Source organism: Mesocricetus auratus, unplaced genomic scaffold, assembly GCF_017639785.1.
Source record: "Mesocricetus auratus isolate SY011 unplaced genomic scaffold, BCM_Maur_2.0 Super-Scaffold_100010, whole genome shotgun sequence".
NCBI lineage: Eukaryota > Metazoa > Chordata > Mammalia > Rodentia > Cricetidae > Mesocricetus > Mesocricetus auratus.
Genome location: NW_024429194.1, coordinates 72,115,626 through 72,403,983, shown reverse-complemented (window position 1 = coordinate 72,403,983; position 288,358 = coordinate 72,115,626). Strand labels below are relative to the sequence as shown.

At 42.5% G+C, this 288,358-nt stretch overlaps 4 protein-coding genes and 2 pseudogenes across 5 annotated transcripts; 3 read left to right on the top strand and 3 right to left on the bottom strand.

The window, feature by feature from the left end:
• Nucleotides 1-42,616: 42,616 nt before the first annotated feature.
• LOC101844793 (cell growth regulator with RING finger domain protein 1-like) lies at nucleotides 42,617-43,721 on the top strand. Its single transcript, XM_013111128.2, is given in 3 exon segments — nucleotides 42,617-42,970; nucleotides 42,972-43,024; nucleotides 43,154-43,721. Coding segments are annotated over 3 exon segments (975 nt in total).
• A 35,777-nt stretch (nucleotides 43,722-79,498) lies between these two features.
• LOC101822452 lies at nucleotides 79,499-80,763 on the bottom strand (annotated as a pseudogene).
• A 23,722-nt stretch (nucleotides 80,764-104,485) lies between these two features.
• On the top strand, nucleotides 104,486-105,584 carry LOC101828964 (annotated as a pseudogene).
• A 16,122-nt stretch (nucleotides 105,585-121,706) lies between these two features.
• Nucleotides 121,707-172,434, bottom strand: Gxylt1 (glucoside xylosyltransferase 1). Of its 2 annotated transcripts, XM_040753937.1 has the most exons (8): nucleotides 172,141-172,434; nucleotides 162,385-162,477; nucleotides 156,643-156,814; nucleotides 154,637-154,762; nucleotides 150,091-150,342; nucleotides 142,380-142,503; nucleotides 141,897-142,069; nucleotides 121,707-127,011 (listed from the first exon to the last, which is right to left on the bottom strand). In XM_040753937.1, the coding sequence occupies exons 1-8, from the start codon at nucleotides 172,347-172,349 to the stop codon at nucleotides 126,850-126,852; spliced, it is 1,311 nt and encodes a 436-aa protein (XP_040609871.1). In that variant the 5' UTR covers nucleotides 172,350-172,434; the 3' UTR covers nucleotides 121,707-126,849. The 2 variants fall into 2 exon arrangements, with proteins under 2 accessions (XP_040609871.1, XP_040609872.1); XM_040753938.1 differs by lacking the exon at nucleotides 162,385-162,477.
• An 8,565-nt stretch (nucleotides 172,435-180,999) lies between these two features.
• Yaf2 (YY1 associated factor 2) lies at nucleotides 181,000-247,142 on the bottom strand. Its single transcript, XM_040753936.1, is given in 6 exon segments — nucleotides 181,000-182,728; nucleotides 183,683-183,835; nucleotides 225,336-225,350; nucleotides 225,352-225,405; nucleotides 246,534-246,659; nucleotides 246,984-247,142. Coding segments are annotated over 6 exon segments (609 nt in total). The 5' UTR covers nucleotides 247,010-247,142; the 3' UTR covers nucleotides 181,000-182,493.
• A 243-nt stretch (nucleotides 247,143-247,385) lies between these two features.
• LOC101829499 (B box and SPRY domain-containing protein) lies at nucleotides 247,386-266,738 on the top strand. The gene is given in 5 exon segments (XM_040754238.1): nucleotides 247,386-247,505; nucleotides 265,463-265,667; nucleotides 265,670-266,445; nucleotides 266,447-266,683; nucleotides 266,685-266,738. Coding segments are annotated over 5 exon segments (1,392 nt in total).
• The last annotated feature ends 21,620 nt before the right edge of the window (nucleotides 266,739-288,358 follow it).

Below are 288,358 nucleotides of genomic sequence, written 5' to 3'. Positions count from 1 at the left end.
CAAATCACACAGAGTCTTACTACTTTTGAATGCCTGGCCTTAGCCTGGCTTGTTTCTAGCCATCTTTTCTCATCTTAAATTATCCCTGCTGCCTTTTCCCTCTGGGCTTTTATCTTTCTTACTTCTGTGTAGCTTACTTTCCCTCTTACTCCATGGCTGTCTAGGCAGCTGGGTGGCTGGCCCCTGATGTCCTCCTCTCCCTCCGTGTTTCTCCTATCTATACTCTCTCTGCCTGCCAGCCCCTCCTATCCTTGCTCCTGCCTCACTATTGGCCATTTAGCTCTTATTAGGACCTCAGGTATTTTAGACAGGCAAAGAATCACAGCTTCACAGAGTTAAACAAATGCAGCATAAACAAAAGTCGCACACCTTAAAATAATATTGTAGCATCAAAAGTTGATGATGCCTCTGAGTTTATAATCACAATTTTATTAATATGGCTATCTGATCCAACTTTAAATAAACGTTGTAAGTAGAGACTGGAGGTTATGTTCACCACTATAATCCTCCCATATTATCTTAAAGATGATCAGCTGTTCTGGGTGTTTTATTCTCATTGGTTTTTAACTATGTATGTGTTGGGGGTGTATATGAGTGAGTGTAAGTGTCTGTGAAGGCCAGAGGCATTGCATCCCCTGATGCTGGAGTCTCAGGAAGTTGCAAGCAGCCAGATGTGGGTTCTGGGAACCAAACTCAGGTCCTCTGGAACAACAGCAAGTATTATCAACAGCCGAGCCATCTTCCCAGACCCCTGTTTTAGTCTTACTTTTAAATGATTATCAAACAATAATCGTCTTTTCCCATTCCATAATTTAGGGACAAAAATTAAAGTTGTCTGCTTTGATCAGTTGCTGCTCTGGGCTACACTGCATTTGGAGGATTGCGTCTTTTCTAAAGAGGTTGATATTTAGGCCTAACATAGTGCTTTGGGGTAAGAATTATCGCTTCATCAGAAGAGATGTCCAGGCACGTTCAGTGTTTGGTCAGAGTTATCCAACTCATATGAAGATCCTTCACTCTCTGCTTCTCTTTTCCTTACCTCTATGATGCTGCAACACCTGATCTTTGGTCATCTCAGCGGGCAGTACTCTGGACTGAGACTGCAACCAAGGATCAAGATGGATTCCAGAAGTGTGTGCTTTGAAACAGTCTTACTCTTCAGTAAATGAACCCCAGTCTGAGATGACCAATCACTGGCCAGATAACAGAGTACCTAAATGGCCATACACCTGGGTCTGCTGAGGGAAGATGTCGTATCCTGAGAGGATAGGAGCATCATTTTTATAATGGAAACAATGCTTGGCAGAAAAGAGAGAAGAAGCGTACATCTCTGACAATGGGAACTACTCTCCAAGCCCTGGACCACTTCTAGAGTACTTTTAACTGAATGAAAAGCAGCGTTGTGTCTTGATGGGAGCCATTATTTTTAGCTGTATGTTGCTCATGGTTGAATGAATCCCTAGTTCTATAACAGGATCCAAAAGTTAAAAAAAAAAACAGCAGGGTCAAATTTATCCAAGACTGGCTTCAAACTCACTGAGAAAATGACCTCGAATTGCTAACCCTCCTTCCTGCCTCTACCTTCCTAGGGCTGGAATTACAAACGTGGACCACTGTACCTGGTTTTACATGGTGCTGGAATATCAAACTATGTGTGTGTTAGGTAAGCGCTCTACCAACTAAGCTACAGCCCAACAGACCCCAAGAAAAATATTTATAAAGAATCAATATGTCTTACAATGTGAATTTAGGATCAAATGCTGCAAACAATAGGAGAATGAGAGATCAGACAAGAGGCAGTGGAGTCCGTGCAGAATGAAGGAAGCTGAACATCACATCCCCGCCCAATAGCCTGTCCTAAACGACTCTGTCTGTGCCATGTTTCATACAGTGGAGTCAGGAGGAAACGGGACACTGACTGGTGGGGCAGAAGATGTGTCAAGCAAAGACCCGGTCTTGTTAGTCACACAGGACTGAGGTGAGCCTTGGGGACTCAGGGTAGTATGGGTGTCTAGGGAAAGGGCCATGAGCCCTCCAAAAGGAAAGGGAAAATGAGAATGGAAAAGACAAACACTTCACCACCTTGAAATTTTGCCCAGGGCTCTCCTTTTCACTAAATCCCATTACAACATCTGTCATAAATAATAGCAAATTATTTACTCAAGAGCCCATGGCACAATAAAGGATAGGCAGGAAACAATAAAAATAGCAATGAAAACCCAGGGAAGGGGATATAAGATAAAGAAACTCTACAAAAAGAAGGAGTTTTATCTGTTAAAAGGATTTTCAGCTCCAAGAAAAAGAATCTTATAATCAGATTCGGAGGAGGAAAAAGCTGTTTTTTTAAAAGCAATCTGAAGGTGTAGCTAAGGGACCCATTTCACCTCATGTCCATCCTATAAAATAGCAGCCAAATCATGGGCAAGTTTCCCAGGGACTTACTCTCCTGTCCTGTCGCCCGGTCACCCAGCACTCTAGGAGTTGTGTGTGGCAGACTCGAGTTTGCTATTCAGTTCCTACAACTCCTATTGGTATCATATCTACTAGGAATGGCATAAAGAGGAAGGATGGCCCATACTGTTGGGGCACCCTATTACAGAGGTCCCAAGACACCACAACATTTTCCCCATCCTTGGAAACAAAGAGTATTTTCAATGTGCCCTGTGAGTCCTCTGCAGCAGTGTTTCTCAACCTGTGTGTCATGACCCCTTTGGAGGTTAAACAACGGAGTCGCATATCAGATATCCTGCATATCAGATAATTACCTTACAATTCACAATAGTATCAAAATTACAGTTGCGAGTAGCAACAAAAATAATTTTAGGGTTGGGGTCATCACAACATTAGGAAAGTTGAGAACCAAGGCTCTCTGGCCTTGAGCCTGAGCCTACACTGATACAAGGGTTTACGCTGTTGATAAAGGCATCTGAAACTGACGGTAATAAAATATAAAATGACAATAAGCTATTCCCAACTATGAGCCAAACTCCATACGTCATTCAGACTCCGCGGCCTCCCTTGTCTGCAGTCCTACACACAGGTACTCGCTGCAGCAGCCTCGGTAACACTTTGTCTTCCCACACCAGGCAGCCCCATCTCAGGCACTCAAGACTCTCCCTCATGTGTACCTTGATTTTCCTGGGGGCCTCCAGGCAGCTCCCACATCATGGCACGGAGACTCCTTATTAATTTTGAATGCTTGACCTAGCTCAAGTTTGTTTCTGGCTGGCTCTTTTAACTTAAACTAGCCTGTGTCTCTTCATCTACCTTTACCTCAGGGCTTTTTACTTTTCTTTCCTTCTGTATATCCTACTTTCACTACTACCCTATGTCTGTCTGGCTGGTGGTTGCCTGATTTCTTGCCCTAGGAGTATGTCCCTCTCTCTTTCTCCCTCGTTCTCTTCCTCTCTCATCTTTGAGCCAGGAATTCTCCTCCTATTTATTCTATTTGCTTGCCAACCCTGCCTATCCCTCTCCTGCCTAGCTTCCTTCTCTATGTATTTGTGTACATGCATGAGAGAGAGGGGGGTACCTGATAAAGACACATGAAATGGGGTTATCTGCAACCTAGAGAGGCCTCACCAAAATTGCCAAAATTAATTTTCCTAGCTTTGGTTTTGGGAGTCTAGCTTCCTGAAATATGAAAAACTAAATGTTTCATTTAACTGTCTAGCCTATGGGATTTTGTCACGGCAACCCATGCAGACTGATGATACACTGTTCTTTACTGAAGCATGCCTGAGCATTTTTCCCCTGATGGAACAAAATGACCCCATCACTGCAACCCTGCAGGTCAGACTTTCTATAGAAGTGGGAGTTTTACATAGCTATAGGATAAAAGCTCCAGCCAGAGAGGCAGCACACTTCAAGGCAGTGTGTCTCTTCAGACGGCCTAGAAGCATCCAGAGCATCTACAGAGGGACGCTCCTGATAGTCTGACACTTTGGTTGTGAGCCTAGCCTTTAACGGCTGAGCCATCTCTCCAGCCCTAGTCTGACACTTTGAAAGGGCATATTCCACCGACAGAAAGAAGGGCAATCGAGTAGCATGTTTAAGATTAGCACTGGAAAGTTAAATAGCACAGTGTATGGAAGCTTCGGGAAAAAATGCTAGGACAACACAAAGGTTAACCACATCCGAGAAATCAATGAAAACAGAAGGCACAGACTTCTTGAGAAAGACTGTGTAATCGCAGTATGTAAGAGAGACCACACATCCTCAACAGTGTCTGTCTCTACCAAAAGGACGGGCACACAGCTCTGGAAACGAACCAATGTGACACAGAGAAAAAGGAACAGCCAAGTCCATTACGCCATTGCCATCATTAGCATATTTAGAAGTCACCAAGAATCATGTTTATGAAGCACTTTAATGACATGGAAAATGCATGACATACGATTAAGTGGGGGCGGAGTGGGATATAAAATTGAATTACAAATAATCCTGATTTATGAAAATATAAGATCAGAGCAGAAACATCAGATGGTTATGAGACAAATGCTGCTGTTTCCCTCTGGTTGGGGAGATGGTGCATATTTTTCCTGAACGGTCTGCTTTTATGAAATTTCCTAATAACAAATATGTGTTGCTTTAAACATTGGAAAATAGGAACCTAAGATCTATGTGGCTATTGTATGCTGCTTAGACGGAATTGAGGCCAAGAGTCCAGGTCCAGGAATTGTGATGAAGGAGTATCAATATCCGTGGCACTCAAGGACCCATAAACACTAAGTTAGAGACCAGAAAGCTCTGGTTTTCAAATAATGGGGACCTGAAGCCCTCAGGCCCAATATCTCAGGAAAAAAATCTTGATTTGATAGCTTTTCAAACCTGGATGGAGGGAGAAAAGGAGCAAGGTAACTTTAATCTGTCCGTTATTCCCCTAAATGTGAGTTCTGTCTGTCTCTATCACCAAAGCCTCACGGAAACGGGATGCAAGGGTCCACAGACCCCTGCAGTGCAGTCGCTGGCTCCGAAACAATCCACTTTCACAATGATGGCATCAGGGAACTGGGGGCTTGGCTCTCTCTTTGTCCCCATGTCCACCTGCTCTATCCACACAGCATTTTCCAGTCCCCCTCCTTCCTGTCCCCTCAACATCCCCGTCAGCCACTCCCTCCACATCCTCCTTCCAGCTCCTCCTGTCTTCTCTTTTCATAGCGTTATTTATCTATAGGCAATCGAGGCTATAACAAGACATTTCCCAGTGTGTGTTCTTCACCAGTCTTCCATGGCTGCCACAATGTCACATGACCCAGGACACCGATGGTCTAAGAATTGGGAAACCTCACTCAGCAGATCCTTAGTGCCTCATAGAATATTAAAGGGTTGAAAGTGCCAAAGTCATAGAAACTTGTTTACATTTAACAGACTTCTTTTGCAAAATCTCTCTCCAAAATCCTATTGTACCCACTAAGTGAGCTAATACTGTACTTTCTTTCTCATTCTCCAGAATACACTTCTAATGCAGCTCCTTCCACATAATATAAGTGGCCTAGAGACAGCCTGCCCTACAGGGATGTTGGTCTAATGTGCCGATGTGGGGATCTGGGAGACCAGATGCATCAGGCCTCTGCTTCAACCCCCATGGAGGCATGTGGCCGGCCTAAACGACACCACATCCGACCAACAGACAGGAGCTGGGCCTTACTCTGCCCTTACCCTCTCCACTGACTTATGTTCTACTTTTCATATCTTTTATCTTATCCTCCGGAAGGCACTTTGTAAAAACACCCGTACATGCAGCAGATATATTAGCAAATGATATCAATCCCCAGTCTTGCTCACAACCCATCTTCTCCAGGGAACTTTTAGAAGAGGCCTTGACAGTTTTCGTCTTTCTGACAGTTCACCCATGGACACACTCATCCATCATTTCCTCAAGGGCATTTTCCTGACAGGGTCATATCTAAAAATCTCCCGTGAACTTTTGCTCCATTGTTTGGTTCCATAAAAGCCTGTCATAGTGACCGTGTCACACAAAAGTTTTGTGTGTGTAAATTGTTATGCCTAACACGCAATGAGGATCACATTCAAGATGCTGTGTCACATGACTTCCCACACAATAACTCAGCTAAAAACCTGAGGAATAGGGGTGGAGAGGTGGCTTGCCCATTAAGGGCACTGGCTGCTCTTCCAGAGGACCTGAATTAGGTTCACATGAAAACCCACATGATAGCTCATAATCCCTGTAACTCCGGTTCCAGGGAATGCAATGCTGTCTTCTGGCCTCCATGGGCACCAGGCACAAACACACATGTAGGCAAATAACTCCCATGCATAAAATAAATTATTTTTTTAACTGAGTAAAATGTCTAGAACTTGGCTCAGGTTAGTAGCTGCTAAGTGATGGACTGACTTCAAATCTCTTTTGTTTTGCCCTATACTGATAACGACACAAAACAGAAACTGTCTGGGCAGTTTTAGGGACACAAGCATTGAAGTGGTCTTGTTGTTAGTCAAGAGCCAGAGATCTCGTTGTTTCTATATTGGTCAGAAGCAGAAATGTCAGAAGTGTTCGAAGCCTCTGCTTTCTGACCTGGCTTTATAGTGTCTTTCTTCTCCTTTTACACAGGTGCCTGGAAGTTATACAGGAGGGGGTGATCAACACTGAGGTGAGTAGGCCCCCTGGATTGGTCAGGCAGCTCCCCAGGTCTGAACCTAGAAAAGACTTATTAACTGTATGGCAACCCTTGTTGCAGCCCTGCTCATGGGACCTGCTCTTCTACCCAAGAGTTCTGCTACTTCCCATCTTCAGCTATCACCCCTGAATCTGCCTTTCCAGAACTCACACTTCTGCTTCCAAAACCCTGTGGCCCCTGCAATTCATTCTTGGCGTTTTTGACTCAAAGGATGCAGAAGCCACTGGCCTGGGGTGCTTTTGGCGACTGTTGATTTCTCAGAGCCCTCCCCCACTTCAGTGAGAAAGCCTCCATGGCTCGCAAGGACTCCTGTTTTTCCTCTATAGCAGTGCTTTCTGGCCACTAGACACCAAGGTCTGTGGGAAAAAAATGGTCCATGTCTGCCTTTAGTCGCTACTCTGCCCTCATCACCTACCATGTGTAATCTTTCTTTATATTTGAGAAAGACTGAATGAGCAGATGAAGAAATAGGCATAAAGTTGAGGTATTTTGGAAATATGCCACATACAAAGTAAAAGCGGTTCTTCATCCTACCACCACCAAAGCCAAAGTTCACTGTACACTACCATTGTGTACATTAGGTATGTGTCTGGTCACATGAACTATGGGGACCTCACAAAGACAGGAAACTTTCCCCTCTGGACATTGTCACTACATTGGTACACTCTGCACTCTGCCATCAACACAAACACTCGTGTGTCACAGCGCTAACAGATGATGGATAAACATGTGTATCATCAAAGCATAAACAGCATCAGTCACCGTGTCTGTAATGAAGAAAAATGATAGGCTCAATAAGTGTGCATGCATGCGAACTCAAATGAATTAAGTAGCAAAACACAGAAACAAATCACTGAAATGTGTTAGACCTGGAGCGGGCAGAGTGGCGTGGCGGGCAGAGTGGCGTGCCGCCTGCTCGGCATTCCCAGTAATCATTTCAGGGACCACAGAAATATCATTGATCCTTTCTATCGAAAATATAAAACTGTGAGGCAGGTAATATTTCAGATGGCCAAATCAGTTCTTAACATTATTCCAACTGAGAGAAAACAGTGAGTAGAAATCATTAAGACTCGATTTGGTAGGACTCCATAAGAAGTCCAAACTGGATATCCGAAGATCTCTAAGAGTATGGGCCTTGGTCCCTTGCTAAATTATGTAAGAAGCCTGGACAGAGACAAAAACAGTTAAATCAGTGGTTCTCATTGAACAACTCTTTCACAGGACCATTGGGGAACACGGACATTTACATTACAATTCATAACAGTAGAAAAATTGAAACTATGAAAAGAAAACAAATTTGTGGTTGGGGATCACCACCACATGAGGAACTGTACTAAAAGGTCACAGCATTATAAGACTGAGAACCACTGATTTAAGTAAACCACATATATGGAGTGTGGAGGGGTGTGGCAGGAGCTGCTAGCTGTCTAGTAAGATACTTCCATTCCTCCATCGTAACTGAATTGTACCAAGTCCCCAGGCTTTCGTGACAACTAATCTCAGCTGTCTACTTGACTCCATCTGGAATCAACTAAAACCCAAACCACTGGGCTTGCCCATGGGAGCTTTTCCTCATCAAATTACTTGAGGTGTGAAGACCCACCCTAAATCTGAGCCACACCTTCTAATGGCAACACACATGAAAGGACGTGGGAGAAGGAAACTTTGGGCTTTTTATCTGTGCTCACTCTTCATCTTTCCTGTTGTTGAGGCATTCCTTTGCCTGTATTAGAACCTGCTTTTTCAGGGTTCCAACACAGACTGAAGATCAGTAGCCATGGAGGAGTCCTTTAGGACTCTAGAACCAGACTGGGAGACTGCAGAGACATCCAGTCTTTCAAGATTCTCTGCCTTTTCCTCATGAGACAATTGTTGAACTATTCAGACTATAGCCTGACTATTAAATCCCCCTTTAATGTGTGTGTGTGTATGTGTGTATAGTATGTATATAATGAATATATTATATGTATATACATATATATTCATTTTATCAGTTCAGTTCCTTTGGAGAACCCTGACTAAAACAGCTTTCTAAGCACATTGTGGTCCCCAGCCTCCTTGGCAGCAGATGTAACCAGATGTCAGCCCTCTTGCCAATGAAACTAGTGGAAGTGAAGGATACTGTTACTGAAGGCACAGCAGCCCTGCCTTCTTGCTGTCTTTTCTTGTCTCTCTAACTAGACCGCCATGTACAGCTGCTACTTAAGCTCTAACCAAGAGCATTACAAGGTCCTAGAGAAAGGCATAAAGACACACCAGATCACCGACCCTCCAACCAGAGTGCCCACCAACCTAGATGTTCATCTCTGTGACATGAAATAAGGATGCATTTGCATACTTATAGTCTTTCAGTTCTCATAATTTCAGCCTATCCCATTATGCACAGTGTGCATCACAGAGACTTTCTATTTCATTATACTCTACTAACACTATAACTGTACTTTCTCAGCGATCCAAACTATTCCATTGGGACCCAGAAGAAATAGGTTCAGTTTTTAAAGTGACTGTGACAAGATAAAGAAAATCCAAAGGGAGAAACTGAGTTGGTCGTGTGATGGTCTTGGCCGGCAAAGAGGACACTTGTGTCCCTCCCCTTGGCTATCAGACTATTGAAATAATGAACCCCGGGGAACAGGAGCTGCTCCAGGGATATATATGCTGAGAGAAGAAAAAGGCTGAAGCCTGTTGCCAGCCAAAGGAACTTAGCTCCCAAGAAGAAATTTTGTATAATTCTGACAACTTGCAGGACAGACTAGTGTATTAATTATGGACAGGATCATTCCTTGACCAAGACTATTTAGTTATATATGTCTCTTGCCCTCTATTTATAGATTCATTTATTTATTATTTTATATGAAGGGGTTTTTGCCTGTACACCCCTTACATGGTTGGTACTCACACAAATCAGAAGAAGATATCAGATCCCTTGGAACTGGAGTTACAGATGGTTGTGAGCCATGACTTTACAAACAAACCTAGGTCATGCGGAAGAACAGTCATTGCTCTTAACTGCTGAACTGACTCTCCAACAATCCCCCTATTTAAAATGAACCACATATCAGGTTCCTCAAGGAGAACTTAGAGACCACTGGACCTCTTTATGTGTTCTTCTTTTCCATATGGTTAAATAATTCTCCCTTCTTTCTTTTTCACTATTATTCTTCTCTTCAATTGAGGGTGGGTGGGTGGGTGGGTGAGTTTAGTTTGTTGGGCTTTCTTAGGCCAAGTTTGACCAAAGAAACCCTGGTTACAGTCTCTTTCTTCTAGCAGCAGAAGGTAATAGAGAAATGGTTTAGTCCCATGAGAAGCACCTCATGGGACGCTGCATATATCTTACACTGCTCAATTCTAGGAGTGGGTGACAGTTTCAAACATTTGAAAGGTCATTCTGAGGAAGAAGAACCTCTCTTCTCTTCCTTTCATACTTCTTATTGTGAGTGAAGAGATTTGCATGATAACACACTGTAAAAACAGGGCAGTCTTTGTTCAGTTCTCTTCATCCCCATCACAGGAATACATGTTAACAATCCCAGGTGCCACCCTATGTAGATTCACCCTTCAGTCTCCTGCAAACACCAAGCAAATTCGCTTACAGTTGTGGCAGGAGAGTAGAGACTGGAGAAAGATAAACCAAGATTAACACATAAAAGAAGCCAGTTGGCCGAGGAAAAACAGAGCCCTCCCCGCCTTGGGATTCATTCAACAAATAGAGAAGGCTCCAAAAAAAGTCCTTCAGATACAAACATTGGAGTGCTGTGTAAATGTCCTATGAAGGGTCATGTGGCTCAGAGCCCAGAACTTTGGGGACTTTTCTTTCAGCTCACTGGCCTATCCCCACTCTGTGGAGTCCTTTCCCTTCCTTAATGAATGCCTCTATTCCTAATTCTGACATTTTTTCCCTGGCCTCAAGGACTAGATACCCTGGCAGGTGTACCTATTACACGATGACCTCTTGGAATCCCCCCTTGACTTTCTAACCTCAGAATGAGCTTCTTATGGGGAGGGAAGTGGCTCAACAGGTAACAGAGTGGGCTGTGTGCTAGCCTTCTGAGAGGAGAGCTGACTCTACAAAAGATGCTGGGCCATGTGCATCATGGCATGCATGTATGCATGCGTGCACACACGCTCATGCACACACCCTCATGCACATACATACACAAGAAGAGGAAGAAGAAAGAAGTATGAAGAATGAGGAAGGGGAGGGTGGAAGATGAAGAGGGAGGAGAAAAAGGAAGAAGGAGGGGGAGAAGGAGACTGGGGAGAAGAATAAATAATAACCAAATTTCAAATGAGTTATCTAAAACCAGCAAGATGGCTCTGTGCTGCCAGAACTCATGTGGTAGAAGAAGAAAAACAACTGCAAAAAAAAATTGTTCTCTGACTTCTACACACACACACACACAAACACATTCTCAATGAACTTCTCCAGAACCATTCTCTTCCATTCTAAAACATGACCCAGAACTTCACCTGTTAAACTATTTGTGCTGCTCATTAGACTGTGTTCTTTGAGAACAATAAGACTTTGAGTTACCTGAATAAATTGGGAGAGACTTCATAGCAGCTTCAACAGGTGTTTGTCAAAGTGTGTATAAAGAAGTTATGAGGGTATCAGGTTTTGTTCAATCAAAGCAAAACCAAAGACTTAAGAGGTCCCTGTATAAAGTAGAACCAAATACTTGTGAATTAGCCATGGCTAAACCAAAGAGTTTTTGACCAAAGGTTTTCTTTCAAAGCGTTTCTTACACTGTAAGAAAATTTGGTTTGTCCACAAGCGATACATCCTGACTCTAAAATACAATGCCAAAATTTAATTCTTGTTCCACTTATGTTTCATTATTGTGTGGTTTTTCTTATATTTATTTATTATTTAATGTGTGTAAGTGTGTGCACCATAGCATGCAGAGCCCACAGAGGTCAAAATTGTTGTAAGGCCGTCCTGGAACTAGTATTACAGATTGTTTTGAGGCAGCAAGGAGAGGGCTAAGAAGCGTAACTGGATCTTCCACAAGAGCAGTAAACATTCTAACTGCAAGGCCATCTCTCCAACGGTATGTGTGCATTCTTCTACGAGCTGTAAGAATGAATCAGAATCCATCTACCCTCCTTCCTTATGGCTCCTCTCACTGTGGTCCCCTGGATCTTTCTTCAAGAAGCTAGGAAACAGACCTCTCACTATAGTAACAATACAACCTCCAGGTCCTGTTTCCTTTGCAGGGTTTGAACACTGATTCCTCCCTTCTTCAACAGAACACGGTAAAGTTTGGTTTTAGTTTTGGTGGTGGTGTTGTTGTTTGTTTGTTTGTTTGTTTGGGGGGTTGTTGTTTTGTTTTGTTTTTGTTTTTTGTCTTTTGAGACAGGGTTTCTCTGTGGCTTTGGAGGTTGCCCTGGAACTAGATCTTGTAGACCAGGCTGGCCTCAAACTCACAGAGATCCACCTGCCTCTACCTCCCGAGTACTCAGATTAAAGATGTGTGCCACCACCACCCAGCCTGAGCACGGTAAAGTTTGAAGAAATGTTCCTATAAACATGAGAAAAATAAGTATGCATTTGTGTTTACCGGGTTGGTAAATGTTAATGAGTTTACTTCGAAAATCAGAAAATTTCAAGAAAATGACTTACATTAAAGCTAGGATAAAGCCATTTGGCTTCTCTGATGGATAGAGAGCCAGGTTGCTCCTTCTTTAATGGGGCTTTGCCTGCCCTAATTTTCCGGCTTCCTCTGCTTGTTTACGTACTTCTCCTTCTAGATATATTGTTCGAATTAAATCATCACAATATCCTATAACTCGCTCAAAGAAAAGAATTTTGCATCATATGAGATTAGAAGAAAAGCATTTCCTTTCCATATTAACATGAGAAATGTAGGGCTAAAGAGATGATGGCTCGGTAGTTAAGAGAATTTTTTCTGGCGAAAGATTCTTTTTCCTTTCTTGAGTTTTCTCTCTTTCAGGATTTTTGCAATTATCCCACAGTTATCAGTCTCCCCTTAAGGCCAAATCGAATTACTTTGAGCTTATCGCCAACCTTTCACATTTCTTTCATATTGTCAGGATCTAATTAGAGACAACGTGTTCCTAAGTAACATTTCAAAATCATCCCCCCAAAGCCTAAATACGCACTGCCTCCTCCTCAGTCTATTCTCACAGGTTCTCCTAAAACAGCTCTGGCTGAAAACTGAAGGCTGCCGAATGGCAAGGGATGAAAGCACAGTCTGTGTGTGAAACCCAAATTGAAATCACAGGGGGCAGGATTCACACTGCTAATTGTTGCTTAGCAATAATGTGCAAACCATGCTAATGGAACAGTGGCTCCAGGCACCAAGAAGGCTGCTTCTACACTGCAGTAAGCTGGAAATCTGGAAAGCTGGCAGAGGTGCCAAGCAAAGGAATCCCATGCCTCAGGAACCCAAGGAAAGTTCTGCCTTCCTTCCTAGCTACTGCTCACTTGAAAACAAAGTCCACTTTACCCATTAGTCTGTCCTGTGCTTGGAAGCGCTGATTATCCCAAAGCGGTCCCTAGTGGATTTGCATATGCCTCCGAGAAATGGTTTTGTTTTCATTTTGCTGTTAAAAATATTCTCAGTGACACTAGACGTGAAAATCCCGGTTCGTATCTCGATGATGAAGTGTGTGGGATGGGCTCCTGCCGTCACAGCCCCCTCACCATGTGGGTTCTTTGGGTGCTATTAATATTAATACTTACACCCGCCTGTATTGTTATGTCTCAAGTACAAACAAGCGGATGAACAGGTCTAAGAAGAGCTTTTCCTGGCATTTAGTTTGCAGTTTGTCCTGCCTCTGCCTTTGAGAGGGCTTCCAAGATAACTTGGTCCACTGCTGCAATGACTGAATCTGAGTTTACCTGTGCCTCCCACTCCTCTGTAAGTGAACGTAAGTGAACGGTATGTTGCACAGGGAAGACATATGGAGATTAAATAAGTAGAATCTGGTTCCACAGAACATAGATTTTTTTCTTTATTGACAATGGATTTTTTTTCTAAAATGTATCCTGACTATGTTTCCCTCCCATTACTCTTCCCAGCCCCTCCACACCTCCCTTCCCATCTGGATTCCCACACACACACACCCCATTTCTGTCTGTGATTAGAAAATAGACATGCATCTAAGGAGAAAATAAAATAAAACAAGAACAAATAAATGAGAAAAAAGTCAAAGAAAAAAACACATGAAATATACATAGATGCAGAGATACATAAGAACCCCATAAAAACACAAAACCAGAAGTCATAAAATATGTACAAAGCATCTATAAGGTTAAAAACATTGCCCTGGCTCAATGTTATGAGACAAGGAACCTCCAAAGATACCAGTGGGTTCATTTTTTTCTTGGCCATCTACCACTGGGCATGCAGCCTACCCTTAAGATTTGTTTGTTTCCCTAGTAAGATTCGACTAGAAGGACACTGAGTTTTCATTTCCGAGTGGTTATCAGTTGGAGATGGCTTCTGGGCTAGAGATGCAGGCATATGTCCACTTGCATCTCTAGGATCCCATCTGGTGAAGACCCGTGCAGACCCTGTGCATGCAGCTATTTCTGTGAGGTTATATGTGCATCCGTCCTGCTGTGTTTAGAAGGCATCTTTCCTTGGTCCCTGTCTTAGTCAGGGTCCCTTTGCTGCCTTAAAACACAACAACCAAAAAGCAAGTTAGGGAGGAAAGGGTTTATTCTGTTTACACTTCCACATTGCTGTTCATTATTGAAGGAAGTCAGGACAGGAACTCAAACAGGGCAGGAACCTGGAGGCAGGAGCTGATGCAGAAGACTTGGAGGGAGCCGCCTACTGACTTATTTCCCCTATCTTGCTCAGCCTGCTCTCTTACAGAACCCAGGACCACCAGCCCAGGGATGGTACCACCCACCATGGGCTGGTCCCTCCCGCCCTGATCACTAATTGAGAAAATAAATGCCTTGCAGCTGGGCTTCATGGAGGCATTTCCTCATCTGAGTCCCCTTCCCCTCTGATGACTCCAGCTTGTGTCAAGTTGACACACGACCAGGTAATACATCCTCCAGCTCTTACATTTTTTTCCTCCTCCTCTTCAGAAGAACTCCCTGAACTCCAGGGAGAATGATTTGATGAAGATATCCCATTTAGAACTGCATATTTTCTGGTTATGGGTCTCTGTTGCAGGAGCAAGTTTCTCTGGCGATGATTGAGAAGGACACTGATGTGTGAGGATAGCAGTATGTCATCAGGAGTCACTTTATTTCTATGTTCCTTTAGCAGAACAGTAGTATTTGGTTTTACCCTAGGTTTCTGGGATCCAGTCTCAGGTTCTTGGTAACTCAAATAGAATTGAGTATAGGCTCCCTCTCATGGAATAGGGCTTAAATCAAGTCAGACATTGGTTTGTCATGCCTACAAGCTTTGTGCTACCATTGTACCAGTGTATCTAGCAGCCATATATATCACCATTGTAGATAGAAGGATTTGTAGCTGGGCTGGTGTTTACATTTCTCCTTTGGGAGCAAGCACCGTACCTTCCATTATTGTGAACTGCACATAGATTTTAAGGAAGACTCACAATAAAAATAACAAGTGATCTCAGAGAAGACAGATAAGATAGATAGATACATAGATAGATAGATAGATAGATAGATAGATAGATAGATAGATAGATGAGAGATGAGAGTCTCCTGTATGTAGGAGATGATAAGAATGTTGGCAAGTCAATCCAGAATGTGAAGCTTTGGTGAGCCTATCTCCATGACCTGGTCTTTGCTCTGTGTTCTGGCCCACACAAATATCCTATACATGGTCTTCCCACTCAATAATAACACATAAAAAGATATTACACATGGGTCAATCAGGGACATACAAGTGACTTTATCAAACTGAAGGATTTTCCATGCCCTCAGTGTTTCCACAAATATGATGCATGTATATAAAGGCCCCCATTCTTTCTGTAAGAAGTGTGGCAGCTCCAAGGCTTGAGCAATATTGAGGAAGAGGGGCCAAAAAGAATAAGAGACAAAGGATAGGGGGGGTGGCCTGAAATTCTGTCTTACGGGCATTACACAGTCATGACACTCATGAAGTCACAGGAACTTCAGTTGCTTATGGGGACCCACACAGGACTGGGACCAGTAAACATTCAGTAATAAAAGGAGGGTGGGCTGGGCGGTGGTGGCACACGCCTTTAATCCCAGCACTCGGGAGGCAGAGGCAGGCAGATCTCTGTGAGTTCGAGGCCGGGCTGGACCGACAGCCTCCAAAACAATACAGAGAAACCCTGTCTCGAAAAAAAACCAAAAAAAAAAAAAAAAAGGAGGGTGAAGCCCTATTTAGGGTAGCTAATGGGAGTTGAGGGCTGGCAGAGGAGAAAAAGTCATTGTTTTCAGTGTTGTAGTCAGAGGTTGAGCTACCCATGCTCTCTTGGATAGTGTCACGTGCATGCCCATGTGAGTGGCCCTGTGTAAACCCAGTGAGTCATAAAGCAAAAGTTTAAAAAGACATGAAAGGGAGATGGTGATGTGGTGAGAGGAAATGGGGACAGTGGAAGGAGTAGGTATAACCAGAACATACTCTTCATGTAGGAGATTGCCTAAGAACATTTTTTAAGTGTGGCAAGCAGAAACCCCACAGAGGAATTCAGGGCAATAAGTAAGAACTACCTGGATGCCCAGAGATTATATCAAGAAGTAGGGTGACTGGGGTAGTTGGACTAAGCTGATTTCCAGCAAAGAGCCAAAAGTCCAAGGAAGATGGCAGACATGAGCCACTAAGACCAACAACAGATGTACGAAGATACTGACCATTGGGAATGCAGGCATATGCACCAGGGAGAGATAAGAAAATGGGCCAAACTATGAAAATCAGTATAGAGATTCCTCAGGAAAATGGGAATCAGTCTACCACAAGAACCAGCAATTCCTCTCTTAGGCATATACCCAAAAGATGCACATTCATACAACAAGGACATCTGTTCCACTATGCTTATAGCAGCACTATTTGTAATAGCCAGAACCTGGAAGCAACCTAGATGCCTCTCAACCGAAGAGTGGATAGAGAAAATGTGATACATTTACACAATGGAGTACTATTCAGCAGAAAAAAAACAATGGAATCCTGAGATTTGCAGGCAAATGGATGACACTAGAAGAAACCATCCTGAGTGAGGTAACACAGTCACAAAAAGAGAAACATGGCATGTATTATCTCATATATGGATTTTAGACATAGATCTGGGGAGTGCCAGCCTACAATCCCATGGCCAGAGAGTCAGGGAAACAGAACCTTCATTCAGTGGCTGTTGGAGGCAGAGGCAGACTCCCATGGCTAAGCACTGAGCTGAACGCAAGAAAGCCAGTAACAGAGAGGGAGGACTGATGACCAAAGGGATTAAGACTGGGCTGGTTTAACCCCCAGAAACAGCTGACCTGACAAGGGTTAACTCTTGTATCCCAGGCTGATGCCTGGGAACCCAGCATGGGGCTGATCAAGACCCCCTGAATGGGGGTGTCAGTGAGGAGGCCTAGGCAATCTATGGGGCCTTTGGTAGTTGACCAGTATTTATTCCTGGCATACAAATGGACATTGGGTGCCCATCCCACAATGAGAGATGCACTCTCACCCTGGACTCTTGGGGGAGGTTCTAGGCCCTGTCCTGGATGAAATGACAGACTATGGACACCCCCATGGAAGAACTCACCCTCCCTGGGGAAAGGAGAGGGTATTGGGTGGGTGGTGGGAGGGGGTGGGAGGAGGGGAGGGAAAGGGAGAGGGATGTGAGATTGACATGTGAAGAAACCTTGTTTCTAATTTGAATTTAAAGTTAAAAATAACTTTTTTAATAAAAAATGAATAAAAACTAAGTCATTTATTTTGCAAAACTACCTACCTAATTTTCCCTTAGTAATGATCTGCTATTCCATAAGTTTGGTGGTGAACAGAAAATTCCTGATGCTCAGTTTCTTAATATTTCTACTGACATCGAACATACACTATAACGTGAACAAATTTTAATCATGTAGCTCAATGCATCTTTTCCTCAGGCCATATTTACCCATGAGAGCACTGCACCAGTCAAAACATTCCTAGCACTCTGAAATGTTCCACAGTCAGGACTGTGCCATGCACCACCATCTTTCTGCTCTCTACTGCAACAGGTTATCCTTGACTTCTGCTGAACTTTACAGGAATGGAGCAAAGAATATTTTACTCCTAAATGAATTTTTGAAGTTTATGTGTGTGTGTGTGTGTGTGTGTGTGTGTGTGTGTGTGTGTGTGTGTGTGTGTGCCTGATGTATGTGAACCACATGTATGCAGGGTACCTGTGCATACCAGGAGAAGGTGTCAGACCTCCTGAAACTGGAGTGAGCCACCACTTACGGGTGCTGGGAAGCAAACCTGAACCCTCTGCAATAGTAGCAAGTTTTACTAACTGCTGAGCTATCTCTCTAGCCTCTATTTTACTCATTAACAGTTGCCTTATGAACAAACTGATGTGAACATGTGTGTCTTTTTGTGGACCTCAGAAACCATTTCTGCTCGACACGTGTTATATGTTTAGCTTCAGTAGCTATTACCAATTCTTCAAGTGGTTTTACCAAACTATGTACCCACAAGTAATGTGTACAGCAAGTACTTGCCAACAACTAGTATTGATAGTCTTTTAATGGTAGCTATTTGGTGAAATAGAATTTGTCGTTCCCTTAATTTGTAGTTTCCTAATTGCAAGTAATGTTAAACACTGTTGATATGGGTTTTTTTGCTTCCTGTGAAAACAATCTTTTAATTGGCACACCCTGAGTTGGGCTAGAGGATCAGAATAGAAGTTTGAGAACATGAAGGGCCTCAAAGAGTCTATATTCTGATGAGCACAAAAATGCCGGGGCTATGACTTCTATAGAAGAAAAAAACTTGAGAGTGAAATCCCTGTCCCAAGGACTATAAAAGCAAAGGCCAGACCAAGAAGAAATTTGTGAGAGGAAAATATACCAACAGTCAGATAAGATGAAATCAAATATTTCCTCCAATATTGGCAAGTACCTCAGAGGTTTACATCAGTGGAGAGTGGAAGCCAAGCTGCAAATCAGAAAGCTAACCTTTAGATAGTGCACACCCCTCCTGCACTGAAGGCAGCACTCAAATTAACTCTGTTCAATAATCCTGAGGGAGCTACTATCTGCATTAGTTATCTATGGCTATGGAACAATATTTCCACTAGCTCAGCAGTTTAAGACAATGCACATATACTCTCCCACACTCAGAGTCCAGGAAAGATGTGGGCCCTCTGCTGAGCTATAACCAAGGCAGGGTTGTGGACTGGGTACCCCCACCCGAGTCTCCAGCTGAGCTTCCAAGCTCTCATAGCTTCCAGCAGCATTCATTTCCTAGTAGTTCTCGGTTGGCTGTTGGCATTATTTTGCCACATGGCCCTCGACAAATGACAGTTCTCAACACGGCAGCTGTTTTTTCAAAGCCAGCAAAGAAGAGGACCTTCCAGGAAAACAGATTCTACAGGGATGTATGACATCAACATGTATATTCAATCTTGTGTGTTCTATAACCTTTGAAGCTTTCTGTCTGTTAGGAACAAGACATGGGACCTGATGACACTCAAAGGGTAGGAATGGCACAGTAGGACATGAACACCAAGATTTCACTAATCTCTCTTCACAGTGAAAAGTGACTAAGAAGGGTAAAAACAAATTGCCAGACAATGGCTAAGATGGAATGTGGGCACAGGTATATCTAAATGTGGGGTTTGCCTTCTTAACCAGATAGCATCAATGAGAGGATCCAAGAGAAGTAGTTCCAAGCTGGAAGGGGCTGTCCTGGGAAAGACTCAGAATGAGCAGAGGGGCCACATAGAGGCAAAAGGAAGGATGTGTTGGGATGGCAAGGAGACCACTGATAGAGAATGTGCTGTGTCTCTTGTGAGTGAGACAGAACAAGTGTGAGCATCTGAGAGTATCACCAGTCTGTAAAGTCAAACAGAGATGTAACAATCCAATGCATTATTCAATAAGGATTTACCAATATGGTTTTTTTTACCATAGGCTTATAAGCACTGCTTTTAAAATGTTAAGATGAATTAAGCATCATGGCCTCCTCCTAATCAGTATATTTGAGATTTCACAGAAGGATAAATCTTGATGATAACTGAAGTAGATATCATGTCTACTTGGCAACGCCTTCTGAAGTGTAGCTATAAATTATTTAAATAAACGTTGAGTTGACGTTGAAATATTTCTCATGGAAGCCCTAAACGGGAGACTCTTCAATAGGAAGACTGAGGTTATTTTTTCCCAAGAGGCCCACTACACCCTCTAAAACCATAAATCATAAAGCCTGTGTGTTTGGTAATTCATGACAGTGGAGAGCTTGGAGATGGGTTCTGTGGCAACGCCCTTCTGAGTATCAGATCACACCACCTCCAAACCAAAGGCCATCAGCTTGATTCAGGCCCCAACCCACACAAATAGGCTCACTGCAAAGAATGATATGTGGGAGGTTGGGGTGGGGGTAGTATTGAGACAGGGAAGCTATTTAAAAGTAACTGGTTACCTTCTCTAAGAACCCAGAGTGAAGGCTTGGTGCCAGGCTGTCTGTGGTAGAATCCCCTTCTCCAGCTACCAAAATGAGTGGCCATAAAACAGTCACTCCACTGTACCTCATTCACATTCCACGTGGCAAGGGAAAAATGAGATAATGCACAAGAGTGAGCCATGCATATTCAGCTCTAAAGAAGGGTAAGATGAGACAGTACGTAGAATGGGCTTCACGTGGGGGGATAAACTAGACATACAATAAAACATTCATGACTGCATCATTAGTGCATCATTAGTGCAGTGCTCCGCTAATAAAATATGATGAATTTTGCTGAATAAAATATCCATTAGGAAAAACAATCACGAATCCTTTCCCATCTTGTTTTTTCTCCAAGGATGCATGCAGCTCCAGGGAGCTTGGCATCAACTTAAATGAATACAGTGCTGCTTCCTGGTGAACCCACAGTAAGCTCTGTGAGGAGGAGAAAGAAGTGTGATACATAAGACCTTTTAAAATATCTTAACATTCATAAGTACTTGTAGGGCACACGAGCCAGTCAAAGATCGCTGGCACTGAGGGGAATTCAGATGGGAGAGTTTTTGGTTGCCTAAATAGAACCAGATGAGGTCACTGTGTGAACAGCTCTTGTTCACTAGGTAAAGCATAGGGCACCTAGACTATGATAGGCTGACCTTTAAAACCATTGGCTGACTGTTTTCCTGCTCTGTATTCTTTTTTTTTTTCTTGCTTTAAAAGATGCTTGCTGTGGGACAATAAACAAGTTCCTGCTTGACTAGACTCCCTGCTACATCTGTCTCTGGGATCCTGGGAGGCTGGGCAAGCAGTCGCACTTACCTTTCCTAGCTCAGCCTTTCGTGGTTGGGCTAAGACCCTGCAATCATTGTCTCATGTGACTAAATATATATTTTCCAAATAAAATTGGTTAAAAAAGTTACAAATCTACTATTAAGTTCACATATGTGTGTGTATATATGTATGGATTTTTAAGTTATACTACGCATTTTTATATTAACTGTCTAGACAATTACATTCAAAACCAAACTATGTCTGAAATAAAGATAAATGTTTGAAGAAAATGTGCATAATATTCTATATTTTACATATTTCAATATATTGATTTTATTTAAAATTATCCTCGTCTTTCTTCATCTAGTGCTAAAGCAACTAAAGCAACTTCCTATCAAAATAAAATTTCCACAAGACGTTTTTACACCATCTCTTTGCCAAAGTCAAAAGGGCTATCATCGTAAGTAAATATCCTAAATTTTTAAGACAAAATCCTTGTAAGAGATTTTCAGACATTCAAAAAACTTTGCTGCAGTTTCTTTTTTAAAATGACTATACATTGATTCTGTTTTAATTTATGTAATAAAATGTCCCCCAAAGTTTTAACATCTCATAAGAGGCAATGTCCAATCATAGACTCAACATTAAAAGCTCTATTCCTAGTTATTCAAAGGATTTAACAACATGACCAAAGAAAAAAGTAAACTACCTTCCTATGCCAATATAAATTTGTAAGCTCTTGTCCATAGGAAACCTGTCAATACCTTCCTATGTCCGTGTGAATTTGTAAGCCTTCATCCATAGGAAGCACATCAATATCTTCCTGCGTCCACATGAATGTGATAAGTCTTCATCCATAGGAGATATGGTAATACCTTCCTGTAGCCACATGAATGTAGCAAGCCCTAAACCATAGGAGACACATCAATACATCAGTACCTTCCTGTGTCCACAAGAATGTGGTAAGCTCTCAACTATAGCAGACACAAGTCAGACTACCCAATAGATGTCTAAAACCAAATAGGGCTTACCTTATATATCATAGTTTTCCTGTGTATTCATACCTACAATATATGACTAGTATAATAGGCATAAAAGGACATTAATAATAATGAATGAGAAAATAGAAAATTTTGACAACATGCTCTAACAGAAGTCATATAAATGTACTTTTCTCGCTCTGAAAGTCTTATTTTACTTTCATCTTTTCACTTGAAAGAATCACTTTATGGCTTCCTTTGCTATATCCAAGCTGCTACCATTGTTGTTCCTATACTGTGATACCAGCTGCCTACTGAGCATGGAACAAATGGGCATGCTGAGCGCAGGAAGGACTCACCCTGGGAAGATGGAGAGGGGCAGGCCTAGATTCTGTCATTCTACTTTGAACATTATTAGTTTCTTACTTCTAGAATTTTCCATTTTATGCATTATTCTATATCAATAGGCTTCCTTCTAAATACATTTGAAGTGCATCTTTATATTCCCTAAGTAGCAAGCATGAATGATTTCTGAAAAGTTTGTTTTCTTAAATTGCCCCTCCCTACACCAAAAGAAAACTGCCTCAGATCCTTTGCCTCTAAAACAATGGTTCTCAACCTGGGGGTCTTGGAGTCACATATCATATATTTGCATTACAATTCATAACAGTAGCAAAATTACAATTATGAAGCAGCAAAGGAAATAATTTTATGGTTGGGGGTCACCACAACATGAGGAACTATATCAAAGAATTGCAGCATTAGGAAGGTTGAGAACTAGAACATTCTCCCTCCCCAGCAAGAAAGAAGGTTTTTCAACAGCTGTCAGGGACTCACACTCATAGCTTCAATCCATATAGCAAAGTAAAGCAAGATTATCTTGGTACTATCAGGCTTCACACAACAGACTCTTATGGTAGAATTACTTGATACTATGTAAGAACCAAAATGGTGATGCCTGGTACTGCTGTAATTAAAAAACTTTTATATGTGTAGTAGCATTTGTCTAAGATTTCCAGTATCAGCCTCAACTGATCTCATTTGATTCTTGAATATGAATGACAGAAATCAGACCAACCATCCCATGAAAGGATATAACAAATGAGGTTATTAGAAATGCTTCTAGATTCTTGGGGAAAATCCTAACTGAAAGAGATTGGTAAGATATACTGTCTTAGGTAGGGTTTCTGTTACTGTGAAAAGATGTTATGACCACAACAACTCTTGTAAGAAAAATATTTAATTGGGGTGACTCACATACAGTTTCAGAGATCCAGTCATTATTATCACCGTGGGGAGCATGGCAGCAGGCAGGCAGACTTGGTGCTGGGGTAGTAGCTGAGAGTCCTACATCTTGCAAGCAACAGGAAGCCAACTGAGACACTAGGAGTTATCCTGAGCATAGGAAACCTCAAAACCCACCCACACAGTGACACACTTCCTCCAACAAGGCCAGAACCACTCCAACAAAGCCACACCTCCTAATATTGCCACTCCTTAATCAGATTATGGGGGCCAATTACATTCACACTAAAACATACGCCAAGAGATGGGAGGAACAAAAGGACAGTTATATCTATTAAGTCATTGCTGTATTCCTAGCACCATGGTTTGCACAAAGCAATCAAAGAAAGTCACTGCCTTTGTTTCTGGAAAGTTCACATGCTAACAGAAAATAAAGCTTGACAAGGTGAAGTTCTTTGCCTACTTTTTCATAGATAGAAGTTATGAATTTGAGTCTCCATCTCTAGTGCTAAGGTCTATGATGCTTTCATGATGCCTCATTGATATCTGTCTACCATAGTTTCCCCAGTGAGAAGCATACGGACACATTAGCCTTGGGACTCTGCTTTACTCCAGTCAGTTGCTGACAAAGGCTGATGCAGACCACATCCAGGCTTACAGAAACATCCTTTCCCAATGTTTCCATCACTGAATTCATGTTTGCTAGAGAAACAGGACTGACAGGATACAGAGAGCTCTTTATACCAAGAGGGATTTCTTTTAGAAACTGACTCATATAATTGTTGAGACTGGAAGTCTCATTACGTTCCATCTGTAAACTGAACCAGGAAGCAGTAGCATAGTTCAACATGAGTACAAAGACTTCAGAACAAAGAGAGCAGAGAGCTGCATGACCAGTCAAACCCAAAGATCTAAGAATGGGTGATGACCCTGGTCCAGAATTCAAAGGCTCCAGAACAGGAGCTCCAGTGTTCCTGGGCAAGAGAAAAATCTATGTCACAGCTCAGGAAGATGAAACAGCTTGCTTTGTTCTGCCTTTCTGTTCTGTGGAGCCCTAAGCAGGCAGATGATGCCCACCCACACTGCTGAGGGCAACCTTGGTTACTCAATCTACCAATTAGGATGCTAATCTCTTCTGAAAACACCCTCATAGACGCTTCCAATCTGACGATTTTGCCAGCTATCTAGGCATCCTTTTTCCCAGGGACGTTGACAATAAAATTAATCATTGCAGCTAATAATTATTTATGAGTTACAGTCCAAAATAGCCTGGTACCTCCTGGCCAAATGTAAGATAATTATAGTATCAAAAAGAATAATGACCACAGCAGAGAACAGTCTGACAGATCCTCATTTAAAATGAACACGGGATTACCATATGATCCAGTCACTCCTCTTGTGATGTGCAAGCAAAAACACCAAAGCAGGGATCTCAACAGATGCATGGACACCAATTTGATAGCAGAACTTTTCCCCAATAGCCAAAGACAGAAATAACTCACATGTCATTCAACAGATAGAATTCCATTTATAAATATAACCACATAAAAAGAAATATTCTGATGCATGCCAGATGTTAGGATGCTCAGCTGGAGTAATGAACAAGAAAAAGCTTTATTGGAAGTATTGATCATTCAACTAAAGGTTTGGAAGTCCTAACATATGCCATTAACAAGCTGTAGCCCAGGAAGGCCAGCCATAGCCCAAGACTAATGGTCTGAGAAACAGAAGAGTGGATGCAATGAGTTTCCATCTGAAACACAGAAGGCCCAAGAGCTATGCAAAGCCTACATTTCTGAGTCTCAGAGCAGGAGCTCAACATCCCTATGCCAACAGTCAGGCAGACATTGTGTTGTTATTAGAGATATTTACTAAAATATACAAAGACCACTGAGATTCCTGTTGCCAAAGTTAGGGGCCTTAGCTCACTCCTGGGTTTCCAGGAACCTGCTCAACCCTTCTGGCTCCTGCAAGTGCTGTTTTTTGTTCATTGAAAGGAAAATAGTAGGATTACAAAGGAGGCAAACAGCCCTCTTTTCAGGGCCAGAGTACTTAATTAAGTTCAACTGACTAAATAACCAGAGCTGTGATTTTAGGGATGTGATCTGATTCATAGAGATGTTTAGAAATTCAAATCAGACAGTGTGTGCCAAGGAAATATAGGAAAAGTGGGTATCTTTGAGATTGGTAGGGTCTTTCTCATTCACCCCAGATGAGCTTTAACCCAGGTCTCAAGATGCTAAATGCTCACAGTCACCCAAGACTTCCTCTTGGTTCTTGTATCATGAATTTGAAGACTTGAATTCTCAGATGGTTGAGGATAAGAATAGAATTCATTGTAGATCCATAGGTAACACCTTAGGAGACTAATACAAAGTTCCTGTGGGCAGGAGTACTCCTGGGAAATGGGATAGCATCAAACAGGTCATCTAGGGCTTCCTACAGGACTAAGACAGGTATGAGGCATGCAAAAGGGAACAGAGTGGTCAGTCAATTTGGCCCAACCACAAGGTGTTCAGATTCTTCCTTCAGTTTTGGTCACTTTCTTCATTCAAGGAGGAGGCCTCACTTGACAAAGGAGAAATAACAAGAAAGCAGGTTTCTCTTATGGCATCCCAGGTCACTGGCCAGGCTAAAATCAAAGACACTTGGCTTAAACATCTCTAGTATCCCCGGACTTGGGAAAGGATGGATCTGTTGGTAGGAGTAGGGCATTCTATGAACTTTTATCCCAGGAAAAAGCTTTACATTGAAGGTCCCCTACACTAAAACTGTCTGGACCTATCTCTTGTCCTCATCAAAGTGATCCACAGGAAACCCCCAAAGTTTGAAGTCCCCTTACCAGGCTCAATTCTCCTCACCCCAGTTCAGCGGCTACCTCTTTCTGCAGATTTCCCCAGATCAACAATCAAAGTGAGGGAGGGGCAAAAATATGAACAAAGAAGTCAAGCCCATGATGGGGAAACCTGTGGGAACACCAGACCTTGAGCAGAGACCCACTTCCCCTTCTGCCTGGGAGTAGGCAGCTGTAAGACAATGTTTAGTAAAAACATGTTTACTAAAAACGATACAATAAGTTCCTGGGAAAGGCCTTCCCACGGAAACCACCCTGACCTTGACCTTGTCCAAAGACTAACTGCACCTTCAAAAAACCCACACACATCCACCTCTGGGTCAGAGCAGAACCAGCCAGGGGGAGAGGAGGGAGCAGAAGCTTCTCTGGTGGGAGCTTTTCTTAGGAAGTTTTTCTTGAACCTTTTTGGAGCCTGTTTAAAGTTTTCTTTATATCATTGAACGAGTCTCTGTGTTTTCAATACCCGACACCCTCCGCACGTTCTCGGACACAGGCCGCGCAGCAGACGTGACAATTGGAGGTTCCACCGAGATCGTGAAAGCGAGGTAAGTGGACGGGGTTAAGAAACTATGGGGAATAGTTCCGGGAAGCTAGAATCATTGCAGTATCAACTAAAAAAGTTACTTAAAGAACATGGGACTGCAGTCAAGTCTAAAACCCTAGAAGGCTTTCTAAAATCAATCGAACGAGCCAGTCCATGGTTCATTACTGGGGGAAGCTTAAATATTCCAGATTGGGAGGAGGTTCGCCGTGATCTTCATAGACTTTTACGAAAAGAGGGATCTGAGTCCTTGCCCCCTACGACATTCTCCTTATGGAGATTAGTGAGGGGAGCACTTTTGACAGATAAGGTTCGTCACCGCCAGGTAGTTCAGGACACAAAAGAGGCTTTTTTAGAGTTACAAGAGACTGAGACTCAAGCCTCCTTGAGTTCAGGGGCAGAGAGTGATGATGAAGAAACCGTGATTGAAACTAGAGGCTCCATTGTTAGTGAGGATGAGGAGGAGTCTCTTAGTAACAACAAAAAAACGGGTAGACATCTCCGGGCACGACCCAAAAAGAAGGACTCCGGTCAGAATCGGTTATATCCTTCTCTATCAGACCTAGAAAATGAAAGTAGCTCAGACTCAGACTCGTCACAGTCTGAAAAGGAACGATTACTTGCTGAGATCACGGCCCTTAAAAAAGAACTAAAAAAGATTCTAATTAAGAAAAGACAGGACAGGGAAAGAAACCCTTCCCCATACTCTGAAAAAAGGGACTCCTCCTATGAGATAACCCAGTCCTTCTCAGACCTGGAGGGAAGACCCAGAGGAGGGGTCCAATGCTGCCCGGTGGTGGCCCCAGTAATGGAAGTTCCAGATCTAAACAATTCTGGACAGGTCATTCGGCGTCATAACCCTTTAAATTTTAAGGATATAAAACAACTTAAAGAGGCAACTTTAAATTATGGCGCACAGGCTCCCTTTACACTTTCCTTAATGGAATCTTTTGCGTCTCTTAATTTGACACCTGGCGATTGGCAGCAGCTTTGCAGAGCAGCTCTGTCGGGGGGAGATTATTTGATTTGGAGAGGTGAGTTTCAGAAAAGATACAGCCAGACAGCCCAAAGAAATGCACAGGCCGGACAGCCCCAAAAAAATGTGGAGATGCTTACCGGAAGTGGTCAATACGCCACCATTCAGCAGCAAATGCAATATGACATCACAGTCTATGCCCAAGTGGCAGCAGCGGCCCAAGGGGCTTGGAAAGCATTGCCTTCCAAGGGAGGAGGGGATCATCTGTCCAAAGTCCTTCAAGGACCTTCCGAACCTTTTCAAGACTTCGTAGACCGTCTCAGTCAGGTAGCAGAAAGAATATTTGGGGGCATTGGGCCTGCGATGCCAGTCATAAAGCAGATGGCATTTGAAAATGCAAATAAATATTGTAAGGAAGCCCTTCGCCCCTATCGCAATAAAAGTCTAAATGACTATATCCGAATCTGTAGGGACACTGATGGGAACTTCATCCAGGGCCAAGTGTTAGCTGCTGCCATTCGGCCCCAAGTGGGGAAAGAAAGACCTACTCTGGGAGGGAGAAAAACATGTTTCAGCTGTGGTAGAGAGGGACACTTCCGTAGAGAGCGCCCTCAAAATAGTACTACGGGTCTCAAGAGACCTGGTTTATGCCCCCGTTGTCGAAGGGGATATCATTGGGCCAATAACTGCTACTCTAAAACTGACAGGGAGGGAAATTTCCTTTCTGCTAATAATAATCAGGGAAACGGGAGGAGGGCCCCGCCCCAGGGCCCCAAAACCAATGTGTACGGGGCAATGACCCCTGCTCTGGGCAGTGGCAGGACTCATTTTCTCCCCCAGAGCAACCCCTTCATATCTCAGACCTCCTTAGAGCCACCTCGGGGAGTGCAGGATTGGACCTCGCTCCCTCCGCCCGGGCAATCCTAACACCAGAAATGGGGATCCAGGCCCTCCCTACTGGGGTGCATGGGCCATTGCCCCCAGTCACGGTCGGACTACTCTTGGGACGGTCCAGTACTATTCTTCGAGGCCAGGCTGGACTGACAGCCTCAAACAATACAGAGAAACCCTGACTCAAAAAAAAATTTTTTTGATAACAGTAAAGAGGTACTGGTATTAAGTAAAAAAAAAAAAAAGGACAAAGGTACATAAAATAAAAAATTTTGTTTACATTTAAATTCTACTTTGTGAGTCATCTCTAAAAACTTTTGGCCAAAAGCCTGGCCTCTCCACCTTGCATCTACAGAGTTACAAGGAGTAGGTACGGCTGTACCCCATGACTGTAGCTCAAATAAAGGAATGATAAAGAACATACAGGACTTTTTAACCCTTTTAGTTCAAGGATTGGCTGGAGTTGTTCTTTTACATAGATTTCAATTAAGGGAGCTTCATTACAACAGACTAATCATTACCTAGGAAAAAAGGGTGACAGAAAGATACATGTATGTTCTAAATGTATGGTGTGGCCACACCGGTATGTATGAAATGTGATTGTGAATGCGTGAGTGTAAACTGCTTATATAATTAAAAGGATACTTAAATCCCTTCAAAAATAGTTAAGAAGCTACCTAGATTGCTTTAAATATAGCCAAAAGAAACATCCAGCCAGTCTGTTAATGTTTTAAAAAAAAAATTTTAAGATGCAAATGAGGCCTTGTCAGCTAGTGAGAACTCTACAGGTTAGATTGGGAAAGACTGCTCACAGACTTCAAATAATTTTCAAAAGTTATTTAGACACAGTATAGTTTACAATCTTTGAGTGATTTTCAAAAGTTTTTGGGAAATATTTAATGGATATGTCCTGTTTAATGGGCATCTACAAATAATCTAAGTAGTAATCCCAATTTACCTAGATAGTTAACCAAGGAGGGTAGACAAATCCTTCTACTGTTATGGTCCAGCTTCAACAGTTCAAAAAAAAACTTTTTTTTAGAAAATAAAAAAGGGGGAATAATGCCCCCAGTCCCCACATGACTCATCAAATAATACACTCCTCATTTAAAAATTTTATAATGTAAATGCCAGTGAGCTTCAGACAGATTCTGGCATGACGAAACCTGAGCTATCATTGCTCAGGTCAAATGGAGACATCCATACACTAGACAGTGGAGAAGACCCTAATTTGGGGTCGAGGGCATGTTTGTGTTTTCTTGTAGAAAAAAAATAAAAGCTTCGACATGGAGCAGAGAAAAACTGGACCTGAGACCATGGGAGCCTACCTAAGCCAGTTTGAGTGAGATCTCCTAAATCAGTGTTCCTGACCCTTGATGTCATCAAATCTACAGCCCAAAAAAAGAAAAAAAACAGTCGGTTCGAGATTTCCAGTTTCTCAACAGACCTGCTGCATCAACCTTCCGGACCCATGAGTTTTCATCATAAAGCTAACAGAGAAAAAAGGACCCATTTAAAGCATTTGGACATTGGTATGGACTATGATGAGTGGCAAAAGCCTCTTTTCAGTATTTGAACAGGACATGGTCACTTGATGGTTCCTGTTTCTGGAATCACGACTAGGCCAGTGTATTTTTCTGGAGAAATACAACTTGTCCTAATGCGACAACTATTGTTCATATTTTTCGTAATGCTACATGTGTAACATCAATGATTGTACCTAATGTATCTGTACAAGTACACTTTCTAAATGCTTTCCTGAACAGATCTTAAAACGATTGAAAACTTTATCAAATTGTAAATGTAAATCACATGCGGGTTACCCTTGTAACAGATAAAGGCTCGTAGAATGTTATGGCCCAGATCTGGTGATGGGTATGGTGATGGAGAGGCGCTATGTCAATGGGGGTCCTGGAAATGGTGGCAGTGGCGGTAGACATTCTGGCTTTATGCCAAGCTCAAACGTGCCTTGTTCCAGAGACAAGAGATCCGTAACCAAGTATTGCTTAGCTTAGCCCATGGCAATCCCGATAGCCATGAAGGTTGGTTACAGATGATTTAAGGTTGGGGTATCTCCGATGACGGACAACCTGTGGGGAAGACCCCTCCCACCTAAAACAGGGGTTCAAGGTCCCCCAAAGACGGGAAAGGGAGGGTGACCCTACTTGACCTAAGCCAGGAGTGCCTCATTTGAAAATAAAAAGGGGTGAATTGTGGGAACACCAGACCTTGAGCAGAGACCCACTTCCCCTTCTGCCTGGGAGTAGGCAGCTGTAAGACAATGTTTAGTAAAAACATGTTTACTAAAAACGATACAATAAGTTCCTGGGAAAGGCCTTCCCACGGAAACCACCCTGACCTTGACCTTGTCCAAAGACTAACTGCACCTTCAAAAACCCACACACATCCACCTCTGGGTCAGAGCAGAACCAGCCAGGGGAGAGGAGGGAGCAGAAGCTTCTCTGGTGGGAGCTTTTCTTAGGAAGTTTTTCTTGAACCTTTTTGGAGCCTGTTTAAAGTTTTCTTTATATCATTGAACGAGTCTCTGTGTTTTCAATACCCGACACCCTCCGCACGTTCTCGGACACAGGCCGCGCAGCAGACGTGACAGAAACCCACAGAATCAGCTGACCCAAGATAGTAAGAGATCACTGACTCAGGTCTGACAAATGGGGAATCTGAATAAGACCAAACTAGACTCCCTGAATATAGGTAACAATGGTGTCACTGGGACAATATATGAGGCCATTGGCAGTGGGTCCAAGACTTAACACTAATGCACAAATTGACTTAGTGGAACCATTCTATATGGAGAGATACCTTGCTGAGGCTAGACACATGGGGTGGGGGTGGAGAGGTGCCTTTGTCCTGCCTCACCTAGATGGTGAGACAGACTTAGTAGACTTCCTATAGGAGGCCTTACTCTCTCCGTAGAGCAGATGAGAGGATGGGGGAGTGGAGGAACTGGTAAGAAAGGAGGGAGGGGGAACTGGGATTGGAATGTAGAAATAAATTAATAATAAAAAACTCAGATCAGCATGTTCTTACAGTCTTACAGAACCAGTGCTTTACATCTTTACTCGATGTGTGTTAGAAATGTTTATGGACTAGATAAGACATTCTGGGTAAAATGTTTGAAAAATATATTTAATAAGGCATTAAAATATAATGGATATAAATAATTCCTAAAACAGTCGGTAATAAGAGAATCCAATAAAATAAGTGCACTATATTTAAAAAGATGCTCCAATGACGAAGATATGTGAATGAATGGTAAGCACACAAAAGAGTAATCAGTAAATATCAATAAAAAGGAAATTAAAATTAAAATAAGGTTCTCTACACAACTAGTCACTGTATTGAACCTGTAGAGACTGACAACTCCAAAGTCAGGGAGGATGTGGATGACATCCCTGTATACCAGGCATACCCTGTATGCCAGAAATTCTATATGTTATTCTCACCCAAGAGGACCAAAGCAAGTATCTATAGAAAGCTTAGGCAGCCAGGCGGTGGTGCCGCATGCCTTTAATCCCAGCACTCGGGAGGCAGAGGCAGGCGGATCTCTGTGAGTTTGAAGCCGGGCTGGATTGACAGCCTCCAAAACAATTCAGAGAAACCCTTGTCTCGTAAAAACCAAAAAAAGAAAGAAAGAAAGAAAGAAAGAAAGAAAGAAAGAAAGAAAGAAAGAAAGAAAGAAAGAAAGCAAGCTTAGGCAATCAGATTTTACTTGTCCTGGCCTAAAACTGGAAATGTCCTAAACATCAGAAGGAAGTTGACGGACAAACGGTGGTGTCTCCATAGAAAGGGATAGTTCTCAGAAATAAATCAGTTATTGGTAACAGCAATGATATGAATGACTCTCAGAACAGTACTCTGGGTGAAATGGGAATAATGCATACCATTCCAAAGTAGAAAATCCTGGTACAAGACTACATAGGAGCTAAGGGAAAGGCACTAGGGAGGCATCGGATTGGTAGTACTGTTCTATGCAAACAGGTCTTGCACTTGGTGTCCTCAAAGACAGTAAATATGTTTCTAAAATGTGTGTTTCTTTGCATAGAATTGTTTTATCAAGAAAAAAAGTATCTACAAGCAAATACTGCACTCTGCTTGGGAGGGGGAGTATACTGATTGGTGCATAGATTCCTTTGGTTTGGCCTCATTTCATTTCATTTGTGACTGTATCTTATAGCATAGACCAGGCTGCGTTATACTCAGGATCCTCCTGCCTCAGCATCCCAAGGGTTGTGATTATAAATGTGTGTCATCAGGTCCAGCAGCAGTTTACTCTGGAATGTGTCAAATATGGAAAAGGGTTTAAGGTAAAAAGGGACAGATAAGTGAATGACTATGTGTTCACAGTAAATAGAATAAAATTTTAATGTTTAGATCTAAGCAGGAAGGCTAGAAGGAATCATTGTATAAAATCAGTTATTTTTATAGTAAAACATGGAAAATATGGACTGATAAGAAACTAATTGGGATGGCAGAGAAACCAGCAGTTATACAGGGGAAAACTTCATAATTGCTGAGGTCACTACACAAAGGTCAGTGTTTTTTTAAATCACAAACATTCAAATAGCCTTTCAAATTCCCAAAATGTTGCTTCTATGTGCTCATTCAGTCCTACCTACTAAATGAGCACTAGTTTCCTCTAAAGCTACAATGAGAGCAATTTAGCCAGTGATGCTGACATAAAAATATAATTGTAAAGTATTGTGAGCACAGCACTGCAATCCCAGAGGAAGGTGATGGGTAGGTCCCTTCACCACCACAAAACTGTTGTGGAGAAAACCAAAGGGAAAAGACACAGAGCTTTGTCATGTGACATTACTAGCTGCCATATCTCCACTCGTCATATTTTTCATACTTTCTTCCTGGTCTGCACTATCGCCTACATCAGAATTCTCCGACATTTAGTTTTTGCTTCCTGAAACCATTACTGAAAGTCACTGTGGAAGAAAGATGCAGGTTCTTAGGGTCAACTCAGAATAGCAATTGAATCAAATGCAAGAAAGGCAGGGTGCTGTTTTGTTTTTATTGGGGGTGGAGTATCAGTAGTGAGACTGAACTGCAGTGACTGTAGTCTCTGTTGTCTTTCATTCTTCCCACATGACTGAACCAGAATTGAGAACCAAGGCCCGGGCTAGGGCTGGAACTCAGGTGCTAGAGCCAGGTATGGTGGCACAAGCCTGTTGTCCCAACACTGGGTGAGCAAAGGCAGGAGGAGCAGGAGCTCAAAGTCATCCTCAGATGTGAGGGGCATCTGCCTGTCTCCTCTTCAGAAACTCCGTCCCCTTAACTGGCACAGTCCACCCAAGCTCAGCAGGGTAGGCACATTCTCCAGCTCATTTGCAGAGGAAAGTGTGTTGTTTCATCGATGGGACTAGGGACTGCTGTCAGCAGCACAGCTTCTCGGGTTCTCAGCCAGGGTTGGTGTAATGGGATGTGTAGCATGAGCCAAATGCAGAGATCCCCTAAGAGGCAGGGACTCTGACTCTGGCCACAACTTTTGCTCATTTGGAGTTTTTGTGCCATATGGAGCCCCCTTGTGTACTAGTGACTTTTCAGGAACACACACATATTGTAGACTCATGTCCTATCACATATGAAGTCTCTAATACATATAGTCAATATATGTATTATATATATATATATATGTTCCACTAAAATGGACTAAAGTATGATGTGATAGACATTCACACCAAGAGAAAGGAAAGATCATCACCTGGGAGGCACTCAGGACTGAGGCGCACACGTGTGTATAACGATTCCTTTGATCTGTCACTGGATGTCAGTGTACCTTCCTCAGTCCTCTGCCAAGTAATCCACAAGTCCAGTCCCCACAGTCTCTATTGGGCACCTAGAGCCACTGTCTGTTAAGCAAGCTGTGTTCCTACCCTGTGACCCAACGCCCTGTGTTCCTCTCCATCAGGAGCCACAGGAAACTGAATTAGATTCCACCTTGGTTCGTGGAAATGCTACATATCAATTCAATCACTGAGACCTTCTAGCCTAGAAAAAAAAACTGTTTCTGTTTCCTTCACATTTCTCAGCTTTATTTGCCCACTGATACATTTTTGTATGCAGCACATGGCAAACATAGCTGAAGCTGTATCTGGTTGCTGCCACCATGAACTGACATCTCCCCCCTCACAGCCTCTTTCCTGACGGCCCCAGTCGGTGCCGCAGTATACCTGTGACTGTCCAAAGTCCCAAGTGAGAAAGGAATTCCATAAACCCAGAGCTACGGTTTCCAAGCCCATTTTGTGTAAACATGACCATTTGTTCAAACACGACCAAGACACAAGACAGTGACAATGCAGCATGTAACCAAGCAAAGGATGCCCACCTCCACCCCCACCCCCAACCTGAGCCTCAGCCAGCCCATACTCACCCTCCCAGTCACCAATGAGGATGAAAAGCCACCTAATCACGTGAGCTGAAATTAACTATACCAATAGAGGAAAGGCCTTTGTGTTAATAGAGGAAGGACTTTCCTGGACACAAACTAATAAAGAAATAAGGCGGGGACAGGGAATCCTGTTTAAATCAGTAGCTAATTTTTTAGAAGAGAATATTTTCTAAAGGAAGATTATGGATAGCAAATTAAAGTTGATTCACAGGTAGAAAATAAGTGGGTTTAGTCTAAAATACATAGGCAAAGAAGGGACTCTTTGGGATTCAGGCAAGAACAGAAGGGTGTCTATCTGCCAGAAAGACCTCCCGGAGGCATGGCTTGCACTGGCTCTAAACTCTGCATGTAGATTGTGAGAAACAGAGGTCCAGATGCCATAGGTAAGGGACCGTACGCACATGTCAACTGACAGGGAGACGTCTCAATGGAACCCTCCTGACACACAACAGCAACATACGGTATTGTAACTGCAGAACAGGGGGAGAGAAGGCTTGAAGGCCACCAGAGGCAAGACCACCTGACTGATGAAGGCTCGGAGGGAAGAGTCGGAAGCAGCTGTTTGTCAGACACCATCCATGCAAGCCAGATGCTGAGAGAGGGACACCTTTGCGAGCATGTGACACAAACCACCAGCCATCAGAGTATCATTTGAAAATGAAGGAGAAAGACATTCTTAGGGTAAGAGGTCAATGGTAGAGTGTGTGCCGATCATGAGCAAGGCTCTGGATACGAGCCCCAGTAAAGACGGGTCGAGTGAACTTGGAGTTGTCTGGGGAAAAGGGACTAGTGGTGCCTTTTAAACAGGCCGCTCCTTCAGAGGAACAGTACGATGAACCTGATGTCCTCTAACTACTCTGAAGAGATTCAGAAAGAAAGCCAGGTTCATAGACATACATCTCTAGGCATGTAAACAAAAGGATGAAGCTAGTGTCACAGAGAATTGCCATGTCTAGATAAAGGGCTATAGGAATGAATGACTGTACTATTCTTGCTGATTTTCTATTAGTTTCAATTATATCAACTTAAGATAATTTTTAAAGGAATACTTAAGGTTGTAGCAAGAACTTAAATTCTGAGTTATCCTGTCACGTCTGCTTCTCAGCCTGTGTCCGAGAACGTGCGGAGGGTGTCGGGGATTGACAACACAGAGACTTGTTCAACGATATAAAGAAAACTTTAAGCAGGCCCCAAAAAGGTTTAAGAAAAACCTCCTAAGAAAAGCTCCCACCAGAGAAGCTTCTGCTCTCTCCTCTACCCTGGCTGGTTCTGCTCTGACCCCAGAGGTGGATGTGTGTGTTTTTTGAAGGTGCGGTTAGTCTTTGGACAAGGTCGAGGTCAGGGCGGTGTCCGTGGGAAGGCCTTTTCCAGGAACTTATTGTATCGTTTTTAGTAAACATGTTTTTACTAAACATTGTCTTACAGCTGCCTACTCCCAGGCAGAAGGGGAAGTGGGTCTCTGCTCAAGGTCTGGTGTTCCCACATTATCCCGTTTAGATCATGTGCCTGATAATAATGCCCAGAATCCTCAGCTTGAATCCATAGAGTACCTTAACTCTCTGTACACATCTTTTTTGGACTGAGAGTTACATATCTGCAAACTTAACAAAAGACCCTCAGTCAAAAGCTTGCACGAAACAAGTAGAGGAGCTACCACTGTTGAAGACTTCCTGCACTGGATGGGCCATGGTAAGGTCCTCACAGCGGAAATCACAACCCACATGCAAAGTCTACTATAAGCAAAGTCCATCTTGGCTATTAACCACACACTGTTAACCAATCACTTCACCTCTCTGACACCTCATCCCTAAAATTGAAATGAAGTATGATATTGTAGAGCTGAGTGAGGAATAAAAATGAATATACCAAAACTCACACATTAGAGCTGCCGACCTGGTTCGGTGGATAAAGATGCTTGCCCTCAAGCCTGATGACCTGATCTCCCAGGGCCTCTGACCCTCATAGGCACACCAAAGCACATGAACATATACACTAATTAAGTAAGCTAATGTAGTAATGCCTTCAAACCATAGCCAGGTGCATGATAAGACACCGGATCTTGTATGCAGAACTTCTACGGGTTCTCACAACAACTCTTGGGGACCATGCTGAGGCAAGCATTGTCACCCTCATTTTCTTCACTTTCACAAACAGTTACATGCATCACACAGTGAGAAAATGCGCCACCCTGGAGTTGAACCCAGCATGATGATTCTAAATCTAAACTCCCGTGACAGCTTGTACCTCACACTGTGAAAATGCCTGAGGGAAAGAATGGCAGTGTGGCCCGGATCCCACACTTGAGAACAGTGACCCTGCAGCTAACAGCTAAAGGACGCCCATAGATCTTCGCCTGCGTGTTGAGGGCTTCATTTACATCTTCTTAATAAATGATAGAATAACTTGAAGTGACATTTTCATTATTACATCAAACCATAATGCCAAAGGACTGCTAGTGACATGCCAATTATAGACTGCTATGATTAGTCTCTGTCCATCTGTCTTCTACTACTGGCACTGACATCATGACCAGCCCCGACATTATTAAGGAATATCAATGATGGGCCTGTTACCAGGTTCACCAGACTTTGCTTTTAAGGCAAATTTCAAGAGCTAAAGTTTGGGCCTCAAAAAAAACCAATCAAGAATTACAAAGGAGTTTCAATTCCTGAACTTTAGTGGACTGTTAATACCATCACCTCTCACCTAAGAGAATTTAGGGACCAGAATCCCTAAATTTTTTCTGCTCCCATGTTGTTTCCCTTCCTTCCTCCTGGGTTCTCTTCCGTCTCCCTTCCAGTGTTCTTGGACCCAGAAACAATAGGCCTGATTAATGGATACCTGATGAAAAGAGCCCAACTACCCTTAAGCAGCAGGTGTTTTCTTGGTACCAGCAAGCCCTGACTGGAGATCCTGAGATACTAATCCCATGTCATGATCAACCATGCCTTGGCCAGTGCCAGACAACCTACTGCCAGGGAAACTCCCAATCCTTGCCTTTGTTTCTCTTCCCTATGCAACCCTAACCTGCTGGAAGTACAAAGCACTCTGGGGATAGACCAGGCCATTAGCCTCTGTTCTGCCCCATGCTCACTCAGGAACAAAGCTCTTTTTCTGACTTTTCCTGAATGCTCAAGCTGTGACCGGCTTTCTAATCCACTGGAACTCCAGTAAGAGCCTGGTCCGGAGCTGCATATCATCACACAGCCTTACAGTGGGGTGTGCTACTGCTGTTTGTCTTGAACAATATTCAGCAAAGCCACAATCACTTCATGGTAAGATCATGCTTCTTTCAAAGTGGAGATGGCAATACTAGGCAATGCACAGAAAATCTCTCCAATGAGAAGGAACTCTCTGGAACTGCATAGTCCTTCATAAACATCCACAGTACTCGGTAAGTATTTCTTGAATTTGTCCAAATTCAAGAGCTCTCTGGCTATATTTGAATGTTCTTCAAAGAGCTTACTTATAAGGCAATGTGGTATAAACAATGAAAACAGTATCTATTCAACTTTATAGTAAGATATGTTATTATATATCCTATTACATACACACACACACATATATATATTTACCTCGTTTATTTTCCACAACATATTGATGATATAAGTATTATCATCTTTCCATACCACACCCAAGGAAAATGAAAACTGGGAGATAATGGAAGCCAGAACCCAGCTGGATTTCCTTAACCACAACACCAAAGCTCTTAACTGCAGGTGAGACACAGGGTCCTTATCAATCCTTCACATTGAGAGAAATATAGCTCCATAGAGGCTAATAACAGCACATTTAGAAGGAGGCTAGTGGACCAGGGTTCCATTATACTTGAAAGACCAGGGTATGATGTCTGCTTTTGTAAGTAGGAATTCCAGAGATTGCCCAAAGTCATGCATCCTATAAAATGCATTCAGAAAAGCAGCCTTGTCCACAGCCTTGACTGATGGTGGATTTATGATGGTTTTGAGGTTTAGATGGACAGCACTCACTCTGGTTAATAGGTGTCTACTTTTGTCGATTGCTTCTAATCTACTCAGAAGAAAGAAATCCCAACAGAGGGGATGCTCATTGAACTCTGGTAAACTGCCTACATCTAACATTGTAGCTGGCCTTTGGATGGTCTGCTGAGTGGTCCCCAGACAGACACTGCCCCAGAGTGCCTCTGACTGTATTCAGTGAGGCCCCAGAGGCTGCTCTTCTTGAGAACTCCCAGGCAAAATGAGAATAATCGTCATCTGTGCCAGCCTGAATGCCCAGTCTGCTTGGATGCTACCGAGGTTAGGATGTAGCCTTGGGCCATTGACTTCACAGCTCCTGCCAGAGCCGCCCCAGCCGGGACCTGGCAGGACTCACTCCCTCATTGTCCATGCTCACTACTGGACCTTCAAGCTCATGATCTCTCCACCAGCTCTCTCCTTCATATGCTGTGACACAGTGGGATTCATTGTCCACACCAGAGTCCATCTAAGGGCAGAAATTGTGGGCCATATTAGAAGTTAGTCTCCTACCACAACAGACAAATCTGAAAAATCAAGATCCAGCCACCCAGTGAAATACCCACAGGACTTAGATTACAATTACACTGAGTATCTTTTCAGAGACTTACTCATTTCCTTCCTCTGGTAGTTTGAAAGAAAATGGCCCCTACAAATTCACAAGGAGTGGCACTATAAGGAGTTGTGACCTTCTTAGAGTTGGTTTGGCTTTGTTGGAGAAAGTGTGTCACTGGGGTGGGCTTTGAGGTCTCAGAAACTCAAGCCTGCCCAGTGACTCACAGTTCACTTCCTGCTGCCTGTTAATCCAGGTGTAGAGCTCTCAGTCCCTTCTCCAGCACCATGGCTGCCTACACATCGCCAAGCTTCCTACCATGATGAGGATGGGCTAAACCTCTGAAACTGTAAGCCAGTCCCAATTAAATGTTTTTCTTTATAAGAGTTGCTGTGGTCATGGTGTCTCTTCACAGCAAAAGAAATCCAAACTAAGACACTTCCCCTGTCACTACCAAAATTCTAGAAACAGTGGGGAACAATATCACTTCTTTTTGTTTGTTTGTTTGGGTTTTTTTTTGTTTTGTTTTTTGGGGTTTTTTTTTTGTTTTTGTTTTTATGAGACAGGGTTTCTCTGTATTGTTTTTGAGGCTGTCGGTCCAGCCCGGCCTTAAACTCACAGAGATCTGCCTGCCTCTGCCTCCCGAGTGCTGGGATTAAGGGCGTGCGCCACCACCGCCTGGCACAACATCACTTCTGTATATTCATTTCTCCTTCCTCTCTGATCTCCAGCCTTCTGACACTGCATTCAATTAAACTGACTTTCTGCATCCCCAGTCCCTATTCCCCTCCATCTCTCCACTCCCGTTGTTCCTCATCTAGCTTCTGTGCCAACACCATCAGATCCCTGGAGATGTCACTATGTTGTGTGCCCTCTGTCAGTGACAGATAACTTCAAATATTTGGGAAAAGCCGCCCTTTCCAGGTCAGAGTGCATCTGTCCTTCATTTAATGTGATTATGGTCCCTCTCAGCCTGACCACTTCTGCATTCTGGGCCACCAACACCTTCCTCGTATTGTTTGTTCTGGATGCATATGCCACTCCAGCCAGTGAGAAGAGGCTCTGTTTCTCCTCCCCACCCCACCCCCAACTGCCCCCTCTTCTGTCCAAACCCCACACTTGCCTTGGCTTTGTCACTTCTTCATTCTGGAGGCTGCAAGCATAATCAGAGATAGCAAACTCTCCCAAGTTCTTGCTTTGAAATTTTTACTGAGTTGTGTTCTTCCATCTTGACCTTGTGCAGCAGATTTTTTTTTGTCAACCCAAATAAAGGATTTTACGTTTATCCTGGTTACATTGCAGCATCTTAATTTCAGCCCTATTTCACAGCCTGTCAAGACCCTTTTGAGCTTTAATGCTCTCATCTATCATGAGCTACCTACAAATTTGATAAGCATCCCTCACGTGATTTTCTCTTTTCTGTGTCAGTTTTAGCTGGGCGACAGCTGATTTTTCAAGCATAAGTACTAAAGACCCTCCACTGTCTCTCAGGTGCTCTGTGTGACACTATGTGTCATCAGGAATTCTTTGTGCCCCTATGATAAGTCCATTACTGCTGTCCTTTGGAACAGTGATCCTCGAACTTTGGTGGGTTTGGGCATCACCTGTCACACTTTCTAGAATGCTAATTCGTGGGCAGAAGCTTCAGGAAGCCTGATTCTATAAACTGGGAAGAAGCCAAGAATGAGTGGGTAACTTCAACAATCTCCAGTAGCTGATGTGTTAGTCACCAACTTCTGCCTTTCTGAATCTGTGGGGAAATGATGGGGACACAGACACCTGGCATTTCCAGACTGCCTTCTCAGCTCCCAGGTACCTTCAAGGAGCAGTAGACACCCAAACTCAGCTATTCTTCGTTCAGATTTTCTGGAAAAATTCACACTGTAGGCAAACCCTACGGAGTGGCTCCCTGGAGGACCAGAGACTCAATACAGAACCATTTAATGGGGTGAACATACTTGCCTCTCCTTCATGTCTTTAATTTAAATAGAGTTGAGGCCAAAACAACTCTTCCAGTCTACATTTATGAACTATTACACCAACATTATTCAAAGCAATTTCAAATAGTTCTCCACTTTGTTTCTAGCTGACCTCACTGTAAATCCCATATCCCATATTGTGTTTATTTTAAACCAGCATTATTTTATTTGCTTTAAATCTCATGGATCTGGTGTGTGTGTGTGTGTGTGTGTGTGTTGTGCTCGTTGTTTTACATATTGTTGCACTTGTCTGTTTTAAAGTATTTTACTCTGATAGGTTTACCTGGGGGCTATTTTTATTTGTTTGTTTTTTGTTTTGATTGGCTAGAACTCAATTCCAGCTGAAAGTGACCTTGAACTTCCAATCCTCCTGCCTCCACTTCAGGGATGACAGGTGTGCAAGACCGAGCCTGTTCCATGTGGTGCTGAAGGTCAAGCCAGGGCTTCGTGTGTGTTAGGCAAGCACACATCCAAGCCAGCTAAGTCTCAGACCAATAGTCACCTTTTCTTATTTTTAAGTTGGTAAATATTTTGAGCTTAAGCCTTAAAACTGCTTTGCCCATTTCCATTCTTTAATTTCCATTTTTTCTTTGCATGCTTATGTAGAAGTCCACATGTATGAGTACCTGTATATGTGTGTAGAGTTCAGTGGAGGGGGTGTCTAACTCAGGTAGAAGTCCACATGTATGAGTACTTGTACATGTATGTAGAGTTCCATGGGGGGGGGGTGTCTAACTCAGGGCCTCCAGTCTGAGTGGCAAGCATTTCACTGACTGAGCCCTACCCCAGCCCCACCTTATTTAAATACTTTCTTTGTGTTTAACTGTTCTCCTCCACATTTCTTTGTACTTTCAGTTTCACACAGCTCAACCGCTTGACAAAAAACAAAAGAAGGGGGGTGTGAAACCTAGGGCGTCCCAACTGGGAAGATTCCATACCGCAAACAGCAAAGTTTCCCCGCCACCTTCATACCCTCGCCTCAGTCTTCCAATTTTTCATTCCAAAGGCCCAAAAGATTCCCAAGAATTTTTCAGCCAGCGGCCTTCAAATACTGTATCAAATACCTTATGTCATTTTTCTTTTGCCATTAATCTGTTAAAGAAAAGTTTCTTAACAACCTGTGTCAATTATGCATTAAGAAAATCACAGAGGGATACCGGGTCTGGTCCCGGCCGGCCGGGCTGGGCCGGTCTGAGCTCAGGAGACCCTGATGGCGGCAGCGTTCCTGGTAACGCTCTTCTACATCGCGGTGGTTTTCACCTGCTTCATCGTCACCACCGGCCTGGTTCTAGGATGGTTTGGTTGGGATGTTCCCGTAATTCTGAGAAATTCGGAAGAAATCCAGTTCAGCACAAGAGCGTTCAAAAAACCAATGAGACAAGTCAAGAACCCTTTTGGTTTAGAGATCACTACCTCATCTTCAGCTTCACTAGCAGCCGGCATGACCTTGACAGCAGACTGCCTTGAAGATAGTCGTCTTACATGCTTCTGGGGGTGCAGTGTCCAAAAGCTCTATGAAGCTCTTCAGAAGCACGCTTCCTGCTTCAGGATAAGCACTCCACGGGCGGGCGTTAGAAGAGGCACTGTACAGTGACTATCTCCACCGGGAACAGTATTTGTATCCTTTTCCCAGACACGCCCACTGGCTCACCAACATGAGACTCTGGATACAGTAAAGTGTCACCAAGTTACTGACTCTTTAGTATACTTTTGTTCTTTTGGCAATTTGCCTTTACATGTTCAAAAGTATTAAAAAGCACAGCAAAGAAGAAATATATTGCCAGTTGCCAAGAGATACTGAAATTGAAGACTTTGGTCCAGTACCCAGATCTCGCTATCCATTGGTAGCTCTGTTGACCCTGGCTGATGAGGATGATAGGGAAATTTATGATATTATCTCCATGGTCTCAGTGATTCACATTCCTGATAAGACTTACAAACTGCCTTGTAGAATATTGTATCAATATTTGCTCCTGGCTCAAGGTCAATTTTATGATCTTAAGCAACTCTTCATGTCTGCAAACAGTAGTCCCAGTCCCTCCAGCAAGCGCTCGCCAGCAGACAGAGATGCGGAGCAGAGCTTACTGGAGAGGGCGGGGCTGGCAAGGAGTGGAGTGGAGGAGAGCAGCAAGGACTGTGTGATGTGCCAGAATGGGGGCGTGAACTGGGTGCTCCTGCCGTGCCGCCACGCCTGCCTGTGCGACAGCTGGGTGTGCTACTTCAAGCAGTGTCCCATGTGCCGCCAGTTTGTGCAGGAGTCCTTTGCGCTTTGCCGTCAGAAAGAGCCAGACAAGGACATGCTGGAGAGCTCCTGAAGATGTCAGCACTGGAGAGTGTACTACCTACACAAGGTGTAGAACCTGTGTCCTTAGGATCAGTCGTAACACAGAACCTACAGTCATGACTGTCAGAGAGAATTCTATTTTCGCTTCATACTTCTACAACGTGGATGATGAAAAGTTCTTCCTGCTCGGCATGGCAAGCCCTGATGTACAGTCTTCGTTGAAACCTAAAACGCAACTCACTCTTGAGAAAAATGTAAACATCTGACTTTTGCCAGCTAGAAGATTTCACGTAACGTGGATGAGAAAGTCACTCTGAAAATCCATCCACTTAACATTCCAGGAGATACAAGTTTCAGGGTGAATGACTGCTTGTCCTTGAATTCTGCTCAAAGCAATTATATGTCCCAGTTTACAAAGTATTTGGAAGGGGCTTTTTACCTTCCACTGTCTCTGAAATTAGTTTTTATAAATATTCATTTGGTTTCAAAGTTTCCTTATCAGAATTGTGTAAACACATGTCTTAACTTTTCCATACAGGTTTTGAAGTCATAAACATAAGGCACATTTCTGATTGTTCCCATGCGTCATAGATTAGATGACTCTCACCTATAAGATACTTACACCTGGTTAATAAAATCTCATGGATAATTAAAAAAAAAAAGAAAATCACAGAGGAGCCACAAAAGCATGTCAGTGTCCCACTAAGGAATAGGAGAGAAAGAAACAGAGAGACAGACAGACAGAGAGAAAGAGAGAGAGAGAGAGAGAGAGAGAGACTTCCTTTTGGAGTCATTTGATAAAAATTAAGCCTAAATTTGAATTCTCCCTTTGTCTCCTAATGTCTTCTGTCTGTCCATGGTATGTAGTTACAGGACTATCTGTGTTGCCCGTCTTTGTATGCGTTTCATCTGTGTGTGTGTGTGTGTGTGTGTGTGTGTGTGTGTGTGTGTGTATGAATGTATGACTGAGTGTATGTTGTGCTTCTCTGTGTGTGTGTCTGTGTTTGCATGTATACGTGAATCTATGACTGTTCTGTTGTGCCTGTGTATGCATGAATCTATGACTATGTGTTATGCCTGTATGTGTGTCTATGAGTGTATGTTGTGCCTCTGTGTGTGAGTGTGTGTGTGTATGTGAATCTATGATTGTGTATTATGTCTATGTGTATGTATGTGTTTGTGAATCTGTGTTGTTGTGCCTGTGTCTGTGTGAGTCTATGGCTGTGTGAGTGTATGTGTGTGAGTGTATGTGTGTGTATGTGTGTTGTACCTGTCCCTAAAAAGGGCTTTGCTCTGAATTGACTGAACAACACAGATAGCACCATATGAGAAAGAAATGGAGGACACCTTCTGCAGAAATCTTTATTTAAACTAGAAACAATCTTATTCTACATATTAATCCAATTTCCCTCCCCCTTCCCATCTTCCCATGCCCCCCACACCAACTCCCCTCCCCTGTTCTGCCCCCCCCATCCACTCCCCAGGGAGAGTGAGGCCTAAGGGAAGAAGTTACTTCATTGGCCCAGAGCAGCATTCAGGACCTCACACAGGTATTACCAATATATAGCCACATGTTGCCTCCAACATTTATGGGGTGTTAGTTTTGTTTAAGGTTGCTTTCAATCTATAACTGACTTAGGCAAATAATTACCATAACACACATATTTTGGTTCAGGGTATGGAAGAGTACATAACTTGAGATTAAGGGTGCATATTTAGCTTAGGCTGTAAAAGCTGATTGCATGGATTAAATACACAGTTGTTCAGTAGAAACTAAGAGCAAAGAGAATCACCTCCTAAGTAACCAGACAAAGACCTTCACAGCCTCGAATGACATGCCCAAGTAAGTTTGGCGGTATTCGATTGGCTGGTAGGTCAACCAACCAGCCAAGTTTGGCTATGACTGAAATGTTTCATTGGACAGGAGAATTCCAGTTCTAAAACTAGAACTGTCTGGGGCAAACAAAAACAATTGGTACAACACCAGCATCAAGACAGAAAGCAAATAATTAAATAAATAGATACCATTTTTTAAAAGCCAGTCTGCCCAGGAATGGTATGAATCTGTGTGTTCATGTCTGTAGGTCTGTCTTAACAGAGGGATACTTTTAGCTCTCCTAGAAGAACATTTAAATTTCATGGTCTCCCATATTGCTATACCCATAGATCAGGGTGTTGCTCAACCCTCATCAGAGAAACTTCTTGCAGTCGATGGGAAATAACACAGAGACTCACACTGGACAACAGGCAGAGAGTGGAAGACTTTGGGGCACTCAAGCTCGGGGATCTATGTGGAAGCCAGGGAAGACTGTAAGAGCCAGAGGTAATGGATGACTCCAAGAAAACTAATTTCCAGACACAGTAGAGATGATGCAGGTATGCACCCACAGAGACTGTGACAGCACACACAGGACCTGCACAATCCAGACAAAAGCCCAGCACAGAAAAGGGGAAATGGGCACCAAGTCCCACCCCTAACCAAGAAGCTACTTATGATTGGCAGCTGCTAGGAGAGGGAGGGAAAATCAATTTTCTTCAATGGAGTGATGCTAAGTATATCAGCCACACCCCAGTGCAGGCCTCATGCTCAGGAGTAGTTGGCCTACACACAGCAGACTCCAGGTGTTTCTTTGTTTGGGGTTTTTTTTGGGGGGTGCTTGTATTTTTTGTGTTTTTTAAGTTTTCTATTTGTTTCTTTTGTTTCGTTGTTGTTGTTAAGAGCAAGAAAGAATGTGCAGTTGGGTAGGGAAGGAGAAAGGGACTGGGGGGAACCTGGGGAAGAGAAAGAATATGACCAAAATATATCATCTGAAAAAATTTTAATACATTTTTTTAATTTCATGGTGTCCACGTTGTCCTCCTGGAATATTCTCATTCTTCACTAAGCACTTAAGGGATAATGCATACAGCAGTTTAATGTCACACTCCTCAAAAATGACCAGAGCATGGCTAGCATGTGTCATCAGTTCACTAAAAGTCCTTGTACTGGAGCACGAAGTTAAACTATTAATAAAGTTAGCATCCCGAGGTGAAAATTGGAAAGGCTGACAAGCACAGAAAAGAGAGTTCATCTTCACTTGGTGGTAAGCAAAGGGGATGTTTTGAAATAGAAAGCATATTGCCCTCCAAAGGTAATTTTGAATATTTTCTACTCTACAAATGCATTAATGAGGGAGAAAAAAAAAGTAAAAGGTTACCACAACTTCAGTCTGGGGAAAACCAGAACTGCAAAAGGCAGATGTTACACCCGAATCAATCACAATAAAGCATCCACAGAATAATTAACTCTGCCACTTCCAGGCCTACCTACCATGAGAAGCTATTTGCAGAATAAAAAGATACCTGAATAATTCAAGACTACCTGCATCTCATTTTAGGAGACATCCCTATCTACTGAATGGCTCATCTATGCCTACAGTGTAATCCACTTGAGGCTTTTCATACTGACATCTTCTTAATGGAGGGAGCCTAGGAGCGAGTCAATAATCTTCATTTAGAAGTCCCAGTTTATCCCTTGTCTCTCAGCAAATAACCTTTGGAAGTCACTTAACAAATAAATGTACCCTATTCCTGAGGGATCCAATCAGCAATCATATGGATTTTCTTCTCTGGTCAAGTTCTAGTTGTCAATTGTAATTTGTAAAGGGAAAGTGGGAGGAAGCAAGAGACAAAGATGGCAATTATCCAGCTAATCCGGGCTTTGTATACAGCGCGCACCTGTCAGGCACACGTCAGAGTGTTTTGTTTCCATTGACGAAATCACCAGGTGATTGCTAACGCGCTTTGTTCTGTTCTGATGTGTAGACAGCTCCAAGAAGAACTGAAATGAAGATGCTGTATGATGTCGGACTCAAAGCACACTGTGCAAAAAGAGAGATTTTACTATCCATCAAATTCAAAAGGTGGTCCTAATGGTGGTGTATCTCCTTGGGTAAGCCATTGCTTTCTCTTGAGGGATCAGTTGCCTGAATGGCTGTGGACTAAAACGAGGAAAATCAGCTGAAAACCCAAAACAGGAAACGGTCCCTTCCATACATTATTTGCAGATTTACAAGAAGATGTCTGATCAAGTGTCACAGGCTTTCTCCCCACAATAGCCAAGGTGCTGGCATCTATAGGTGACCAAAGGCTTCAAAGAAGTGGCAATGGCTCAAAATGCTTTTCGGCCCTAAAAGCCTTGTGTTTTTTTTTTTATTATATTCTTTGCCCCCGGCCTCACGCCCAAGAGGACAGAATAGCTGGGTGCCCGAGAGCCGTGCACTGTGGCATCTCAGCAAGGCACCGCTCTTGCCTCCTTGACTTCTTCACCGTAGCCTGCCTGCTTTATGGCTCCACGGATTCCATTACACACTTGGCTGTCTGTGTTGACAACTCTAAGTCATTAGGAGGGGCTGAGCACTACAACGGTGAAGTTGGCCGGCTCCTCGGCTCAGCACAAGGCCAGCCTTTCTTCCTCCTGAGGATCTACTTCCATGTGTGACTAAGAGCTCTGAAATTGTCCTTCTCAATCCGCTCACTTTTGCATCGCATCAAAGGGGAGGTCAGTAATCGTCTTGACAGATTTAAAAGTAAGCTGCCTAGCACTCCATTCTGGGGACTCAGTCCTCGCTGGGGACCTCTAATACAGTTCCACAGCAGCTACTAGCTGCTTTTCAGGAAAGCTTAAGGACTGAATGGCTCTTCAGACCCCAGAAGCTAGGTGTTTTCCACACCTGGAAACCAGAGGCATGCCTAAACACATGGCAAGGTGGGGGACAATAACAGGCATCCAGATTCTGGTTTCCTGAACTCAAAGAGTAATTTCCAAACATGTCGTTTTCAGTTCTCACCTGTAGCCAGTGACCCAAACAATTGGATTGCCACCCGTTGTTTCTAAAGGGGAAATGAGGCCTGCTTTACAAAGCTTTGGTCCTGCTTTGTTGAGGATCCTATATTTTACACTGAACAAATGAATTATAGGTTAGCACTTTTCACTCTTTGAAGAACACGCATTCCTATTTCCAAAATGTAAATGAATACATTTATTTAAAAATAGCAGCCTTCATTATCATAATGATTCCCCCTGTGTTCCGAGGGCTGAGAATTAGTAGCAAATGTAAATGTAATCAGGGACACTACCATGCTCTTAACTTGGCAAGTGAAAGCCATTTAGGTCTTCCATCATGTGGCAAGGCCAGTCAGCCTTACCAAAGAGGCTTAAGGGAATGACAGATTGCCACCTGACATTTTTTCCACATTTGTCTCATTTGAAAAAAAAGCAATCTTGTTCTTAATGTCACATGTAGGTACAATCGAGGAGAATGATGCTGGAGAAAAGTCAACACAGGTGCTTTCCTAAGAGACAAGCTGCCTAGAGATAGCAAAAACATAAAAAACATGAAGGTCCACCTCTACAAATCTACCTAGACATAGAGGTACATGTACAAAGACAGGCATGTTCGCAGCATTGCTGTGTACAGTAGGAAGAAAAGAGGAAACAGATTTAACATAAGAAAGGCAAAAGTCAAATACACACAGTATGTAAATAAAGTTTAACACAATTACTGAAGGTAATCATGTGGCTCGGATGTTTGACATACTTGAGAATATTTGAAATCAAGAACATCTTGTAAATTTTATATAAAATGTACTCATGCAAGCAATATTTACTGAGATCATACTAAATAAGAGACATCACACTATAGCAGAGGTCACTTGCTATTAAGTAGTAAGAATTTGTTGCTCTTGGAGAGGACCTAGTGCTGTTCCCAGCACCTACCATCTGGAACTCCAGTTTCAGAGGATCAACTTAATTATAAATCTACATCATAATCCACACCAGAAATACTTTACAATCTACACTAGGGTCTCCACACAGCTGCACAACTCTGCCACTGTAATGTGAAAGAGAAAATAGCACCAGGCAATATGTAAACAAATGGGCTCCAATACAACTTTATTTACAAAAAAAAGAGGGGGGGTATGCTGAATGAACTCAGGTGCTGCTGGTAACTGGCCAAACTCTATTCCAGGCAACTGGAGTATACAAGTGAAATAAAGCATGCATCATGAATTATATGTTATTCAACTGTTTATTTGCATATATGGGCAACAGATTGCTCCTGGGGTAGGTGTTCACCAATCACTCATAAGTAAATCACTGGGGGCTAAGTCAGACCCTAGGATGTAAACACGAGAGATGTGTCCCCTGCCTTTACACAGTGTATGGTCTTGTAAAGATGATAGATGAGAAGGCAAATAAAAATAATACCTACAACATGTTAAAACTGATAACAAGGAACAGGGATAATGATCATGTTTCTGAACTGTCTAATGAGTTTTTCTTTTTTTCCCCTGGCATTTGAAGGCTTTGTAATAAGTATGCATTATTGTTACAAAAATAATAAAACTAGTCTTAAAAAGTTGTAACTAATGAAAAAGGATAAAGTTGATTTGTATTTTCTTCTGAATATGTAATCCTTGTGGATTTAGAACTGCACCTGCTCCATGGTTTTATAGGAGGGATCAGTTGGTTTGAAAAAGTCTATCTAGAATAGTTTTACTATTCCCTAAAGAAATACACAAACAAAAGTCTTTGTCTTCGGGATATGAATAAGGAACATAGTGAGGGACCAAAGAACCCTAATTCTCCATTCACTCCTGAATTTCAAGTGTAAAACCAAGAGATTATGGAGATATATAAAAGCAATAATCCAGACTGTCAACCTTTTGATAACAATGCTTCTCTAAAAATTATTTTTATTTTCATTTTGAAGGGAAATTACACAAAAAAACAATATTCTTAAACCAAAGCAAGAGCCAGCCTTGGCCCTCCATTTTGGGAAGTATTTTCTTTTGTAAGGGCCACCCCAGACAATCTTAGGTTGGGGGATGACCACAATCTAGGTGGAAACTTTGAGTACCAGTTGACCTCATAACTGACTCCAACTACATGGGCCATCAATCAAGCACAAGTGTCAAAAGCACACTAGACACTGGGTATCATGGAACTGGAAAGATGTCCCAGTGGTTTAAGAGCACTTACTGCTCTTGGGGAGGTCCCAGCTCAGTTTCCAGCATGCCCATGTTGGCTTGAAACCATCTAGAACTCCAGTTCCAGGGATCCAGTGCCCTCTTCTGGACTCCTGGGGCAACAGGCATGTATGTGGTGCACCTACACACATGCAGGCAGGAAAAACACATAAAATAAAAAAACAATAATAAATTTTTAAAATGTTTAAGCTAGACACTATGTTCAAAAGAGATTCCTTGGTTGGCAATACTGCAAGTAACATATTTAAATGGCAGTAATTCCTTGGACCTCCAAATTCTGTCTTTTAATGACTGCTTTTGACCCATGTCCTTTCCCTATGACAAGGCATAGCATTTAGCCCTGTCAGTTTCATTGAGGTTTGTGACACTTTCTAATGAATTGTGGAACCAGAGGATATTTTGAGGGAACTCCATTGTCTTAGGGTTCCTATTGATGTGAAGAGACACCATGATCACAGCAACTTTTATAAAGGAAACCATTTCATTGAGGTGGCAGCTTACAGTTCAGAGATTTAGTTCATTATCATCATGGCAGCATGGAGGCAGACTTGGTACCGGAGAAGGAGTTGCTACATCTTGATTCTGAAGGCTAAAGGAAGTAGACTCTCTCACTGGGTGTGGCTTAATCATATATGAGACTTCAGAGCCCACTTTCACAGTGACACAGTAACTCCAACAAGACCACACTTACTCTAACAAGGCCACACCTCCTAATAGGGTCACTCTTTTTTGAGGGTCATTTTCTTTCAAACCACCACATTCCACCCCCTGGTCCCCTAAGGCTTGTCGCCATATCATGATGCAAAAAATGTATTCAATCCAACCCCAAAGGTCCCCAAAGTCTATCACAGTCTCAAACTTACCTAAAAGTCTAAAGTTCAAAGTCTCTTCTGAGATTCATTTGATCGCCTAACATGTAATCCCCTATAAAATCAAAAAGCAGATAACATATTTCCAACATATAATGGCATGGGATATACATTACCATTCCCAAATGTAGGGAAGGGAGTATTGTGAGGAAATAGTGGACCAAAGCAAGACTGAAAACCATCTGGACAAACCCCAAACTCTGCATCTCCATGTCTGATGTCAAAACACTCTTCAGATCTCCAACTCCTTTCAGCTTTGTTGACTAAACACATTTCTTTCTCTTCAGCTGGTTTCACTCCCGGTTGGCAGCTTTCCTCAGCAGGCATCCTATGCTCTGGCATCTGCAATATCTTGGGGTCCCCAAGGCAATCCAGGCTTCGACTCCACAGCTTGACACAGTGGCCTCTCAAGGCCTCCATTCAGGGACACCCCTGACATATGCCTGACCTCAACAGCTTTCTTTAGTTTCAGAGGAAGGTTCCATAACACATATCTTCTATCCTTGAAGCCAGAACCACAAGACTGAAGCTATCAAGATCTGCTGTTTAATGGGGCTGCCTTGTTCAATTACATCTTCATCAGCTTTGTTTCCTTCACAGACAAAGTCTGGCTGTCCTGAAACTTACTCTCTAGACCAAACTGGCCTTGAATTCAGAGCTCTTTCAATTACATCTTTACAAGCTTTCTGTTTTCGATGATTTCCTTCACTGACTGCCTGTGCTTGACTGTTTAGGTGTGTCTACTTGTTCCAAAGAAAATGACAAACACCTGTTTTCCAAGGTACAGACATGAGCTTTATGTTCAATGGAAGAAGAATTAGAATATGGAGGATGAAATATGTGTGACTAAGTGATATTGGTAAAATTGTGTAGCATCTTAGTCATAGTTCTGCAAGGTATGCCTGGGGAAGTTCATATTGCTTGAGAATCCTGTTTTCAGGAGAGGGCTGGGAGAAGCCTCAGCTTCCCTCACAGTCTGACTGACCCTAGGAGGAAGTGTTGTCATTGGGTGATGTGATTGTGAAACTCCACTATTCTTGGAATCCAAAGTGATATCTGGCTTGGGACAGTAACTGGACCCAGCCCAGGTCATATGAAAGCTCACAGATGTCCTTGAACCCTCATGCCTTTAGCCTTGAGACAGGTGAAGGGGATTAGGAAATCTAGAACTAGTCAACTGTCACTGCCTACTTTTAGATAGACACTCCCTTAATGAGTAATGCATCTTCATGCAGAGATGAACAGGAATCTAACTCCACATTAAACAAAGGGGACAGATGCAAAACGAAGACAGATGTACTAGGTATACCATCCTTTTAGTTACCCACTAGGCATCTGCAGGTGCGAGTGACATGGTCAACACTTTTTAGCAAAGGACATCTCTGGGTACCTGTAATCCATCCCTCTACATGCAGGGAGCACTAGGAGACAAAGGAGGGAAAGGCAGTGGCCCACTGAGAGCATCTCTCAAATCTGAAGTAACTCTCTGGGCCTTTTTCCTGTTGTTTCTTCTGGGAACAGACATCATTCATCAGGTCTAAGAGACAGAATAAGGGCCCATACATTCCTATCTGACAAACATGCTCACTCACCTAGAGAAGCCACAGCAAACACATTTCCTGCTTTACCTGTGTCTTTGCCTTGTGAAAACAAAAAGTCGTTTTCTCTCCTAAAATATACAAAGCAAAGAAGGATCTGCTTAGAACTTAGGAGGATTTGCTAAGGAAGCATGAGGTTCTTCATTTGAACCCCCAATACCCACAGGGATGGCAAGGCTGAGGGAACACCTGTAACACCAATACTGTGTGTGGCAGAGGCAGGGGGATTGCTAGGGCTATGCCTAGCTTCACGTGCAGGGACTCTCTCTCCATGAAACATAGTGGGGAGGAGTAGATAATGACAACCAATTTCCTACCTTCTGTACCTACACACACACACACACACACTGTATTTTTCTACTGCCAAGAACAAATAGCCTTTAAGTAAGTGAAAATCACATTTCAAAAATGTACTTCTTGATTTAGTCATTTTTTAAAATTTGTTTCCGTATGTGTAAGGTCCCATGTGCAGTCTCTAGAAGCAGCAGCAGCAGCAAGCCTGTTTCCTAGAATGACTGGACTGCACTAAGAGTTTCAAAAAAATACTCCTAACATTTTAAGTAGGTTTACAATTCTGTGTTCAGCTCCATGTTGTCAGTGATCAGAGGTTGAACACACCTGGGCTAAATACATCCTGTCTTTTTTTGTTCAAAAGAACCACAGAGACGCCTTCATCCTGGAAACTTAGTGTTTACAGACACCGAGTGGTCAACCACAGCTTAACCTCTTAGGAGTAACCTTAGGGGCTTTTCACAGCAGCAAGGTCTGTCTGGTCTACCTTTAAGGTATAAAACTTGATGCAATAATTAAGGCTTACTCCATCATCTCCTGAGATTATGCTTGTAGCTCTGATAGTCATAAGTCCTAGGTTTCCCAGACTATTTACAAATTAACAGCCTGGTCCTCCAACAGCAACTAAGTCTAGAAAGCAACCATATTTCTGCCTTATCTGCAGTTCTCCATGAGCTGTCTCTTACTCGCTAAGAAGAGGGTTTACAAGCATCACAGCATCAACCTCTAAAAACTCAGTCAAGTTCTGGGTTTGTCCTTGACCCCAGCTCCAGCGCCTGACACTTGAAAAGATCAGGTGCAATTCAATTATGAAGTCGTGCCTGACTTTTTGAAGTGTAAATCCACTGCACTTGAAAATGGCAAGTGTAAAATCCATTCTTGAAAAGCACTTGACATTTTCACATCCGGCTTTACAGCCATGGAAATGTGAGGATGCTCACGAGAGAGGCCGAGAGAAGCTTTAAAAAGAAGAAAGAAAAGAGCTCTAATATTTGATCAGAAGCGGCAGTCTAATTTTTGGCTCTCTGAGTAGAAAATAAGAACTTCTTTATTATCTCAGCTTTGTAAAGCTGCTCATCTCTGTGAACCGAGTTTTTTTTTCTGATGATGACTAACTGCCGGCCTCTATGCCTAAGATTTTCTGCCTTTCTCTTCATTAGGACACCATGGGTCAGTCTGCCTCTCTCTCCACAGGGATTTCATAGGTCACCTCAATGTCTTTGTTCCTTACTTCTACTGTGAAGTCATTGTATGGATCTGGGGATTGGCAAACCGTGTCTGGAACAAACCACACAGGAAATTTGTGGACCATACGGTCTGTGTTGAGGGTTGTCATAGCCTGAAAGCAGCCACAGGCAAATAAACAAATGAGCTTGATGCCTTTATTAAGACAATCATTTGTGGGTACCAAAATTTTAACTTCTTATGATTACTCATTATCATATTATTTGTCTTTTGAGTATTCATCCTTAAAACCGGTGGGAGCCCTTTCTTACTGGGTAGGCAGGGGGATGGATTTGGCTCTGTGTCACATTTTGCCAACTCCTGTGTAATAATTATCTTCACTAGCAATTTGACTGGATTTAGAATCACCTAGAAGACACTCCTCTAGGCATGTCTAATGGGTGTTTCCAAGGGAGGTAAAGAGAAGACCTACTGTGAATGCAAGCAGCACCATTCATGGGTTATGCTCCCAGACTAAATAAAAAAGTGTGCTGGCTAGATTTATGTCAACTTGACTTAAAAAAAAGCAAGAGTCAGTTGGGAAGAAGGAACTTTTACTGAGAAAATTTCCCTCATCAGATTGGCCTGTAGGCAAGCCTGTGGTGCATTTTCTTGATTGATGATGGATGTGAAACGGCCCAGAGGATAGCACTCCTGGTCAGATGGTCCTAGGGTGTATAAGAAATCAGGTTGAACAAGTCATGGCGAGCATGGTGAGCAAGCCTGTAAACAGTGCTTTCTGCCTCCAAGGTCCTGCCTTGAGTTCCTGCCCAGACTTCCCTCAGTGATGAACTGAAACCAGAGAGGTGTAAGCCAGAGTAGGCCTTTTCCTCCCCAAGCTGTTTTTGGTCATGATGTTTGTTATAGCAATGGAAACTCAACTTAGACAAAGCAGGGGTGGGGCTGAGGACCAGCGTCCTGTACTTACTTCCTTATTGGGGACAATATGACAGCTGTCTCATGCCACTGTCTCATGCCCCTGTCCAGTGCCTTCCTCACTAAGAGGTGGAGCAAAAATAAACCTGTATTTTAGGATGCTTTGGTCACATCTCTTGTCACAGCAATAACAACAAAAGTAACTTATACACCCTGAGAGAAATGGAGACACTACTTTACCAAAATTTGGCAGTGCAAATGTTCTGATGCTTACTACACTCTAAAGAAGAGACCCGCTGGGGATCGTGGATTTTGAGTGTCGTTATTGTCACAAATGAACCATTCGATCCCACAGGTGGTTCAGCAGGCTGGTCATGCTACTAGAGTCAGTTCTGCCTCCCACTCATACCAACCCTATCCAAAAGCCACCTTGTATGGTGCAATTAAATTTCATACCAGCAGCAGCATGTGGGGACATTAAAAATGTAGGATTCTTCCATTTCGGAATCACCGTCATTGACTCTTCTCTCATTGGAAAGTTGTGGATCGGGTGGATCTGTTTACAGAACGTATAGAGAAGAGGTAAGCCCACAGGGACAGAAAGCAGATGAGTGGCTGGCATGGCTGGTTGAGGAGTGAGGACTGGAGAGTGATTTCTTGGTGGGCACAGGACTCCTTGGTGATGAGGTGACAGTGTCATCACATTGTAAAGATGCTAAAAAGAAACTGAAAATTGTTTGTGGTTAATTTCATGTTAGACTTTACCTCAATAAGGTGTCCCTCAAAAACTTCATTTTTAGGAAGCTTCTCTAGTGACTGATGGACACATTAAAGAGAAACAACCTCCACAGACTAAAAAAAGAAGCAGGTAATTTTCATCTGGCTGGAAAGAACAATGGGTTTTATACAAAAGAAAACTTTATTGATGCTGATGCATTTTGTATCATAATAATTAATGGGTACCTAAATACTATTGATATATATGTTTAAATTATTTTATTTATTACATATACAGTGTTCTGTCTGCATGTTTGTCTGTGTGCCAGAACAGGCATACAGATCTCATTATAGATGGCTGTGAGCCACCATGTGGTTGCTGGGAATTGAACTCAGGACTTCTGGAAGAGTGGTCAATGCTCTTAACCTCTGAGCCATCTCTCCAGCCCCTCACTGACATATTTCTAAACCCCTGGCATGGATATTGATAAGAGTCTCATTTTGAAACTTTGTCTCAGACTTCAAATATATTCAATAGAGAAATAGCTGATGCCAGAAAGGTATCAAATGTCTTTCACCCATTAAATCCGAGTTTATGTGATGCTTGTCTTGCTCCCTGACTCTACTATTTCTTCCTATTATTTATTCAACTATAACACTCTTCAAATTTCCTCAACTTTCACAGATTAACTCTCTAGCAGAAGTGTTGCCCTACTTGATATTCAGTATATATTTTCTGGTGATAGCTTTATGGCACAATTAAATTTCATACATTTTTTCAGCCCTCCTTGAATATGCATTAGAAATCCAACCATCATAATTCTAAACCGATTGGCTTGATTTAACTATTGAAGCTCACTTCTCACATGGCCATGGCATTTCCATACATTCCACGCCTTACACATACTCTATCCACCTGCCCAAAGTTATTGGCTGTGTGCTGGCAGCGAAGGAAACACACAGAGCCCTGGCATGGAAACAGGATTTCCATGGGAAGGAACTCTGAAGGATTCTAGACTTTAATCTGCTCCACTACAATGGTGCCAGCTTAAACCATGTCGCAGAGGAAGCTGACATGTGGTTAGCAACAGCACCAGATTGGACTCCATTATCGGAGTTTAGCATGCAAGATATTGTTATCAGAGCTTAGCACAGAAAAAAACCCGATGTTTCAATGGACTAAGTAACTTAATAAGGCTCATTTGGATGCAAAAATAAATGAGCATCAAGTTAACATTAACTTTTAATGCTTGCCATTTTATGTTAATTCGTATTTTTAAATTATGGCTGATTCTTTGCAATCAGTCTATGGCTAATTATATCTCCAACATGTAAATCTGATGGAATTCTGGGACCAAAGAACAACAAAAAAATATCCAACAAAGACCTTGGAGACTCAGAACTGTCACTCTGTTGACAGCCAAGATTCCAGCCTACAGAGAAAACTAGGCTTGGAGGTACTGTCATCATTCTTCCTCAACAATCAAAGCTGGGTTTGCTTAACCATGGTAACCATATTGATGTATCTTGTTTGCAGATGTCCCTGCTGGTATTTTTCTTTGTGACTGATGGCTCTGCCCTGAGGCTCAAAAAAGATCTCTGTGTACAAGGTAGATGTAGACTGGATTTTAAGAAACAAATCTAAATACACCAAATTATGGAATGTGGTATTCAGTACTTTCTACCTCCCAACACTGAGTGTCCATGCTCTTCAGTATCGGGTAAGACAGTCTCCAGAACAACCCTAGGTGGAAGTGCCCCCAAGGGCTTACATTCCAGCAACAAAATTATGCTACCAACTACAGTGAGAGTCTTCCCTACACCAGGCACTCATGCTCCACAACAGTTACTTTGGGGAAAACTGGTAGCCAGCTAATAAAATAACCAAACTAGAAAATAATAAAAGTAGAGTGTCTGATTTGGTTGACTGGTAGATGCAGATTGTTTAAACCAAAACGCAGTTAACAAGTATCTATGTGCCCTCCAATTAATTGCTCACTGTAAGAATCCAATTTCTATGTTTCACTGGTAAAAACACTGAAGCCTAGAAAATGTAAGTAATCCATCTAAGTCAACTCAGCCACAGTCGCCTGCCTGCTGAACCAACATCCTCTTCCATATCAGGACAACAGAGTTTGAAAGTGCTCTGAGTTGTAGGAGATCCTGTTCCCAGAGCAATTCTGATTCAACAGGCCTGGGATTGCTGAAGCTCTTCAATCATGGGACCCAAGGGCAATATGACATGTCCAAGGCCAATGTCACTGGTAGAAATAAGAGGCCCAAAGAAGTGTCTCTCAGAGTTCCAGTTAGGAGAAATACTACATCCTAATGGGTAAGGTGAAACCTACCTCCCAGGAACTCTCCCCAATCCCTGGAAAACTGGGACAGTCAGTCACTCTGACTCACTGGATCATAGAATGTGGGAGAAAAGCATGCAAGATAGGTAAGAAAGGAAGAGGCAAAGACTACAAGAGATTTGAAAAAGAAAGGCGGACTGTGCCTGTACACAGGTTCTACAGCTCAGGAGAGACCTATGCTGCTTCATTGTCCTGATGTCCTCATTATAAAACATGTGGGACACCATGAAAAAAACAAATCTTCAAACTATAGTAATAGAAAATATGATCAATGGTAAGATCATAGAAGAAAACGTTCCCCAAACTAAGGAAAGACATGCCTAAACAAAACATGCAGAACTCCAAATAGATAGGGCCAGAAAAGAACATCTCCAGGGTGTATTATAGTTAAAAGCCCTATATATACAGAACAAAGAAAAAGTATTTAAACTGCAAGAAAAAAATACAAGTCACATATAAAAGAAAACTCATCGTTTACATCTGATTTCTTAGTGGAAACTTGGGAAGCCAGAAGAAACTGAAACAATGAGCTTCAAGTCCTAAAAAGCCAGAAAGGCCAACCTAGACTAATGTACCTAGCAAAACTACCTGCCATAGTTGAAGGAAAAAACTTTTATATGACATAACAGATCTCAGTTTTCAGCTATAGCTACTTGCTACCATGCTGCCTCCACCATTATGGAGACTAACCCTCTGGAACCACAATCTCAAATAAACCCTAAACTAGATTCCTAGATTCTGGAAAGTTCATAGAAGCCTTTAATCTACCATGTCAGTTAAAATCCATTTGCCCTAAATTAACAGTCTATGGAGTAATCAATAAATATAGGTGTGCAACCAGTTTCTACTAGAAGGAAAATAAGAAAAGCAGGTTCAAGAGTCCTTCAGGCAGGGGATAGGGCAGTCGTCTCTATGGAAACAAAAGATGAATTTGGAGAAACAGAACTTTCAACTGTTTTATATATTTGCCCACAGTGACTCTGCTAGCCTACATGTGAATAGGGCTGGGAACCACTCTGTTCAGAGTGTTTTGCTTTGCCGCTGTTTTGTTTTGGTGGCAGAGGTAGGGGGATTGAGTTGATTTGTCTTGCCAATGACTGGAGGCTGTTCTGCCTGGCTTGATTTATGAAAGAGATTGAAGCATGTTTTCTTGCAACACTGCATCTTTCCCGGAGGATTTGTTAATTGAGGTATCACCTCTCAAGAATCATTGAGTAAAACTAATATATTACGTTGCCTGCGTCTGATTTCCACCAGGGCAATTACTTCAAAATATGTATGAGAGGGGAGACCACGCTCTTGAGCACATCAAATAAGAAGCAGTTCATTCAGGACCGGGCGGTGGGGGTGTGATTTCCCTAATTTACACACTGGAATTAGACATTATTTCATTTCTTTATCCTATTTCTAGAAATGAAATCATAAATCCCCCCTGACAGGTTAGCACAGATTGGTTTTAAGTGTTCATAATTCAGTTGTCTTTGGGTTGTCTGACCAGCAGCCAGCCCAAGTCCATCATATAACTCTGAACACCCCAAATTTAACATTTCATTCTTTTAACATTTCTGAGATAGTCATGGAGCCTAGGAAAGGAGGAAGTGGGGAAATGGGGGTCTTTGAGTTTATTTATATTTCTGGCTGCCTAGTAAAAATCAGCAGCACATCTGCACAATCTGACAACAAAGGAAATGTGTTCCCTTATGGCTGTATCATCCAGACGGTCACCAGACATTCTGACTGAAAGTCATTGCTGCTCCTGATGAACAAAAAGTTAGTTCTTGAGAAAGTCATTTTGTAGGCAGACTATTTTAAAATCGGGGGCCAGGAGAAAAGTGTCAGCTACAATACTAAGAAGGTTTTGGGGACTTGAAGAGTCTCTGGAAACCTGGAATACACTCTTTTGAAAAGCACCAGAAATACTGATTGCTTTTATGTTCCCCTCTGGAGTTTTCTTAATAGATTTTTTTAAATTAAGTTCACCAGAAAATTAAACAAAACATACTAAGATTTCATATACAAACTCTGTCCTTTCAACACCTCCTGCTTTTGAGGGCAAAGCTATTCCAGGATATGTGTCCTGCTTGCCCATCCCATTTCTTGGGCATTCATCTCGTCCTCTCTTGCCCCCACCTATGACCTAAAATGAACCACACCTGAAAGTTCTGCACAAGCCAAGTGACTTGCATCTTCATATACTTCGTTATAGCCACTGTAACTTAGGGTTCATAAGTAGATATGAATAGTTAGTAGTTTTCTCTCTGTTCATTTAAGGGACTCTTACCCCTAGCATAGAAAAAAAAACCTATATTAGCTGGAAGAAGAACTAGATTGGTGAACCTTCTTGAATTAGGATTTTGCCAAGTGACTGCCATGCTTGTTTGGCTCAAACCCAAGTCTCATTGAAAAATCAAACTTGACTGTGTCTACCAAAGTTAAAGGAAAAATGGCTTAAGCAGGGAGAGGGGACACCAACATAACAATGTATGAAATGTCATAAGAAGTTTTGATGCAGGCTGGAGAGATGGCTCAATGGGTAGCTCTGACTGCTCTTCCAGGGTCCTGAGTTCAAGTTCCAACATCCACATGGTGGCTCACAACCATCTATAGTGGGATCTGATGCCCTTCTGGCATGAAGGCATACATGTAGATAGAGCACTCATATACATAAAATAAATCTAAAAAGAAAAGAAATTTGATGCTTGATAAGCAAATTGAAAATGAAAACTTTATCAGACAGGGATTTTCTTGGTGCCAAAGGAGGGAAGTTACCTCACTGAGTTGTTCCTCAGGGAGGCCTTTGAGGCACCACGCCATTGCTGTTGTTTCCCTGTGAGAACTAGAAGGTCTAGAGACACCATACTTCAATTGTAAGAGATAGAGAAATCAAACTTGAATTGGGCTGAAAACTTCCTCCTGGCTAGCCCTCACAATGCCATCCTTCTAGAGCCTGCCAATTTCCTATAAGTCTTGGAGTCCTCAACATAGCCATGCTCATGTCAACAATACCCATTCACTACGGACTTCACTTGTGGTGACATATTATTTATGATTTATTAAAGCTTGCCTGAGAATTCACAAAGCAGCCGGCCACTAGCTATTACCTCTTACCTCAGACTGAATGGCAATCCTGGCTCCACCAAACCTCAGACTGCAATCCCAGACTGCTATACTCTCCCCAGCGTGGCTGGAGAATCCTGAGACTGTATCTTGTGAAGACCCTACTTCTATCCTTTGTACCTCTCTAGTGCTGGGATTAAAGGCGTGTGATATCAAGTGCAGAAGCCATCTTTGTGTGAGCTGTTTCTCTTAGCACTGGATCAGTTTCATATAATCAGTGTGGCCTTGAACTCACAGAGATCCACCTACCTCTTAATCCTGAGTCCTAGGATTAAAGGCATGTGCCTGGCTTCTATGGCTTGGGGCTGATTTTGCTTTCTGAATCCTCAGGTGAGCTTTAGTAAATCATAAATAATACATCACCACATTCACTCACTCAGGGCTCCCTCTGCTCCCTACAGACCCAAACCAGAAGGCAGTCACCTGGGAACCAATTAAAAAGTCAGACTTCTGTGACCAGGAAAATGCCATTTGAGGATAGCAGGCAATCGGGTGCACACACCCACCGGTAGTCCCAACTACTCAGGAGGCTGAAGCAAGACGTGTCTTGCATCCAGGAATCCATGGCACCAGGCTGAGGAACAAGGCAAGACCGTAACGCTGAAAAGAAAATGACAAAAATGTTGCAGCAAACCCCCTGTTTTAGAACTTAAAAATGTATCTGTACAAACACAAATGAAATGAATAAAAATTTTGAAAAGAGTTCACGTACCAAGTAGCCTCTACAAGTAAAATGAATCACCTGCCTGGGCTTCTACCATAGACACTGCTGTCCACATTTAGCACCCTCTGCTAAATGTGGACAGAAAAGGAGATATACCAGACTGCCTGGCAGCCAGAGTTTGCATCAGCCAAGGGAGATCTCTTGTAACTGAAATACAGGATGTGCCCAGCCAGTGTTGCACATAACCAGTGCAAAATATAAAAAAATGTAAAAACACGAAAGGTGCATTTATGCTAGCTGTTTGCTCTAACATCTTGAAAATCTAACAAGCTATGCCCCTGGGTCTGCTTTTTCAGAGCTCATTTTCAGTTCACTAGAGGCTTCCCACGATAGGGACTCAGACACGATTCTCTAGTCTATTCTTCTAGCCCCCTGCAAGAACCAATTTTGGGGGCATCACCATCTCTGACTCACCCTGGAGCCTTTGTTCAGGGCACTGACCTGTCCTTGTAATGGTTCTGATGGATTCTGTTTTTGAAGCTTCCTCCTTAATTACTGGCACACACGCAATTCAAGTTACTTTCTTGCAATTATGTTATTCAGCAATAATTGGATTTCTGGTTTTAATTGGGCCCTAAATTAGCAATAGCTTTCAAGAAAGCCATTACAGTGATTTCTAACTACAGTTTTTGCTTTTTGAGGACATTACACTTCAAACAGAATGATTGGCCGGTAGGAGTCACAGCTGTGTTGAACCCTTACCCCAGATCCCACTAATGATTACAAGTTGGGGGCTATACTGTTGTAACTAAACACTTACTGCAAACTCTGTCCACCGAACACAGCTGTGTCACAGGGGTGGCTATCCCTATTTGGTATGGGATAAAGACACAGGCATGTGACCAGATATTTAGCTTAGCTAAGTAGAGAAGAGAACCTATTTCTTACCCACTGCTCCCAAGGATGAGCATTTCACATAATAGAAAATACTGTACCACCAATGTATTCTTAAAAGGTGTTGAAGGCAGCGTCTTGATAAACCTATGGGAAACATAGTGCCACAGCCACCCTCCACTAAAAGGACTGTCACTCAAGCCATGCCAAGAAGTCCCTTCCTAGTGCTACACAGTGATAGTTACTGCAAGGGACACTAAGCTAATGAGAGGGGATGTGGTGACACCAGTAAGAGCATGGAGTCACAGTTCTGACTATTCCTACCTGTGATGTCAAGTGAGCTACTCACTCTCTCCAAGATTCCATTTCCCTACCTATAGACTGAACCTCTAGTACACTGAAAATGAGCTCTGAAAAAGCAGACCCAGGGGCATAGCTTGTTAGATTCTCAAGATGTTAGAGCAAACAGCTAGCATAAATGCACCTTTCGTGTTTTTACATTTTTTTATATTTTGCACTGGTTATGTGCAACACTGGCTGGGTACATCCTGTATTTCAGTTACAAGAGATCTCCCTTGGCTGATGCAAACTCTGGCTGCCAGGCAGTCTGGTATATCTCCTTTTCTGTCCACATTTAGCAGAGGGTGCTAGCAGTGTCTATGGTAGAAGCCCAGGCAGGTGATTCATTTTACTTGTAGAGGCTACTTGGTACGTGAACTCTTTTCAAAAATTAATTATATAAGCCTTTGTGTGGTGATTTGGGAAGTGGCTGCTGGATATTTGGGAACAGGAAGGCAGGAGAGAAATGTCTGTTTACACAAAAGCAACGCCCCCAGGAAAAAAGATATGGTTTGGGATAAATGAATTAAAAATACCCCCTTATCCATAAACCATACATTTCAAGTCACATATAGTGACTGACCTCTAACATCTCTATTTTATTTTATATATGTGTGTGTGTATAAAATGTTAAATTTATAAATTAGACACAGTAGGAGCTTAATTACTGATAAAATACAATAACTATAATAATATGCTGTGATAAAATTTACTTAACACAAATATTTTCTGGGAATTTTCCATGTAATATTTCCAGACCTAATTAATGGCAAGTACCTGAAACCTTAAAAAGAAAATCCACCGTTAAGGATGGATCAGTTTCAAAATGACACAGAACCCCCAGCACCTGATGAGCACTTAACTAAATGCCACGTTTGCTACTTAGATCCAAAGGGAGTTTGTCTCTGCATATGTTCCCCAGCACCCAGCACAATTTTCTTGTCTCATGGAATAAGTCAGAATGAACTACAGGACGTGCACCAAGAGGGAAAGGGTTTGAGCTGGAGAGGAGCCTATCAGGCAGTATCCTGCTAGGAAATGTGTGGCATAGTCAAAGAGGCTATTGCAGGAGCATTTTGTGAGTTATTACAAAGGCATAAATCAGATAAGGACAAACAACCTCAGAAGACCAGCAGTAGTAGAGAGCTCTTCCCAGCTGTGATCTAATGAGGCTCGAAGACCAGAGAGAGAGAGAAGCTCCAACCCTGTGGGAGTATGGCAGCTCCTACACAGAAGAGAATCCCCCCCTCCCCTATTGCTCCTCCCCTCTTCCTCCTCCCCCTCCTTTTCTTTCCACCTCCTCTCTTTCTCCCCCTCTTCTCTCCTCCTCTCCCTCTCTTCCACTCTCCTTCCCCTGTTCTGATAGCTGAACCCAACAGGGAGCCACTAATGTTATTACTGCAATAAATAATAAAATCTTGATAGGCACAATAACCATCATTTTCAGGTAGCAATAGAAGAAAGTGTAGCTATATAAAATACAGCATTAAAATCTGTGATTCCTATTGCTGACTCCATTTGTGGAAGCATTTTTTTCTACATTGTGGCTCAATGAAAAGAAGTATAAGGCCTTTTCCCATTCAGATCCATAGAGTCCATAGGCCTATTCCTAGTAAGGTTGTTTTAATCTCCCCAACAACAGGGGTTTCTAAACAACTAGGTAAGCATAGGTTGAATAAGAGATCCTGGGGACCAACTCATTAGTCTATTATCAGCCTGTATAACATGCATTCACTCATAAACATGTATTGGGAAGTGTTCTCTGCAAGATACTGACCTCCATGTTTGGCATACATCAGTTGAACAGCTGTGTCAGTGAGGAGACCTCAGAAATCACTGGGGCCTTGGGTAGCAGATCAGTGTTTACCATGGCGTATGAATGAACTTTGGGAGTCCAATCCAAATAGAGGAATGCTCTCTCAGCCTGGACACATGGGGAAGGGCCTAGGTCCTGCCCTGGATGAAATTGAAAGACTCTGGAGATCCCCCCAAGGAGGGCCTCACCCTCCCTGGGGAATAATATGTGGACTGGGGGGTGACTGGTGGAGGGAGAAGGGAGGAGGAGTGGGAGAGGGAGCTGGGATTGACATGTGAAGCATTCATGTTTCTAATTTAAATATAAACATATATTGGGGGGGAAAACCTTGTCTTCATGAAGCTAGGCGGTAGCAGGTGAGGTCAGGTAGCAAAGTCAATTAATCAAATGATAGCCAAAAATGCTGAAACATGTCTATAATCTGAACACTGGAAAATAGAGGGGGTGACATCACAAGCTCAAGGCCATCTTGAGCAACATATTACCACCTTACATCAGAAACCAAAGCAAGAGCTCTATGTCACTGGTAGAGTGGTCACCTGGCATGGACAAGGCCCTGGGTTTTGATACCCAGCACCACAAAAGAAAGAGTATATAATGGGAAGTAACAAGTGATATGGAAAACCACATAGGATCTTTTAAGACATGTAGAGAACCCCAGGAGATGTTGCCACTGTTGAAGGTTAATTTGGGATTGGGAGAGTGAAGAAAGGACTTGAAGGAGTGAGAAATAATGGCCTCGTTGCTTGGTGTCAATGGGTGGCACAGTGTGGTGGAAGCAGCCAAGAGCAGAGCCACTCCCCTCTACCACCCCCCTCCCCTCTACCACCCCCTCCCCTCTACCACCCCCTCCCTCTACCACCCCCTCCCCTCTACCACCCCCTCCCCTCTACCACCCCCTCCCCTCTACCAGCCCCTCCCCTCTACCACCCCCTCCCCTCTACCACCCCCTCCCCTCTACCAGCCCCTCCCCTCTACCACCCCCTCCCCTCTACCACCCCCTCCCCTCTACCACCCCCTCCCCTCTACCACCCCCTCCCCTCTACCACCCCCTCCCCTCTACCACCCCCTCCCCTCTACCACCCCCTCCCCTCTACCACCCCCTCCCCTCTACCACCCCCTCCCTCTACCACCCCCTCCCCTCTACCACCCCCTCCCCTCTACCACCCCCTCCCCTCTACCACCCCCTCCCCTCTACCACCCCCTCCCCTCTACCACCCCCTCCCCTCTACCACCCCCTCCCCTCTACCACCCCCTCCCCTCTACCACCCCCTCCCCTCTACCACCCCCTCCCCTCTATTCCTCCCCCCACTTGCTTTCAGTGTGTCAAGGAGAGGGCTTGGAGATGGCAGCTAAAGTCAGGGAACTGCAGGGAGAGGGAGAGAAGATTCCTGAGGCTTAGTAGGCAATAAAGAATCACTACCCCATGTTCAATCCAAGATCTGTTTACATGATGAGACTGCAAATCAGCTTTATTTGAAAAAGCGTTTTCCTACAAACCAAAGAAAAAAAGGCTAAAAGCCATTAGAGAGTGATTACAGGTATGTTTTTTTATTTTAAATAATTGTCATCGCCCAAAAGAAAAATGTTTGGAGCGTCACATACCAGTGCCTTCCCCGTTCAGTTCCCAAAGCTGGCAGTGACTTCGCCGCCTAGCTTGGTTCTGTCCCATTACTCCCCACACAGAAGTATTTATGGTGAGGATAATGAGTTTCTAAACAAATCTAATGAAATGTGCATTTCCTTAGGATTGTGAGTGCCCAGGATAAACAAGCATCGACTCGGAGGACCAAAGGACACGGCAGCCAGGATCCAGGAGTGGAGGCTCTCCAGGAAGACAGGTGAATCTGCCTAGCCTCATCCTTCCCACCATGCTGCCCCAAACATCCAATCAGGGGTGAGTCATCTCATTATCCCCATTAAAACAGTCCTCCCACCGACACAGGCATCAACCTGGAGGAATTTCCTAAGTGGCCGTAGATCCTCCGTACCAGGTCCCATTCAGTCAGACATCAGCCACAGCATAGCCGCATGACTGATTATATTGCTGGCCCCATAAATATTCTCCCACCACTGAAGAGATTTACGATATTGTATCTTCAGTTCAATTTTCAGAACGATTTACAGCTCACATACATCCAAAAACTTATTACCAACTGCATTATTTGAAAACAAAGTGATGAGTTGCTGTCCTCTGAGGGGACCAAAGAGCCGTCAGTGGAGGTTTCTATCCATCTCCACACTATCTCTGCCACTCCTATTGCTATAATATATATAACAAACATCTTAAGTGGAATCGCAAAGCCCACACAACTACAGAGTGTAGTGGTCTATTAAGTGAGGAGCCGTCTGAGAATTACATATTTGTCTTCAAAGTAGGACCCGTGACAAGACTTTCCAGGAAATGGAGAAGCTTAAAGCACAGATTGTGCTGGGAAATGATGAGCCCCTCAAAGCACATTCCTGCTGATAACACCCGGCCCCTTGAAAAGGTGACACTTGGCTCAGTGGTTGAGTTGAGTCATTCTGAATATACTATACACATCTGACTTGATGGCTCAGAACTTGTCCCTAGCAGACAAGCGTGACCTTGCCATAGTGTTTCTAAGCCCCAACAGCTCATTAGAGACCCTAAGAGAATCTGCAAAGAAAATATCAATCCCAGCTTGTCCCCATGATCAGCAACTCTGATTTCATTGGTCTTGGGTGGGGTCTGAATATATCAGTGTTTATTTAAACATGGACCCCTCCCCCCAGCACACACCACTAAATGATTTGAGTAAGTGAAGACAAGAACTTCTAAATTCACACCCTGGGCTTGAACTTCCTTTCCTATGAACTATATTTTGCACACACTCCCTTGGACAGTTGTGCAAGCACATGTACAGGTCAGGTTTATTGATTATGACCATCTGCTAGCACCTAGCAGGAACATGAGCTGAATCCATCAGTGTGGAATCACCATGTTCCGGCCTTGGCTCTATAACATAATTACCAAAAAAAAAAGGTAGCATTTATAAATAAATAAATTTATAAAGAATTAGGTTGTTGTCCTGCATGCCTTCTAAAATTGAAAACACTGTTCTCGGCAACAAAAGGGCTATTTGACCCTTGTTTTTTCATTCCAAAGGTGTTATTTTTCTTCCTGTACTGATTTTTTTATTTAGTCACATCACAAAACAGTCAAAAGCAGGGAAGCCAGGCGATGGTAGCACACCCCTGTAATCCCAAACTCGGGAGGCAGAGGCAGGTGGATCTCTGTGAGTTGGAAGCCAGAATGACTTCCAGGACATTCAGAGCTACACAGAGAAACCTTGTCTTGAAGAGAAGAAGGAGAAGAAGGGGGGGACGTGCCAGCACCCTGCACTAGCCTGTGCCTTTTACTCTCTGATCTCTTTTGTACCCAGTGTCTGTGGTACAAAGGAGAAAAATGATTTCTTGCCTCTACTTACCACTCTTGATTACTGAGCACATATTTTCCCCATGACCAAATTCTTACAATCACATGTACATTCTTTCAAAAAGTAAAAAAAAAAATATGTGCCAATCATAGAAACCTGCCCTCCTTTTATTGGTTTTTTTCTCATTTATTTATTTATTACGTATACAGTATTCTGGCAGCATGTGTGTCTACACCCCAGAAGAGGGCACCAGATCTCAATACAGATGGTTGTGAGCTGTGATGTGGTTGCTGGGAATTGAACTCAGGACCTCTGGAAAATTAGCCAGTGCTCTTAACCTCTGAGCCATCTCTCAAGCCCCTCTTTCCTTTTGTCTTAGTCCCAGCAGTATCAAACTCCTTTGTTACCCAACCGGCATGAGAAGCCATCTCCCCAGCCCATGAAATGGACTCATTGTCAGCAGTTACTTTGATCTTCTCCACAAGAGACAATGGTGGCACCATCAGTCCCACTAGAGAAAACAGCCTTGGTGATCTATGCTGGGACTGAGCCCATCTGAAAGAGCTGGACCCTTGGATGGGTGCAGCATGAAGAAATGAGTGGCTCTAAGTGCAGGCTCAGTAAAACTGGAAAACGGGAACTTTGAAAACGTAGCCAGCAACTTGATCCTCATCATTAACCAACCCATTTTATGGAGGTTCCCCTCCAACTCCTCCTCTGCAGACCGAGCTTCTCTACTTCATTTGTGCACCGTTACCAATGCACGCATAGCTTTGAAACCAGGTGTGTTTCCCTGTCACTATTTAAAACTTTTGAGTTTCATTCTGATTTGGTCCCCTTGAAAGCCACTTCAGACCGCTCTTTAAAATGAATAATTTTCACCTCCTCAGCCAATCCTGCCAGCTACTGCCACGTTCTTTTGAGGTTCGTGCTCCCCCAGGATAGCCTCCATGCCTATGTCTTTGAAAAATATCTGCAATAAAAATTCAAATACATTCAAAAATGAACATAAATAAAACATAATTTCCTCCAAATGATTTATAAGATACTAAAGCATTCACTTCCCTGTCTTTGTGCCTGTCAGAGGTTCAACACTGTGCCTCCTTGGGGCTCGGCATTGCTCCAAATCCCCCTCCAGTCTTTCCACAACCCTGAGCCTGCACTGCCTTGACAACAGGGAAAATGCAAAACCGTGCCAATGCTCAGATACTGTCTCACTCGTCTATGAATTGCATCCATCTGGAAATGGTACAGCTTTATATTTTCCCCTCAGATGCTCACTTTAAGAAAATGCCAAGATGTAAAGATCTGTCAGGACAGCAATAAGTAGGGAAAGGGGCATGACACACGTTATTCCAGGGAGATTCTAGTTTAGCTCCAATCTCAGAACAAGGCGCTGCAGAATGGGTTCTCTCCTCCTCTACCCCCCCCTCAGTGGCTATCATTCCCCTGCCAATTCTAGTTCCCTGCCTTGGTTCCTCGTGGAGAATCCTATAGTGAGTCCAAGGTAAGACTGCCAAGCTCACAGCCTCTAGAAGAGTGTGTGAAACACAGGTCATTAACACCACTCCAGGATTTCTGATGGGGGGGGGGTCTAGGATGGAGCCTATGAATCTACATTTCTAATGAGTTCTTTGAGAACACTTTCATTACTGTAGTGGGGTCAGGTCACCGAGGTTCTCAGGAGGCAAGGCTCCCTTGGGATTTAGGAAAAATGGGATTGTGTTCAAGGACATTTTAAACATGTGCCAGATTTAAAACATGCACATGACACTCCAAAGAAAGGACTCCAAGATCATGTGTGTCTTAGATATTTTTCTATGTCTGTGATTAGACACCATGACCAAGTCAACTTATAAAATAAAATGATACTTAATTTGGGTTTACAGTTTTAGAGGGCTACAGTCTATGAAGCTGAAGCGAAGCCATGGCAGCAAGAACAACTGAGCACTGATGTCTTGATCCACAACCATGAAGCAGAGAGAGCAAACTGGGAGCAGTGTGGGCTTTTGAAACCTCAAATCCCACCCCCAGTACCACACCTCCTCTGATAAGGTCATACCAACTAATCCTCCCCAAATAGTACCGCCAACTGGAGACTAAGTGTTCAAACATTTGAGCCTATGGGGGCCATTTTCACTCAAACCACAATAACATGATTCCCAAAGGATCTCTCTCTCTCTCTCTCTCTCTCTCTCTCTCTCTCTCTCTCTCTCTCTCTCTCTCTCTCTCTCTGTCTCTCTGTCTCTCTCTCTCTCTCTCTCTCTGTCTCTCTCTCTGTCTCTCTCTCTCTCTCTCTCTCTCTCTCTCGCTCACTCGCTCAGGCGAACAACAGAGGAGAGGAAGAAAAGCAATACCATAAGAGAGGGAACCATTATAAGTTTAAAGAGAAATCTGGCACAAAAGAAATGTCCAGAGATCTACAAGGATGACCCCAACTAACAATCTAAGCAATAGTGGAGAGGTTACCTTAAATGCCCTTCTCCGACAATGAGATTGATGACTACCTTATATGCCATCCTAGAGTCTTCATCCAATAGCTGATGGAAGCAGAAGCAGACACCCACAGCTAAACACTGAGCAGAACTCCTGGAATCCAGTTGCAGAGAAGGAGGAGTTATGAGTAAAGGGATTAAGACCAGGCTGGAGAAACCCACAGAAACAGCGGACCTGAACTCTTGGACCCCATAGTGATCACTGGGAAGCCAGCATAGGACTGATCCAGACCCTCTGAACGTGGATGTCAGTTTGGAGGTCTGGGCAATCTATGAGGCCTCTGGTAGTGGATCAGTATTTATCCCTAGTACACGAATGGACTTAGGGAGCCCACTCCACCTAGAGGGATACTCTCTCAACCTAGACACACTGGGGAGGGTCTAGGCCCTGCTCCAAATGATATGACAGACTTTGAAGATCCCCCATAGAAGAGGAGCAGAAAGGGTATGGAATAGGGGGTCCATAGGGAGCAGGGGAGGAGGGGAGGGAGAGGGAACTGGGATTGACATCTAAAACAAGCTTGTTTCTAGTTTAAATTTTAAAAAATAGGAAAAAATAAAAAAAGAAACCTTCAGCCAACATCATGCTAAATGGAGAAAACCTCGAGGCAACCCCATAAAGATAGGAATGATACAGGGTGTCCACTATCCCCATTCCTCTTCAATATTGTGCTTGATATACTAGCTGGAGCAATAAGGCAAGAGAAGAAAATTGATAATATACAAATACGGAAAGAAGTTGAATTAGTTCTATTTGTATATGATATGACACTATATATTAGAGATCCCAAAAATTTCTACCAGAAAACTTCTAGAAATGATAAGCAAAGTCAACACTTCGCAGAATATGTAATCAACCTGAACAAACAGCTTTCCTATACACCAATAAGCATATAGAGAAGAAGATAATGGATACACTCCCATTCACAATAGCCTCAAAGAAAATAGAATATCTAATAATAAACCTAAGCAAGTGTGTTAGTTAGGGTTTCTATTGCTATAACAAAACACCATGACCAAAATAGCAAGTTGGGGAAGAAAGGATTTATTTGGCTTATACTCCCACATGGTTGTTTGTCACTGAAGGAAGTCAGGACAGGAACTCAAACAGGGCAGTAACCTGGAGGCAGGAGCTGATGCAGAGGCCATGGAGAGGAGATGCTTTCCAGCTTGTTTCTCATGGCTTGTTCAACCCACTTTCTTATAGAACCCAGGACCATCAGCCTAGGAATGGCACCACCCACAATAGGCTGGGCCCTCCCACATTGATCATTAAATGAGAAAATACCTTACAGCTGGATATCATGAAGGCGTTTCCTCAACTGATGCTCCTTCCTCTGATGACTCTAGCATGTGTGAAACTGATATGTAAAACCAGCCAGTAGAACAAGGAAATAAAGGACCTCTATAAAGAAAACTTTAAATCTCTGAAGAAAAACAAAGACAGACACTACAAAATGGAAAGATACCAAAAGGTCATAGATTGGTAGACGAGAAGAGAACATTTAACCAAAAGCTATTTGTAATGTAATCCCAATAGAAATCCCTGTTTCATTCTTTGCAGAAATAGAAAAAAAATATCCTGAAATTCATATGGAACCACAAAAGATCCAAGATAGTCAAACAAACCCTGAACAATGCTGGGGACATTACCACTCCAGGTCTCAAGATATATTAGAGACCCATAGTAATAAAGACAACATGGTATTGGCACAAAAATAAATGTGGAACAAAATCAGAGACCCAAAAATGGGCACATATGTTAAGAGAAGCTTTCCTTGAGAGGAGCCTTCCCGCCAGCCTGGTTCCAGAGCTGCTTCAATCCCAAATAAACACACAAGAGGCTATATTCATTATGAAGCTGTTGGCCTTGCTTGTCTCTTACTGGCTAGCTCTGCTTTAAGTAATTACCCCATAATTGTTAATCTAAGTATGTCTCTTACCGGAGAATTGTTCTGGGCTCCTACCCCCATGGCGGTTACATGTTGACTCTCGTGTTTCTCCTTCCCAGAATCCTCCTGGACTCCTAGTCCCTCCTATCTTGGTTCCCTATAGGCTCAACAGTACTTTATTGACAAATGCACAGGACTTCCCCCAACACACATATAACTCCAGCCACTGATTATGTAACAATGATGCTAAAGCATACACTGAATACATGGACACATCTTCAACAAGTAGTACTTGGAAAATTAGACATCCATATACACAATAATGAAATTAGACCCGTATCTATCACCTCACACAAAAACTAAACCCAAACGAATCAAAGACCTAAATGTGAACACTGAAACTTCTAGCAAGAAGGAAGACTAACAGTATCATCCACATTACAGGTGTAGGGAAAGACCTCATATTGATTTCCCTGATAATTAAAGCGAACAACAGACAAGCGGGGTTATTAAACTATAAAGGTTCTACACAGTTAAAGAAACAATCAAATGAAGAGGAAGCCACGGAACAGAGAGAACGTAGGCCAGCTATACATCTGACAGGAGATTTCTAACCAGAATATACAAAGAACTCAAAGACAAAAAGTCCAAAAAAAAAATGGCCCATTCAACAAATGGGTGAAGACCTAAATTTAGAGGTCTCAAAAGAAGGGGGAAATTAATAACGAATAGCTCAAAAATAATGTTTTTGTCCCCAGCAATTAAGAAAATACAAATCAAAACAACTTTGAAATTCCATCTTTGTGCAGTTAGAAAGGCAAAGTTTGGCAAATGCTGGGGGTGTCGGGAAAAGAGACCCTCAGTGAATGATGGTGTGATTGCAAACTGGCCCAGTCACTACGGAAACCAGTGTGGAGAGTCCTCAAACAGATAAAAGTAAATGTTGTAGATGGAAGTTTTGGGACCGGCTGGACAGAAACTTCTGTCAGCAAAATCCACCATATGATCCTTGACATATGCCCAAAGGACACGACATCCTACTCCACAGTCCTCTCTCAGCCATCTTCATTACTGCGTTAGTCACCGTAGCTAGGAATTGTAAACAACCTAAATGGTCTTCAGCCAATGAGGAAGTAATGAAAACATGGTGCATATACACTATGGACTATTCCTTGGCTCTAAAGAAAACTTAAATCTTGAACTCTGCAGGTAAATGGGTGGAACTAGAAATGATCATACTGCGGGCGTTGGTGGCGCACGCCTTTAATCCCAGCACTCGGGAGGCAGAGGAAGGCGGATCTCTGTGAGTTCGAGGCCAGCCTGGTCTACAGAGCGAGTTCCAGGACAGCCTCCAAAGCCACAGAGAAACCCTGTCTCGAAAAACCAAAAAAAAAAAAAAAAAAAAAAAAAAAGAAATGATCACACTGACTGAGATAACCCAGGTCTAGAAATGCAAACATTTCATGTTCTCTCTTACATAATATGCAGTAACTACAGAAGCCAGGAAAGTGAAAAGGAACCATTGATGTGGCAGGGGCTTTGGGGAGACACAGAATGTAAAAACTGGATACAAGTGATTTGGCAGGATAAATAAGAATTGGGGGCTCTTTAGGGAGGGGAGGGAATAAACACAGAATAAGAAGAAAGGGGGGGGGCAACAGCAATGGTGTCTAAAAAGCCAGGAGGAAACACACTATTTTTAATCTAAAAAAACAAACCTATAATACACATAATTCTGTGAATAAATATCCATATGTAGATTAAATAACATTTTATCACCTCAACCAACAATGCTTTCTCTCCAAGAGCCAAAGACCACCTAACAAAAACCCCAGTATCAGAAAAGAAACTCCCAAAATATACAGCCCATTGATGTTGCCCTTGGTTACCCTCCAGAGGTTGAAGGCTAAGTCTCTATTGCTCCATTTACTTCAGAAACATATCCCAGAGACCCCTGAGCTAGAACTGACCTGAGGATGAGTTTTCATGGTGTCAGAAAGTGTCATACAAGCTTCTAAAGAAGAAAGGCGGCCTACAGTCCAACCCTGCTACAACAGCTATGAGCCAGAACAATGGCCAGCATGGCATGATAGCCCTAAGGGTAAACCACAAAAAATGACCAGCAGGCATAAATACATTGGCAGTAATGAACATCTCTTCACCTGGACTTAAGACCTGCTCAACAAGAAGGAAACCAGGCCTTGTGCTGGAAACTACTCAGTGCTAGTGAAGTTGTGAATTTTAGAGGAAAGACCACATTACTAAACCAGCATAGTCCCTAACTACATTTTAAACATTTGCCTTTATACCCACAGATTAGTGTAATCCTTGCCCCCCATAAAATGAATTTCTCAGTGCAACAGATAGTGACCACTACAGAAAATCAAAGCCAATCAAAATGCAGAATTGTGTCTCCATGGACGACACATCTACAAAGCACTACTACACCTAAGGTTCAGGAAACATTGTGGAAGAGGAGGCAGAGAGACTGTAAGAGCCAGAGGAGCAGGGAGTTTGCTGTGAGATTGTGTCTCCTAGGAATGTCAGAAGCTACACCTATGAACTCTCACCGATTTGACTTCCTGAACATGATCAAGGTCAACAACAATGGACATGCCAACATGGACAGAAGAAAGCCCACAGGGTCCCAACTATATACAAAGAACTACAGGCAATTAAGGAATGCTGAGAATGGGAGAAGCCATCTTCCCCAGTGAAGAGCACACCAATTGGCTATCTAATACCAAATGGTGAATTCAAAAAAATATACATATGAATAACATTATACTGACTGACCAAGTTGTACTTAGGAATATGTGTATACACATATTACAGTTTCAAAAAGAAAAGAAAACAAGGGTGAGGAAATTAGGAAAGAGAATAGAGTTCAAGCACTTGGTTTCTCAGTAAATGGGAACTTGGGAGTGCTATTTTCAAACCCAAGCTAATTTGGATGAAGAATATCTTGGAAAAATAAAAGGTGAACCAAAAAAAAATCTTTAAAAGTCTCTACTATCTATCCCTGTGTAAACAAATTCCCACAAACGTGCCTGTAAAAAGTGCTGAAGAAATAACTTGATGGAAAGACACAAAAGCAGAAGAGGGCTGGTCAGAATAGGAGGGGAAGTAAAACAGGAGGGAAATCAAGTGAGGGCAAGGGAGATGGGAATACGATTGAAAACACTGTACATGTGTATGAGCATGTCATGATGACCCGTTGTTATCTGCAAACAATGTACGCTAAAGTTTTAAAAGACAATAAAGTGTCCCTATTGTCCTTAAAAAGGAGACTCTATTATGAAGCTATGTTCTAAGCACTTGAGATGCAACAAGGAACAAAGCCAAAAATCTCGACTCTGAAAACTGCATACTGGAGGAAGGAACAAATCACAAACAAAACTATGACTCTATATTAGTCGTTGAATATAAATAGCCTAAGATTATATGTGTACTGATTAAACCTGTGTTAGAAGACTGTACATGTCACAGAAAAAGGAATGTCAGTGTTATGGATCAAATGTAATCTACAAATGTGGAAGCCTAACGCTGGTGGTTTTAAGCCTCCCAAATGATTTTTCAAGTATAGACAGGCCTTTGTCCATGGAAACCACCGATTCCAACTCCGTGGGGTTCTTGCCTCATTTACTCACTGTTTAGCTTTAGTATTTAACGAGGCCCTTCATTTTCTAATACAGCTCTAAATTCTCGAGCTTCCGCCATAAAGAAAAGAGGAACAATCTTTGGGTCCCTTGCTGTTCCATACAGAGAATCGTCTCTTCTCATTTGAGTTGTCACAGCTGTCACACCTTTGCAGTGAGGATGCCAAGGGCTGGTTAAAAGACCCTTGGCTGTCACATGCACTCTGGAGGACTCTGAAGACCTCACTCACTATAGCATTTCCCAAGGAAAGCTTTTGTTCCTGCCTTTTGTTTCTTCAATGCTTCGTGATATAATTTAATGAATTATATTTGAGTGCCTCCAAATTGTGTAATTGATTACATTCAGCTCCATCACAAATTGCTAATTTGATTCACACCTGCTGAGATGCCACCTGGAGGGAGTGAGGCGAGGTGGGTGGGTAGCTAGACCTTATTGGTCTCCCACACATGTGAGAATTAACTGCTTGAAATAAATGTTATTTTAAAATATCAGATGGGTCATGACCTGTGATTAGGCAGGCAACATAGCTATCATCAACTTACACACAGGACACCTGGAAATTACAGTAGTCAAACCCCATAAATCCTGAAATTAATTTCCATTAAATCTCCCTAATATGAGACACATATTTATAGAACATTCCTAATGTTTTGATCAGCATTTCACATCCAGCATAGCTGAGTTATTTTAAGCACACACTGTTACAGGCTGAATTGTGTCAAAAAATGCATATATCAAAGCCCTAATTCCCAATACCAAAGAATGTGACTGTGTCTTTAAAGAGGTAATTGAGACAAAATAAGACTGTTAGGATACGCTCTTATCCTGTCTGATGGAAACTCTTACAGGAAGAGAAAACATCAACAGCAGACATGTGCACATACAGTGGAAAGGCCATGTGAGAACACCACCATCAAGCAGCCATCTACACACTGAGGAGAGGTCAAGGGGCAGGAGACTGGGAGCAGCTACAGAGACCACAACATTAGGCGGAGCTCGGGGAACCCAACAGAAAAGGAGGAGGAAGGCCGGTAGGAGCCAGAAGGGTCAAGGACACCAGGAAAATGCCACCCACAGAGACGCAGGCAGCAATCATAGAGCCTGCATGGGTCTGTTGCCTGTTCTAGGCCCTCTGCACATGTGCTATGGTTGTTAGCATGGGTTTTTTGTGGGATTCCTACCAGTGGGAGTGGGGTCTCTCTGACTTTTCTTCCTGATTTTGGGACCTTTTTCCTCCTGCTGGGTTGCCTCATCCAGTCTTGATATGAGGGGTTTTGGCTAGTCCTATCGAATCTTGTTATGCTGGTTTATCACTGGGAAGCCTGGTCTTTTTTCTGGAAGGAAATAGAAGGGGAGTGGATGTAGCGAAGAGGAGAGTTGGGGAGGAGGTAGCAGGAGGGGAGGTTAAGATGGGGATGTATTATATGACAGAAAAACAAATTAAAAGAAGAGAGAGAGAGAGAGAGAGAGAGAGAGAGAGAGAGAGAGAGAGAGAGAGAGAGAGAGAGAGAGCAGACTGGCCAGCACCTTGGTCATAGACTTGGAGCTTCCAGAATAATGAAAAATAAATGTATGTAGTTTTGTTATGGCAGTCATAGAATTAATTAATTAACTTGTACATCTAAAAAGTATATTGCTTTATAGCTAACATACAACTGTGCTGTTGGGGGACATCATAGAGCCAGATCCAGGAATCTAGCCTTTTAGGAAGACAAATGAAGGAGATAATTAGAGACCAAGAGGAGGTCCCAGGCCACAAGCAACCAGAAAGAAAGTAAACATTACTCAAAGGGGCCAAAGCCAACACGGACCAGCACACCTCACAAAAAGAAATGGGGTTTTAAAGAAAGGGAGTATCTAGGTGGTCAGTACTCTAGAGGTATGGGAATGTACAAGATACTAGGAACTAGAGGCAGTACGTATCTTGTGAAGTCACTACCTCTTACCTGCTATGTGACCTTTTCAGCTATCCTCAGTTGGAAAGGATCACACACCCTGAAAGGCCTTGAGCAGTCTGTCGCCAGGCACAGAAGTGAATTGCTGGCGCTCAACTCTCAATGACTGTCATGGATGTGGGAAGACCACACAAAATCTCCCCCCAGATGGGAAGCATTCAGGCTGAGGAACAATGATGAGAAACAGACTTGAAACTAACCAGATTCCCCAGTAAGAAAGATTTCTCCTCAGGAACAATGTTGTTTCTGAATTGATAATACCATAATATATTATTATTATTATTACTATTTATTATTTACGAGGTCTGAGACTTTTATTATGTATGTAGAACCACTGGGGTGGGGGGGGTCATGCCTGTGGCTACCCTAGAGATTACCCTGGGCTCCAGACACCAGCTTGGAAATGAGGTGACAGAACAATGACTCAGTCAATCACATAATTACAAAGCTGGGGTTTCCAGCAGGGCTACAAGTGGTCAGGTGTGGCTTCAAGGATGCCTAAGGACGCAGTGACAAGAGAGGAAGAAGCACTGAGCCAGCCTGGCGCCACCATGATAACATCAGGGACAGGGCCTAAGCAGCAGGTATTTCCAAGGATCTCTACCCACACTTTACTTGGCCAGGGGGTTCCTGAAGGATCGCCGGCAAACTTGGCTTTGCTGCCCAGCCCTTCCTCAATTCTAAGGATCTAATGTCCCTGACCAGATGCTCAGATCAGCAAGGGGCACCAGTCTTGATCTGCCCAGTGCAAAGCCCCACCACCAGGTCTGCGATGAAAGTATCCTCTGTCTCCCCAGAGTGATGGGACACCATGCTGCCCCAGCCATTGGACAGGGCCAGTTTACACGCCTGCAGAGACTTGGTCACAGAGCCAATCTGGTTGACTTCAAGCAGGAGGCAGATGCAGAACTTCTCACTGACAGCCTTGGCATTCCTCTTAGGGTCAGCCAGCTGATCGGGTGTGATGTGCCTGCCGGAGTCATCAGGAGACTTGAAGTCCAGGTCATACTTGCCAGACCTGAAGAACTCAGAGGCAGCCACATCCATGCCGATGACAACCTGACCAATTGCGTTCAGCAGCAGCTCCGGAGCTTCTTTGTTCTCCAGGATGTTGGGCGCAGACCCACCGTCATCACCCACACAGGTGGCATCCTTCCTGTATTTCTCCTTGGTGACATTCTTCAGGTTGTGGTAAGCCTCTGCCCCAATGTGCATGGCTTCGGGAAACCGGACGCCCCCACGGGAAGGATCATGAACTCCTGCATGGCCAGCTTGTTGCCCGCATGAGAACCGTGGTTGATCTCATTGAAAGCTGGGACCCGCAAGATGACTTCAGGGTTGCCAGCCAAGTCAGCGATGTGATGGTAAAGGGGTACCCCTTTTCTGTGGCACCAACTTTACAGACAGCCAGGGACACTCCCAGGGTGGCATTTACACCAAATTTAGATTCATTTACAGTGCCGTTCATCTCAATCATCAGTTTGTCAATCTTCTCTTTCTCCACAATGTTCAGTTTCTTGCTAACCAGAGCAGGTGTGATAGCTTCATTGATGTGCTCAACAGCCTTTGAGACACCCTTCCCCATGTAGCATGTCTTATCATTGTCACAGAGTTCTAGGGCCTCGTAGATGCCAGTGGAGGCACCTGCTGGGTTGTACATTCCCATACCTCTAGAGTACTGACCACCTAGATACTCCCTTTCTTTAAAACCCCATTTCTTTTTGTGAGGTGTGCTGGTCCATGTTGGCTTTGGCCCCTTTGAGTAATGTTTACTTTATTTCGAAAGAGACCCTTTGAGATATAGAAATCAACTTCAACAGTGGGGTTTCCCTGGGAAGTCAAAGATCTCGCAGGCATGGACCTTGAGAATAGACATGGCCAGTTTCTGGTAGTTGGGTTGCCATGCAGGAAAAGAACAGAGGTTTCTGCAAACACCCTGGAGAACCCATAATATATTATTTCAAATACTTCATGTATATTTGTTCTCATATACTCAAAAAGTTCACTGACATGGGGGGCTTATAATAACAACCACTTTACAGATGAAAAAGCATGAGGTAGAAAAAAAAAAAAAGATGACATGATTAGGCCAGAGCCATGCGGTTAGTAACAAAAAGAGATCCATGCATGGCAATGCCATCCCAGAATCCCTCATTCCGTACATCACATACCCACATTCTTCTCAAGGGCACACATAGTGAATGGTCTGTGCAAACCAGTTGCCAGGGCCTTTTGGTTCATTAGTGGGAAAGCCAGAATACAAATAGGGATCAGCCGGGCGGTGGTGGTACACGCCTGTGGGGACACCAGACCTTGAGCAGAAACCCACTTCCCCTTCGGCCTGGGAGCAGGCATCTATGTAATGTTTACTGAAAACAATTCAGTGCTTTAAAGCTTGATAGGGCTCAGATAAGGGCTGGCTCACTGAAATACCATGCCTTCCATACCTCCTATGGCTAGATGCCTCTTCCTGCCCCCTGTGGTGTCTCCCCGATTCTGGGGCCGGAGATTAAACCACCAGCCAGGAGGGTGAGAAGTGGAAAGAATGGTATGTAAATGGATGGCAAAAGTCCTTAAAAAAGGGAAGCTCCTTTTTCTTAGAGAGACTTCTCCTGAGATTTCTCCTGAGAGCTCTCCTAAGCGGACTGGGGTCTCCTCCTAAGCTGACTTGGGAAGCATAAAGTTTTCTTAAAACAACCGACCGGTCTCTGTGTCATCTATCCCGACCACCTCGCTACATTCTCGGATGCAGGCCGCACAGCAGGTGCGACAATTGGAGGATCCCACCGAGATCATGAAAGCGAGGTAAGTGAGCCGGTTCATCTCTTTTTCTGGCCAGGGACAGATTGGGGAAAAAAGAAAAGAAACCATGGGGAATAGTTCTGGGAAGCTTGAATTACAGTATCAAGTTAAAAAGTTACTTGAAGGACATGGGACTACAGTAAAGCCTAAAACCTTGGAAGGCTTTTTAAAATGGATTGAACATGCCAGTCCATGGTTCATTACTGGGGGGAGACTTAAATGTCCCAGATTGGAAGGATGTTCACTATGATCTTTAGAGTCGGGTGTTGATGGCATATGCCTTTAATCCCAACACTCGAGAGACAGAGGTAGGTAGGATGGAGGCCATCCTTGTATATAGAGCAAGTTCCAGGACAGCCTCCAAAAGGATAGAGAGAAACCCAGTCTCAAAAAAAAAAAAAAAAAAAAAGAAAAAAGAAAAAAAAAACGAAATAAAAAAAAAAGGGTAAAATAAGAAATAAAATAAAAAATCTCCAGTCTTTCGCCTGATCCACTGAGGTCAGGAAAGTAAAGGGGAATCTCTGCTTTATTAAAAATATTTGATATCTCCATGATTAAACCCTCAGTTGAAGGGTGGATTGGATTAAATGTCTAGGCCCTCACCTAACAAAGGTCAAAAAAAAGAAAGGGAACCTAAGATGAAAAGTTGCCCTCAGTTAGAGGGTGGTTTGGAGGATCATCCTCAATGGGAGGATAGATTAAAGATGGGTAAATTTTAAAAAACTGGTAACAGTTAATAAATGAGGTATTAGTATTCAGTAAAGAAAAAGACAAAGGCATATAAAATAAAAATGTTTGGTTACATTTATATAGGGTAGGTTATTGAATTTTGTGAGTCATCTCTAAAAACTTTTGGCAAAAGCCTGGCCTTTCCACTTTGCATCTACAGAATTACAAGGAGTGGGTATGGCTGTAGCCCCTGAGTGTAGCTCAAAACTTCTCTAATGAAGAAATGACGAGGGACATACAGGACTTTTTCAACCTTTAGTTTTAATTAAAAGATTGACTGGAGTTGTTCTGTTAAATAAGTTTCAGTTCAACAAACTAATCATAACCTAGGCAAGGAGAGATATGTATACATGGTCTGTGTGTATGGACGTGGCCACGTCAGTATGTATGAAGTGTGAAATGTAAATGCGTGAATGTTGACAAAAGCAACTGTTCTAATTGCCTTGGATATGATTAAAGGGATACTTAAATCCCTTCAAACAGTTAAAAACTACCTAAATCGATTTAGATATAGCCAAAAGAAACATCCAGTCAGTCGGTTAATATTTTAACAAAAAAATTCAAGTTAAGCCCTCAGAGCCAGTCAGAGAGAGAGAGAGAGAAGAGAGGTTTTTCAGGGAACTGTCCTGCCGCTTTGGCAGGCCCCCACCCCAAAGGTGTCTGTGTAGATGCAAATTAGGCCTTGTCAGCTCAGATGCAAATGAGGCCTTGTCAGCTAGTGAGAGCTACAGGTTAGAAAAAAAAAAAAAGACTATTTGGGACATAGTATAGTTTACAATCCTTAAATGATTCTCAAAGGTACTTAATGGTTATGTCCCTTTTAAAGGACATCTACTAATACTTTTAAATAGTGATCCCAATTCACCTAGATAGTTGACTAAGGAGGGTAGACAAATCCTTCTACTGTTATGGTCCAACTTCAACAGTTCAAACAAAATTTAAAAATAAGAGGGAGTAATGTCCCCAGTCTCCACATGATTCATTAAATAATCCACTCCTCATTTAAATATTTATAAAATATAAATGCCAGTGAGGAATCTGCTTCAGACAGATTCTAACATAATGAAAGTTAAATAACTATTACTCAGGCCAAATGGAAACATCCATACACTAGACAGTAGAGAAGACCCTAATTTGGGGTCGAGGGCATGTTTGTGTTTTCTTACAGGAAAAGAATAAAGCTTCAGTAGCGGTCACAACATCTGGTGAGATGCATGGAGCAGAAAAAACTGGACCTGAGACCGTGGGAGCCTGCTCAAGCCAGTTCGAGATCTCCTAAATCAGTGTTCCTGACCCTTGATGTCATCAAATCTACAGCCCGAGAAAGAAATAAAACAGTCAGTTCGAGATTTCCAGTTTCTCATCAGGCTTGCTACATCAACCTCCTGGACCCGTGAGTTTTCATCCCAAAGCCAACAAAACTGGAAGATTAGCAGCTAGCCTTTGATACACCTTAAAACAACAGAATTCATTTTGCCAGCTTTTCCCTTTGGGGGAAAAAGGACCCATTTAACATTTAGACATTGGTATGGACTGTGATGAATGGCAAAAGCCTTTTTCAGTATTTGAACAGGACATGGTCACTTGAAATATCAGACTCGGTAGTTCCTGTTTCTGGAATCACAGTGTGTTTTTCTGGAGAAATGTGGTTTGTCCTGGTGCGACAAAAAGACTTTGACTCGGGTTGCATGTTCGGCTGATACTACTGACATTAAATCAACAGACTACATCACCACAGGAACAAATTGGTACCCTGTAAATAGTGCAACAAGCCTCTTGTTCATATTTTTTATAATGCTACATGTGTAACATCAATGATTGTACCTAATGTATCTGTGCAAGTGCACTCTCTAATGCTTTCCTAAGTAGATCTTAAAATGATTGTAAACTTTATCACTGTTTTGACCTTCAAATTGTAACTATAAATCACCCTTGTAGCAAAGAAAGGCTGGTGGTAGAATGCTAAGGCCCAGATCGGGGGATGGGCAGGTGACAGAGAGGCGCTATGTCAGTGGGGGTCCTAGGAATGGTAACAGTGGCAGTAGGCATTCTGGCTTCATGCTGAGTTCAAAGTGCCTTAGCCCATGGCAATCCCAATAGCCATAAAGCCTTATTACAAATGATTTTAAGGGTGGGGCTACTTCAATGACGGGCAACTTGTGGGGAAGACCCACTCCCACCTAACAGGGTTCAAGGTCCCCCAAAGACGGGCCAGGGAGGGTGACCCTACTTGACCTAAGACAGGAGTGCCTCATTTAAAAATAAAAAGGGGTGAATTGTGGGGACACCAGACCTTGAGCAGAAACCCACTTCCCCTTCGGCCTGGGAGCAGGCATCTATGTAATGTTTACTGAAAACAATTCAGTGCTTTAAAGCTTGATAGGGCTCAGATAAGGGCTGGCTCACTGAAATACCATGCCTTCCATACCTCCTATGGCTAGATGCCTCTTCCTGCCCCCTGTGGTGTCTCCCCGATTCTGGGGCCGGAGATTAAACCACCAGCCAGGAGGGTGAGAAGTGGAAAGAATGGTATGTAAATGGATGGCAAAAGTCCTTAAAAAGGGAAGCTCCTTTTTCTTAGAGAGACTTCTCCTGAGATTTCTCCTGAGAGCTCTCCTAAGCGGACTGGGGTCTCCTCCTAAGCTGACTTGGGAAGCATAAAGTTTTCTTAAAACAACCGACCGGTCTCTGTGTCATCTATCCCGACCACCTCGCTACATTCTCGGATGCAGGCCGCACAGCAGGTGCGACACACGCCTTTAATCCCAGCACTCGGGAGGCAGAGGCAGGCGGATCTCTGTGAGTTCGAGGCCAGGCTGGACCGATAGCCTCCAAAACAATACAGAGAAACCCTGTCTCGTAAAAACCAAAAAACAAATAGGGATCAGAGCTAAGTTACTCAAAACTGAGCAGTAGGCAACAGCTGAGCTGGGCCTCCAAACCCTGCCTGCGAGCCCACACTCTGGCTCTTCCCTGTTTTTCAGAGACAGGGAAAAAATGGGTAGTAACTTGCCCATAGTAACCTACAGTAACCCTACCCTGGCACTCCATAGGAAGCACGGGTTCCACGAATACTTTGACTTATTTTGAAGGAGGTATGGCTTCCCCAAGGATTCTGGTGACTCCCCCATACCACCACCACCACCAGACTCTGGGGACTTCCTACTTCTCTGTCTGACTTGGCAACTATCAGAGCAATAAGACAAAGAGAAGGATTAAAATATCAATTCTAGGGACTGGAGGGATGGCTCAGCAGTTAAGAGCACTTGCAGAAGGCCAGAGTTCTGTTCCCAGCATCCACATCTGACACATGACTGCCTGTAACTCCAGCTTCAGGGGGTCTAGGGCTGCCGTTTGGCCTTGGAGGGCAGCTGCACACATGTTCACATACAGAGATACAAACAAACAGATAATTTTTTAAGGTCTATTGTCTCTTAGGTTAGTCAACCAAAACTGGGTTTTCTACAGTATGACTTACCTGTGGAAATAACATCTTGGTGCTTAATGTTTATAGCTGAAATAACTGGAGAAACCTTACCTACAAAGCAGAGAGAACAAGAACACATATCAGCTCACAAAGAACACCACTGATTTCAAGTTCATGTCTACTGCACATTTATGAGTCAAAGATAAGCCACGGCCTCTGCCATTTCCTCTTCAAACCCACCGATGTACAAGGAAGGAAAAATGGCTGCCTTATGTGTCAAGCTGTGGGCAAAACTACTTCTAAGAGTCAAGTGGGAAAACGCAAATTAGAATATATTTTGATACTTGTGAAAGCACTCATTTCCTTTCCTTTGTAACCAAAAGAGACTCCATTTTCTTCAGAGCCATCACCCTGAATGCGAGCTTGTTTGTCTATGATAACCCAGTAACAGTGTGCTTACAATACAGCAGTCCCTTCATCGTTAATGGACATTTATTGAGCACCTACTATTGACGGAGTCTATAACGAAATAGAGAAGTTTGGGAAGGAATGATTAAACCCTAGTCCTGAGACCATATCAGGAGTGCTTTGAAGTTATTTTGGGACACGGTTGTCACAGTACCCAACAGAAACGATTTAAGGGAGGAAGACTGGTTTGCAACTATGGTTCAGGGGCTTTTAGCCAAAAAGTTGCTTGGTCCCATGTATTTCAAAAGAACATCATTGTGGGAGAAGCACCAACAGAGGAAAATTACTCTCATCAGAGCACACAAGAAGCAGGCAATGAGACAGGAAGTGAGTAGGGATGGGCAGTAAGAGCCCTCCCCTGGGCCACTTCCTCCAACTATGCTCCACTTTCTATAGGCTCTGAAACTTTCTCAAAATAACACCACCAGAGCCGGGCAATGATGGTATATGCCTTTAATCCCAGCATTTGGGAGGCAGAGGCAGGAGGATCTCTGTGAGTTTGAGGCCAGCCTGGTCTACAGAGCAAGTTCCAGGGCAGCTGTTACACAGAGAAACCCTGTCTTGAAAAACCAAAAACAAACAAAAACAAAAACAAAAAAGGTTAACACTACCAGATGAGGGTCGAGTCCTGAACACATGACGCCTGTACAGGACATTTCAGATTCAAGCTATACATGGTGCTCCTAGTTCAGCCTGACCAGAGGAATCAGGAAAATACTTGATGAATGTGAATTTTCCTCAACACTTTCATCCATGGAAGAATCGGTAATAATGAGCTACATCCTCCTGGCAGCCTTTCTACTTTTCCAGAAAAGCCTTAAAGAAAAAAAAACCATGCATCCTCTCACATTTTAATTTTATAATCATCCTAATGGACACTCATGGTTCTGAAGTATCCAAAGTCCCACATTACAATGTACACATTTTTAAATAAATGTCATCTGGAATTCACGAAAATAAGTATCCTCTATCATATTACTATTTTGTTACTTTTAAATATAAATATATTGGGAACTGGAGTGGTGACTCAGTGGCTAAGAACACTTGCTGCTTTTGCAGAGGGCCCAGGTCTGGTTCCTAGCACCCACACGGTAGCTCACAACTGCCTATAACTCCAGTTAGAGAGGATTAGACACCCTCTTCTAGCCTTCACACCACACACGTGTGGTACACAGACATACACATGGGCAAGCTCTCATACACATAAGAAGGAATATATATTGAAAAGTATTATATAATCAGCATTATCTTGAAATGACTTTCATTTTAGCAAATACATACCTGCATGTTCTATATTAACCTAAGAAGCATTTGACTATGGGCCAAATTCAGTCTACAGACAACAGTTGGTGCAGTTAGTAATTCCTTTAATCTTGTCAAGGCAGTGAGCAGCTTCTCTCTCCCAGGCTGAGGCCTCTTGCTAGAATGTGTCTCAAAGGTGTTTGCTCGAGATTCCTCTTATCCAGTTTCTAGAAATAGGACCCCAGCCTGAAAACAACAGTGAGCTTAGACTCGGCAGAAAACAGTAAACGCACAGAAAGGTTTTTCAGGAAATGACAGTCTTCTTTAAAGCTATGAGACATCAGCCATGTTGAGAGCCGGGACTGAGCCTCAGTCTCTCACAACTCTGTGGCTGGCTGTGCAGATGAGATTTTTAGCACAGTGATTACCTTGCCTGGCAGAAAAATATGGGCAGGAAGAGGACGAGACAAAGAAAAAGCAATATCAAGCAGTCATAAATGTCCTATTCTTGCTAATGGAGGCAAGGATTGTCCCTAAGAATATTTATCCTGTAAAACTCTAGGCAGCAAAGGAGTAGGTCAAAGTAGATCATTTGTAAGGTTTATTTCTCAAAAGTCAAACATGATTTCAGTTTGGGGTCATTCCCCAAGCATGAAGGTTGCGGATAACAGTATTATTAATATTCCATAAATTCTTTATATGGTACTTGGTAGAAAATCATCATTTGTAATATTTATCTGGTGCTTGAATGAGAACATGCGATAATAAGACAATTCAATTTTCTACTCTGACATTTCAGATATGACCGAGTCATGATAATCAATCAGGAATACATTTATCATCTACAGGAAGCCAATTATGCACCAATAATCAGTGAAATTTCGAACCCATAACCTAGACCGTGTGCAGTGGTGACAGTGGAGGTAGACACATTTGCTATAATTATGCTGTTATTGCTTCTAACAAAACATTTTATACCTGAAAGGGCAGGCAGTGCCTTTAAAACCCCAGTTCCTCTCTGGCTCTTCATTACAAATTGCCTTTTGAATCAGAAGCTTTTAGAAGGGCAACAGCAGTTACAGTTACAGGAAGAGAGAAAGAATCCGGCTGGGAATCACGTTTTGACCGTGGAACCAACCCTGGCTCTGCATTTACTGAGTAACCTTGAGCGAATGATTTAAACCCCTAGGCTTGAGTCTCCCCATCGTTAAGGACAAAGCGATAGCTACCCTGAGGGGTTGCATAAAGCTTTGCCCCAGTGAAGGGCACAACATGTTCAATGAATATGTGCTATCGTTAAAACCAAAAGACTTAACCAAAACAAAGCTGTGGTCATGTTTTTTTAAATAATAATAATCTTAAGACATTTTATATAAGTCAGTATGGCAAGGAGAGAAATATTTAAAACATAGCACCAATTATAATCAAGTGTCTTGTTAGATATTCTGATTGCTAGTTAATGACTATATGTACTCTTTTAGTAATATCATAGATGGCTACACCTTGGATTTTATTTATTGCATTCTGAAATCTCATATTAATTATAGGCATAAACTGAGGCAATCCAGAAGCCCATGGAAGGTACCTGCTGAAACATCATGCAATCTAATGTCTCTGGAGGAAGAAATCCAATGGCTTACTACTTTTAAACACCACTCACATACGTGGTGTTCATTTGAGGCCATCTAGACAGGTGTTTTGTGTGTCTATATTTGGGTATGTATTCACCTGCATTTTAACTCAACTTCCCATGGTACTTCACAAGTATCTTCATTCGCCCGTGAGTTGAGAATACTGCCTGGTACCAGGCTGGAAGGTAAGCGTCAGCAGGACTGGGCTGAATCGTTCTAGAAAGCATTTCACGAAGGTCTCAGGTCCCAAACAGCTAGTCACAGTGATACAAGGTTATAGCCTTGAGCCTGAAATAAATGCTGGTTGCCAAAAGAATACTATCACATAGACGTATGTTTGGTTATCTATTACTATGCGACAACACACATCAAGATTTAAAGACATAAAGCAAATTACCTCTCTCCTAACTCACACAGGTCATGCAGCACCCGCTGAAAACTGCTGGAGTCATCTGGATTTGCTTGAAGTGTCATATACAAGATAGTGCTTTCATATGGCTGACTGCTGTTGGCTCTTAGCAGGGACGGTTATCTAAGAAAGGTGTATTTTGCCTCCATGTGGGGTCTCTGTCTAGAAGGGGCTTCTCCCAGCAGCGGAACTGCAAAAGGAACAGAGTGTATTTGATGTGTGGGAGAATCAGGAGAGCTTCTCGAGGCCTCCACTTCGAAACCATACAGTGCCATGCTGTCAGTCAGACGCCTCACCAGGTCAACCTGTGCCTCACGAAGAAGGACGTAGACTCTGTGACTGCACTGTGGGTGTGTTGCTATTATTCATGTGTTTTCCCCCTGTGTAGTGGATAAAATACAAACATACTGAAAGGCTAGATGAACTTGTAGTGCATTTCATTCACTAATTTTCCAAGCGTGTCATGGAAAATGTATAAACTGGCTCGCAAAGTGATTAAGAGCGCAAGCTATGCCGCCAGACAAGCCTTAATTAGAATCCCTACACTGGCTGCATAACCAAGAGAAAAGTCACTAACACCACTACCACAGTGCTCCACCTGGAAACCAACCAGTGGCAGATTGTCTGTGTTCCAGCAAGGCTGAGGTTCAAGCTCAGTGGGAAAGTGCTTGTCTAGACTACGTTCAAGGATAGCAAAAGCTGTGTGCTGATACCCAGCACTCAGAGAGGGTCTCATCTTGTAATTGCTGTGATATCTGGAAGTAGCTCTTCCCAAACATCCCTCTTTCCCACTCCCTAAACCAGTGGTTCTCAACCTTTCTAATTATGAATGGACATTTCCTGTCCCCACTGCCCTGCCCCCAAATAACCAACTCAGAGGCTGCATATGTATTACAAATGCTCGGCTGATAGCTCAGGCTTGCTACTCACTAGCTCTTACACTTAAATCAACCCATATTTCTATTTATGTTTTGCCAAGTGGCTCATGGCTTGTTATCTCATTTTTTTTATTATTCAGTTTAAATTTAGATAAGAAACAAGGTTGCTTCACGAGTCAGTTCCAGGTCCCTCTCCCTTTCCCTCCCCTCCTCCCGTGCCCTCCCCTCAACCCCCCCATTATCCCCTCATTTCCCCAGGGAGGGTGAGGCCCTCCATGGGGGTGTCCATAGTCTGTCATTTCATATAGGGCAGGGCCTAGACCCTCCCCCAAGAGTTCAGGGTGAGAGTGCACCTCACGTTGTTGGATGGGAGTCCAAAGTCCATGTGTATACTCGGAATAGGTACTGATCTGCTGCCCAAGGCTCAATAGATTACCTAGGCCTCCTCACTGACACCCACATTCAGGGGGTCTTGATCAGTCCCATGCTGGATTCCCAGGTGTTATCTCATTTTTTACAAGTCCCACTTGCTGGGCGACTGACTAGCTGTTGTCTCCTCTGACTTCCCCCTTCTTCTTCCCATCATACTCAGTTTGGCTTTCCCACCTTGCTCCTGCCCACCTACAGGCCTGCCAGCTTCTTATTAACAATGAGAGTAATACATATTTATAGTGTAGAAAGGATTGGTCCACAGCAGCTAATGTTGTGACCCTTTTTTAATCTATTTAGCATAATTTCTTTATTGAATCTTTGGGAATTTCACATCATGTACCCTGATTCCCCTCACCTCCCAGTCCCTCTGTATCCTCCCCTCACCCCTACAGCACCCCAAAAAGAAATTTTTTAAAAATCAAAACAAGCAAACAAACAGTAACAAAAGGAAAAAGATAAAAATAAATAAAAACCTCTTCTCCCCTCTGTTTTCCCTGCCTCTCCAAGACCTCTGCATTCATCCTGGTGGCACTGGGAGTCTCAGTATGTCCACACAGTATACACTTTTGTCCAAGCAGCTTTATTTGCAAATGTTCATTGCAATGAGTCCTTTGTCTGGTTCAAGGTCTCTGGTTTCTGGTCCACCAACCTCACTGGATTCTCACCAAAACTCCTCTCAGATATCCTGAAACCACCCAAGTCATGAATCATGAGGGTATTGTGGAACATGAGCTCCAGCAGGTGCTACAGGGGGTAAATTTTAGGGTGGGCCAACCCCAGGTCTGGCTATGGGCTTGAGTGGTAGTTGAGCTGGTCAGTCCAGACCACTGGGGCTGCTCCCCTCAGGCAAGGGGAATAGCCATCCCCCTACACCCATGCCATCAGAGTTGGTTCTCCCTCACCTATGATGAGGGGCGGGGTCAACACTCCTGCGGGGGGGGGAGGGAGCGTAGAGGAACACACACACACACACCAGCTCTTTTGTGAGGGTCACGGCCAGCTCTCTGGTGTCCAGCGAGGGCACAGCCAGCTGTCTCAGGGTCAGAAAAGGACAGGGCCAGCTCAGCATAGCCCTCTAATTTCATCATGCACAGTTCCTATGGCCCCTTAGGTGAAACAGGCCACAGACATTAACACAGACCACACCTGCAGCAGAACCAGACAAGGCCCTGAGTAGGAGCTTGGGCCCAGATGACACCTTGACTCCAGGTGTAAGCACAGGTCACTCAGATAAGGATGACCCTGGTGGTAGCACAGCCCTGAGCATCAACAAGGCCACAGGTTGCAGCCCTGACTCCAGGTTTCTGTGTAACCTTTGGTAGCAACATGGGCCTCAGACTTCAACACAGACCACAGCAGCTGAAGTAGGACCACGAACCTAGACATGGTCCTTGGGAAATGCTGAGACCCTTTTAATACAGTTCTTCATGTTGTGGTGGCCCCCAGCAATAAAAGTATTTTTGTTGCTACTTTATAATTTTGCTACTGTTATGAATCATAATATAAATATCTGATATACAGGATATCTGATATGCGATCCTTGTGAAAGGGCCATTCAACCCCCAAAGGGGTTGTGACCCATAGGTTGAGAACTACTTCCCTAAACCCTTTCCTTCCTTTAACTGTTGTTGATTTAAAGGGATGGGATTATTTCAAAGTCCAGTACCATTTTCTGGCTGGGAGCTATCCATACCAAGAAACTCATTGGAATAATATACTTTGTCACTTGTTTGTGGAAAAAAATTATAGCAAACATAATGTAATGGCTATGACTTGTCTTTTTTTTTCTATTGCTGTGATAAAACACCAACCAAAAACAACTTGGAGAAGAAAGGTTTTATTTGGCTTACATTTCCCTATGGCAAAGTCTCACTGAAGAAAGTCAAGGCAGGAACTCAGGCAGGAACCTGGAAGCAGGAACTGAAGCAGAGACCATGGAGGATGCTCTTTATTGGTTGGCCCAGACTCATGTTCAGCTAAACACTGAACTGAACTCCTGGAATCCAGTGACAGAGAGGGAGGACTGATGAGCAAAGGGGTCAAGACTGGGCTGGTTTAATCCACAGAAACAGCTGACCTGAACAAGGGGGGAGGTCTTGGACCTCAGACTGATGGCTGGGAGGCCAGCATGGGACTGATCCAGACCCCCTGAACGTGGGTGTCAGTGAGGAGGCCTAGGTAATCTATGGGACCTTGGGTAGTATTTATCCCTGGCACACAAATGGACTTTGGGTGCCCATCCCACAATGAGGGATGTCAGCCTGGACTCTAGGGGGAGGGCCTAGGCCCTGCCCTGAATGAAATGACAGACTCTGGAGATCCTCCATGGATCGGAGTCAGGATTGGGTGGGGGGCTGAGGGGCTTGGGGGGGGCAGGGGAGGAGGAGAGGGAGAGGGAGCTGGGTTTGACACATGAAGCAAGCTTGTTTCTAATTAAAATTTAAAAATGAAAAATAAATAAATAAATAAATAAATAAATAAATAAATAAAAATCTCCCACAACCACCAGCCCAAGGAGCGGCACCACCCACAGTGGGTGTGGCCTTCCCACATCTATCAATAATCAAAAGCCAGGCATGCTTACCAGCCAATCAGATGGAGGCAATTCCTCCCTCAAGGTTCCCTCCTCCCAGGTAAGTGACAGAATGCAGCACAAATACTAAAGAAAGAAAGCTGGAGAGAGTAGTTCCAACCCAAGCATCTATTTTAAAGATTCTGAATAACCAATTACCTGGCACAGACGTCAGATTCTGGCCTAGACAAACTAATCACACATGATGATGTCGCTCTGGCCTACCTGTCATATTTCTTTGGACAAACCAGAAGCAGAATCCGAGACCCCTGGAGCACTGGGGTAAGATTAGGACCCAAGAAAAGCAGATACGAGGGGCTGCAGCACAATGCAAGGAACCATAGAACGTAGCAGCCTGGGTGGTCAGAGCAGCCAGGGCAGGTGGAAGAGACAGGAAATCAAAGGGGGACATGAGGTCAACTCTCAGGGGCAATGGAAGTTCACAGGAAGAACACAACTGGCCCTGGAGCTGTCCCTTCAATTGCTCCTAACCACACTTTCCCACCTAGAGAGAAAAATGGTGCCCTGTGGCCTCTGGCCTCAACTTAGTCCAAGTTTGACGTAGAGAATACTAGGATAAACTAGGAGCCCAAAGAAAATTTCACGTGGAAATTTCACCAAATTCAAATGTTTACTTTATGAGAGCGAAAGGAATGAAGGCATTCTCTGAGCGTGGGTTGTGCAAGTGGCTGTCTTGTAAGGTGAACTGCAAGCGGCTGTCTCGTAGGGTGAACTAGCCCACTGTACAGAATGTCTGAGGTTTCTCCTCCATACTCCAAATCCAACAAGAGCTGTGCCTTCCACTTCAAGAAACACTGGAGCTCTCCTAGCTGGAGACGAGGGTGTGTGTGAGTGTGTGTCGTGAGTGAAGTAAACCCTATCAGAGGTCTCCTGCTGTCCCCAAAGCACAGTTTCTCTAAAATACAGCCAAGAGTATCTGCTGTATCTGCATAACTGCGGAAGGCCTCGCTACACATCAGACCCAGCGTAGACACTCTCCACAGTAGCATTTCTCTCCATCCTTCATTTAGATATGGAGATTTGCTGAGCTGCCTGCACTCCGCTTTCTTATACTTGAGCTATGTGTTCATACTTAACAATGAACGTGTACACATTCTAAGACTTTGGCATCCTATCATGTTATGTCTTATGCTCTTAACACCAACATTTAAAGTCTAAGTTTTCCCTGACTTATAAACAGAAGGGAAGCCCGGTGTTTCACATTCCTAGAAGCAAACAGATTACAAGGACTGCCAGGTCCCTTTGGGAGTTTCTCCAGGGTTCTGACATTATGGGAAACTCTCTAGCCAGATTCTAATTAATACAGTGTATGTGGTTTTGCTGAAACCCAAGAGATTGTAGTTGATGGCTTTGTGGCTTTGCTAAATTGCCTTGCTTTGTTATCCCCTCTTCCCTCCAGAGAGATGATTTTTCAAAAGTCCTCATTGGATAGACTCCATTTTCACTGTAAAGAAGGACCTCTATGTTACAGGCCTATGGCAGTCCTCTAATGAAACTCAAAAGCTATCCCACATGCTTAGGAAGTCATGTATTGCTTTAAAGCATCATATCACAGGAAACATGGGTTACATCCCTCCAAACTACCTTCTGCTGGTTCCATCCTACCAACTACTGTGTTAAAATGTGCACTTAATTGTATAGAGTTTAGCTAGGCAAAGGTGGTAGACCTGTGGCTATAAGGCCATATGGCATCAATTGCCACTCATTAAAGTTATCCTTAAGATAAAATTTTAAATCTTCATCTCTTTGCTTGGTATCAGTAAAGTAAATAGAACTAAGATAGGGGAACTGAAGGAGATTTCCCAGCCAATAACATTGACAGCTGAAATATAATCATATTATAAGATTTATAATGCTATTGACTTTTCTTTTGCATCATAAATTTCACTGCTGACTGTCTGCCTGGATTTTATTATAATATCATATTAGGGAGAGCAGCTTTGCTGGTGACAAATGAAAATCACTGATATGAGAAAACTTCCCATTATCAGCTCATCACCTACCCATATTAGCATCTTTGTTTCCTATTATCAACTTTTTGCATAAGATAACATTTCCTAATGTCAGGGATTTCTCTAATGCTATATGAGTGGCGCTAGCATCATTTGTAGTTCTCATCATGCATATCCTGCTTGAAAGCAGGGTGTATTTATTTTCTGCATAGACTGAAAACTGCAAATATTTTCTAGCAGTTCAAGCAAGAACACTGTTTTATGGAAACAGCATTTTCTTGATGAGTGTCACAGGCCCCTTTAAATTTAGTCCCAACCTTTAGTTAATTTTACAGGAACTACAAAACTTGAAGACAGTTAAAGCAGAGAGGAAAGAAGAAAACTGCTGACTTAATGAATGCAAGGCAGGGAATACATTTGCAATGTCTTTAGTTACCACTGCTGTAATCCTCAGAGTAAAAACAGGCCAAGTTCCATCAAGTTGTCTGTTAACCTAAAACTGTTGTACAGCACATGTTTGCCAGTGCTATTGATAAGAACTTTTGTTCTTAGCACTCACCAACATTCTGCACATGGCTGGGAGCCTGCAGGGTCATACAAACTTAGTTTCTAGAATTTATTTTTTTTTAGGATGTGATTGAGTCATTGGAGTTTGTGGCTGTATCTGCAAGACGCTGAGCCAGCCTATCAGCTCTGCAATTTTGTGTGACAAGCAGTCAATGCAGTGAGAAAATCCATTTTATCAGCTCAATGAGCTGAACGGACGCCTGTGGACACATGCAAATCACAACTCTCTATGGTTTCCTATTGCAGCAGGGTATCTCTGTGCTCTTCCACTGTGAGCACCAAAGGGCAGCCTGGCCCTTTCCTGGACTTTTGAGTTCTGCTTTGTGTCTGACACTCAGCAAGGATGCACCACCTCAGCCCCGGACCTGAGAGGACATCCCTGCTCTTGATGAGCTCCCTATTTACCCTGCTCTATCCCTCTTGAATTTACGGCTCATATTGGTCTGTTTTAGAAGCACACTCCTACCACCTCAAAATGCACAGAATTCCTCTCCAAGATTTCTCTCAGGGAGATTGTTGTATGACTTCATGGTAGAACCTCAAACCTTGAGGGGTCAACCAGGAGACTTCGGAATTCCTGGAGTGTTTTCACAATGCAGCTGGACTTCTCTGACCTTTCCTAGGTATCATAGCATAAAGGCATGTCCTTGAAATGGAGGGACCTTTTCTTTATATATGTGGCACTGGCAGGCCACGGGGCTTGTTAATCCCTCTAGGCTGCACTTACTACTAATGGCAGTGGAACTCAAACCAGTTTGGCATTAAAAAACAAAACAAAACAAAAACAAAAACAAAAAAACCTGAGGTATTGTTAAAGAATGAAATCTTGGACTCGGTGTCCTAATTTTCTTATTTAAGTCAGTCCTACATTGAGGACAGGTAAATCTTTCCAATAGCCCAGCTGGCTGACAGGCTTTCATTTAAATAGCAGTTGTCCTCAGCCAATCTGATTCATCTCTTATTCAGGGGAGGAAAAAACAAGTACGTAAATGTTTGATACAAACAAAATCTTGTTAGTAGACACAATTCTGCAATAAGTATCCATCTTTATACTATTCTGATGAGTTGTTGTGTAAGCCTACCTAGGAAAGTGGCCAAACGTTTCCAACCCATTTCCAGAACGAGTTCCAATGAAGACGAGTCAGAAGGAAGTCCTAGAGAAATCCGTGAAAACATTTACACAGAGGATGCCTGAAAGCTTTGATATCTGCCTCCCTACACTTCTGAAGTTTCCCCAGCTTCCACATGCTTCCTGCTAGTCGACTATAGAGAATACAGCCCAGTTCCCTCCAGTTCTCAACATCGGGGGGGGGGGGGGTCCGTAGAGAACCTACTGACACTGAGGCACAGTCCAGGGAGAACATGATGGAGTAGGCTTCCTGCAAGCCAGTGGACAGCGGTGCAGTGAGGAGGTTGAAGGTGTCATCCAATCACCGTTCCCTCAGTACCGCAGGGTGTTCCTGGCTCCGCGTGTGTCTGCATTACCATGGTTTGTGCAGCAGGGTATGTTCTGCAGTCTCTATTGGGCACTTCTAGGATTGAGCTCATGACTGACAGTGTCGGTCTGCCACACACTGGGTGTGTAGGCGGGCCAACTGCCTACACTTCGGCTTCCTCATCTACACCATGGAATAATCACGTCTCCTGAAGGATGGCTGTAGGGATTGAGTGACACGGTCCTTGGAAACTGCTGAGGCAAGTTGTGTTGTCCGTGTTCGATTCTTGCTGCTTCGTGTACATTACTATTCAGGCTGGGTGCCTACTTCAGCTTGTGATAAATGAAGTGGAAATAAAGATCTCGAGATAGCCATCTTGCCACAGCCAGCCTCTTGCTCCAGCCAGTCAGCCCCCAGAGGAAGAGAGATGACAGGGACAGTCAGTTTCCTGCTGAGTGCTCTAAGTGCCTGCCACCAGCTCTGCTAAGCTGGGCCGCAGGACCTAACCCTGGAGCTGGCGGTCCTTCCTGTGGGTCCACGCTCTTGTCTTCTCTTATGATCTCACCAGTCTCTGGAAGGGACTGTGTAAAGACAAAACCCTCAGGCGTTTGGCACACCTCCAATCCCAGCATTCAGGAGGCAGACGCGGGTGGATCCCTATGAATTTGAGGCCAGCCTGGTCTACAGAATTCCAGGACAGGCAGGGCTACACAGAGACCCTGTTAGCAGTGGATGATGAAGCTACCAAGAGCAAAATCTTCCCTAAGCCATACCTGTGTGCAGCGTGACCCCTGGCACAGTCTACCTGAGGCACTGATCTCGTTGACTCACATATCAGTTTGGAGGGTAAGTTCTGAGGCACTGAAGGGATGAATTCTTCCAGTTGGACCATAGTGGCTGCAGCCACAACCTGTTGAATGACACAAACTTCAATAAATAACAGGGAAGGAAAGCCACAAGGGAGGGGAGTGGAATCCCAGATATGAGCAGCTGCCCCAGCACCTAAAAGCTCTGCCTTGGAGCCCAGCTGTTCCTTGGAACTCCTTTGGCCCAGGACCCCACACAACCTTCTTGTCCTTAGGGTGGAAGGGCCCAGGGAAGGTGGTGCTCACACAGTGCTAAGGGTCTCAGCACAGCTCCTGATTGGGAACCCAGCCAGAACAGGGACTCAGCGTCTCCTTTATAGGAAATCTTCCTATGGATTTAAACAACAACTTGGTTCTCATGGTCACAGAGTTCTTGAATAAAGACCAGGAGACTAACAAGCACAATGGGACACAGCAGGTAGCTCCTGTCGATCAACTGACATGGGCATTCCCATACATATGATGACTGTGACATGGGCACAGCAAACTCAGAATCTTCACAGAAAGGTTAAGGGTTTTGTCAAAGTCACACAGCATATAAGTAGCCGCCGTGGATCCTGAGTCTATGGTGAATTTCAAATCTGTGATTCTCTCTATCACATTATAGTCAAGTGAATTTTAAGCACCAGTTAGGAGGAAGGGGGGAAAAAAACCAAAGGGGAAGATCATGGTAAGGGGCCCACTAAATAGTACAGGCAACATCTCAGAGGCCTTAGCACAAACATGCCCCAGAACTGTCAAGCATTTGGGGCAGGTGGGCACATTCATTCAGCTGGAGTCTGTTCTCAGACATCTCACCCCCTCCAAATGTGTGTCTAAGACCCAAAGGGGTGCATTTCAGGGCAACACACCCACTAAATACAGATGAGAATACAACTATTTCATTTAATTCTCAATGCAAGGACATGCGTGTACAATGTGGGAGGAAGAAATTTTAGTGAGCATCAATGTCCAATCCCCACATTGCTCAGAGCATAGTGGGCACACAGCTGTGAACCTCATGCCATGCAGCACATCAGGTGGTGAGGAGCTTCCACACACCTGGTTCACCCGATTCTGACCACATCTACCTGAGAGAGGAGAAGAGAGGCAGTTGTCCCCATCCTACATGTGGAACAGGCTCTCTCTCTCTCTCTCTCTCTCTCTCTCTCTCTCTCTCTCTCTCTCTCTCTCTCTCTCTCTCTCCCCCATCTGTCTTCCCCCTCTCTCCCTCTCTCTCTCCCTCTCTCTCTCTCTTCTTCTCTCTCTCTCTCTCTCTCTATCTACCTATTTCTATCTATCTATCTCCCCCCTCTCTCACTCTCTTGTGCTCCACTTATGCTACAGGGAAGGTGAGAATCAAAGCAAAAGCCTCCTTCATATCAGGTCCCTGAGTGCTGGACTTGCAGGGATAGGAAATGCCTGGACCCGGACCCGATGTCACAGGGCTGCCAGCCTTGGAAACATTGGCTTGGACAATGAACTTCTGAGTTGTGATTACGCTGAACAGAAGCTGGGCCACCTTCCCTATAAAGCAAAGCTCCCCAACCCCACCTCCCAAGTTCTCTTGCTCAGTTGGAAAGACTGGTGCTCACAGCCACATTTCTCTTGGCTTTACTCAAAATGAAGAAATATGAAATCTCCAGCAGATGTATTTTCTGACTGCCAATTTCTTCCCACTCTGTATATGAGGAAATCTGCAACTGCCAAGCACCCAGAAAACATTTGAGATGTTAAGAACTACACTTGTTTGAAAGGAGACATTATTAGACACATTGATGGTTACCTGTGGTTCATCCTTTGTCCTCTATACAAACCACGGTTGTCAGACTTTGGGGAACCCCTCCCTTCACTGATCACCAGGTTATCTGTAGCATGAGTTCTCTCCTAAGAATATTATGTCAAAACAGTTTATGTGGCACCTTAGAAGCCCAAAAAGTATGGGTTGCCAGGGCAATGGTCTGGTGCCAGGACCATCCATCCAAATACAAGTTGTATCTCAGTTGCATGGATGGATTCCCTGCCATACACGGTTCTCTGAGTATACACACCCTCCTTGTTCTTACAGCTTGAACGGTTTTCCTCTCGCTGACACAGTCCCTCCTTTGATTATCTTTGATCCAGCACATGTGTGTGTTCAGAGCCTGAGGACAGCTTTCTATGACACACACACAGCATTGCTAGGTTCAGGGCTGTCTCCATCAAAAGCTCACGCATTCAACCGACACGTTCATATGCTGGTGGGAAGTCGGTCACTAGGAAGACACAGAGAACACAGCCAAAGGTGAAGCAAAGTGCTTCTTCCCAGTGATGTCACGGACTAGAGAAGAAGAGCAAACCTGGAGACAATGGGACCACTGTCAAGGCAGAATGAACAAAAGGAAGGGACAAACAGAACAGTACCATTGACGCTGGCAGGAAACGAGAGGACTGCTAACAGCCAGCAACCAAAATCCATGATCAGCATGCCAGTGCAGCTACCAAGCCTCATCATTTATGAGCAGGACCTATTTAGAATAAAACAGAGCACAACTCCAAGTGTATTCTTCTATTCACCTAGATGCAGGGGACAGACCCTCCTGTGCACATGCAGGAGCCTCAGATCCCATTTAGCTGAAAACACGATCATTGTACTTAACATTCTTGCCCCCGCTACAAAATCACGTCTAGCAGATTTCTTTAAAAGGCTAACTATATCTTCTTGCCAGAGCCAACACATGCACATTTAGCTAAAAGGGCAGACTCAGACTGAAAGACTCAAGCAGACAGATTTCCGAGAGCATGGACGCAGTCAATACAATCTTGACAGGGCAATATAAAAGATTTGGTTGCTTATAGCCAGTGCGTAGAACGTCGTTTTGATTGACTATAACCAGTTACCTTTGGCCCCGGACTTCGAATTTTGTACAAAGTACAATTCCTCAGCCAGCACACCCCATGACAGAGCACCAATAATAATAAACACAGACATCTGAGGAGGAGAGGGGTTTTCGTTTCCTGATGTTTTCGCCCTTCCGTGGGCTTATTCTCCTGAGAGGCCATGCAGTTAGTGCCTTTACAGAGATGAGCGCCTTAACCCATGCAAAGCCCACGCATAAATTTTAAAAATGCAGAATCTTCTTACTTCAGTCGCTCACCAAGTTCTACATTGTCTTAGCGCTGCAAAAGTGCCCCAGCCCCTTTCCCAAGGCCTGCAAAAGGGGGGACACAGTGCCACCTGCTGCCCGCACGTGGGAAGAGTAGGTCCCTTAGCGGAGCACCACGGGGTTCTAGGGAATAACATTTTCCAAAGCAAGTTCATACTGCATTAAGAAATATGCAAGATTGACCTGTCACCATACAAATTTTAGTACATATTTCAATTTTTTTATTTCCTGATAGTTTACACAAATGTTATCTAATTTCAGACAAAAGTAAATTTGAAATTTAAGTACCAGTTTATAATGTTTTGATTTATTCATTTCATAGAGCCATAGCACACATTTTGTAATAAAGTCTCTCACCTTAATTAGAATTCTTTCCTCTGTACCGAATTTAAGTTCCATGGAATTAATGCCATCGCAGATGCTGAAATAGTTACAAATATAAAGGGGACTACTGAACGGGGAAAATAGGCTCAAAGAATGTTCCAGAAGAAACAGCACCTTTAAGTCACTCATATACATATATTCAAAACAGATTTTTATATAGTATATGATGATTATGATTTCCCCTACTCCTCCCAGTCCCCTCCCCCACTTCCCTACATACTCAAATCCATAGCTAGTCTCTTTCATTAGAACATAAGTAGGCATCAATAATAATAATAATAATATAAACTAAAACCAAATGAACATTAGAAAAAACCAAAAGAAATGCATACAAACCCAGAGACATACATTTGCACACACAGAAATCCCACAAAAACAAAAAACTGGAAACCATAATATATAAGCAAGAACCTATAAGGTTAAAAAAAAAACTGACAAAGCATTATGAAACAAAGAACCTCCAAAAATGTCACTGAGTTCTCTTCGTGTTGGTCTTCTACTGCTGGGCACGGAGCCTGCCCATGGAGTGTTTTGCATATCCAGTGAGCTCCCTTGGAGAAAACTGATTTTTTATTTGTGAGCAGTTGTCAATTGGAGATAGTCACTGGGTTAAGGCGTCCGTCCTCTTCCCCTCTCAATGCTAGGACCACATCTGGCCCAGACCTATGCCTGCTGCTCCAGTCTCTGGGAGTCCATATGTGTGTTAGACCCGCTGTGTTGAGAAGGCCTTGTCTCCTTGGCGTCCTCCATTTCCCTTGCTCTTGAAGTCTTTCTACCTCCTCTTCTACAGGGTTCCCTGAGGCCTGATTTGGGGGATCTGGAGATTCCCCGTTTAGGCCTCTCACCTTCACTCTCTGAACATTGCCCGGCTGTGAAAACTAGAAACAAAGTAGTACAAGTGTAGCTTTGCCTTCCTAAAACAATTTGCACTATTTGATGATTTTCCTTCTTAACTAAACTCAGTGGATAACTCTATTTGAATACAAACTGTTTGCACAGCAGTGAGACACAAGTACTCCTTCGACTACGAATAAGAAGTGCTCTTTAGTCTATACCCTGGCTTTCTGAACCGACTGGTGCAGACCTTGTAAGATATGGCCAGGAAAAACAGCAGAGGCCATCTGTCAGGGACTGCTCCAGCATGTCTCAGAATGTGTAGGAAACATCAACCCTCAGACTCTGGATGACCACTATGCCTGCCTACCCTTGCTCCTGCCTCAATATTGGCTGTTGAGTGCCTCATTAGACTCACAGCTTCCCAGAGTTAAGCAAACGCAGCATAAAAAAGCAGCACATCTTTCTATCTCTAAACAAATGTTCCGCAGCACAAACAAAAGTGACACACATTAAAACATTATTCTACAATAATGAGGAAGTTTGGTTCAACTTTCATACAAGCTGCATTTATGAGAAGTTAGCTCAGACCAGTGTCTTCTCGGCACGCAACAGAATGCACTGGCCAGAATGAGCTTCCAGTAGGGGCTGACAGTTCAGTTATCTTTCCACTCAACTCCCATCCATGTAATGAACACCTGAGGAGGCCAACTTAAAAGAAGGAGAGGTTAATTTGGCTTATGGTTTCAGAGATTTCTGTCTATAGCCACAGGACCGAACTCCTGTGAGACAGAATATCATGGCAGGAACACATGGTATAGGATGTCTGTTCACTTCATGGTGACCAGGAAGCAGAGGAGGTAGGGATGGATGGATGGATAGAGAAGAGAGAGAGAGAGAGAGAGAGAGAGAGAGAGAGAGCATTTTCTTTATTCATTTGTCAATGAACAGCTAGGCTAATTCCATACCTTGGCTACTAAAGGTGCCTTCTTCTTCTTCTTCTTCTTCTTCTTCTTCTTCTTCTTCTTCTTCTTCTTCTTCTTCTTCTTCTTCTTCTTCTTCTTCTCCTTCTCCTTCTTCTTCTTCTTCATATTCTTCTTCATCATCATCTTCTTCTTCTTCCTTCTCCTCCTCCTCCTCCCCTTCCTCCTCCAATGTCTCACCTGTGTATGTGTCTGTGCATCATATGCATGTGGTGTCCAAATAGGCCAGAAGAAAGTGGGGGGCCTGCGGTGGCTGTTCTTGCTTGTCCACTTGACTGTATCTGGAATGAACTACAATCCAGACATGGAGGAACACCCATGTGAGACTTATGCTTGACACTGGTGAATTCACATCTAGTCTGGACCTTTAATCTGGGCTGCACCCTCTTCTGGAAGCCTATTCCAGGAAGGACATGGAAGAAGGAAGGTTTTACTTTTTGCCTGCTTACCCTCACCCTGCCAGCAAGAGGCTGGAGAGATGGCTCTTGAGGATAAGAGTTCAAGCTGCTCTTCTCAAGCACACTTGGGGCAGCTCGCAACCGCCTACAACTGCAGATCCAGGGAATAGTGCCTTTCTCTAGACTCCTAGGGTACACTCACCCATATGCACTTAGCTCCCCCAAAATAGACACATAAATAAAAGCAATGCCAAAGTTTTGCAGAGAGAGAGTGGGGGAGAGAGATAGAGAGAGAGAAATCAAAGTGGTCACAGTATGGCATTATCAGAAAATCCCGTACAAGACATTGACCCAACAGCACTGCTCCCTGGGCTTGTTTTAGTGCTCCACCATGTATGGAAAATGATTAGCTTAGATGAAGCCATGAGTGTAGTCTCCCAAGATGGTATCAGAGTCCCAGACAGTGCACAGCAGGAAGCCAGGGAAGTGCTCCACCAGGAAGGCACTGACCTACACCATGACCCAGGACTCCCCAGAATCCATGCCTGAAAGAAAAATCATTTCCTTTTGTGAGTCACCCAGGTGGTATTTTGTTATAGTCACCCAAACTGTCCTGGACAGAACTAGGATAATCCCAACCTCCCACCCTCCACCCCCCCCCCGCCCAACTACATTATAAAATCTTCAAGGAACCACATTTTTGTCACTATATTCTCAGCCTTTAGCTGCCATTGGACAAACACATATTTGCACAATGAGTGGATGGATGGATGGATGGATGGATTTCTCCAGTCCTTGCCTAGAATGTGCCTTAGTCGGAGCTAGCTCTGATGCTAGCTGAAAAGTACACAGAAAAGTAGGGATACATTTAACTTTAAATTTATTTTTAAGATTAAACAAATGGTTCCTTTACTCTGGCGGCAACCATCAGGTGAACCAAGATAGGTGTATACAAATACATCCAGGAGTTATGGAAGAAGAAACAGTCTGACATGATGCACTTTCTTCTGAGGGTCCATTACTGGCAATACCACCAGCTCTCTTTGCTGTACAGGGCTCCCCACCCCGCTTGGCCTGATAAAGTGTGAAAGCTGGGGTACAAGGCTAAGCAAGGTTATGTTGTAGACAGGATTTGTGTCTGCCAGGTGGCCACAAATGCCCAATTCCTAAGGATGCAACTTACGGCAAACCTGTCCATCATGGTGCTAACAAGCTAAAATTTGCCTGAAGCTTGTTGCTGAGAGAACTGGACGTCATTGTGGGGCTTTGAAGAGTCCCGAATTCTTACTGGGTTGGTGAATATTCCACATATAAGGTTTTCGAGGTTATCCTCATTGATCCATTCCATAAAGCTATCAGAAGGAACCCTGGCACCCAATGGATCACCAAACCACAAGCACAGAGAGATGTGTGGGCTGACATCTGCTGGCCACAAGAGTCATAGCCTTGGAAAAGGCCATAAATTCTACCGCACCATTGGTGGCTCTTGCCATGCAGTCTGGAGAAGGCGCAATACTCTGCAGCTCCACTGTTACTGCTAATACACGTAATGTTTGTAAAAGTCATACCCAATGAACAATTTAGGACTGTCAAAAAATTAAATTAAATAACTGCATGAATCTAATCTGCAAATGGCAATATAAGAGCTACATCTATAAGTCACAAAACATAAATATGGACCCATCCAGCTGTCTCACCCACATGGGCTGATGGCACCCCCAACCCCCAGCACACCAGCCCTCCCACAGCCTTCATCTGTTGGCCAACAGGGACTGAGGAAGCTGCACTCACTCCTTCCTGACAGACTCCTGGGTTCCCTTGTGGAGGGCACCTCAGTTCCCAGGAGGGGAACATGCTGGCTTTGGGTAGTAATTCAGCCAGCTCTGCTGAAAGAGCTCTGCTGGAGACTGATGAAAATAAGGTTTTTCCAAAGCTGGAACTGTAACTATTGCTGACAATGGAGGCCTAATGGGCCAGAGATGAGAAGCAGTTTGTAGATTCTGAGTCTGGACTCACCAGAGTCAATTATTCTAACAGAGACCACCTTGGGTCTGGGAGAGAGCCTGCTTACTGCCAAGTAAACACATTGACAGCCCTCCTATAATTGAGGAGAAGTCTCCTGGATCACAGATCCATGTCGTAATTACCCTAGGATTCCTCTGAGAAAGTGTCGACATAATTTCCTTTGTGTGTGATTTCCAAAAGGACATGTATCCTATCCAGTGTTCTCTAAATGCTCCCCATTGATTGTCTCAAGCTACAGTGTGTTGATTTTTCAGTCCAGAGTGAATAAGGTGAAGGAAACAATAACCAAATATAGAAAATATCGATCTGCAACCATTGATTCAAGGCCCCACGGTGTGAAAAGATTAGTTACTTTTAAGAGAAGTACTGAAGGTGACTTTCAACTACTTTTTATTGACTAACACAGACCAGATAAACCTTTCTGTTCAAAGCCATGCCCTCTTCAGAAACCACAGTGAACAACTCTTCTCTTTCCTTGCTTGAGAGAAACACAGCACTAGGCTTAAAAATGAAGCAGTGCTTCAACCCACAGCCTTGAAGGTACCAGGGAAGTAGTCTCTCCCTGAACGACATACATCCTCAGCCCCGAAATGAAGTAACACAGTCATCCCACTTTTCAAAACTACATAAGCATACAACATATCAGACGGCTTGTGGTATTCTGATTTAATGAGACACCTAGTGTTTATTATGTCCTGGCAAGAGGCGCGTGTGTGTGTGTGTGTGTGTGTGTGTGTGTGTGTGTGTGTGTGTGTGTACAGATATGTGTGCAGATACATGTGTCTGTGCAAGTATACATGTATGTGTGAATATGTATGACCTTGGGTGGCCCTCATTCCTTCCCTGAGCCCTGACTCCCGAACATCTGTACAGATGTGTGTACAGATACATGTGTCTGTGCAAGTATACATGTATGTGTGAATATGTATGATCTTGGGTGGCCCTCATTCCCTCCCTGACTCCCGAACATCTTTTAACTCCATAGACGACAAAGATACCCTGCCTTCCTGCATGCCTTAGAGTGCCGCCCTGTGCCCCTCTAGAACCTCTCTGTTTCTCAGCAATTAATGATAGTAAATTCAAACCCCACCAAAATCCTATGTATGATGTTAGTAAACACCAAGCAGCTTCAACTCTGCGTTGAGAAGCCCATCCTATGCTCTGCATCTGTCTCTGTAACACCTCTCCTCCTCTTAACTGTCATGTTTAAACCTACAGTAAAATACCGTTATTAAACCCTAACTCTACTTCGTAATGAGTGCTCCTGGAATTCTTTTCTTCACTGAAGCAGTGAGTCCTGGTTGGGCTTTAGTTGAAGTCCCTAAACTCTAGGGGGGCATCGCAGGCGACTGCCAGTGACCCAGGAGTTGTACCTCCCAGTTCTGCCACACATAGCCCTGGCAGCTGATGGCCTCGCCCATCCTCTAGTGAGACAACAGCCTCGTCGCTGGATTTCTACTTTCCCAGCCCAGATGGGACTCCAGCAGAACCAGCATTTCTCCCAACTCAACAGAATAGGTTGAGGATGTGGGGAAAGTGCCGGAGTGTTGGGACCCTTCTCTACCCACTAATCCCACAAACAGGAACCATTCCCTCCCTGTAGGGAAATCCAAAGGTCTACAAGTATTTATGAGGCAACTCCCATAACTCTTTCATGATTATTTTGCATTCAGCAACCATTTACCTCATTTCTACTACATACTGAGTAGACATTCAGTAAAAGCTTGAAAGTGGTTGAGGGTAGTCTAGGAGGACTTAATGGGAGGAGTGGGAGGAAATATGATCATATTTTTGTATGAGCTTCTCAAATAATTAATAAAAATATTATGTTGGGAAAAAAAACCACAAGCTCACTGAATGAAAAGCAAATGGTTCCTAATTCCCTAATAATCACTGCTGCCCTTCCCAGGGCAAAGCAGCGACTAGCAAATAAGAATTGTCTTCCATCTTCTCACCCAGTCACTTGGCCAGAGTATGGACAAGCTGAGCTTCTGGTTTGATAGAAACCTAACCATAGAAAGGAGAGTCAGGGTCAGACTGAGTCTTGAACAGCAGCTAGATCACGGTTCCAGCTTCTTTGTTCCAAGGTCAGTCTGCACGCACTGTGGATGGCACTGGAACCCTGGCTTAACTCCACATTTGCTTTCTGCACAAACACTATGCATAGGTGAGAGCAAAAACCCACCAATGGCTAATTAGCAACACCTGCATCAAGGAACGATTATCATCTTGCTATTAGGTTACTGTTTGCATTACAGGATAACTGATTAGACCTGTCAGACTGTGACAGGGGAGGCTCCATTTTTTTTAGTTTATGCATAAATTTAGATGTCACCATTTTAATAGTCAAAAAAAATCTTTAGACATGACAATGGCTATTTTTGAATTTTAGTTACAGACTGCATTTGCCAGTGACAGGATTAGAGTTCAATTCCCATGAAACCAGGCAGTACATTTCCATGAACAGATACATCTTTTTCATAGTCACAACAGAGTTCCTCCTCTGTTTGGTCTACCTTTCCCTTTCAGGCTCCAATGACCAGATATAAATTCTAAAGTTAGTAGTACATGATGATCTGGCCTCATGCTTTGTAACACCCACATGCCCAGGACAGATATGCTGATTTAACAAAACTTGCCTTCTGTTCCCATGGTGACACCCTCCCCAACGCCCCGTCTCCAAGTTGCAGGTCTCCTCCATTAGCAAATGGGCCCTTGGGCCCTTCACTGTTCCAGACACAGGACGCCTTGAAGCACTCAGCATTACATTATAGTCCAACTTTGGGCACAGTACCTGCGACACCACAGCAAATATTTTGTGCTATTATTATATTTGCCTTCAGATGTCTAAAGGGCATAAGGGATTGTGTCTGGGAGGCTTCAGAGAATAGACCCAGCATTGAGGAATTATCTGTGCCTCTGTGAGTGTGTATCTGTGTCTCTATGTGTGTATGTGTCTGTGTCTCTGAGTGTGTGAGTATGTGTGCCTGTGTCTGTGTCTCTGAGTGTGTGAGTATGTGTGTCTGTGTCTGTGTGTGTATGTTTGTATGTCTGTGTGTGTCTATGTGCATATTTGTGTGTCTCTGTGTGTGCCTGTCTTTGTGTGTATGTGTATGCCTGTCTCTCTGTGAGTGTGTATGTGTTTGTATGTCTCTGTGAGTCTCTGCGAATGTGTATATTTGTGTGTACATTTGTGTGTCTCCATGAGTGTATGTATGCCTGTGTCTCTGTAAGTGTGTGTTTGTATATCTCTGTGCATGTGTGTATATATATTTGTGTGTCTCTGTGAGTGTGTGTGTGTGTCTGTGTCTCTGTGTGTGTCTCTGTGTGTATGTGCCTTTGTATATGTTTGCTGTGTCCCTGTGAGTGTGAATATTTGTGTATCTCTGTTTCTGTTTGTGTGCCTTTCTGAGTGTGTGTTTGTGTGTCTCTATGAATGTGCAAGTGTGTGTGTTTCTGTGTGTATGTGTTTTATGTCTCTGTGTATGTGTGTGCGTATATTTGTGTGTCTCTGTGAGTGTGTGTGTGTGCTTTTGTGTATGTTTGGTGTGTCTCTGTGGGTGTGTATATTTGTGTATCTGTTAGTGTGTGTGTGTGTGAGTGAGTGTGCGTGTGTACATGTGGAGATCAGAAGACAACTTAAAGTAGAGCTGGTTCTCTTCTTCCACTATGTAGGTCCCAGGGATCAAACTGGGGCTGTGAAAGTTGGCAGAAAGTATCTTTAACCACTGAGCCATCTTGCCAGTCTGACAAGGGAACAACTTTTAACAGTCTTTGCAGCTAGAATGAGAACTCACTATACACTTCCAAAAATAAATGAATTTTCTACTTCTCAGGAATACGACCCAACTTGGCACAAAGTATAACCTACAAAGCTTAGACACATTACTGTGCTGACTCTATAAAATTCATTATTCTATACAGTCATCTAATAGCATTAAAAGTAAAGCAATTTAAAGTTAATGATGTGAATATTATTATCATTTAATCAAGCCACTTTTACAGTGCACCTAGTCACCTTGGCTTCTCAGAAACTAATGAAAGAAACAGTGTCCCGATAACAAGGGACGGACCCGGGCTGCCGACCTGATCCTTTATCACACGTCACTGGTGCCCCCATAACCTTGGACACGTCATTTCACTTGTCTGTTCCTGGAATTTCAAAAGAGACAGGCACAATTTTACATACACTGTATTCATCAATATGGCCAAAAAATATATATATATATATGGAGAGCTTGCCAGAAGTGCAAGCAGTTCTAAGATCAATAGCTCTCTCTCTGTCTTTCTCTCTCTCTCTCTCTCTCTCTCTCTCTCTCTCTCTCTCTCTCTCTCTCTCTCTCTCTCTCTCTACACACACACACACACACACACACACACACACACACACACACACACGGAGGAGAGAGCTAGTTTGTATGAAGGGGATCAACAATAGTGAAAATGAAACAAGGTAACAGGTTGGTGGTGATCAGAATATACTCATACATGTGTGAAATTATGAAAAGATAAATTAAATTTTCAATTAAGAACAAGATGGTCACAACCCCTGTTCATGAAGCCTGTGTTATAGTAGAGCAGGAAAATAACGCAGAAAATGAAACTTTGCATATTATGTTGTCTGTGTCGCAGAAGACACACAGGGGAAAGATTGGCACTGGTCCTGTTCACAGAGACAGCAGCCCTATAGGAGTGAAGACAGCACACTGAGATCACTGTGGAAAGCCCTTGACAGCCAACAGCACCCAGTGTGGAGGCCCATAGAAGCAGCTCCGCTCTTCTCCACTTAAAGTCAGAGAGTTCAAGCTTATCATTGCTCCTTCAAGATCAAACAACAGGATGTTTGGCTTAAGGTGAAGTTGCTGCGTGTCTTGCCTAGATAACAGGATGTTTGGCCTAAGGTATAGCTACTGGATGTTTTGCTCCTCGATACCTAGTAACAGGATGTTTGACTTAGGGTATAGGTATTAGATGTTTTAAATATTAAGGAAGTAATTACTCATTTGTTCTTTGTATCATGATTTTTTTAAAAAAGTCTTTTGCCCTCCCCTCTGGCTTGAGCTATAAAAGGGCTATGAAAACCCAACTTGGTGTAGATTTAGTATTCACTGGGATGCCAGCCCAACTCTATCTTCAGTCTCTTGTCTATTTCTTTCCTCAGTCCATGCTCCCCTTCTCAAAGTCAGGCAGACTGAGGCAACCCAGTTTATTATTTTATTGCTTCTAAATAAAACTCAGAGAAAATTGTGTGGGAAAACTAGGAAGAAAAGAAAGCCAAATGTTCTCCAAATTATTTTTTAGATATGTAGATAAAATGAGAAAAAAATCAGTCCTTAGTGCATGGTAAAAGGAAGAAGAGGAGGAAAAAGAAAAGTGAAGGAGGAGGAGAGGGGAAGGAAGGAAGGAAGGAAGGAAGGAAGGATGGAAAAGAGAGGAAAGAAAAGAAAACTACATAAGGGTTTTCCCAGAGCCACGGCTAATCCTCACTGTGGCTTCAATTGTAAACACTGTCACAGTGTGGTTTTTATTGCTGGAAGAGACACAATGAGCACAGTAACTCTTGTAAAGGACAGCGTTCAGTTGAAGTGGCTTACAGTCCATTGTCATCATGGGGCGAGCATGGCAGTGTGCAGGCAGACATGGTGCTGGCCACATCTTGATCAGAAGGCAACAGGAAGTGGACTCAGACACTGGGAAGTACCTTGAGTATAGGAAGCCTCAAAACCTGCCCCCACAATGACACACTTCCAACAGGGCCATAGCTACTCCAACAGAGCCACACCTCCTAATAGTGCCACTCCCTATGAACCTGGGGGGGGGGCAATTACATTCAGACTACCACAGGCACTGAAAATTTGGTTGGCCTCAGATCTCTGATTCCATTATCTAAAGTCTTGGGAGTTGATGGCTACTTGGGGAAAATAAGTAAGTCTGTGACCTTGCATAAGGAAGGGATTCTGAATCTTACAAATTCTCACATTCAGTCCAACAGGTGGTTGGACAGGGGCTATCTGTTCAGCACCCAACAGAGAGTAGGGACAGATGCCCGTCCTGTCCCACATCTGTTGGTGCCTTAAAATATAAAAGAATCTCATCTGGACCTGCAGGCAGTAGGAAGAAAGAGACACTGGGCCTGGCCTGGGGTTTTGAAAACTTCAAAGCCTGCCTCCACTGACACCTTCCTCTGTAAAGGACTCATCTCCTAATCTTTTCAAAGAGCGCCACTGCCTGGTGACCACACATTTAAACCTATGAGGCTCTGGGGATCAACCTCATCCAAACCGCTACACCTCATTGTGAGTAACACTTAGTCTCCAACATTCTAAAACAAAATGCTAACAGATAAACATCAGTGATCTCACAGTCCCAAACTGTAAAATATAATGGCCAGCAGGGCTCCAGGAGCAAAAGTCAGCAGAAATAAAAACAGGCCCTCAAGGACTTCAATTACTGGAAATATCAGTTTAAAGCCCCCCAAAAAATGCATAAAAGAAACATATGCCATGAATTTGAAAGAGAACACAAGAGGGTTGTATAGGAAGGTTTGGAGAGAGGAAAGGGAAGGGGGAAATGATGTAATTATCATCTCAAAAGTAAAAAAAATATTTTTAGGAAGGAAATATACAGTGGCTCCAAAGTGAGAAATCTGGGAATGATTTTCCTGGCAAGGGACTAGAACACATACACACATGCACACGTGCGCGCGCACACACACACACACACACACACACACACACACACACACACACACACGCGCGCGCTACTGAAATTGAAACTGAAGTCACATGCAAAGACAATGGACCTCTGAAAGTAGTCATTTCCAAACTGGATCTTGCAGAATGACATTTAGATACTACTATTTTAGGAAAATTAAGGATTGAAAAGTAAACTATTAGAATAGTCATTCTGTAATGACCTCAAGAACCTTTAATACAACAGGATAAAGTGTCCAAGATCTTGGGCTTGTTTTAGAATTATTTTATTAGAAATGACACCCCTGTCACTTTGCAGCTGTCACTAAGATCACAGAGGTAGACACAAGGCCCTAAGAGCTGTTTATGTTTAGACAACATGGCACCAGCTTGGGTACCCTGTAGGAATTAGCTAACACGTGACTGACACTAGGTACCAGAGGACTGTGAATCAGCACTAGGTGTCCAGGGGTCCCCCAAGGTAAAGAGTGATTTAACTATTATATCTAACTATTCCTGGCAGAATGTCACTTTTATGTGGGTTCTGTATAAATATGGCCTTGAGGCCAGGGACCTGAACCTTTGCCATCAGCAGCCTGCCTGTGTGTCTGTCGTTAGGCCAGTGTGTCTTCCGCCATGCAATGAGTGTGCCAGTTTGCATGTGTGCCTATGTTTGCCTGTGGTCAACCCTGTGTGTCAGAGGACCTGTCTGTGTCTAGACGTCTGCCTTAGTTGCTTTTGCCTGGAATTAATGAAGCATGTCTTATTTACTCATGGCTCCTCCCAGCCTCCTGTCACCCTCCCTCCTCCAACCCAGCACTGAAGCATGGACCTCACACATTCTGGAAAGAGCTTGTTACCAGAAAATTAGAGTGGTAGTCTAATTTCTGTTGTGAATGGCACAATATCACAGACGAGGTACATTGTCAAGAAAAGAGGCTAATTCGGCTCACAGTTGATTCAGCCTCGGGGAGCCCCATCTGGTAATGGGTATCTTGTTGGCAGAGTCCCAGGCAGTGCCTAGGCTCCCATGGCAAGTGGCAGGGAGTGTAGGAATATGCACAGCTGTCTGGCCTCTCTCCTGTTAAAAGTCTACTAGGATTCAAACATAGATACCCGACACTGACAATGTCATCTGAACCCAGGCACTTCCCCCAGATTCCCTGTAAGCATCATCATTGGGTAACTGGGCTAACTGCTCTTTAGATGGGATTGTAAATTGAGCTTCAGATAGAACAAGCACAGAGGAGGGCAACCCTGAGGGAGTCTCTTCTATGTAGCGTGACTCGCCTGCATTCAGTGGAGACACAGACATTGCCGGGCTTGCTTCTTGACAGCAGCCGCCAGTAAACTATGGGCCAGGAAAACAGTCCTGCAGCAAGAGAACGAGGAGAGAAACCCGGACAATTCCCAGGCAGGGACTTCTGGGCTGATTGCAGAGTCAGGCAGCCTGCGCCCTCTGGTGGAAATCTACATAAGCTGCACCGGGGAAAACCAAAGGAAATTCGGTCTGGCCCAGAGAAGGCTGGAAGGCTTATCCTTTTTCCTCATCCCTTCCCTGTGCTTAAGGAAGAAAACTGAAGAGTAGCAAGTCCTCCCAGCACTGAGAAGAATTTTAATCAGGTGTGAAAAGGAAGTCTTTAACTGTTCTAGAGTGATAAATAATAATAATAATAGAAAACTGATGAGAGCTTCCCAAGGTATTGTTTGGAGGACAGAAAATGGGATTTAGAATAGAATTATTAAAAACCAGCTCATGCCTTCAATTTATACTGCATCTCTATTATGCCGTTACATGCTGTGCAAACCAGAATGACACCATACCCCGCCTTCAACTACCAGGTGATTGTTAGGCTGGCACTGGAAAAGCAGCTCTATTTACAGACAGAAGTGTACCATCTAACTCGGAATTGAGGAATTCCAGATGACAACGGGCATGCAAAAACACACCACGTAGCAAAAGAGGGAGTACAGAGTGCACAGCACAGACTACGGCATGAGCTGGGGAAAGCTCTGTGCTGCCAGAGGCTGCTTCCCAGACAACAAGACTTGTACTCGCTGTGCCTGGACAGATAAACACGGGTGCACTGATAGACAGTCTCAGAGTGAACTTCAAAGACAGAAGGGGTCATGCAAGGAGGGTATAGAGGGGACAACCCTGGCATCAAGGTCTATCTGGCACCAAGGCAGTCACGTAAAGGAGCAAAGGTCACCTGCTTGGAAGAGTCAAAGGTCAGGGTTCAGAGGCTGTCACCTATCAGCCAAAGGAACTTAGACCACACTACAAGGCAATAAGAAAACCCTAGGGCTTTGAGATGACTGTCAAAGGAAGGCTCACGGAGAGGTGCATTTAGAAAAATTTCTTTTCCAAGAGGGCAAGAGTATCATACTTCAGAAGAAGGGACTAACCAACACGTAAAAGGACTTAAACAAAAGAGCTACACACTTACCCACATTGCCAGGCAGATGTCCATCTGTCTGCTTCCTTCCACTGTTAAGATATTCAACAGTTGAGGCACAGCATGGCAACTCGAAGGTGGGAAATGGTTCCCAGAAACCAATTTGGGTTTGCTAGAAGGGCCGCCCCAGCCTAAGTGACCTGGCTGCATTTGTTTTCCTCTTGTTGTCATATGTGACGTGCTGGGTCATATGGGGGAGGGGAGGGTGTCACTTTTGCTTCGACATGATCAAAGCAGGATTGAGGCCAACGGAGCAGACCCTGGGGGAGGGGGAGGTCAGTGTGGGCCAGTCAGCTGATGAAAGGCCTATCACACAACAGCAAGGGAGTCACACAGAGATGATATCAGCCCTGCCAGCCCTTCCCAAGCTGCTCTTCCTCTTCTGATAACCGCCAGTTCATTAAGCCAACTGTGGGTGTGTTCTGGAGCTACTATCAACAAGACAAATGATATCAGCTTCAAGGGTAGGGGCTACAATTCAATTTTTCTTAATTAGGCAGTGCTTATCTAAGGAAGGGTCCTCCTGCAAGATCCTTACCACACACACACACACACACACCCCAGGTGTGGGTGTCTCAGTGTCATGGTCATTGCATCTGGCTTCTTTGTTACAAATTCCAAAACATGGCTTACTCTTCATTTGCTACATGTGGGGTTCCATCTTGAACCTAAGATGCACAGTTGGTGCCCCATTATTATGTCCTTTACCTGGACCCAGAAAAAGTGAAGATAGAAATATGCAAGTGGGTGTCACCTGCTTCACACTGATGGGATGAGACACTTTCAGAACCATGGCCGTGTTTGGTCTGCACCCGTTTTCCACAGCCCCTGAGATTATCACCTAAGATGACTGGATGACAATTTTTAAAGTACTGTATGGTGTCACTGTGGCAGAAAGGAATCCCTCCTCCAACCAGATTCTGGAGTAGAGAGCAAGAAGTCAAGTGTATGCAATGTAAGCTTTAGCACTGCACCCTCTCTTTGGCTGGTGACCTCTGAATTCCTGGAGACAGGGCCTCACTATATAGCCAACACGGGCTGCGTGATGCCCCTGCTTGTGCCTTCTGAGTGCTGGGAAGACAGGCATGTGCCAGTGTGCCGGACCAGCTGGCTCCACCTTAACCATGTCTGAGCGTAGTTACGTTCAACAGTCACACCAGTGTGCTGACGACCTCCAGTGCCCTTCTCTGCTGGCAGAACTGAAGGTTCACACCCACTGGGCACCATCACTGGCTCCACTCCACTTAGTTAGTCCATGAGCTCCTTCAGTGTGGACAGATGTCCCTGCCAACACTACACCTTCTCCCCGTCTGTGTCTCCTCTTTCAGCATCCGCATGCTCCCCTGCTCTCCCTTACCATTGCTTCTCCCTCTGTACCTCCCTGTGTCCTGCTTCCTCTCCAGCACCTATGCTAGCCAGGACCGCTGTTCTTTTCTCTTCCCAATTGCTCTGCTGAGATTATAGGTATGTGCCATGTTTTGTTCAGTCTAGACTTCCAACAAAGATCTTCGGCGATTCCTGGAGGCTGTGTAAACTACTGGAACGCAGCAGGGTTATGAGTAGATGCAGCAGAAACAACTCGGGAGACCCTTGTTAGAACTAGGTGAAATAAACCTATTGAAACTGCAACTTGGGACTGGAGAGATGGCTCAGTGGTTATGCACACGCTGCTTCTGCAGAAGATCTGGGTTCAGTTCCCAGGATGCATCACACATTTTTCACATAGCAACACAAAAGTGACCTAACACCCACAGGAGTACCAAGCACACACTAGCTTCGTTTAACGGCACTTGTGCTAGGCAGCTCCTGTGTGCCCCCTACCCAGCTCCACTCTCCATCAAACTCCTCCCCAAGTGTGAGGTCTGGGATCAGACAGCAAGGACTCTGTCATGGGCTTCCTACCAGGCTTCTCCTTACTGCTGGATGATGCTGAGTTCTGGAACCCTCTACCTTAGAGTAAGTTAGGATGGGGTAATGGCTGCCCACTGCTGTGAGATCCTGTGCTGTTTCCTTAACCCAATTTGCAAATACTTGCCTCATTAAGTACCCCATGCCAGTATCTGCCCCATCACCCTGATGCTTTCCTACTTTCAAAGCTTCTTGTCAAATGACCAGCACAAAGCCAACTTGAGCTACAATTTCTGCGCAGTATATATGACGCTCCTAATTTTTCGGATTTCATGTTCCTGTATCCTTTCTTTTTGGCAGTGAGGGGTACCTGTGTTCATAAAGTGCTGCTATTGCCAAGTAATCCCTGCACTGTTTCCAAGTGCCCAATTCCATTGTTCTCAGAAAGAGGCTAGCACTATTGCTGACCTGGCCTTGGTCCTCAGTTTGTCCTGCCTTCCCCAGTCTTATTGGATAGGCTGTGTAATGCCAGCACTGTCACAATGAAACTCAGTATTCCAGACACTGGACAGATGGCTGAAGTATAGTCTGTGATTTCTAAATGATCATAGTGCTAAACCAAATACAAATCAGTACAGTTAAGAAAGATACAATGTGGTATCTTCAGGCACAACCTCAATTAAGCCTCCATCTTCTGGCCTTATGGCTTGAACATCAATCTCCTTTATTGTCCTGCAAGTACATTTGAGGTCCTCAGTGGACCACCTCACAGGTGTCTAGAAACAGGGAGTTTGCTCTTCTGCTTTGGTGTCCTGGTGTTCTTATGCTGCGGTCCTTGATGGCAATGATGTTTGTAAGATTACCACTGTATTGTCACTCCTTCCCCCAGAAGAACTGTCTTCCCCCTTAACTTTGCAGGTAGTACCTCAGAAAAAAATATTACAGATGAGTATATGTATGTTTGTTCATATATATGTGTGCAGACATGAACAGCATGAGAGGCATGTGTGAAGGTCAGACAACCTTCTGGTGTCACTCCTTACCTTTCCATCTTGAGATAGGGTCTCTTCATCACTGAGTAAGCCAGGCCATCTGGATCACAAGCCTCTAGATCAGTGGTTCTCAACCTTACTAATGCTGCAACCCTTTAATACAATCTCTCATGATGTGGTGACCCCAACCATGAAATTGCTTTTGTTGCTACTTCATAACTGTGATTTTACTAGTATAAATGTCTGTGTCTTCTGATGATCTTAGGCAACCCTGTAAAGGGTCGTATGACCCCCAAAGGGGTTGTGACCCACAGGTTGAGAAACACTGCTTTACAGATTATTCTGTCTCCATATGCCATTTCTCCATAGGGGAAAGCTTGGATTACATTCTTGCAGAATGGCTTTGGTGGGTATTGAAGATCTGAACACAAGTTATCCAGATTGTGTGGCAAGCTCTTTTACCCACTGAGCCATCTCCTTAGCCCAAAATATAGTAAATTTAAATAAGAGTTTACTAAAAATCTTGGAATTGTGCTAAGTTACAACTCAGCAATTACAATTGCTGTCTTCCTGTCTTTCACGTGACTAACTTGCTACCTCACAAGCATTGAATAGAATCTCCAGTGTGGATACTAATTGATCAAGAAAAGTAATAGATCCATCAAACATGGCTTCTAAATGGGAAATGGAGCCATTAGTTACACACACAAAAAAACTTCACACTGATAAAGTCCAGCATTTTAAAGTCTACAAACCTCTCTCCATTTCTCTCTCCCTCTCTGTCTACCTACTCCTCTCCTCCTCCCTTCCTTCACTCACATTTTCTCCAACTTTGCTAGCATGCAAAACAGTTTCTACCCATACTCTGGGAAGGAATTTTCAGTGATGACCTGAGACACAACCGCCTGCAGGTTCCCTCCTGTCCTACCTTTCCATTTCCTTCTGCTTCAGCGCCATCTGCATGCCTCAGTTCCAGAGGAGGCAGCAACGCAGACAGTAGTGTCCTAAGACCTGGCCTCAGGCTCCTCCTTTCTGGTAGGGTGTGATGGGGCTTCTCATGTTTTCCAGTAAGTTCCAAACTGTCCACCCAAACCAGCTCTTTGGAACAGCTAGTAGCTGTCTTGATCCTCCAACTTCCAGAAGCTTCCCTTATAATTAGTACATCCACCTTCTTATAATCAGTCCCTACCCTGTTACCTTCCTGGTAGCTACTTCTGGGACTGAACTCCAATGGATGGGTTGTAGAGGAACACTTCTGCTCTACCTTCCTAGGTCCTGATAACCAATTGGCGAAAGACAAGTCACGGGGGAGGCAAAATTTATTTGGAGGCCTTCATGTAAGAGGAATATAGATACGAACAGGCAGGAAGACAAGAGTTCATATGGTATTTCAAGAATGAATTCAGAGGAGTTATCCCAAGGAGGTAAATTGTGGGAAGGTAAATATGAGTAAAGTAACGAGAGTAGTAGGATCCACGATGTCACTTCTTCTTGGTCATCTCTAGGTCATGAATCCTCTCAAGTAATTAACTCAGCCAGTCTAGTTTTTTCCAGTCCAATGATTTACCTGCAAATTTAATTCTTTATTGTTGAGTATCATTCTACTGTGTACATATATCACATTTACTTACCAAATCATCAGTTGATAGACATCTAGGCTGGTTCCATTTCCTAGCTGCTATGAATAGAGTAGCCATGCCGCAAAGACACATGTCCTCCGGAATACGCTGATGCCAGATTCAAACTTTTAGTTTTGCGTGTTTAACTTAGAGTAGATGCAGAAGACAGAAAAGTGGAATGGACCACTGGTGGTGGGGGAGATGCAAAGGGGAGTCTAAGTAGAAAGGGGGATGGTGGAAGGAGGACTCAAACCGGTCAGAGTGACAGGGATGGGGAAAAGAAGCATGCACGGAAGAAGGTACCTTGGGAATTTATGATCTTGCAATCCAAATAAAACACACAAGATGAAGAAATAGTAGAACACATGTAATATAAAAAGCAGAGCTTGGGGCATACAGGGATCAAAGGTTTATGCATGGAGGGGACAGTGGGGTAAGGGAAATGGGGGTAGGATGTAGATTAACCAAACCTACATACAAGAATGTATGAAGATGCTCATGAATCTCGTTAGTTTGTAACCGTGTGCATGTGTGTTCGTGTGTGTGATTTTTAAAAGGAGTTTGAAAAAAGATGACCAACCTACATTAGTGAGCCATGATGCTCCCAGAAGATGTACATAATTGAATTTAAAAATAAAATCACAGTGCCAGGCATAGGTTACTATATAAGTTACTGATCAGGAAGGTCCCAAAAGCACCCAACCAAATATTGGTTACGGCCACTGCTCTTGGAGGCCCATTGTAAGTACATGGTAAAACCCTGCTTCTGAAAACATCACATACTTTAGTTGAGCTGCAGATACATGATCTCTCCCTATCAGTTGCAGGGCACAGAGAAGTTAATCCTGAACTAACTAGGAAGCCCTCTCCTTACCAGCTAGCTTTCACAATGGTGAAAGGCGCTATGCATGATTCTATGGGTAGATGGGGGGAGGAAACACATTAAAGGCTTGTCCAGTGCCAGACCCCATGTGATACAGTACTGACTCGCCAGGCAGAATTACCCCTGGTGCATAAGATTGCTTATGGGGAATAAACAGTCACTCTCTTGATTGGATTTGACACCTGCTTTACAGCAAGGAATTCATGCCGAGTACTGTGCACATGGTCAAAGCCCATCACTAGAAAAGCCATAGTATCTAGGGGTAACTTTCTATTCTTTTCTACATGGCCACTGTGGTGGTCTGAATGAGAAAGGCTCCCACAGACTCATATACATGAATATTTGGTCTCTCTGTTAGTGGAACTGTTTGGGAAGGATTAGGAGTTGTGGCCTTATTGGAGGTGTGTGAAGTCAACAGTTTTTTGATGTTTCAAAATCCCTGCCATTTCCAGTGTCTGCCTTTGCATCCTGTTTGTCGTTCACATGTAAGCTTTCAGTTACGGCTCTAGTGCCATGCCTGCCTGCCTGCCTGATGGCATGCTTCCTACCATTATGGTCATGGACTCTAACACTCTGGAACTATGAGCCCTCAAATTAAATGCTCCCTTTTCTAAGTTGTCTTACACATGGTGTTTATCACAGCAATAGAAGAGTAACCAAGACAAGTTGTTTGCCTTTCCTAAATATTTATATTTATAGCCACAGGTATGAACTGCTCCTGGCCTTGGTTAGAGAATCATCGTATTGCATGGGTAGTTGTTAATAGAGATTTGTTACTGTTCAAAATCCCAAGAATACGTGACTTTGAGTCCTCAGCTGTAGATGGTGTCCATCAGCATGCAGGCTCTTAGGTGTTGAGGATCCTAATTCAGGAATGGAACTCAGGTCCTCTGCAAGAGTACCAAGTACTCCGCCGGGCATTGGTGGCGCACGCCTTTAATCCCAGCACTCGGGAGGCAGAGGCAGGCGGATCTCTGTGAGATCGAGGCCAGGCTGGACCGACAGCCTCCAAAACAGAGAAACCCTGTCTCATAAAACCAAAAAAAAAAAAAAAAAAAAAAAAGAGTACCAAGTACTCTAAACTGCTGAGTCATCTGCTCAGCCTGTAAAATGGTTTTGCCTGGTAAAATAATTACAACACATGAGAAAATCCAATATTTATTGAGTATATCTTTAGTAACAGCAATACAGTTTCTCAAGAAAAACCTGAGCTGAACCCCTCCAAAACAGAATAAGGCATCTTCCAATACTGGCAAGCTAGACCCCATACATCTATAATTTTATACTCCCCTTTAAAAGAATTTTCAAGATACAAAAGCAACTGAAAGATATTCACATTATTATAAAACCAAAACAGTTTAAGGTAAAAGCAGTTTCAAGGCAGTAATGTCTACACAGCATGGTTCGTCACAATGCTGTCTATGCAACATGGTTCATCACAAAGCCTTCCTGTAGTTTCAGACAATTCTACTCAGTACACTAACAGACTCATGCAAATTGATTCCAGACTCTGAATTCCAGCGCACAGACCTGATCCAGCATTCACTGACACCTGTCAGATGTCAATGGTAATTCATGAGATACAAAGGCATGTTCTGCTCAACTCTGAATGGACAACAGTCTACAGCAATACCGCAAGCTATGGATTATTTTGAAACATTTCAGTATTCCCTGAAGATTTTATATAAAAATTAACAACTATTATATTTTTTTAAAAAATCCACTTGTAACAATTCAAATGGATCTCTACTGCAACTATCACAGTGAAACCACTGAGTTTTTAAATGACATGTAGTTATCACATTCTCTTAAATGAACTTTTAGGAGCTGTCATGGTATGCTATATGTCTGAATATGCTCTCATAGCTCAACTACATACATAATCTACACAGGTCAAAGGCTCCAATCAGTTCTCAAGTTTGAAAGTAAATATCTGGTATTCACAGTATTATAGAGAGAAATTCCCTACAAAGCTCCTGATTGTTTGAAACATCAATTTATAGAAAAGCCTAAGGAAATCCCAGTAGATACTTACAATTATTAGTTCGGATGAGGTGACAAGTTTTCAAAAGTAAACCGTCACTGATAGTAATCAGCCCAGGTCAATATGCTATGTTTTCTCATAATCCTGATATTACTATATATTTGAGTAACATAGACGTTTAGCATTTTTTTTTGGCTTTTTGCGATAAGATCTCAACAAAGGCCATAGTGGCCTTCAATGTACCTTAGTTTCCCAAGTGTTGGGTAACAGGTCATGTGCTAGCATGCCCAGTTTTAAACCTTATAACAGTTTTTAGACAACTGTCTTAACTATATAACTTAGTTTTTTTAAATCTAGTTTTATCTTCAATGAATTAAAAAACAACAAACATCAGAACAAGTTAGACAAGCTTTAGAAGACAAAAAGGGCTGCTTTGGCAATATAGAAAAAGATGACTACTGTGATACTAGTCATCTTAGTCTACCTCCATTAAATATTAAAATGTAGTAAATAAGGCAATTATTACTTAAGATGCTTGAAATTACACCTAAAAAATGGATAACTGGTCCCACACCTGACATATTGCACACTTTATTTTTCTTCTCTATTTATTCCAAGAAACTAAAAACATTGTTTGAAAGGGCAGCTCAACCGTCTTTCTAAAAACATCTCAGAGGCTTGACTGTGCCTGTACTACATGTTACTATATAGGCAACTGAAAAGGAGAATGAGTATTTATTTTTAGGTTTTTAGATTATTTTATGTGTGTGTTGCCTATGTGTATGTATATGCACCACATGTGTATCTGGTGTCCACAGAGGTAAGAAGAGGGTACTAGATGCCTTGGAATTGGAGTTAGAGATAGCTGTGGACCACCACATGGGCATTGGGAACAAGTGCTTGTAACCACTGAACCAACTCTCTGCCCTGACAATGAATATTCTTTAATTGTTTCTGCCATCTTCTGTCCTCTTGAATTCACTCACACCAGTCCAACTTAAAGTATTCCCACTGAGGATTAAACATACTGACCACTGTTCCAGCCACCACTCAAGGCATGGTAGTGACTTCCCTACTGGCCTCCTATTTCCAATGCTAGAGAAACTGCTCCACCAGATTTAGACACAATGAAGCAGTTCTCTTCATGCCACCTTCCCTTGGAGATGCTGAGGGACCCTGAAACAGAAAGTGGGACCCAGGGAAAGAACAAAAAATATTGGACAGCTACTACTAAAAGACCAGTAAACAAAGTGACCAAGACACGTCTGGTATCAATAAACAAGGCTGACTTTGCTGTCCCCACCCAGAAGGCACCTGTCCTGGCTGTGTAGGTATAAGGCAAGCATTGACCTAGGCAGGGAGACCCTGTGTTTCCACACCATTTCCTCCATTTCCACTTCCCCACTGTCATTCCATCTTTCTTCTTAACTCAGCCTTTCCTCATTCTTTTACCCCTCTTTCCTTTCCTTTCCTTTCCTTCACTATTCCTCTGCATCATCCTTCTCTTCTCTACTTTCTCTTCCTTAAAGCATGATCCTTCCACATACCATCAGCAATCTCCACTGGAGGACAAGTCAAAAGTCACTCAGCCTGAGGAGCTGGCCCTGGGTAAACCAGCCTCCATCAACACTAGTGTGGCTGCAGAGCTAGAGAAGTCCCTGCAGTAACCCCTGCCAAGTCTCCCTTCTTAGACACTATGTACAATCTGTGTGCCCTTCAAGCCTAGAAGAAGGGAATCCAGGTCCAGCCCCCAACCTGTTCTTGTCATTACCCTGATATCTGACAGGAGGCAGGTAAGAGCCAGGAGTACGCAGTGTCCAAGACAAGCAACAGCATAGCTCATGAGCTCTTCTTCATAAGGGAAAACTGCATTTCTTAAAATATATTTTCTAGAGGATTTCCAAATTCTTTTTATACAAAACAAGTTTGAATGCATTTTAAGGTCCCTCTCTACCACCTCAACCAATCATGAGCACATGGGGTTGAGTCTCCAGCTACTGAAAAAATAAAATATTAAGGAACTTAGCCATATAAATTCCTATCTTGTCAATAACTCCAACTGCTTCCTCTATCCAAAACTGGCACTTTTAATTTAGCAATTGTACCAATAGCCGTGACCCCCAACTTCAACCTTAAAGATGGAAAATAATTTCCAGTAGTTCCCAAACTATGTGATAACAGAACCTTCTGAGGAACTCGTTAAAAACAGAATCAGCACGTCCCAAGCACATTTAAGACAAGCAGGGAGATGTTTAAGGGTTGGCTATGAGATGAAACCAAAGGCCAGCTGCCCCTTTTGCTAGGTATAATGTAGTTATTGGAGTTACGTGTAATCACTGAAACATTCACTCCTAGGACATAAAATGATGCCTGAGACTTTAATATAAGAAAAGGGAATAAAGGAAGTAAACATGGCAAGATACTGACAGGTAATAGATAGGTAATTGAGTGAGTACCACTGTATGAGACTCTCACTTCCTTCCCATTTTTGTAGTACTGGGCCTTGAGCATGCTAAGCAAGCACTCTTACTATTGCTTTCATATAATTTTAATCTCTTCATTAAAAAATTTACTTCTTTATCTTCATTTAAAAATTAACCTCTGCAAAATAAAAAATTCTTGAAGACTCCTAGTTGCAGTACACATAGGCTATTTGTTTTTAGCAAGCTCCCTCAGATTATCGGCCAAATTTCAAAGGATAGGCTCTCATTTTTCTATCTAAGAAGCTAAACTTTAACACAGTTCACAGGTTCTTACTTCACAACGGCACTCTGCCAAGGAATTGTGGCTGCTGCTCTCGGTCTATCTGTTCTAGAGTAGAGTTGGCTAGCAATCCCTGTTCTGGGCACAAAGGGACAAATACTTTCTAACTGTATTTTAAACCTCTTAGAATGTCCCTGGCTGAACTGCAGAAGTTGGAGCAACTGTAATGACCACTTCTTGTGAACATTCCTCTGCAGAGGATACATGCTCTTCATAAATGAAATGGTTCCTTCATAATTTCCCTCTCTCTGTGTAAGTATTAGAACACAAGAGAAAAGGTGATACCAGGGAGCACCAGGGAGGATGAGGCCCGTGCTCCAGAAGGCACATACTGCCACTCAGAATCCACACTGCCACTCAGAATCCACAGCTACACTAGGTGTCAAGACAAAAGGCACACGGAGTAATGCTTCTCATCCTCCAGATTTTAAAAAGGCAACTGTCTTCAATGATATTCAAAACAGGAAATATGCACATTACTCAAATCAAAACGACTTTTCTACAGCTAGATACAAAAATCCTCTTCCTCAGAACTGTCCATTGCAGCTGTCTAATCTAAATAAGGCTCTGCATTTGCCTCTTCAAAAGGATCCTGGTATGCACTTTGAGGTAGAAGGAAGTCTACATGGACCACTTTTCATTCTCACAGGCTTATACATTTGGTCCCCTGCATTTTCCACCGTCCTGGTAGTGTTGCGATTAAGTTCTCATTCTTCATTATCAGCATAATATATTTTGCTTCCAGAATGCCCAGTAAAGCTGATTTTTCACTTAAGGTGATTTTTAAAATGTCCCCAAGTATCTTAGAGTCTAGGTTTGGCAAGACAGTTTAAAACATACAAAATAAAAACTCTTAATTTTTTTCAAGACACACACACAAGCACGCACACACGCACACACGCACCCACGCATGAATCACACACAAATGCCTCCCTAACTTTTCATTACTTTCCCTCTTTCTCACACTGCTAATTTTTAAATGTGCAGCTTTCTTAAAAGTCTACAAATAATTTTAAACATGATTGTCACAAGATATTGTAGGAGATGAAATGTATGCGGGTACATAGATTGTCAATGGTTACATTGGTTATATCACATTTCTTAAGAAACAGAACTGTTCTGCTCCTGTAAACTTTTTTCTCACACTTTAAAGTGAGGTTAGTGCTGACATAAAATTATTGCTATACTCACAGCTTGAATGTCTCACTGTGTGCGAGGTACATTTTCTCCATCCACTCCCCCACTGTTCTTACTTACTTGATTCAAGAGCCAACACAGCTCCTGAGGCCACACTGTTCAATGTTTTCATTAACACTGGAATGACACCAAGTAATGTCACAAAATATCTGAGATCAACATTGTCTTCTTACAGGAGCCCAAGGGTTTAACTTATTCTTCATGGCGTGAATATACTGCTCTTTTAACTTCAGGAGACGATTACTCTGGAGACAGAAAGGCCTCACTAAATCCGCCTCCACTACAATTTCTTCACATCTCTGATGCTCTACCACTTCATCATTTAGCTCAGCAGTCTCAAAGAGTCACCTCTCCTTTGGTGGTGTGTCGTAACGGTTTCTTATGCTTTTCGTCAACTGCTTGATAAAAATTTTGTATGTTTTTCCACAGTATGTGTGAACTGTCTTCTGTAATTCCATTTCTAAAGGTTTTAATAAGGAACGGATTGCATTATCTTCAAAAGAACACTAGAAAAGAAATAAAAAAGCAGCAATACATACAAAAGTTTAGTATTTTCCAAGTAACTTCTGCAATTGGTTAAACATTAACAACTTGCATTTACTTTTTCATGAAGTACACACTCAAAATATTTTCAGTGAATTAAACATAACTATTAGAGAAAAAAGGTGTGAGTAATGGCACATCTCTGAAGACAGGGAAAACTTCAGAAAGAGGCAATGGAAGGGCATCCCAAGCCAAGGGAAGAACACATTCAAGTGCAGAAAAGATGCAGACAAATGGATAAAATGGTTAAAACTTGTTAAAGGCATCTGGGAGAAATTAATAAAAGCTAGACTCGATTTAAAAAACGGGCTAGACCCCTCCAAGACCCCAACCACAACTAGTCCAGCTTCAGGAAAGACATCAGCCCCTGCAAGACCCCAACCCCAGCGAGTCCAGCTTCAGGAAAGACATCAGCCCCTGCAAGACCCCAACCCCAGCGAGTCCAGCTTCAGCATCCCCAGCTTCAGCTGCAGGAAGGAAGGAGACCAGTGGAGACGGAAAGACCCCACCAGCACCCACTGGAAGAAGAGATGGGAAGAAGACAGAATAAGAGATCACTCAGCAATAGAAACACCAACATCACCCCACCAGAATCCAGGGATCCAACACCAGCAAGACCCGAAAAGCACTACATAGACAAAGAAGAGGAGACAGACCTTAAAAATTATTTCAGGAAGATGATGGAGACCCTCAAAGAAGAAACGAGGAAATCCCTTAAAGAAATAGAAGAAAAAACAAACAAAAAAATCCATGAAATGGGGGCAAAAATTCAAGAAATAAACAAATCTCTCAAAGAATCTAAAAAGCACCAAGAAAAAACAACCAAAAAAATTAAGGAAACAGCTCAAACAGTTGAAGGATTGAAAGCTGAAATAGAAACGATAAAGAAAACACAGAATGAAGGGATGCTGGAAATAGAAAAGCACGGTAAACGAACTGGAACTACAGATGCAAGTATCACCAATAGAATACAAGAGATAGAAGAGAGAATCTCAGGTGTTGAAGACTCATTAGAGGATATAGAGTCGTCAACCAAAGAAAATCTCAAAACCAACAAATCCTTAACACAAAATATCCAGGAAATATGGGACACTGTGAAGAAGCCAAACCTGAGAATAATAGGTATAGAAGAAGGTGAAGAAATTCAACTTAAAGGTACAGAAAACATATTCAACAAAATCATAGAAGAAAACTTCCCTAACATAAAGAAAGATATGCCTATGAAAGTACAAGAATCTTACAGAACACCAAATAGGCTTGACCAGAAAAAGAAGTCACCTCGCCATATAATAATCAAAACATCAAACCTACAGAGTAAAGAGAAAATATTAAGAGCAGCTAAAGAAAAAGGCCAAGTAACATACAAAGGCAGACCTATCCGAATTACACCTGACTTCTCAATGGAAACGATGAAAGCCAGAAGATCCTGGTCAGATGTCCTACAAACGCTAAGGGAACAAGGATGCCAGCCCAGACTACTATATCCAGCAAAGCTCTCAATTACCATAGATGGAGAAAACAAAATATTCCATAACAAAGCCAGATTTAAACAATACGTATCCATGAATCCAGCTCTACAGAAAATGCTAGAAGGAAAACCTAGAGCCAAGGAAGATAACTACATTCACAAAGACACAGGCAATATATAATCATACTTTACAAAACACCAAAAGAAAAAGGGAGGAGAAACTACACAAAATAACTTCACTAACAATAAATCAAGCACAAACAAGGATCACCAATCAATGGTCATTAATATCCCTCAATGTCAACGGCCTCAACTTGCCTATAAAAAGACACAGACTAGCAGAATGGATACAAAGACAGAACCCTTCTGCTGCATACAAGAAACACATCTCAACATCAAAGACAGACGTTATCTCAGAGTAAAGGGCTGGGAAAAGATCTTCCAATCAAACGGCCCCAAGAAACAAGCGGGCGTAGCAATCCTAATATCTAACAAATTAGACTTCAAATTAAAATCAATCAAGAGATGAAGAAGGGCACTTCATATTCATCAAAGGAAAAATACATCAAGACGAAGTCTCAATTTTAAACATCTACGCCCCAAATACAAAGGCACCTACATTCGTGAAAGAAACATTACTAAAGCTCAAAATGCACATAAAATCTCACACACTAATAGTAGGAGACTTCAACACTCCGCTCTCACCGCTAGACAGGACCTCCAGACAGAAACTTAACAAAGAAACAAAAGAATTAATAAGTTATGACCCAACTGGGTTTAACAGACATCTACAGAACATTCCACCCAAATACAAAGGGAAATACCTTCTTCTCGGCACCACATGGAACCTTCTCTAAAATTGACCACATAATAGGAAACATAGCAAATCTCCACAGATACAAAAAAATTGGAATAACCCCCTGCATCTTATCAGACCACCATGCATTAACATTAGAATTCAACAATAACACAAATCACAGAATCCCTACAAACTCATGGAGATTTAACAATGCACAATTGCACCATCCCTGGGTAAAGAAACAAATAAAAAAAGAAATTAAAGACTTCCTCGATTTCAATGAGAATGAAGACACAACATACACAAACTTATGGGACACTTTGAAAGCAGTGCTGAGAGGAAAGTTTATAGCACTAAGTGCCCACATGAAAAAACTGGAGAACAGTCATACTAGAGAATTAATAGCACAGCTGAATGTTCTAGAACAAAAAGAAGCAAACTCCCCCAGGAGGAGCAGACGCCAGGAAATAATCAAATTGAGGGCTGAAATCAACCAAGTAGAAACCAGGAAAACACTGAGAAGAATCAATGAAACAAAGAGTTGGTTCTTTGAGAAAATCAACAAAATAGACAAACCTCTGTCCAAACTAACTAAAAGACAGAGAGAGAGCATGCTAATTAACAAAATCAGGGATGAAAAAGGGGACATAACAACGGACTCTGAGGAAATCAAGAGAATCATCAGGGCATACTTTGAAAATCTGTACTCCACAAAATTTGAAAATTTAAAGGAAATGGACAATTTCCTGGATAGATATCACTTGCCAAAACTAAATCAAGAACAGATAAACAATCTAAACAGACCTATAGCCCCTAATGAAATAGAAGCAGTCATCAAAAGTCTCCCAAACAAAAAAAGCCCAGGCCCAGATGGCTTCAGTGCAGAATTCTACCAGAAATTCAAAGAAGAGCTAATTCCAATACTCCTCAAAGTATTCCACACAATAGAAGCAGGAAGCTCACTGCCAAACTCTTTCTACGAGGCTACAATTACCTTGATACCCAAGCCACACAAAGACACAACTAAGAAAGAGAACTATAGACCAATTTCCCTCATGAACATTGATGCAAAAATACTCAATAAAAGACTCGCAAACCAGATTCAAGAACACATCAGAAAAATCATCCACCATGATCAAGTAGGCTTCATTCCAGGAATGCAGGGATGGTTCAACATTAGAAAAATCTATCAATGTAATCCACCATATTAACAATCTGCGAAAGAAAAACCACATGATCATCTCACTAGATGCTGAAAAAGCCTTTGACAAAATCCAGCACCCTTTCATGATAAAGGTCCTAGAGAGATCAGGGATAACAGGAACGTACCTGAATATAATAAAAGCAATATACAGTAAACCAACAGCTAACATCAAACTAAATGGAGAGAAACTCAAAGCAATTCCTCTAAAATCAGGAACAAGACAAGGCTGTCCACTCTCTCCATATCTCTTCAATATTGTACTTGAAGTTCTAGCTACAGCAATAAGACAACAAAAGGAGATAAAGGGGATACAAATAGGAAAAGAAGAAGTCAAACTTTCACTATTTGCAAATGATATGATAGTTTACATAAGTGACCCAAAAAACTCCGCAAGGTTACTCCTAGAGCTGATAAACACCTTCAGCAATGTGGCAGGATACAAGGTAAACTCAAAAAAATCAGTGGCCCTATTATATACAGATGATGAAGTGACTGAGAAAGAAATCAGAGAAACATCACCTTTTACAATAGCCAAAAACAGCATCAAATATCTGGGGATAATGTTAACCAAGGAAGTGAAAGACCTGTATATCAAGAACTTTGTGTCTTTAAAGAAAGAAATCAAAGAAGATACCAGAAAATGGAAAGATCTCCCATGCTCTTGGATTGGTAGGATCAACATAATAAAAATGGCAATCTTGCCAAAAGCAGTCTATAGATTCAATGCAATCCCTATCAAAATTCCATCACAATTCTTCAAGGACCTGGAAAGAACATTAATCAACTTTATATGGAAAAACAAAAGGCCCAGGATAGCCAAAACATCCCTATACAATAAAGGAACTTCAGGAGGCATCACCATACCTGACTTCAAGCTCTATTATAGAGCTATAGTCCTGAAAACAGCTTGGTATTGGCACAAAAATAGGCAGGTAGACCAATGGAACCGAATCGAAAGCCCTAATTTTAACCCACACACCTATGAGCACTTGATTTTTGACAAAGAAGCTAAAACTGTACAATGGAAAAAAGAAAGCATCTTCAACAAATGGTGCTGGCATAACTGGGTACTGGTATGCAGAAGACTGCAGATAGATCCAGGTTTATCGCCTTGTACAAAACTTAAGTCCAAATGGATCAAAGATCTCAACATAAATCCAGCCACACTGAAACTTTTAGAAGAGAAAGTGGGAGATACTCTTCAACGAGTTGGTACAGGAGACCACTTCCTAAACATAACACCAGTGGCACAGGCACTGAGATCTACAATTAACAAATGGGACCTTCTGAAACTAAAAAGCTTCTGTAAGGCAAAGGACACAGTCAAAAAGACAAAAAGGCAGGCCACAGAATGGGAAAAGATATTCACTAACCCTACATCTGACAGAGGGCTAATCTCCAAAATTTACAAAGAACTCAAGAAACAAGTCTCCAAAACACCAAAGGATCCACTTGAAAGGTGGGGTACAGAGCTAAATAGAGAATTCTCAGTAGAGGAGGCTAAAATGGCCAAGAGACACTTAAGAAAGTGCTCAACATCCTTAGCCATCAGGGAAATGCAAATCAAAACAACTCTGAGATACCATCTTACTCCTGTCAGAATGGCTAGAATCAAAAACACCGAAGACAATTTATGCTGGAGAGGATGTGGAGAGAGAGGAACACTCCTCCACTGCTGGTGGGAGTGCCGACTCCTACAGCCTCTTTGGAAATCAGTATGGAGATTCCTCAGGAAAATGGGAATTAATCTACCACTAGACCCAGCAATTCCACTCTTAGGCATTTATCCAAATGAGGCAGGTTCATACAACAAGGGCATCTGCTCCACTATGTACATAGCAGCATTGTTTGTAATAGCCAGAACCTGGAAGCAACCTAGATGCCCCTCAACTGAAGAGTGGATAGAGAAAATGTGGTACATTTACACAATGGAGTATTACTCTGCAGAAAAAAACAATGGAATCTTGAAATTCGCAGGGAAATGGATAGCACTGGAAGAAACCATCCTGAGTGAGGTAACCCAGTCGCAAAAAGACAAACATGGTATGTACTCACTCATATATGGATTTTAGACATGGATCAGGATAGTGCCAGTCTGCACTTCCACAGATAGAGAGTCTGGGAAACAGGAAAGAACCTAAAAGATATGCATATATGCATAGTACCCAAGAGAAGAGGATGGAGACAAGATCCTCTGAATGGATGGGGAGCACGGCGAGGGGTAGGGGGGAGTGGGACCTGGGAAGAAGAGAGGGGGTGAAGAGGAAGGGAGTTGGTCATGGGGGAACAGGAAGTTGAGGGGGTGGGGGTAGAATAGGGGGAAGAGGGAATCATAGGTTCGAAGACAGATCAGGCACCAGAGTGACCTCGAGTGATCTAAAGGGATAACACCAATTGGCAAGCTAAGTAATAGTGGAGGGACCACCTCGAATGCCCATCCCTGATAATGAACTTGATGTCTATAACCATCCGGGAGTCTTCATCCTGTGACTGATGGAAGCAGAGGCAAACACACAATTAATCACTGAACTGAACCCAAGGAACCCAGTGACAGAGAGAGAGGAGTGATGAGCAAATTGGCAAAGAATGGGCTGGCAAAACCAGCAGAGACAGCTGATCTGAACAGGGGAGAGCTCTTGGACCCCAGACCGACAGTGGGGAGGCCAGCATGGGACTGATCTGGACCCCCCCAAATGTGAGTATCAGTGAGAAGGCCTGGGCAACCTATGGGGCCCTGAGCTGTGGATCAGTGTCTATCCCTGGTATACAAACTGTCTTCGTGTGCCTATAGCACAAAGAGAGATGCTCTCTCAGCCTGGACTCTTAGGGGAGTGCCTGGACCCTACCAAGAGTAAAATGACAGACTCTAGATATCCCCTATGGGGAAGGATTTGGCAATAGGGTGGGAGGGAGGGGGGGGGAAGGGGAGTGCGGGAGGAGGGGAGGGAGAGGGAACTGGGATTGACATGTAAAACAAGCTATTTAAAATTAAAATAAAAAATGATAAAAAAAAAAAAGGGGGCTAGACTTTCCATGCACTCCGTGCCATTCTTGAGTGGCACTCAGGGATAGTGCTGATGCTGGCCTACACATGAACACAACAGCCACAGAGCAGGAAGAGGGAAATGTTTCACTTCCCAAAGAAACTCAGCACTTATAATATGGCTACATTTCTCCAGAAGATCCAAAGGGCGGATTGGACCCTAGACCATGGTGATACTGGGTGGTGGTAGTAGCTCTAGGAGGTGGGGTCTAATGGAAGGACGTTCCTTAGAAGGGGACACACTCCACTGTAACACACTGCACAGGACCCAAGGATAAACACACATGAGAACTGCTAAGCACCACATACTTTTTACAGATGCCCTTACTGCACATGAGTGTCTATGAAGCAAACTAGGAAACACATCAGTTAAATGCTGATGGTCCTAATAATCTCAAGGCTTGAGCAGCTTCCATCTATAATGTACAACATATAAACCTCTAAGTGATACATACACTTCAATACACTGTAGAAGTAGAAATAACTTAGTATGTATAACTTTGATTTAGTGTTTTCAACTATTTACTCTTTAATAAATAGGTCTTGAAAATAGAGTATTTTACATGAAAGTCTAAAGTTAGTGAAAACCAAAATCACAAAGAAATTTAACTTGAAATCTGAGGAAAAAAATGAACCAAAATTATCCTGAGGGGTAATCTTACCAAGGGAAAGACACAAAGCCCCAAATCGGGACTGAACTAGAAGCTACTTCCCTGCTGGCTCTGCTTCAGCAGTGTTGGATGGTGCTATGCAGAGAAATGTTATTACTACTGACCTGCTAGGTAAGCTGTGCCCACCAGGGCAATAGCGCCATGACTATTATGGGTAGCCAACTGCTTTTTGAGAGGGTCTAAGGTTCATGTAATAGGCAAGGATCAACATCTAATACTGGAAAACAAAACCTCTCAGCAGCTACAGCAGGAGAGGCCACAGACTGTCCAAGGAAAGCTACTATTGCTGTTTTACTAAAGTGAGATGATGTGCCTCTCAAACTGCCTTCCCACATGTGGTGGTGCACACCTTTAATGCCAGCACTCGGGAGGCAGAAGCAGATAGATCTCTGTGAGTTTGAGGCCAGCCTGGTCAACATGTAGAGTGAGTTCCAGGATGTCCAAGGCTACCCAGAGAAACCCTACCTCAAAAAAACAAAACAATAACAAAAAAAGCCAAAGTCACCGCACTGCATGCCACAGTGTGTAGGGTGCACAGCTGTGTCCCACAGCCTGCATGCTGGCGTCTCTTTCTTGGAGGCCTCTCACGTCCTTACCTGACTGCAGGCCTTGCTCTACACTGACTACTGTGCCTGACTGATCCTTACCTTTCCTAGGTCTCTGGTCAAGTGTCATCTCTGAGAAGCCCTTTCCAGACAGTACCCAGTACACAAATGTCTAGGAAGGTCTTGCTGTATGTTAGACTGTCTGCTATAAGTTGTAAGCCTATGACAATCATAATTGGGCATTTGAGGCATTTTCAAAGAATGCAGTATACCTTAAAAGTATGGAAACTACTGAAACACAGCAAATTCTGGGTACAAGGTACAGGGGAGGTCAAGGCTTCTCTGGAAACAGGTGTGCCAGGGCAGGGTAAGTGAGCAGCACAGAAGCCAAGCAAAGGATGACTCAGAGGATGCTGTGTCCCCGCTGTGATTTAGCTTTTCGTTTTAAACACTATTTCTCTTGCTGGGTAGTCACCGTTTAACAGGTGGGCACAACTGTAAGGGCTGCCTGCAGCAGGCGCAGCCTGGACTCACGGTTCAGAGATGGCTCATATCCTTAGTCATGCTGTTTGCGGCAGACCCTCATTAGACTTCTCTCTGAAAGTTATGTAAACACCCTATGATTTTATAAAGTTACACCCTTGCTGAATTATAGAGAAGAAAAGATAAAACACAAAGAGAACCATAAAAGACCAATTAACTTCATTAAGTCAAAAGGACATTAGAAGCTGCAGTTAAAGACCTGATACAAACACAACACTCATTAATTCAGTAGTTGAAATCATTTGATATATAGAACCTATTTCTAAAATTACATGTAATTATCAACTTTATACTAATACTAAAAATGGTATATAAGTCAAAAGAAAAAAAATCAAATAAAGCTAGGGAGATTTAATTCTCTAATAAAAGATTTTTTAAATGTTCAAAGGAAACAAAATTGCCTTTTTATAGATACTCAAAGTTCCAGAACCCCAAAAGTACTTTTCTTCATTTTTATCAGTTTCTGATAATCCATAGTAAGGCATTATTAAAATAATACTGATTTCTGAAAGCACATAAGACCAGCTACATTAAAGTGAAAATTAATACTATGCATACAACCCTATTTTCATGAACTGGATTACTTACTAACTAAATATTCAAGTTTATTGAACAAATTTCAAAACACTCACGAACACATGGAAAGTGCAGTCTACAGTGCCAGGAGCACTTGTCTACAACTGCACTTGAGGAACTGGTGTGTTGAACATGTTTCCACTCACATCAACAAGGAAAGTGCAGTCTACAGTGCCAGGAGCACTTGTCTACAACTGCACTTGAGGAATGGTGTGCTGAACATGTTTCCACTCACGTCAACAAGGCACATAGCCACTCTCACCCACTACTGCTATTACTCGGCCAGTGCCTAGCTTCTCCAGACATAAAGACACAACCCAGGCTAGCCCACTTGTCTGACAAGCTCCCCCTCATTTTTCATTTTCAAATACCCTTTCCAGGCAAGACTGCTAGCCCTTCTTAGTCTAAGTGCACTTTGTCCCAAGTAATTATAGTTCACTGTTAATATTTCGGCTGATATCAATGAAGATTTATACCCAACCAAAATTCAAGTCACTAGCAAATAATGAGGAACCAGCAAACAGACAGCAAGTGAGGACACCTTCCAAGGATAGCCAATATAGAAATTCATTTGTACCCCATGTCTCTCCCACACCCCCATTCTATTCTTCTAGAGAACCCTGCCTGATACAGAAGCACAAATGTACCTAACATCCAGGGCCCATTAAAGAGAACAAAGTACCTCTGACTGACAGCTACCTGCAGGGCTACCCAAGCAAAGGATTAAATAAACCTGGACTATTTTGCTGAAGCACAAACTAAAAAGATAGTCTAAAAAATGATGAGAGTGTGTCTAAGTGTACAAGTAGCCAAAGAGGCCCCCGATGGTCAAATCAGAAACACCTTCAGCATGAACACAACTGGGAAGAAATATAAATCACAGGAGGGATAAGAACCCCCCCAAATGTCCATAGTGATTATACAATGCTGGGTCCCAGATGTGAACTGTGGATATAGCATCATAACTGTGAGAGGAGGCTGAGCTAGTGGAAAGCTTTAAGATTAAAAACACATGAAAAACAGACCTGAGTTAATATCTTTATAATGCTTAATAAAGAAAAACTCTTATTTGAGAGCAAGCTTGACTTGCCCCTGGAGGGCCAAGCAACCAGGAGCCTGCTGAGAGAGCCTGCCTATTCCCGCCCCCACTCAGGGCAGAGTGCGGAGTGCCTGAGACCCATCTGCATCCACCATGAGACCCATCAGTGAATTGGTCCTGCTTATACCCATTGGAAGAGAACCTTGGATCCGTACTCACCAGGAAAGGAAGAGACCCCACCTGTACCCACTGGAAGAAGGGATGGGAAGACAACAATATGAGAACAAATCTAGCCACAGAAAAAAACAATATGACGCCACCAGAGTCTAAGAACTCTACACCAGCAAGATCTGAACACCACGAGGATGACCTAAAACCCAACTTCATGAAGATGATAGAGACCCTAAAGGAAGAAATGAGAAAATCTCTTAAAGAAATGGAAGAAAAGACAAACCAAAAATTACAAGAAACAATTCAAACAGTACAAGGTTTGAAAGCTGAAATAAGAGACAATAAAAAAACACAATCTGAAGGAATGCTGAAATTAGAAAAGGTGAGTAAACGATCTGGAACTACAGATGCAACAATAACCAACAGAATACAGGAGTTAGAAGAAAGAACTCAGGCATTTAAAATTTACTAGGAGAAATAGATTCATCAACCAAATAAAATCTTAAGTCCAACAAATCCCTAACACAAAATATCCAGGAAATATGGGACACTGTGAAAAGACCAAGCCTAAGAATAATAAGTATAGAAGAAGGTGAAGAAAACCACTTCAATGGGGCAGAAAACATATTCAACAAAATCATAGAAGAAAACTTTCCAAACCTAAAGAAAGACATGACAATGAAGGTACAAGAAGCCTACAGAATACCGAATACAGTGGACCACAAAAGGAAGTCCCCTTGCCACATAATAGTAAAAACCCCAAACATACAGAATAGAGAAAGAATATTAAGAGAGAAGCAAGTAAAAAGGTCAAGTAACATGTAAAGGCAAACCTATCAGAATCACACCTGACTTCTCCATGGAAACTCTGAAAGCCAGAAGGTTCTGGATAGATATCCTACCAACACTAAGAGACCACGTATGCCAGCCCAGACTACTATACCCAGAAAAGCTTTCAATCAATATAGATGGAGAAAACAAGATATTTATTCCACGACAAAACCAGATCTAAACAATACATATCCACAAATCCAGCCCTACAGAAAGTACTGGAAGGAAAACTTCAATCTAAGGAAGGTAACTATGCTCACAAACATACGCAATAGATAATCCAACTTTACCAAAAGACAAAAAGAAAAAAAGGGGGGGGTGTTAAATCCACAAGCAATAACACCAACAACAACAAACACAAACAAGAATTAACACTCAATGGTCTTTAATCTCCCTCAATATTAATGACCTTAATTTGCCTAAAAAAGACACAGGCTAACAGAATGGATACAAAGACAGAATTCATCATTCTGCTGCATACAAGAAACACACCTCAACTTCAAAGACAGACATCACCTCAGAGTAAAGGGTTGGGATAAGATTTCCCAATCAAATGGATCCAAGAAACAAGCTGATGTACCTATACTAGTATTGAACAAATTAGACTTCAAACTAAAATCAGTCAAAAGAGATGAAGAAGGTCATTTCATATTCATCACAAGAAAAATCCATCAGGATGAAATCTCAATTCTGAACATCTATGCCCCAAATACAAGGGCACCCATGTTAGTAAAAGAAACATCACTAAAACTCAAATCACAGACAAGACCTCACACAGTTATAGTGGGAAACTTCAACACTCCACTCTCACTACTAGACAGGACCACCAGACAGAAACTAAGCAAAGAAAAAAAGGAGCTAACAGAAGTTATGATCCAATTGGGTTTAACAGACATCTATAGGTAACATTCCACCCAAACACAAATATATCTTCTTCTAAGCGCCACATGGAACCTTCTCTAAAATCGAACACATACTTGGCAACATAGCAAACCTCAACAGGTACAAAAAAATTGGAATAATCCCCTGTGTCTTATCAGACCACCATGCTTTAAAGTTAGAATTCAATAATAACACAAATTGCAGAAACCCTACAAACTCATGGAAATTGAACAACGAGCAATTGCACCATTCCTGGGTCAAGGAAGAATTAAAGAAAGAAATTAAAGACTTCCTAAAATTCAATGAAAATGAAGACACAATGTACCCAAACTTAGGGGACACTTGGAAGGCAGTACTAAGAGGAAAGCTCATAGCACTAAGTGCTCATATGAAGAAACTGGAGAATAGTCACACTAGATAATTAACAGCACAACTGAAAACTCTAGAACAAAAAGAAGTAAACTCACCCAGGAGGAGTAGAGGACAGGAAATAATCAAATTGAGGGCTGAAATCAATAAAGTCGAAACACAGGAAACAAGACAAAGAATCAGTGTAACAAAGAGTTGGTTCTTCGAGAAAATCAACAAGATAGACAAATCTCTATCCAAACTAACTAAAAGGCAGAGAGAGAACATGCAAATCAACAAAATCAGGAATGAAAAGAGGGACATAACAACCGACACTGAGGAAATCCAGAGAATCTTCAGGTCATACTTTGAAATCCTGTACTCCACAAAATTCGAAAATTTAAAGGAAATGGACAATTTTCTGGATAGATATCACTTACCAAAATTAAATCAAGAACAGATAAGCAATCTAAACAGTCCTATAGCCCCTAATGAAATAAAAGCAGTCATCAAAAGTCTCCCAACCTAAAAAAGCCCAGGCCCAAATGGCTTCAATGCAGGATTCTACCAGAAATTTAAAGAAGCACTAATTCCAATACTCTTCAAAGTGTTCCACAAAATAGAATCAGGAGATTTGTTGCCAGACTCTTTTTATGAAGCTGCAATTACCTTGATACCCAAGCCACACAAAGACACAGCTAAGAAAGAGAACTATAGACCAATCTCCCTCATGAACATTGATGCAAAAATACTCAATAAAATATTAGCAAATCAAATCCAAGAACACATCAGAAAAATCATCCATCATGATCTGTAGACTTCATCCCAGGGATGCAGGGATGGTTCAACATTAGAAAATCTATCAATGTAATTCACCATATAAACAAACTGCAAAAGAAAAACTACATGATCATCTCACTTGATACGGGAAAAGCCTTTTCAAAATCCAACACCCCTTCATGATAAAGGTCCTGGAGAGATCAGGGATAACAGGAACACACCTGAACATAACAAAAGCAATATACAGTAAACCAATAGCTAACATCAAACTATGGAGAGAAACTCAATGCAATTCCTCTAAAATCAGGAACAAGACAAGGCTGTCCTCTCTCTCCACATCTCTTCATCATTGTACCTGAAGTTCTAGCTAGAGCAATAAGACAAGAAAAGGAGATCAAGGGGATAAAAATTAGAAAGGAAGAAATCAAACTTTCACTATTTGCAGATAATATGATAGTTTACATAAGTAACCCAAAAAACTCTACAAGGGAACTCCTACAGCTGATAAACATCTTCAGCAAAGTGGCAGGATACAAGGTTAACTAAAAAAAAAAAATCAGTATCCCTATTATACACAGATGATAAATGGGCTGAGAAAGAAATCAGAGAAACATCATCCTTTACAATAGCCCCAAACACCATAAAATATTTAGGGATAATGCTAACCAAACAAGTGAAAGACATGTATAGCAAGAACTTAGAGTCTTTAAATAAAGAAATTAAAGAAGATACCAGAAAATGGAAAGATCTCCCATGCTCTTGGATTGGCAGGATTAACATAGTAAAAAATGGCAATCTTGCCAGAAGCAATCTACAGATTCAACGCAATCCCCATCAAAATACGGGCACAATTCTTCACAGATCTTGAAAGAACAACACTCAATTTTATATGGAAAAAACAAAAGACCCAGAATAGCCAAAACAATTCTGTACAATAAAGAAGCTTCAGGAGGTATCACCATCCCTGACTTCAAGCTCTATTATAGAGCTGTAGTCCTGAAAACAGCTTGGTATTGGCACAAAAATAGACAGGTAGACCAGTGGAACCAAATTGAAAACCCTGATACTAACCCACATACCTACGAACACTTGATTTTTGACAAAGAAGCTAAAATTATACATTGGAAAATGAAGAAAGCATCTTCAACAAATGGTGGTGGCATAACTGGATATTGGCATGCAAAAGACTGCAGATAGGTCCTTATCTATCACCTTGCACAAAACTTAAGTTGGATCAAAGATCTCAACATAAATCCAGCCACACTGAAACTCTTAGAAGAGAAAGTGGGAGGTACCCTTGAACGAATTGGTAAAGGAGACCGATTCCTGAACATAACACCAGTAGCACAGACACTGAGATCAACAATTAATAAATGGGACCTTCTGAAACTGAGAAGCTTCTGTAAAGCAAAGGACACAGTCAACAAAACAAAATGGCAGCCAGAGGTACTTTGGGGGCCCATTCCACGTGGAGGGATGCTGTCTCCACCTGGACACATGGGGGAGGGCCTAGGCCCTGCCCCAGATCATATGACAGACTTTTGAGATCCTCCATGAAGGGCCTCACCCTCCTTAGAGAGTGGAGTGGGGGTTGGGGGAGGGTTGAAGGGGGCAGGAGAGGAAGGTAGGGAGCTGGGATTGACATGTGAAGCAAGCTTGTTTCTAATTTAACTAAAATGGGGAAAAAAGATTACAGCAATTAAAAAAAAAAAGAAATACCCTTAGTCTTACTAAAAAATACTGCAGGTTTAAAGGAATCAAAAGGATATTATATACAATTCACATTCAGAAATGTACAGCGAGAGAGAGAAACCCATGCTAAACCACAAAGCCAAATTTCGGGAGCTGATGACTTTATAGTAAAAGACAAAAATATTCTTCACACTGTATTTGCAGTCTTCACAATACTGTAAATTTTAAGTGACAACTTCAGGAGAGCAAACCTTACATTTCTTAGTGCTTCATACATAGCTCTGAATGCTGGCTGCTTGTCGTCATGGTAAACCCCTCTGTTTCCATGAAGAATGAAGACTCCTTCCTCTTCTGCTTCTCGGCAGTTGCTTCCATAGATACAGTGATCTGGTCGATAATTCCATTGGCACGGAAAAACAAAAAGGCTTTCTACAATGAAGAAAAGCCCAACGACAGGAAAGAAATGAAGCACAAAATATCTTACAGAACTAACACTTGCAAACATTTTAGCTTAAAACGCTACACTTGATATTTAGATTTCTCCCAACCAAATTAATATTCAAGTCTTATTCTGCCTCAAAAGAAAATATTGACAACCATTAATATAAGTGAACTGAGGGCACTGTGTGTACTAAGCAAGCACTCTCCCAATGAGCCAGACCACTATTTCTTGCTTTCTGATTTTTAATCCATGACTGTTTTTACAAACGCAAAGAATTAAAGGAATTTAGGTGGTTACCTGGATTATGAAAAAACATGATGTTTAACAGATCTTGATCACCCCATGTGATGTTCAGTTTGTATTTCTTAAGCAGTGGCATGAGTATGTCGCCCCATTGCAGCCTCGCAGTTGTCATATCATTCTGTTGATAAAACACTGAAGAGTTTTAGCACTCAGGGTTAAGAGGCAGCACGACAGCTCCCCATCCTTCCCTTTGAAACCATTACAAAGCCACAAAGAGAAAGAAAAACCCCACTGCTATAAAACCATGTGTCACGTATTACCCTAAATGTGAGGAGGTTGCTGGGATGAGACGGGAAGGCAGCACAGAAGGTAAAAACAGTGACAAAACTAAGACAAGCCGAAGATAGCAAGGAAAGGCAAGGGGGATGAGAGCTCAACCACATCTTCATTTTAAAATAAGGATTATGAAAAGTGGTTTCTTGTGGAGAGCTGCGCCACACCGCGCCTCAAAGATGGTGCCGGCTTCCGCCTTCCAGCATCCCGCCGGTGAGCGCTCTCAGTGATAAACAACTCCTTATTTGGCCTGCTCCCATCTCACCGGGGTCATGCCATCATCATCAGATTGCTTATGCATTCTGGTGAGCCTATGGCTTGCGCACACGTGGCTGCTCAGGGTTGGCTGGCCTCGGCTATTTAGGGAGCAGGAGAGGTTTCTCCCGTGGCTGCCTCCACGTTGTTCATCAAGGTCCTGAATAAACCGCTTGTGAGAAGGATTCCTGAGTCGCGTCTTCCTTGCTGGTCGAGGTGGTCGTGACAGTTTTTGTTTTTTGGGTTTTTTTTTTTTTTTTTTTTTTTTTGCAGGGCACAAGGTTTTGCTATGTAGTCCCAGACTCTCCTCAACCTCATGATCTTCCCGCCTCTGCCTCTGGAATGCTAAGATTATAAACTGTACCATCACACCCACCTTTGAAAGTTCACAACTTGGTAAGGCAAGGTTGCTGAGGACATCACTAATGCCTTATCTGGGGTAAGTAGACATCTGTTCATACCTCCCATGGAAAATATTACATAGCAACCCAACCTTTCACTGATGCATTCACTGAGGGTCTTGTAATGTATCCCCCTCATATTGTGGGGGATATTATACCACAAGTAAATAAATTCATTACATTTCATTTCTTTGCTCTTTATTTCCCACCCACTCCAATCTATTTTTGTCAAGCTTGTTGATTTTTTTTTCTTTTTTGAACACAAGCTTATGTAATCCAGGCTGGTCTCAAACTTGTGGCCTTCTTCCATCTCTCCGCCTCCCAAATGCTGGGGAAGCACAGTTATTTAGTGTTAAAACTTTACTTGGATTGTATTTTATTTATTAATTTCCAATAACTTTAATTATAAAAGAAAGCGTGGTCCTGGTACAAAAACAAAACAATACAAATACCAGACACTGTACTGAGTACTTCTTACCACATTCCATCAGGTTCAACCCCAACTCTAAAACAAACACATAGATATTAAACTGAGTCCATTTTAAGGGCACAGTCTTCATCATAATATGCACATGTGTGTACACACATAAAAAATATATGTATGCTGGGCGGTGGTGGCACACGCCTTTAATCCCAGCACTCGGGAGGCAGAGGCAGGCAGATCTCTGTGAGTTCAAGGCCGGGCTGGACCGATAGCCTCCAAAACAATATATATATATATATATATATATATATATATATATATATATATATATATATATACAATTAAAGCAGATTTCACAACAGGAAGCAGAAATGACTACAAATTATATTAATAAGATTTTCAAGGAGCTGGGGAAACAGCTCGGCATGTGAGAGCACTTGCTGCTCAAGGATGAGAACCTTAGTTCAGATCCTCAGGATCACTGTAAAAAAGGCAACACCCACAGTACTGGGCAGGGGCAGGAAACAGGAAGATCACTTAGGTTTGGCGGCCACCACCCTAGCCAAGGATCACTGAGATCCTGACTCAAGGGATATGTCAGAATGACAGAGCAGGATACCTACTGCCTGCTAAACATAAAAGCCTTCATCTTCAGAGTAGCTGTGATCACTTGTCCACCATAGAACAGAAGGACAGTCATCAGCCCTTGAGCTGAGATTTCCTCTGCTCACTCCCTTACCTCTGAGTCATATATATGTATAACTGTCTTAACTACACCCAATCTTGTGGTGTTGGGAGGTCCTAGCATATGTAGGAGGTGGAATGTTAACTAAAGGGGATCCCACACATGTAGCTAGGAGGAAGTTGTCATCTATGCTGGGTGAGACTTTCTTGTAGTTAAACTGTTAGGAATCATCCACTCTCTGGTTAAAAAAAAAAAAAAAAAAAGAACAAGTTCTACAACTATGCTACATAAGTAAGTCAAATAAATTTTGTACGCCAAGTCTGATTTTAGTGACATCATTGTGCTGTGGTTTGTCATCAGAGTCATTTTAAGAAAGAGGAGGACATTTATCTCCCCAGAAAAAGTTCCCAATAAAACAAAAGATAAACCTTGCACTCATTAGGTAGAAAAAAAGATCAAAACACCTTCCACAATATAACACATAGTACAATACAGAGTACATAAAAGAAAAGAACTCAGATCCTAATTTAAAATTTATTTTCTAATATGCTCATTTTCTAAGAAAGGAAAGATCTGAGTGTGATGATGCACACCTGTAATCCCAGGACTTGGGAAGTTGAGGCAGGATTATTATTGGAAATCTGAGGCCACCCCTAAGCTACATAAAGCCATACAGAGACCCTGTCTCAAAAAAGAAAAAGGCTGGAGAGATGTCTCAGTCATTAATATAACCAAAAAGAGAAAGTACTGGGTAGATGGCTTAGTAGGTAATATTTGCTTGTCACACAAGTATAAAGACTAGATTTTACATCCCCAGGAGGCAGACAAAAGCCAGGCAGGCGTAGCAGCTACCTGTAATCCCAGCACTTGGGAGGCATAGAACCCATGGGGCAAGGAAGTCTAGCCATAGAGTTCTAGTGAGCTCCCAGAAAGACACTCAACATCAACTTTTATGTCTTTGCATAAAGGTACATGCACATATGCAAACATATAACATATACATATATCACACATACATACACATGTAAGAAAAACAAAGATTCAACATTGCAAATATCATCAGGACACAAAATCCAAATATATATTAACAGCTTAACCAACACAGTATCACTGCTTACCAAGCAGGGAGAGATACAAAGAACAAAAAAGCATTTTTACTGTTTTAATTTGGGGGGGGGTGGAAGGGGTAGGAGGTTGGGGGTTGGAGGGGGTGTTGTGCGAGACAGGGTTTCCTCTGTGGCTTTGGAGGCTGTCCTGGAACTCGCTCTATAGACCAGGCTGGTCTCGAACTCACAGAGATCCGCCTACCTCTGCCTCCCGAGTGCTGAGATTAAAGGTATGTACACCACCGCCAGGCCTGTTTTAATTTTTAAATGTTACTATAATGTAGCAGATTGAAACTTCTCAATCACAATGGGAAGAACAGGGTGTCAGCCACACAAACAATTTAAATATGGACTTTACTACAAACAGGCACTGTAATAATCATGATTCTGCATTCATGGATTTGTATGGGACAATCTGGAAAGTGACTATAAGTCAAATGATAAAGATCTAAAATGTATGATCTGTGCCCAAAGTTACTGAACAGGGAAAACCAAGGCAATACTTGTCACAGACAGACAAAAAAAAACTATGAGCCGGGCGTTGGTGGCGCACGCCTTTAATCCCAGCACTCGGGAGACAGAGGCAGGCAGATCTCTGTGAGTTCGAGGCCAGCCTGGTCTACAGAGTAAGTTCCAGGACAGCCTCCAAAACAATACAGAGAAACCCTGTCTTGAAAAACCAAAAAAAAAAAAAAAAAAAAAACTATGTAGAAAAATATACATGAGGAAATATATTTTAAAACTCAGTAGGTTCTATAGGACCACCTGAGCAAGCTCATGCACAGTACTGAAGAACGATGGGATTGTGTCCTCAGTGGGACAGAGCTGTGTGAACACTCACAGTGAATGCAGTCAATCCTATCCACTCAGCCTCACATGGTCAATCCACTCCTCTCCTTCTTTGTTAAGCCATTAGTGCACACAACAAAAACACTTCATCAGGCTGGAGGGACGGCTGAGCAGATAAGAGCACTTGCTGTCTGTCATACAGAGGACTGGAGTTCACTTCCCAGCAGCTTACAACTACCTACAACTCTAGCCCAAGGGGACCTGAGAGCCTTCTGACCTATACAAACATGGTGTGCTCATAGTCAGGAACAAGCATAAATAAAAATATAAATAAGTGTCTAAAAAAGGGAAAAAAAGTTGAAAGTTTAGAAATCATTTAATCCCCCATATCCACATCTCTATCTGGCTGAAGACACACCAGAAAGAGAAAGGGAAAGAGTGAGGCCGGATCTACTCAGGCGGTTGACAGTTAACTTTAAGTAAATAAACGATAAACTAAGAGCAGTAATGAACTTGAACTGTATAGCCCAATTTTAAAAATCAAAGTGTTAAATTATTTACAGTTTTTTTTTGTTTTTTTTCTCTTTTTTTGCAATACTAAATCCTACGAGGATCAAATGCAGCCATGAGAAGTCCCATAATTCTTAGCAGATAATCTTACAGCACCATCTTCTGGCATGACATTACCAAGCACAGGCTAACACTTGGAACGGCAATCGTGATGTTTGCTGGCTCCACATAGGAAAGCTTTAAGGTTCATGAAAAGTAAGTATTCAAAGCATAAGTGTAAACTAAACAAAATGTTCATTGTTGAGCAAGAGAAGATGCTGGCCGTGATGGCCCATTCTTCGTGTCAACTTAACTACACCTGGAATTAACTAAAACCCAAGCAGCTAAGTACACCTGTGAGGAAGTGTTCCTAATTAAATCATTTGAAGTGGGAAGACCTGCCTTTTAATGGGATCTTTTGTGTAGTAATATATTATTTATGATTTATTAAAGCTTGCCTGAAGATTCAGAAAGCAAAGTCAGCCACAAACCATAGAAGCCAGACACACACCTTTAATCCCAACAGCCAGAAGCTAGGAGGTGATGGTACACATCTCTAATCCTAGGACTCAGATGGATCTCTGTGAGTCCAAGGCCACCCAGAGCGATACAAGAGTGAATCAATCCAAAAGAGAATCATAGCTCACACCTTTAATCCCAACATTAGGGAAGCATATTAAGACAGAAGCAAGGTCTCAGAGAGGCGTTCATTCTCCAGCCACACTGAGGAGAGGCAGCAGTTTGAGACTTGGTGATGAGCTTGTGCGTGGATCAGCCCTTTCAGCCTGAGCTAGAGGGGAGAGCTGGTATTCAGCTTCAAAGTGTGAACCCCAATATCAGTCTCTGGGTCATTTTTTTTTTCGTATTACACTTTGAGGTGGGAAGATCCACCTTTTAACTGGGCCACAGCTTCTGCTGGCAGCCTAAATAAAGGACATTGCGGAAGGAAGCTCTTTGCCTTTTGCCTGCCTGCTCTGACTCTTGATGGCAAGTTCATTCCTTCACTGGCATCAGGGCCTGCGTCTTAAGGATTCCAACACACAATGAAAACCAGACACATGTAGCCTTCTGGGGGAAGCCAGCCACGTTGGACTTGCAGGAACATATCCTGTAAAATATTCCAATAAATACCATGTATGTATGTATATATGTATGTATGTATGTATTATACATAAAATGAAAATACAGGGCTTTGTTTTCCGTTCTATCAGTTCTGTTCCTCTAGAGAACAGAGCACTGGTTGTATTCATTCAGTTCTAGGGGACAAACTGAATTTAAAAATCAGTATCTTTGTAAAGACTCCAAAAACGGAAAGCTAAAAAGAAAACTTTACCAGCTAAATAGAATATAAAGTGTGATATACACTACAGGTTTCTAAGATGGAAAGGCTGGAATACAGTGGTGACACCAACCAGTAGTACCCTGCCCACACTTAGGAAAAAACTGACAGGGACGTGGTGGTACATAACTTTCACCCCAACATATGGGAGGCAGAGGCAAGTTCCAGAATAGCCAGGAGAACAGAGAGACCCTGGCTCAAAACAAAACAACAACAACAACAACAAAAAAGTCTACAGGGCATAAAGATTTAAACAGATTCGTAGGAGGGAAAAACAAAATAACAATGTAAATTCTTATCTGCCAGAAGCCACAGGAAAATATTTGAAAAATACATATTGACTCCCATAACCCTAATTTACTCCTAATTAGATAAAACAGAGTAAGCATTGGAGGGAAAGCCTGTGTTTTCTCAGAAGTTCCTGTTTGTAATTAGTTTCACCTAATATTAAAATTTTTGCTTACTAGGTGTCATGCTGTATACTGAACTTTGTGGGGTTTTTTTTCTTCTTTTTCTTTTTTTTTTTTTTTTTTGTTGTATGTATGTGTCCAAGTAAGTATGTGTTCCTTGTTGATGCAGTTACTGGTGCAACTGGAACTGGAGTTAACAGGCAGTTGTAAGCCTCCAAATGTGAATGTTGGGAAGCAAACCCAGGTCCAGTGCAAGAGGTCATCAGCAACTGTTTCAAGCCACTTAACCCTCACAGGAAGGCCTAAAGCAGAGGTATGTTATTATCATCCCGTCGTACAGATGAGGAAGACCCTGAGATAGTCAAAACTCACTCCAGGAACTATGTGCCAAAGTTAGAGCCAGACTGACAGGCTGCAGAATCAATGCTGATAACCAAACCCTGCCCCAAATGTCACTTTAGATTCAAGTCTCTACGCTATACAACCATAAATTGATGACAGCTTCCTGCAATGACAGTCTAGAAGGCAATCACTATTTTACTTACTTCATCATGAGAAATACCATCTGATGAGACCTACTTGAATTTGCCACTAAAGAACATTATGAACACATTTTTATCCAATTATCCTAAATAGAAAAATTTTAAAAAGTTTAATATCTCACCCTCCATCTCATATATATATATATATATATAAAATGTGTGTATATATTTAAAATTCTACTATATATACATATTGTCTCTCAACTATGTAGCTCTGGCAAAGAGACCTGTCTGTCTCCTTAGCACTAGGAATAAAGGTGTGCACCACTACATCTGAAGATACACCACACATAAATACCACATACATACCATATTCTTTTTCTTTTTCTTTTTTCTGGTTTTTCGAGATAGGGTCTCTCTGTGTAGCCCTAGTTGTCCTGGAACTTGCTTTGTAGATTAGGCTGGATTTGAACTCACAGAGATCCGCCTCCCTCTCTCTACCTCCTGAGTGCTGGGATTAAAGATGTGCACCACCACTGCCTGGCAACATATTCCTTTTTATTTTATGTGTTTTGCTTACAAAATATATATATATTTATCATGTGAGTGTTCAGTGCCCTTGGAGACCAGAAAAGGCATCAGATCCTCTGGAAATGGACTTAAAGTTGTGAGCTGCCAGCCACAGATGCTGGGGACAGAATTTGGGTTCTCTGCGACAGTAGTAGGTATACTTAACAACTGTACCATCTCTCCAGTATCAAATCTATGTATTTTTTTTAAAGATTTGCTTTGTGTGTGCCTGCAGAAGCCAGAAGAGGGGCTCAGATCCCCTGGAGCTGGTGTTACAGGCAGTAGTGAGCTGCCTAATGTGGATGCTCGTCACTGTCTAAGAGTTCTTAGTCACAGCATCTCTCCAGCCCTTATTCAGTTTAGGTCTTAACAAAAACAAAAGGAGAAAGGGAAGCGGCAATCAACCGCCTACATCAAGTTACCTTAAAGTACTTCCTTCTCATCCGTGTCATGTTCATCAGCATCACTCCAGAGTTCACCCCCGTCTTCCCATAGTACGGGTGCCGAGCAAAACGATTATACCATCCTATTCGAGGCTCCTCATGCTCTGGAGCCATCGCAGCGATTTGTGTGGAATTAAATTTCTTTAGTAATGACCAAATATCATCGACAGGTCGTAGGAAAAGAATATCAGTGTCAACGTATAGCAGTGAATCAACTTCTTTCAGGATTAACTATGAGGAAAGATATTTAAACAATTAGTTATAAATACATCTACTTAATAATAGCATAGTAACAGAAATTACACCTAAGAAATAAGTCAATTTACAATGCTTTTAAGGTAATTTTTTGAAATTTGACATTTTTGACAAAAAAAAATACTTTGTAAATTTTTCCACAAATTTTTAGAAAAACTAGAAAAACAAACCCTAATAAAAACCTCAACACTTACAGTGAGAAAAAAATATGAAAGGTCAGGAAAAACTGATTTTCAAGATACAAAGTGCACTAACTTAAGGTGGATTCATACACTAGGTAAATACAGACACAAAGAGACATAAATGAGGGTCTCCCAGACCCACTCCCTCCGCCTGACTGCATCACCACTTAGTACCCCTGCATCATCACTTAGTACCCCTGCATCATTACTCAGTACCCCTGCATCATCACTCAGTAACCCTGCTTCACCACTTAGTACCCCTGCATCACCACTTAGTACCCCTGCATCATCACTTAGTACCCCTGCATCATCACTCAGTACCCCTGCATCATCACTCAGTACCCCTGCATCACCACTTAGTACCCCTGCATCATCACTCAGTACCCCTGCATCATTACTTAGTACCCCTGCATCATCACTTAGTACCCACTCTTAAATGCAAAGATAAACTGAGCCCACGCTATCTGTTCCAGTCTATGCTCATTTCTGTATGCACCATCAACATATCAAAACCACACACTTAGGAAGAACAAGGATAGGAAGCAGACTTTTATTTTAAAACTGAGATTGATTCTGTTGCACTTCTAAAAATTGTAAATTTTTCAAAGATAAGTTTTCATTTTTCCTTATAAACTTTTAAAATATGACTCTTTCAAAATTAAATTTGTTCCCTATCCTGGTATATCTACAAAACTCAATGATTAGGTTGACCTAGCAGGGGTGCCCAACCTTTTGGCATCTGCAACATGACATCAACCACAAAGTTCACACTTTCACCAAAGTAAAAGAAATAGTCTCATAATGTTCTATGCAAGTTTACAACTTTGTAATGGCTGTATTCACAGTTTTCCCCTGTGGGTGGCAGGGCTGGAATAAGTAAGTTTACAACTTTGTAATGGCTGTGTTCATAGTTAACCCCTGTTCCTATAGCTGGGCAGCTGGCTGGATGTGCCTGAAACATTTTAGTTAAGACACAATGAGAACTAGACTGGATCCTCATTCTGCTACTCTGTAAATCTGTTACCTTTCCTGCAACAGAGCTGAGACATTGCCTCTCTGAGAAGATATGCTGAGAAGTCGGCTGTCGGTTAATTTAGTAGCAGGGAAAATACCTGATAGTGATGGCTGAGCCTGAATGGGGAAGGCCTCCTTCCCCCTCCAGTTAAAGGAGTTAAGCAAGGTTGTGTCTCCCCACCATCAGAAAGGGGTGGAAATTGGTTTTAGGTGTGTTACTGGGTTTTGTTTTGTTTTTGAATCTTGTTGTAGAGTTCTAGCCGGCTCTGTGTGATGGCTAATCTCAGCTGTCCACTTGACTGCATCTGTAATCAACTAAAACCCAAGCAGCTAGGCACACCTGTGAGGGAGTTTTCTTGATTAGATCATGTGAGGTTGGAAGACTCACTGTAAATCTGAGCCACACCTTCTGGTGGCAATCTACATAAAAGGACACAGAAGGAAGTGTTTGTTTTCTGCCTGCTTGCACTCACTCTTGTTGACAAGTTCATCTACCCTGCTATGGAGGCATTACTTTACTGGTATTAGAGCCTACTTCTTTGGGATTCTAATACAGACTGAAGACCAGCTAAAACTACCCATACTCACATATTAAATAGCTGTGACACTGCAATTACGCCAGACATAGTGGTACACATCTTCGATCCCGGCACATAGGAGGCAAGGGCAGATAGATTCCTAAGTTCAGGACTAGCCAGGTCTACATATTGAATTCCAGAACAACCAGAACTAATATTGAGACCCTGTCTAAAATAATAACAACAACAACAATAATAATAATAATGCTCCTATTAAAAGTTTAAGTCTAAAACATCTTAAGTTTTTCCTCATTTGTGTGTTTTAACAGCAGAAGGAAAAATTGATAAAGATTCGAGGACACAAACTTTTTAAGAATAGCCCGAAGACCTCTGGTGAAGCCAATGCATCAGAATCCTGATGTGAAAGTTGTCCTTGTGACCCAGCACACAGAAGGCTGAGGCAGGAGGATCACCTCCAGTTTGAGACCAGTCTAAGTTGCAGGAGACCATCTCAAAACAAACAAAAAACCCAAACAGCTTCCTGTTCTCCCAGAGGATCCAAGTTCAGTTCTCAGTATCTACATCTAGCAACTCACAACCACCTGAACTCCAGCTCCAGGGGATCCAATGTCCTCTTCTGGCCTCCAAAGGCACCCACATGTACCCACATGTACACACACACATACGCATGTGCATACATAAATAATAAAAAGCAATAAACATTAAAGAAATACTCAACAGAGGCAGACACCCACAGCTAAACACTGAACTGAACCCCTGGAACCCAGTGACAGAGAAGGAGGAGGGATGAGCAAAGGGATCAAGACTGGGGTAGTGAAGCCCACAGAAACAGCTGACCTGAACAAGGGGGGAGCTCTTGGACCCCAGACTGATGGCTGAGAGACCACCATGGGACTGATCCAGACCCCCTGAATGTGGGTGTCAGTGAGGAGGCCTAGGCAATCTATGGGGCCTTGGGTAGCAGATCAGTATTTATCCTTGGCATACAAATGGACTTTGGGTGCCCATCCCACAATGAGGGATGCTCTCTCAGCCTGGATACATGCGGGAGAGCCTAGGCCTTGCCCCAAACAAAATGACAGACTCTAGAGATTTCCCCCATGGAGGGCCTCACCCTCCCTGAGGAACAGAGTGGGCATTGGGTGGGGGACTGGGGGGACTGGTGGAGGGGGGCGGGGGAGGAGAGGAGGGAGAGGGAGCTGGGATTGACACGTGAAGCAAGCTTGTTTCTAATTTACATTTTAAAAAATTTTAAAAAGAAAAAAAAGAAATACTCAAATGAACTTAGGCTTTTTCTTTTTCGTTTCCTTTAAAAAAAAAAAAAGGTCTATTACATAGCTCTGTCTGTCCTGTATTTCCTTATGTAGACCAAGCTGCTCTTGAAACTACAAATATCCCTCCTGCCCCTACCCCAAATGCTGGATCAGAGGTGTGCACCACTCCTCTTGGCAGAACTCACACTTTTAACTTCAGGATCTGCATTACCTAAGCATCTTATTATTTATTTATTTTAAATGAAGCAATTTGTTTGTTTGTTTACTGGTTTTTGAGACAGGGTTTCTCTGTAGCCCTGGCTGCCCTGGAACTCATTCAGTAGACCAGGATGGGCTTGAACTGCCTCTGCCTCCCAAGTGCTGGGATTACAGGTGTGCCACTCCACCCAGCTACTACATAGTAGTTTATTACCCAAGGTCACCAAAGAAGAGCTCTAGTAAGCAAATGGCTCTCACTGTCTCTGAGCTCTCCTGCCTTACAGCTCTAGAAATGATTCAAGTATCACTTAGGAAACAGATGCTAACTAGGTGTAAGACAAAAAAATCATCAGTGACTTTCCAAACTGTTTGTGCAGCAGACACCTGCAGGTCATGCTCCCTACTGAGACCTGACCAGAATTCCTTCCCATGGTGAAAAGAGGTAAGAAATGTTCCAACAGAAATTACCAAAAACCCTCTCTGTTTCTCAGTGTTGAGGATCAGCTCTACCACTGAGGTAAATCCGAAGGCCCAAACTTTTCCCATTTTAGGTCTTTATTGAAGTCCTGACCTGTTCTATGGAAACTTTTTCTCATGTTTGGCATGTATCTTTGTTTACTTAACAACGTTTATATGTAATTATTCACAAGTGGTGGTTTGAATAGGAATGACCCCATAGGCTCATAAATTTGAATGCTTGGTTACCATGGAGTGGCACTATTAGGAGGTGTGGCCTTGTTGGAAGAAATGTGTCACTGGAGGTGGGCTCTGAGTTTCAAATGCTCAAGCCAGGACCAGTGTCTGTCTTCCTGCTGCCTTCAATCCAGATGTAGAATTCTGAGCTTCCTCTCCAGTATCTTGTCTGCCTGCATGCTCTCATGCTTGCCACCATGATGACAATGAACTAAACCTCTGAACTGTAAGTCAGTCGCAATTAAATGCTTTCCCTTACAAGAGTTGCCAAGGTCATGGTGTCTCCTCCCAACAAGAGACACCCTCACTAAGACACCATCTGTATAAAGTTAAGTTTCAAATTGACAATAGAGAAAGGAAAGCAGCTCACCGGCAAGAACAGCCTCTGGGAAGCGCACGGCTTAAAGAGTTTCTTCCACTCCACAGCACTGTCACTCGGGAAGGTGATGGGGTACAAAGTGTAGTTAAATCTTTGTAGAAATGACCAGCTGTCAAGCTAAGAATATAAAAAGGAATAAAGCTAAAAACACAAACCAAGGTAGATTTGCCTTACTTTCAACCTTCTCTGTAAACATCATAAACCAGGAGCTACAAACAAAAATGCTAAAACTTAAAACTACATTTTACTTTACACAGTTAAAAAATTCTTTTCCATTACTCTCTGTTTCCATTTCAAATCTAAAAATCTACCATCAAGATGTAAGGCACAGGTGAATCTTTTTTAAGTCAATGTTCAGGGTCACTATGATGGATCAGTCCATAAAGCAAAGAGTGAGAATATAAGTTCAGATCCCTAGCCAGTGCCACGCAGGAGACAGGAGGACAACCAGGGCTTGCAGCCAGACTGCCCCCCCCCCCAAAAAAAACCAGTGAATTCCAGGCCAACCAAAAAATCCTATACACATAAAACTTTATAGACTCACAGATAGGATAGATGGTAAAATATTTTCTTTAAATTTTGCCAAATGTTAATGGACTAAATATTCTTAATTCTAGTTCTTGCTTGATAACTGTTTTGTTATATATAATTTTACTATGTCAAAGATGATGGAGATGTCCTTCTGTATGTATGTTTCTCTTATTGGTTGATAAATAAAACACTTATTGGCCAATAGCCAGAAGGAAAGTATAGGTGGGGCTACCAGACAAGGAGAATTCTGGGGGGGGGGGGGGGGGGAGACCAGAGAGGAACCACCAGAGAGACTCTATGTAGCTGCTGAAGGAGAAACAGGTTCGGGCATTCTCCGGTAAGATAAGACCACATGGAAATATTTAGATTAATAAAAATGGGTTAATAATTAAAAGAGAGCTATCCAATAAGAAGCCTGAGCCATTGGCCAAACGGTTTATAACAGTTAATATGTCTCTGTGAGTTTATTTGGTGGTAAACAACTGTGGGACCGGGTGGAACAGAAACTACAAACCTCCACACATAGTAGTTTGAAAGCTGGACTTAGCAGAGAGGTGAGTGGGGTGAGATGGGATAGACACACGTCACAAGTATCATCTCCACCGCCCAGAACACATAGCTGGAGAGGTAAGATGCAGGTCATCTTTCTTAATTGATGATTGAGGGAGAGGGCTCAGCACATTGTGGGTGGTGCCATCCCTGGGCTGGTGGTCTGAGTTCTATAAGAAAACAGGCTGAACAAGCCACTAAGCAGCACCCCACTATGGCCATTGTATCAGCTCCTGCCTCCAGGTTCCTACCCTGAATCTGTCCCTGCCCTCACTGTTTTTGATGATGAACTGTTATATAAAACTATGAACAGAATAAACCCCCCCAAAAAAAGATGCAGGTCATCTTTCTTTGTATACAAGAGCTGTCTGTCTCCTGTTTAAAATGGACCCCTAATTCCTCATGGGCATTTGTTGTTAAACAGGTTACAAGGCTGCCCTGAGTGGATAGTCTATTTTCAAATCTAACAACGAGCTATGATTAAATGACTAAACTCTTACCAAAAGTAGAAGAAATGTCACAACTATTAATGCAAAGAGCCCTTAAAGGAAAAAAGCATTTTTTCCTTCCTCACTCTTTCTTCTCCTCATATTGGATACAATATGGTTGTGATGGCTGGAGTTTGAATGGCCTCTTTAAGCCATGTGGTAGTCTTATAATGAAAATGGCCTGACTATAGCCAGGAAAAAAATAAGAGCCCCTTCTTAGAGGTGAAAAACTATGATACAACAAAGTACATAAAATCTTTGTACTAGGCAGAGGACCTAAGGCTTCCTACTGTTCAAAATCCAATATTCCTTACCATGTATCTGGACTCCTCAGAAGCACTCTCCCTAGGAGGGAAGGCTGCCAAATAGACAGTTAATACAGTAGTAGATAGCCAACTCTGCAGTCTTCACTCTGTGTCAAGTACTTACTCTGTCTTTAAAGCTATTGTGCAGTTGGTCTTCAGCAAAGATATGGACCTGCAGTGGCTTGACACTGAAAATGAGAGCTGACTTCAGCATGGTCACAGTTTCTTCCAGTCGTTCACCACAGGCAACAACGGCAAGGTGCATCTTCTCAGTGGGCTGTGTTTTCAGACTATATCTAACAGCAAAGAAGCACAATTCCAACAGTTAAGCAAATATTTACTACTAAACGGTATTTTTGCCATGTTTAAAAACAGAAGTTTGCAACTTCTTTTTAAAATGAAAAAGAAGTATCAAGCTACAATGCTGATTCAATCATATGCACCTATCCTCTCAACCAGTTTTCCACAGCAACACACATAACTAACTTTACTCATCATTCACACGGGGTGTCAAAAAAGGAAGCCTAAGTAATCTGAAGGTCTTACACTCAAGTATTTTAAAACTATAGTTTTTCAGTGAAAGTTATTTCAATTCCACTTAAAACCCCTTCAACATGCCTCCTCCAACCCACAATCAGATCCCTATGAAGCAAGTAAGTCACAATTTCATTCATAAATACTGCAATATTACATCCTGTCTTAGGCTGATCACAAGAAATTGGTTTGTGTAACATTTTTCAGTGGCACAAATTCAGTTCCACTTACCAAGTACTCACCAAGATGTGTAAACAATTTCTGAAAGGCGCTTGCACACACTGATATGTCTTTTTTGGAAGAAAAGATCTCTTCAGTTCCCCTTCCTGCCTAGGCAGGAACTCACTCCTAATGGAGAACTGGTGTTCAGGCTGGGGAGCCCTTTCCTCCCTCAATCTTCTCAAAGCGCTTCTCGCACGCGCGCGCGCGCGCACACACACACACACACACACACACACACACACACACACTGGACAGACCTGGTGCCTTCTCCCCATCTGTTCCCTTAATCCCTTGCGCTCCTATCTGTGAATCCCTTCATTTCCTAACATGGGAACTGTGTGGGTGCCACTTACACTACGACAGGAAACATGGTTCATCTCAAAATAGCAGAAGCCACAGAACACAGCAAAGACAAATGAGGCATACAATTCTAGAGAATTCTATCTCATCTTCCTGTTAACTGCATTCAGATCCTACTTCTCACAGTGGTTTTTAAAAGTCTTCATTAGGACGTCAGGCGAGATCTGGGGAGTTGAGTTGGGTCCATGGTTAGGAGCACATGTTGCTCTTGCAAAGAACCAAGCAGATGCTGGAGTTGGCAATCTTCCTTCCTAACCTCTCAAGCACTTAGAGGCAGAGGCCTGTGTCACCAGTCAAGGTAAGATTCTACCTTTGGATTTTTAGGGTTTTTTGGTTTTGGTTTTGGTTTTTTCAAGGCAGGATTTCTCTGTATTATTTTGGAGCCAGTCCTGGAACTTGCTCAGTAGACCAGGCTGGACTCAAACTCACAGAGATCCACCTGCCTCTGCCTCCCAAGTGCTGGGATTAAAGGTGTGTGCCACCAACGCCGGGCTAGGTTAGTATTTTTAATAGGCCACCCAGGATGTCTGGTTTCCTACATGGTCTCCACTGTCACTGTCCAAAAGGTGGCTCACAACCATCAGTGCCAGGGGACCTGATATCCTGTTCTGACTTTGGCAGGCACCTGGCATGCATGTGGTACCAGACATATATGCAGGCAAAAGATTCACACACATAAAATAAGTCTAAGAAAATGAAAACATCACAACCAAGCAAGGTGGTATAAGCCAATAATTTCAGCCCTCGGAAGGCAGAGCTAAGAGGATCCAGCCTGGCTCCGTAACAAGATCGTCTCAGAAAAAAAAAAAAAGCACAATTTGAGAATCTTCAACAGGTTCAGGTTGCTTAACTGTTCAACAAGTAGAGAGTACACCCCAAAGTCAGAAGTCAAGGGCAGCTATTCACTGACCTGTGAAAGTCGCATGTTGTTCTATAACAAAACTCTCTGCAGACAATGTCAGGAAATACTCTATACCTTAGAAGAAAAGCAAAGTGTTCCTCAAGAAGAAAAAAAAATCTTCCTAAAAACCTCAAGGGCCAATCATGACTGTAATACCAGGTCTTGGGATGGAGGCAGATGGATCAGGAGTCCAGAGTCCCTCTTAGCTATATAGAAAGTTTGAGGCCAGCCTCGGCTCTGTGAGATCCTGACTGAAAAACAACAACAAAGCAAAAATAAAAACAGTCAATTCAACCCCCCCAAGCATGTTAGTAAGGACAGCCTTGCTGTGTATCTGCTAGTTCTATGACATGCTCTCCCTCCTACAGCATATTGCAGACTCCAATACCCAAGCAACAAGATGAAACATATGCACTGAAGACATCTCTACCCACCAGCTGATCCCTCAACACCAAGGACAGAAAGAACAACTGCAGAGGGTTCCAAGAAATCTAAGTTAAGCTGCTAGACTGAAGAAATTGGTGACTAAAGCCTCCGAAACATTCAGGGGGACACAGTCATTCCAGAGATTCTGGTCCGAATGAACATTAGGCTCTTCATCACGGTCTGTTAAAATGTGCTGAGATAGGAAATTTCACCCAAAGAGAATTTTGAAATCACATCTACTTTCCCACATGGCAAGAAAGAATCTGTAGATAAGTCGAAGCACATGGCAGGCTCCTATAATTCAGTAAAACGTAACTTAAGCAGGAAGCACAGCACTTGTGGCCTGTGAGGAAAGGGACACTTCACAAATGGCCTTAAGCGAGAGCTAGGCCCAGCAGGATCCCTCAGAGCACTCACAAAGGGGTCTAGTCATTCAGAGAGGAGTCCTGGACTACCAGGTGTTAACTGTGCTGTGGGCTCCCTCTGACAGGCTTCCTACCCAGCTTTAGTTTCATCAAAGATCCTTCCAACCATCCCTCAAGTAATTTTAGGGACAGCTAAAATTACTGTCATGAGCTACTGATAGAATGCTGTCTGAATTGTAATGGTTGATTTTGACTGTCATTCTGACATGACATACAATGAAAAGGGAAGGAAGTCTTAGTGTGGACAAACTGTCTAGGGTAGGCTGGCCTGTGGGCATGCCCTGTGAGTTTCTTAACTGAGTTTACTGACCTGATCTGGGCAGCACCAATTCATTAACTGCGGTGGGCAGGGGGTCCCAAGCTCAGTAAGAAAGAAGGTGAGAACAAGCCAAGCACTAGCATAACAAATTAATTCGCTGCTGTCTGTCCTTGACTAGGTGTGCGACAAGTTTCTGCCATCCTGACCTCCCAAAACAATAGATTATAACCTGAAATTTGGAAGCCAAATAAGCCCATTCCCCTTTAAATAGCTTATGTACGGGTATTTTATCATAGCAACAGGAAATGAAGGTAAGAGAGAAGGGGAGCCTCTAAACTGTGTGAGGAATGACTCACTTTAGGCAATTGCCATCAGTGTGGAGTTCTTTCCGAACTCGGTGCCCAAGCTCCTCTCAAGGACCTTTGTGAGCACTAGGCATACTTGTATACATTTAAAAAAAAAATATATATATATATATATATATATATATATAGAAAGAGAAAGAAAAAAGAAACCAAGTTTAAGATATTTTAGAGAATTATATGATACATACTGAAAAATGGTTTCTATTTTTGTATTCACATGGTATAGTATTATATAAGCAGGAAGTGTAAAAGAGGGGTATGATTTAAGATCTCAAATTTAAGAGCCCAGTGTAGTTGTACATACCTATAGACTTAAGCTACTTGAAAGGCTGAAACATGACGATTACGTGAGCCTATAAGCCAAATATCAGCCTGGGACTGACACATGGAAATTCATAATACAGAGAGAGGGGAGAGAGGGGGGAGGAAGGTGGAGGGAGAGAGAGAATGTGTGTGTGTCTGATAGCAACTAACACTTCCCATTTGCTTATAGGATGCATAATTGAGAATTTGAGACTTTATGTATACTATTATAAATATTAAGAATGCAGCTTGTATTACAGGCAATGAATAACTGTTGAAAGGGAAACAATTAAGTCTTCCCCAGAGATGAGCCTTCTAGTTTGTACTCCAGCACTAAGTAGTCCCTACTGTAAACATATGCATACAAGCTACTCAGTGGACTCATCAGGGTGTACACATATACAGGGAGAGGGGGACGGAGGGAGGAAAAGGAAGAAGAAAGGAAAGAAGGGAGGGAGGGAGTTGGAAGGAAGGAAGGGAGGGAGGGAGGGAGGGAGGGAGGGAGGGATGAAGGAAGGAAGGAAGGAAGGGAGGGAGGGATGAAGGAAGGAAGGAAGGAAGGAAGGAAGGAAGGAAGGAAGGAAGGAAGGAAGGAAGGAAGGAAGGAAGGAAGGAAGACCACACATTTGAACTGGAGCAGAGGGCAGACAGGAGCAGTAGTATAGAGAGTAGAAATGATGCAAGTATATTTTAATTTTTTTTTTGTAACCAGCATGGTCACTGGCAAACAGTGAGAATTTAAATTAACTATAAAGATACCATAAAAACAGATGAGCCTCAAACATTTTTTCTCCTGAAAAGGGCAGGGCAGGTTGTTCCCACATTCTCTGCCACTACTGTCTCAGGAGAGTGACTGCCTTACCCCACTCCTACCAATATGATTCTTTCCCTGAAGGCAAGAGCAGCACAGGCTCCAGTCCAACAGCGTCTTCCTCACACAGTGACTTAAAAGGTCAATAAATGATGACTTTTGTTTTACTCCTCCAGGAAGGATGTTCTTATCCTCCTCATCCCCACAGACCTCTAGGCTACCGCTAACATAATCTTTCCTTAGCTGTCACAGCCCCTATAACATGTTTTTAGTATACCAGCTTTTTGGTTTTATTACATTTTACTTGTTTGGGGTGGGTGTACACACATAGTATACACATGGAGGCCTAGGGATCATCTGCAGGAATCACTTATCTTCCTCCGCTCAGTGGTAGGCTTGGCAGCAAGTGTCATTACCAGGTGAACCATCTCATCAGTGTCAGTATTTAAAAATACTGGGCACTTAATACCTAGTATCAAAGCCCCCACCTTTAAACTAGGAAATGCATACACACATACATACATACAGAATTTGCATGTTATCTGTAAATGTCTAGTTGAAACCTTTTGTCATCATGTCTTACATAAATCTGATTGTCAACTTGACACCACTTAAGAGTTATCTGAGAGAAGAGCTACTTAGATCAGAATGGAACTCGGGCATGTTTGTGAGAGCCTTTCTTAAATGATTGATGTAGATTCCAGCCCACTGTGGGCAGTAGCATCCTGAGATAGGTGGGCTTGGGATCTTTAAGAAGGGGAGCTGAGCAAGTCAGAAAACAAGCCAGCAAACAGCTTTCCTCCATGGTTCCTGCCTTCAGTTCCTCCCCTGACTTCCCTCAGGAATGCACTGTGACCTGGAAGTGTAAACCAAGCAAACCCTTTCCTCCCAAGCTGCATTTAGTCAGAATATTTTATCATAGCAACAGAAAGAAAACTAGATCATAGCTACTCATCAATCTATTATCAAAGTTCAATTATAAATTTCCCTAAAATTTACAGTTTAGAAAATTTTACAGTTTAGAAAATTTTACAGTTTAGAAAGTTTTAGAAGATTTAATACATAAATATGTATTAAAATTAGTAATAACTAAAATATGAGATAAAGGGATAGAAAACCCAACCAGAATATCAATCATTTAGTTATATGACATTGAATTTCAGGAAAAGAAACACTTATGCTTTATTACAGTGAAAGGTTTGATTATCTACTATCTAATTTTACCTACTCTGATCTACCAATTAAATATTAAGGGCCTACCTAAGAGCCGCTTCCCAAAAGCAGTTCATTCCACAAACATCAGAGGGCAGCATCCAATAGGGATTCCAGTAACACAGAGAGAAATCTTTACACCTGACGGTGAGAAGAAATAACAGTCCTGTATGAGTATTTAGACTGGGCACTACCAAGGAATTTACTGAATAACACAATAACTTATGTTCAATTTTACAGCAACAAAACTGCAAATCCAACTGCTAAGGAAAATTGAAGCATTTTTTTTAACTGATTTCTTCTTTACTCAGGGCACAGTGTCTTAAATAAAACCTTAAGACCACTAATTAGGTGAGACTACCCTACAACTGGAAATTTTTTTGGATACATTAAAATCTCCTCCACTCTGATGATATACACAAGACATTAATACATCTTATCTTCTTCTTCAAGGACTATGCATACTACCTAGAAAGTTCATTCTGCCCTCGTTTCCATTTACTACAAAAATAAAATGTCAAAAATGCAGGTGTTTTGGGAGGAAAAGATCATTAAATACATTCAACTTAATCAACTCAAACCACTCATATGGTATTTTAAACTGAAAAACAAGGCATTGTACTAACAGTCATGGCTGCTTCATCCCTACACTCTGTTTCGGGATACTACAAAAGCTGAGATGAAGACACCTGTAGGCTTTAAGGCTGGAGTTAAAATGAAAAACTGTCTCATGTTGCAAAAATGTTGTTCACTGTTATCTCGTTCCAAAGCAGCCATCTGACACTCACTCTCTCCCCTGAAGGCCATATGCTCCACGTCACTAACCTAGGACACTCCACCTCTCAGCGCCATGGAACTTTGTTCCCCATGGACTCAATTCAAAGTTGCTGTTCTAATTATCAAAATGTCTAGGAAATTCCAGACTTCCCACAAACTTCTGTGATCCACGACGTAAGGCAGGAGTCTTCAGCCTGAAGGCATCATGCTATCTCTTGAAGAGATGAACACAGGACTAATGATGAAATAAGACTCTGGGACTAGGGTCTGACTGGTTAGTTTTTAAATATTGCCTTTGAAATTCCATATGCCACTGTATAAACTACAGCCCTGGGATTTTTAAAATGACTAGGAAAAGTTATATTGTTACTTGGTTTTCCTTTGAAAGATACATCAAAGAATACGAAGTCGTGTACTTTAATTTTTTGTTTGTTTGTTTTGTTTTTCGATAGTTTCTCGTTCTGTAGACCAGGCTGGCCTCAAACTCCATCCACCTGTCTCTGCCTCCCAAGGCGTGCTCCACCAACGTGTACTTTAATTTTTAAAAAGATTAGTCAGGAAAGTAAATGTGTACCCAACAGTAATGTTGGTCTCTTGATTAGATACTTCATTTGTGCCCTACTAGGAATGATCATTTGTGTTTAAAGTATAACACGTCCTATAGGCAACCAAACTCAGCGGTACCCTAAAAAAAATAACATACATACATTTCTTTCAAATCCAAGTGCTTGCACATCCATTTAAGCCTCAGAACAAACTTTTCAGATAAAGCCATCTTCAGTGTGATTTTAACACAGTTTACAATCAACACCTAGCATGTACCTTTGCTCTTGGTGAAAAAAAAAATGTGAACATGATCATTTCATTTCTCCTGTCAAACTGCACAAGAGGGTAAAAGGAAAATGAAAATGGAAATCTAGAGTTTTCAATAAAAAATACTTTGCAAAGTTGGGTATAACAATACCATTTTCTGCTGCAGCTTTTACTCAATTTTGCACTATTGTGCATTATTTCCTAAATGTGCCTGATCCTAGAATCCCTTATTAGAAATGCAGACACAGGATCCTATCATCTTGCCCAGTTAATCAAGCATCAGCAAAGACCACAATGACTGAAAATGTTACCAAGCATCAGGCCAGAGGCAACATGGGACTACTGTGTGGAGCCACAAGCCTAGAAGGAATCCTTAGCACTCCAGAGGCTGAAGAAGGGACTCTTCAGTTCTAGACTCCACAAAAGAATTTTTCATCAGAAGTACTATCACTGGCTTGCCATATATGTATAAGGTATATGGATTGTCCCTTGCACCCATTCATCCCCCCAAAAAGTTATCAATGAAGCTGCTCATATAGTAAATGCTGATTTTTTTTTTTTTTACAGTAACAAGATTCCCTTTCTTTCTCTTTCTCTATGGAAAGAGCATCTCACTATGTAGCTCCAGCTGGCCTGGAACTTGTTATCTCACAGAGATGCATCTGCCTCTTCTCCAGTGTGCAGAAATTAAAATGTGTGTTCATGCCCAGCACAATTTACACACCACTTAATGTCTCAATGGATACATGGTCACCAAGTACAATTTAAAATTTTTCATTACTACTAATCTTTGTATATCCTGACTACCCACACTTTTAATCTATCAGTCTGCCAGGCATGGTAGTGCACACCTTTCATCTCAGCACTTGGGAGGCAGAGGCAGGCAGTCTCTGAGTTCAAGGGCAGCCAGGAAAATGTAGTCAAGACCCAAGAAAAAAATCACCCACAATTATTTCAGTAGGAAAGTTCATATACATGTTGCCAAACATGGAGAAGTTGCTGACACTGCTCACATCTCATTACCTTCAAGTAAACACCTATGTAATCAGAAGAGGCCTCCTCAAACCGTTCACACACAGTATCCACAAGAGTTTCTAAGCCCAGGGGCTGCTCCTCAGTATCACAACTATGCTACATCCCAAGTCAATGACTTAATAAAGGTGACATAAGGGAGGGCCACACACTTAAGAGTCGAATTCAAGACTGTCATAGGCATTTAGCAGTGTAAAGGCTTAAATCTTTGAGATACACAAAGGTCTCTGGATTTTGCTGGTGTTGAACTCTGGGATCAGTACGGTAAGGTAATATAAATTCTAGGGCACTCCTATCAAGAGGTAGGTAGATTTTATTTTATCTCACCCCAAATCTAGGTGCATTCTCACTGTTTTAATCAAAATACTGCCCTTACTTTTAAAGACAACTTTTAAGTCATGTTTCTTAGGCCTTTGAACCCAAGAATACACATTGTAAGACACCCTAAATGTTTGAAGAAATCACATGAGTGGGTGCAAGGCAGCAATCCAAGTTGGGCTTCCAGTGAGAAGCCAGCATTAGTGCTGCCTCTGTGCAAAGCCAATATGCTGCAGCATTCGAACCCACCAACCTACGGGGTCCTGATCCAGGCAATGTCAGCCTCTGGGCCACCTTCCTCCTGTCAACACCAAGTTCTTTCTCTTCCTGTCTACTCAATAAATTAAGTGGTCAAATACACTGGCAAAACACTAGAAAAACTACAGTGAGTAAAACAGGCACAGATCACACTTGTCTAGTGGGGAACAAGAAAATATCATGTTAGCTATTGCAGTGTGGGATACCTACCCAATAGTTCCGCAATTCTCCAATACCACTAACTTATACTCCCACTCCTCAAGCTAAAACAGGAAATCCTTGCTGGACTTGGTCATCACATGAAAGTGACACCCTGAACTCCAATCCCTCCTCCTCCTCCTGCCAGGTAACCTCTAGGTACATTCAGGCTCCCTCATGTTCCTCTCTGTTACTCTAGAGCACAGGGCTAATCCATTCCCTACATTCTCAACTCTTACTCTGTCCTTTGGCAATACCTTTCTAGTAAAATAACTACTTAAAGCCTGGCCATTTGTTCACATGTGCAGATGACTAAAAACAATGACCGAAGTATCCTGACTCATGGAACTAACTCAAGACTTGTCCTTCACTAGGCCCTCTGTCAGATCACAGCACCACAAGCACTTCACCTGCACTATATTTTCATACTTTTCTCAGGGGCCCTTAAAAGACCACCTTTCGGGGGCTGGAGAGATGGCTCAGAGGTTAAGAGCACTGGCTGCTCTTCCAGAGGTCCTGAGTTCAATTCCCAGTAACCACATGGTGGCTCACAACCATCTGTAATGAGATCTGGTGCCCTCTTCTGGCCTGCAAGCCATACATGGAAGCAGAGTGTTGTATACATAATAAATAAAAATAAAATCTTAAAAAAAAAAAGACCACCTTTCAGAGCCTTTAATCCCAGCACTCAGGAGGCAGAGCCAGGCGGATCTCTGAGTTTGAGGCCAGCCTGGTCTACAGAGTTCCACGACAGGCACCAAAGCTACACAGACAAACCCTGTCTCTAAGAAACAAAGACCACCTTTTATCAACAGTCCTTCTTTCTCCTTAATCACAAGCATCTGGTAAACTTTCATACCGCTATAATTATTCATCTCACACCCTGAACTACATGTAAGTGAACCCTACTTACCTCCATTGACTTTCCTAACTCTAAAGGGAACCTGTATTACACTGTTCATTGACTTTGGTCTTATGTTACTTGCTTTGGCCAAAATGTGATAAAGATGCTCAAAAGTACACACACACACACACAAAACAGAGAGAGAGAGAGGAGAGAGAGAGAAGGAGAGAGAGAGAGAGTGCTGCACAAAACATGGTGTCTGAATGAGGTCTGGAGACTACAAAGGGAACTTTAGGGAATTAATATTATCCTATATTGATCTATTTTTTCTGGATATAAAGAAATTCACTCTAAGCCAGGCGTTGGTGGCGAATGCCTTTAATCCTAGCACTGGGAGGCAGAAGCGGGCGGATCTCTGTGAGTTCGAGGCCAGCGTGGTCTACAGAGCGAGTTCCAGGACAGCCTCCAAAACAATACAGAGAAACCCTGTCTCAAAAAACAATAAATAAATAAATAAAGTCACTCTAATGTAAGATACTACTATCAGGAAAACTGGATGAAAGATACATGAGGTATTTCTAAACTCACCAAGAATTAGTATTTATTTCAGAACAAAACTTTTCTCAAAAGAAAACTAACTTAGAAAAGACACACTTTGAGGGCTAGAAAAATGGCTCAGTGGTTAAGAGCACTGGCTGCTCTTCCAGAGGTCCTGAGTTCAATTCCCAACAACCACATGGTGGCTCACAACCATCTATAGTGGAACTGATGCCCTCCTTCTGGTTAAAGGCGCACATGCAGATAGAGCACTCAGATACAAAAAATAAGTTTATTTTTAAAAAAGACATATTTTCACCAGGAGATGGTAGTGCACACCTTTAATACCAGCACTCGGGAGACAGAGGCAGGCAGATCTCTGTGAGTTTGAGGCCAGCCTGGTCTACAGGATGAGTTCCAGGATAGCCAAGGCTACACAGAGAAATCCTGTCTCAAAAAACAAACAAAAAAGACATTTTCAAAATTGTCAGTAATTACAAATTTTTCAAAATTTACACTCTGGGAATGCAGGCATACACCTGTGATCCTAGCACTTGGAAGGCTGATATGGAAAGACTAAGTTTAAGGCCAGCTTATTAAGCTATACTGAAACCCTGTCTCAAGAAAAATAAATAAGAGGCTGGAGAGATGGCTCAATGTCTAAAAGCACTGGCTACTCTTCCAGAGGATCTAGGTCCATCTGTAGCTCAAGTTTCAGGGGATCTAACCCCCTTCCTGGCCTGAGAGCACCAAGCATGGACATGGTGCACAAACACACATGCAGGCAAACCACTCAGACACATAAAGTAAAAACAAGTATGTCTTTTAACAAGATGTTTTACTCTTTGCAGTTAAAAAAGCATAAAGTCAGGCTAGCTGGTGGTGTACTTCTTTAATCCCGGCATGGAAAGGCAGAGGCAGGTGATCTGTGAGTTCCAGGACAGCCAGGGTTTAAAACAAAACAAAAAAACATGTGCTACTTGGGAGGCTGAAGCCTGAGGTTTTGAGTCTAGGAGTTGAAAACTAGTGTGGGTTATAGTGAGACCCTGCCAAAGGAAAAAACAACAAAAAAGCGCTTAATGAAAATGCTCTCCACAGTGACATCTCTCAAACGTGAAGCAGACTGAAGTCCAAGATGTCTGCTATGGGGAATTGAGGAGGCCCTAAGTGAGTATGCAAAGTCTCTAGTGAAATGTGAATCACTGACACCTCAAGGACCTCATGCCTCAGAACCATGGGAACTGCAAAGCCTCTTCCCCTCAAACCCCACCACACCGCATGAGGCTCAGAGGGACGACAAAGCCAGCCTCTGGTCCCAGTGTTATTATCAACAGTGAAGCCGTGTGATTACTGACAGTGTAGACAGACTGACCAGTGTGTGCAAAAACTACCAACTGCAACTTTCCTCCTTCCTAATGTCTACAGCCTATGAACTCCACTCCAGACACCGCTCACGGATAACTCTCCCTCTGAGTTACGGGGCCTCTCCATCAGACTGCACACGCCCCCCCACCCAGCTTTTCTGTACATGCGGCTCCATACCTGACCTTTCTTCATTCTCTCACCGCTCCAGTCAGGTCTCCAGGACCAAGCCATGCAAAATACAACAGTCCTCTGTGTTTAAAAAAGGTTGCTTTTCTTTTCATTTCAAAATATCCATTATAATCACAAGATTGCTCTAAAATCTGTGTACAACTAAGTTTTCCTTACTCTATAAAGAGTCAAGGGAATTGTCAGGCAAATTCACTGTAGGAATGTAGAGGGCTCAGTGCAGGGCTACAAGGCAACAATACAATCTCAAGCCATGGGCACTCGGGACATGCAAGGGACCACAATTCAAGCATGTGAGGAGAGTATTGTCAGAATATGGGCAAATAAGGGAGACTTACGATCTTCCTGGGCAATGCACTTGCAACCGCTTTGTGTCTAGACACTTCTAGCTCCCCATCTTCTAGCTCTCCCGTGTCTTACGTCTCTAATTTCATGAACACTCACAAAGTGAGGAAAGGGCAGTTACACAGACAGATGGAGCTGAAACAGCTGTCTGATCATCTCAGAAAGAGATCACAGAGCACACTCTCTTCCCTCAACAAAAAGAAATCAAGATTATAGATTTAAATGCTTTTTCTTTTCTTTTTTTGGTTTTTTGAGAACAGAGTTTCTCTGTATTGTTTTGGACGCTGTCCTGGAACTCGCTCTGTAGACCAGGCTGGCCAAGAACTCACAGAGATCCGCCTGCCTCTGCCTCCCAAATGCTGGGATTAAAGGCATGCGCCACCAACGCCCGGCTAAATGCCTTTAAAAAAAAAAGTGTGGGAGGAGGAACTGTGGGAGAAAGTTATTCTGTGCATAATTTTTTTTTAAATGAAAAAAAAATAGCCAACCTGAAAACAAAACTTTTTAAATTCATACAACACATATTTTCCAAACAGAACTTAAGTTATTATTCAGGGAGAAGAATTCCAACAGATATGACATGTGTAACAACATTTAATATTTAAAATAAAATCTCTAAACCAGCACACAGTGGTGGCCCATGCCTTTAATCCCAGCACTTGGAGAGCAAGTACTAGGACAGCCAAGGCTACATAGAGAACCCTACCTCAAAACACAAAAAACAAAAAGTCTAAGCCAAAAGTACACTTCTTACTCAAATGAGTATCTCCAAAAAGCACATATTAATTACTAGCTTTTATTAAATATTATGAATCAGGATTACACTAAGAATGTGGACTGTTTTTATATGACCTCCCCACACACACACACACTAAAACATTCTTATCTTGGATGAGGCAAGCCCTATGGTAAGTGATTAGAGCACGAAGGGTCCCAAGAATGAGATTACTGTCCATGTAGAAGAGTCTGGACCTGCCTGGCTATGTGACAACACAGCAAGAAGGTGTAAGAAAGAATTTACTCCTCTTGTTTCCAATTGGCACAGTCAGAAGAGTTTTGTTACAGCAGCCCTGACAACCCTCAACAGTAAGTTGTTCAATAAACTAAAAGACAAAGTATGGCGCTGGTGTTATGAGGCAGAGGAAAGGGGCCTTACCTAAGTATTTCAACTTTCTCCAGTGTTCAGTGCCCCAATTCCTCTCTCCTTCAAAATCAGATTCAGGGAAGAAGGGGGAAAAGTACTGCAAAAATAATGGTCAAATCTATCTCTCAACTGCATCAGTGGTTTTCAGTGTTCATTTGCATCTTCATAACAGTTAAAATACAGCTACCTGGACTTCAGTCTCAGGCCTTCTAGTTTAGCAGGTTTCTTACTGGGTCCCAGTAAACAAAAATGTTCCCCAAAGTAAGAAAAAGAAAGAAAAAAGATGAGGAAAAATGGGGGGGGGGGAAGGGCCCTTACACTTTAAAATTAAAACAATCACCATATTAGCTACAGCTTTATTGTACCAGGTACCATACTAAGTCATCTTCAGTTCTCACAAACGGTCCATATCTAATGAGGAAGTCAACACAGCCAGTATGTGTCAAAGGTAAAGTCCACGACTCAAAAGCCCTCACTCTTCCCAGTGTTTAAATTCTCAGTATATCCTACCAGTGTTTACAGTACTCGGCAAAGAATGAACTTGATGTCTAGCCAATCTGAAGGACAGGGAGGGAAGTGACAATCATTTCTGAATGTGCATCAAAATATCAATTTGCTAGTATTAAACATATACAACTTTAATTTGTCAACTATATCCCAATGTAGCTGAAAACTGATTATCTACATTTTATTGTAAAGAAATTACTACACAACAAAGTAACAGTGTGATCAAGGGATCCCACGCCAGTGGGAGAATGAGTGCACAGATTTGTCTAAAATGTATATACAGTCTCTGTCTACTGAAACCCTGGGAGGAGCAGCTCAGCACCTGTGGAGGCAAGCCCTTCCCCCCGGGATACACAGCGCGTCCTTGGTCTGCCTCACTAGGAAGCCCAGGTTGGCCTGGAACTCATGAAAACCAGACAGGCACTGAATTTTCCATCCTCCTCCTGCCTTACTTCCTAAGTGCTGAGAATACTGGTGTAGGCCACCAGGACTGGCTTGAAATAATCGCTTCAACAGTATAACTGAGAAGACATTTCTCTGAAATACGATTCTTACCATTTTAAATGTTTTACTTTATAGTGTTGGAAAGATTTTTTTTTATCCCCAAGAATTTCTTGTTATTCTAGACAATTACTACTTTAAGATGTGGGCAATGGGACCTGAGAATATACCTAGATCACACATTTCTCTGACTACAATCAAATCATCAAACAGTAACTCACAATCTCTATGCTGCTTTTCTTTTGTACCTACCCCCTTTCCTCTGAAGGGACCATCAACTCTCAGATGCTACACAATAGCTCAAAGAGGATGGTACTTTTTACAATTCCCCTGTTTTCTACTCCCCAATATGTTGGTCTCAGAACTGCCCAAAAATACAGGTATCCCTCAAGGCACTTCGAAAAGCTCAGATTGAGAAGTGCACTGCCAAAACAGTTTTCCACTTAAACTTCATAATTCTAACCCTGGCAGTGATTTATGCAAATCCACCAAACCATCATTATTCCGTCATAAACACCCATTAAAAAAAAACGGTATCTTCATTCCACTCCTCCCATAAAATATAAGCGTATTAAGTATCGCTAGTGTTTCTGAACTTTCTTGAGGTTTCCGGATAAAACGAGTATTTCCAAAATAAAAAATTCGTAGCTCGTTTATGCCACGGCCAGATTTATCTACGACTGCTGATGAAAATGTTAAGATTTACAGTGAAAATTTAGACACCTGGGAGGCGGGGACTCAACATGGGCGCCAGCCTGATTCTTAAATAGCTCAGCTTCAACTCCATGGAAACAGGAGGGAATTCCCACTGTAATCGGGATTTTTGTGGGCCACCACTGACTTCCAACAAACCTTTGAGGAAAGTTGCAAATTAATTTCTAACTGCTCCAGACACTGGGTCTGAAGCCAAACATAAAGTGTTCGGTGGTGGAAGCCGCGCGGACTCCCAGACCCCCGCACCCGCCACTGCGGCCCGTACCTGCCCGGCCGGCCGGAGCCCGCGCTGCCCGCGCCTCTCCCCGGGCCGCGTCCGCCGTCCGCCAGCCAGGAACCCATCGCCGCGGCCTGCGGCCTGCGACCTCCGGCCGCTCCTTCCTCCAAGGACACGGCGAGCTGGCTGAAGGCGTACAGCAGCGAGCAGAAGCCGCAGGCCAGGCACAGCCCTACGACCCGCAGGTAGCGCCGCATCCCGGCCCCGCGTTACCGCCTCCGCCGCTGCCTCCCCCGTCACCGCCTCCGCCGCCTCTACCGCGCCCGCCCGGGCGAACTGCGAGGAGCAACAACGCGCAGCCGCAGCGTGACCAGGCCGGTTCCCGCCCCGCTCCACCCTTCCCCCTGAATTCCCGTCCCTCCCCGTGAATCCCCGCCAGGTCCCACTCCGCCCCGCCCCGCCCAAGCCCTGCCCCCGACCACGCCCCTTACTCTGTCATGCCGCGCCCCTGGTCCCTCCCACACCAACTCTATCCCCGCCCACGCCCTTAGCCCCGCCTCTATGTTTCGCTGCGTCCCACCTCCTAACGCTCGCCCCCCTCTGCTGCGCTTCCGGAAGTGGAGTTGCTCAATGGAGCTGGTCTGGCCACCGCGCAGATTCGCAAGGCAGACCTTAGAGCTCGCCCGGCTCTGAGCCGCTGAGAGGTGTAGCGAAAGGCTCTAAGCCCTTGACCTCAATGTTCGATTCTTCCACTGCGTCGTTTGTGACGCTGAGCAGCTTGAATTCTAAGATATCACAAGGTGACTAAAAAGACATCGTGGTTTTCCTCGCCCTATCCTGCTCTCGAGAGACCTCTGCCTGGGGTCTAGACCGTCTGTGCTTCGTGCATCCTCTTAAAGCGGCGGTAGTTCTGGCTGCTCTGCCTGCCCGGTCACACAACAGGCTGGGAGGCAGGAGTCCTATCTTTTACGTTTTTAATTTTTTACAACTCATTTGCATACCCCTACGGAGCCTCCCTTGCTAGCGCGGTGAGCTCGGCCTAAAGCCTAATGGGACAGGTGTAGCTATTGTAACTTACTGCAGCTCGAGTACGCTGGCTGGTATGGGAGACCAGCGGCGACGATTTTACAAGGCAGAATGACTAACTTAAACTTGATAATTATCCTTAGATACTTTCAGTTCCTGAATAAGGGTAATTCGTTGACCACCCGTGTCTGTCCTAACATCCTTATGACTCAAAACCTTTAAAACAATCTCAGTGGACCCCTTGTTTCCACCACTTTGAAAGCTAAGGATGTCATCAGTTAAAGCTCTGAAACCTCTTAGAGTTTACTATCATCAGCCCAATGATCCAACCCGCGTCTGGAAAATGCCTTAACTTCTTTCTTTTATTCTTTGAGTACACTATTAAGGGTTTTCGTGTCGGAACATGTTATTCCAGGCAACTCGAATCCATGTTCCCCAGCCATGCACAGGTCACTCATAATTGGTTCAGAATAAATTCTCTTAGTCCTTTTCGAAGGGGGCTGTTTTACACGGACAATCTGTAAGGTTGTGGACACACCCCAAAGTGCAGTCAGTGGTGCCTCGCAGTGTAGTTGAGATTCCTTAGCTAGGGTGGCCTGAGTAAGGGAAGGAATTCTAGTGTGACTGAGCAATGAAGCCAGCTCTTGTATTCAGGAGACTGAGAAGTGTGATGCCAGGGTGAGTGAATGCCAGAGTGGACACGAGGAGTGATAAGACTACAGAAAGCCCTAGCAATTACAGTGCCTTCTCTCAGCAAACTCTTGGGAGTTTCATCTGCTTGAAGGGTTTTTAAGGAAGGAAGTAACATGATCACATTTGCATTTCAGAGAAGCGATTCTGGCTGCAGTGAAGGTTGGGAACAGAGATTGGAGAAACTGGGTCCAGAGCCAAAATTGAGGCTTAAACATGCACTTTGAATTTCACACAAAAATACATTTAAACACACACTTAAAATGCACATGCACTTAAACAATACATTTAAACAGTTAAATACTTTAAAATGCACACTTGGAAGTGCACACACTTAAAACAAAAATATTTAAAACTACAGGTAAAATGCACACATTTAGAAATACATTGACAAACACACACACTTAAAAGCATACATGAAAATGCGTGCATACTTTAAAAACACTTTAAAATGCACACACTCACACACACTTCACGACAAAAACCATGCTCTTGGATTGTTCAAGTTGCATCTGGGTCACTGAAAGTTTGTTCACAAAGGACAATGTGAGGGAAAGTGTGGGCACAGCAGCCTTCAGTCCCCACACTAAGAGCTGGCTCTGCAACCATGGGAAGTCACCAGATGAATCGTGGGCTGTTTCCTCACCTTAAGGATTAAACTTCTTGCCTTACCTAAAAAAATAAAAAGATGTATGAAGAGAAAGAAAGCATACATTTGCTCATTCAATATATGTTTATTGCATATTTTCTACATGCCAGATAAGAGGCTTGGATGCACAGTACTCGGGAATAAAAGGAGTGTCATGCCCTCAAAAGGGAGACAGGCCAGTAAAAACACAGAAAATACACATCTTTCTAATGCACCTTACAATTCTTAGAGAAATAAGGATTTAAAAGGACAGAAAATTACAAGAGCACTAACAGAATGGAAAATGGGAGGATGTGATACTAGGCAGGGTAAGAGCGAATACCCAAGCAAAGAACGGTTCATTGAAAAGACGCTGAGTAAAGCTGGCCTGATGACTTACATATGCAATTCCTGCACTCTGGAGGCAGAAGCAGAGATCTCACAAGCTCAAGGCCAGCCTAGTCATCATAGATCAAACTGGGCTACAGAGTGGAGAGGAGAGGTGGAAGGAGGGAAGGAGAGGCAGAGAGAGGGAGGGGAGGGAGAAAGGAAAGAGAAAAAAGGAGAAGGAAAGGAAGGAGAGAGGGAGAGAAAGAAAGGAAGAAAAGAGAAACGTAAGTTGCTAATAACAACTTTTTTTCCAAGAAGAAACTACATGTAGGAAAAATGAAGAGTGGTCTCTTGACTCATAGATTGTTACAGCCATGGATTAGTGTAAAGTGAAGCCAGCCAACAATCTATAGCATACAGAACAATCATGTTCTTGACATTGGAGTTCAAGACCATGTCATGTCATCTTTTAAAGTCCTTATAAAAATAAAAACATTGAGACGACCTACACACAAAGTCCCAGTGAACTGGGAAGGTGAGGAACCACACCATGTTGCTCTCTGGCCAGGATTCCCACACTGCATTTTTATATTCCAAATATAAAACTTATTTCAACATTGAGTGGGTATTTCTTTCACTTACTGCATGTATGTATTCCAAGTCTCTCACTCTAATTTTCCAGTGACACGCTGGGAAAATCCAAATTCTCGACTCAAAAAGAACAAATGTGAGTGAAGAAAATTAAATTTAAAATCAGGCATATCCGAGGTGGTTAATACTGTATAGGCAAGGACAGAAAATGAAATTTGAAAGTGGTAATTTGTGAAGTTTTATTTTTCTAAAATTACACAAAAGATCTCTACGAGATAAAAAAAAAAGCTGACTCTGGGCTCGCACAGAATCATAAGAATCTTTTATTTTAGGAGGTATAGGCCTAGAAAGAGGATTTGAAGGTTGAGCGTACTGTTCTTGAAGACCAGAGTTCTGTTCTCAGTACCCGTGTTGGGCAGCTGACAACCACCTGTAACTCCTCTGGACTCCACATGCATACAGACACACACACATAAAATTAAGAATAACAATTTTAAATGTTGGTGCTTTCTCCTTCTGTTCTTTCCATCCATCCCTCTCTTAGGCCACTCAAATATGTATGGAGTCCTGTCCATTAGTTCCTTCCTATGTCTACCTTTGAGTATTTTTATTTAAAAAAAAAATAGTAATCCTATGGGAGAAATCCTCTTGCCCAGGCCTCCAAAGTGCTGGGATTAGAGGTGTCCATCATTGCCTCTCCCTCACATTCCTTTCGATATAGATAGTTCAGTATTTTAGTAAAGAGAAAACAATCCATAGCTAGCTGTGGGAGTGCACACTTGTCATATTAGCATTGGAAAGGGAGGTTTACAGGGTCTGGGCCATCCTGGGCAATAAAACAAGATCCTGTCTCCAAACAAAATACAAGAAAAATGAAAATTTGGTTGGATGTGATGGAGCATGGCGTTAGTGCCAGCCATTGGAAATTCATGATCTCTGTGAATTCAAGGCCAATAAGTCCCAGAACAGCTACATAAAAAGACCCTGTCTCAAAAACAAGAAAAAGTCCAAGTGTCTCTCAGACTATCTCCTTCCATGCTAGGCATATAGTCCTGTTTGGAGACAGGCTTTCTCTGTGGCTTTGGAGGCTGTCCTGGAACTAGCTCTTGTAGACCAGGCTGGTCTCCAACTCACAGAGATCTGCCTGCCTCTGCCTCCCAAGTGCTGGGACTAAAGGCGTGCGCCACCACTGCCTGGCTGGCATACAGACCTCTTTATTCTGTACTTCAGCCCCTCCTAGGCCTGACACGATCATGGAATTTTGGGTTGTTTTTTTTTGTTTGTTTTTTTGAAAACTCAAATTGCTCCACGTGAAGATGTGCTTGCTGTTTTAGTCTTCTACACTTGTCTCCTCCCAAGCTAGTTTTTTACAGTTCAGATCTTCCCACTTTTGCTTAACTACCCCACCCTCAAGCAGGCATAGGGTCATCTCATTGTTGCTCTAATTTTGAAATAAAAGGAATAATGAAAATAACACACATGGGGAAGCCTAAATTATCAAATCTTGGTCCTCAATTTAGCTTCTGAATTTTCCTATTAAAGTTTACAGAAGAGCGACAACTAGAAGGTAGCTTTCTTTTACGAGTCATCAGGTGATAATTAAGACTCAACCTCAGGCCCAAGAAGCCACACTCTTCAGAAACTGCCAGGGAAGGCAACAGGGCCACTAGATTCTTGCCCCAAATTGACCTTTGCCTTATCCTCTCACTTAGAAATAAAACGATTTTTTGTTTTTGGTTTTTCAAGAAAGGGTTTCTCTGAGTAACAGCCCTAGCTGTCTTGGAACTAGCCCCGTAGACCAGGCTGGTCTTGAGAAATCTGTCTGCTTCTGCCTCCCAAGTGCTGGGATTAAAGGTGTGTGCCGCCACCTTTCAGCTCAAAAACAATCAATTACTAGTAAAAAGGAGCTGGAAAGATGGCTCTGTGATGGAGAGCTTGTTGCTCTTGCAGAGGACCGGGTTCCAGCACCCATGTGGTGGTTCACAAGCCTCTATATTGAACCAGGGGATCCAGCACTCTTCTGACCCCCACAGGCACCAGACACCCACATGGTGGCCAGATACACACACAAGCAAAACACATTAAAATATTTTTAATTACTAATTTTAAGTCCTATTTATTCACGAGACTTGAACCAGTATATAAGAACAAAAGAAAATCATAAATTGATAAAAATTGATAAAATATATTTATGAAATAAGTTAGAATATAGACAACCATTGAGTCCTACATAAATTATTAAACAGCCAATTTTAGCTGAGATCTCTTACAACTACATCAAAAATTGAAAATATTAACAATCTGAATTGAAAATGGCAAATTTACTTCTCAGATAAAGTAAACTTGCTGAAATCAGTCTGAGTAAGATTTGTAGTTTGGATAGTAATGCAGTATCATCCAGAGAGAGAGAGAGAGTAACCGACCCACCTTACTTTTAAAAATTAGGGGGGAAGCCGGGCATTGGTGGTGCACACCTTTAATCCCAGCACTCAGGAGGCAGAGGCAGGCAGATCTCTGTCAGTTCCATACCAGCCTGGTCTACTGAGTTAGTCCCAGGACAGGCTCCCCATCCTGTCTCAAAAAAAAAATTAGGGGGAAAATGAAAATGGCTCTGGGGTTAAGAGAACTCAGCTCTTGCAGGGGACCTGGGTTTGGTTTCTGGTACCCACATGGTGGCTCACAGGCAGTGGATCCAACGCCCTTGTCCTGCCTCCTCAGCCACTGCACACACGTGTACTTACACATGCGGCAAAACACTGACACATGTATTTGATAAACTAGAAGAAAATACTTCATATCCTTCCTCTGCTATTCCTGGGTCTTGTACATATTTTTATTGTTACAGGGATATCACTGCATTTATAGATCTGTGGATTCCCTATCTGTAGCCTCTTTGTAATCAAACCTTGAAACAGTAACTAAAATCCAAAATATATTTAGTAAGTATCCTCAACTAAATAATACTGATGTGACAAAAACCAGATCAGTAAAAGTGAGTAAAGTACTGAGTGTTAAACTATGATCTGTGGAAAGATGCAGAATGTGGGGCTGAAAGAATAGATGGGGATTCATTTGATTCTTCAGAACATACAGCTAAAAAAAAAAGAAAAGAAATTCAGTGATTCACACTTGTAACCCAGGACTGGGGCAGTGGAGACAAGCAATCCTTTGAGAAACTTTGCCTCAAAAAGCAAGTGTCGTTGGTGTCGCATGCCTTTAATCCCAGCACTCGGAAGGCAGAGGCAGGCGAATCTCTGTGAGTTCGAGACCAGCCTGGTCCTCTGGGCTAGTAGGTATGTGTTCAGAAATTTATTTATATAAACAAAACTTGTATGCAGTAGCTTACAGTGAACTGGCTTGATTAAAAACCATCCAATTATCAGGAAACTGCTTTTGACTAAAGATGAAGATGACTTATCACTGTATGTCATTAACATGTACAGAGACTACAGAAGCCTAGCCACCCTGACACTCCTCCTACTGCCTTTCCTTCGTTCCTTCGTTTCTTCCACGCCAGCTCTTCTTTACCATGCTGTATGCAGCTTGCTTTCATCACTCATGTTGAGCAGAACCCTTGCTTGCTTTCTGCGTTTGAAAACTGCCAGTAACTTCCTTGCTTTCTGCGTTTGAAAACTGCCAGTAACTTCTTCCTTGCTTTTTTCTGCACCTCTCACTGCTTGCTTGCCTCTGGCTGCTTTTTGTCACTGATCTTACTTAGCTTTTTTACATTCTTTGTTCCAGGCTTCTGCACATGTTGGTGGTGGCTGAGAAGGTAAACAGCATGAAGTCAAGGTGTTATTATTTTAATGCTACCCCTCGCCTCACACACACATTCTTCTTTTCACTTAATTGTAAAATCACACAGCAAACATTCCTTTCTCTGACTAGTTCCTACATCAGATCCTTACAAAGATTCCAAAAAAGAGATGAACTGCTAAGAAAGTATACTAAAAAAACTCAAGTCATTACCAATTATGTATACAATATGACAAAAGTACATTCTTTTAGGCACTGGGGATTTATACCTAAAAGAAAGTTGACTTATGCCATCAACTTAGTTGATTTTATCCCTTCTATCACTATATTTAATCCGGTCTATTACCACTATAATCTTAGGGATGCATTTAACAAAACCTTTAATTAAGCCTTAATTAAAACCTTTAAGTTGGTCATCCATCCCCACAAAAGGTTTTAAGAGGGTATATTCTTGTGTGCTTTGAAGTACACCTTTATTTTTGCTTATCTCTAAGATAATAAACCCTGAAAAACACCCAAATTCTTTCAGTGTGGAATCTGCAGGGGGCTGGAGAGATGCTCAGCGGTTAGGAGCAGCTGCTGCTCTTGCAGAGAATCCAGTTTGATCCCAGCATCCACACAGGAGCACACAATTTTCTCTAACTCCAGTTCCAGGAAACCCTCTTCCAACCTCTGCAGGCACCAGGACTGCACATGGTGCACACATGTGCATTCAAGAAAAACATTCATACACATAAAATAATAAAAAAATAGAGAAGAATCCACCATTGAAACTATATTACAAATTTACAAGACAGCTACAAATAAACCCTAAATCTGGCTCTCAGTAGTCTTTTGCATATTTTAACATTAAGTGCTTTTACAATGGAATTTGCATGCCTTCCTGATATGAAGGTATATTTGAGGTAGAGTGAAATAAAGGAAGATGAAAGGAAAACAAAATCCCACACTAGATAGCATAGTTTACTTTTCCAGTCTCATAGTCCAGAGTATTAAGTTCTCCAGTCATAGAGAAATGGTCTCTCTGGGACCAGAGCAAACACTGACAACACTGTTCTTTTAGATTACCTATGAGGCATTAAAATACTTTGATTATAAAAATGTATATTAAGGGGGGCCGGACAGATGGTTCAGAGGTTAAGAGCACCGGCTGCTCTTCCAGAGGTCCTGAGTTCAATTCCCAGCAACCACATGGTGGTTCACAACCATCTGTAATGAGATCTGGTGCCCTCTTCTGGCGTGTAGACAGAACACCGCATAATTAATAATAAAATCTTTAAAAAAAAAGAGCCTTTTTTTTTAAAAAACTGTATTTTAATGGCATTTTCCCTATAACGATAGTAAAGGCTCACATTTACCAGAGTGTGCTAGAGAAATGGTAAGGATCTTAGATGGGTCAACATTTAATCCTCCTAGAACCACATGCATCAGATATGGCCATCGTTGTCCTGCTCTGCAGAAGGGAAGCAAGCTTGAGAATGTACTCGTTTGCTCTAGAGGAGACTCAAACAGCAGGCAACGGTGCTCTGACTCTCCGCACCACCACACCCTCCACCAACACACAGGTGACTGTAAACTGCTCAAGTAAAACCTCACCTTCTCTCATGCTGTTCTTTCTTGCAGAGAAATTGAAAATATATTATGAAAATATATGATCTCTATAAGATAGATTATTGCCTTTACTTATTTTGTCTTAGGAACTAGAGTATTTCCCCATTACAAGTATTTAAAATTGGATACACTGGACATTTATCCATGAAAAACAATGCCAAAATAACTTGTTTGAAAAGAACATAGCCAGATAGTTGGTGTTTCACTGGAAGAATCTTAGAATAAAACAATTTTTACATCTTCATTTAACAACACTAAAGAATGAGGTATCTGAATGTTTTCATCACAGACGTTTACTGTATGCAATAAACTGTATTCACAACTAATAAATTACAAGAGTGCCACTGTGCCAATAAAAGTACTGCAATTGAACAGTTACATTACCATGAGAAACCAAATATCACAACTTTCAGGGTCCACAGATTTATTTTCCTTCAAATGTTATCATGGCATCTTTTATGTGATAGGTTATATTCAACTTAGGTCTTGTCTTTAGGTTGATTTACATTTTAGAAGTCCCCTATAGGTAGATGTATATTAAGCAAATGACTGGAGAAAACAGGAGAATTTAATAGAATTTAAGATATAGCATGTGGTTTCTAAGATGGATTTTCAAATACAACATAACGCACTTCATCTAGTTGTAAACAAAATGCAAAATCTGAAGTCATAAAAATATTTTATTGGTAATTGTACATAAGTGAGTGGGGCTGTTTTATTTCACAATATTGATAAATGTGTAAATTGAAGGCTGTATCTGGAAACAGGGTACTATGGTCTTCATTCTAATTGTTAAATTTAGTAAAAGGCCAATGAAACTGATTGAAGATTAGCCTCCCAGCTCTGTGTAATAGTCACCATGTTTATATTAATTAGGTTCACACGTCTATGACCATGGATAGGTTTGGAACAAGGAAATAGTGATACACTATCGTTAAGTCACAGCTTTGCCAAGGATGGCAAGTTCTTTTCTTTTCTGTTTCTGCCAGATGCTTATCCTTTTTTAATGTTAATATCTTGGAGAATACAGGGAAAACCAGTGTTCAATGACATTAGTACTAAACCTGAATTAGAAAGCTAAACAATTCATGTTTTATTGTTTACAATTCTGCTAGTAAACATTATAATAAATTGATGCTTTGAAAAATAAGCAAACTAACAAACATAAACTGCAAAATGGATAAAACATAACTCGGAAACAATAATTTAGTAAAAACATGTCAAAAACATTGGCAAAGGTTCATACAAATCCTTTATTTAATAACAACTTTCCTATTTAACCACACCAAGTACCAGCAGGTGCATTAAGAGGATAACCATTAAGAAAATCCTGTTGCAGCAATAGTTGATTAAGTTGATCTCTGACTTGCATACATATAACTATTTGTTTCACAATTCTCAAATAATACATATTGAGGCAGCTTGCACTATGTAATAAAAAATTGAAACTCATTACATGCCAGTAGTAGAGAATTCAATAATTATGTGTTAGAATTCACTAAACTATATGTGAAAATAGACTTACCAATAACACTGCATAATGAATAAGTCAACCACATTTTCATGGCATTTAACAGCAGAGACCAAAATGTTGCATCTGGAAATGTTTGGTAGCTTACACTTTGATAAGATCTAATAAATCCTAGCAAATTCATGTAAAACTCAAATTATAGGTTATTTATGAATGTGTCTGTCATGAAAATGTGGTAGTTCTTGGCATAATCTGTATTTCCATGGAGGACAGGAGTGACTAAGTGGAGCAAGAATGTTTAGTGAGACTCTCCATTCAGGGATGAGGCTTCTCCTCGAGGCGAGGAGGACCTGGACACACCCCGCTCCGTGTTGTCCGAGCTGCAGCTGCTCTGGCTGTGCTGATCCCCAGCAGCACTGGATGCCGGCGCTGACTTTGCTTTCTCCTTAAAGTCTGTAATAATGACTGTTAGATCTCCAACAGTGACTTCCAAATGCTGAGCGCTACTCCGATCCACATTTTTTAATCTTGGTCTAAACACAAGAAAATGAGTTTTTAAGCAAACTTTTCTTAGTGTCAAATTTCTGAGTACACACTAAACAACCAAGCTAAGGTGACAAAAAAAAATGTACTTCCATTTAAAGCAATTCATATGTAGTAAACCACAAAAGTATCATGAAATATTTCAACTCACTAACATTGACAAAACAAAATCATTCATGACTGACAGCCTGGATGTAATGGCTTCACCATGCTTTAAAATCATACTGAAGTCTCCAGGCAGCTTAATAATTTTATTCCAGTAGATGGTTTAGGGCAACAAAGACATGACTGCACCACAGAGGCAGATGATAAAAGCTAAGGCGGGGGACTGAAGATGCTTTAGTGGTTAAGAGTGATGCTTATTCTTCTATAGGAACCAAGTTTGAGTCCCAGCACCCATATGGCAGCTCAAACGTCCCTAATTTCAGTCCCAGGGGATGTAACCCACTCTTCTGACCTTTACAGGCACCAGGCATGCACACAGTACACATACATACATGTAGGCACAGCACTCGTACACGTAAAGCAATAGAATAAATAAATCTTTAAAATAGTAAAATAAAATAAAGCGAAGGCTAGGCTAACTTCTCACTCCATTGCTGTACACTGATTGTTACGACAAAATCCACAACCACGACCACTGCTCAAAGGTCACGCAAATATCCATTCATGCATTTCAAGTACCTCTTCTTTTTAATGAAGGAAAAAGGACATACATGTATTCTAAATATCTACTAAAAAAAGAAAAGCCTCATCACATTTAAGCTCATATTTTGACCTTTTCTGATCACCAACACAACTTTCAAGTTCAGAAAAATTCTGTGATATTTTATATTGAGATAAAATAGTTAACCTTCACTTTGCATATAGGAATATAATGGTTAAAAAAGACTATTAAATGGCTATTTTTAGTCTTTCAAAAATACCATAAAACACTTTCTCACCTGGTTTTTTTATGACAGTTCTTTTTGCTAGTTGCTTCCTTTTCACTTTTTTCTTTTTCTACTTTATCTTTCTTCTCTTTCTTTGACTGGGTAGGGGGCACAAACTGTTGAGTAACCTGCTGTGCAACCAGCTGGGAGACAGGTCGAGGTTTCCTGTATACACAGTAAAGAGAAAGGCTTTTATTTTAACTTAAGGATACATGTTTCTATAAAATAGTACTTGTTATGAGGTTATATTTTATGAAGATTTCAAGTATAAAATTCCTCATCTGTAAAATGTGTATTTTCACTCCTGCTCACCAAAATAGAGCAAGCTATCATGTAACAGTTAAAATTTTAAGTTCCAGATATATGGTCAAACCATTAGAATGAACTGTACATAAAGGAACATGTGACATTACTTAAAATATGCATCCATGAAAATAAGAAGGCACACATGGTAATAAACATGAATTTTAGACATTTAACACAAGTTTATACTTTAGTTTCTGTTGCCATCAGTGCTGAGGCAGGAAGTACAGGACCTCACACTTGCAAAATATGAGGTAAGGCACACCCTGGCTCCAAGAAGGTGTTTTTAGCCCATCCTTCCTCCTGAGCCAAAGATCTGAGTCTCTATGGTAACAGCTATTTGTTCCCTCTCTAGAATCTTTCATTCACTCACTGATTATGTATTTACTGTCCAACTCATTACTGAAATCACTGAGACTCCTCTGTCTCTGGTACAATCTTCGTATTCATTTCTGATGCTGGAATAACTCGATTCTATGAGGCTTTCCAACATCCACATTTAAATGTACTTATTAGAAACTACTGTAGGACTTATTTCAGGGTACCTGCCTGACTTTTCCTTTCAGATCAAGGACCCCTCCTTGAGGAACTGAGTCAAGATCCAGAGAAAACAACCTCTACGTTCCTAAAAAAGAAAAGTAAAAGAGGACAAGGAGTGGGGAAAGGGGGGCAAAGCAAAACTATACTTTATAAATGATGCTAACTTTATTGCCAAGAAAATCCTATTTAAAAGAAAGAACTTAGAATGTATTGTATTAATGGAGATTACACAATTGGGGGGGATGCAATGCTAGAGAACACTAGACACCTTCCTGTGGCCTGAGGAAGGATGGATGGAAGGAAGGAAGGCAGGCAGGCAGGCGTTTCCCTTCATCTATAGATACTAGCCCAGTGTGTATGCACGTATGTGGGCACAGTATAACATATAGAAAGCAGAACAAGAATCGAGTCATGAGAGGATATAAAGCTAATTGGTATTTGTTTCAACTCTTGTCACGGATTTTTTTGGTTTTATTCATGGAGGCTAAGTGCATACAAATATATGTGATAATACAGCGTAAAATCTAATGAGACACTTCATAGCTTCAGAATGGCTATTCTAATTGTATAGAAATTCATTTAGATATTCAGACTTTTTTTGATGTTTAGACATTTGACCTAGCTAATTTGGGTGTGTAAATTTTTTTATTTGCAAGTTCTTTCTTCTTTTTGTTTTTGTTTGTTTTGAGCTAGGATTTTTACTATGTAGGTTGGGCTTTTGTGAAACTCACTATATAGACCAGGCTAGCCTCAAATTCAGAGATCTGACTGCCTCTGCCTCCCAAGTGCTGGGATTAATGTTCATTTTTTTTAACAGTGAAATTTCAATTAAAATTTTATTTTAAAAAATCCTATCCTATATTGGTTAGAGAATTTCTTAAAATCTCTGATGTCTTATTTAGTTATAGCAGGACAAAAATAGGAAATGAGAAACTATTGCATAATCAAACACTGTAAGTTTGAAGGCTAGTGAAGTATACAGAAGCAGTGTGTAAGACAGACTTCAGGAAATTGGCTGTGCATATTTATAGCCTACACAGTGTTTAATACTAGAAAATAGGTTTAACAGAAATCAGGGTTAGATGTTGACTAGAGTCTACATTAACAGTGATTAAGGAGATGGCACCACGAGTCTAGTGATCGCTGTGTAGCCGAGTGTGAATCACTAGCACTCAGGTAAAAAGGTGGACATGTCCCCTGACACACCTGTAAACTCCAGTGTGGGTGATGAGGACAGATGTGCATGACAGCTAGGGCTTGTTGGCATCAGCCTAGCAAGTTCTAGGTTAAGTGAGAGATCCTAATCCAAGGGAATAAGGCTGGGGGACACGAACACTAAAGGAGAACACTAGACATCCTCTGTGGCCTCCATGGACAGGCCTGTGTACACCTTCACACACATACGCATGCATACACCACACATGCAAGAAAGTTGCACATATAAATGTGATTTGAAGGCATTGTTTTAATGGTTAGCTCTATTAAGGACATGAACACAACAACAAGGGTTAAGGCAGTGATTCACACATTAAATCAATGTTAGAATCTCCTGGAAGGCTTTTAGTTTTGCCAACTCCTACATCCACAATTTCCGATTCGGTAATTTCAGGGTGGAGACCAAGAATTTGTATTTATGGCTAGTTTTCAAGTAACACTAACCTGATTGACATAGGGATATCATAGGAGAAAACTCTTCCTGGGGAGATGCAACAAACATATCTACTTACCCAGAGAGGAAACCCGTAACAGCAAAAGTACAGACACTACCAATGTCCAATTTAGTGAACCAATGAGTGTTATTGGGGTTGCTTACAGGAGTATGGGTGAGGGGTTTCTTACAGGAGCAAAAATAATTCAGACATCTGGATCACCAGGGCCCACACCAGCATGGTAACAGTTCATAAAACTAAGAACCTGGAGCATATGCACTGCCTGCAGGCAGCTCAACAGGATAGAGGGTGCCCTTCCAGGGTGCCTCAGCTGCTCTAAAACTTCACCAGACAGCTAGCCTGATTTCTCCTTCTTCCAGACAGCTAGCCTGACTTCTCCTTCTTCCAGGCAGCTGGTCTGGTCTCTTTGAGTCTTCTCCACTCTCTGCAGCTTCTCTACTCTCAGAGTCATCTTCCCAGCTTGGGTTGTCTAAGGAGAGTCTTTTTTTCTTTTTTAAGATTTATTTATTTATTATGATTAGTGTTCTGTCTGCATGTATGCCTGCAGGCCAGAAGAGGGCACCAGTTCTCATTACAGATGGTTGTGAGCCACCATGTGATTGCTGGGAGTTGAACTCAGGACCCCTGGAAAAGCAGTCAGTGCTCTTAACCTCTGAGCCATCTCTCCAGCCCCTAAAGGAGAGTCTTCTTTGCAGCTCTGTTCCACTAGTCTCTACACAAGACTCAGCTTTCATTGATTATTGTGGCCTAGTGAATCTAATCTGTTCCAGGGACTTCCTGAAGTTCTTCTGAGTTGTTTACCTTCCTGTTTAAGGAAGTTCTCTGCAGGATGAAGTGTTTTGATCTCAGAGGAAACTGCCAGACAAAAAAATCTTTCTGAAAAGAAGCTTCAAGAAACATAAGACATGTAGCGAGTCCTGGGGCTGTTACAGCAGTAAGTTCCAGACTGCTAAGAGCAGCAAAGGAATGAAGAATGCTGCACACATAGCACCCGGAAGGAAGTTAAGGAGTATTAGTTAACCGTGAGAAACAGAGAGTCACTGGAGAAACTCAACCAAGCTTAACGAAGAGTGTAGACATCAGTCTAAAGTAAAAAGGTTCTACAAGACAAGAAAGTTGTTTGTTAGCTCCTTCAATAGACTAGGAAGAAAGGCATTCTTTTTTTAAATGCCATAGAAAAATCAACCAAAAAAGAGAAAATAAACAAACAAAAATGTCTAAGATAAAGAAGCAGAAATGGACTCACACTGTCTGGAGAGTAAAATCAAGGACGTGTGGTAACTGATGAGCTGTGCTCTCATTCACTTCTAACGAAGAGATACGCCTTAAGCAAGACATAAAAATTCTTGACTGCATGTAGCCAATATTCTGTGGGTGAGTACTATGGTTTGAATGCCAATGTCTCCTTAGATTTTTATAGTGGGACATAATCCCAATATGACTAGAACCAGGATGTGAGGTGATTTTTAGGTCCTGAGGACACAGTCCTGACAAAGGCTCCAGAGAGATACTGTGGCTCTTTCCCAACCACACAGAGTTGCAGCACACAAAAAAGGAACCCTGTATCAGACACCCCTCACTGCCAGCACCCTGACTTCTAATTCCCAAATGTCAAAAGTGGGAGATACAAAGGTATTATTCATGAAGTTTCCATATTATGGTATTTCTATGGTATTTTGTTACAGCATCGAAAATAGATTAAAAGAGGAAACGAAAGATAAAACAAAAAAAGACAGACTCTTAAATCTGATTAAGTGCTATGTACAAAGTTTAAGAAACAAATTGAGTGTTAGGAATTAAGATATAATGTTAATTTTATGTTTCCTGACCTAAGCTACAAACACCACTAGTCAAGGGAAACATGGGTGTTAGCCACCAGCATGTAGCTACTACATTACTACTGGATACCAAGAATAAATGCTGAGGAATGAATAATAATTTAGTGTTTTTAATGATACATAATAATGTACATGTGTGACATCTAAATATCTAGACATAATGCATATAATCAGATGAGTATAACCAGCATATCATCTTCTGACACATATCCTTAAGAAATAGGGTACTGTCTCTAGGCTTACTGGCCAGGAACAACTACATGTTACATAATGGGAAACCACAGTGTGAAAGTAAGACAAATAGTTTTGTTTTTTTTTTCAGTTATACCTAAATATAGAAAGAGAAAGCTGAAAGGTATGACATGACTGAAATGATTGATCAGGCTAATGTCTAATAAATAGTGAGTCATTTAAAAGGAAGTTCCATAAAATAGAAAATGTAGCTAAGAATTGTCATTACAGGACATTATAAATCTTTGGGTCTGTCCATTAAATTACAGGTCTCTCACATTCATATACTATGTCTTGTATTGTCATTACTATTACTAATACCTATTACTATTACCTTGTAAATTTTAATACAAATGATATATAAAATTACTACTGAAATAAGTTTAAAGTGGAACTCCTGGGGCTGGGGAGATGGTTTAGCTCTTGCAGAGGACCCAGATTCAGTTCTCAGCACATGCATGACAGCGCAAAGCCATCTGTAACACCAGGTTCGTGTCCTCTTCTGGTCCCCTCATATTCTGTGTACATGGATGCAACCGGGTGTGGTGTGCATATACACACACAGGAAAGACACAGACACATAAAATAAAAACACATCTTTAAGAAGTGGACGTCCTGAAGTTTCCAGCTATTAGCAAATTGAAGTGCCTCATTATTGTCACTATAATGTCAACTGTATTTAGTGTTACCTTTACAGAAAAGTTACATAGTTTTCCTAGATGAAGGGATTCTGACCAGCTTGAGTATAGCAAGCCTGGCTCTGGCAGGCCTTGCCAATCTCTCCCATTCCTTCTGTCTTGCTTAAAAACCATTAGATTTTGCTGGTCAGTAATGATACACACCTTTAGTCTTAGACTATGGAGGCAGAAGCAGGCAGATCTATGTGAGTTTGAGGCCAGCCTGGTCTACAGAGTGAGTTCCAGAACAGGTTCCAAAGCTACACAGAGACACTCTCAAAACACTAAGAGGTGGGGTGGGGGGAGGAACAGCTACAAACAAATTAGATTTCATTCCTAAAGCTAGCTACCAAGATCTATTCCCTTATTTCACCATTTCCTCCTCCTGATGCTGACTGTCCAGATTCAGCAATCAAAAGCTCCCTTTGGCTCACCTAATTGACATGTCCAATTAAAACTAAACACCTCATCCTAACACAGGGTTTCCCCCTGTACCTCTATAAACTGCTGTTTTTCTGTATGCCATGTCTGCCCGCTCTCCGTTCTTCCTTTTCCCTTGTCCCTCAATGTCAATTTCCTGTCTTTGTCTCTTATTCATGCCCTCTGTCCCTCTGGGGCAATTAAATTGGCTTTGTGCTGAGAACTTGGTCTTAGGTCCTGAACCAACACCTTTCCTTTCACGAGGTGTGTCAATGACCACAGTGCACACCATGGACATTCTTTTTTTTTTTTTAAGAATTTTGTTTTAGTTTTTGATGTTGTTTTGGTTTTTTCTTTTTTCTCTATTTTGTTTTGTTGTTTTTCTTTTTTTTTCTTTTTTTATTTATTTTTCAGTTTAAATTTAGATAAGAAACAAGGTTGCTTCACAAGTCAGTTCCAGGTCCCTCTCCCTTTCCCTCCCCTCCTCCCGTGCCCTCCCCCCACAACCCCCCCATTATCCCCTCATTCCCCCAGGGAGGGTGAGGCCCTCCATGGGGGTGTCCATAGTCTGTCATTTCATATAGGGCAGGGCCTAGACCCTTCCCCAAGAGTTCAGGGTGAGAGTGCACCTCACATTGTTCTATGGGAGTCCAAAGTCCGTGTGTATACTTGGGATGGGTACTGATCTGCTGCCCAAGGCTCAATAGATTCCCTAGGCCTCCTCACTGACACCCATATTCAGGGGATCTTGATCAGTCCCATGCTGGATTCCCAGGCTGATGCCTGGGATTCAAGAGTTAACCTTTGTCAGGTCAGCTGTTTCTGGGGGTTAAACCAGCCCAGTCTTAATCCCTTTGGTCATGAGTCCTCCCTCTCTGTTACTGACTTTCTTGAGTTCAGCTCAGTACTTAACCGAGGGAGTCTGCCTCTTCTTAACTCAACCATTATGCTGTACTGTAGTGCTGAGTAACTTTGTGACATGCTTCTCCCACCACGCACAGTAGCTTCTCAATGTCATACTCCCATGTTCATGCATGAAGAAAACAACCCTAACTCTGCAACTCACAAATCTTTCAAGATGCTACTCTGTTTTTTTTTTCTTTTAAGTCTCATTTACTCTTAGCCAATTCTCTTCCTAGAATAATTATTCCTTGTGGGGTAGGGGATGACATGCAGGTTAACCACTGTAAAAGAGTATCTATTAGAAAGGTATAATTTACATCATAAATCCATAAAGTTGAATTAGATTCTTTATTTTAATGAACTATCAATATAGAGTATTCTTAAAGTAATATACCCTCAATGGTAAAAATAAAATACTTGAGAATATTATAGTCCAGGAGGTAAAACCAACGGAGAACTAGTTGAATTTGTCAGTGGAGAAATACAGTGTATCAGGCTATAAGTAAATACTAGATCTCTGCAATGGTTCAGCAAACTAGAGGTGAAACAACACACTCTAATGTATACCTGGATATACAGGGATAAAGAGCTGCCAATCATACAAGGAAAAGAAATGGGAGATCTAGAAGGACAACAATGGCCTTCTCTAAGTAAGAGAACCAATGAACCTGATCTTAGGCATGGGAAATGCTGTGGCTGGAATGTCAAATGTCCCCCACTGCCCATCATGTGTTTGAACAACTGTTCTCCAGCTGGCAGTGTTGTTCTGGTAGACTACAGCACCTTTAAACACAAGTGGACTGGATCACTGGGGAAGGCCTTCAAGGCGACATGGCTCTGGCAGGAGTTCTGCTCCCTCATCTGCCAGACGTGAAGAACACCCACCCCGTAAATGGTGATGGATTGTTTGGCTCTAATCGGGATATTGGTGTCATCCCACGAAAGGCTCAAGGAACACTACAGATGAGAGTAGAAAGAATGTAAGAGCCAGAAGACAAGGAGAAAGGCTGAGATACACTATTTCCTAGGCATGATACGGCCATCACAATTGTGATCCCATAGCGGTGTCGGTACATACACTAGACCTATACAAGAATGAGCCTCTCAACAGTCAATCATGGATAGGGAAGGGGCTCACTGGTGTAGCACAAATGATAAAAACCCAGAGACAGATATTGATGTTCAACCTGAGGATCAAAGAAGCAAAGCAGCCAAGCTACCAGAGAGTTCTTACCTCTACCAAGGATCAGACCAAAGGGGCAATCCTGTCCTCGGTGTGACTGAAAACTGAGTACACAACACTCGTATCTCCACCCACCTCCTGTTCCTCTCTAGTGCTGGGATTAAAGGTGTGCACCACCACCACCCAGCTTCTAAACTAACTAGCATGGCTGCTGGGATTAAAGGTGTGTGCCACCATTACCTGGCTGACTAGTGTGGCTAGCTCTGCCCTCTGAACTTCAGGCAAGCTTTATTTGTTAGATACACAAAGTATCACCACACATAGGGCCTCACCCATCACTGTTGAACTACTGGTTACCAATGGCTCCTGTGGGACAGATACACAGTCATTGCCTTCCACTGTTTACCCATTAGAGAACTGGCCAGACTCCAATAGAGTTCCCAGCCCAGAAGGCCCTGGTTAAACTACTGTATCACAAAACAAAAGAAAAAAAATGAACGTGGGAAAGGGGTACACAGGGAGAAGTAGGGGATTAAATATAATAAGAAGAACATAAAACAAGACACAGCATGAGTCACCAGAATGCATTAATATGCACAAAATTGTCATATAATACGTTTTTTTAAAGTTTGAGTAATTTTATCTCTTATCATAGGCTTCTCTAGTTGTGTATTATGCAATATGCCTTTGTTTTCTTCCTATTCTAATGATAAGAAATCATTTCATTTGAACACTATAACTTTACCCCCAATATTCTAGACTATTTAATCTGATTCAACTTTGAATGAAAAGGAGAGAGTGGGGGAACAGATTCATTAACTGAAATGAAATTCTCTCTGGCTCTTCTGAAGCTGAATGAGCTTTAAAATCCTTCACTGACAGCAGTGGCCACAGTTATTGGCAGAACTTTAGGATGTCTACAGAGACACAATACCACCACCCATGTGTTATCTGCCCACAGTGATCATAAGAAAATGTGATCTCTCTTCTACTTGATGAGAACAATCTGCTGAATGAGAGAGTAGGGTCTTTTGGTGTTGGAAACAGTTAACTCAGAAAGGAAAAGAATGCCATTATGAAATAAACTTTTTCTTTTATTTGGAATGGGTCTCTGTGTAACCCAGGATGGCCTCAAATTTACTGTGTAGCTAAGAATGACCTGGAATGCCTCATCCCCAGAGTGCTGGGATTATAGGTATGTACCACTATGCCAAGTTTCTGTATTACAGGAGATCAAACCAAGACTCTGTGCACACTACATACACACTTAACCATTTAGCTACATCCCTAGCCTTTAAATGCATTTTTTAAAAAAATCTGTACGTTCATGTGTATGAACACAGGCATCTGTAAAATATGGAGATCTGCTGATTCACCATTGTTTTTAAAGAAGGAGTTGCAATGGTTAGTTTTTGTCAATTTGAGACAAATTAGAGTCATCTAAGAGGAGGGAACCTCAACTGGGGAAGCTTCTCCCATCAGACTGGCTGTGGCATGTCTAGGAGGCATTTTCTTCATTGGTAACTGATGTCGGAGGGGCCGGCCCACCGTGGACAGGGTCATCCCTGGGCAGATGGGCCTGGGGTGTATAAGAAAACTAGCTGAGCAAGCTAGGGAAACAAACACTAAGCAGCATTGCTCTGCAGCTGCTTCTTCCAGCTTCTGCCTTGAGTTTCTGTCCTGGCTTCTCTTGATGGACTACAGCTTGGAAGATAAACTCTCCTCCCTAAGTTGCTTTTTGGTCATGGTGTTCACCACAGAAATAAAAAGTGAACTATGAGAGGAACTCACAAAAGGGGGTAGGATGGGGATGCCCAGGACCACAAGGAAATCATGTGGGATGAAAATCTATAAGCAGCAACAACATTTGGGAGGCTATCACAGGAGGATCCTGAGTTCTAGGACATATAGGGTTACAGAGTAAGAACTTGTCTCCAAACAAAGAAATAAAAGTATGTTATAAGAAAAAATAAATTTCAGAAAGCAGTTACTGGGTATTTAAATTTTATGTGTGATACATGTGAAAAACAAAAGGATTATCAGAGGGATGGAAGGGAACAAAAAAAAAAAAAGAAGGCAGTAGAGGAAGAACAGAGGGTGATATAAATGTAAGAAAATGTCGCTAGGTAACCCATCACGGATAATCTTAAATGTTAATTTAGGGCTGGGGAGACGGCATTAGAAGACTAATAGCATTTGCTGCACAAGAGCGTGGATTGGAACTCAAGTCTCCAGCACCCACACTAAAAACAATCTAGTGCAGCCACCAGTGAGGCCATAATCATAGTACTGTGTGGCAGGACACAAGAGGACCACTGGGACCTGCGGGCCAGGATGGGGGGGGGAGAGAGAGAGACAGACAGAGAGAGAGAGAGAGAGACAGAGAGAGAGAGAGAGAGAGAGAGAGAGAGAGAGAGAGAGAGAGAGAGAGAGAGAGAGAGACCGAGACCCTGTCTCAAGGGAATATGGTGAAGAATTATAGAGCATAGCACCCAGTATCTTCCTCTGGCTTCCAAATATAAACACATATTGGCCTACACCCTCCCCCCAAAAAGCTAATTTGGGGAAAAAGATTTTATGATACACTTAAAATTGGTGCTTTACTTAGAGAAAATATGAAGAAATGTTATAAACAGAGATGAAATATCACTCCTTAACATTACTGTGCCACCAAGAAAAGAAAAATGAAACTTTATTAAGGCTTTTCTGAATAATATATAATGTATAAGCCTATTTTATCCCATAATAGTTTGGTTTTGAAAGTACACCACTGGCCGGGCGGTGGTGGCGCACTCCTTTAATCCCAGTACTCGGGAGGCAGAGGCAGGCAGCCTCCAAAACAATACAGAAAAACCCTGTCTCGTAAATACCAAAAAAAAAAAGAAAGAAAGTACACCACTGTCCTTTAGTACTTACAGAGCACTTATTCTAGGAGACATTGTATATACTTCAATGCTATTAAAATCCATAGATATAGGAAATCCCTTATATAAAATAGTATAATATCCACATATAATGTATACATACCACTTGTATACTTTAGAAAATTACTTATATTACCTCATAGCATATAAACACTATGTGAATAATTATTATGTTATATGTTTTGGAACTAGTAACAGGTGAAATGTCTATACATGTTTAGTATACACACAATTTTTTTTCTTAAAAATTGACTATGACTGGTGTTTAATCCATGCATGTAGAAACTCTAACTGCTGGGAGTGGGCCAAATAGATATAAAATCACTAATGGTTTTATTGTTTCATTTTATTTAATGGTACTGGGGTCAAAGGTAGAGCTGGCTAACATATGCTAACACATACATTCCCTTCTTAAAAATCCTCCCCACCACCTGGGAAAGCACCTACCCCTGAGCTGTATCTCTATCCCTCTTTGTAATCTTATTTTGAAACAGAGTCTCACTCTGTGGCCTACATGGGTCTTGAATTTGTGGTTCCACAGGTAAAGCCTCCAGAGTAGCTATGATAACACCCCTAGATTGACTCATCTAGGCAGGCTTTCCTTCTGTCTCCTTTTCTTTCTTTCTTTCTTTCTTTCTTTCTTTTTTGTTTTTTGTTTTTTGTTTTTCGAGACAGGGTTTCTCTGTGGCTTTGGAGGCTGTCCTCGAACTAGCTCTTGTAGATCAGGCTGGCCTCGAACTCAGAGATCCACCTGCCTCTGCCTCCCAAGTGCTGGGATTAAAGGCATGCGCCACCAACGCCCGGCTCCCTTTCTTTCTTAATATATCTAGCTGATTATAAATCTATAAGGACTATATTCATCTTGTAAAGACTTTTTATTTCAAATACATTTATTATAAATTAATTTCTACTCATCTTTACTTCCACTTCTCTCTATACTTACATCATCAAATACTTTACTTTTAAAGCTTTTTAAATTCTAAAAGCAAGACAGCCATTTTCTTTGCTCGAAAATAACCCAATGTTTTTTTTGTTCTTCATTATTAATATAGGTTTAGCAGTGCCAGAATATGATTTTTAAATATATTCTTTTGTTTCATACATGTGTACAACGTATTTTGATCATATCCACTCCCTACTACATCTCTCCAACTCTCATGGCTTCCCCCAAGATCTTCCTACTTCAGACTTCCCCTCCTCCCACTGGTGCAACTGGTGCTGCCCACATGCACATGTCTGTGAGAACGGGATCCACAAGTAATGGACACTTGAGTCAGGGAAGAGGACACACAACTGTCTTTCTAAATTTTAACTCATGTTTTTGTCGTGAGTAAGACGTCAAAACACATTTGATAGTGCAAGTGTAAAAGCCACTGTGAAATTCCAAAACTTCATAATGGCAACTCTAACTGTATAGATGTTTATTTAAGAAGCACATACTTCTGGTCTGGCATTGGATTTTTTTTAATTTGCAAGTTCTTTATAATAAAGCTTTAATAAAATTTTTAAAAGAAACCATTGTTCACTTAAGAATTCATGAATTTAGCCTGGCGTTGGTGGCGCACGCCTTTAATCCCAGCACTCGGGAGGCAGAGGCAGGTGGATCTCTGAGTTCGAGGCCAGCCTGGTCTACAGAGTGAGTTCCAGGATAGCCTCCAAAGCCACAGAGAAACCCTGTCTCAAAAAAAAAATACCAAAAACAATTCATGAGTTTAAGAAAAGTAGAAAGTAGTCTAGGATACTATCATTTGGAGACTTGCAGTCCAAGAGTTCCCTGCTGTGGTCTATTTTAGCATTATCATTACAGGTCTGGGTCTCAAATCTCTGCATCAACCTTTGACTCATCTAGTAACTGAAACGCCTTCATCTGTCCATCTTCTCTTTACCTCTGTGGAAAAATAATACTCTGACTTTCATCATATTCAAGAAACTATAAAGACTAGAGAGAACAAAGACTACAAAAAAATGATGACTCTAGCAGTCATGGTGGCAGACATCCCTACTCCCAGAGACAGACAGATCTCTGAGTTCAAGGTCAGCTTGATCTACACAGTTCCAACACAGCCAGACTAAAAAGTTCTTGTCTCTTTAGTCTTCTTTTATACTCCCTTAAGATTGATATGATAGGCCAGGCACTGGTGGCGCACAGAATTTCTCCTAGTCTGGTAGCCCTGACTATACTTTCTGCCTGGCTTCATCCTGCCTGTCCATTGGCCAAAACAGTTTTATTCATCAACCATTAAGCGAAACATATTCACAGAATATAGAAAGACATCTCCCATCAGTGACCTCCATAATTGGTGATTTTAAAGTTAACCAAGAGCACACGCAGATAGGCTTATTACGTTTTGCCTGAGTAATAAGAATAAAGTATCTGCCAGGCGTTGGTATGCTGTATGCTTTTAATCCCAGCACTTGGGAGGCCGAGGCAGGCAGATTTCTGTGAGTTTGAGGCCAGCCTGGTCTACAGAGCAAGTTCCAGGACAGCCTCCAAAACAATACAGAGAAGCCCTGTCTCGAAAAACAAAACAAAACAAAACAAAAAAAGATTGATACATTAGCACTGAGTTATCTTACAACTGCATCATCCAGGCTGGTTCATTGCATTGTTTACTTTCTGTACTTTTTAACCACTTTGAAGAATATAGTTCAAGCCAGACAGTGGTGGCACACACCTTTAATGTTAACACTCTTGAGTCAGATGCAGGTGGATTTTTCTGAGTTCCAGGCCAGCTTGGTCTACAGAGTGAGTTCCAGGGCAGCCATGGCTACACAGAAGGAAAAAAAAAAAACCTTTCTCAAAAAACCAAAACCTAAAGAACAAAAAGAATATAGCTGGGAAAAAAATGATAAGCAAAGATGAAATTATACCTAGGAAAATGAAATAACAAACTATTCTGGCTGAACTCCACTATGTGGGAGGAAGAGGCAAGATTATCTGGAATTCAAGGGCAGCCTGTCTTTAGCAGTGCTGTCTTTAAGAAAAGCCTGAACAGTGGTCAGGGCAAATTCATTAGGCTGCTCCCAGGCATCATCCTACTCAGAAAGAATCTTCATCTCTAACAAAAACTTTGGATCTGTTTCTTTATTAAGGTGTCAGGTGAATGGTAGGGGAGCTTAAAGGTTTCAAAAGACTCATGCCTTTCGAAATGTACTCTCTCTCTGCCACAAAGGTCTCTGCTGGAACTGACCTGAATGCCTCCTTCTTGAAGGCACCATACAAGCTTCCAAAGGAGGGAAGAAACCAAACTCCTACCCAGCATAGAATGATAACTCTAAATAATAGGGTGAAATAGTGACATGCATGCATTGGCAGTAACCACCAGCTCTCTATGTGGACTTACAACCCACTCAACAAGAGGAATACCATACCTGGTACTAGAAACCTAATTAATAACTCAGTAATGGGGAAGTCTATAACCTGCAGTTCCAGGGGATCCAATGCCTTCTTCTGGCTGCAACAGGCATGCAGATGGTACAAAGATAGACATTTGGGCAAAACACACACAGAGACACACTCACAGATATGCATACACATAATGTATTAGACTATGATTAAAAACATCCCTCAGTTGGACATTATCCTTTCTAGACCAATTTCAACCTAAATAGGTACGATTATATGAACAGTCTGTGACTGTTATCAATTCAGAAGTCTATAGTTTAATTAGATAACTCAAAAAACATGGTGCAGAAATTAGGAAAAGAAATACCCTAAATGGGATATGATCTACAGTTCAAACTCATGAGCTCTACAAAGAACCAAATGAAAAGCACTCCCTCCCTAGATTTGGTTTCCTGTAATGCTACTATTTGGCTTAAATGTGATTCTTTAAAACTTTACCAGAACATGACATACACTTCCATATCCAGTATGCTCCAAGGACACTAGAAGGCTGAGATACCTGGGGTAGAATGGCATAATGTCCAACAGTTTGTTACTGAAGTAAGACTGTCTAGAACATTATTTATTAGTCTATTATTTATTAGTGTGTGTGCATGCATGCATACTGTGTTGGGAATCAAAGTCACATGCCTTGGCAAGCACTCTAGAGCTGTGCAGCACCCTCACCTCCTTTCCTGGTGTTGGAGTGTAGCCAGTGGTAAGAACTGACCTAACAAGTTGAAGGACCTTGGTTTGATTCCCAACACTGGGAGAAAGATCTAATTTCTCTTTTAAAAATGGTACCTAAGTGCAGCAAAAAATTTTTATATACCACTAAATGGAAGACCAGAAACCCCGAGCTGATAGAAAAGAAAGTGGACTCACTCACTGGCAAGGAAATGACTTTTTGAATAGGATGCTGATAACACAGCCATGAAGACCAACAACTAATAAATAGGACCTCATGAAACTGAAAAGCTTCTGCATGGCAAAGGACACCATCATTCATATAGAACAGCATCCTATAAAAATGGGAAACCATCATCATACTTCTGAGAGAGGATTAGTTTCTAAAAATATATAAATACTAAGAAAATGAACATCAAGAAAACAAGTAATAAAATTAAATCCAACTAAAAATAGTACAGAACTAAACAAAAAGTTCTCAAAAGATGAAACACAAATGGCTGAGAAATGTTTAAAGTAATGTTCAACATCCTTAGCCACTAGAGAAATGCAAGTGAAAACTATTTTTGGATTTCATCTTACCCCAGTCAGAATGGCCAAGATCAAGAAAACAAAGAACAGCTCAAGCTGGTGAGGAGGTGAGGTCAAGGGGAACACTCATCCATTGCTTGTGGGAAGTGCAAATTTGTACAGCCACTATGGAAATCATGTGGCTGTTACTCAGGAAGATGGAAATCAATCTACCTACCTCAGGATCCAGCTATATCACTCCAGAGCATATAACCCAAAGGACACCTCATCCTACTATAGATACTTGGTCAACCAAACCATGTTCACTCCTGTTCTTAGTAGTTATAACCTGGAAACAGCACAGCTGTCCATCAACTGATGAATGATAATGAAAATGTTGCACATTTACACAGTGAAACATTCAGCTGTTAAAAATGAAATTATGAAATGTTCTGGCAAATGGAGAGAGCTAGAAAAAAACTCATCCTGAGAGAGGTAATACAGGCCTCAAAAGACAAATACTGCAAGGTTTCTCTTATATGTGGATATTAGCTTTTAAGCTTTTTATATGTTTCTTATAGTCCAAATAACCAGAAGTTAGGTACCAAGTAAGGCTCCAGGGAGGAGAGGCTCTTACAAGAAAGCAGAAATAGCACCGTGTTATGGAGAGACAAAGGGAAAACTAGAATATGAAGGTTAAATAGAGAAGGGCTTAGGAGAGCAGGATAATGGAGGGAGTACCTCTACCACTAAAAGCCTTTTTGAAAAACTGTATACATTCCTAAAATATATACATATATGAAAGGATCCTAAATGTAGCCATCAGATGATGGGGGAAGACAATATCCCAACAAGACATCTTCTGCCACCACTAAAATCTCCAATGCCCAAGAGTAGTTGGCCAACACAGAATGGACTCCATGTTTTGTTTTTGTAGGTTTTTTGTTTTGTTTTGTTTGGGGGTAGACCATGTTAAGTGGAAAGCATAATTAACATATATTGTTTGAAAAAATTATGTTCAGCATGAAAATATATACTTCATATGCTGTCTTATAATACACATTAACAAACATCAAAGAAATAATTGTTCTTAAATGTTACCCTGGTTTTCAGGCAATTGAATCCATGAAAAGCTTGAGATCAAATGTTCAAATGTGTACAAATAGTACCAAAAATTAACTTAAAGATACATCTCCCCAAGACCTTCGTTTCTCCTCCTTTGTCATCTTTGAACAATGTGGCAATGCTATACCCCAAAGTATAGCATTTTGAAAAAATGCAAAAGCTGTTTGTCTTCTCCACCTTACTCTAACCTGGCTTTCCCAGTTCCACAGTAGGCATCAGGCAACTGCGGCCTTCATTTTGTCACTCCATTCCCCTGGTGACTAGTCCCTCTAAACAGTACGCAGTAAGCCTCACACCTGATGCCATTCCCACCACTGTATACTACCTTAAAACAACTAAAACTATCAAATTACTAAAGAAATGACAAAGTGGGACTTCTAAGTCTGGGTCACTTCTGTCCTATTCATCTGCATCACTTGCTCTGGGGAGCCAGCTGCTATGGCTAAAGGACTTGCTTAGCAGCCTTATGGAGATGTGTACAGGCAAGGAATTAGGCAGTCCTGTCAACAACAGCCAGTGTGTGTGAGCCGTCTTGGAAGGAGATACCCCAGAGGGCAAGTCATCAGGTAAGTGCAGCCTCAGCATCTTTCCTGATTTCTTTCCTACCCTGTCCTTCCTCCCCAGGGTCTGACTAAACTGATTAATCTGGAACTAGTCATCTTCCTGTCTCAGTCTCTTTAAGAGACTGGGTTATAGGCATGGACCACCATGACTGGCCTCAGTGGACATTATAATTATAACCTCAAAGTAATCTAGAGCCTAAAATATCAGCTAAAAACTAAGGCAAACTTATGACTTATCAAAATTGAGAAAATAAATGTTCTAAAGCAATTTGTTGCAAAGAATAATCATAAATATGTTTAATAAAAAATCTGAATAAGCCAGGTGATGGTGGCACATGTCTTTAATCCCAGCACTCAGAAGGCAAAGACAGGGGCTCTCTGTGAGTTCGAGGACAGCATGGTCTACAAAGAGAGTTCAGGGAGACAGCTGGGGCTGTTACACAGAGAAACCCTGTCTCAAAAAAACAAAACAAACAAGAACAACAAAAATCAATGAAAAAGCAGTAGTTCCTATTGTAGGAGAGGGAACACAACAGAAAGAAAAAAAGCAGGGGGCTGAGAACATGGCTCCTAGGTTAAGAGCATTGACTACTCTCTCAAAGGACCCTGGTTCAAATCCCAGCAATCACATGGCAACTCACAACTGTAACTCCAAGATCTGATGCTCTCATACAGACTTTCCTGAAGGCAAAATACCAAGGCACATAAAATAAAAAGTAAATAAATTTTAAACAAAGAAAGGAAACAGCAGAGCAATGGGAGCACAGCTCATCAATGCACTTGGGTCATTCGCTCTGGGGAGCTACCTACTATGTGGAAGTTGGCAGAAGAAACCAATGACACTCAAAAACATTTTAGGCTACAACTGTTTCTATGTTCCTAAGATCATTTAATTTTCAAGTTTGTCTTTACTGTTTTATAAATACATTATTATAGTCTTTATTACATTTATTTGCATTCATGTGAGTATGTGACATGCCACGGTGCCTGTGAAGGTCAGAGGACAACCTGTGGGAGAAAGTCCTCTTCTTTTATCATATGGATCCTAGGGACCAATTTAGGATTGTCAAGGCTTAGACTCAAGCACCTTTCTTTACCTGCTGAGCTGTCTCACTGGGCCTATTTTATAAATATTTTTCACATTTTACTTTTAGAAATTAAAAGAACAGCACATATATGATTTTATTATATAAATAGTCTATTTAAAAACAATTAAGTTCAACTGTTGAGATCACAATTTAACTTAAGGCTTCTACCTACAAAATGTTACGCTAAACTAAAGAGGGACTACTGAAGATAGTGTTGTTTCTAGCATTAACAAGAGGTGATTTAGGAGAAACAGAAGGAATCTAGTAATGATTCCTAACATAGCATATTCCCAAGTATTTGAAATAAATATGAAAGACAAGAAACATAAATGACACCTCAACCCCTGAAAATCAAAGAAGAAATGTACCAAGAAGAGAGAGACAGCTAGCTGAGAAAACAGGAGGCAGATTTTCAAGAAGGCTGCCGGAAAGGCGGGGGGTTGGGGGGAGGCGGGGGGGCCGGGGGGTTTGTCAGGCTGTGGGAGGCTGTATCTGACAGAGTGAAGGGTCTGCAGCCTGAATCAGATTCTGAGGATAGGGTGCTATTTTTCACAAATTTCACCCATGTTAAGATGTTTAATTATTCTATTTAAAATGTTTTATACTGAATAATTTGAAAATCGTCTACTTCAACTCCTCACTCCTATCAACGCAAGGGTACTAGGGACACGATGGAGACAAGAACTCTTAGGTGCCTGATCCTTGCTGCCCTACAGCAGTAATGTCCCAGCTTGGCTGTGTGGGGCTAGATATGCCTACATCCATATGTACAGAGAGATGCTCACAACTACAACGCAGTAGCAGAAGATAAACTGCCAAGTCACGCCATCTGTCAATCTTCATCTACATACAACTTAAACACATCATATAAATACTTTTATAACAAAAATTATATATAAATTCTTACATCAGATGCAAAAGCTTTGGATTCTTTTTAAGATTTATTTTCATTTACATGTGTGTGGAGGTATGTCTGTATATGCCCAGTTCAAGCAAGCTTTGGCTTCTCTTTCCAAAGCCAGTTAAGAACCACTAGGACTTTTGTTAAGTTAGGCTACTTCCAGATCAGGAGATGAAATTTTAAGTGAATTTCTTCCTTCCCATCTATATTCTGCTAAACAAATGTTATTTTAGCACAGAGCAAGCACTAAAATACAAATGCTTGGTTTAAACTAACAAATGCATAAATATGAAATAGCAATAAGCCAACCAGTTAGCAGGCATAAGTATCTTGAGACCTTTAATAGAAGATTAGAAGTAACTTAGACTACCCAGAATGCATAAGGAAACTTAAGATAAACTTTACTATATTACACTATGTACAGATGCATAGGGACAATATGAAGATATTTCTGCATGTAATGACAAACTCTTGGTAGTGCAAAATCTAATTACATACAGTGTGCTTTTGCTAACAATTAGAAGCAATAATAAATGTAACTGAAATCATAAATGAACAGATGATGAAAAAAGCAGTAGCAAACTGTCAGGAGAAACAAAGGAGACTAGTGTTATGGGGGATGTCCTTCTGCATGCTGTGAATGTATGTTTCTCTTGCTGGTTGGTAAATAAATGCTGACTGGCCAGTAGCCAGGCAGAAAGTATAAGCGGGGCTACCAAACTAGGAATGCTGGGAAAAGGAACACAGAGAGGGAGCTGCCAGAGAGATGCCATGTAGTACCAGGAAGATAGAAAGACTGGGCATTCTCTGGAAAGCCAAGACTGTATGGAGATACTTAGACTAACAGAAATGGGTTAGTAACTGAGAGAGCTAGTCAATAAGAAGCCTGAGACACTGGCCAAACAGTTTACAATCGATATAAGCCTGTGTGTTTATTTGGGACTGAAGGACAGCAGGACAGAGCAGGACAGAAACTCTGTCTTCTTATGGCACCAACGTGAGAGGGACGAAAGTGAGAAGAGGAAGGGAAAGAAAAAGGGGGCAGAATAGGAAGGTGAATATACTCCAAGTCCACTCTGTATCTGCAAGATGTAACCCTATACATTAATTTTTAATTAACATAGTAAGATTTCAGTTACAGATAAATGAAGCATTTAGATAAAATTGATTCTCTACTTGACTAAATATCTTATTGCTTCATTGCCTTCATTACATAAAAGCTATTAATTTTAATAAAAGCTATTAATTTTAAGGATCCCTTAAGCCAGAGGTTCTCAACCCTCCTAATACTATGACCCTTTACTAAAGTTCCTCCCTCATGTTGTGGTGACCCAAACCATAAAATTAAAATTATTTTGCAGCTACTTCATAACTATAATTTTGCTACTGTTATGAATTATAATGTAAACATCCAATATGTGGAACCCAAAGGGGTGGTGACCCACAAGTTGAGAGCCACTGGCTTAAGAGACATATGCAACAGATTATAGGAGGTTTTCTACCTTTATTTATCAACTGAATTTTAAATTCTGCTTTGTATGAAGAAACCTGTCATGATCACTTTCCAAGTCTCAATCAATTCCAGGTCTGCCAAATTCTAAAGTGCACCCTTTTCCACATACATAAGGTTGTGTTCATCCGATGACTCACAACCACCATTTGGAACCTAACATAACAAGTCTCCCTTGACTCATTAAGATGTTCTGGGCCATCTGCCCAGACTTGAAATAGCACTTCCAGGAGGCTGTGTCATTCTAGCCAGTGATTCTCCTGTCTCCTATCTTGTCAGTTACCACTTCTCAGTATATCTGCTGCTGGCAACTTTAGTCACCCATTAGCAAGTTGAGCCCTTCGAGTTACTTATAAAGAACTAATGGGCTGGGATACAAGCTCAGCGGGTAAAGTGCTTGCCATGAAAAGGTAAGGACCAAAATTTGGATCCCCAGGACCCAGACAAAAGCCAGGCAGGTGTGGTAGGTGCCTGTAATCCCAGCAGAAAATGGGATGCTCAGGACAAGCTGGCTCACTAGACTAGCCAAAGTCAGAGAGAGCTCCAAGTTCAGAGACAGATCCTGTCCCCTCCCCCCAAGATAAAGTAGAGAGCAATGGAGGAAAACAATATCAACTTCAGGCTTCCATACACATGTGTGCACATTTTCTTGCACAACCACACATGTAAACCTTTGACATACAAATACATATGCACACATACCAGAATACCATGTATATATGGAAAAAAACAAAAGAAAGAAAAGAAAAGCTACCAAAAATAAAAAGAGTGGGTAACCCTGGCTGTCCTGAAACTGGCTCTGTAGACCAATTTTGTTAACACATTATTAAGCTGGCCTCAACCTCACAGAGATGCTCCCGTTTCTGCCTCCCAAATGCTGGCATTAAAGGCATGCAACCGCAACCATCCAGCAGTGCCTGCTATCTTACGAAGCAATTCTTGTATGCTAGAGCTACAAAGTGTGACAGGGAAAACTAGATAGCGAAGGGCAGTGGCTTTTAAAGCTGCCTGAGGCATTCTGAGTAGAGGAAAGGGAAGGTGCAGTATCTAAGACACTCCCTAGCCCCTTACAACCACACAGCTGTATCTGGGCTTCACTATTAGACTAACTGAAGAGGCTGTATGACATCACCAAATGGGAATTACCGAAGGGAGTACAACTTCAACAAAGCAAGTGATTCTTAAGCACAAGTTACTGATGTCCCACAAGAGCCCTGGACATATGTCAGTGTCGGGCTTTCTTCTGTATCATGCTTTGTTGGTTTCTCTGAGTTTCAGCACATTCATCATAGTTATAATAGGATGAGAGCATTTCCTTCATTTAATCCCTACTATATCCCCATGAGCATATTCTTGACTGTGGTTTTTATATTTGCTAACACATTATTAAGTTGATTTTCCTCCCCCTAGAATGAATGTCCAACTTAACTAAATCATTACAAAGCCTGTAATTGTTCCCTTACTGATATACAAATTATATTTAAAACACATTCCTATATGCTGGCAGTTCTAGAATATTCTACTTAGATACAACACAGCTTAAATGTTCTATGTGTACTATGTCTACTCTATTGCTGTTATTTCAGTGGCACTAGTATTTATTGTGTTCTTTCTGTATATTAGGCATATTCTAAGTAGTATATTCATATTAACTTGTTTAGTCTCCATGGCAACTTTAACACAGGACATTAAAGTTTTATAAAAAATGATAGGAAATTTCAGCTTTGACTCTTCTCAGTTGGCTTATTTACCAAATAATTCTGTGGGGAGGGAATTAACTTTTTATTGATTCTTTGTGGATTTCACATCATGCATCTTGATCCCACTCATCTCCCCAACACCTTGATTCTGTTCTCTGCCCTTGCAACCTACCCCCACCCAAAAAAAGTAAAAGTAAAAACAAAGCAAACAAAAATCTTGGTATGGCAGCTATAGTGCGGCCAGTGAGTCACAAGGTATACCGTGTAGTACATACATCTTCACTTGTAAGTGTTCACTGCAATGAGTCACTGGTCTGGTTCTAGGTCTCTGGCTTTTGCTACACAATTGACACTGGGCCCTCAAGGGGCTCCTCTTGGGTAACCTATTGCATGGAGATCCTATGGCTTTGGATCAGCAGGCTTAGCCCCTTCACATGCCCCAGCTCTTCATAGATGAGGTGTGGGGGGGTGGGCTACATTGTAGGCCTGGTTCTGGGCCTGGGTGGTGGCTGGGTTGGTCGGTCTGCCAGCTTTCCCTCATGGTCACCTCCTGGGCAAACTTTCCAGTACTGTCCCAGCTAGCTCACCCAATGTAGCAGCTCTACTGTTCTGCCCAGGGTATTACAGGGCCCACTCTCGGACTGCTGCACTTGGTGAGGGGCACAACCAGCTCTTCCATTCTCATGTCCCGAGGCCCGCTGTGGGGGGCATGTTTCCCTTGCCCTTGCCACCCCAAGGTATACACTGTGGGATCATCCAGGGATCAAACTCAGGTGGTTAGACCTGTGCAGCAAGCACCTTCACCTACTAAATCACATTATGGACCCACATTTCTTAATCCCAGAAATGGAGATTTTGGTTTTAAGGTTTAGAAATGTGTTGTGGTTTGCTTTCTGGCTCTTGCATTTGTTATTAACTTAAAATATCATTGCAGAGTGTAGACGGAAGTTTCTGTCCCACTCTGTCCTGCAGCTGTTCAGTCCCAAATAAACACACAGAAGCTTATATTAATTATAAACTGTTTGGCTTATTGCTGAGGCTTATTACTAACAAACTCTTACTACTTAAATTAACCCATAATTCTCTCTCTCTCTTTTTTTTTTTTTTTTTTTTTTTTTTTTTGGTTTTTCGAGACAGGGTTTCTCTGTATTGTGTGGAGGCTGTCCTGGAATTCACTCTGTAGACCAGGCAGGCTGGCCTCAAACTCACAGAGGTCCGCCTGCCTCTGCCTCCCGAGTGCTGGGATTAAAGGGATGTGCCACCAACGCCCGGCTTAAAATTAACCCATAATTCTTATCTATGTTTAGTCATGTGGTTTGGTGCCTTTTCTCAGTAAGGCATTCTCATGTTACTTCCTCTGTGGCTGCAACTCACTCTCCCTTTCTCTTCACAACATTCCTCTAGTCAGGTAGCCCACACATACTTCCTGCCTGGCTACTGGCCAATTAGTGTTTTATTATCCAATACGAGTGACAGATCTTTAATGTACAAGAGCATTATCCCATTATCAGTAGAGTACATAGTTGATTATATAACTACTTAAAGACTGTTTCACCTGAAAAACACACTCATAATCTCAGCACTGGGGTATCAGGACAGGTAAAATCTCCAGGGCTGGCTGGACTGTTATCTTAGTCTATCTAGGATACCAAGAGAGTCTTTCTAAAAAAAAAAAATCAGATAGATAACTGATGGGGGGAAGTCCTTCTGTGTGTATGTCTCTCTTACTGGTTAATGAACAAAACTGTTGGCCAAGGGAAGTAAGATAGGCAGGACTAGGAGAAAAGGAGGATTCTGAGAAATGTAGTCAAGAGTAGAGAGTTGTCATGTGATCCCGGGGAAGAGAGGATACATCAGGATGCCAACCTCAGAAAGACAAGTCCTTATAGAAATATATATTAGTAGTCATGGGTTAATACTTAAGACAGAACTAGCCAATGAGAAGCACTAGACATTGGCCAACAGCATTGTAGCTAATAGAGTCTCCATGTGTTATTTTGGGGACTAAAGCGGCGACAGAACCGGGGAGGGAATTCCGCAACAGACTATGTCTAAGGAATAAAATACTTAAGGCTGTCCTCTTACACATGCTTGCACAGGAATATACAAGTGCGCGTGCACATGTACACACACACACACACACACTTTTTTTAGCTTTCTTTCTAATGGCAATGTGCTGTCTATTTTTGAAAATATTCTATGAAAAACTGAAAGAACATTACATTTTCTCTTTACTGTAGCATACTATGTTGTAGAATATTTAACTACAAAAAGATATGTTACATTTGTTTATGCTGTGGAATGGTACTTTAACTGTGTAAAGATGTGTTATATTTGTTTATGCTACATTTGCTTAACATGTAAGGATGTGTGTTTAATTATGGAAAGATGTGTTGCTTTTGTTTCATCTTGTTTGCCTAAGGTACCTACCTGATTGCTCTAAGAAAAAGATGAAGGGCCTAGGGCTAGGCAGGAGAGGGATAAGTAGGAAGAGAGAATAAACAGGAGGAGAAATCTAGGCTCAAGTAGAAAAAAGAATAAGAGAAAAAAGAAGACAGGAGAGAATGAGGGAGACTCGGGGTCAGAAGCCAGGAAGCTGCCAGCCTGTCAAATATAGAGACTGCAGAAAAGTAGGAAATACAGAAATACAGGAAAAAAAAGATAGAAAGCCCTGAGGCAAAAGGTAGAGAAAAAGAAACAGGTTAATTTAAAAGAGCCTAAGCTAGGATGGGCATTCAAAACTAGTAAGTCTCCATGTCATGATCTGGAAGTTGATTGGTAGCCCAAAACTTTCAAATGCCTCAGCAATTTTGTTTGAGAGTTTTTCTATTATAAACATCAAATATAGCTGTTTTTAGTGTTTAATTTAATACTGAACCTTGGCTATTAGCTAAGCTTATATGGCAGACATTAGGTCTGGTTTTTATGTTTTAATTTTTTCCTTTCACACTTTCCCCCTTTTTTTCTTCTTCTGTGATACAATTAATTCACAGATTAAGCAAATATTTATTGAGTTACTAACTGCTTGATAAGCATGCTTAGAGGAATATATTGGGAAACAAAGCATTAACAACATGCATAAGATGGTCCTGTTCCTTTCCTCACCTCAACACTGTAAGAGACAGGGTAGCGCTGGGCTTTGGTGGCACATGCCTTTAATCCCAGTACTTGAGAGGCATAGACAGGCGGATCTCTGTGAGTTTGAGGCTAGCCTGGTCTACTGAGAGAGTTCCAAAGCTATACAGAGAAACTCTGTCTCAAAAAAACCAAACCACGCACACACACACAAATAAAGTGTCTCAATGAAACAATGGGAGAAAGCCCACTTCAAAGAGAAACTAAGCACCGCACATACCATCGAGGCAAGGAGTGTGGTAGAGACCGAGGGATGTTAGCAAGTGAGGACAGGATGAAGCAGAACTGAACTGCTGGAGAGGAAGGCAATGCGGGAAAGGAAACAGTCATCTGAGGAGACAGCAAGGAGCCAGATTGCATACTGTCTTTCCATCTGACACAGATTGCATACTGTCTTTCCATCAGACACAGATTGCATACTGTCTTTCCATCAGACACAGATTGCATACTGTCTTTCCATCAGACACAGAAAGAACTTACAATTCTATTAAAATTTGGACGAGAAATTAATAGAATCTAACCAGGAAAATAACATGATATGACAGTATTAAAATAAAAATTACCAGGCTCCAGACTTGAAACCGGTGGGAAGAGGAGCAGAGTAAGATCTGAGAAGTCAATAGCACTGAGCAAAAAGAAATGATCACTTACCCTGGGGTGGTAACAGCAACTCACAGGCAATGGACTGTTCATGCCTTGCTGGTCAAAAACAACTATTTTACAGTCACATTTTAAATGTGTGTACTAACTAGCAAGACCTCCTAACAATGACACAAACCAGTGCTTCTAACAAGACAGACAAGGTTTGGTTCTTAACAGTTTACTGTGAAAAGCAGAAAAAAATACACAAGTGATTAAATACATGCTCTTAGAACTGAAGGGATCTTCCAGAGGATCTGAGTTTGACTGCCATCACCCACAATAGGCAGCTTATAACTGCCCGTAACCCCAGCTCCAGAGGAATCAGACACCTCTAACCTCTGTGCCTATGCCCCCCCCACTACACACATAATAAACACATACTTTTACAGGCTCTTGAGTCCTACTATAAGTGAAACAAAAAATGAAAGGAGAAGCTCAGGCACAGAATAACAACTTGCAGCTAGATACAGAGTTCTAAGTAAATGAGGGAGAGAGAATAACCAGGCAAGTAAGTAGAGGTTTGATCCACGAATACATATACTCTGAGGAAATTATCTTAGCTAGTAACTTCCAATTAAACAAAGTGTAGGCTACTGACAAAGTTTAATGTCTTGTGAATGAAACTGTAACAATGAATGTAGCTTTAATTTAAAGAAACATACACAAAACAATGCCAGCTACTAAAGTGAGAAGTCTAGAGTAAGAGGTGAATGGGCACTGAAACAGAGTGTGTACCTGAGTGGGGTTAGTCCCCAAGCATCGAGGAGGAGGGTACAAGAGCCCCCACCTGTAACTAAGGAGCCCTTGGCAGCTCCTAGCTGCTAGGGGAAGGAGTCAGGCCCCACACTGGGTTATCAGACAGACAGAAAGGAAGAGAGGATGTGAAGGAGGAGCTTGGGAAGAGAGGAGGGGTGACAATGATCATAATATATAGTATTCATACATGAAATTCTCAAAGAATAAAATTTGCAAAATGCATTGGCCACATTCCAGTATTGTGTTACATTCAAAGAACTTTCCAATTAACTTTGTGATGAAAAGGACAGAGGAAAATAGATATGAATCCAGAAGGCCAATTAAACTTGAGTATGTGTGGAACCACTTAGGAGTGTCGCCAATGGATGGTTTGCATTGCTGGCCCATTCATGTCTTATTCTTCCATCCTGTTCAGTGTAGGAATTAAGCCATGGACTCTAGATAGAGCAGGGACCTGATAACCTGATGCTGTGGTGGTGTGAGCATTTCACTGCCTCTCAGGAACAAAAGTCATGCTGTGGCCCACCTCACTTACTATTTGTAATGAAATCTTTTAAAGGGAAAAGCTTAGTACATATCCATATTTCTTAATGCTTTGGTGAGATTAAGGGCTCTTGCACATTTTGGCATGAAGATAACTTAATTAAAATTTACAATTCTTTTTTAAAAAGTTTAATAATAGAAGCGACAATAACAGAACTGAGGAGATGGTGCCTCCCGTGTAAGCATGCGGACCTGAGTTTAATCCCTAGAACCTATTGTCAAAAGCCTAGAGTACAAGTGCACCAGTAACCCAGCACCTGGAAGGTGGACAAGAGGACCCCTGGGTCTTGCTGGCCAGCTAATCCAATCAGCTGGGTCAGTGAGATCCTTGAAAAACCAAGGTGGAGAGGGATGGAGGGAGGCTTCCTGCACACTCTCAAGGGACAGGAACAACAGGAATAAAGAAGCACTTGTGTACACATGGAACAGGGGTGCCAAGTTTAACTACATCTACCTAACTGTTCCTAGCATCACACTATGCTTCATTTGGGATCTTCCCAACTGAAAGTCAAGGGTTAATCTTCACAAAACGAGATAAACACTGTTCCCTAGGATTTATTCAATTTACCCCTCCTTAGCTTTTAACTTCGAGATAAATGTTGTTCTTGTGAGGATTTTACACCTTTTAGCTCTTGTTTACCACACATAAAAATACACCCTTCTACCTATGAGGACAGGAAACAATAGCATTATTTTCATAAGACACAATGACATATTTGAAGGTGTTTATTTCTCATGTTATAAATCTTAATATCATCTGGAAGTAGCTCATGATACACTTGACAACTTAAAAAGAACGTGGTGTACAGAAGTCAATTTCACTAACAAAATACAGGACATAGGCAGTTTTATAAGACAGCAGTGATTCAATGGCACTGGACGTGTAACGATGAAACAATCCCAAAATTAGAAGTCAACTAATTTTTCAAAATGAATTCAGCTGATTGTGGTGGTAAATATTTTTACTATCACTACTTGGAAGACACAGGCATATTTTGTAAGTTTGAGGCCAGGCTAGTCTACACAGTGAGTTCCAAGACAGAGCTACGTAGGGAGTCTCAAAAATGAAATAAGTTAAATAAATAAGTAAGTATATAAATATATCAAACTCAGAAAAGTAAAAACAAAACAAATTTTTGAGAAATTCTTACAAACTAAAATATTACTTGTCAATGTTTTGGCACAAAGCAAGTCAGGGAGTTATATAAAACTACCTTTTTCTCAGCCACTAAAAGAAGAGAGGGAACCAACAGAAAATGTCCCAAAGAGCTTAAGGACGACTTTGGCCAGAGGTGCTAGCTAATTTCAGAATGAAGTATGAAACTGTATCAGTATTTCTTCAAATACCTAAGACTCCAGTAAGCACAAGGCACTATGCTTCAGCTAGTTATGGTGACACACATTTGTAATCAATGCATTCAAGATGATGAGACAAGAGGACCCTGTATTTGAGGTTAGTCTAGACTTCAACCAGAGTTTAAGGCACGCCTGGGCTATACAGTGAGACTATAGCTTACATATTAAAATATATATACTAAGTTTTGGAGATACAATGGCAAATAAAGTACAATCTCTGGTCACTACAGAATTTATTCTTTTTTTTTTTTTTGGTTTTTACGAGACAGTGTTTCTCTGTATTGTTTTGGAGGCTGTCGGTCAAGCCCAGCCTCGAACTCACAGAGATCTGCCTGCCTCTGCCTCCCGAGTGCTGGGATTAAAGGCTTAAAGGCGTGCGCCACCACCACCCGGCTCAGAATTTATTCTTTAGTGTTTTATAAAAGACTGGGAAGTTAAATCACCAGTGATATATTATTGTCTGTTTCCCAAACCTCAAATGAGGACATTACTGCTACTCCACAGAAAATTAAGTGAGTGACTGCTATAGTCTGTATTCGGAAGAGGCAGCGACAGAGAAGCAGGAAGGAGAGAGGGTAGATCTACATCTGCAAAGGAAGTGAATCCCTTGCCTCACCTTCCTCTCTGTAAAACTCTGAAGCATTTAAAGAGAAGCTGAACCTACTCAGCTCTTTTCTAGAGCTTCGAGTGCCTGCCTGCTACCTCAGAACTAGGCTAATGTACAACAATACGCCAGGGTGTTGCTTTATTTTTCTACCATAGACCAATATCAAAGACAGAAGAAAATAAGAACTATAAAGTGCAATCCTTGTATTTCTTTTTCAAAAATAAACTATACATTTTGAGAGGGGAAAACATGCTGCCTACAAAGCTAGTTTCCCTTTCTTCCCTATTGCCAGATCTCCCTCACTTCTCAAATCCACCCAGAGGTGATCATTACCACAAGCTGCTGTGGTGAGTTACACCAGTGTACACTTCATTCGGCAACTCCCTTTTCTTTTCATTCACAGCCCTCGCCATATACTCAGCACTGAGAGGCAACCAGGCAGAGTGGGCCCTGAAGTTGGACAACTGAGATTCAAGTCTCAGCTCTGAATCTCACCTCTGCTTTCTGCTCGCTGTAAGAATACCCCGAACTGATCAAGACCCCCTGAATGTGGGTGTCAGTGAGGAGGCCTAGGTAATCTATTGAGCCTTGGGCAGTAGATCAGTACTTATCCCGGGTATACAAATGGACTTTGGGCTCCCATCCAACAACGTGAGATGCACTCTCACCCTGAACTCTTGGGGGGAGGGTCTAAGCTCTGCCCTGGATGAAATCACATACTAAGGACACCCCCATGGAGGGCCTCACCCTCTCTGGGAAAATGAGGGGATACGGGGGGGGGGGGTTGGTGAGAAGGCACGGGAGGAGGGGGAGGGAAACAGAGAGGGACCTGGAATTGATATGTGAAGCAACCTTGTTTCTAATTTAAATTTTAAAACAATATATATATATATATATATTATATATACATATATATAATATATATATATAAAAGAATACCCCGAGTGTGCTAATGCTGTAGTATGGATATGGCTTGAGAATGACAGCAGAAGCTGATGGTAATGCCATCACTTAAGAAGTCACGGCTAGAGCGTCTTCACCTACACAGAATGAGTCCAAACTAGGCATGATAGCACACATTTTCATCTCAGCACTCAGGAAGCAGAGGTAAGCAGATGAATGTGAGTTCACAGCCAGTCTGGTTGACATAGAACTCAGCCATGGCTACATATGAGACTGTTGCAAAAAAATTTTAATTAAAAACAAAGTTTAAGTATGGATACATGAGACCATCTCTAACAAATGACAGTATAAGTGTATTCCAAGGTTCATGTGTTAGAAACTTTAGACTACAATGTGATCACCTTAGAAGAGGTTAGAAGCTTCAAGTGAGGCAGACTAAGAAGTAATTAGGTCATCTGGGCCACCACCTCCATAGAGATTATTAACACTGGTCTCTCAGGGTAACCTGGTTCTCATATGAACGAGTTGTTAGTAAGTGGAAAAATAACTCAGTAAACTATTTACTACACAAACATGTGGACCTGAGTTCAAACCCTGACACTCACATAAAAAGCCTGGCATGGTGGTTCACACTTGCAATCCCAGCTCTGAGGAGACATGCAGATCCTGTGGCTCACTGGTCAGCTAGCCTAGCCTAATCAGCAAAGCCCTATGTCCTAATTAGAGACCTGTCTCAAAGAAACGAAGTCAACAGCTCCTGTGGAAAGACATCAGAGGTTGGCGTCAGACCTCCAAACTCACACAAGTACCTGCAACACACATGTATCTACATACAGAAACACATGGACATGCGCGCGTGCGCGCACACACACACACACACACACACACACACACACACACACACACACACCAGTGTTTCATCCAGGAGTGGTGGCATACACTTGTAAACCCGGTATTCAGGAAGCTAAACCAGGAGGATGAGGGTCAGCCAGGGGTACAAATAAGTTCATAGAAGCCTGAGAAATATAGTAAGATACAAGATACTGTTTCAAACTAAAAGCAGAAAGCCAAGCAGTAGTGGAGTACGCCTTTAATCCCAGCAAAGACAGAGGCAGGCAGTTCTGGGAGTCCGAGGCCAGCCTGCTCTACAAAGCTATTCCATGACAGCCAGGGCAACACAGAAAAAAAGGTTGTTTTTGGTGATTGTTACTGAATTCAACTGGAATCTATTTTTATGTATTCTGAAGTTCAGACCTGGGTTCCCTCCATATATAAAGTTAATTTAATAATCTACTGTGTTTTCCTTTTCTCATTAGCAGGAAACACCATTTCTGTCATTTGTCAGCTTTTTAATAACAATTGAACCATTTACTTTTTTTTGGTTTTAAGACAGGGTTTCTCTGTATTGTTTTGGAGCCTGTCCTGGAACTCGCTCGGTAGACCAGGCTGGCCTCAAACTCACAGAGATCCGCCTGCGTCTGCCTCCTGAGTGCTGGGATTAAAGGCGTGCACCACCACCACACGGCTATTGACTTTTATTAATATTAACTATTTCAAATGTTGTAATTCTTCTTTTCATTGGGGCATAGTTTACATAAAGTACACAAACCATACAGCTTGATTTTTAAACACACATGCACACCCTGTATGACTTACTTCAGACCAGGATGTTGACATTTCTCACACACCATAGGTTCCCTGGTGATCTTTCCTCCTCAGTACCATGTTTTCAAGATAACAACTGTTAGAAATTCCTATATGGACTTCCTATAATTAAACCATGTAATTTATGTTTCTGTTTCCTACTTCTTTTACCCAGCATTGTCTAAAATAGTCACCGAATGTTGCATTATTTATTTTGATTGTTCTGTGGCAGTTCAGCTTAAAAGCCCCGATTTTGGTTTTAACACATCATCTCCAGTAGCCCTGCGAATATTCTCACTCTTTCTGCAGCCTCTTAGGCACTGGACTATAGTGCAGCACCAGGTATGGCTTAAACTGACACAGTGAGGCCCACCTCATTTCCACAACTCATCATCATTTCTGTGCCACACGTTTTTCACATGAAGGTCATCTTACACACATCTCCAGGAAAAAAATCCCATAGGATTACTATCTAAAGCTACATATATATATAATTCAGAAGTAGTTTCAGTAAAATCTGTCTTCATATAAGCCTTAAATAAAATGTCTATCCATAGAAATAGTATGTTCTTTTATTCCTGCCTATTTTATATTCTTCAATGAAATATGGGGCAGTTGATAAAATGTTCTATAATGAAGGTATCTCTAAGCTAAAAAGAATACACAAGGGAAAGTTCATTATGTCCAGACTCATTTGTGGACAGAACATGACAATTTTAAATCTAGTAAGAATGTAAAGATTGTTTAACATTTGACAATTACTTATGTGATTTTTAAAACAACAAAAATTCTTAAGTTTAGTAAAAGCATATTATAAAAATTTAATATTCTTTTACTAGATAGTAATACATACAAGCTACTTCAGAGAACTGGTTGGGCAGTGTGACCATAGGTTTGTTTTTTTGTTTTTGTTTTTGTTTTTTCTGAGACAGGGTTTCTCTGTGTTGTTTTGGAGCCTGTCCTGGAACTCGCTCGGTAGACCAGGCTTCGTCCCTCTGTTTAAACTGTTCTCTGGATCAATTTGTACAAAACTGGGTTTTGTTCTTTAGAGCGAGCTGAAGCTATGCTTACTGATCCCACTTGGTACCCAGACTTCCCATGCTCTCCTCCAGGGTCTAACCTGAATTCCGTATTGGGTGCTTAGCCCAACCACCCCTACCTGCACCACAGCAAGCAACAACCCACAGGTTCCCTCTGCTCAACTTCCAACACTGTCCCACACGTGGAAACTAGACTTCCCACAATCTCCTCCACAGTCTAACCAGTTAGGTTCTCCTGACCTCCCCACCCACTACTTTTAAGCAACCTACCAGATCTAGGCTAGATCCCACACAAGGGCAGCAGTCTACGCTGGCCTTCTCTGTCCACCCCAAAAAGGAGTTCTAGGCTTGGGGCAGAATCTTCCCTAACTATCTCCTAAATCACAGGTCTCTCCCACACCACATTCAACCTTTCCACCCAGACAGATATACCCCATCCCCAAGGCATGGCCGAGGAGTCACATCCTTGTATCATATCCTGTACATATACAGTTCCCTCTATCTGGCCTTCCACCCAAGCCATCTCCAGGCTCCAGAGCCAGCCTGTCTGCACATCCTCTCTCTGCCCCAAACTGCTCTGTCCACATCAGACTCAGCTAAGTCTACAGGCCCAAATCTAACTGCAAAAACACCAACAATATAAAAAAAAAATCAAGCCAGAATCGTCTCTCTAAAACCTACCAGTCCTGTAGAAATAGATGCCAATGAGAATTACCTAGATGAACTCCAGGACACAGTACAGACACCAGCATCAAAACTATTCTTTCTGGGTCAGGCAGGCATGGCAGCACATGCCTTTAATCTCAGCATTCAGGAGTCAGATAGGTCTCTGTGAATTTGACGTCAGTCTGGTCTACATAACAAGCTCCAGGCCAGCCAGGGCTATATAGTGAGATTTTGTTTAAATTAAACAACAACCAAAACAAACAAAAACCTATTAATGCCTGGGACTGTAAACCTAGCCCAATTCCCTGTGAAGTACTACTTTCCTAAACCAATGTAATTCCTAACTGCATCCTAAACATTAGTCCTTCTCCCAGCAGACAAGTGTAGCCCACACCTCACACGAATTAATAAATGACCCTGAGACTATTGGGATTCAACCTGAAGATCAGGGAAGCAAAGCAGCCAGCCACTAGTTCTTCCCTCTAGCTCAGACTGAAAGGGCTCTTCACAAGTCTCCTCAGTGTGGCTGGAGAATGAACGCCTCTCTGAGACCTTGCTTCTGTCTTACATACTTCCCTAATGCTGGGATTAAAGGTTCTCTTTTAGACTGATCCTCTCTTGTGTAGATCTGGGTGGCCTTGGACTCACAGAAATCTGTCTATCTCTTAATCCTGAGTCCTAGGATTAAAGGTGTGTACCACCACCTCCTAGCTTCTGGGTGCTGGGATTAAAGGTGTGTGCCTAGTTTCTATGGCCTGTGGCTGATTGCTTTCTGAATCCTCAGGCAAGCTTTAATGATTCATAAATGATACATCACCACACTCATCAAAGCAGCTTCTCTGTGCACAGGAGGAAGACTATCACAGAAAGCCACAGCTGATCAAAATGCAGAGAACAACTGGAGCGGAGCACTCGGACCAATGCTAAGTCTCCAACACGGAACACAGTGGAATGTGGAGGCAAAAAGCAGAATGCCTCTGAAAATAACATCCTCTCTGACATGGAAGCTGCACCCACAACATCACAATAACCAGACCTGAAAAATGACACCACCAACTGACATTCCAATGTGGACGGGGAAATGGGAGCTGGAAGCAATTAATGGCTGCTGAAAGAAGGGGAGTGAGGTTCTCCACTGATAAGCACAACAGGCTATTCCATCCTCAATGGCTACCCTTAAACACATAAGATGAGCAATAATAAAGAGGCTCAGCAGGTTATTCATAAATCTGCGTGTGCTTGTGTATATGAACAGTTAACTAGAGACTAGGATACGATGAATTTGAGGGCGGTTGGGAGGATACAGGAGGAGAGGAAGGGGAAAATGATATAAATACAGTAGCATGTCACCTACTGTTTAACCCTATCAATAGAAATCCTATTAGGTGCTCCTCATTTTGGTTTCCTTTGAAGAACTTCAAAGCCCACCAAAAAATAACATGTGACCACTGTCAAGGCAACAAGGCACAAGCCTTCTCAGGGGGCCCTCGCTCTCACTGCCTCCTCACCTTCTTCCACGCCCCTTTCTATTAACGTGTTTGTAAAGTATGTTTGAAATATATAATAAATTCCAACTCCGCTTTGTTAAGCAACAACAACCCCATCCTTTCAGTACTATCTCACACAAGCTAGCTCTCACACTTTATTGGTAGGAAGCAAAATGGAAGTTGCTGATTTGGAAAACAGCCTAGCAATTCTGCAAATGGTTAAAGCTGGGGCTCTTAATACTGCCTAGCACTTCTATTCCAGGTAAACAGTCAAAGACTAACAAGATCTGAGATGTCACTCCCTGATAGAGTGCTTACTAAGCAAACACAAGGTTCTAGACAAACAATAAAAACCCAAAGCCAGGTGTGGCAGCACATGCCTGGAATTTCAGCACTAAGGAGGTGGGAGCAGGAGGAAAGGAGTTATAGACTCCTCTGGGCAACATGGACTCTGCCATTCTCTCTCCTTCCTCCCTCTTCTCCCTGCCCCCCCTTACACACACACACACACACACACACACACACACACACACACACACACACACAACTCTGCAAACAATGTTCCTAGCAGGACTATTTACAATAGTCACAAAGTGAAAACAATCCAAAGATCTGCCAACTGATGAGTAAACAACAGACGGTACTATCTACACATAACTGACAGTATTATTTGGTGGGAGGGAAAAGTAGTAAAATGACCAGGATGGAGGTTTCTGTCCTGCCTGGTCCCACAGCCACTCTGCCCAAAATAAATGCACAAAGATTTACATTAAGCATAAAATGTTTGTCTGATGGCTCAAGCTTCTTATTGGCTAGGTCTGAGCTAATTATTAACCCATTTCCATTCATCTATGTGTTGCCACAGGCTGTGGCTTACCCGTATTCCGGCATGTTACTCCTTGGGCAGCTTGGCATCTCCTGGAGGCCTCTCTCTGCCTTCCTCTCCCCCAACCTTCTCCTGGTCTGGTAGCTCTGCCTATGCTTCTGCCTGGCTATTGGACAATCAGTGTTTTATTCATCAATCAATAAGAGAAACAAGTCCAAGATTCAAATTGCCAAGGCAGCATGGTTTCAGGCTCCAGGCTAGCATACTAAACACAGCAAGACCTTTCCCTAAAATAAGAAAAAGGAGTCACGTACACTGACATGTATAAAAAAGAGAGACCACATGTTAGGAACAGTGTACTGCGCAAACTGTCTAGACAAGGCCGGTCTGTATACAAAGAGAAAGTAAACTAGTAATATGGCTATATGGCTTATGGAAATGACTTTCTAAATGACTGGTTACTCATGGCAAAATGACCTAAAGATAATAAAACCTACTGAACTGAACATTTTAACTTGCCAAATAGTATAGTATATAAATTATATCTCTGTTTGCATGGGGAAGGCCTACCTAATCTGTAATCCTTACAAAGAGTGAAGAATTGCGAACCTTCCATATAGAAAGTAGGCTCTAGAGGCTAGGAAAGGGAATGCAAACGTATACTCAAGTCACTCAAGAAACTTTCATGCAAGTGCCCACAAAACTGTTTGACTAGAGACAGGTGAATTTAACTCCATGCGTATGGGCTGCTGGGAATGAAAACTCTGAGAGAACCTCAAATGTGTGAGAGTGGGAGGGACACTATGTACCTGTCTGTTCCTGTCCTGGCCTTTCTCTCTTAATCCACTTTAAGAGACTAGGCTCCCACTGGCTTTGGCAAACCAATCACTGAAATGTTATTTCTTGGTTCGAAATCCCTAGGCACTTACGTTCCCGTTTTCTAACCATCTTGTAATATATGGTGACTCTTCCCTGGGTTTACTGAAGAAAAAAAAAAAAAAGAAAGAAAAAACCCACCAACCTCAGCATTCAGAAGGTTCAAGCAGGAAAACTGCTGCAAATTTGAGGGGGCAGCCTTGGATATACAACAAGTTTCAGGGTCTGGGATATCCAGTGAGCCCCAGTCTCTAAAAACCAAATAAATAATGATACACAGGCATGAAAGTGTAAAAATAAAACTCATTGCTTTGAATGCTGATCTTCAAAACATAATCATAAAAATATGAAGGGCTGGAGAAGATGACTCCAGCGGACTCAGGTTCAGTTCCCAGCACACACAATAACTGACAACCATCTGTAACCAGTTCTATGGCCTACAAAGGCACTGCCCACACATGTTGCACAAACAAGCAAGCAGGCAAAACATCCACACATACAAAATTAAAAAATAAATTAAAAACCCAGTACAGCAGGCAGAGTTCTATGAGTTCGAGACCAGTCTGGTCCACATGGTGAAAACCAAAAAAAAAAAAAAAAAAATAGGTAAAATTAAACAAAATGTACATACATGTAATTTAATAATAATTTCTTATATATAAAGCCCATTACACATGTAGTGACACTCTTTTTAACCTTACTACTAGTATCTTATCTGTTTCTAGACTATTTCCAGAATCTGACGAATCATGATGCTGTTTTTATTCTTGCTGATAATTTTCTGCTTCACCAAATTACTTTCCTATTACTTCCTTTCCTTTCTTTTTATTGTATGAAGGTATTGTTTTTTTAAGTTGAATACCTATATCACTTATTTTCAATATTTTATTTCATATATTTACAGGTATAAACTTAACCCCAAATACTATTTTTCTTTCCATCTTCAAGTTTTGATATGGATCTGGTATATCATTTCACAAGTACTTTATAATTTCTACATTTTTTTTTAGCTGAGATAAAGTCTCACTACACATTACCGAGGCTGGTCTGAAAATCTTGAGACACTATCATCCTGACTCAGTTTCCCACACCACTCTTTTTAATTCATGAAATTTTCAGTAATTTTTCTCAATATTGCCTTTCCACTGAGGTAAGAGCTGGAGTATCTCTTCCCTCCACGGCACCTTAGCTTCCCCTTAGCATATTTGACTTCTACCTCCCGTACTGTTCTGGAGAGTAAAAATGTAACTTCTCTCTTCATTTGGGTCTCACCTTTTTATGTAGGTATTTTATACTCTTGTTATCATTCTCAAGATTCCAATCCTTTACATGTTAATTGTATTGATTGTTTCTTAAATAACATATGCTGCAATGTTAATCTGAAGTGAGTTGATGTATTTTAATAAACTTTATGTAAACACATTCTTTGAATGCTCTTCTTTAACAGCAATGAGAAAGGATTGCTCATTAAGCAGCTCCCGAACTCTTCTGCCAGATGTTGCCCCACTGTGTGAGCTTGCATCAAGGCTTGCAGAGAACAGGCTCTATTATCTCTATTTTAAGATTAGAGAAATTAAAGCACAGTAAGATTCTTATTAAAATGTTTCCTTCTCAAGTTTCTTTTTAATTTCAAGGCCAAACACATGTTAAAAGTATAGTGGACACCAGTACACTGTTTAAATCGGGAGTCAAATTAACACCTCTCTCTGTTCTTGCTGCTCCTCCCTGGTCCTCCTATACAGCCTACCCAAATACCTGCTTTTTTCTGAAACTATTTCTGAACTCAAGATGCCTCACATTCAAGTATTTTGACATGTCTTGCAAGAATAAAGGCACTGTTGGTATGGCCACTATGCTATTAACATGCCACACTGAGATGCAATAGGATTTTACACAGATGTGTTGTAGCAAATTCAAAATCATAATCAGGTCATCTGACTAGATGTTCTTCATCTTGTCTCATCTAATGATTGAATCTGAACTGGTTCTCTCATGACCATTTAAAGAAGACACTCAAATCTGCCAAAAAAAGAACATGCTTTAATATCCTTAAAATTAAAATTCATTTTCTTCTTAACTGAACTGGTATTTTGAAAAGTAAGCATTTCAACAAACCAAGCAATACTCCTGTAAGACATGTTAACCTCAGAAATGAAGTATACTGCCTCTGTAACTTAGTTCATAAAGACTATACAATTAGTCTTGTAAGTACTATAATAAATATTCTCAAAATTATGCATCCTGTTTTTCATGTTTTGAGACAGGATCTCACTGTGTAGCCCTAGTTAGACTAGAAATTGCCATGGAGACCATGCTGGCCTAAATCTCAGAGATCCACCTGCCTCCTTCTCCACAGTGCTGGGGTTAAAGGTGTGCCATCATGCCTGGCCCCTTCTCTGCCCCGCTCTTTTTGCAGCACAACTGTTTTGAGGGAGGGGACAAAGTGTGATGGGTCCTTCTTAGCAACAGCTTTCTTCTTGGCAGCCAGTAGTTCCTCAGCACCTCCTGTTTCCTCCTGGCACCAGTGCGCATGCCCATCTGACGTGTGTGCTCACTTATCCTTGAACACTTTCAGTAGCTTCTTGGTGCACACCTCATTAGGGGCTTCGCATACTCCAGAAACATGTACCACAGGAATTTAGTCTGTTTGATGAGGTGTCCACCATGACATCTGGGCCTCAACTTGCTAGTGTTCTTCAACACCTCTGTGGTCTTTATTAAGACCTGGTCATGAAGTAGCTCAGAACCATGGCCTGCTATCATTCAATGATGCCACAACAGGAGGTCACACCCATCCATTCATCTTCCTTCCCTCCCTCCCTTCCTCCCTCCCTCCCTTCTTCCTTCCCTCCCTTCTTCCCTCTCTCATGTTTTGGTTTTGGTTGTTCAAGAGTCCCTGGCACCCACTCTGTAGACCAGACTGGCCTTGAACTCACAAGATTCACCTGCCTCTGCCTCCCAAATACTGGGATAGAAGACGAGCACCATCACCACCCAGCCAAATTCTCTTTTATTCGTTTTTAAATTCTCTTTTCTTAGGTTAATATACTGGCTAGGATTTCAATGTATCAGTTTTTAAAGAAAAAAATGTTCTCCAGAGTAAAATACAGTTCACGCAGGACGTATTATGGCCAATAAATGAATATTTCACATACAAAAACTGGTAAATATAGTCATACACTTATGTGGGTATTTCTGTATTAGTTACTGATTGTAGGAATCACATGAAATAATGGTAAAATCTTATCCTTGAACTCAGAAAGCATTCAACAAAGTGTTAAGTATCTAAAAAGGTATTGCACATAGCTGTAATCCCAGCATTTAGGAGTCTGAGGCAGAAATTCTGTGGTTTCAAGGTCAGCCTAGGCTACACAGCAGCATAACAAGTCAACAGCAAAGAGTTAACATGAAGGGAAAAACAGTATGATACAGGTAACTGCAACCACAGAAAAAATTCAGCTCAATCTAACATTAGCTATTAGAGTGTCTACTATGTGCTCCTGGCCCTTCATTAAACACATTCCAAAAATTAAGAAAATATCACCAAATTTCCACTCTACCACAGAGAAAACACAGGTGAAACAGATGCGACCAGGGACTGGGGAGATAGCTCAACTGGTAAAGTGCTTGCCATGAAAGCATGAGTCCAACCCATGACACCCACACAAAACGCCAGTCAGAACAGCTCAGGCTCCCACCTGTCAGCCTACTCCTGGAAGACAGAGATAGGAAGTTCGCTGGAGCCTGTTGATCATCCTTACCTAATCAATGTGCCCCACCAGTGAGAGACTATGTCTCTAAATGTCAATCAATGTACATTAACTGTTGAGGAATAACTACAGAGAATACCCTCTGGCCTGTACAGAACACCCACTCACGTGCAACAGCACAAACATGAAGATGCTAGCCAATAGACTGGTAAGAGTTAGAAGTGCTTCAGCTTTCAAGTACAGAAAGAAGAATGGCCAACTCATTCCAAGGAAATGGAAAGTAGTGGCCAAAACTGTAACTATCCAAGTGAGAGCAATGAGCAAAGTTTCAAATTGAAGAAATTAAGACTACCTGAAGACAATGAAATGAAATTAGGACAGGCCTTTAAATACCCAGAAATGAAAATTTATAAAACAGCTATAGAAGTATATCACTCAGACTCTATGTGTTAAAAATGCCCCTAGAGAGTAGTGCAAAACAAAAGAGAAACCAAAAATTAGAAACTAATTGTAGGTGACATAATTCAGTAGTAGAGTACTTCCCTAGTATGCCTCATGTTTGGGTTGGTGCCTGTGTAAGCATGTGTGTGTGCATGTAGGCAGAGAAAAATAATTATAACCCTTAACTTATGGAATCAGAGAGTGCTTCATACTAGCAGGGATCTTAATTACAGACAAGGACATGGAAAGGTTAACTGCAGCATTCCCAAGATCATGCTTCAGATGCACCTTGAATGAAACCAAAAGGCCCATCGAAAACTGTGTCGTTTAATGCGTGCTGGTCAGCCAGGAATGGTGGTGCACCTCTGTAATCCTCATACTCTGCAGGTGGAAGTAGAAGGATCAGGAGTTCAAGGCTAGCTTCAGCTACCCAGGGAGTTTGAGGCCAGCCTGGTCTATCTAAGTGCCAATTATACTATTTACCTAAAACATATACTTTTAGAAAGTTAAGTAAATAACACTTGAGAGTCACTGTCATACTTATACATATCTATTAATAGTTTGCTATGTTATTTATAATAGCTTTCATTTAATAACATAAAAAGTTATACAGAAATAACTTCCATTCTATTAATCTCTTAAAGAGAAGAAATTTGAGAGAAAAGTCTCAAGTTTGTGAAAACCAGATTACTTACCAGTAACTTGAGCTATCCTATTGGGTCTTTTCCCTCACAGATCCACCCCTTCCTTCTGTCCATCTCGAGGATCCTCGTGAAGCGCATCCATGGGAACTGAGGGCATGCAGCACAGATGCATACATAAGAAAGCTGGGGTGGGCTTGGGAGGCTAGAGACATGCTGCAGGCACTCACTTACCTTCCTGAAATGGGATTGCAACGGTCCCTTGGTCTTCGAGGCATTCCCAATAGCTTCAAAGAATGTGGATCTGTGGAGATTACCCAATAGGAGAACTCCAGTTACTGGTAAGTGATCCAGTTTTTTCTTCTCTATCAGAATAAGAAGATTATTCAATTTTATTTGAGATTATTAACTCATGTAGAGCTGAGAAACAGATGTAAATGCACCACAGAGCTAAACATGTACTCAACAAAGTAAAAATGGATAAAAACAATATTTGACTGTTTGGCAAAATCAGAAATACAAGGAAAATACAGGTATTTGGAAGATTTCATTTTTAAATGTCCACTATAATGGCAGCTGTATTTTAGTAACACACACACACACACACACACACACACACACACACACAAATCAGCTATGAAACTTGCATTCCACTGATCCATCACCGTCATCTAGTAATACTAGTATAACAAAATCTGTCATTTCTTAGAGTTATCAGGCAACCACGGTTGCTTTTTTTAATAATTTATTTTATGTGCATTGGTGTTTTGCCTGCATGTTATAGCTTGGAGTTATAGAAAGTTGTTCGCTGCCATGTGGGTGCTGGGAATTGAATCTGGGTCCTCTGGAAGAGCAGTTGGAGCTCTTAACTGCTGCGTCATCTCTCCAGCCCCCACCATGATTGCTTTAAAATTTACACAGCTGTCATGGTTGGATAGCAATCATTATACTTCAGATTAAAATTATTTTGGTACCTATTAGCAAGCATAAAAGTACTCTAATCCTTTACTCTTTTGGATCGTTTGGGTTTTTTGTTGTTGTTGTTGTTGCTGTTGTTTTGTTTTGTTTTGTGGTCCTTAAATACTTGTACCAAAATATCTGTCATTTCAAGAAACATTCTAATCAAAAGAAAGAAAGGCCTAGAGAGATTGATGGCTTAGTAGTTAACATGCTTGCCTTACAAATATAATGATCTGAGTCCAATCTGCAAAACCCATGCAAAAAGCTCATTGTTGCTATCCACTAGTGCACACCTTTAATCCCAGCAGTTGGAAGCAGTGTCAGGTGGATCTCTAAATTTGAGACCAGCCTGGTTTACACAGCCAGTTCCAGGACAATAGAGATACAGTGAGATCTTGTTTCAACCTTTAAAAAGCTTGTTGTGGTGGTACGCACTTGGTGTCCTAGTGGCAAGGAGGCAGAGACAGGTGGGTTCTTGGGGTCTGATGGCTACCCCTGACCCTTGCTTACTTGGAAAGTACCAAGTCAGTGAGAATCCCCGCCTCAAAGGGAAAAAGACTAGTGTTGGGGATTTAATTCAATGCAAGAGTGCTTGCCCTGAGTTAGTCCTCAGTTCTAGGGAAGAAGGGAGAGAGGGAGGGAGGGAGGGAGGGAAGGAGGGAGGGAGGGAGGGAGGGGACACCTAAGACCATGTACACCTGCAAACGCAAAAAAAAAAAGAGACCCTAGGCAGAATTTCATTTCATCCTCAAATGTATGCCTTTAACTCCACACACGTATTCTGTACTTGCTACAGCAGTGATGGAGTTAAAAACCCTACACTAGTAGTGTTTTAATTTTAAAAAGCAGATGGAGAGAGAAAGATGCCATGTGACAGGGTTCCAGTGGAGGTGTTTTTTTATTAGGGGAAAAGGATAGTAAAAAGAGGAGATGGGAGTGGGGAAACTGGCCTTCAGGGACAGGAGCAGCAGGAGAGAGGAAAGAGAAGCAGGGAGGGAGGGAAGGAAGGGAGGGAGGGAAGGAAGACAAACAGACAGATGGAGAGAAAGAAAGGGAGGAATGAGAGGTGGGGCAGAGCTCCTTAAAAGGGAACACAGTGAATATTGCACAGGTGATGCTCTTAGTGGCTGCAGCTGAGGGTATAACCTGTCAGAACCCCAAGGGCAGGCCAGTACAAATGCCTGAGTACTAACAAGTAGCACTATATACAGGTGCACTTCAGTACTTTTACCACTGTACTATTAACATCCATCCCCTACCTTCCAGAGCCTTCTGAAACTCCTTTTTGAAATAGCACAAGTTAAGTTTGAACTTCTGATATGCCTGCCTTCACCTCTAAAATTTTGGAATTACAGGTATGTGTCAAGACTCCTAGTTTATGCCATGTTGAAGACTTACCCAGGGCTTCATGAATGCTAGCCAAGCACTCTACCAAAGAGCTACCTATACCAGCCCACCTTCTAGATTCTTGTGGTTTCACTGTTCTTCATTTCATGGCAATAAACTAAAAAACTGTCTCATCTCCTGTTTCATCTGTAAAATTAAATATGACTAAAATAATAATAAATCACAAATCATTTCCCCACAGAAACAAATCTGTAGTATTAAGATCATACATTTCAATATGGCTATGAAATATTTAGTACAGGGCACAAATATCAAAATCTGATAGTACTTTTCTAAGATTTTTGCTAGATTCACATTTAAGAAGCACATTTCTCTGGGTAAATTATATCGTTTTCTATAAATCTAAGTCTAGAATACAATAATCATAATGACTTTTTTAATGACTAATCTATTCAAATTGGGTACTCAGTCATGAGATATGCTCAGTGCCTCCCAAGTGTCTATCTTCAGAGTAGTGACAGTGAATACTGTAGAACGGGATAGGGAAAGAGATTAAGACTGCTGGAGGCACACCCCTCAGAAAGGATGCTCACAGGGCAGGCTGTTACCAAAGCAGGAAGTTGAAGCCCGCTGTGCTTTCTTCCCTGCCTTGCCATGGGATCTGCTCTGCACTCCATCACAAACACTGTGCCCTCTCCAGAGGCTGGACACGGACAGTCAACCCAACTGTGAGCTCAGCAAACTTCTTTTCCTTTTCAAGTGCCCATCTTCATTTATTTTGTTACTGGCACAGACAACAGAGCTCCATTTTCATTTATAATATAAAAGACTAGGGTTTTGTTGGTTGGTTTGTTTGCTTTTGAGACAGGGGTTTCTCTGTGTAGCCCTGGCTGGCCTGGCACTCTGTAGACCAGGCTGCCCTGGAACTCCAAGATCCACTTACCTTTGCCTCCAGAGTGCTGGGATGGGCATGTGTCATGGCACCCAGCTCTGGTTTGTATTTTTAAAGGTCATCAACATTTTTAGATACCTGGGCTCTCCCTTAACTTTAAGGTATTTTGTGTGGTACACAGCACAAAGACTTTGCATGTATTCATTTGGATTACAGGAGCAATTATCTACATATTTTTCCTTAATAGAATAAGCTAGAATAAACTATGCCAAATCAAATAATATCCAATTTTTATTTAAAGGAAATATTTTCTCCATTTAGACTTAAGTCTTACAAACCTAAAATACAGTTAAATACATTTTAAAAATAAAAGAATTAAGGCACATTCAAAATATTTTAATGTAACAAAAAAGTGACTTGCATGTTGGCAGTGAAAGCACATTTTATTGTTGTTGTTATTCCACAAACATGACTAAAATGAATTACCTCTGTGTGTGTGGCAATTGGATTTGAACCCAGGACCTCACACATCAGGCAAGTATTTTACTACTGAGTTCTATGCCTTCAAGCAGATTGTATTTTTAATTCTAGAGATCAGGACACACTACTCAAAATTACTCTATTGGGACTCTTATGATTATCGTTGTGTATCAACAAAAAGTTACTCCTTAATATTCGAAACAGAACCAAACATTTCATCAGTAAAAGGTACCATATACAATCAGCCTGAATTAAAAAAAAAAAAGTCTAGATTAGAATGTGGTAGCTAAAGCTGGGCATAGTGGTACTGGCCTTTGATCCCAGCACTCAGAAGCAGAGGCAGGCCAATCTGTGTGAGTTCAAGGTCAGCCTGGTCTACATAGTGAATCCCAGAACAGTCCCAGCTATGTAGAGAGACTCTGCGACAAAACAAAACACACCAAAAAGAATGTGGCAGCTAGATGAGCATGGCAAAGCACACTTGTAATCCCAATAATCGAGGTGTGGAGGCAGGAGGAGCCTGAGTTTGAGTTCATCTGAGCTAAACAAATAGACTATCTCAAGTAACATAAAACCCAGGCATGATGGTTTGCACCTGTAATCCCAGCACTCTTGAAGCTGAGGCAGAAGACTCACCAATAGTTTGAGTCACCCTGGGCTACAAAATGAGTTTAAAGTCATTCTGAGCTACACAATAAGACACTATCTGGGAAAGAAATGGGGGGTGAGTTGGCATATGTAGTTCAGTTGTAGAGTACTTGCCTAACAGGCACAAACTCCCAGGTTTAATGCCGGGCAGTCAGAAGAGGCTGGGTAGGCTAAGGGCAGCAGTGCTGGAGCACATGCCTACTATGTGTGAGCCTTGTATTCCATCTCCAGCACTGGGTCTCTGTCTCTCTCACTGAATTTTAACTACATAAATGACTATTAATATCATTCCAATACATAACTATAAGATGTTATATTAGCCTTAGTAATGGAAGCTATTCAAACACTAAAAGTTGCCAGAAACATGGTAGCAAGCCGTTTCACTATCCCAATGCCTAATTTATACAACAGGGTTTTATAACAGTAGTTGCCAACAAATTCTGAAGTGAAAATACGAGGTCAGTCTGTGTCCATTTTCCTGAGTGACATTTCATAACTAAGATGTGCAAGTTGTTGTCAAAAGTGCAACTAAGCCCCAGTCTCCAAACCCCTGCTCTACCCTGGCAACTCCCTTTCCTTACATATACTCTGGGTATCCCTAATGAGCTTCCCTTTCAACAGACAATCCTGCCAAAAAGCGTTAACTGTAAACTGTGGTGGGCCCTGAAATGACTGCAACTCTAGCCAACAACTTAATTACAGCTTTGTGACAAGAAAGAGGAGAAAAATAAGTCATAATATTAAAACTATTTTTACCAGAACTTACAGTCATGCAACATTTTTCAAATTAATTCTTTTTTATGATTTATTTTTATTTTATATGCACTGGTGCTTTGCCTGCATGTATATCAGTGCACTAAGTATGTACCTGGTGCAGGTGACAGTCAAAACAGGGGGCCTGGTCCCCAAAACTAGAGTTACAGATAGGTGTCAGGTGCCACACGGGTGCTAAGAATCAAACCCTGGTCTTCTCCAAGAGCAGCAAGTGCTCTTAACCACTGAGCAATCTCTCCAGCCTCCCCCAAATCAACTAACAGCAACCTCTAAAATACAACTGCATATTTTCTGTCTAAAACTGACTTTATAAAACAGTGGCAAATTTTCCTAACATAAGTTCAACATAGTCTTAAGTTAATAGTACTAGTTACTATGACAACTGAAGAGTAGCTCTGAGCACCTCCTTTCCCCTCTTTTGAAAGGGAAGTTATTTCTTCTTCATTACCAATGAGGGGGTTTAAGTAATACTTCCTCTTTTACATTTTACCAGGCTCAGTTCTCGTCATTCACGTTTACAGTACTTCCACCCTGACTTTAAAAGTGCCTGTGAAGAATGCAGAGACGGACGGCTCTATACAGACATATGCTGCTAACACTGAGGACCTGAACTGCATCCCAAGAACCCACGTAAGAGAAGAAAACCAACTCCTGAAAATTGTTCCCTAACACCCCCCCACACACACAGACAAATAAACACACTAATGAATTAAGGACGCACATGAGACTGAGAATTTAATTCATTTCCAGAGCAGCTGTCCATTTTGTTCAAGACAGGGTTCAATACTCCGCACCTTCACAAGAGAAGCTTCTTTCCTCCCCTTTGTCTTTGTATTTCCAATATTGTCCCTCATTATCACACACTGTTGCTGTAATTATTTTACCTTATCCGTTATTGTACCTTACACCCCGTTCCAACTCTACTACCCTGACTGGCATCAGCCTCACAACTGCATTTCAATCAAAACTTAAGCAACTTATTCATCTTCAGACCTACAACCTCAGATATTTTCTGTACTGCTTATGTCTGAATAACTGTTACTCAGTACTCACAGACCCGGAATCAAACCCAGTGTCCTTCACAGACAGCTGGAACACTACAGATGAACACACTTATAAACAGTGTGATTTGGTGAGCTTTCAACTGAGGACTGTGAGTCTCCTTCCTAAAGGAGACAACAGACAGAGGAGCTTCCTCGAGTAATATTTCTGTGAAGGAATGATTTATGATTTATTATTTTACAGTTGAAAGGTTTTTTTAGTTTATTTCCAAAGAATGAAGAACAGTGAAGCCACAAGAATCTAGAAACAGCTGTTACACTGGATTCAGTAAATGCATGCTGTATATGAGCCTATTACATACAACTTCATGGGGAAAGCACTTCACGCTGCTTCCACAACACTACTTTCTTCAGGGCTTCTTCCTTGTTATTTTCCCTCTAATTCTTTTGCGCTCATCTTCGACCACTGGAGGGAGAGGGCTAAGGGCATTTTTCCAAGGTCTTCCTTCCTAAGTCTCTCTTCTCATTTATGCAGTCTACTCTCTCTCCTAGCATCCTCATCCACTTCCTTGGCTTCTACTTGGTCGTGACGCCAATGTTAATAAATATGCATTGATAACTTCTCTTTCCTAAGCTTCTCTCCACATCTCTAACTGCACTGGATCTACCCTTTCGGACTTCCTCTAGGCACCTAAGCTTTAGTGAAGCTAAAAGTAAACTATTACCTTCATGACACTTACCTTTTTTTGAGGGGTGGGGTTCGAGACAAGGGTTTCTCCATATTGCTTTGGAGCCTGTCCTAGAACTTGTTCTGTAGACCAGGCTGGCCTCAAACTCACAGAGATCTACCTGCCTTTGTCTCCAAGTGCTGGAATTAAAGGCGTGCACCACCACTGCCCGGCTCAAGACACTTATCTAATAGCATAAATAAGTCAGATTGCATTTGAAATTCCTCCTTCCACATAACCCAATTTTCTACCCCTATCAACACACCCAATTACAATCAAGTCCTATAAATTTTTCCCTAAACATATTTAAAATCCATTCGCTTCCTTCTGGACTAGCAGTGGCTTGTTCATACTACACTAACTCTTGCCTAGATGGCTGCATTACTCCTCCTAAATGATCCTCTATAGTTATGAGTCAACAAACAAGTGCGATGAAGAACAAATCACTACCGGCTGGGGTTCCAATCACTTTAAAGTGCTTAAAAATAAAATCACAGAAAATTAAGTTCTCCTAGCCAGTAAAATGGGGGAAGTAAAATATACCACATGTAACTCAAAATGAAATAAATGTTCCTTAAAAATAAGTGGAACCATTTTAAGGCAATACCACAATCAAGTAAACAACAAAGGTCTTACAGTTCAGTTAAGCATTTTCAGTTCCTATGTAAGATGTAAGACAGGCAGTGAGAATTTCAATTAACACTCTACAATCTTAGTGACCAACATGTACTAAATTCACTACACTACACTACTTCTACTCATCACCAAATGTCTTAGGAGATAAATCGCAAGGTGGAGATTTAGACCAAAATGTGACTTTTGGATCAATTATTCTCTTAAAAAGAAAACAGTCTAGGAAGGTAGAGTGAAACAAAACCAGCATCCCTCCAGAGAACACAATCATCACTTTTAGTAAAGAAGGTTTTCACATTAGCTGCTTAATACTTCAGTACACCCTGCTTCTCACATACCCTACTGGAGTACCGCAGAGAGAGTGAAGTGCTAAATCTACTGTTCTGGTCATCGACATCACTATACCAGAAAATTCATTTAGTCGTATATTCATATAGTCTTATGCTCATCCCTCCCCGATACATACACAAGTAGGAGGAAAGGAAGAGGAGGTATAAGTAAAGGAGGAAGGTAGGCAGATTAAAACAAACATCACTGAAGCAATTTTATTAGGAGCTACTTAACCTTATGCTCTGATATTGTGGGTCAGCACACTGGAATCCGAATATTTTATAATTAGGACTACCAATGTGTCAGCAATTGTGTATTTGGTTGCTTTAGCTAACACTTTTTTAAAAAATAGGCACTGTGCTAAGAACTTCACTGTCATTACTTTCATTTAAAAATGAGGAAAGTTATTTTATAATCTTCATTTTAAAAGTGAAGAAAAACTGATACTAAAAAAGTCAGAAAACAGTAAAATGAAAACAAATTTAAAAAGCTTACAATAGGAAAAAACAAAACAACGACATTCAAATGCAAGAGTAGAACTCCAGAATCTACAACTTAAAATGCCATGCTGCTAACTGCAGGGAAATCTTAAAATTCAAGTTCTCTCAATTTTTGCTCTTCATTATGATATTGGAGACATGTAAAAATTAAAAACAAGTATGAATGTTACCACAAGCCTCGGTGACCTTTGAAGAGCCTGCAACATTTTCCACCTAACCAGAAAAGTAACAATCCCCTGCTGATTCAAAAGATTTCTGCTAAGAGACAAGAATTTCCTAAGTGAGCCAAGCGTAAAGGCACATGTCTTTAATCTCAGCAGAAGCAGGCAATGTCTGAGTCTGAGGCCATCCTAGTCTACAGAGAAAGTTCCAGGACAACGAAGATACACAAAGAAACCCTCTCTTGAAAAACCAAAAGCATTATGTGTCTGTCAGGCACTGACGTGGCCCCAAAAAAGTGGACATGCTTTATCTAAGTTAAGTGGTTGTGATAGGTCCAAGCAGTTCTCCCTCAGCTTCCCACGAGCTAGTATTACAGACACATACCTTCATGTCCTGTTCTTTGGTTCCTATTTATAGAAAGTATGTATTATGTTAGAAGTTACCAAGAAATACAGCTATATCTAGGTAGGAGCAAAATTACAAGAAGAACCCCTTAAGATGCTTGTTAGGAAGTTTACAATTTACCCTGGCTATATGGAAAAGACTCTAGACCTCCAGATACTTTAATCTTAAATTAAATTAAGTAACTATTGGCCAACCATTACCTCCACCACCAACATATTAGACTAGAGCCTCAAGTCCAAACACAACACAATAAATCAAAAAACAGCAAAGACCTCATTCTACCAGATCCAAAGCACTGCCAATTAGTTCTTTAGGACAACAGTACAAAAATCTTCCAAATATAGCTGAAACTCCCAAAAGGAGATCTGTACACAAGAGTGGCCTGAACTCATTTAGTCTCTGAGTCTTCACTCTGAAGAGTGCCTGAGCCCTCCTAGGGTACTAAGCAATCACAACTGGCTGCTGGAAATGAGCATGCACTCCAGGCTCTTCAAAGATTCCTTCTGACCCTAAGATTCTAGTTCTACAATTTCCTAAAATAAACAGTACTATCAAATGTCTACAGACTCCTTTAAAGCAGATGACTGTCAATCACAGAACAGCTATGTAACAATAGAAAGAATAGAAATCATAAGAATCAAATAAAATACTAGATGTTCAACAAATACTTGGTTAAGTGAATACTTTATTTAAAAATCACAATGACATAATATTTTATTACAAGATTTAAATGGAATTTAAAGGAAATACGATTTTTTTTTTTTTTTGGTTTTTCGAGACAGAGTTTCTCTGTATTGTTTTGGAGGCTGTCCTGGAACTTGCTTTGTAGGCCAAGCTGGGAAATATGATTCTTAATTAATTTTCTATCTCTTTATTCATACTTTTTTCCTTTTTTATTTAAACAGTTTTATTTTACATACCAATCTCAGTTCCCTCTCCCTCCTGACGTCCCATGCACCCCACCAGCCCCCTCATCATCTCCCCCATCCATTCCCCAGAGAGGATAAAGCCTCCCATGGGGGAATCATCAAAGTCTGTCACATCATTTGGGGCAGGGCCTAGGCCCTCCTGCATGTATCTAGGCTGAGAGAGCATCGCTCCATAGGGACTGGGCTCCCAAAGTCCATTCATGCACCAAGGATAAATACTGGTTCCACTGCCAGAGGCCCCCACAGACTGCCCAAGCCCCCCAACTGACACCCATGTTCAGGGAGCCTGGCTCAGTCCTATGTTGGTTCCCCAGCTGTCAGATTGGGCTCTGTGAGTTCCCATTTGTTCAGTTCAGCTGTTTCTGTGGGTTTCCTCAGCATGGTCTTCACCCCTTTGCTCATCACTCCTCCCTTTCCACAACTGGATTCTAGAAGTTCAGTTCAGTGTTTAGCTGTGAATCTCTGCTTCTGCTTCCATCAGCTAGTGGATGAAGGCTCTAGGATGGCATATAAGGTAGTCATCAATCTCATAGGGGAAGGACATTTAAGGTAGCCTCTCCACTATTGCTTACGTTCTTAGTTGGGGTCATCGTTGTGGATTCCTGCAGATTTCCCTGGCGCCAGATTTGTCTTTAAACTTATAATGGCTCCCTCTATTAAGGTATCTCTTTTCTTGCTCTCCTTCTCTATCCTTCCCTTGACTCCGTCTTGCTGATCCCTCACTTTTAAACCTAAGGATTTAGATGAAACTTTCGGTTTAAAATCTTTGAACACGTAAGGTGGTGGTAATGCATGCCATTAATCCCAGCACTTGGGAGGCAGAAGCAGGCAAATCTCTGTGAGTTGAAAGCCAGCCTGGTCTACAAAGGGAGTTCCAGGACAGCCAGGGTTGTTAGACAGAGAAACCCTGTCTTGAAAAACACCACCAAAAAATAAAAATATTTTTAAAATGACAAGAAAATAAAAACTTATGGACAAGAATAATTTGTTAAGACCTTTTCAAACAAGATCTTAAAATTTTTTTGAAAAAAATAACTAGGCATCAAGAAACAAGAAAAATTAAAGCAATGTTAATTGAAAATGTTTAAATATCTCCAATGCTCAAGCTACTTTCCTAGCTTGGAAGGACTGAAATGAATAAAGCAATCTCTGCCCTACAGAGCAGATAAACATCTCAACAAGCTTATTGCATTCCGTGATTCACTAGGAATCATTACACAGCACAGTCACACATTCACAGATCTCAGTATGGCAATGGGAGTGGGGAGAGGGGCGTGTTCTTCAGCAGTACCAGCTGACATACTTCAGGGACCCCTCGAAGGATTGGGGAGGATGTCTGTCTGCCTAGTCTTATGTCAACTTGATACAAACTAGAGTCACTGGAGAAGAGGGGCCCTCAGTTGAGAAATGATCCCATAAGATTGGGCAGTAGTCAAGCCTGTAGGGCATTTTCTTAATTAGTGATTGATGTAGGAGGCCCTAGCACATTTTGAGTGAGACTACCCCTGAGCTGGTGGTCCTGGGTTCTAAGAAGCGGAAAGCAGGTTAGCAAGACATGGAGAACAAGCCAGTAAGCAGCACTCCTCCACAGCCTCTGCATCAGCTCCTGCCTCCAGATCCCTGCCCAGTTTGAGTTCCTATCCAGACTTCCTTCAAGGATAAATAGTGATGTCGAAGAGTAAGCCAAATGAACCCTTTCCTACCCATGTTGTTTTGGTCATGGCGTTTCATCACAGCAATAGTAACCCTGAGACAGAAACACAGCTGGAAGTAAGGCTAGGAAAATAATTTAGGAATAGATTAATATGGCCTTGTTGTTGTGGAACTCTGTCCTCCACACCTGAAATGTCCACTACCATCTGTGAAATCAGAGAAGCTGTGACTCCCCACAGAGCTCTTCCTAGGACTGGGCTCATTCACGACGACAGCCCCACACCAGTGCTGAGATCCCGGCCTCAGAGTCTGCTGATCTCCTAATGATCTCTACCAGATACATGGACACTGAGAGCATCTAAGTCAGCTACACCAGCATAAAAATCAGGTTCAAAAGGTATTAAGGAAGGGGCTGGGATGATAGCTCAGCAAGTAAGAACACTGGTTACTCTTCCTGGGGACCCAGGTGCAATTTCCAGCACTCACATGGCAACTTCTATTATCTCTAATCCCAGGGAATCTGACTCTCTACAGGCCCACATATGATGCATGCAGACAAAACACCCATATACAGAAAATGCAATTTTAAATTTAAAAAAATTTTAAAGCGCTAAAGCAATCAAGAAGTCCTGTCATGATGGTCACCCAAACCCATATATGATGAAAGCTAGTTTCTACAGGAAATGCTTGTCTCCAAATTGAGTGCTTCTGAGCCTCTGGAAAAGCTTTAATGATGGTTAAAGAATAAAGAAGTATGACAGAAAGATTAAACTTGTCCTGGGGGTGGGCAATTACTTCCACAGTATCCTTTGTACCTACCCCACCCCTGGGAAGTACAAACTGCTCTCCCAAGTATGGGAACCTTCCAACAGTCAGGTGTAGCCATGAGAGCAGCAGCTAGCAGCACTGCATGCTTAGAGCCTGTGTAGCAAGCCTCCTGAGGCACTACAGCTAGCCTACCTCATCCCTGAGTGGTGGCAAATGGGAGGTGTCAGTTAGCTTCAGTAGCCAACCTGACATATCTGGGAGGAGGGACCCTCAATTAAGGAATTGTCCATATCAGACTGGCCTGTGGGCACATCTGTGGGGCATTTTCTTAATAGCTAATTGATATTAGAGGGCCCAGCCCACTGTGCGCAGTGTCAGCCCTGGTCAGAGGTCCTAGGTTATATAAGGTAAGTAGCAGAGCAAATCACAGGGAATCTGCAGGCAGGCAGCATTCTTCCAAGTTCTAACTCCAGGTTCCCTTGATGATAGACTATACTATATAAAACGTAATAATCCTTTCCTCCCAAGCTGCTTTTGGTCAGTGCTTTATCTCAGCAACAGAAAAGCAAACCAGGACAGGGATGAGGCATTGGAGATGAACAAGACACGGGCAGCTCATCCATGACTTGGAGTTAGAGAAGAAGCAGTGTTACCTATGCAGCTGCTCTTTTGAGAAAACAACTGTTGGAAGGCTGAGATCTTTCATGTTGCGCTGACCCTGCTGCCTGCCTATTCTGAGTATTCTCTTAGCTGCTGAAGACCCACAGGCACTTGCCTCACTCACTTCCATTACATAAGGCTAACCCTGAATGTCATACAGACTTAGAAAAGAACCTTGAAAACATGGAAGAGCAACTAAAAGAGCACAAACGAGAAAACCAGTTCGAAATTCTTGAGTTTTATGGCTGGGTCAGGTGCCAGTTACAGCCACCAGGGTGACTGAAGAAAATCCTACAACTGCCTGTGCCTATAAGTGTTAAGACAACGGTAAAGAATTTGCATAAAGGAACCCTGCATGGATGGGGGGGAACAAGCCGGGCATTGGTGGTGCATGCCTTTAATCCCAGCACTCAGGAGGCAGAGGCAGGTGGATCCCTGTGAGTTCAGAGGCCAGCCTGATCTACAGATAGAGTTCCAGGACAGTCTCCAAAGCTACAGAGAAACCCTGTCTCAAAACAAACAAACAAACACTTCTGGGAGTCATAAGGTTACTGAATGAAAATTCTAGTGCCAAGAATGGACTGCCTCTTCAACTGAGGCTACACAGATCAAAAAGGCTACTGCCAGTGCTATAGGTTGTAGGCTAAACTCTATTACTGGAGACATCATGCACTTTGGTGCAGGACATGGAGAAATGAGGATAGGCTGAGTTCAGAGCATACTCCCTACTAGCTATGATTTGTAGTACAGGAAGACACTACAAAGGCTGCTGAAGAATTGTTGCCAATGCTCTTACTCAGCATGTACCCTTCAAGTTAACACCACCAGTATGCCAAGCAAGATGTGTCCACTGATGCAATAGTGTCATGACTGATAGGAGTACACTCAACTACCTTCCAAGGCCTGCTCCACTGGAAAGAACTTATGCTTGGAACTATTAGTCAGGATAAGAATCCATGGCTGAGGAGGTCATAGAGTCCACTGGAGAAGCTAGTTTTTGCTAACTGAATCTGATAGGCCCCCATCAAATTGCCTCTTATATTTACTCCCATGGATTATTACTACTGTTGGACTTGGTCAGAAAAACTTCTTTTTGTAGGGTCAGTGACTACTGCAGACTCATAGCCAGTTCAAAGGTACTGAGAGTAAGTAACTCTTACCGTGGATAATAGCTCAATACCCCACCCTAAATAGAGAAAATAGCCTTACACCAAGGCTCAGGAATCATGTAGAAAGGGGGCCACAAAGAATGAGAAATTCTGAGCCAGAGGACAAACAGAATGCTGAGGAACTACTGCCATCTTGAAATCAGTGAGGCTGCACAAGCTATCTCGTAACTGGAAGGAGAGAAAGTACAGACAGTCACGAGCCCCCCTTCTCCTCTGGGAAAACACAAACATCTGGAGGAGGGGAGACTCCTCTTGGGTGTTGCATGTTCCTCTTGTAAGTAACTCCAATTAAACTTACAGTCACCAAGCTAGTTATTGTAGAACTGTTTCTTTGGTCAGTCACTGCCTCTCTAACTGAGGCAAACAGAAACAGGGTTGCACAAGAAGAGTAGACACCTGAGCGCCATGCTTTGGCACTCTCCATTTATTCAGTAACCGTTATTTTTTAGCATACAAGGACCAGTATTGTGTAGGTTTTGTAAAAGATCTATGTAGCATTTTGAGGAAAGATCAATTAGTCTAATATCCCATTATCTCATGGAAGAAATAGCACAGGGCTCTGAACTGTAATGACAGAAACTGGAAAAAGGGATCTGAGAGACAATGCAGGGAAGACTGTACCTGAAGAATAACAGTAAGTTCGAGTTGAAGTTGAGACAATGATGGGTTCTAGCCTAGGTACTAGAAAACATTTATGCCACATACAAAATAAGGAATATAGAAAAGTCAGATATGACTAGGTAAAATTTACTTACTTACTAGAAAAAAGTACTAAGTGTTATTAATTCAACAACAACAAACGCCACCAACACCCAAGACCAAGAAGATAACCCTTAAAAGAAGACTAATGTCAAGTCACGGAGTTTTAGCAATAAGGCAGACCATAGGTTACCAGACTAAATAGAAGTAGAACGAGAATCTGTTCAAGTAAAACCATCCTATGCAGAGAAACATGGGCCTGTGAGACAGTGGGCTAGCAGTTCAGTTTTTGGTCTCAGGATCTGGTCATGCTCTCAAAAGCATTGGTGGCGCACACCTTTAATCCCAGCACTCGGAAGGCAGAGGCAGGCGTATCTCTGTGAGTTCGAAGCCAGTCTGGTCTACAGAGCGAGTCCCAGGATAGGCTCCAGCTACACAGAGAAACCCTATCTCGAAAAACCAAAAAAAAAAAAAAAAAAACTGTCTATGAGCTTTTGTAAAGATTTATTTATTTCTACTTTATGAATGAGTGTTTGTCTGCATGTACATATGTGCACCACATGTAGGCAATGCCCAGAGATCAGAAGTCATCGAATTACTTATAAGCAGTCACATAGCTAATGGGAATTGAACCATGATCCTCTGGAAAAGCAGCCAAGTACTCTTAACCTCTGTCTAAGTGTTCTTGTCTATGTGTATTATACTGGAAATAAAAACAGACCAAGCTCAGTGACAGAGCACTTGCTTTACTACTCACGAGACCTTGCACTCCATGTCCAGAAACCATGCAAATGTATGTTTGCTAAGTTCATTTTAAAACACATCACATTTTAATTAAATGGCATATTCTCTATAAGGGGGAAGAACCTCTGCATTTTCCAAAATAAAGTTAAGTTTGTTTACAGTGAATTTTTGGCAACCTTCCCACATTTGCTTACCAATGTGTGTTCTGTCATACCTATTTATGAATTTAATTTCTTGCACTACATTATCTTGCTCCAAGAACATGAGATATACAGAGAAACCCTGTCTCATAAAACCAAAAAAAAAAAGAACATGAAATATACTTAGGTTCCAACAGATATGTAAAAGAAGAAAAAGAGTTTTCTTCTTTAAAAAAAAAATAGTGTCTTACTTCATAGCCAGACTGATCTCAAACTTGCAATGTTCCTGACTACTTCCAAGACACTAGACCTGCAAGCATGTGCCGTCACACCCAACCTCAGCTCTGCTTCTTCAAGTAATTATGGGCATTCTGCTTTTCAAGCAGTTGTTTCTTTTTCTCCCCCCTCACCTTTTTTCTTGTTGCCACATTGGTGTTTTGCCAGCATCTGTATCTGTGTGTGGATGTCAGATCCCCAGCAATTGACGTTACAGACACTTGTGAGCTGCATTATAGGTGCTGGGAATTGAACGTGGGTCCTCTAGAAGAATAGTCAGTTCTCTTAACTGCTGAGCCCAGTAGCTGTTTCCTAAAGTTTACTTGCAATGGAAAACCTGAAACCTATATCAACTAAGTTTTCAAGATATTTCCTTAAAAACCTTTCTATTTTGTTCTTTGATTATCCATGACTCTCTTTATTTAACTCTATTTTATGTGCTTTGGTGTTCTGCCATAGGTGTCAGGCCCCTGGAACAAGAGTTCCAGACAGCTGTGAGCTGCCATGTGGGTGCTGGGAATTGAAGCCCAGTTCTCTGGAAAAGCAGCTGGTACTCTCAACTGTTGAGCTCTTTCTCAGCCCCTATCCATAGCTCTCTAACACCAAACATTGCATTAATTATCAGGAAATAACAGCTCACTAAGTTATATAGATCTTCCAAATGTGGAGACAATTCATGAAAATATCAGAAATTGCATTCACTGACATCATGGTCAGTCTTACCAGACAAAATATATGGAGAAAAGCAAAATGCAAAAGAGATATATACAAAAACTTCTGAGTACTCAGAAACACCAAAACTCATTATTTTGATTATGGGTTTTCAAAAAGTTTTCACTTGATTTATATCACTGATAAAAATACCACCAATTTTTCTCTTGAAAGTGACAGACTCACTGCATTTGCATTCAAAAATACCTGTGAAAGCTCACATTTGAACAATTATGGTCTTCCAAGTGAAAACAGTGCTTCATAAAAATGAAAACAGCAAGCTGGACTTGCACCAGAGGCAGCACTGGTGTTCATTCCGTTTGTCACCCACCACTATTACTTGGGCCTTCAGCAGAAGGGCTATGGGCATGCTTCCTACCTTGGCAGACTACTAAGAAGGGAAACTGAACAGAACTAGTCTGACATCCTGCTTCACCAGAGATAAGGGACACTCTCGGGTGGAAGCGGGCTGGTTTTCAGTAGGTGGTGGGGAAGGGTTCCCCTGCTTTGACTCACACTAAAATGAACGTCTTCACATACCACTGCCTCTGACTGTTCATCACACAGTGAACAGTAAAAAGGACAAACAGCAGCTTAGTGCTGTTGTGAAGACAGATTAGATGTCACAGATTAACTATTATAAAAGTGCACTTCTATAATAAGAAGGTTCCTCCTTCCACACTCTGAAAATCATTACTAGATACAACCCAAACACTTAATCCCCTTCACAATTTCCCTATAAACAACGAACTTGTGTGAGTTCTTTAACCCAAGATAAACAGATAATCAGCACTTGAGAAAAAGGCCCTAAATACCAAGTAGAAATGTACTTCAAGTAATGAAGGATCTGGAACCATTGTTTCAAAAGAAAACCCAGACCATTATATGGCCCTTGTTTTGCTTCTCTTATTTCTATACCAATGTCTAGAAAATTTGGTACCAAACCTCAAACTAACAAACAGAAAGTCACTGTGACAGATAATAGGAACAATGTAAAGATTTTCACCTGCTAATAGTTGGTCGCTTTAGTCTCTTCAAATGTGTACTTTACAATTTATTCCTACTTTATAGAAACTAAAATAACTTTTTATCAGTAGTCAAATAGTAACCTTAATACTGTGCTAGCTAGAATTTACATTTTAATAGATAATTTTCATCTCTTCAGTTCACACTAAAGATATAAAAATACTACCTCACATAAAGAATTTACTTTTATTTATTCATTTATTGTAGATGTATGAGTGTTTTGCCTGCATTGATGTTTATATACCGAGTATGTGCCTGTTCCTGACAGAGGCCAGAAGAGGCCATCAGAGCCTCTAGGACTGGAGCTACAGATGCTTGTGAGCTGCCAAGTGAGTTCTGGGACTAGAACCCAGGTCCTCTAGAAGAGCACCTAGTGCTCTGAATTGATGAACCACCTCTCCAGCCCCTCACTTACAAAGTTGTATATAGCCAAAAGTGTTTTGCATCCACAAAACACTAACAAGGGAAACTAAAATTTCCTCTCAAAGGCACTAAGGAAATGTTGCTGAGTGCTGAAGTTACCAGACTCCTTCCTACCTGCCCCAACACGAGCACTTTTTCTACTGTAACATCTTTTCCACATCTTCCCAAAATGAGACCAAGGAGATGCCTATCCTGAAAAATGACATTACAGATTCTGCTTGAATGGCTGTAGGACTAGGATGGCTTACTGGCTATCATTCAGACAACAGTTCAAAACCAAAACAAACAACTTTGTCACTTTTGTTTGTAACTATCTGCTATCCAAATTAAGGAAGGAACTAATTTTCCATTCCTACATGAAGATACTTGTCTTAATTCAATCCATGCAGCAATTAATACTGTCATAGGCAATACTAAATACTATTCTGTCTGCAACACTGAACAGTTTATTCCCTAAAGTCCCACATGCTTTCTCTGTGATACTCACTTTCATCAGAAACCAGCTATGCATAAGACTAAGCAGCACCTCTGACAATGTTACAGTAGTACCTGTCTGGGGTGGCTCATACCTGTAATCCCAGCACTCAAAAGACTAAGGCAAGAGGAATGTTGTGAGGCTGACTCAAAAGAATCCTGTCTTTCTGACATCCATTACTGTTTGCATAGAACCATAAAACAGAAATGTAAGATCCTTGAGCTGTCTTCTTGTCAGACGTCTAGATTTTTTCAAAGGACTAAACAAATTTAAACTAAAATCATCAAAATGAAATTCAATGATGAAAGTAGCACAAACTATGTCCAATTACATTTTATCCTGACAATACTCCGTATATGTAAACCCACTCTGCAGAATGACTCAACCTACCAAAGATGGAGCCAAAGGAAACAGTCATTTGTTCCAATATAAAGCATCTGAACCAGTTGCTTAAAAAAAAATTACATATTAGCCAAGTGTTGGTGGAGCATGCCTTTAATCCTAGCACTCTGGAGACAGAGGCAGGTGGATCTCTGAGTTTGAAGCCACCCTGGTCTACATAGAGCAAGTTCCAGGGCAGCCAGGTAGATATACACAGAAACCCTGACTCAAAAACAGAAATCTAGAATGGCTTAGACTTGGCTTCACGTTTGGCAACTAAGACAGATTCAGTTCAGAGGCCTGTCTGACCCAAGGGATCCAAATACTGGCTATGGCTATGGTCACACAAACAAGTCATTAGCAAGCCTCAGCCCTGTGCTCTGCAGCTACCCACTCCTGCTGTGGTTGACAGCCGTATTCTTTAAATCACTCTAACTGCTAATAAAACATGTCAACTGGGGGGAATAATTTCTCCCAACCACTGAAACTTGGGCTTTGCATCTGTGTTCTACAGTCCTCCATCTTCTTTTCCTATTGTTTCTGACAAGAAAATATTCTGCATGCAATCAGTATCTACTTATTAACAGCACCCTGTTCTACTGTCCTATCCAAACATGGATTCCACGCTCCATATCAGAAACAGCAGAAGAACAGGTAACAGAGAAATAAGAGCTCTTACAGTTAATTTAGGGCCAAAGTCAAAAGAGAAGAGGCAATGTAGACAGAGTACGGACAAAGCTGAGAGGGTCATACAGCAGAACACTTACTTTTAGGCACAAAGTGTCCCTCAGACTTCTGGTGAGTTGCCTAGAGCCTCTTCAGTTTCAATCCAAATGACAATGCTTCTCTTAGTCCTTCCCAAGTAATGCTTCCACCACTAAGAATTGGGACTTCAAGAACTCAAATATACTGGTAAAAAAAAAAAAATGTCAGGGCCCCCAGGTGGGCCTCAAGCCTCTTTTAAAGTAGGCCCATTCCTCTGATCTGGGTCAAGTCCCCTGGGTACTTCTTCCAGATGCCAAGTACTACGCCCACAGCTTCTCTCCTGAGTGACACCAGCTATCTCTTTCTCAGGGTTCCTCTAACTCCAAGACTGGCTGTGGAGTAGGGCACCAGCTTACCCCCTTCCTTGCTGTCCCTGCAAATAAGCGAACAGGCTCTTCTAATTCCAGTGTTTTCCTAACAGCTAGCTACAAGAGAACAGAGGGGAAAACAAAACACAAAAGCAGCAGTATAGTGGCAGAGATTAGGATTATTTTAATTGTCTCTACTTCAAAGTGCCTGCCTCCAAAAAGCCAAACGTTCTACATATTGCTTATTTACAAATATGTAGATGTACAATCATATGCTAAGCCGTTCCATCCTTATATAGACACCCTGCTTTTCAAAATGCTTACAACGTGAGTTCAAAAATAGCAAATAGTTTCTCCTTTTAGAATCTTTCCTTTAACTTACAGGGTGTATTTTAAAACTTGCTTTTTAATCAACATCGCAAAGGGCTGGAAATATTGTATCTAATGTAAATGAGAAAGTCACAGCAAAAACATATTGAGATTTACAAGACAGGTATATCAAAAGCAACTAGTATTGTATAGACAATAAAACTCTGGCATGTCTCCACACTTAATTTTAATAAAGTTCTATGAACTTCATTCAACACATTTTTAGAAATAACTTGAACTGACTACTTAGGATATGTCAACATTACATAGGCCCTCTTTTTCAAGCAACAAGAAACTTCTCACTGTTCTTACTGTAGTATAGCAATGTGTATTTTAATAGGCTTCGGAGTATCAAATATCTTATCTAAATATCGCTACAAATCACAAAACTCTAAGAAATGAATTCAAAAGCTAGATTTAATTCAGTTCAGTGTTTTGTTTTAAGGGCGATTATAACACTCTGTCTACCATACAACGAATTTTGGGCTTAAAACAGGCAAAGATCATGTAATCTCATTTGTCTCAAGATACTCAGATACCCGGGGGTAAAAATGTGTCCCTGGGTGCGCCTCCCAATTACTTAATTGTAAAATACTACGGAAACGGAACAAAACCACGACGCAAAACCTCGAGCGACCCTCCCGGACATACAGCCATGACTAAAAAAGTAAGTTTAACCTATTCCGATCCTACAACGAGATACTTTTTTCGCCACCGAGGGTCGAATGACATCGCGGCCTTTCCCCCTCCCTCCCATCCCCCTCCTGCACACTAACACAACAATGCGGCCAACGTCCCCGTGCAGGGCTGCGGAGGGGGCACCGCACCGGCCAAGCACGAGCATCGCAGCAGCAGCAGCCGTCAGCGAGCGGTGACCCCCCTTTGAATCACTCATCCTCCGCAGCGGCCGTTGCGGGGCTCCGCTGCCTCCACAGCCTCCGCCAACGTCGGCGGAGCTGGGTCGCGCCCCACCGCGGCCGCCGCCTGGCTGGCCGGCCCGCGGTCCCGCGGGGGGGTGGTGGTGGGGGAAGGTGGAAGTCGCCTCCGGGCGCGGGCGCGGGGTGCGCGGGACTCACCGGGTGGAGGTGCCCTTCCGCACATCGCACATCATGCACTTGAAGGCCTCGGCGCTGTTCCGGAAGGTGCAGACGCTGCAGTCCCAGTAGCCCTCATCCGAGGCGGGCTTCGGCTGCCGCTTCGGCCTGCAGGACACAACCGGACACGACGCCGCAGCGCGGGGTCAGCGGCAGGCCGCGCCCGGCGGCGCCCTCCACACACGCACACACACCCGCCCCGGCCCCATGCCGTGCCGTGCCCCGCCCCGCTCGGCCCGCGACCCCCGCCCCGTCCCCCGTCTCCTCCCCTCCTGTCCCCTCCCCCGCCCGGCGCCGCGCGGGGGAAGGGAGGGGAGCGCGGCCGCTGACCCCGGCTGCCATCGCGGCCCATTGTGGGCATCCGCGCGCGCCGCCGCGCTCCCCCCTTCCTCCTCCTCCTCCTCCAGCCCCGGAGCCGCGGCCGCCCCGTACCTGGTCGGGCTCTTCTTGTCGCCCATGCTCGCCTCGCAGCCGCGGCCGCTGTGTCAGCCGCCGTAGGTTAGAGGGGGCCGGCGGAAGCGCGGAAGCGAGGGGGGCGGGGAAGGCCGCGCGCCGCGAGCTGCAGCCGCCGCCGCCGCCGCCGCCGTCGCCACCGCCGCCGCCGCCGCCGGATCCCACGCAGCCTCCAGCTGTCGGGGAAACTCCTGCCCGCGCGCGCGCGCGCGCGCGCACGTGACCCGCGCCGGCCAACCAGCGGCCGCGCCGGAGACTTCAAACGCGGGCAGCGCGGCCCGGCACCCGTGGCGAGTTCGCGCCGCCGCCTCCCTCTCCGAGCCTGTCCGTCTGCCCGGAGGACCCGGGCCCCGCCGCTGCACGGAATCCCGGAGGGGCGCGATGGCAAGCGTCCTGCAAACGTTCGGGAACGCGGCCCCTCTACCCCCAGCCCCCTCCCCTACGCGGCGGGGACTGTCATCCATCATTTGGGGCAGCGAGACGGAACCTCACCGAGGAAAGGTTCGGTGCCCTGCTCATGGCTTACGTAATTCAAACGTGACGAAGCCGCGGGGTCTGATCCCGTTTTAATTCCAGAGGCGTCCTCTTGGCCTCACGAGGCTCTGCAGTGGCTTGTTATAAAACGTATGCTTCTTGTGACAAACCAGCTTGCTGATACCCTGAACACCACCTACACACACACACACACACACACACACACACACACACACACACACACACACACAGGTCTCTTTATTTCAGCCTGCTGGAGACACGCATCTCGTGCTATATCCTAACACTGGTCCTTGAAGTTACGGGCCCGCCTCGCCAACCACTACCAGTTAGCATGCCATCGCTCTCAGCAAGAGAAGACCCCAGCACGGTAGTCCGTGAATCGCTATCAGGAAAGCCCTGCCTTTCTGCCTTACTTCGGTGTCCTGATGCCTTAGCGTCAGTCAGGCTTTAAGTGAAGAGGACCCGAGTTCAGGCACTGCGTATCTAACAGTTGATCTAAAGCGAAGACAGCTGTGTTGTACTGTAAGGATGTTTAGGAAATCTCTACCCCGCTGGGACAGAGCGGAATAAAGCAAATTTTCATCTTAATACTCAGAGTGGGATGACAAACTAAAAACTTATGAGTTAATTATTTATGGAATCCTTAATATTTTGAACTATATTGTCTGACGGTAATTGAAAACAGGAAATCAAAACCCCAGTTAAGGAGAGACTCCTGTATTGATGTATTACTTACTAAGCAGTAAGAGCTAATAAGCTAATAACCGAAATGGGAAACGCCATCTTTTTATCATTGGGAATTAAAGATGAATTGGGGTAATTAAGAGGGAAATAGGCCACAAGCCTCTGAGAGAAGGAACTCAAAGGCTGGGTTATAGCTCAGTGGTGGAACACTTGCTTAGCATGCACAAGGCTCTGAATTACTAAAGATTTTAAAAAACTATAAGGTTGATTTATGTGGGATTTTGCTTGGTCGGTTAGCGTTACTGTATTTTTGCAAAATGGAGATACTAATTTACATGACGATAAAAATTACATATTAGCAATTGCATTAATTTTCCAAGATAAAGTAAGTGTTAAAAGCTGGGTGGTTTATGGAATAGAAATGTTTTTACCCATGATCCCGGAGGCTCCAAGTAAAAGATAGGGTTGTCCGCAGGGCTGGTTCTTCCGATGTCTATGCTCCTTGCTTACAGATAGCCATCTGTTTTTGTCCTGCCTTCATATTGTCATCTTTGTGTGTGCTTGTACTTTCTCTCTCTCTCTCTCTCTCTCTCTCTCTCTCTCTCTCTCTCTCTCTCTCTCTCTCTCTCTCTCTCTCTCTCTCTCTCTCTCTCTCTCTCTCTCTCTCTCTCTCTCTCTCTCTCTCTCTCTCTCTCTCTCTCTCTCTCTCTCTCTCTCTCTCTCTCTCTCTCTCTCTCTCTCTCTCTCTCTCTCTCTCTCTCTCTCTCTCTCTCTCTCTCTCTCTCTCTCTCTCTCTCTCTCTCTCTCTCTCTCTCTCTCTCTCTCTCTCTCTCTCTCTCTCTCTCTCTCTCTCTCTCTCTCTCTCTCTCTCTCTCTCTCTCTCTCTCTCTCTCTCTCTCTCTCTCTCTCTCTCTCTCTCTCTCTCTCTCTCTCTCTCTCTCTCTCTCTCTCTCTCTCTCTCTCTCTCTCTCTCTCTCTCTCTCTCTCTCTCTCTCTCTCTCTCTCTCTCTCTCTCTCTCTCTCTCTCTCTCTCTCTCTCTCTCTCTCTCTCTCTCTCTCTCTCTCTCTCTCTCTCTCTCTCTCTCTCTCTCTCTCTCTCTCTCTCTCTCTCTCTCTCTCTCTCTCTCTCTCTCTCTCTCTCTCTCTCTCTCTCTCTCTCTCTCTCTCTCTCTCTCTCTCTCTCTCTCTCTCTCTCTCTCTCTCTCTCTCTCTCTCTCTCTCTCTCTCTCTCTCTCTCTCTCTCTCTCTCTCTCTCTCTCTCTCTCTCTCTCTCTCTCTCTCTCTCTCTCTCTCTCTCTCTCTCTCTCTCTCTCTCTCTCTCTCTCTCTCTCTCTCTCTCTCTCTCTCTCTCTCTCTCTCTCTCTCTCTCTCTCTCTCTCTCTCTCTCTCTCTCTCTCTCTCTCTCTCTCTCTCTCTCTCTCTCTCTCTCTCTCTCTCTCTCTCTCTCTCTCTCTCTCTCTCTCTCTCTCTCTCTCTCTCTCTCTCTCTCTCTCTCTCTCTCTCTCTCTCTCTCTCTCTCTCTCTCTCTCCTCTCCCCCCACCCCCTCTCCGAGACAGGGTTTCTCTGTGGCTTTGGAGGCTGTCCTGGAACTAGCTCTGGTAGAGCAAGCTGGTCTCGAACTCACAGAGATCTGCCTGCCTCTGCTTCCCCAGTGCTGGGATTAACTGTGCCCCTGTCCCACTCACGTCATTGGATTAAATCCTGCATCAGTGGTTGTCAACCTGTGGGTCGCAATCCCTCCCCATGTCTGTGGATGTGTGCATGTTTCTGTGTGTGTGCGTGCATATGGAGGGCCCAGGTCAGTATCAGGTGTCTTCTTCAATCACTCTCCACCTTCTTCTTTGAGATAAGGTCTCCCATTGACCCTGGAGCTCTCAGATTTAACTTGACTGACTGGGCAGTGAACCCCAGAGATTCTTTTTGTCCCTATGCCTCTGGTGTTGGGTTAACAGGCTTACACCACTGCATCCTGGGAGACTGAACACGGGTCTTCATACTTTCATAGGTAGAACTTTCCCAGTTGAGCCATCCCCCTACCCCCTACCCCCTTTTCTCTTGATTCCTATATTCTGGCAATGGGAAGGACCCCACCATTCTGGTTTAAAACATACACTGCATCTTGCAAGAAGACACCATCACACCCAGGCATGGTGATTCACATGAATAACCCATCACTCAGGAGGCTGCAGCAGAAGGACTACTGTGAGTTAAAGGCCAGCCTGGGCTATAGAGTGAGACCTTATCTCAATAAACAAACCAACGGAAATCATCATACTCCCTTGAGATGCTTTCTGAAGCAACCAGGTCTTCATGAGCATTGTATTATTCTGTTAGGGCAATTGCTTCCTACAGATGAAATACATTGGATTAGTGAATTCCATGGGCATGAACAACTTTCCTCTTTCCATGAGATCAGTTTATTAATCTAAAAATGATAATAATGAGTCCATGGCAAGTGCTACCAACACAAGTGTTCTATAACATAGTGAAGACGAATGCATTTCTAGAAAATGTGCCTATTTCACTAAAAAATATCTTTTATCCATGCCAGAAGGAAATGGTCAATATGATCAAACTCAGTTGAGGCAGCTTCCTTGTACATCCAAGGAAACATGCCGCACCCAGTGCTGGTTTGTGCTGTTGACTAGTTAGAGACTCAGCAGTAGTAATGTATGTTGTAAAGCTACAAGGTTAGCCTTGGTGAGAGGATCATGCTACCAAGCTCATGCAAAGGCTCTGTTTCAGACAATGTGACTGTTTCGCATATGAGTTCACTTAGAAAGCACTAGGGTGGCTGGAGAAAGTGAATGCCGTTCACTTCATTCTCATATTGCAAGCTTTCCCTTCATATGATGCTCTGTGTGAAGTAGCTTTATAGCCCGCCTACTCTGCTGCCGGTTCTAAAGGATCCATCCAATACCTGGTTCTCAACTTTTTGCATCAGTGTTCCAATCTCCTCTGAGTTCCTGATCATGTAGGTTAAAGGCTAGAACACGACCTATGAATCAGCACACATCCACACTCTGGCCATGCTTTACTCCAGACAACGGGGCAAACTTTCTCCTTAGCAGAGTTTCTCTCCACTGCCACCCTCAGGGCCACCTGTCATTAGGGAGTGGTTGGTGCCATCATATTATACAGAACCATTTGTAAAACCAGGCCTAGGATTTTCCTTTCCTCACTCCATCTGTTGTATGAAATTCCTTATAAAGTTATGGATGTGGACTGAGAGAATTTCTGCAGTGCATTTCTTCTTATTCAAAGGAATGGATATGTCCTCTAGTTGAAGGGGATGGTTGTTGCTATATATATGTATATATATATATATATATTTAAAATTTAGGCTTGGCGCATTTCAGAAAAAGGAAACTCAATGTGTCATTTGGTGTTATGTCATAGTTAGCGATTCCATCTCTATACAGAGGCATAGGTTTGCTTCAGAGTCATAGAGGGCCACACTGTGATTTTCTTATCTTTTTTTTTTTGATACAGAGGATATTTGCTTAGTATGCTATAGAGTGGACTATATACATGCCTATCTAAATATTATATCTCTGTTCTCACTTGTTTTAATATTAGTAAATACTTGTTTGAACTATGTTCTTTTCACACAGGGCTGCTGCCACATGTCTGTAATCTCAGCACTCAGGGGGTAGAGGTAGAAGGACCTTGAGTCAAACAATACCCTGGATGTTTAGACCATGTCTAAAAAAGTAAAATGGTATTTTATCTTCTGGTCATGTTCAAAATTTTTCTTTTAGCATCTATCATTTTCAGTTTATACTAAATGTCTCTTGCTTTCCGGTTATATTCTGATCTATTTTCATATTGTTTTCTACAGATAGTGCCTTTTCAATTTGATCTCTTCCAACTTTTCATCACTTTTGTTGGTTTCCATTTAACACAATTCTTCTGGATTTCTTATTTTTTCTCTCATCCCTATTTTGTTTATTTTACTTGTTATTTTTTTAGACAGGGTCTTGTGTAAATAGGCTATTCTCACAGTGTAGCTGAGGTTGACTTTGAACTCGCCTCTGCCTCCCCAGCACTGAGGTTACAAACATGTGCTGGTTGAGTTTGGCTTTTCTTTTTAGCGTGTGTGTGTGTGTGTGTGTGTGTGTGTGTGTGTGTGTGTGTGTGTGTGTGTAAATTGGATATAATCCTCAATCTCCACATCTTTTTTGGAGACAGGGTCTTTTAGTAAAGCAGGAGCTCACCCATTCAGCTAGGTGAGATGACCATGAAGCTCCAGTTCTTGTATTATTTAAGTGGTTTCAATATCTGCTGTTAAGATTTTATTTGAGAGGTTAGGACTTTCGTTGTTGTTGAAAAGTGTAGGACTTTTGGTTTTTTCTGTTGACAATGTCACTCTGTGTAGCCCAGATGAACTTCAAATTTATGATCATCTTGCCTTAATCTCCCCCATGCTGGGGTTAACAGGTATATTCCACTATGCCCTCCATGCTACTAAGTCTTAGTTGTATTTATTAGTTATATTATTGTTATTTTTATTAAAATGGTGACATTTCCCTTGACTCAGCAACTGTTAGATCTTTACATGAGCAGTCTTTTCTCCCCCTTGCTGTAGGAATTGAACCCAGGACGTTAAGCACATCCATGTACTCTGCCACTGCGCCATATCCCCAAGCCTTCACGAACTAGTTTTGGTACGCTTATTTATTGTGAAATACAAGAAACTAAAATTACGATCTTAACTATTTCTAGGTGTCCAGTTCAGCAGCATGAAGTATATCCGCACTGTTAGGGTACGCAAACACCGCCACCATTTCCACATTCCTGCAATGTCCAAAGGTGAACTGTTAAACTACGACTAACCCTCCTCATCACAGCCTCTGGCGAGCACCATTTCACTCCTGTCTTTAGGAATCTGACTACCGTGTGCATACAGCCACAGACTGGCCTTCGTGCCTGACTTGTTTTACTTCCGTCTTTGTGGTTAAAAATGTATGAGAATTTCTCCCCCTTTCCTGTTGAGTCATATCCCACTGTATTAAAACAGATATTTTCACTTTCCTCACAGCTAGGAAAAGACACTACAAAAACATCAGTAGGGAGGGATGGCTTGTCTTCTCACAGTTTGAGGGTACCGTCCATCATGACAGGAAAGACATACCACCAGGCATGTGTGGGACATGGACATTCTGTACCCACAGTGGGGAAGCAGAGGGTCTGACCCAGCTTGAGGAACGACACTGCCCACATTCGGGGTAGGTCTTCCTTGCTGGGTTAACCCTTCCTGAAACACCACAGATGTCTATACTACTTTTTTCACCCACTCATCTCAGTGGTTGCTTTCCCATTTAGGGTGTTTTGAAAGGTGATGTTGTAAACATTCATATTTTTAAAAAATTATTTTTTGAGACAGGGTTTCTCTTCAGCTTTGGAGCCTGCCCTGGAGCCCACTCTGTAGACCAGGCTGGTCTCAAACTCCCAGAGATCGGACTGCCTCTGCCTCCCAAGTGCTGGGATTAAAGGCGTGCGCCACCACTGCCTGGTTTTGTATTCCTCCAATATCTCACCCTTGTAGTCATTCTACTACTCATATTATTCACCTTTTGTGGTCATCCCCCACCCCTGTCCCAACAGGCTGCTGAGCAACACCAAAGCAAAACACTTAACCGTACCTAGCAAGTGCCTAGCCTCAGACTCAGCAGGGCTTCTAGGACAGTTTTTGTAAAGTAATTATGTATCTTCCCTGGTCTTTTCCCTCTTTCACTCACTTTAGTAGCTATTGTAACTCATTGCTCCCCATTCCAATCTTGAGAGGCCAAATGAATTCACATCTCATACAAAATGCAGAAGCATCTCTGTGACCAAGTTCTCTCCTTTTCAACCCCACCAAGGAATTATTTATTAACATCTCTACCTCCTTTCCTAGTTTCTGTTGCTTCAGATGGAAATTCCCTTTCTGCTGGCTGAATCGATTCTGTTCCCTTGGGATCTGGGTCAGTGTGTGGGAGTTGCCAGGTTTTGATTCAGTAGTTCAGAGGAGGAACCTGAAGTAAGTCCATCTGTCCATTAATCCATCCTTCCTTCCTTCCCTCCCTCCCCTTCTTCCAACAAGGTCTTACTGTGACACCCAGGATTGCCTCAAACTTGTAATCCCACCTTTTCCCATGCAGGGATCCCAGGCGCTGAGGTGATACGTAAGCTCTGTCCAGCTGGACCCCTCAGGCTGTGACGTTGCAGCCACAGAGCAGCTTGCAGGAGAAGAGTGCTGTGTCCCTCTTGTCTCCCTTTGCTCTTCCAAAGATCGTTTCTGTTTGCTTTGTTTTTAGATTTCCCTTGCTTTCTTCAGCAAATAAAACACTTAAATTCCTATGACCTATAAACAGCAAAAGTAATTGCCAACAATCTTGTCTGAAGTCATCAATCTGTTTTACACCTTGTCTTCTGCGTTGATTTTCCATTGCTGCATTGCAAATTACAATAGAGCTTAGCACCTAAAGATCACTGTCCTGACCATGGACCAAGAAGCTGAGCAGGCATGAGCTGAGTATTCAGTCTTGGTGCATTACAAGACCACAACCCATTATTGGGGCAGACATATCTCAGAAGGTATCTGAAAACACTCATCACTTTTAGTAGCAGATTCAGTTCCTTGGAGGCTGTTAGGACTGCGGGCCTCCGAGCTGTTGTCTAGAAGTCTTCAACAGCCATTTGCCATGTGGATCTCTTTCTAGAACTGTTGGGGAAGTCCTGTTATTTGCCTGTGCATTTGTCAATAAAGTACTGTCTGGCCAATAGAAAACCTAGATAGGAGGGACTAGGAGTCGAGGAGGATTCTGGGTAGGAGAAACACAGGAGAGTCAACATGTAACGCCATTGGGGGTAGGAAGCCTGGAACTATTCTCCGGTAAGAGACTTACTTAGATTAACAATTATGGGGTAATTACTTAAGGCAGAGCTAGCCAGTAAGAAACAAGCAAGGCCAACAGCTTCATAATTAATATAGCCTCCTGTGTGTTTATTTGGGACTCATGCGGATCTAGAACCAGGCTGGCGCGGCAGAGCCCAGGTGACTGGCGGGGGATAAACCAAAGTGGCTAGCAAAGAAAAAGCTTCTCTTAACAGAATGGTTGTCAGAAGCGGGATTGAATTTCCACGCAAAACAACAAAAGCTTTAAAGGAATTTTAGAAACAGAAGAACGGAGAGAAGCATAGATTTCGGTAGCAGCATTTTCTCAGGTGTGCTCTGTTTTGCTAGCGACAAGCCGAGATTCACGTGGCTCGGTTACCGGAGTCTTCCTGACTCAGCATAAAAAGAAAAAGAAAAAAAAACCAGCAAGGGTGTTTTAAGAGACTCTGCTAACGATTGAAAGGTGTGTACGTACAGCTGGAAGTGGCAGCTTTTGCTGGAGGTCAGCATGGACTGAGGAGGTAAGCTGCAGTCACGCTTACGCCCGCCATCTTGAAACGGCAGTTTAAAACAGCCGCGGTTTTACAGATAAGACACGTGGCCAGAAAAACATAAAGATTTACAGTAAAGTCAGACTTGGATGAACAAAACTTTTAAAGGTTTACAGTGTGTTTAAAAATATACGTGAGATTGAGAGAGAAAATGAAACGGCAAAGTGGTAAATAAATACAAAAGCTGGCGTTGTGGTGGCGCACGCCGGTAGGAATTGCTCCAGAGGCAGAGGCAGGCGGATTTCCAAAGAGACACCCTGTCTCAGAGAAAAAGAAATAAAAGTGAAAGAAATAAAGTAATAATAAATAAATAAGCCACGTAAAGATGGAAAATACACAGAGAGTCTGGATACTGTACGCTATTGTGTTTTTCAATTTTTTCATTGCTAAGGAAGGAACAGCTACTGAAGTACACTTGATTATAAATGCTGCTGAATTAATTCAACTTCTATCTTTTGAAAATGCCTTGACTTCAAAATTTAAGTATAAGGATATGTTACTTGGAAAAGGAGTTTTAATTTATGTTTCCACAGAACATAAAAAGCTGAGGATTTCTTCCAGACTTCTGTGGTTTGACGAACCAAGACCCCCGGAAGCAGTGGACCAGGTGTTCCAACAATCGAAACAGCTAAGATGATGCAGTTTTACAGACCCCGAAAATATGGACTTATACAGGTTTCTGAGTTTTGTCATGATCCCCATGGTGTGAACAGCGCCCCCTTCCAGCAGGAAGCAGTTTGGAATGAGCGACGTCCCAATTCCCATCTTGTTTATAAATCTTTGTTTTCATTTAAATGGGATTGTTTATAATTGGCTAGTGATCACAGCCAATCTTTTTTAATGGTAAAAAGGGGAATTATGGTATGGGTATTGTTTTTCATTTATTGAGACAAAATCAAGGTCAATTTTGTGATGTGTATATTTCTCCTCTTGATTAAGTATTGTGCTTATACTGATCTTTTACAACGTAATGCATAATTGAATACAGACTATATAGATAGTTACTTATAATAGAATTTCTAGTTACATAAGTTAGGTTTCTAGATATACAGAAATATATTTGAGATGGACAGTCTTCAAACCTCTCAAAGACCTTCAGAACATGGCATTTAAAATGGTTTAGGGTTTGTCTTGACAATGAGAAATGTCTGCTCCTGGCAGCACCAATTACGTCTGAGAGGAAGATGGGCATCGAAGAAACTCGTTATAAAGTTTGCTTTCAACATGGCAAGATTAGCCATTTGGGCAAGAAACTGCTCTTGCCTAGATTGTTTGACTGTTGTTGTATCATCTGGACATGCAGGACCCACAGGAAAGTGACTACTGAACTCAGTCTTACAGGGTTCCTGCTTGATGAAGAGTCTACGAGACTTTCTGCAGGACAAAGACAAATGACTGACAGACTGCCAATGCAGATGGACAGTTTGAAATTTCCTGCTTTGCTGAGAAGTGTTCCAGACACATTGTGGCCTATGGGCTGAAGATGGATGCCCCAACGTTACAGAGGAACTTTGGGTGACTGTCCAGGCAGTAAGATGTCTCTGTCAATCCTAGTGTTTATATATTATCCTTCTGTGGTCTTTGATGGAGTTAAAGACAGATAGTTATAATTATAGTTTTCCTTAGTTATGATAAAAGATAAGCTACATATAGGACTTTGGACTCACAAGGATGGGATGGATGATATTTTCTTTAAATCTTGCTAAAATATTGTAACTATGTTCTTACTTGATAACTGTTCTGTCATATACAATTTGACTATGTTAAAATTAAGACCTTTCTTTTGTTTAAACAGAAAAGAGGAGATGTTGGGGAAGTCCTGTTATTTGCCTGTGCATTTGTTAATAAAGTACTGTCTGGCCAATAGAAAACCTAGATAGGAGGGACTAGGAGTCGAGGAGGATTCTGGGTAGGAGAAACACAGGAGAGTCAACATGTAACGCCATTGGGGGTAGGAAGCCTGGAACTATTCTCCGGTAAGAGACATACTTAGATTAACAATTATGGGGTAATTACTTAAGGCAGAGCTAGCCAGTAAGAAACAAGCAAGGCCAACAGCTTCATAATTAATATAGCCTCCTGTGTGTTTATTTGGGACTCATGCGGATCTAGAACCAGGCTGGCGCGGCAGAGCCCAGGTGACTGGCGGGGGATAAACCAAAGTGGCTAGCAAAGAAAAAGCTTCTCTTAACAGAATGGTTGTCAGAAGCGGGATTGAATTTCCACGCAAAACAACAAAAGCTTTAAAGGAATTTTAGAAACAGAAGAACGGAGAGAAGCATAGATTTCGGTAGCAGCATTTTCTCAGGTGTGCTCTGTTTTGCTAGCGACAAGCCGAGATTCACGTGGCTCGGTTACCGGAGTCTTCCTGACTCAGCATAAAAAGAAAAAGAAAAAAAACCAGCAAGGGTGTTTTAAGAGACTCTGCTAACGATTGAAAGGTGTGTACGTACAGCTGGAAGTGGCAGCTTTTGCTGGAGGTCAGCATGGACTGAGGAGGTAAGCTGCAGTCACGCTTACGCCCGCCATCTTGAAACGGCAGTTTAAAACAGCCGCGGTTTTACAGATAAGACACGTGGCCAGAAAAACATAAAGATTTACAGTAAAGTCAGACTTGGATGAACAAAACTTTTAAAGGTTTACAGTGTGTTTAAAAATATACGTGAGATTGAGAGAGAAAATGAAACGGCAAAGTGGTAAATAAATACAAAAGCTGGCGTTGTGGTGGCGCACGCCGGTAGGAATTGCTCCAGAGGCAGAGGCAGGCGGATTTCCAAAGAGACACCCTGTCTCAGAGAAAAAGAAATAAAAGTGAAAGAAATAAAGTAATAATAAATAAATAAGCCACGTAAAGATGGAAAATACACAGAGAGTCTGGATACTGTACGCTATTGTGTTTTTCAATTTTTTCATTGCTAAGGAAGGAACAGCTACTGAAGTACACGTGATTATAAATGCTGCTGAATTAATCCAACTTCTATCTTTTGAAAATGCCTTGACTTCAAAATTTAAGTATAAGGATATGTTACTTGGAAAAGGAGTTTTAATTTATGTTTCCACAGAACATAAAAAGCTGAGGATTTCTTCCAGACTTCTGTGGTTTGACGAACCAAGACCCCCGGAAGCAGTGGACCAGGTGTTCCAACAATCGAAACAGCGAAGATGATGCAGTCTTACAGACCCCGAAAATATGGACTTATACAGGTTTCTGAGTTTTGTCATGATCCCCATGGTGTGAACAGCGCCCCCTTCCAGCAGGAAGCAGTTTGGAATGAGCGACGTCCCAATTCCCATCTTGTTTATAAATCTTTGTTTTCATTTAAATGGGATTGTTTATAATTGGCTAGTGATCACAGCCAATCTTTTTTAATGGTAAAAAGGGGAATTATGGTATGGGTATTGTTTTTCATTTATTGAGACAAAATCAAGGTCAATTTTGTGATGTGTATATTTCTCCTCTTGATTAAGTATTGTGCTTATACTGATCTTTTACAACGTAATGCATAATTGAATACAGACTATATAGATAGTTACTTATAATAGAATTTCTAGTTACATAAGTTAGGTTTCTAGATATACAGAAATATATTTGAGATGGACAGTCTTCAAACCTCTCAAAGACCTTCAGAACATGGCATTTAAAATGGTTTAGGGTTTGTCTTGACAATGAGAAATGTCTGCTCCTGGCAGCACCAATTACGTCTGAGAGGAAGATGGGCATCGAAGAAACTCGTTATAAAGTTTGCTTTCAACATGGCAAGATTAGCCATTTGGGCAAGAAACTGCTCTTGCCTAGATTGTTTGACTGTTGTTGTATCATCTGGACATGCAGGACCCACAGGAAAGTGACTACTGAACTCAGTCTTACAGGGTTCCTGCTTGATGAAGAGTCTACGAGACTTTCTGCAGGACAAAGACAAATGACTGACAGACTGCCAATGCAGATGGACAGTTTGAAATTTCCTGCTTTGCTGAGAAGTGTTCCAGACACATTGTGGCCTATGGGCTGAAGATGGATGCCCCAACGTTACAGAGGAACTTTGGGTGACTGTCCAGGCAGTAAGATGTCTCTGTCAATCCTAGTGTTTATATATTATCCTTCTGTGGTCTTTGATGGAGTTAAAGACAGATAGTTATAATTATAGTTTTCCTTAGTTATGATAAAAGATAAGCTACATATAGGACTTTGGACTCACAAGGATGGGATGGATGATATTTTCTTTAAATCTTGCTAAAATATTGTAACTATGTTCTTACTTGATAACTGTTCTGTCATATACAATTTGACTATGTTAAAATTAAGACCTTTCTTTTGTTTAAACAGAAAAGAGGAGATGTTGGGGAAGTCCTGTTATTTGCCTGTGCATTTGTTAATAAAGTACTGTCTGGCCAATAGAAAACCTAGATAGGAGGGACTAGGAGTCGAGGAGGATTCTGGGTAGGAGAAACACAGGAGAGTCAACATGTAACGCCATTGGGGGTAGGAAGCCTGGAACTATTCTCCGGTAAGAGACATACTTAGATTAACAATTATGGGGTAATTACTTAAGGCAGAGCTAGCCAGTAAGAGACAAGCAAGGCCAACAGCTTCATAATTAATATAGCCTCCTGTGTGTTTATTTGGGACTGATGCGGATCTAGAACCAGGCTGGCGCGGCAGAGCCCAGGCGACTGGCGGGGGATAAACCAAAGCGGCTAGCAAAGAAAAAGCTTCTCTTAACAGAATGGTTGTCAGAAGCGGGATTGAATTTCCACGCAAAACAACAAAAGCTTTAAAGGAATTTTAGAAACAGAAGAACGGAGAGAAGCATAGATTTCGGTAGCAGCATTTTCTCAGGTGTGCTCTGTTTTGCTAGCGACAAGCCGAGATTCACGTGGCTCGGTTACCGGAGTCTTCCTGACTCAGCATAAAAGAAAAAGAAAAAAAACCAGCAAGGGTGTTTTAAGAGACTCTGCTAACGATTGAAAGGTGTGTACGTACAGCTGGAAGTGGCAGCTTTTGCTGGAGGTCAGCATGGACTGAGGAGGTAAGCTGCAGTCACGCTTACGCCCGCCATCTTGAAACGGCAGTTTAAAACAGCCGCGGTTTTACAGATAAGACACGTGGCCAGAAAAACATAAAGATTTACAGTAAAGTCAGACTTGGATGAACAAAACTTTTAAAGGTTTACAGTGTGTTTAAAAATATACGTGAGATTGAGAGAGAAAATGAAACGGCAAAGTGGTAAATAAATACAAAAGCTGGCGTTGTGGTGGCGCACGCCGGTAGGAATTGCTCCAGAGGCAGAGGCAGGCGGATTTCCAAAGAGACACCCTGTCTCAGAGAAAAAGAAATAAAAGTGAAAGAAATAAAGTAATAATAAATAAATAAGCCACGTAAAGATGGAAAATACACAGAGAGTCTGGATACTGTACGCTATTGTGTTTTTCAATTTTTTCATTGCTAAGGAAGGAACAGCTACTGAAGTACACGTGATTATAAATGCTGCTGAATTAATCCAACTTCTATCTTTTGAAAATGCCTTGACTTCAAAATTTAAGTATAAGGATATGTTACTTGGAAAAGGAGTTTTAATTTATGTTTCCACAGAACATAAAAAGCTGAGGATTTCTTCCAGACTTCTGTGGTTTGACGAACCAAGACCCCCGGAAGCAGTGGACCAGGTGTTCCAACAATCGAAACAGCGAAGATGATGCAGTCTTACAGACCCCGAAAATATGGACTTATACAGGTTTCTGAGTTTTGTCATGATCCCCATGGTGTGAACAGCGCCCCTTCCAGCAGGAAGCAGTTTGGAATGAGCGACGTCCCAATTCCCATCTTGTTTATAAATCTTTGTTTTCATTTAAATGGGATTGTTTATAATTGGCTAGTGATCACAGCCAATCTTTTTTAATGGTAAAAAGGGGAATTATGGTATGGGTATTGTTTTTCATTTATTGAGACAAAATCAAGGTCAATTTTGTGATGTGTATATTTCTCCTCTTGATTAAGTATTGTGCTTATACTGATCTTTTACAACGTAATGCATAATTGAATACAGACTATATAGATAGTTACTTATAATAGAATTTCTAGTTACATAAGTTAGGTTTCTAGATATACAGAAATATATTTGAGATGGACAGTCTTCAAACCTCTCAAAGACCTTCAGAACATGGCATTTAAAATGGTTTAGGGTTTGTCTTGACAATGAGAAATGTCTGCTCCTGGCAGCACCAATTACGTCTGAGAGGAAGATGGGCATCGAAGAAACTCGTTATAAAGTTTGCTTTCAACATGGCAAGATTAGCCATTTGGGCAAGAAACTGCTCTTGCCTAGATTGTTTGACTGTTGTTGTATCATCTGGACATGCAGGACCCACAGGAAAGTGACTACTGAACTCAGTCTTACAGGGTTCCTGCTTGATGAAGAGTCTACGAGACTTTCTGCAGGACAAAGACAAATGACTGACAGACTGCCAATGCAGATGGACAGTTTGAAATTTCCTGCTTTGCTGAGAAGTGTTCCAGACACATTGTGGCCTATGGGCTGAAGATGGATGCCCCAACGTTACAGAGGAACTTTGGGTGACTGTCCAGGCAGTAAGATGTCTCTGTCAATCCTAGTGTTTATATATTATCCTTCTGTGGTCTTTGATGGAGTTAAAGACAGATAGTTATAATTATAGTTTTCCTTAGTTATGATAAAAGATAAGCTACATATAGGACTTTGGACTCACAAGGATGGGATGGATGATATTTTCTTTAAATCTTGCTAAAATATTGTAACTATGTTCTTACTTGATAACTGTTCTGTCATATACAATTTGACTATGTTAAAATTAAGACCTTTCTTTTGTTTAAACAGAAAAGAGGAGATGTTGGGGAAGTCCTGTTATTTGCCTGTGCATTTGTTAATAAAGTACTGTCTGGCCAATAGAAAACCTAGATAGGAGGGACTAGGAGTCGAGGAGGATTCTGGGTAGGAGAAACACAGGAGAGTCAACATGTAACGCCATTGGGGGTAGGAAGCCTGGAACTATTCTCCGGTAAGAGACTTACTTAGATTAACAATTATGGGGTAATTACTTAAGGCAGAGCTAGCCAGTAAGAAACAAGCAAGGCCAACAGCTTCATAATTAATATAGCCTCCTGTGTGTTTATTTGGGACTCATGCGGATCTAGAACCAGGCTGGCGCGGCAGAGCCCAGGTGACTGGCGGGGGATAAACCAAAGTGGCTAGCAAAGAAAAAGCTTCTCTTAACATAGAACAACTGAAGATGTGGCAGCTGGCTTCCACCAGAATGAACCAACCAAGCAAGAAATGGCACACAGGATGGGATCAAGACCTTTTTTTAAAGATTTTATTTTTTTTATTTGTGGTGGGTGTGTGTGTGTGTGTGTGCTGATACCACAGTGAGCATGTGGAGGCAAAAGCTAGTTGTGGGTGTTGTTGGTCCTACGCCTTTCACCTTGTTTGAGACAGGGTCTCTTTCGTGTTTGCTGCTGCTTACACCAAGCTAGCTGATCCAAGAGCGTTTGGGGATTCTCCCTTTTCCACCCTTATCTCTTCATAGGAGCCACTGGGGTTGTACACTACTACATCCATCTTTACAGGGCTCCGGGCATTCAAACTCAAGTCTTTCTTTTTATGAGATTTATTTATTTGATGTACATTGGGGGTTTGCCTACATGTGTGCCTGTATGAGGGTGTCAGATTCCCTGGTATTTAAGTTACAGACAGTTGTGAATGGGCGTGTCGGTGCTGGGAATTGAACCTAGGTCCTTTGAAAGAACAGCCAGTGTCCTTAACTGCCAAGCCATGTCTACAACCCCTCCAACTCAAGTCTTAACGCCCATGTACAGACTGAACCATCTCCCCAACCCCCTTGTGCTAATATCACACTTCTTACCAGCTACTTCCCTTTCTTCTCATAGTATTGTTTCCATGCTGTCATGCACAAGGAAAACAGGAACTGATTGAAAATCTGAAAGGTAAATGTCTTCTGGGTAAAGTTTATTGTTTTCAATATCACTAATATTGTACCTTTTCATTTGTCACAGATTCCCTACACATCCATGTGCACACGCACACACAAACTTCCTATTTCTAGGTTATATTGAATATGAATATCTTTTAGATTAATGGAGTATATAATTAACCAGGAATAAGACATAATATCTGTATGAGCTTTCTATATAGATCGTATGTGGTGGAACTAGTCTATTTGCAAGTCAATACTCTAGGACTTAAGTCTGCATAAATTACAAATGTCTTTCTTATGCATTCAATTTTCTATGTCATTGCATTCTCAAAAATTTTGTAGAATTGTATATAATCACGAAGTAGCTATATCAAAAATACCAATGGTTTTTACTGCCAATGTTATGACTTTAGTGGCTATAGCATGTGAAATTGTATCTCTTGGCATAGTCGTAACTTATCTTTTATTCCCACTCATATTCAGTTTGTTGTAGTTGGAATGTAATCCCCCCCCATCTCATAGGAAGTGGCACTATAGGAGATGTGGCTTTGTTGGAGTGCGTGTGTCATTGTAGTGGTGGGCTTTGAGGTTTCCTATGCTCAGGATACTGCCCAGTGTCTCAGTTGACTTCCTGTTGCCTGCAAGATTTGGGACTCCCAGCTACTTCTCTAGCACCATGTCTGCCTGCGTGCTGTCATGCTCCTCGCCGTAATAATGAACTGAGCCTCTGAAACTGTAAGCTGCCACCTCAATTCAACGTTTTCCTTTAGAAGAGCTGCTGTGGTCATGGCGTCTCTTCACAGCAATAGAAACCCTAACTAAGAAGTAGTTGTCATTAGATATTCGATCCCTTTTCCTAACAAAGCAATAACTAAACCCACTGGCAGCCCTTTCTGCCAGTGAGGTCATTAGTCCTGACTAACAAGGCAAATAGTATTTGAAATTCCTTCATGGAGAACACTCTTAGGACTCCTCATTAGCCCTGATATATGTGAAGACAGACACACGAGAAAAGAAAATAAGCAAATATGGGTAATCCATTAGACGTTTCTAGGTAAAATTAGCTGTGAGGTCCTAATGTGGAAGAAATAGTTTCCACTGGGGCTGAGGGTTGTTTATTCACTTATCTGAAGTCAGGGCTGGTAATCCCACTGGTCCCAGGAAAGAGGATAAATGTTTTCCTACATTTAGAAAGAGCCATTGGCAAAGCCTTTGTGAATGGGTCAATTCCTGCTGTTCATAACTTGAGACAAACAGGGCTCTGCTGACTTATTGCTGGCAGGTCCCGTTTCCTGATAATAGAGACAGAGTTACACCCATTCTGGTGCTTTCTGGCTGAGCACTTGTGCAAAGATCTGAGTGCATTTAAAATATGGATGGTGCATATGTTTAAGGAAGAGAATCAAAGTACCTGACCACACAATCTAATATTAGCTTATTATCAAAACTCGGGTTTAGGGCTACAGAGTTGGTTCAGGTTTTAAGAGCACTGACTGCTATTCCAGAAGACCTGTGTTCAATTCCCAGCACCCACTGGGCAGTTCACAACTGTCTGTAACTGCAGTTCTAGGGGACCTAACACCCATGGCAAAATACCAATGCACATAAAATCAAAATTTTGCAAAAATCAGATTTGAAGGCTAGAGATGGAGGTCAATGGTAGAGCATTTTCTTAGTGTAAGCAAGGCCCTTCGTTTTACACACACACACACACACACACACACACACACACACACACACACACACACGGTGCTGCCTATCTTTGAGACCACTGGAAATCAGACTACACAGCACATCTTTAATAGATTCTACAAAGATCTTTGTTTTCCCCTAGTTTCCTTCTTTTAGCTCAAGTTGATGTAATCAGAATTTTCTGTAGGACTCTATCCGTCTCGGTCAGTTTTTCATTGTTATTGGAAAGCACAGCAGGTGCTTATATAATTATCGGGGCCGGGCCGCGAACCTCTGCTGGGGTCCGAGTTGGGCCAGTTGTGCACGGAGAGCCTCTGAGCAGTTCTGCCTCTCCGAGAGACAGCTGGTGTGGGCAGCCTGCGCTGGGCTGGGCTGCTGCTGTTGCAGGCACCGCAGGCAGAGGAGCTGCGAAGCAAGATTGTGGACCAGTGTGAGAGGCTACAGTTACAGAAATCTGCCATCACCAAGTATGTGGTGGAGGTCCTGCAAGGGAAGAGTCAGAAAGCAGTGGGTCTTTTCCAGGATCTGACTCCTCGTTTTATCCCTTGCCAAAGCATGGCTAGTACAACGAGGGAACTGGTTATCCAGAGGCTGAGTCTGGTGAGGAGCCTGTGTGAGAGTGAGAAACAGTGATTACTGGAGCAGGTGCACGGTGAAGAGGAGCGGGCCCACCAGAGCATCCTGACTCAGCAGGCACATTGGACTGAGGCACTGAAGAAGCTGGACACCCTCCGTACCAGCCTGGTTGGCATGCTTACCCATGTGGATGACCTCCAGCTGATTAAGGAGCAGGAGATTTTTGAGAGGGCTGAGGAAGCAGAGGGCATTTTAGATCCCCTGGAGTCGGACAAATTAAGCTTTAACGAGAAGTGTGCTCGGAGCCCACTACTGACTCAGCTCTGGGCAACATCGGTTCTCGGGTCTCTCTCAGGCGTGGAGGAGGTGTATATCAAGGAAAGGACTGTCAGCCCCTTATTGCAATTATCTGAAGATCGATGGACCCTGACCTTCAATGCCAAGAAGTCCAAGGCCTGCTCAGATGACCCAGAGCGCTGTGGCCACTGGCCCAATGCCCTGGCTGCCACCACCTTCCAGGCTGGACTCCATGCCTGGATAGTCAATGTTCAGCACAGTTGTGCTTATAAAGTGAGCGTGGCCTCAGCCCAGCTGCCCCCGAAAGGGTTCTGGTAGTGATTGCCGCCTGGGCCATAATGCCTTCTCCTGAGTCTTCTCCTGCTATGATCAAGAATTCTGTTTCTCACACAATGGGCAGCACGAGCCTCTGGCACTGCTTCAGTGCCCAGCACAACTGGGCATGCTGCTGGACCTCCAAGCAGGAGAGCTGCTCTTCTGTGAGCCTGCCTCGGGGACAGTCCTTCACATCCTCCGTTCATCCTTCCCTCGGCTGGCCGCTGTCCCCAGTCTTTGTCATGGCTGACCAGGTCACCTCCACTGTCCACTGACCACTGGCCACAGTGAGGTCAGACCCACCTCGTCACCCTTGTAGGTCAGGCCATGTTTCCAGCTAGTGTCCTCTTCCCCAGTGATGTGTGTGGTCTCCCACATGGGCAAGCTTTGGAGAGATGGGATCTGCTTCTGACTCAGACATCACCTTTCCATGTCGGTCTTCTGTGGGGAAACCTGCTTTTCTCTTGGCCGTAGTCTCCCAAGGCCACCATGCTTATACCTTTGCAAGGGTCTCATCAGTCTGTGTCTCTGGCATCCAGCATGGTGCCTGGTGCATGGCTAGCATACAGAGAAGTTCAGTGAGGGAGTACACGGCTGGGCAGGCGGGTGACCAGTGATGTGGAGTTTCCTGGAGGAACACGGCTGTTCCTGGAGGTGCCTCTCTGCAGAGAAGTGTGTGGTGAAGTCCATAGCCTTTGACTAGTTCAGTGTTTGTCTGTTTCAGGATGCAAGGAATAGAGAGAATGTTTTTCTAGCACACCAAGGACAACCTGCCAGGCTGCTCTTGGCCAGAAAACCAGCCTGTGAGTGCCATGCCCTTCTCCTACATTCTCCAGGGGCACTCGTATCCTCTCCAGGAAATGTGCTTGCAGCACAGTTGTGGGCCTCTGTCCCGGGCCCTGAGACTGAGCTCTAACGTGGACCTCCGTGTGATAAGGTGATCCTCCATCACTGTGCTGATGAGCATCCCACATCATGACTCTTTCCTTGGGATGCAGACCCGGGTGGAGAGCTTCAAGCCAGAAGAGCTGAGGGGAAAGGAAGACTATCCTTAATAAATGTGAGTGTTAAAGGTTTCCAAAGACTTAAAATTAAAAAATATAGCCGGGCGTTGGTGGCACACGCCTTTAATCCCAGCACTCGGGAGGCAGAGGCAGGCGGATCTCTGTGAGTTCGAAACCATCCTGGACTACCAAGCGAGTTCCAGGACAGCCTCCAAAGCCACAGAGAAACCCTGTCTCGAAAAACCAAAAAAAAAAAATTAAAAAATATAAATAATTATGGTCCTTTAAGTATATAAAATAGGGCTGGAGAGATGGCACAGAGGTTAAGAGCACTGATGCTCCCTCCAGGGGTCCTGAGTTCAATTCCCAGCAACCACATGGTGGCTCACAACCATATGTAATGAGATCTGGTGCCCCTTCTGGACTGCAGGCATACATGCAGAGAGAACACTGTATACTAAATAAATCTTTTTAAAAAGTATATAAAATATAATAAACTGAAAAGATAATATACAATATATAGGGCACTAATATATTTGTTTTTAATTTTTCTTAGATCCTGAGATCAGCCCCCCCAGAAAGCCTTCTACTGTAGATCATTAGTCTCTTAAAACTCCAACAGAAGGTACTTTGTTAAGACTTTGTATACATCTTCCAAAACAGTTCTTCTGAAAATGATACTTTGTCCTGGTGCAGATTAAACCCAAGACCTGTGCTTGTTAAGTTCACACTCTACCAATGAGCTACACCCCAGCTCTGTTCTTTGGTTAAACTATAAGTTAAATAATGTTTCCCCGAGGAAAAAAAAATACAGTACAAAGCTAAAAGAGGTATAAGTCTTCCTCTGTATGCTAATCTGTTATCTGTTTTGTCACTGTCTCAACATGCCTGAGAAAACTAACTAAATAGGGAAAATGGCAGCTTGATGTCCAGTTCCCCCCCCCCCCCCCAAAAAAAGGGAGTTAAGATGTGTTTTAGTTCAGTTTCATCAGAGTTGGTCCATCATGGTGGTGGCAGAGCAGAGCCATCCCAACCAGGAAGCAGAGGGGCTCCTGGGTTTTCCAGCCTTGTCCCCTCCCTGCTTCCATTTATGGAGGCTCTGGCCCTTTTAAATCAGGGGTATGGCACTGTTACTATAGGGTGCCATGCTGGTTCCTTTCCACATGCTTCTAAATGGAGGTAGTTGGCACAGCCTAGATGTGCAGAATGAATTGGGTGAGATGGTCTTGGAGCTGTGGAAATGTACCACCAAAACTGGCATCATTGGCACCAAGGTTTGTAGGCCCACTCAGGAGAACATGATTGAGGATGATAAGATTTCAGAGATGCTTAACAGTCAGTTTAACATATATATATATATGTGTGTGTGTGTGTTTGTGTGTGTGTGTGTGTGTGTGTGTGTGTGTGTGTGTGTGGTGTGGCTGTGGAAGGATGGATGAGTCAAAAGACTTCATTCTTCCGTTGGCCAACATCATGGTCTCAGGACTTGACTGGAAAGAATTGTTACCATGGAAAATATTTCTAATTCTAGTGAGGCACCAAAAGTTAAATTCTCTAAGAACTGGAGTAGACATTCATAAGTTTTTCAGAAGGAAAAAAATAAATATTCATATCTTTTTATTTTATGTTTAGGAGTGTTTTATCTGCCTGTATATCTGTGAGCCACATGCATGGCTAGTGTTCACAGAAGCCAAAAGAGGACAGTTGATCCCCTGAAACTAGAGGTTGTGAGCCACCATGTGGATACTGGGTATCAAACCCAGGTCCTCCAGAAGAGCAGCCAGTACTCTTAACAGTTCAGCCATCTCTCCAGCCCCTCTTTTTATGTTTTTCTTTTCTTTCTTTTTCATTTTTTCTAGACAGGGTTTCTCTATAGCTTTAGAGACTGTCTTGGAACTCACTCTGTAAACCAGACTGGCCTGGAACACAGAGATCCTCCCCCCAGTGCAGGGACTAAAGGCATGCACCACTACCACCCAGCCAGTTTTTTTAAAAAACAAAGTTTTGTGTTTGTGCGCTTTCATGTACAGATTAGTGTGCACACACCACAGCACACGTGTGGAGGGCAGAAGACAACTTGGAGTCAGTTCTCTCCTTCCACCAAGCGCGTCTAGAGGATAGAATTTAGGTCTTCTGGCTTAGTGGCGAGTGCCTTTACCTACACTGAGCCATCTTGAGGGCCTAATATTCCTGACTGATTTTGCACTGTTTCCAACTTAGGCTCTAGACATAATCATCTGTCATTGGAAAGGTGTGGTGGTTTGAATAAGGATGGCCCCCATAGGTAGATATATTTCGATGTTTGGTTCCCAGTTTGTGAATCCGTTTGGGAAAAATTAGGAGGTGTGACCTTGGTGGAGGAGGTGTGGCTTGCTGGAGGTGTGTCACTGGGTGTGGACTTTGAGATTTCAAAAGTTCAGGGCAGGTCCAGCCTCCTCTCCCTGTCTCTCCCCCCCCCCTCTCTTTCTCTCCCTCTGCCCTCTCCTCTCTCTCTCTCTCAGATGTGAGTTCTCAGCTACTGCTCCTGCCAGCTGCCATGCTCCCAACCACTGTGATAATGGACTCGCCCTCTGAAACTGTAAATAGGCCCCCAATAAGTGCTTGGTTTTACAAGTTGTCTTTGCCATGGTATCTCTTCACGGCAACACAACAGTAACTAAGGCAGTTTGGTAAAGTTAGGACTAACCAGCCTTAACTAGATGATCTGAAAATGGTTAACATTCCTACATAAAATGTTGAGGGGGAACAAACTCAGAATAAGAGATGAAAGGTTCAGGCATCACGCTGGCCTGCCCTGTTACCTGGCAGGATGCACTCAGGCAGCACTCTGGCCAGCCCAGAGTTCTGTGAGAAAGACGCAGGTGCAAAGACCCCTTTAAAGGACTGATCCCTGCCGGCTTACGCTCTTTTACTCTCATCTTCCTCTCCATCTCATCCTCTCTCCTCTCTCTCTCTCCCTCCCTCCTTCCCTCCCTCTCTCTCTCTGGTCCCAGCTGGGCATTGGTGGTGCACGCCTTTAGTCCCAGCACTCGGGAGGCAGAGGCAGGCAGATCTCTGTGAGTTCGAGGCCAGCCTGGTTTACAGAATGAGTTCCAGGACAGCCTCCGAAACAATACAGAGAAACTCTGTCTCGAAAAACAAAAAAACAAAACAAAACAAAACAAACAAAAAAACTAGCATAACATTTTTACAGGACTATTTTTTTTCTATTTTGGAGAATATAAAAGGATATATTAGCTCAAATTGTAACAGCCTATGAGCTGTAAACTGGTTATTAATTTTCCCTGGAAATTGAGTAAAGAAGTTGTCTACAATTCACTGTTTTGAAACAATCAACTTGTTGTTTGGCATAAGTAACATGTATTGAGGGACCAAAAAAATAAAGTTAATAAAAGTTTAAAAACTTGAGCCCTAAATCTTTACAGAGATGAAACTTCAAATGGCAAAGGAAGATTTAACTCCTTAAATTGGGAGTGTCAGAGCCCCAACTGTCCACCATTCCTGTTAACATTTTTCCTTGCTAATTGTTGGTCATAAAGGTCTTCTGCCAGTTGCAAAGATTCCCTGGCCCAGGGGATAACTGACAGACCCCTTGACCTGGCAATCCTGCAAGCTTTATCTTACTCAGATGTATCCTTCCCAAAACATAATTACACTTTGGCTGGGGAAACAGCATAAGATTCCCATGGTTTTGTATTGTGAATATAACATCAGCTGATGCCACACTATACTTTTTAACACTAGGCCTTGTTACCTTCTTTATTCAACCGTCCTGGTGAATTGGGATCACTATTTTCTTTTAGAACTTCATTTAAGGGTTTTTAAAAAAGGATATAACCATTGAATATTTCCCAACAATTTTTGAAAATCGCTTAAAAGATTGTAAATTATCTTTTAATTTTTTAAATTGAGGTTTAATTTTTATTAGAATATAACATATGTCCCAAATAACTTTTGAAAATCACTCAAAATTTGCAAGTAGTCTTTTCCGATCCAATCGGCAAAGCTCTCACTAGCTGACAAGGCCTCATTTGCATCTTAGCTGACAAGGTCTAATTTGTATCTATACAGACACCTTTATGGGTGGGGCCTGACCAAGCATCAGTTCTCTGAAAAAAAATTTCAAATTATGTATTAACTTTTATTTTCTAGATTTTTTTCTTTTTTAATATTTTATTTATTGTATATACAGTCTTCTGCCTGCACACCAGAAGAGGGCACCAGATCTCATTCAAGGTGGTTGTGAGCCACCATGTGGTTGCTGGGAATTGAACTCAGGACCTCTGGAAGAGCAGTCATTGCTCTTAACCTCTGAGCCATCCCTCCAGCCCCCTATATTTTCTTTTTTAACCATAAAAATTTAGGAGGATCTCTGTATCCTCTCCTCTGTTAAACTCCATAGAATCATCCATACAGATTCTCTTGGCTCCTAGGCCATGCTGTAAACTTCTGCTATTTTTTTTATTGACTGGCTCTAAAGGCTTAAATCTTTTATCTTTCCTGTTGAGACATTAACCAACTGGCTGGATGCTCTTTTTGGTTATATCTAAAGTGGGTCTGTCTCACTGCCGTGGGGCTGTGGTGACCTCTTCAATCTGTCTCACAATCGTGTGTGGTGACTTTTGTGAGTCGGGGCTTCGGGAGCTGTGGCTCAGTACATGTGGCAAGCCTGCCCTTCTAGGTGCAGCAACATTCCTGGAGTTCTCGAGTCCCACACGTTAGGGTGCCAATTGCCCCGACCAGCAGGGCACAATGGGATTTGAGCCCACGGGAACCTGGAATGGATGAGACAAGAAACATCAGACCTTCCAATCAAGCTGCCATTTAATGAAAGTTCTATACAGGCTTAAATAGGGGAAATGAGGTAGGGGGATGCAGGACAATAAGGGAGGGGTCGGTGCCTAGTAATCAGCTAAGGAGCGTTTTTGGTCACGTACCCATGAGAGATCCCAACTCAACATTTTAGACCCCTAATGAGTAGCCCATCACAGTGACTTGCCCTTCTGCCCTCTCCTGAGATACCGGAGACCTCAAGATAAACTTAAAAGATAACCCTTCCTGACATAAGCTATCATTTAACTTCCTCATCCTTTATGATGTTTGCCTAACTCCCGGATTTGGTTTTTCCCTTTTAAAAACCCTGACTGTAGCTACTGGGGGTCGAACTCCTGTGCCCCTGCGAGGGTCATGAGCTCGGCCCCAGTGCACTGGTTCCCCAAAATAAACCTCACGTGCTTGCAGCAAGAACGGTCTCTCTTGAATTATTGGGGCATCGGCTTATCCCAAAACTTGAGTGAGGGTCTCCCCACTCTAGGGGTCTTTCAGTTGGGAGCTCGTCCGGGATTTGCGACCACCCAAATTCTTGGGGACCCCTCTTGGAGGTAAGATTCTGTCTTTGTGTCTTTGTCTGCCGGCTGTGTCTGGATCTGGTACTTTCGGTTTACAGTCATCTGCGCTCGTGAGAGCGATGATCTCCCTATCCGGGATGGAGGGGAGAGTTATCGACAGACGTGTCAGGAGATAACCAACTGTTGCCTTAGGAGACATCCCAGGAGGTCTGAGGGAAGTCCGGGAACACCCGGAGATTTCCCGTCTGGGTGCTGAGGAGAGACTTCGAGTCCCCTTGGCCGTCTGATTCTGTTTCCTGGTGTTGAAAGTCCTGCAAGAGGCGGTCTCTGGTTTCGGCTTTCTCTGTCTTTTTTAGTGTTCTATTTGTCTTCTTTTGTGTGACTTGGACGATGGGACAGACTGTCAGTACTCCTCTTGGTCAAACTCTCGACCACTGGACGGAAATTAGAACTAGGGCACGCAACCTGTCTGTAGAAGAAGGGACCTTGGAGAACTTTTTGTTCTCCAGAATGGCTAACGTACAACGTTGGCTGGCCTCCAGAGGGTACACTTGACCTTACTGTGATTTCTGCCATTAAGAATATGGTTTTTCAGAAGGGACCAGGGCCTCACCCTGACCCAAGGACCTTATATTTGTGTCTGGTAAGATCTGGTGCAAGATCCTCTGTCCTGGTTAAAACCTTGGACCCAGAAAAGTAAGCCAGGCTCCCGAGTCCTGGCGCTCCACAACATGGAGGAAGAAAAAAAAAAACAAAAGCAGAAATGGTGGAGTCTACACCGCCAAATAAGACTCAATCCTCGGCTCCTCCTAAGATATATCCCGAAATTGAGAAGTCTCCAGAGTGGCCTAGTATCCTACCCACTTATCCCCTCCCAATACCCCCTCAGAATCCTCAACAGGATGCCATTGGTAGAGCAGCAGAAGGACCGGCCGCCAGGACCAGGAGCAGAAGCGCCCAGAGTCCTGAGGGTCCAGATTCAACTACAGCATTGCCTCTGCGTATATTCAGCCCCCCACAGGTGAACCCTGACCAGCTGCAATTACTCCAGTATTGGCCCTTCTCGTTGGCCGACCTCTACAATTGGAAATCTAACCATGCCCCTTTTTCAGAAAATCCCTCAAGCCTTACAGGTCTGATGGAGTCCCTCATGTTCTCTTACCAGCCTACTTGGAATGATTGTTGACAGCTTTTGTAGGTTCTTTCCACCACCAAGGAAAGAGAGAGAATACTTTTGGAGGCGTGGAAGAATGTACCTGGAATCAATGGTCAACCAACTCAACTTCAGAATGAAATAGATGCAGGCTTTCCCTTAAATCGTCCTAACTGGGACTACAACACAGCTGAAGGGAGCGGCTGACAGTCTATCGCCAGGCTCTGGTGGCAGGTCTCAAGGGAGCCGGAAGGCTTCCCACTAATTTGGCCAAGGTAAGGGAAGTTCTACAAGGAGAGAAGGAACCCCCAACTGTGTCTTTAGAACGTCTCTTAGAGGCTTACAGGCGCTATACTCCCTTTGATCCTACTTCTGAGAGTCAGCAAGCAGCAGTTGCTATGGCTTTTATTGGACAGTCATAGCCAAGGGAAATCAAATGGCTGACATGGCTGCCAAGCAGGCGGCTCAAGGAGCTATGATCCTCGCAGCTGATCAAAAAACTAAGGAACCTAAAGACTATTATGACACTAGAGAAACTAGCTTCAGGTATACTCCTGAAGATCACAAGCAGATGGAGAAACTAAAAATTGTGCATGGCTACTCCCGCCATGGAGTAGCTGAGACAGAAGACGGCAAACCCATACTAACCCAAGAGGAGGGACGACATTATGTCACCAGTTTACATCAACTAACTCATCTAGGGACAAAGAAGCTAAAGGACATCATACGGCACTTCGATTATCATGTCATGGGCCTCTCGGACATTGCTCAAAAAGTAGTTCAGAATTGCAAGGCCTGTGCCTTAACCAATGCTGGACATCACCTAGGTGCCCCCGGCAAACGCCTCCAGGGAAACAGGCCAGGAGCATACTGGGAGGTCGATTTCACAGAAGTTAAACCAGCAAAATATGGTAACAAATATTTATTAGTTTTCATAGATACCTTCTCAGGATGGGTAGAGGCTTTCCCTACAAAGAGGGAAACAGCCAATGTGGTAGCAAAGAAGATACTGGAGGAGATTTTACCACGATTCGGCATCCCTAAGGTAATTGGATCAGACAATGGCCCTGCCTTTGTTGCCCAGGTAAGTCAGGGACTGGCCACCCAACTGGGGATTAATTGGAAATTACATTGTGCTTATAGACCCCAGAGCTCAGGACAGGTAGAAAGAATAAATAGAACATTAAAAAGAGACCTTGACTAAATTAACTTTAGAGACCGGTGGAAAGGACTGGACAGCCCTTCTGCCCTTTGCCTTGTTCCGAGTATGGAACACCCCAGGGAAATTTAAACTCACACCATTCGAGCCCCCCTTAACAGAAGCAGGAGGGGTATTTGATCTTGATGCCTCTTTCTCCCAACCCCTGTGTCACATCTGCTGCGAGGCCTGTGTCCAAGAACGTGCGGAGGGTGTCAGGGATTGACAAAACAGAGACTCGTTCAACGATATAAAGAAAACTTTAAACAGGCTCCAAAAAGGTTCAAGAAAACCTCCTAAGAAAAGCTCCCACCAGAGAAGCTTCTGCTCTCTCCTCTCCCCTGGCTGGTTCTGCTCTGACCCCAGAGGTGGATGTGTGTGGGTTTGAAGGTGCGGTTAGTCTTTGGACAAGGTTGAGGTCAGGGCAGTTTCCATGGGAAGGCCTTTTCCAGGAACTTATTGTATCGTTTTTAGTAAACATGTTTTTACTAAACATTGTCTTACAGCTGCCTACTCCCAGGCAGAAGGGGAAGTGGGTCTCTGCTCAAGGTCTGGTGTTCCCACAATTCACCCCTTTTTATTTTCAAATGAGGCACTCCTGGCTTAGATCAAGTACGGTCACCCTCCCTTTCCCGTCTTCGGGGGACCTTGAACCCCTGTCTTAGGTGGGAGGGGTCTTCCCTACAGGTTGCCCATCGTCGGAGACACCCCAATCTTAAATCATCTGTAACCAACCTTCATGGCTATCGGGATTGCCATGGGCTAAGCTAAGCAATACTTGGTTACGGATCTCTTGCCTCTGGAACAAGGCACATTTGAGCTTGGCATAAAGCCAGAATGCCTACTGCCACTGCCACCATTTCCAGGACCCCCATTGACATAGTGTGTCACGTCTGCTGCGTGGCCTGTGTCCGAGAACGTGTGGAGGGTGTCGGGGATTGACAACACAGAGACTCGTTCAACGATATAAAGAAAACTTTAAACAGGCTCCAAAAAGGTTCAAGAAAACCTCCTAAGAAAAGCTCCCACCAGAGAAGCTTTTGCTCTCTCCTCTCCCCTGGCTGGTTCTGCTCTGACCCCAGAGGTGGATGTGTGTGGGTTTTTGAAGGTGCGGTTAGTCTTTGGACAAGGTCGAGGTCAGGGCGGTTTCCGTGGGAAGGCCTTTTCCAGGAACTTAATGTATCGTTTTTAGTAAACATGTTTTTACTAAACATTGTCTTACAGCTGCCTACTCCCAGGCAGAAGGGGAAGTGGGTCTCTGCTCAAGGTCTGGTGTTCCCACACCAAAGCTTTATTCTTTTCCTGCAAGAAAACACAAACATGCCCTCTACCCCAAATTAGGGTCTTCTCCACTGTCTAGTGCATGGATATCTCCATTTGACCTGAACAATGGTTGCTCAAGTTCCATCATGCCAGAATCTGTCTGAAGCTCACTGGCATTCACATTATAAAATTTTTAAATGAGGAGTGTATTATTTGATGAGTCATGTGGGGACTGGGGGCATTATTCCCCCTTTTTTATTTTCTATAAAAATTTTTCTTTTTTGAACTGTTGAAGCTGGACCATAACAGTAGAAGGATTTGTCTACCCTCCTTGGTTAACTATCTAGGTAAATTATTTGTAGATGCCCATTAAAAAGGACATATCCTTTAAATATTTCCCAAAAACTTCTGAAAATCACTCAAAGATTGTAAACTATACTGTGTTCAAATAACTTTTGAAAATTATTTGAAGTCTGTGAGCAGTCTTTCCTAATCTAACCTGTAGAGCTCTCACTAGCTGACAAGGCCTCATTTGCATCTTAAATTTTTCTGTTAAAACATTAACAGACTGGCTGGATGTTCCTTTTGGCTATATTTAAAGCAATCTAGGTAGCTTCTTAACTATTTTTGAAGGGATTTAAGTATCCTTTTAATCATATAAGCAGTTCACACTCACGCATTCACAATCACATTTCATACATACCGGTGTGGCCACACCATACATTTAGAACATACATGCATCTTTCAGTCATCCTTTTTCCCTAGGTCATGATTAGTCTGTTACAATGAAGCTCCCTTAATTGAAATCTATGTAAAAGAACAACTCCAGCCAATCCTTGAACTAAAAGGGTTAAAAAGTCCTGTATGTTCTTTATCATTTCTCCATTTGAGCCACAGTCATGGGGTACAGCTGTACCTACTCCTTGTAACTCTGTAGATGTAAGGTGGAGAGACCAGGCTTTTGGCCAAAAATTTTTAGAGATGACTCACAAAATAGAATTTAAATGTAAACAAAATTTTTCATTCCATATACCTTCGTCCTTTTCTTTTTCTTTACTTAATATCAGTACCTCTTTACTGTTACCAAATTTTTTTTTGAGTCAGGGTTTCTCTGTATTGTTCCTTGAACTAAAAGGGTTAAAAGTCCTGTATGTTCTTTATCATTCCTCCATTTGAGCTACAGTCATGGGGTACAGCCGTACCTACTCCTTGTAACTCTGTAGATGCAAGGTGGAGAGGCCAGGCTTTTGGCCAAAAGTTTTTAGAGATGACTCACAAAATAGAACTTAAATGTAAACAAAATTTTTCATTCCATATACCTTTGTCTTTTTCTTTTTCTTTACTTAATACCAGTACCTCTTTACTATTACCATTTTTTTTTTTGAGTCAGGGTTTCTCTGTATTGTATGGAGGCTGTCCTGGAACTTGCATAAAGGTGTGTTGGGATTAAAGGCGTATGCCGCTGGGAATCTCTTGGATTCCCCTACTTCCTGACCCTGGTATCAGGTTTAGGAGGGGGAAACTCAGAATGTTTAGTTTCTGACTTTTTAATATCATTGGCAGCAGCCACTTCCAATGTATTATTGGTGTTATAAAAATTGATGAACAGGGAGCTGGAATGACTAACTGGCATTAACATGGGGGGGGAATCCTCACCAACGCCCATATTTCCCTTACCTGAGTATTCAGCAATGGTTGGATCATCTTTATCATGGTGAGCATTACTAGTATCCGGAGTAGTATTGGGGCCGACATGCCTGATGCACCGTTCGGGGACCCAAATGGGCTTCTCACTTCCTGGAGGGAAAACACAAACAGCCCCTCGGACCCTCGCTAGTAGGGGAGTGGGTGGCTGCCATTTTCCTGTAATCAAATCCTTCCATCTGACCCATCCCAAGGACTGGGAGGGTTTGTTCCAATGTCTCTACATAGCAGACAAATTATTACGGCCTATGGTCAAAAAATTTTAAATGTAAAGTATGGTGGATAACTGAATATTGGGGGAGGTAACATACTCCCCCTTTTTTATTTTCTTAAAATACTGTTTGAGAGTGGCATGGGTGCGCTCCACAATAGCCTGTCCCGTGGGGTTGTGAGGAATACCAAAAGAATGGACAATGTGATGTTCCCTGCAAAAGGCAGCAAAGCGATTGCTGGCATAGGCAGGGCCATTGTCCGTTTTTAGGGCATCAGGAACGCCCATGTAGGCAAAGGCCTGTAGGCAATGAGAAATAGCATCTTTAATCTTCTCTCCTGAGTGGAGAGAGGCAAAAATCAGTTTAGAATACGTATCCACCAAGACATGCATGTATTTTAATTTCCCTGCCTACGGCAGGTGAGTGACATCCATTTGCCAGAGATGGTTGGCCCTGAGGCCCCGGGGATTTACCCCCTCATTGGGAGAATTATGATAAGGGGCACAATCAGGGCACTGAGAGGTAATCTGTGTAGCTATGGATAAGGGGCACCCAGTGTGAAATTTAATGGAGCGGGCATTTAGATGATACCGCTCATGGAGCTGGTGGGCAAGCTGCTCCTGAGTAAATAAGACCCTAGGGCGGGTCAAGGAGTCAGCAATTTCATTGCCCTGGGCAAGGGGTCCTGGAAGGTTAGTATGTGCACGAATAAATCCCACATAAGCAGGGTGGATGCGCTGCCAAATAAGATGTTGGAGCTGAACTAATAAGGAACAAACCTGAGAGGTTGGAAGAACACATGGAGAAGTTTCTAAAGGTCTAACAATGTTGGCAACATAAACACTATCAGTATATAAATTAAAGGGCTCTCCCTCAAACATTTGGAAAGCCATCAAGCAAGCAAACAACTCGGCGGCTTGTGCTGACATCTGCCCTATGGGTACCCTCTTCTGCACCTGAGAAGAAACCACCACCGCGAAACCCTTGGAGGAGCCGTCTGTAAAGACTGAGCGAGCTCCAACTAGAGGGTTCTCCTTTAAAATCTTGGGAAAGATCACAGGATGTTGTTTAAAAAAAGACATCAAGGGGCTATTGGGATAATGGTTATCAAACTGGGCGCCTGTAGATGTAATAAACAGGGTCCACCTATCATGGAAGATCTGTAGATGTTCCACCTCCTCCTTACCATAAGGAGGGATAATTTTATCAGGACTCTTTCCAAAGGTTTGAATGCTAAACTTGTGCGCCTTTCACAACAATTGTAAAATGAGATCATAGTAAGGGGTCACTACCTTCTTGGGGGAGGCTGACAAATGTATCCAATAAATAGGACCAGTCTGCCAAAACACGGCAGTGGGCGAAAAGCTAGATGAAAGTACAACCAGAACAAGGGGCTGCCCATAATCTATACGCCGAAGGTGGGCTTGCTCTATACTTCTTAACAACAATTGTAGGGCTTTCCTGGCCTCTGGGGTAATCTGTCTAGGGGAAGTTGGAGCAGGATCCCCAGGAATAATATCATAAAGCACTTTAAGAGCCCCTGTTTTAATAGAAAGAGAAGGGCGAAACCATTGTACCTCTCCCAAAAATCTCTGCCAATCATGAAGTGTTTTTAAATTTGAACAATCGATCTGGAGTCTTTGTGGCCGGAGGCCAGTTTGTTGAATTTGATGACCCAAATAAGTATAATGGGGTCTCTTTTGGATCTTTTCAGGAGCCAAAATAAATCCTCGGGCCTCCAGAAGCTCCTGTAGCTCTGCAAAGGCTATGTAACATTGTCTTTCTTCGGCCGCGGCCAAAAGAATATCATCCATGTAGTGGATAATGTAAAGATCAGGGAACTTACGTCTGAGGAGATCTAAACAGGCAGCTACATAAATCTGGCATATAGTTGGACTATTAGCCATCCCTTGGGGGAGCACCACCCATTGGAAGCGAAGGGCAGGCTCCCTAAAGTTAATCGCAGGAAGGCTAAACGCAAACCGAGGACTATCTTGAGAATGTAAGGGAATAGAAAAGAAGCAATCCTTCAAGTCAATGACAATCAAATGCCAGTCTCTAGGAATGGCCACAGGCACGGGCAAGCCAGGCTGCAGAGCCCCTATAGGCTGCATGGTCGCATTCACGGCCCTCAAGTCTTGTAGTAACCTCCATTTCCCTGAAGATTTTTTTATTACAAATATAGGGGTATTCCAAGGGGACGTGGAAGGAACCAAATGACCTGCCTCCAATTGTTGTTGAACTAGCTGGTAAGCCGCCCTTAGTTTCTCCGCTGGTAAGGGCCACTGTTCCACCCATACCGGATCATCTGATAGCCATGTGATGGGTATGGGGGCTGGCGGCGCAACAGTGACCCTCATCAAAAATGACCAAAACCCTTCTTATCCCCTGGGGCCCTGGTCTCCAAAGGGAGGGATGCCACAGGGCAAACCTCTCCCTGTTCTAGTTTACCTAGTTCCCTCCCCGGGCTCCAGCCCCTCCCTTGCATCATCTGGGGGCCCCTGCTTTTGGACTTGGGTGTCTGAGTGGTGAGGACCACTCCCATTTCTTGCATGAGGTCCGTCCCCAGAGGTTAATAGGGAGGCCAGGCAAAACATATGGCTGGAAAAGCCCTGTGTGGCCCTCAGAGTCTTGCCACTTTAGGATTCTGAGGCTTTTTTTGGGGCACAGCCTGTCCTATTACCTGGAGGGTCACTGTCCCTTCCTCTTTCGGCCAGGCTGGGGGCCAGAATTTATCTGAGAGGACAGAAAAATCTGCCCCAGAATCTAAGACGCCCCTAAAGGACTTGCCTTCTATCTTTAATGTAAGCTGGGGGCGGTTCTCCATAGTGGCTACCCAAAATGCTGCTGGGCCGGTACTTCCAAAACCTTGGTTGCCCCTTTTCTCTTTAATTTTTCTAGCCTCACAAAGAGCTGTAGGGAGGAGGAGTATCCGAGCAATCTGTTATCCTGCAGGGATGGCAACAACCCCACTGCCCACTGATGTCATTATTTTAATCTCCCCCTCACTATCCTGGTCTATAACACCGGGGTATACCTGGATGCCTCGAAGAATTGTACTGGACCGTCCCAAGAGTAGTCCGACCGTGCCTGGGGGCAATGGGCCATGCACCCCAGTAGGGAGGACCTGGATCCCCATTTCCGGTGTTAGGATTGCCCGGGCAGAGGGAGCGAGGTCCAATCCTGCACTCCCTGAGGTGGCTCTAAGGAGGTCTGAGATATGAAGGGGTTGCTCTGGGGGAGAAAATGAGTCCTGCCACTGCCCAGAGCAGGGGTCATTGCCCCGTACACATTGGTTTTGGGGCCCTGGGGCGGGGCCCTCCTTCCGTTTCCCTGATTATTATTAGTAGGAAGGAAATTTCCCTCCCGGTCAGTTTTAGAGTAGCAGTTATTGGCCCAATGATATCCCCTTCGACAACGGGGGCATAAACCAGGTCTCTTGAGACCCGTAGTACTATTTTGAGGGCGCTCTCTACGGAAGTGCCCCTCTCTGCCACAGCTGAAACATGTTTTTCTCCCTCCCAGAGTAGGTCTTTCTTTCCCCACTTGGGGCCGAATAGCAGCAGCTAACACTTGGCCCTGGATGAAGTTCCCATCAATGTCCCTACAGATCCGGATATAGTCATTTAGACTTTTATTGCGATAGGGGCGAAGGGCTTCCTTACAATATTTATTTGCATTTTCAAATGCCATCTGCTTTATGACTGGCATCGCAGGCCCAATGCCCCCAAATATTCTTTCTGCTACCTGACTGAGACGGTCTACGAAGTCTTGAAAAGGTTCGGAGGGTCCTTGAAGGACTTTGGACAGATGATCCCCTCCTTCCTTGGAAGGCATTGCTTTCCAAGCCCCTTGGGCCGCTGCTGCCACTTGGGCATAGACTGCGATGTCATATTGCATTTGTTGCTGAATGGTGGCGTATTGACCACTCCCGGTAAGCATCTCCACATTTCTCTGGGGCTGTCCGGCCTGTGCATTTCTTTGGGCTGTCTGCTTGCATTTTTTCTGAAACTCACCTCTCCAAATCAAATAAGCTCCCCCCGACAGAGCTGCTCTGCAAAGCTGCTGCCAATCGCCAGGTGTCAAATTAAGAGATGCAAAAGATTCCATTTAGAAAGTGTAAAGGGAGCCTGTGCTCCATAATTTAAAGTTGCCTCTTTAAGTTGTTTTATATCCTTAAAATTTAAAGGGTTATGACGCCGAATGACCTGTCCAGAATTGTTCGGATCTGGAACTTCCATTACTGGGGCCACCACCGGGCAGCATTGGACCCCTCCTCTGGGTCTTCCCTCCAGGTCTGAGAAGGACTGGGTTATCTCATAGGAGGAGTCCCTTTTTTCAGAGTGTGGGGAAGGGTTTCTCTCCCTGTCCTGTCTTTCCTTAATTCGAATCTTTTTTAGTTCTTTTTTAAGGGCCGCGATCTCAGCAAGTAACCGTTCCTTTTCAGACTGTGACGAGTCTGAGTCTGAGCTACTTCCATTTTCTAGGTCTGATAGAGAAGGATATAACCGATTCTGACCGGAGTCCTTCTTTTTGGGTCATGCCCGGAGATCTCTACCCATTTTTTTGTTGTTACTAAGAGACTCCCCCTCATCCTCACTAACAATGGAGCCTCTAGTTTCAGTCACGGTCTCTTCCTCACTCTCTTCCCCTGAACTCAAGGAGGCTTGAGTCTCAGTCTCTTGTAACTCTAAAAAAGCCTCTTTTGTGTCCTGAACTACCTGGTGGTGACGAACCTTATCTGTCAAAAGTGCTCCCCTCACTAATCTCCATAAGGAGAATGTCGTAGGGGGCAAGGACTCAGATCCCTCTTTTCATAAAAGTCTATGAAGATCACGGCGAACCTCCTCCCAATCTGGAATATTTAAGCTTCCCCCAGTAATGAACCATGGACTGGCTCCTTTGATGGATTTTAGAAAGCCTTCTAGTGTTTTAGACTTGACTGCAGTCCCATGTTCTTTAAGTAACTTTTTTAGTTGATACTGTAATGATTCTAGCTTCCCGAAACTATTCCCCATAGTTTCTTAACCCTGTCCACTTACCTCGCTTTTACGATCTCAGTGGGACCTCCAATTGTCACATCTGCTGCGCTGCCTGTGTCCAAGAACGTGCGGAGGGTGTCAGGGATTGACAACACAGAGACTCGTTCAACGATATAAAGAAAACTTTAAACAGGCTCCAAAAAGGTTCAAGAAAACCTCCTAAGAAAAGCTCCCACCAGAGAAGCTTCTGTGGGAACACCAGACCTTGAGAAGAGACCCACTTCCCCTTCTGCCTGGGAGTAGGCAGCTGTAAGACAATGTTTAGTAAGAACATGTTTACTAAAAATGATACAATAAGTTCCTGGAAAAGGCCTTCCCACGGAAACAGCCCTGACCTCGACCTTGTCCAAAGACTAACCGCACCTTCAAAAACCCACACACATCCACCTCTGGGGTCAGAGCAGAACCAGCCAGGGTAGAGGAGAGAGCAAAAGCTTCTCTGGTGGGAGCTTTTCTTAGGAGGTTTTCTTGAACCTTTTTGGAGCCTGTTTAAAGTTTTCTTTATATCGTTGAACGAGTCTCTGTTTTGTCAATCCCTGACACCCTCCGCATGTTCTCGGACACAGGCCGCGCAGCAGACGTGACAGCTTCGGCTCTCTCCTCTCCCCTGGCTGGTTCTGCTCTGACCCCAGAGGTGGATGTGTGTGGGTTTGAAGGTGAGGTTAGTCTTTGGACAAGGTTGAGGTCAGGGCGGTTTCCGTGGGAAGGCCTTTTCCAGGAACTTATTGTATCGTTTTTTAGTAAACATGTTTTTACTAAACATTGTCTTACAGCTGCCTACTCCCAGGCAGAAGGGGAAGTGGGTCTCTGCTCAAGGTCTGGTGTTCCCACACCCCTGTTAGCTTGTATGGAAAGGATGCATGGGAACAGCTAAAAGCAACATATGAACCAGGAACCACAGCTGTACCACATAAGTTCCAAGTGGGAGACTCCATCCTGGTCCAGCGTCATCGATCCAGCAACCTCGAACCCAGATGGAAGGGACCCTACCTGGTGCTCCTGACAAGTCCCACTGCCATCAAGGTTGACGGCATCCCAGCTTGGATCCACGCATCCCACGTCAAAACGGCCCCTCCTGCAACCCAAGATGACTCCTGGAAGCTGGAACGGACTGGTGATCCTCTTAAGCTGTGTTTATGTCGCCTGCTCACCACAGAAGAATAGAAATCCTTATGCTCCTCAAGCATTAACCTGGCAGGTGCTATCACAAACTGGGGATGTAGTCTGGTCCACCTCTAAAGTCGCTCCCCCTGGTACTTGGTGGCCATCTTTGTTTCCTGAAATCTGTGCCCTGATGGCAGGGTTAGACTTATGGGACATTCCTGGGATGACTCATGAAGAAATACCCTTAGAAGAGGTGCATTTACAAAAAAACGGTCCCTTATCAAGGAACAGTTTCACAGGGCCAGCACCTAGCTGATTCCCTGGGATGTAAAGGTAGACCTATGCAGAGAAGACTGCAGCAGACCTTTTATGTTTGCCCTAGAGACAGCAGATCTATGTCAGAGACACATAGAAGTGGAGGACTGGGACATTTCTATTGCAAACAATGGTTTCAGAGCCAAAGTGTGTTTCTTTCTCTGGTCCTTTTTAGCCTTTTGGTTCCAATTTTAGGGCCAGGGTGCATTTCTTTCGATGACTCTGATTCCAGGGACAAAGTGTGTGCCTTTGGCACTGGTTTCAGGGTCAGGGTACATTTCTCTAATTCTGGTTGCAGGGCCAAAGTGTGTTTCTTTGGCTCTGCTCAGGGTGTGCTTCTTTGGCTGGCCCCTTTTCCCTACAGACGGACTATTCTTTAAAAAAGACTGACAATATTTGCAAGAGGTTTTAGATAACAATGATTGCTCCCAACAAATGGTGCTGGAACAGTAGGCTGCTCATGAATACAGAATGATTAGTGCTTTACTTCATAGCTTTCAGGAAAGTCAACTTAAAATGGATTGTAGACAAATTTTAGAGCTGGAGCTACAAAAACACTGGAAATAGAAAATAATTTCACCCTATCCATAGAGTAAAAAATATTCTTAGATAAGACATCAAAAGCACAAATATAAGTATTTGTTTGTATTTCATCAAAATTAAAATTCTCTTTCAGGAGACACAGAAATAAAGTTGGCCAGGCAGTGCCACGCCTTTAATCCCAGCACTCAGGAGGCTGAGGCAGGCGGATCTCCGAGTTCAAGACCAGCCTGGTCTACAAGAGCTAGGTCCAGGACAACCTCCAAAGCCACAGAGGTGTGCCCGGGTACCTTTCCCTCCAGAGCACTTACAATGAAAAGCTTGGGAATCAGAGGGCTGTCCTCTGTGGCAGCAAGTATGAGAAAGCTGTGAACTTCGGATGAGGCAGAGTACAGAGCGTTCTTCCCTCACAGTGGCCTTCTAGAAAGAATTACATCAAGTTTGGTAAGTGGATGCACTTGAAAGCAAGGACACGAAAGGAGCTCCCTGGCATATCCACGTTATCTCGGTGGGAAAGGTGAAGGCCTGGGAGCGATTTTCTTGGCTGCTTCACATGACCAATGATGACATCACTAGATGTCTTTCCTCACTGTGCTTGTGTTTTGCTTAAGGTAGCTGTAAATGTCACCTCATGTTTTGCTTGCTTTAATAATGAAAACCAGAAGTGTTTTGTTTACGTAGGAATGGAGGTTGTGTGAGGTGAATTCTGAGTGCTTGTGAGAAAACTCAAAACAAAAACAAAAAATTCAAGAGTCTTGTGAACTTCAAAACCATGGACTTGTTATTGAAATGGCCTGGCATGCCCCTCCCAGGTGTAGCAGATCACAGAGAAGTTACTTTAGGTAATTTGTTACAGCTGGCTATTATTTGTTTATGTCTCTATGGAAAAACCATGTTTTTACCACATGTGGCTTGTCCTTGTGATTGTACGCAGCTTGAACTCATGAGAACTTTACTCCAGTGAATTTTCGTGACCCTTAGAGTATAAATTGCCTGATTTCTGAATAAATGTGGCTATTGCATGAGACTTTAGTCTGCCTTGTTCTTAGGCTCTATTCTCCTGGGCTCCACCACCTCGAGATGGTAAACACTTTTCATCGCTCTTGAGCTCAAAGCCTGTGGTCCCCAGGTACCCCATGCAGGCCTTTGGCATATCATTTAATCCTCAGATTTAGCCTTGCTGTCCAGGGGGCTGGTCAACAGTCCCCACTGATAGGAATCTGTAAGGAAAGGATGTCATTGCTGGGCAGTGGTGGCACATGGTGTTAATCCCAGCACTAGGGAGGCAGAGGCAAGAGGATCTCTGAGTTCGAGGCTAGCCTGATCTACAAAGTTCCAGGACAGGCTCCAGAACTACAAGGAGAAACTGTCTAAGAAAAAAAAAAGAAGAAGATGCCATTACTCTAGACATCAAAACACTAGATGCTACATGAGACTGAAGGTTTTGACCAGTGCTAGGATTAATGTCAAAAGTAGTAGAGCTGTTTTCCACCATGAGTTGCTTGGCTATCACAGTGTTAGAAAAACTAATCAGGTTTAAGGAACAGCTTGATGTGGATTTAGTTTGAATATGTACATCTTAGAGGGCTGAGGATACACTGCCTGGGTTGTCTGGCCCTTTAACAATGGAACACACTCCTTGAGCTGTTAAGTATGGCAATCACCTTCTTTCTGGTTTTGTACAATGGCTTCCTTCATCTTTTTAACGTTTGAGTTTAAGGATGAGATTCCTAAAGACTGTAAGAAGAAAATATTGTCATGTACTACTAGTATAGCAAAACAAAGGGACAATTTTAAGACAGTGAACACATTAATAGGAAAATAGTATGAGATTATAATCATAAACATATACTATACTAAAGGTGCCTTTAAAAACAAGAAAGCAAGCAAAGGTACGATCACTAGTAGGTATTCAATAGAGCTTACCTTTTCATCTAAAAAGTTGTCTTTTTTGTTTGAAGAGAAAATTTAAATCATTTAATGGTTCAGAGTATAGCCTTGTCTGTGAGTGTAGGCATTTGGGACTGATCAGGATGGACAGATATTCTGGCACTCAGGAGTCACAGAATACTGAGTGTTACACAGCTCAGATGGAAAGGTATCCTGGAGCTTGGGAGCCAAGGACTACCACAGGCTGCATGCAGTAAGCATAGCAGCTAACAGCCCTGCCTCAGGGAAAGGTTTCCCCAGTATATTGGCTCTGCTTCAGAAGGAGAGTGTCTCCCAGCTGGGGATGTTTGCCCAGTGTTGCAGTTTTTGCTCCAGCAGGAGAAGGTTTCCTGGGCGAAGTTGCCACAGTGCAGCTCTGCTCCCAGGAGAGTGAAGAGTCGACTGTTACAACTCTGCTCTGCCAGAGGAAGGTTTCCCCTGCAAAAGTGTTACACAGCCCTGCTCGCTCTGCTCTGCCCAGGGTAGCTTCTGTTTCGCCACAAAAGAATCACCCGAAGTTCATCGAAGGAGTTTATTAGGAGGGAAGAATCCAGGACAGTGGCAGAGGACACCGGGTAGCAGGAACAACCACAAACTGAACAGACACAGGGGTTATATAGGGCTTCCAGGGTGGCGATTGGTCAGATTTCAATGCTGAGCTCAGATCGGCTAGAGCTCCTGCTCAAGGATTGGTTAGTTTTCTGCACAGGGTTAGGGTCAGAGTTGGCTCTGGTTTCAGGGCCAAGTGTGTTTCTTTCTCTGGTCCTTTTTAGCCATTTGGCTCTAATTTTAGGGTCACGGTATATTTCTTTCACTGGTTCTGATTCCAGGGACAAAGTGTGTTTCTTTGGCACTGGCTTCAGGGTTAGGGTGAATTTCTTTGGTTCTGGTTATAGGGCCAAAGTGTGTTTCTTGGGCTCTGCTCAGGGTGTGTTTCTTTGGCTGGTCCTTTTTTCCCTACAGTGAGAGGTTCCTGAGGCAGCAATGCTTCAGTAGGATCCTGGATGAACCCTGAAAGAGATGTCGATGTCAGCTGTGGAAACAGTGATGTCAGCATAGCTCCATGTAGTTGGATTATAGCCT

Bases quoted from the DNA above. Each gene is read 5' to 3' on its own strand.
- Gxylt1 (XM_040753937.1), bottom strand. From the start codon at position 172,349: ATGCGGCGCTACCTGCGGGTCGTAGGGCTGTGCCTGGCCTGCGGCTTC. The intron at 162,478-172,140 runs GTACGGGCCGCA...TCTCACCGTCAG, and splicing joins GGCTCCGGCCGGCCGGGCAG to GTGTAAAGATTTCTCTCTGT. The intron at 142,070-142,379 runs GTAACCACCTAA...TCTTCATTGTAG, and splicing joins CATGTTTTTTCATAATCCAG to AAAGCCTTTTTGTTTTTCCG.